General features: G+C 39.6%; 10 protein-coding genes and 4 long non-coding RNA genes across 32 annotated transcripts; 6 read left to right on the top strand and 8 right to left on the bottom strand.

Moving 5' to 3' along the window:
* Positions 1-14,604: 14,604 nt before the first annotated feature.
* On the bottom strand, positions 14,605-35,057 carry LOC141367187 (uncharacterized). 3 transcript variants are annotated; one of them, XR_012371411.1, is made up of 5 exons: positions 32,915-35,057; positions 26,657-30,828; positions 22,017-25,145; positions 16,980-18,419; positions 14,605-16,050 (listed from the first exon to the last, which is right to left on the bottom strand). It is a non-coding gene; the product is annotated as an uncharacterized lncRNA (long non-coding RNA). The 3 variants fall into 3 exon arrangements; XR_012371410.1 differs by lacking the exon at positions 14,605-16,050 and having other exon boundaries at positions 16,127-18,419; XR_012371412.1 differs by lacking the exon at positions 14,605-16,050 and having other exon boundaries at positions 16,129-20,505.
* A 23,981-nt stretch (positions 35,058-59,038) lies between these two features.
* gpaa1 (glycosylphosphatidylinositol anchor attachment 1) lies at positions 59,039-73,305 on the bottom strand. Of its 8 annotated transcripts, none has more exons than XM_055201200.2 (15): positions 73,190-73,305; positions 72,990-73,060; positions 72,718-72,766; positions 72,494-72,593; positions 72,176-72,355; positions 71,690-71,801; positions 71,227-71,374; positions 70,327-70,428; positions 67,492-67,688; positions 67,214-67,410; positions 63,610-63,763; positions 63,335-63,406; positions 60,505-60,701; positions 59,936-60,106; positions 59,039-59,832 (listed from the first exon to the last, which is right to left on the bottom strand). In XM_055201200.2, exons 4-15 carry the CDS (start codon positions 72,565-72,567, stop codon positions 59,589-59,591), a joined length of 1,848 nt encoding a protein of 615 aa, XP_055057175.1. In that variant the 5' UTR covers positions 72,568-72,593; positions 72,718-72,766; positions 72,990-73,060; positions 73,190-73,305; the 3' UTR covers positions 59,039-59,588. The 8 variants fall into 8 exon arrangements, with proteins under 8 accessions (XP_055057175.1, XP_055057172.1, XP_055057179.1 ...); XM_055201197.2 differs by having other exon boundaries at positions 72,494-72,613; positions 73,190-73,304; XM_055201204.2 differs by having other exon boundaries at positions 73,133-73,232.
* A 9,501-nt stretch (positions 73,306-82,806) lies between these two features.
* LOC129441524 (protein APCDD1) lies at positions 82,807-98,825 on the top strand. The gene is made up of 5 exons (XM_073871846.1): positions 82,807-83,091; positions 90,620-90,775; positions 91,141-91,676; positions 96,652-96,973; positions 97,444-98,825. The coding sequence occupies exons 1-5, from the start codon at positions 83,028-83,030 to the stop codon at positions 97,860-97,862; spliced, it is 1,497 nt and encodes a 498-aa protein (XP_073727947.1). The 5' UTR covers positions 82,807-83,027; the 3' UTR covers positions 97,863-98,825.
* Positions 98,826-100,017: 1,192 nt separating this feature from the next.
* Positions 100,018-125,842, bottom strand: vapal (VAMP (vesicle-associated membrane protein)-associated protein A, like). The gene is made up of 6 exons (XM_055201195.2): positions 125,685-125,842; positions 119,277-119,429; positions 119,053-119,156; positions 118,697-118,777; positions 100,981-101,160; positions 100,018-100,901 (listed from the first exon to the last, which is right to left on the bottom strand). Exons 1-6 carry the CDS (start codon positions 125,740-125,742, stop codon positions 100,740-100,742), a joined length of 738 nt encoding a protein of 245 aa, XP_055057170.1. The 5' UTR covers positions 125,743-125,842; the 3' UTR covers positions 100,018-100,739.
* A 2,002-nt stretch (positions 125,843-127,844) lies between these two features.
* stk11 (serine/threonine kinase 11) lies at positions 127,845-151,962 on the top strand. The gene is made up of 11 exons (XM_073871853.1): positions 127,845-128,029; positions 134,365-135,145; positions 139,617-139,700; positions 144,124-144,206; positions 145,645-145,784; positions 146,177-146,313; positions 146,460-146,587; positions 147,602-147,653; positions 148,262-148,461; positions 148,606-148,845; positions 151,346-151,962. Exons 2-10 carry the CDS (start codon positions 134,859-134,861, stop codon positions 148,812-148,814), a joined length of 1,320 nt encoding a protein of 439 aa, XP_073727954.1. The 5' UTR covers positions 127,845-128,029; positions 134,365-134,858; the 3' UTR covers positions 148,815-148,845; positions 151,346-151,962.
* Positions 151,963-152,025: 63 nt separating this feature from the next.
* Positions 152,026-168,790, bottom strand: cbarpa (CACN subunit beta associated regulatory protein a). 2 transcript variants are annotated; one of them, XR_012371436.1, is made up of 11 exons: positions 168,324-168,790; positions 164,088-164,150; positions 163,704-163,849; positions 163,516-163,577; positions 163,268-163,433; positions 162,368-162,539; positions 162,145-162,279; positions 161,405-161,600; positions 158,307-158,496; positions 153,744-157,409; positions 152,026-152,379 (listed from the first exon to the last, which is right to left on the bottom strand). XR_012371436.1 is itself a non-coding variant. In XM_055201192.2 (10 exons), exons 2-10 carry the CDS (start codon positions 164,124-164,126, stop codon positions 155,891-155,893), a joined length of 2,625 nt encoding a protein of 874 aa, XP_055057167.2. In that variant the 5' UTR covers positions 164,127-164,150; positions 168,324-168,790; the 3' UTR covers positions 152,377-155,890. The 2 variants fall into 2 exon arrangements, 1 of the variants encoding a protein (XP_055057167.2); XM_055201192.2 differs by having other exon boundaries at positions 152,377-157,409.
* On the top strand, positions 153,969-173,237 carry LOC141367207 (uncharacterized). Its single transcript, XR_012371441.1, has 8 exons — positions 153,969-154,102; positions 155,906-156,064; positions 161,467-161,630; positions 162,122-162,251; positions 162,430-162,611; positions 163,731-163,842; positions 170,548-170,671; positions 172,413-173,237. It is a non-coding gene; the product is annotated as an uncharacterized lncRNA (long non-coding RNA).
* An 831-nt stretch (positions 173,238-174,068) lies between these two features.
* LOC129441521 (midnolin-A) lies at positions 174,069-191,033 on the top strand. Its single transcript, XM_055201193.2, has 7 exons — positions 174,069-174,578; positions 178,180-178,267; positions 178,523-178,585; positions 184,887-185,165; positions 185,252-185,354; positions 185,440-185,667; positions 188,421-191,033. The coding sequence occupies exons 1-7, from the start codon at positions 174,406-174,408 to the stop codon at positions 188,681-188,683; spliced, it is 1,197 nt and encodes a 398-aa protein (XP_055057168.2). The 5' UTR covers positions 174,069-174,405; the 3' UTR covers positions 188,684-191,033.
* A 13,023-nt stretch (positions 191,034-204,056) lies between these two features.
* On the top strand, positions 204,057-206,178 carry LOC129449267 (uncharacterized). 2 transcript variants are annotated; one of them, XR_012371443.1, is made up of 5 exons: positions 204,057-204,629; positions 205,158-205,240; positions 205,338-205,469; positions 205,558-205,658; positions 205,769-206,178. It is a non-coding gene; the product is annotated as an uncharacterized lncRNA (long non-coding RNA). The 2 variants fall into 2 exon arrangements; XR_012371442.1 differs by having other exon boundaries at positions 205,558-206,178.
* LOC141367212 (uncharacterized) lies at positions 205,655-207,257 on the bottom strand. The gene is made up of 3 exons (XR_012371450.1): positions 206,732-207,257; positions 206,274-206,410; positions 205,655-205,954 (listed from the first exon to the last, which is right to left on the bottom strand). It is a non-coding gene; the product is annotated as an uncharacterized lncRNA (long non-coding RNA).
* Positions 207,258-208,724: 1,467 nt separating this feature from the next.
* cirbpa (cold inducible RNA binding protein a) lies at positions 208,725-213,255 on the top strand. Of its 5 annotated transcripts, XR_008643461.2 has the most exons (8): positions 208,725-208,884; positions 209,462-209,571; positions 209,665-209,771; positions 209,918-210,062; positions 210,178-210,325; positions 210,547-210,602; positions 212,740-212,821; positions 212,922-213,255. XR_008643461.2 is itself a non-coding variant. In XM_055201189.2 (7 exons), exons 2-7 carry the CDS (start codon positions 209,472-209,474, stop codon positions 211,014-211,016), a joined length of 564 nt encoding a protein of 187 aa, XP_055057164.1. In that variant the 5' UTR covers positions 208,725-208,884; positions 209,462-209,471; the 3' UTR covers positions 211,017-211,781. The 5 variants fall into 5 exon arrangements, 4 of the variants coding, with proteins under 4 accessions (XP_055057164.1, XP_055057165.1, XP_055057163.1 ...); XM_055201189.2 differs by lacking the exons at positions 212,740-212,821; positions 212,922-213,255 and adding an exon at positions 211,009-211,781; XM_055201190.2 differs by lacking the exons at positions 212,740-212,821; positions 212,922-213,255 and adding an exon at positions 211,511-211,781.
* On the bottom strand, positions 213,223-217,123 carry LOC129441519 (yjeF N-terminal domain-containing 3-like). The gene is made up of 6 exons (XM_073871878.1): positions 217,062-217,123; positions 215,546-215,660; positions 214,803-214,907; positions 214,615-214,728; positions 214,370-214,514; positions 213,223-213,516 (listed from the first exon to the last, which is right to left on the bottom strand). The coding sequence occupies exons 1-6, from the start codon at positions 217,106-217,108 to the stop codon at positions 213,320-213,322; spliced, it is 723 nt and encodes a 240-aa protein (XP_073727979.1). The 5' UTR covers positions 217,109-217,123; the 3' UTR covers positions 213,223-213,319.
* A 1,468-nt stretch (positions 217,124-218,591) lies between these two features.
* Positions 218,592-220,517, bottom strand: ndufa13 (NADH:ubiquinone oxidoreductase subunit A13). The gene is made up of 5 exons (XM_055201186.2): positions 220,357-220,517; positions 219,390-219,468; positions 219,239-219,310; positions 218,981-219,050; positions 218,592-218,842 (listed from the first exon to the last, which is right to left on the bottom strand). The coding sequence occupies exons 1-5, from the start codon at positions 220,448-220,450 to the stop codon at positions 218,723-218,725; spliced, it is 435 nt and encodes a 144-aa protein (XP_055057161.1). The 5' UTR covers positions 220,451-220,517; the 3' UTR covers positions 218,592-218,722.
* Positions 220,518-221,050: 533 nt separating this feature from the next.
* On the bottom strand, positions 221,051-243,484 carry LOC129441514 (transcriptional repressor p66-alpha). Of its 4 annotated transcripts, none has more exons than XM_055201180.2 (11): positions 243,270-243,484; positions 234,447-234,692; positions 233,540-233,666; positions 233,251-233,382; positions 232,153-232,215; positions 228,278-228,397; positions 227,999-228,187; positions 223,403-223,661; positions 222,880-223,256; positions 222,550-222,781; positions 221,051-222,235 (listed from the first exon to the last, which is right to left on the bottom strand). In XM_055201180.2, exons 2-11 carry the CDS (start codon positions 234,683-234,685, stop codon positions 222,087-222,089), a joined length of 1,887 nt encoding a protein of 628 aa, XP_055057155.2. In that variant the 5' UTR covers positions 234,686-234,692; positions 243,270-243,484; the 3' UTR covers positions 221,051-222,086. The 4 variants fall into 4 exon arrangements, with proteins under 4 accessions (XP_055057155.2, XP_055057156.2, XP_055057157.2 ...); XM_055201181.2 differs by having other exon boundaries at positions 228,278-228,394; positions 234,447-234,698; positions 243,270-243,482; XM_055201182.2 differs by having other exon boundaries at positions 222,655-222,781; positions 234,447-234,698; positions 243,270-243,482.
* Between the last annotated feature and the right edge of the window lie 309 nt (positions 243,485-243,793).

The raw sequence follows: 243,793 nt of genomic DNA on the forward strand, positions 1-243,793 counted from the left end.
ACCTTTACAATGTGATCAGATGTTACCTGTCATTTAGTTATATTAAACCTTCACAGTGTGATCAGATGTTATCTGTCATTCAGTTTTATTAAACCTTCACAATGTAATCAGATGTTACCTGTCATGCAGTTATATTAAACCTTCACAATGTGATCAGATGTTACCTGTCATTCAGTTTTATTAAACCTTCACAATGTGATCAAATGTTACCTGTCATGCAGTTATATTAAACCTTCACAATGTGATCAGATGTTATCTGTCATTCAGTTTTATTAAACCTTCACAATGTGATCAAATGTTACCTGTCATGCTGTTATATTAAACCTTCACAATGTGATCAAATGTTACCTGTCATGCTGTTATATTAAACCTTCACAATGTGATCAGATGTTCCCTATCAAAAGCTTTACTCGATGCTGCGCTGCTAAGCGCTATGGGGAAACGTCTTTATCGTTGACCAGCTGAATATAGTGTGCAAACACGTCAATGAAATTGACCCGGAGGTATATAGCCTCGGTTGATGACGACATCACAGCGCACCCAATGCGAGGCTATAAAATAGATGAGCAACAGCTGTGTCATCAGGTCTTTTTATTTTCAGACCAACTCTGAATGAGTGTGTGCTACACTGAAATGCAAATCTCTCTCTTACCTTTTGAACTTCACTTGAGATCTTTGTTAGGAGTTAGATTCCAACAAGATAGAGTGCAGACTTTCTCTCTTTCCGATTTTAAAGGAGTTTAAGTTAAAGGATAATATGAGTAAGAAGAGTCACGAGCAGTCTAAGTCGTGTTTGTTTTCGCTTTATGGCGAAGGACGACACACACACTTAACTGTTTTGTGTGTTTGGGGGAGGAGCATGCGGTCATGGCTTTGTACAGTCTGATGAGTGCGAGCATTGTGAATCATTCACAATGTAAATGATTCGTGCTCGCCGTGATTATTTCTGACCGCAACCTTAAATTAAGTTATATTTCTTCGCGTGATTCCGAAGCGCACTCCGGTGTTTCTTCGGGTTATGTGGGGGTAATTATAATAATGACGTTGATGATATCTCTCTCGGTTCTGCGGAGTTTCATAAACCAGCCTCCGAGCGTTTCTCGCGCGATGAAAGTCGGTCGAGGAGCTTCTCGAGGTGGTAACACGCGCCAGGTTGCAAATTGATTAGCCTCGCGAGCCAGAGAACCCCAAACAAAGCAAACTAGCGGATAGGTTTCTATAGTGACAAAGGGAGAGGACGAAACATGAGCCTCTCTCTTTCTTTGAGGATCTCCATGGTGAATTAAATAAATCATGGGAAAGACCATACTCATTGCGTGCTTCATGCCCACGGCGTCAATTTATGACTATCGTGGGTACGAAGACGCGCGGATATACCGAAATGCCACAGGTGGAAGAGACGCACGCGAGTTATCTCTCGCCTGGCTCGGCATCCTCATTAAAGAAACCTACCCTGCCCACGAAACCGTGTAAAATAACTTCTGCTCTCGTGGGCAAAGCTTATCAAGCCGCAGGTCAGGCTGGTGCTGCGCTGCATACTTTGGCAATATTATAGGCATACCAGGCTGATCTGTTAAAGGATTTGAGTGCAGGCGAGACGATAGACAAAGAGACATTTGACGAGTTGCGTATGACTACAGATCTGGCTCTTCGTGTCATTAAATAAACGGCTCGCGCTATCGGCCGTACTATGTCTGCTCTGGTTAACACAGAGAGGCATTTATGGTTAAATCTGTCAGGCATAAATGAGAAGGATAAAACTTTTCTTTTAAATGCCCCTGTTTCCCCATTGGGTTTATTTGGTGACACGGTTGACTCCGTTGTCACGAAATTCACTGAAGTTAAAAGCATGAGGGAATATTCCACTCTTTACAGTAGGGCTCGCCGGCGGGCGGGGCATATCATGTTACATCAGATCGCTCCGTCCCGTTGCCTTTACGAAGCCTCTCCACCTCCGCCGCCTCTGGGCTTGCGGGGGGGCGGGGGGCGGTTTCCAGCATAATGTTAAAGGCCCTCTGTCTTCAATGTTAAAGGCCCCCCGTGCAGGGTTTTTAGCATTCCCCTAAGAGGAAATAATAAAATTAATACCGTTATCAGAGAGTCTGGCAGCGTGGAAACTACTGCCAGCCGTTTCTGCTTGGGTATTAAGCACAGTACACTTAGGATACATAATCCAATTTATTCGTCGTCCTCCGCACTTCAATGGCGTGATATTCACTTCCGTGAGACCGGAACGAACGCACGTACTGTTGCAAGAAATACAAACTCGACTGATGAAAGGGGCCATAGAACATGTTCCCCTTCCAGAGAGAAGGTCAGGCTTTTACAGCAGATACTTCTTGGTTCTTACAGTCTGCCTAGCTTTATCACCCCGCACACACACAAAATGTATGGATGCAGCACTGGCTCCATTGAGACTCCGGGGCATCCGCATTTTAAATTACATGGATGATTGGCTAATACTAGCAAAATCGCGATAGGTGGCGCTTCAACACAAAAACATTGTGTTAGCACATCTACTTTTTCTAGGGTTGAGACTCAACGCCAAGAAAAGCGTTCTTTCTCATGCCCAGAGAATGACTTATTTAGGGATAGTCTGGGATTCGATTACGATGCGGGCACATTTGTCTCCCGCACGAATCGAGGCCATTCAGCATACCCTGAGCAGAGTCAGGCTAGGCCAGGATCTCACTGTGAGATAATATCAGAGGATATTAGGGTTTATGGCATCAGCATCCACGGTGATTCCTTTGGGGCTGTTGCATATGACGCCGTTTCAGAGCCGGAGGGTTTCATCCAAGGGCCAACCCTCAAAGGCTGATTAAAGTGATGCGCCACGGGCTTCATACACTAACTATGTGGATAAGACCCCGGTTTGTTGCCTTGGGTCCCACGCTATGAGCGACTTGTCATCGCAAACTGCTAATGACAGACGCCTCCCTGACGGGCTGGGGTGCGACCTTAGATGGTCGTCCAGCTCAAGGGGAATGGGAGGGTCATCAGCTCGGTTGGCACATCAATTGCCTAGAGCTGACGGCTGTATTTCTGGCCCTGAAATATTTTCTCCGCCAAATGAGAAGCTGTCATGTCCTAGTGTGGATGGACAACACAGCGACAGTCTCATACTTAAGTCACCAGGGAGGTCGGCGCTCGCTCAATCTGAACAAGATAGCGAGGCAGATTTTTCTCTGGGCTCAGGACAAGTTCCTGTCACTCAGAACAGTGTACATTCCAGAAAACCTATATGTAGGAGCAGATTTACTGTCCAGGCAGACATTATCGACTGGGGATTGGAAACCCCACCCAGACATAGTGTCTCAGATATGGACCTGATTTTACAGAGAGGAAGTGGACCTCTTGGCCTCTTTTCAGATAGCGCAATGTCTCCTTTACTTCTCTCTGAGTTCCCCAGCCCCCCTGGGTCTGGACGCAATGGCGCACACATGGCCGGACAAACGCCTTTATGCGTTTCCTCCAGTGGCGCTGCTCCCGCAGGTTCTAGCCAGAGTTCGCCAGCAAGGCTCTTGCCTCTTTCTGATTGCACCGCGTTGGGTGAACAGAGTATGGTTTTTATAGGGATAATATCTCTCCTCAACGGCTCGCCATGGGCAAGTCCGGAGAGGAGGGGCGTTCTGTCTCATGATAATGCATCTCAGGCCCGACCTGTGGAATCTCCATGTTTGGCTCCTAAGGGTACCAACTGAGGGACACAGGTTTGTCGCCTGATGTTACTGACACTATTTTGAGTGCTAGGGCTCCTTCCACTAGAAAGAATTATGCCTTTAAATAGGGTGTCTTTGAAGCATGGTGCATGACACATAATGCAGATCCTGTTAACTGCCAGTTTGCTACAGTTCTGAGTTTTCTGCAGGAAAAGCTGTCAGCAGCTTATGCCCATCCACTCTCAGGTTTTATGTGGCCGCTTTTTCGGCTTGCCACGTTTTGGTGGACGGGGCGCCGCTCGGGGGGCATCCAACGATTGAGGCCTACAGCAAGAACTAAGATTCCTTCGTGGGACCTAGCTATAGTCCTTGAGGGTCTGGTTCAGACATCCTTTTGAACCTCTAGAGTCAGCGTCTGATAGACTTCTGACACTAAAGATGGTTGTTCTAATGGCGTTAACTTCTTTAAAAAGAATTGGGGATATGCAGGCTCTGGCGATCTCGCCATCCTGTCTAGATTTTGCCCCAGGAATGGTGAAGTTGATTTTACATCCTTATCTTGATTACCTGCTTAAGGTTCCCTTTTCGACTGCACATCCAGTCATTCTTGAGACTTTCGGCCCTCCGCCGTTCACCACGCCGGAGCAGGAGTTATACCACAGATTGTGTCCAGTCCGTGCTCTTCAGACTTATGTCCACCGCACTAGCCAGTGGCGTAAGTCAGAGCAGTTGTTTGTCTGTTTTGGAGGCCGCAACAGAGGTGCTGCGGCCACCAGGCAGTCCATATCACATTGGGTTAGGGATGCCATTGCTCTTGCCTTTGAGGCGCGCTGTCAAGTCTCGCCAGCAGGTCTGAGAGCTCACTCCACCAGGGGAGTAGCCTCTTCTACTGCTTTAGTAAAAGGGGCCTTCTTGCAGAGCGTTTGTGATGCGGCAGGCTGGTCCTCTCCGCATACATTCATAAGATTTTATAGCTTGGATGCTCATGTCACTCCAGGATCTCCTGTCCTCAAGTCAACATCTCAAGCTGATGTCTATGCCATTTGTCCATAAAAGGGGTATCCCCCACTGCTATTTTTAGTAAGGGGTGCCTCCTTACAGAGCGTTTGTGATACGGCGGGCTGGTCCTCTCCGCATACATTCATAAGATTTTATAGCTTGGATGCTCATGTCACTCCAGGGTCTCATGTCCTCGAGTCAACATCTCAAGCTGCTGTCTAAACCATTTTTCCAAAAAGGGGTATTCCCCACTGCTATTTATTAGGAAGGGGTGCCTTCTTATAGATGTTTGTGAGGCGGCAGGAGCATCTTTTCCGCACACATCCACTATTTTTAGCTTGGTTGTTTATGTCTGAGATTTCTTTGCGGTCCTTGTGCACACACTTACACATCCGTAAGGGGTCCAGACATCTCCAAGCACGGCAGCGTGGGTATTGTCGTTCCCCATAGCGCTTAGCAGCGCAGCATCGAGTAAAGCTTTTGATAGGGAACGCAGGGGTTACTTGACTGTAACCTTGTTCCCTGAAAAAGCGGAACGAGATGCTGCGCTGTCTTGCCGTACAGTAGATGTCCCAGGACTGGTCTTCAAACAAAAGATCTGATGACACAGCTGTTGCTCATCTATTTTATAGCCTCGCATTGGGTGCGCTGTGATGTCGTCATCAACCGAGGCTATATACCTCCAGGTCAATTTCATTGACGTGTTTGCACACTATATTCAGCTGGTCAACGATAAAGACGTTTCCCCATAGCGCTTAGCAGCGCAGCATCTCGTTCCGCTTTTTCAGGGAACAAGGTTACAGTCAAGTAACCCCTCCGTTATCTGTCATTCAGTTATATTAAACCTTCACAATGTGATCAAATGTTACCTGTCATTCAGTTATTTTAAACTTTCACAATGTGATCAGATGTTATCTGTCATTCAGTTTTATTAAACCTTCACAATGTGATCAGACAACCCATCCTCACCCCATATCGTCAATATTTGACGACACTTGACCATTCGTCAATATGTGACGGGGAGGGTATACCTTTCGCGTCATTTTTTGACGAACTGGGGACTTCAATACTATTACGTCCGTTGCATTCTCTTTCCTTTTTTCTTACCATTTTCGCGTCGGTTTAGGGTTAGATTTACATAATGACATCCCTACCCAAACCTAACTCTAACCCCAACGCCAGGTGACAACGGTCGTACCTAACTCTAACCCCAACGCCAGGTGACAACTGTTTAATTTCGGGTACACTGTTTAATTTTGCGTAATCTAACCCTAAACCGACGCGAAAATGGTAAGAAAATAGGAAAGAGAATGCAACAGACGTAATAGTATTGAAGTCGCCAGTTCGTCAAAAAATGACGCGAAAGGTATATCCTCCCCGTCACATATTGACGAATGGTCAAGTGTCGTCAAATATTGACGATATGGGGTGAGGATGTGTTGGATCAGATGTTATCTGTCATTCAGTTTTATTAAACCTTCACAATGTGATCAGATGTTATCTGTCATTCAGTTTTATTAAACCTTCACAATGTGATCAGATGTTATCTGTCATTCAGTTATATTAAACCTTCACAATGTGATCAGATGTTATCTGTCATTCAGTTATATTAAACCTTCACAATGTGATCAGATGTTATCTGTCATTCAGTGTTAATAAACCTTCACAATGTGATCAGATGTTATCTGTCATGCAGTTATATTAAACCTTCACAGTGTGATCAGATGTTATCTGTCATTCAGTTATATTAAACCTTCACAATGTGATCAGATGTTATCTGTCATTCAGTGTTAATAAACCTTCACAATGTGATCAGATGTTACCTGTCATTCAGTTATATTAAACCTTCACAGTGTGATCAGATGTTATCTGTCATTCGGTTATATTAAACCTTCACAATGTGATCAGATGTTATCTGTCAGTCAGTTATATTAAACCTTCACAATATTAAACCTTCAAAATGTGATCAGATGTTATCTGTCATTCAGTTTTATTAAACTTTCACAATGTGATCAGATGTTATCTGTCATTCAGTTATATTAAACCTTCACAATATTAAACCTTCACAATGTGATCAGATGTTATCTGTCATGCAGTTATATTAAACCTTCACAATAATAAACCTTCATAATGTGATCAGATGTTATCTGTCATTCAGTTATATTAAACCTTCACAATATGATCAGATGTTACCTGTCATGCAGTTATATTAAACCTTCACAATATGATCAGATGTTACCTGTCATGCAGTTATATTAAACCTTCACAATATTAAACCTTCATAATGTGATCAGATGTTATCTGTCATTCAGTTATATTAAACCTTCACAATGTGATCAGATGTTATCTGTCATGCCGTTATATTAAACCTTCACAATGTGATCAGATGTTATCTGTCATGCAGTTATATTAAACCTTCACAATATTAAACCTTCACAATGTGATCAGATGTTATCTGTCATGCAGTTATATTAAACCTTCACAATGTGATCAGATGTTACTTGTCATTCGATTATATTAAACCTTCACAGTGTGATCAGATGTTATCTGTCATTCGGTTATATTAAACCTTCACAATGTGATCAGATGTTATCTGTCATTCAGTTATATTAAACCTTCACAATATTAAACCTTCAAATGTGATCAGATGTTATCTGTCATTCAGTTTTATTAAACCTTCACAATGTGATCAGATGTTATCTGTCATTCAGTTATATTAAACCTTCACAATATTAAACCTTCAAATGTGATCAGATGTTATCTGTCATTCAGTTTTATTAAACCTTTACAATGTGATCAGATGTTATCTGTCATTCAGTTATATTAAACATTCACAATATTAAACCTTCACAATGTGGTCAGATGTTATCTGTCATTCAGTCATATTAAACCTTCACAATATTAAACCTTCATAATGTGATCAGATGTTATCTGTCATTCAGTTATATTAAACCTTCACAATATTAAACCTTCACAATGTGATCAGATGTTATCTGTCATTCAGTTTTATTAAACCTTCAAAATGTGATCAGATGTTATCTGTCATGCAGTTATATTAAACCTCCACAATGTGATCAGATGTTATCTGTCATTCAGTTTTATTAAACCTTCACAATGTGATCAGATGTTATCTGTCATTCATTTATATTAAACATTCACAATGTGATCAGATGTTATCTGTCATTCGGTTATATTAAACCTTCACAATGTGATCAGATGTTATCTGTCATTCAATTATATTAAAGCTTCACAATGTGATCAGATGTTATCTGTCATTCGGTTATATTAAACCTTCCCAATGTGATCAGATGTTATCTGTCATTCAGTTATATTAAACCTGCACAATGTGATCAGATGTTATCTGTCATTCAGTTATATTAAACCTTCACAATGTGATCAGATGTTATCTGTCATTCAGTTATATTAAACCTGCACAATGTGATCAGATGTTATCTGTCATCCAGTTATATTAAACCTTCACAATGTGATCAGATGTTATCTGTCATTCGGTTATATTAAACCTGCACAATGTGATCAGATGTTATCTGTCATTCAGTTATATTAAAGCTTCACAATGTGATCAGATGTTATCTGTCATTCAGTTATATTAAACATTCACAATGTGATCAGATGTTATCTGTCATTCGGTTATATTAAACCTTCACAATGTGATCAGATGTTATCTGTCATTCAATTATATTAAACCTTCACAATGTGATCAGATGTTATCTGTCATGCAGTTATATTAAACCTTCACAATGTGATCAGATGTTATCTGTCATTCAGTTATATTAAACCTGCACAATGTGATCAGATGTTATCTGTCATTCGATTATATTAAAGCTTCACAATGTGATCAGATGTTATCTGTCATTCGGTTATATTAAACCTTCACAATGTGATCAGATGTTATCTGTCATTCAGTTATATTAAACCTGCACAATGTGATCAGATGTTATCTGTCATTCAGTTATATTAAACCTGCACAATATTAAACCTTCACAGTGTGATCAGATGTTATCTGTCATTCGGTTATATTAAACCTGCACAATGTGATCAGATGTTATCTGTCATTCAGTTATATTAAACCTTCACAATGTGATCAGATGTTATCTGTCATTCGATTTTATTAAACCTTCACAATGTAATCAGATGTTATCTGTCATTCAGTTATATTAAACCTGCACAATATTAAACCTTCACAATGTGATCAGATGTTATCTGTCATTCAGTTATATTAAACCTTCACAATGTGATCAGATGTTATCTGTCATTCGGTTATATTAAACCTGCACAATGTGATCAGATGTTATCTGTCATTCAGTTATATTAAACCTGCACAATATTAAACCTTCACAATGTGATCAGATGTTATCTGTCATTCGGTTATATTAAACCTGCACAATGTGATCAGATGTTATCTGTCATTCAGTTATATTAAACCTGCACAATATTAAACCTTCACAATGTGATCAGATGTTATCTGTCATTCAGTTATATTAAACCTTCACAATGTGATCAGATGTTACCTGTCATTCAGTTATATTAAACCTTCACAGTGTGATCAGATGTTATCTGTCATTCAGTTATATTAAACCTTCACAATGTGATCAGATGTTATCTGTCATTCGGTTATATTAAACCTGCACAATGTGATCAGATGTTATCTGTCATGCAGTTATATTAAACCTTCACAATGTGATCAGATGTTATCTGTCATTCAGTTATATTAAACCTGCACAATATTAAACCTTCACAATGTGATCAGATGTTATCTGTCATTCGGTTATATTAAACCTGCACAATGTGATCAGATGTTATCTGTCATTCAGTTATATTAAACCTTCACAATGTAATCAGATGTTATCTGTCATTCAGTTATATTAAACCTGCACAATATTAAACCTTCACAATGTGATCAGATGTTATCTGTCATTCGGTTATATTAAACCTGCACAATGTGATCAGATGTTATCTGTCATTCAGTTATATTAAACCTGCACAATATTAAACCTTCACAATGTGATCAGATGTTATCTGTCATTCGGTTATATTAAACCTGCACAATGTGATCAAATGTTACCTGTCATGCAGTTATATTAAACCTTCACAATGTGATCAAATGTTATCTGTCATTCAGTTATTTTAAACTTTCACAATGTGATCAGATGTTATCTGTCATTCAGTTTTATTAAACCTTCACAATGTGATCAGACAACCCATCCTCACCCCATATCGTCAATATTTGACGACACTTGACCATTCGTCAATATGTGACAGGGAGGGTATACCTTTCGCGTCATTTTTTGACGAACTGGGGACTTCAATACTATTACGTCCGTTGCATTCTCTTTCCTTTTTTCTTACCATTTTCGCGTCGGTTTAGGGTTAGATTTACATAATAACATCCCTACCCAAACCTAACTCTAACCCCAACGCCAGGTGACAACTGTTTAATTTCGGGTACACTGTTTAATTTTGCGTAATCTAACCCTAAACCGACGCGAAAATGGTAAGAAAATAGGAAAGAGAATGCAACGGACGTAATAGTATTGAAGTCCCCAGTTCGTCAAAAAATATATATTGACGAATGGTCAAGTGTCGTCAAATATTGACGATATGGGGTGAGGATGTGTTGGATCAGATGTTATCTGTCATTCAGTTTTATTAAACCTTCACAATGTGATCAGATGTTATCTGTCATTCAGTTATATTAAACCTTCACAATGTGATCAGATGTTATCTGTCATTCAGTTATATTAAACCTTCACAATGTGATCAGATGTTATCTGTCATTCAGTTATATTAAACCTTCACAATGTGATCAGATGTTATCTGTCATTCAGTTATATTAAACCTTTACAATGTGATCAGATGTTATCTGTCATTCAGTGTTAATAAACCTTCACAATGTGATCAGATGTTATATGTCATGCAGTTATATTAAACCTTCGCAGTGTGATCAGATGTTATCTGTCATTCAGTTATATTAAACCTTCACAATGTGATCAGATGTTATCTGTCATTCAGTATATTAAACCTTCACAATGTGATCAGATGTTATCTGTCATGCAGTTATATTAAACCTTCACAATGTGATCAGATGTTACCTGTCATGCAGTTATATTAAACCTTCACAATGTGATCAGATGTTACCAGTCATTCAGTTATATTAAACCTTCACAATGTGATCAATCATCACTGACAGGAAAAAATAAACATAAAGGGCCCTATCTTGCACCCAGCGCAATTGAATTTGTCAGTGACGCATGTATCATTTGTATTTTGCACCGGCGCAAAGGTTTTTTTTCCCTCCACAGACGCACTTCCTCAAACTAGGGAATGAACTTGCGCTCCCTGGGCAGTTCAGCGCAAAAAAGGAAGCATGTTCTGGCGCAAACCATCCCTGATGCTGTTTTGCAGTTTCAAAAAACAATTGCGCCACTGACCAAAAAAAACTAGTCTAAAGTCAGTGGCGCGTTGCGCGTTGTTCATTATGCTATTTTAAGGGCGCATGCTTGACCATAATGTATAGCGTGCACAATGCGCACACACTTTGCCTATCTAATCTACACAGATGCAACAGTTATTATTGCAAATCATAAATTGTTACAATAAAAAATATTAACACATGAGATAAGGGAAATCATAGTGGTGAGCATTGTGGTGATAGTTTTTATTTATTGTGTGGCTGCGTTAAAAAATTATCATGCAAAAAACAATTAAAATATTTTCATAAGTTTGTTGTGTGGCTGTATTACATTTATTTTATGTAAATAATAATTAAAATGTTTTCATAAGAAACCTTAATGTATATGAACTTGATTTGTAAGTGTACTTTGGGGTTGGACTGCTTGCGTTTCTTGGCTTTCAGCGGTGAGGGTGGACGCAGCGATGTCCTCTGCCGGCGTCAGGTCATGTGTAGAGGCAGATCCACGTCCCGTTACACAGCGTGCCGGATTTATGCTGGCAAGCTTGGGATTCCCCCGTCTCCTGACATCATTGTAGCGCTTGGCGCTACGATGGGGATGCCAGCTGATGAGACAATTGTGGCTATTTCCTCTCACACCTGTTTAACCGACGCTGATTTGGGCGGGTTTCTCATATCCTCATACAAAACAACTTCTCTTTCTTTGACTGCTCTTACAAGAACGTGGGTCTCCTCGGCTGTGAACCGCTCCTGGCGTGCGCCTGGTAAATCCGTCATAATAATAGCAACCCGCCATGGAACGTGCGCCCTTTTGTTTAAAGGGAATGTTGGATAGCGTTCTGATTGGTTTATTTGACGTTACGCCCAAACCACACCTATGAATAATGAACCTACTTCAGACCAACCCCTTATTGATTTGTGCCTGGCGCAAGAGTTATTTCTCCCGCCGGGAAAATAGCAACTGCGCCCAAGATCTGCCCACAAAGTCACTTGCGCTTTGCGCTTCGCACTTGCGTTTCAGCGGCCGTATTCACAAAGAATTTTATCTTACCACTAAGAGTACTCTTAAATCGCACTAAAAGATTTTAGCTAGGAGTTTTCTCTTAAAAGTTATTCACAACGCCTTTCAGACCTACTTTTAGTAAGGAAAAATGATAACTCCTAAACCAAGAGTGAGTCTCCGTTGCTACGGATGACGTCAATTCTCATGCACGAGCTGCCTCGCAATGACCACGGTGATTGGTTGTTAGATGACACTGACAGGCTGTCATGCGGAACATAACACAGACGCACCAAATCATGGAATTACAACATCAAGATATGTCTGTGTCCTACACAAAATAATAATAGTAATACCATCGAAATGCATATATAAAAGAAAAGTCGTGAATGAAATTAAATTAAATCAAGCTAGCTAATACCCAAATGAAAACCGCCAATTGCCTAATAATAAAAAATGACATTGCATTAACACTTGCTTGATTAATTTACATCCTATTATTACATATTAGCCTAAAAAAACTACTTAAAGCAAGGAAATGTTGCCCATATAGAAGCCTAATGTAATAAATAAATGACGGTGGATTATGAACTCGCCAAAAGCCCATAGACGCTGGATCATTCATGATATATATACCCGACCCGCTCCCTGGCCCGCATTTTTTTTTAAATAGTAATTGTTTAAAATAGTTTACTGGCATTTTTATTTCAAAGACCCGCCCGACCGCGACCCGAATATCATAAAAAATATTTTTGGATGACTCGTAACCGCAGGCACACGCTCATTTCGGATCAACCCGCGCATGGGGAGAGGATTTGTTTGCAGATCAATGCAGCAGACTCGGACGACTGCGAGAGGCGGTGGTATGCATTACAATCGCAGTCAAGGGTTGAGATTGCAGCCTTTAAACGGGCAAGCATGGCGTTGGTGTACAATATTAAATATATAATATCATAATATCATTATTGTTTCATGTAATTCTAAAAACTTCCTGCTTTTCATGAATGTAATGAATTGTAAAAAACAAATGTCATAAACAATATGCTTACATTAAAGTGTGCTTTTAAGTCTAGGCAAAGCTTTTGAGTTGGTGAAACTGTCCGTGTTAAGGAGGATCAGACAGCACCTAAGCCTTTAGGATTCTTTGTGAATAGGTCTTAGTGAGTTAGGAGTCCTCTCGATTTCTTTTAAGCTGTCCCAGACTTAGGTGCTACTTTTAGGGCTAAAATGCTTCGTGAATTACTTTTAGTGAAAAAAATTAGGAGTCCTAAAGTTAGGAGTGACACGCCCTTTATTTTTAGAAGTTGCTCCTAAATTTGCCAGTTAGGAGCTACTTTTAGCCTTAAGGTTCTTTGTGAATACGGCCCCAGATCGTTAAAATAGGGCCCATAATGTAATGACGGCGGGTTGCGGGAAAGTAGCGCCATAAATGTACAGATACAGCCCTAAAAATAAACTACCTAATAAATTACAATTATTGAGGAAAAACTACTCAATTACAGTAATGAGAGTATTTGTATTTCATTACTTTACACCACTGTCAATATCCAAGCAAGGGTCGAGGCAGGCAGCAAACAATAAAAACACAATAAACAGGCACGGGTCAAAACAGAAAGACACAGACAGGCAGAATAATACGCTCGGTATGCAGACAGGCTAACAGGCACCAGAATTAAGTATTATTCAACATACGTGGACATCACTTTTTTTAGTTGTTTGCACCATAATACTTAATTCTGTGTAACTGGAACCTGTTGAACACAAACATGGACAATTACACTGCTTCATGTTCAAAGACAAATAATTGGTTGTTATATTTATTGGTTCTTCCTAACCCTAAAATAGCTGGAAGAAATCTGAAAAAAAAACAAAGCTCGGGTCTTAGGAGGCCAATAATGTTTTAAAAAATTAATAAAGGGAGATGTCATGTATGTGTACATGTTGTAATGTAACTGAGTGAACTCTGTGAGGCATTACCATCTTATTATATATGCAGACATGAGTAAAAGCCAGTTCAGTTCACCACATGAATTTTCCTGTCTTCAATACATTACAGGTACCCAAGATAACATTAACATGATATTGTTATATGATATATGTTATGTGACCTTTAAAAATTAAAAGGCAGCATTATATATGCAGCAAGATCTGGTGCTAAATTCTATGTCTATGCCTTGATTGGTCAGGGCTGTTTTGGTGGAAATATTAGGCAGGTGGTCATATTGTTATGGCTGATTGTGTATATTTATAAAAATACATTTAGACAATGATTGCTATCAGGGTGTTTTGACCTCATTAGGAATTACATATTTATTAATATCTTACAATAAATTCTGAAAAGAAAGGGAAGTATAATGTTATTCCAATTCACCATTGCCTTAGCCAAAACATTTTTCCTTTGTATAATATGTTTGTGATACACAGATTATTTCTTTGTTTTATCACTGATAGAAATGCTCCCAATAATAAGACGAGAAATCAAAATACTTATACATCTTTTTATTTTTAACCAGAGGAAGAATCTTAGGGGAGAGACGAGGCAAACACATTATTTGAATATACATTTATCTGAGATTAAATTATTACTCTACTTTCCTTAAAAAAATCCCAATAATTTACTCAACCCCATGTCTCCTCAAATGGTGATGTCTTTCTTTGATCAGTTAAGAAGTTTTTTAACCCTAACCCTGCAGTTTCAACGCAGCTTCAAAGGGCTTTAAACAATCCCAAACAAGGCATAAGGGATTTATCTAGTGATAAGTCGAACGATTGTCATTTTCGGCAAGAAAAATTAAAAAATAAAATAAAAAATAATCGTGTGACGCGCCAGCGCGACCTCACGTAATGCATTATGACATCGAAAGGTCAAGCATGACGTATGCAAATTTAACGCTCCAGTGTTTACAAGTGTGGAGAAGAGGACCGTTCTGACGTCGTGGTATGTGGAATGATATTAATTAATGTCTTTGTGTCAGTTTATTGTTTACTGCTGGCGCATCACATAGATAGTGCAAGATGAGAAGTTGAAGTTTAAAAGTACATATTTTTTTAATTTTCTTGCCGCTTTGCTAGCTAACAACCTTAAGGGCTCCTTTTAGTCGTGCGTAGGTCCTACGGCGTAGCCGCGACGGAGTAGGTTCCACGTCGGTTTTCATTTATACTTTTGGGTCGCCGTCCGCGTCGACGTGCAAACACACGCGCAGACCGCTGGTAGGCAGTAACCACGCATGTAACCACAGTAGCAGCACAAACGACAAAGAAGAAGAAGCTTAGCAAGTTAACCCACAAACGAAGAAGAAACAGCAACTTGTTGTGTATAATTTGAGAAGACCAGCAATGATGGAAGTAAATAAACAGCGACTTTTGATGCATTTTGAGTTAAATCACTCCTCAACTTGGCTCATCTTTGTTTTCACCGTCACAAACGAAAATAACTATTACACCGTTTTTTTTACCTGACGGGAGGAGTTCTGGTGGACCAATCACAGCGCGAAGCTACGGCGTACAACCTACGCACGACTAAAAATCGGGCTTTATACCTCGGTTGGGATAATTTGGAGACCTTTAAAGCTGCATTGAAACTTCAATTTAAACTGTAAACAGGGGTCCAATAAAGTCTATTGAATTGAGAAAAATCCTGGAATGTTTTCATCAAAAAAATACATTTCTTCTCAACTGAACAAAGAAAGACATCAACATTGGATGACATGGGGGTGAGTAAATTATCTAGGATGCTTCTGTGTTTTTTAAAGCAGGACCCTTCCTGTTTCACACCCACCACCTTACAGTGCAGGCCCTGCTCTAACTATGGGGTGAACTGCATGAAAAGTGGAACTACTACTCACGGCGGGCCATAACGCTCTCAGTGTCATCGCTGGGTCCTGTCAGGGGGCAAGGAGTCCCGCTGGGAGTTTTTGGATCCTTCGCCGCTTAACGTCTCAGCCACGTAACTCGGCTCCCTGTGAAAGAAACGAGGTGCTGCGTCACGGTGTCGACGCATCAACACCATGACGCAGTGGTAGGTCCAGAGATGGGCAATATTTCAAAAAAATGCATGGCCCAACCACCCGACTTAATGCATCAACACCATGACGCTACGGTAAGTCCAGAGATGGGAGATATTTCAAAAACATCTATAGCCCAACCACCAAACCTATCATCAAACGTGTCAGCGTTTCATTTCTAAAAGCGTGAGGCCTTCGGGTTATATTTCCAGGTGCCTCTTGGACAGAGTATAATGACCTCTAACTACATGCTAAAGTTTGTAGACAAACTTTGCGTTGGCTTGACGAATCCTGACCTGAACGGTTAAAACTGTTTGACAGAAGCTTAGTTTAGCTGTTAGCATGTTTAAGTACCAAGCTTTTAAACGCATGAAGCATGAACATGGTTTAACGCCGATGATATAAAACAAGGTGTTTGCCATTAGACGCTTCTGTGTTTCGAAAGCAGGGCCCTTCCTGTTTCCCTCCCGCCACCTTACAGTGCAGGCCCTGCTCTAACTCTTAAATGAGACCCTGGGGTGAACCGCGACCCGCGCCCACCCTGCACCGCAATCCATGTGCGGTACAGGCCACAGCTGTCTGCGCACGCAGGGTGCGCGTCAAGCGGGCGGCATGAAGCCGGGGCAGCCAAGCCGCTTGTCCCGCCCAGGGCGCTGCATCCCGAGCTAGGAAACAAGCGAACCTAATGGCAGCACCTTGGAGCGACCTAAACCTGAGGGCGGACAGGGCACAGCGGTGTAAACCGGGCACATTCTGAAAATAACCATCTTTGCGCTTGACTTGCAGAAACAGTTTTAGGACATTTAATAACAGGCAATAACATTTCCATGAATTTACGCCCATCTCTTGTACGCCGACGCATGAAAAGTGGAACTACTACTCACGGCGGGCCGTAACGCTCTCAGTGTCATCGCTGGGTCCTGTCAGGGGGCGAGGAGTCCCGCTGGGAGTTTTCGGATCCTTCGCCGCTTAACGTCTCAGCCACGTAACTCGGCTCCCTGTGAAAGAAACGAGGCGCTGCGTCACGGTGTTGACGCATCAACACCATGACGCAGTGGTAGGTCCAAAGATGGGCAATATTTCAAAAAAATGCATGGCCCAAGCACCCGACTTAATGCATCAACACCATGACGCTGCGGTATGTCCAGAGATGGGAGATATTTCAAAAACATGTATAGCCCAACCACCAAACCTATCATCAAACGTGTCAGCGTTTCATTTCTAAAAGCGTGAGGCCTTCTGGTTATATTTCTGGGTGCCTCTTGGACAGTGTATAAAGACCTCTAACTACATGCTAAAGTTTGTAGACAAACTTTGCGTTGGCTTGACGAATCCTGACCTGAACGGTTAAAACTGTTTGACAGAAGCTTAGTTTAGCTGTTAGCATGTTTAAGTACCAAGCTTTTTAACGCATGAAGCATGAACATGGTTTAACGCCGATGTTATAAAACAAGGTGTTTGCCATTAGACGCTTCTGTGTTTCGAAAGCAGGGCCCTTCCTGTTTCCCTCCCGCCACCTTACAGTGCAGGCCCTGCTCTAACTCTTAAATGAGACCCTGGGGTGAACCGCGACCCGCGCCCGCCCTGCACCGCAATCCATGTGCGGTACAGGCCACAGCTGTCTGCGCACGCAGGGTGCGCGTCAAGCGGGCGGCATGAAGCCGGGGCAGCCAAGCCGCTAGTCCCGCCCAGGGCGCTGCATCCCGAGCTAGGAAACAAGCGAACCTAATGGCAGCACCTTGGAGCGACCTAAACCTGAGGGCGGACAGGGCACAGCGGTGTAAACCGGGCACATTCTGAAAATAACCATCTTTGCGCTTGACTTGCAGAAACAGTTTTAGGACATTTAATAACAGGCAATAACATTTCCATGAATTTATGCCCATCTCTTGTACGCCGACGCATGAAAAGTTGAACTACTACTCACGGCGGGCCGTAACGCTCTCAGTGTCATCGCTGGGTCCTGTCAGGGGGCGAGGAGTCCCGCTGGGAGTTTTCGGATCCTTCGCCGCTTAACGTCTCAGCCACGTAACTCGGCTCCCTGTGAAAGAAACGAGGCGCTGCGTCACGGTGTTGACGCATCAACACCATGACGCAGTGGTAGGTCCAGAGATGGGCAATATTTCAAAAAAATGCATGGCCCAACCACCCGACTTAATGCATCAACACCATGACGCTGCGGTATGTCCAGAGATGGGAGATATTTCAAAAACATGTATAGCCCAACCACCAAACCTATCATCAAACGTGTCAGCGTTCCATTTCTAAAAGCGTGAGGCCTTCGGGTTATATTTCCGGGTGCCTCTTGGACAGTGTATAATGACCTCTAACTACATGCTAAAGTTTGTAGGCCAACTTTGCGTTGGCTTGACGAATCCTGACCTGAACGGTTAAAACTGTTTGACAGAAGCTTAGTTTAGCTGTTAGCATGTTTAAGTACCAAGCTTTTTAACGCATGAAGCATGAACATGGTTTAACGCCGATGTTATAAAACAAGGTGTTTGCCATTAGACGCTTCTGTGTTTCGAAAGCAGGGCCCTTCCTGTTTCCCTCCCGCCACCTTACAGTGCAGGCCCTGCTCTAACTCTTAAATGAGACCCTGGGGTGAACCGCGACCCGCGCCCGCCCTGCACCGCAATCCATGTGCGGTACAGGCCACAGCTGTCTGCGCACGCAGGGTGCGCGTCAAGCGGGCGGCATGAAGCCGGGGCAGCCAAGCCGCTAGTCCCGCCCAGGGCGCTGCATCCCGAGCTAGGAAACAAGCGAACCTAATGGCAGCACCTTGGAGCGACCTAAACCTGAGGGCGGACAGGGCACAGCGGTGTAAACCGGGCACATTCTGAAAATAACCATCTTTGCGCTTGACTTGCAGAAACAGTTTTAGGACATTTAATAACAGGCAATAACATTTCCATGAATTTACGCCCATCTCTTGTACGCCGACGCATGAAAAGTGGAACTACTACTCACGGCGGGCCGTAACGCTCTCAGTGTCATCGCTGGGTCCTGTCAGGGGGCGAGGAGTCCCGCTGGGAGTTTTCGGATCCTTCGCCGCTTAACGTCTCAGCCACGTAACTCGGCTCCCTGTGAAAGAAACGAGGCGCTGCGTCACGGTGTTGACGCATCAACACCATGACGCAGTGGTAGGTCCAGAGATGGGCAATATTTCAAAAAAATGCATGGCCCAACCACCCGACTTAATGCATCAACACCATGACGCTGCGGTATGTCCAGAGATGGGAGATATTTCAAAAACATGTATAGCCCAACCACCAAACCTATCATCAAACGTGTCAGCGTTTCATTTCTAAAAGCGTGAGGCCTTCGGGTTATATTTCCGGGTGCCTCTTGGACAGTGTATAAAGACCTCTAACTACATGCTAAAGTTTGTAGACAAACTTTGCGTTGGCTTGATGAATCCTGACCTGAACGGTTAAAACTGTTTGACAGAAGATTAGTTTAGCTGTTAGCATGTTTAAGTACCAAGCTTTTTAACGCATGAAGCATGAACATGGTTTAACGCCGATGTTATAAAACAAGGTGTTTGCCATTAGACGCTTCTGTGTTTCGAAAGCAGGGCCCTTCCTGTTTCCCTCCCGCCACCTTACAGTGCAGGCCCTGCTCTAACTCTTAAATGAGACCCTGGGGTGAACCGCGACCCGCGCCCGCCCTGCACCGCAATCCATGTGCGGTACAGGCCACAGCTGTCTGCGCACGCAGGGTGCGCGTCAAGCGGGCGGCATGAAGCCGGGGCAGCCAAGCCGCTAGTCCCGCCCAGGGCGCTGCATCCCGAGCTAGGAAACAAGCGAACCTAATGGCAGCACCTTGGAGCGACCTAAACCTGAGGGCGGACAGGGCACAGCGGTGTAAACCGGGCACATTCTGAAAATAACCATCTTTGCGCTTGACTTGCAGAAACAGTTTTAGGACATTTAATAACAGGCAATAACATTTCCATGAATTTACGCCCATCTCTTGTACGCCGACGCATGAAAAGTGGAACTACTACTCACGGCGGGCCGTAACGCTCTCAGTGTCATCGCTGGGTCCTGTCAGGGGGCGAGGAGTCCCGCTGGGAGTTTTCGGATCCTTCGCCGCTTAACGTCTCAGCCACGTAACTCGGCTCCCTGTGAAAGAAACGAGGCGCTGCGTCACGGTGTTGACGCATCAACACCATGACGCAGTGGTAGGTCCAGAGATGGGCAATATTTCAAAAAAATGCATGGCCCAACCACCCGACTTAATGCATCAACACCATGACGCTGCGGTATGTCCAGAGATGGGAGATATTTCAAAAACATGTATAGCCCAACCACCAAACCTATCATCAAACGTGTCAGCGTTTCATTTCTAAAAGCGTGAGGCCTTCGGGTTATATTTCCGGGTGCCTCTTGGACAGTGTATAAAGACCTCTAACTACATGCTAAAGTTTGTAGACAAACTTTGCGTTGGCTTGATGAATCCTGACCTGAACGGTTAAAACTGTTTGACAGAAGATTAGTTTAGCTGTTAGCATGTTTAAGTACCAAGCTTTTTAACGCATGAAGCATGAACATGGTTTAACGCCGATGTTATAAAACAAGGTGTTTGCCATTAGACGCTTCTGTGTTTCGAAAGCAGGGCCCTTCCTGTTTCCCTCCCGCCACCTTACAGTGCAGGCCCTGCTCTAACTCTTAAATGAGACCCTGGGGTGAACCGCGACCCGCGCCCGCCCTGCACCGCAATCCATGTGCGGTACAGGCCACAGCTGTCTGCGCACGCAGGGTGCGCGTCAAGCGGGCGGCATGAAGCCGGGGCAGCCAAGCCGCTAGTCCCGCCCAGGGCGCTGCATCCCGAGCTAGGAAACAAGCGAACCTAATGGCAGCACCTTGGAGCGACCTAAACCTGAGGGCGGACAGGGCACAGCGGTGTAAACCGGGCACATTCTGAAAATAACCATCTTTGCGCTTGACTTGCAGAAACAGTTTTAGGACATTTAATAACAGGCAATAACATTTCCATGAATTTACGCCCATCTCTTGTACGCCGACGCATGAAAAGTGGAACTACTACTCACGGCGGGCCGTAACGTTCTCAAGTGTCATCGCTGGGTCCTGTCAGGGGGCGAGGAGTCCCGCTGGGAGTTTTCGGATCCTTCGCCGCTTAACGTCTCAGCCACGTAACTCGGCTCCCTGTGAAAGAAACGAGGCGCTGCGTCACGGTGTTGACGCATCAACACCATGATGCAGTGGTAGGTCCAGAGATGGGCAATATTTCAAAAAAATGCATGGCCCAACCACCCGACTTAATGCATCAACACCATGACGCTGCGGTATGTCCAGAGATGGGAGATATTTCAAAAACATGTATAGCCCAACCACCAAACCTATCATCAAACGTGTCAGCGTTTCATTTCTAAAAGCGTGAGGCCTTCGGGTTATATTTCCGGGTGCCTCTTGGACAGTGTATAAGTAAGCAATAAGGTACGAGAGGCTGTGCTATATCGTGAATAAGTAACGGCTGAAGGGCGTTGTTAGGCACGACGCGAAGCGGAGTGCCTGCAACCCCTTCAGCCTTTGCTTATTCACGATGCAGCACTTGCCTCGAGTGCCTTATTGCTTTTATAAAACGGTTACCACACAATGTTAAAGTAAAAAAAAATTAGTGCAACTTTCATGAAGTTAAATCAATAAAAGCATTCCTTCCGCTAGAAAAAATAGTCCCTGACTGCGAACAACAACATGAAAGCTCAATAAAAACAACAAACTGTTCTCAGACTTTGTCTCATTATATGTTTATGTGTTGCTAAGGGTGTTGCTAAGGGCGCAGTGATATTAAATAGAACCGTTGGGTGAAGCGGTCATAGCAGTGTTTTATCGTGAATAAAGCACACCTATTGACCAATCAGAATCAAGGATTGGAACTAACCGTTTTATAAAGACCTCTAACTACATGCTAAAGTTTGTAGACAAACTTTGCGTTGGCTTGACGAATCCTGACCTGAACGGTTAAAACTGTTTGACAGAAGCTTAGTTTAGCTGTTAGCATGTTTAAGTACCAAGCTTTTTAACGCATGAAGCATGAACATGGTTTAACGCCGATGTTATAAAACAAGGTGTTTGCCATTAGACGCTTCTGTGTTTCGAAAGCAGGGCCCTTCCTGTTTCCCTCCCGCCACCTTACAGTGCAGGCCCTGCTCTAACTCTTAAATGAGACCCTGGGGTGAACCGCGACCCGCACCCGCCCTGCACCGCAATCCATGTGCGGTACAGGCCACAGCTGTCTGCGCACGCAGGGTGCGCGTCAAGCGGGCGGCATGAAGCCGGGGCAGCCAAGCCGCTAGTCCCGCCCAGGGCGCTGCATCCCGAGCTAGGAAACAAGCGAACCTAATGGCAGCACCTTGGAGCGACCTAAACCTGAGGGCGGACAGGGCACAGCGGTGTAAACCGGGCACATTCTGAAAATAACCATCTTTGCGCTTGACTTGCAGAAACAGTTTTAGGACATTTAATAACAGGCAATAACATTTCCATGAATTTACGCCCATCTCTTGTACGCCGACGCATGAAAAGTGGAACTACTACTCACGGCGGGCCGTAACGCTCTCAGTGTCATCGCTGGGTCCTGTCAGGGGGCGAGGAGTCCCGCTGGGAGTTTTCGGATCCTTCGCCGCTTAACGTCTCAGCCACGTAACTCGGCTCCCTGTGAAAGAAACGAGGCGCTGCGTCACGGTGTTGACGCATCAACACCATGACGCAGTGGTAGGTCCAGAGATGGGCAATATTTCAAAAAAATGCATGGCCCAACCACCCGACTTAATGCATCAACACCATGACGCTGCGGTATGTCCAGAGATGGGAGATATTTCAAAAACATGTATAGCCCAACCACCAAACCTATCATCAAACGTGTCAGCGTTTCATTTCTAAAAGCGTGAGGCCTTTGGGTTATATTTCCGGGTGCCTCTTGGACAGTGTATAATGACCTCTAACTACATGCTAAAGTTTGTAGGCCAACTTTGCGTTGGCTTGACGAATCCTGACCTGAACGGTTAAAACTGTTTGACAGAAGCTTAGTTTAGCTGTTAGCATGTTTAAGTACCAAGCTTTTTAACGCATGAAGCATGAACATGGTTTAACGCCGATGTTATAAAACAAGGTGTTTGCCATTAGACGCTTCTGTGTTTCGAAAGCAGGGCCCTTCCTGTTTCCCTCCCGCCACCTTACAGTGCAGGCCCTGCTCTAACTCTTAAATGAGACCCTGGGGTGAACCGCGACCCGCGCCCGCCCTGCACCGCAATCCATGTGCGGTACAGGCCACAGCTGTCTGCGCACGCAGGGTGCGCGTCAAGCGGGCGGCATGAAGCCGGGGCAGCCAAGCCGCTAGTCCCGCCCAGGGCGCTGCATCCCGAGCTAGGAAACAAGCGAACCTAATGGCAGCACCTTGGAGCGACCTAAACCTGAGGGCGGACAGGGCACAGCGGTGTAAACCGGGCACATTCTGAAAATAACCATCTTTGCGCTTGACTTGCAGAAACAGTTTTAGGACATTTAATAACAGGCAATAACATTTCCATGAATTTACGCCCATCTCTTGTACGCCGACGCATGAAAAGTGGAACTACTACTCACGGCGGGCCGTAACGCTCTCAGTGTCATCGCTGGGTCCTGTCAGGGGGCGAGGAGTCCCGCTGGGAGTTTTCGGATCCTTCGCCGCTTAACGTCTCAGCCACGTAACTCGGCTCCCTGTGAAAGAAACGAGGCGCTGCGTCACGGTGTTGACGCATCAACACCATGACGCAGTGGTAGGTCCAGAGATGGGCAATATTTCAAAAAAATGCATGGCCCAACCACCCGACTTAATGCATCAACACCATGACGCTGCGGTATGTCCAGAGATGGGAGATATTTCAAAAACATGTATAGCCCAACCACCAAACCTATCATCAAACGTGTCAGCGTTTCATTTCTAAAAGCGTGAGGCCTTCGGGTTATATTTCCGGGTGCCTCTTGGACAGTGTATAAAGACCTCTAACTACATGCTAAAGTTTGTAGACAAACTTTGCGTTGGCTTGATGAATCCTGACCTGAACGGTTAAAACTGTTTGACAGAAGATTAGTTTAGCTGTTAGCATGTTTAAGTACCAAGCTTTTTAACGCATGAAGCATGAACATGGTTTAACGCCGATGTTATAAAACAAGGTGTTTGCCATTAGACGCTTCTGTGTTTCGAAAGCAGGGCCCTTCCTGTTTCCCTCCCGCCACCTTACAGTGCAGGCCCTGCTCTAACTCTTAAATGAGACCCTGGGGTGAACCGCGACCCGCGCCCGCCCTGCACCGCAATCCATGTGCGGTACAGGCCACAGCTGTCTGCGCACGCAGGGTGCGCGTCAAGCGGGCGGCATGAAGCCGGGGCAGCCAAGCCGCTAGTCCCGCCCAGGGCGCTGCATCCCGAGCTAGGAAACAAGCGAACCTAATGGCAGCACCTTGGAGCGACCTAAACCTGAGGGCGGACAGGGCACAGCGGTGTAAACCGGGCACATTCTGAAAATAACCATCTTTGCGCTTGACTTGCAGAAACAGTTTTAGGACATTTAATAACAGGCAATAACATTTCCATGAATTTACGCCCATCTCTTGTACGCCGACGCATGAAAAGTGGAACTACTACTCACGGCGGGCCGTAACGCTCTCAGTGTCATCGCTGGGTCCTGTCAGGGGGCGAGGAGTCCCGCTGGGAGTTTTCGGATCCTTCGCCGCTTAACGTCTCAGCCACGTAACTCGGCTCCCTGTGAAAGAAACGAGGCGCTGCGTCACGGTGTTGACGCATCAACACCATGACGCAGTGGTAGGTCCAGAGATGGGCAATATTTCAAAAAAATGCATGGCCCAACCACCCGACTTAATGCATCAACACCATGACGCTGCGGTATGTCCAGAGATGGGAGATATTTCAAAAACATGTATAGCCCAACCACCAAACCTATCATCAAACGTGTCAGCGTTTCATTTCTAAAAGCGTGAGGCCTTCGGGTTATATTTCCGGGTGCCTCTTGGACAGTGTATAAAGACCTCTAACTACATGCTAAAGTTTGTAGACAAACTTTGCGTTGGCTTGATGAATCCTGACCTGAACGGTTAAAACTGTTTGACAGAAGATTAGTTTAGCTGTTAGCATGTTTAAGTACCAAGCTTTTTAACGCATGAAGCATGAACATGGTTTAACGCCGATGTTATAAAACAAGGTGTTTGCCATTAGACGCTTCTGTGTTTCGAAAGCAGGGCCCTTCCTGTTTCCCTCCCGCCACCTTACAGTGCAGGCCCTGCTCTAACTCTTAAATGAGACCCTGGGGTGAACCGCGACCCGCGCCCGCCCTGCACCGCAATCCATGTGCGGTACAGGCCACAGCTGTCTGCGCACGCAGGGTGCGCGTCAAGCGGGCGGCATGAAGCCGGGGCAGCCAAGCCGCTAGTCCCGCCCAGGGCGCTGCATCCCGAGCTAGGAAACAAGCGAACCTAATGGCAGCACCTTGGAGCGACCTAAACCTGAGGGCGGACAGGGCACAGCGGTGTAAACCGGGCACATTCTGAAAATAACCATCTTTGCGCTTGACTTGCAGAAACAGTTTTAGGACATTTAATAACAGGCAATAACATTTCCATGAATTTACGCCCATCTCTTGTACGCCGACGCATGAAAAGTGGAACTACTACTCACGGCGGGCCGTAACGTTCTCAAGTGTCATCGCTGGGTCCTGTCAGGGGGCGAGGAGTCCCGCTGGGAGTTTTCGGATCCTTCGCCGCTTAACGTCTCAGCCACGTAACTCGGCTCCCTGTGAAAGAAACGAGGCGCTGCGTCACGGTGTTGACGCATCAACACCATGATGCAGTGGTAGGTCCAGAGATGGGCAATATTTCAAAAAAATGCATGGCCCAACCACCCGACTTAATGCATCAACACCATGACGCTGCGTAATGTCCAGAGATGGGAGATATTTCAAAAACATGTATAGCCCAACCACCAAACCTATCATCAAACGTGTCAGCGTTTCATTTCTAAAAGCGTGAGGCCTTCGGGTTATATTTCCGGGTGCCTCTTGGACAGTGTATAAGTAAGCAATAAGGTACGAGAGGCTGTGCTATATCGTGAATAAGTAACGGCTGAAGGGCGTTGTTAGGCACGACGCGAAGCGGAGTGCCTGCAACCCCTTCGGCCTTTACTTATTCACGATACAGCACTTGCCTCGAGTACCTTATTGCTTTTATAAAACGGTTACCACACAATGTTAAAGTAAAAAAAAATTAGTGCAACTTTCATGAAGTTAAATCAATAAAAGCATTCCTTCCGCTAGAAAAAATAGTCCCTGACTGCGAACAACAACATGAAAGCTCAATAAAAACAACAAACTGTTCTCAGACTTTGTCTCATTATATGTTTATGTGTTGCTAAGGGTGTTGCTAAGGGCGCAGTGATATTAAATAGAACCGTTGGGTGAAGCGGTCATAGCAGTGTTTTATCGTGAATAAAGCACACCTATTGACCAATCAGAATCAAGGATTGGAACTAACCGTTTTATAAAGACCTCTAACTACATGCTAAAGTTTGTAGACAAACTTTGCGTTGGCTTGACGAATCCTGACCTGAACGGTTAAAACTGTTTGACAGAAGCTTAGTTTAGCTGTTAGCATGTTTAAGTACCAAGCTTTTTAACGCATGAAGCATGAACATGGTTTAACGCCGATGTTATAAAACAAGGTGTTTGCCATTAGACGCTTCTGTGTTTCGAAAGCAGGGCCCTTCCTGTTTCCCTCCCGCCACCTTACAGTGCAGGCCCTGCTCTAACTCTTAAATGAGACCCTGGGGTGAACCGCGACCCGCACCCGCCCTGCACCGCAATCCATGTGCGGTACAGGCCACAGCTGTCTGCGCACGCAGGGTGCGCGTCAAGCGGGCGGCATGAAGCCGGGGCAGCCAAGCCGCTAGTCCCGCCCAGGGCGCTGCATCCCGAGCTAGGAAACAAGCGAACCTAATGGCAGCACCTTGGAGCGACCTAAACCTGAGGGCGGACAGGGCACAGCGGTGTAAACCGGGCACATTCTGAAAATAACCATCTTTGCGCTTGACTTGCAGAAACAGTTTTAGGACATTTAATAACAGGCAATAACATTTCCATGAATTTACGCCCATCTCTTGTACGCCGACGCATGAAAAGTGGAACTACTACTCACGGCGGGCCGTAACGCTCTCAGTGTCATCGCTGGGTCCTGTCAGGGGGCGAGGAGTCCCGCTGGGAGTTTTCGGATCCTTCGCCGCTTAACGTCTCAGCCACGTAACTCGGCTCCCTGTGAAAGAAACGAGGCGCTGCGTCACGGTGTTGACGCATCAACACCATGACGCAGTGGTAGGTCCAGAGATGGGCAATATTTCAAAAAAATGCATGGCCCAACCACCCGACTTAATGCATCAACACCATGACGCTGCGGTATGTCCAGAGATGGGAGATATTTCAAAAACATGTATAGCCCAACCACCAAACCTATCATCAAACGTGTCAGCGTTTCATTTCTAAAAGCGTGAGGCCTTCGGGTTATATTTCCGGGTGCCTCTTGGACAGTGTATAATGACCTCTAACTACATGCTAAAGTTTGTAGGCCAACTTTGCGTTGGCTTGACGAATCCTGACCTGAACGGTTAAAACTGTTTGACAGAAGCTTAGTTTAGCTGTTAGCATGTTTAAGTACCAAGCTTTTTAACGCATGAAGCATGAACATGGTTTAACGCCGATGTTATAAAACAAGGTGTTTGCCATTAGACGCTTCTGTGTTTCGAAAGCAGGGCCCTTCCTGTTTCCCTCCCGCCACCTTACAGTGCAGGCCCTGCTCTAACTCTTAAATGAGACCCTGGGGTGAACCGCGACCCGCGCCCGCCCTGCACCGCAATCCATGTGCGGTACAGGCCACAGCTGTCTGCGCACGCAGGGTGCGCGTCAAGCGGGCGGCATGAAGCCGGGGCAGCCAAGCCGCTAGTCCCGCCCAGGGCGCTGCATCCCGAGCTAGGAAACAAGCGAACCTAATGGCAGCACCTTGGAGCGACCTAAACCTGAGGGCGGACAGGGCACAGCGGTGTAAACCGGGCACATTCTGAAAATAACCATCTTTGCGCTTGACTTGCAGAAACAGTTTTAGGACATTTAATAACAGGCAATAACATTTCCATGAATTTACGCCCATCTCTTGTACGCCGACGCATGAAAAGTGGAACTACTACTCACGGCGGGCCGTAACGCTCTCAGTGTCATCGCTGGGTCCTGTCAGGGGGCGAGGAGTCCCGCTGGGAGTTTTCGGATCCTTCGCCGCTTAACGTCTCAGCCACGTAACTCGGCTCCCTGTGAAAGAAACGAGGCGCTGCGTCACGGTGTTGACGCATCAACACCATGACGCAGTGGTAGGTCCAGAGATGGGCAATATTTCAAAAAAATGCATGGCCCAACCACCCGACTTAATACATCAACACCATGACGCTGCGGTATGTCCAGAGATGGGAGATATTTCAAAAACATGTATAGCCCAACCACCAAACCTATCATCAAATGTGTCAGCGTTTCATTTCTAAAAGCGTGAGGCCTTCGGGTTATATTTCCGGGTGCCTCTTGGACAGTGTATAAAGACCTCTAACTACATGCTAAAGTTTGTAGACAAACTTTGCGTTGGCTTGACGAATCCTGACCTGAACGGTTAAAACTGTTTGACAGAAGCTTAGTTTAGCTGTTAGCATGTTTAAGTACCAAGCTTTTTAACGCATGAAGCATGAACATAGTTTAACGCCGATGTTATAAAACAAGGTGTTTGCCATTAGACGCTTCTGTGTTTCGAAAGCAGGGCCCTTCCTGTTTCCCTCCCGCCACCTTACAGTGCAGGCCCTGCTCTAACTCTTAAATGAGACCCTGGGGTGAACCGCGACCCGCGCCCGCCCTGCACCGCAATCCATGTGCGGTACAGGCCACAGCTGTCTGCGCACGCAGGGTGCGCGTCAAGCGGGCGGCATGAAGCCGGGGCAGCCAAGCCGCTAGTCCCGCCCAGGGCGCTGCATCCCGAGCTAGGAAACAAGCGAACCTAATGGCAGCACCTTGGAGCGACCTAAACCTGAGGGCGGACAGGGCACAGCGGTGTAAACCGGGCACATTCTGAAAATAACCATCTTTGCGCTTGACTTGCAGAAACAGTTTTAGGACATTTAATAACAGGCAATAACATTTCCATGAATTTACGCCCATCTCTTGTACGCCGACGCATGAAAAGTGGAACTACTACTCACGGCGGGCCGTAACGCTCTCAGTGTCATCGCTGGGTCCTGTCAGGGGGCGAGGAGTCCCGCTGGGAGTTTTCGGATCCTTCGCCGCTTAACGTCTCAGCCACGTAACTCGGCTCCCTGTGAAAGAAACGAGGCGCTGCGTCACGGTGTTGACGCATCAACACCATGACGCAGTGGTAGGTCCAGAGATGGGCAATATTTCAAAAAAATGCATGGCCCAACCACCCGACTTAATACATCAACACCATGACGCTGCGGTATGTCCAGAGATGGGAGATATTTCAAAAACATGTATAGCCCAACCACCAAACCTATCATCAAATGTGTCAGCGTTTCATTTCTAAAAGCGTGAGGCCTTCGGGTTATATTTCCGGGTGCCTCTTGGACAGTGTATAAAGACCTCTAACTACATGCTAAAGTTTGTAGACAAACTTTGCGTTGGCTTGACGAATCCTGACCTGAACGGTTAAAACTGTTTGACAGAAGCTTAGTTTAGCTGTTAGCATGTTTAAGTACCAAGCTTTTTAACGCATGAAGCATGAACATAGTTTAACGCCGATGTTATAAAACAAGGTGTTTGCCATTAGACGCTTCTGTGTTTCGAAAGCAGGGCCCTTCCTGTTTCCCTCCCGCCACCTTACAGTGCAGGCCCTGCTCTAACTCTTAAATGAGACCCTGGGGTGAACCGCGACCCGCGCCCGCCCTGCACCGCAATCCATGTGCGGTACAGGCCACAGCTGTCTGCGCACGCAGGGTGCGCGTCAAGCGGGCGGCATGAAGCCGGGGCAGCCAAGCCGCTAGTCCCGCCCAGGGCGCTGCATCCCGAGCTAGGAAACAAGCGAACCTAATGGCAGCACCTTGGAGCGACCTAAACCTGAGGGCGGACAGGGCACAGCGGTGTAAACCGGGCACATTCTGAAAATAACCATCTTTGCGCTTGACTTGCAGAAACAGTTTTAGGACATTTAATAACAGGCAATAACATTTCCATGAATTTACGCCCATCTCTTGTACGCCGACGCATGAAAAGTGGAACTACTACTCACGGCGGGCCGTAACGCTCTCAGTGTCATCGCTGGGTCCTGTCAGGGGGCGAGGAGTCCCGCTGGGAGTTTTCGGATCCTTCGCCGCTTAACGTCTCAGCCACGTAACTCGGCTCCCTGTGAAAGAAACGAGGCGCTGCGTCACGGTGTTGACGCATAAACACCATGACGCAGTGGTAGGTCCAGAGATGGGCAATATTTCAAAAAAATGCATGGCCCAACCACCCGACTTAATGCATCAACACCATGACGCTGCGGTATGTCCAGAGATGGGAGATATTTCAAAAACATGTATAGCCCAACCACCAAACCTATCATCAAACGTGTCAGTGTTTCATTTCTAAAAGCGTGAGGCCTTCGGGTTATATTTCCGGGTGCCTCTTGGACAGTGTATAATGACCTCTAACTACATGCTAAAGTTTGTAGGCCAACTTTGCGTTGGCTTGACGAATCCTGACCTGAACGGTTAAAACTGTTTGACAGAAGCTTAGTTTAGCTGTTAGCATGTTTAAGTACCAAGCTTTTTAACGCATGAAGCATGAACATGGTTTAACGCCGATGTTATAAAACAAGGTTTTTGCCATTAGACGCTTCTGTGTTTCGAAAGCAGGGCCCTTCCTGTTTCCCTCCCGCCACCTTACAGTGCAGGCCCTGCTCTAACTCTTAAATGAGACCCTGGGGTGAACCGCGACCCGCGCCCGCCCTGCACCGCAATCCATGTGCGGTACAGGCCACAGCTGTCTGCGCACGCAGGGTGCGCGTCAAGCGGGCGGCATGAAGCCGGGTCAGCCAAGCCGCTAGTCCCGCCCAGGGCGCTGCATCCCGAGCTAGGAAACAAGCGAACCTAATGGCAGCACCTTGGAGCGACCTAAACCTGAGGGCGGACAGGGCACAGCGGTGTAAACCGGGCACATTCTGAAAATAACCATCTTTGCGCTTGACTTGCAGAAACAGTTTTAGGACATTTAATAACAGGCAATAACATTTCCATGAATTTACGCCCATCTCTTGTACGCCGACGCATGAAAAGTGGAACTACTACTCACGGCGGGCCGTAACGCTCTCAGTGTCATCGCTGGGTCCTGTCAGGGGGCGAGGAGTCCCGCTGGGAGTTTTCGGATCCTTCGCCGCTTAACGTCTCAGCCACGTAACTCGGCTCCCTGTGAAAGAAACGAGGCGCTGCGTCACGGTGTTGACGCATCAACACCATGACGCAGTGGTAGGTCCAGAGATGGGCAATATTTCAAAAAAATGCATGGCCCAACCACCCGACTTAATGCATCAACACCATGACGCTGCGGTATGTCCAGAGATGGGAGATATTTCAAAAACATGTATAGCCCAACCACCAAACCTATCATCAAACGTGTCAGCGTTTCATTTCTAAAAGCGTGAGGCCTTCGGGTTATATTTCCGGGTGGCTCTTGGACAGTGTATAATGACCTCTAACTACATGCTAAAGTTTGTAGGCCAACTTTGCGTTGGCTTGACGAATCCTGACCTGAACGGTTAAAACTGTTTGACAGAAGCTTAGTTTAGCTGTTAGCATGTTTAAGTACCAAGCTTTTTAACGCATGAAGCATGAACATGGTTTAACGCCGATGTTATAAAACAAGGTGTTTGCCATTAGACGCTTCTGTGTTTCGAAAGCAGGGCCCTTCCTGTTTCCCTCCCGCCACCTTACAGTGCAGGCCCTGCTCTAACTCTTAAATGAGACCCTGGGGTGAACCGCGACCCGCGCCCGCCCTGCACCGCAATCCATGTGCGGTACAGGCCACAGCTGTCTGCGCACGCAGGGTGCGCGTCAAGCGGGCGGCATGAAGCCGGGGCAGCCAAGCCGCTAGTCCCGCCCAGGGCGCTGCATCCCGAGCTAGGAAACAAGCGAACCTAATGGCAGCACCTTGGAGCGACCTAAACCTGAGGGCGGACAGGGCACAGCGGTGTAAACCGGGCACATTCTGAAAATAACCATCTTTGCGCTTGACTTGCAGAAACAGTTTTAGGACATTTAATAACAGGCAATAACATTTCCATGAATTTACGCCCATCTCTTGTACGCCGACGCATGAAAAGTGGAACTACTACTCACGGCGGGCCGTAACGCTCTCAGTGTCATCGCTGGGTCCTGTCAGGGGGCGAGGAGTCCCGCTGGGAGTTTTCGGATCCTTCGCCGCTTAACGTCTCAGCCACGTAACTCGGCTCCCTGTGAAAGAAACGAGGCGCTGCGTCACGGTGTTGACGCATCAACACCATAACGCAGTGGTAGGTCCAGAGATGGGCAATATTTCAAAAAAATGCATGGCCCAACCACCCGACTTAATACATCAACACCATGACGCTGCGGTATGTCCAGAGATGGGAGATATTTCAAAAACATGTATAGCCCAACCACCAAACCTATCATCAAATGTGTCAGCGTTTCATTTCTAAAAGCGTGAGGTCTTCGGGTTATATTTCCGGGTGCCTCTTGGACAGTGTATAAAGACCTCTAACTACATGCTAAAGTTTGTAGACAAACTTTGCGTTGGCTTGACGAATCCTGACCTGAACGGTTAAAACTGTTTGACAGAAGCTTAGTTTAGCTGTTAGCATGTTTAAGTACCAAGCTTTTTAACGCATGAAGCATGAACATGGTTTAACGCCGATGTTATAAAACAAGGTGTTTGCCATTAGACGCTTCTGTGTTTCGAAAGCAGGGCCCTTCCTGTTTCCCTCCCGCCACCTTACAGTGCAGGCCCTGCTCTAACTCTTAAATGAGACCCTGGGGTGAACCGCGACCCGCGCCCGCCCTGCACCGCAATCCATGTGCGGTACAGGCCACAGCTGTCTGCGCACGTAGGGTGCGCGTCAAGCGGGCGGCATGAAGCCGGGGCAGCCAAGCCGCTAGTCCCGCCCAGGGCGCTGCATCCCGAGCTAGGAAACAAGCGAACCTAATGGCAGCACCTTGGAGCGACCTAAACCTGAGGGCGGACAGGGCACAGCGGTGTAAACCGGGCACATTCTGAAAATAACCATCTTTGCGCTTGACTTGCAGAAACAGTTTTAGGACATTTAATAACAGGCAATAACATTTCCATGAATTTACGCCCATCTCTTGTACGCCGACGCATGAAAAGTGGAACTACTACTCACGGCGGGCCGTAACGCTCTCAGTGTCATCGCTGGGTCCTGTCAGGGGGCGAGGAGTCCCGCTGGGAGTTTTCGGATCCTTCGCCGCTTAACGTCTCAGCCACGTAACTCGGCTCCCTGTGAAAGAAACGAGGCGCTGCGTCACGGTGTTGACGCATCAACACCATGACGCAGTGGTAGGTCCAGAGATGGGCAATATTTCAAAAAAATGCATGGCCCAACCACCCGACTTAATACATCAACACCATGACACTGCGGTATGTCCAGAGATGGGAGATATTTCAAAAACATGTATAGCCCAACCACCAAACCTATCATCAAATGTGTCAGCGTTTCATTTCTAAAAGCGTGAGGCCTTCGGGTTATATTTCCGGGTGCCTCTTGGACAGTGTATAAAGACCTCTAACTACATGCTAAAGTTTGTAGACAAACTTTGCGTTGGCTTGACGAATCCTGACCTGAACGGTTAAAACTGTTTGACAGAAGCTTAGTTTAGCTGTTAGCATGTTTAAGTACCAAGCTTTTTAACGCATGAAGCATGAACATGGTTTAACGCCGATGTTATAAAACAAGGTGTTTGCCATTAGACGCTTCTGTGTTTCGAAAGCAGGGCCCTTCCTGTTTCCCTCCCGCCACCTTACAGTGCAGGCCCTGCTCTAACTCTTAAATGAGACCCTGGGGTGAACCGCGACCCGCGCCCGCCCTGCACCGCAATCCATGTGCGGTACAGGCCACAGCTGTCTGCGCACGCAGGGTGCGCGTCAAGCGGGCGGCATGAAGCCGGGGCAGCCAAGCCGCTAGTCCCGCCCAGGGCGCTGCATCCCGAGCTAGGAAACAAGCGAACCTAATGGCAGCACCTTGGAGCGACCTAAACCTGAGGGCGGACAGGGCACAGCGGTGTAAACCGGGCACATTCTGAAAATAACCATCTTTGCGCTTGACTTGCAGAAACAGTTTTAGGACATTTAATAACAGGCAATAACATTTCCATGAATTTACGCCCATCTCTTGTACGCCGACGCATGAAAAGTGGAACTACTACTCACGGCGGGCCGTAACGCTCTCAGTGTCATCGCTGGGTCCTGTCAGGGGGCGAGGAGTCCCGCTGGGAGTTTTCGGATCCTTCGCCGCTTAACGTCTCAGCCACGTAACTCGGCTCCCTGTGAAAGAAACGAGGCGCTGCGTCACGGTGTTGACGCATCAACACCATGACGCAGTGGTAGGTCCAGAGATGGGCAATATTTCAAAAAAATGCATGGCCCAACCACCCGACTTAATGCATCAACACCATGACGCTGCGGTATGTCCAGAGATGGGAGATATTTCAAAAACATGTATAGCCCAACCACCAAACCTATCATCAAACGTGTCAGCGTTTCATTTCTAAAATCGTGAGGCCTTCGGGTTATATTTCCGGGTGCCTCTTGGACAGTGTATAAAGACCTCTAACTACATGCTAAAGTTTGTAGACAAACTTTGCGTTGGCTTGATGAATCCTGACCTGAATGGTTAAAACTGTTTGACAGAAGCTTAGTTTAGCTGTTAGCATGTTTAACTACCAAGCTTTTTAACGCATGAAGTAGAACATGGTTTAACGCCGATGTTATAAAACAAGGTGTTTGCCATTAGACGCTTCTGTGTTTCGAAAGCAGGGCCCTTCCTGTTTCCCTCCCGCCACCTTACAGTGCAGGCCCTGCTCTAACTCTTAAATGAGACCCTGGGGTGAACCGCGACCCGCGCCCGCCCTGCACCGCAATCCATGTGCGGTACAGGCCACAGCTGTCTGCGCACGCAGGGTGCGCGTCAAGCGGGCGGCATGAAGCCGGGGCAGCCAAGCCGCTAGTCCCGCCCAGGGCGCTGCATCCCGAGCTAGGAAACAAGCGAACCTAATGGCAGCACCTTGGAGCGATCTAAACCTGAGGGCGGACAGGGCACAGCGGTGTAAACCGGGCACATTCTGAAAATAACCATCTTTGCGCTTCACTTGCAGAAACAGTTTTAGGACATTTAATAACAGGCAATAACATTTCCATGAATTTATGCCCATCTCTTGTACGCCGACGCATGAAAAGTGGAACTACTACTCACGGCGGGCCGTAACGCTCTCAGTGTCATCGCTGGGTCCTGTCAGGGGGCGAGGAGTCCCGCTGGGAGTTTTCGGATCCTTCGCCGCTTAACGTCTCAGCCTTGTAACTCGGCTCCCTGTGAAAGAAACGAGGCGCTGCGTCACGGTGTTGACGCATCAACACCATGACGCAGTGGTAGGTCCAGAGATGGGCAATATTTCAAAAAAATGCATGGCCCAACCACCCGACTTAATGCATCAATACCATGACGCTGCGGTATGTCCAGAGATGGGAGATATTTCAAAAACATGTATAGCCCAACCACCAAACCTATCATCAAACGTGTCAGCGTTTCATTTCTAAAATCGTGAGGCCTTCGGGTTATATTTCCGGGTGCCTCTTGGACAGTGTATAAAGACCTCTAACTACATGCTAAAGTTTGTAGACAAACTTTGCGTTGGCTTGACGAATCCTGACCTGAACGGTTAAAACTGTTTGACAGAAGCTTAGTTTAGCTGTTAGCATGTTTAAGTACCAAGCTTTTTAACGCATGAAGCATGAACATGGTTTAACGCCGATGTTATAAAACAAGGTGTTTGCCATTAGACGCTTCTGTGTTTCGAAAGCAGGGCCCTTCCTGTTTCCCTCCCGCCACCTTACAGTGCAGGCCCTGCTCTAACTCTTAAATGAGACCCTGGGGTGAACCGCGACCCGCGCCCGCCCTGCACCGCAATCCATGTGCGGTACAGGCCACAGCTGTCTGCGCACGCAGGGTGCGCGTCAAGCGGGCGGCATGAAGCCGGGGCAGCCAAGCCGCTAGTCCCGCCCAGGGCGCTGCATCCCGAGCTAGGAAACAAGCGAACCTAATGGCAGCACCTTGGAGCGACCTAAACCTGAGGGCGGACAGGGCACAGCGGTGTAAACCGGGCACATTCTGAAAATAACCATCTTTGCGCTTGACTTGCAGAAACAGTTTTAGGACATTTAATAACAGGCAATAACATTTCCATGAATTTACGCCCATCTCTTGTACGCCGACGCATGAAAAGTGGAACTACTACTCACGGCGGGCCGTAACGCTCTCAGTGTCATCGCTGGGTCCTGTCAGTGGGCGAGGAGTCCCGCTGGGAGTTTTCGGATCCTTCGCCGCTTAACGTCTCAGCCACGTAACTCGGCTCCCTGTGAAAGAAACGAGGCGCTGCGTCACGGTGTTGACGCATCAACACCATGACGCAGTGGTAGGTCCAGAGATGGGCAATATTTCAAAAAATTGCATGGCCCAACCACCCGACTTAATGCATCAACACCATGACGCTGCGGTATGTCCAGAGATGGGAGATATTTCAAAAACATGTATAGCCCAACCACCAAACCTATCATCAAACGTGTCAGCGTTTCATTTCTAAAAGCGTGAGGCCTTCGGGTTATATTTCCGGGTGCCTCTTGGACAGTGTATAATGACCTCTAACTACATGCTAAAGTTTGTAGGCCAACTTTGCGTTGGCTTGACGAATCCTGACCTGAACGTTTAAAACTGTTTGACAGAAGCTTAGTTTAGCTGTTAGCATGTTTAAGTACCAAGCTTTTTAACGCATGAAGCATGAACATGGTTTAACGCCGATTTTATAAAACAAGGTGTTTGCCATTAGACGCTTCTGTGTTTCGAAAGCAGGGCCCTTCCTGTTTCCCTCCCGCCACCTTACAGTGCAGGCCCTGCTCTAACTCTTAAATGAGACCCTGGGGTGAACCGCGACCCGCGCCCGCCCTGCACCGCAATCCATGTGCGGTACAGGCCACAGCTGTCTGCGCACGCAGGGTGCGCGTCAAGCGGGCGGCATGAAGCCGGGGCAGCCAAGCCGCTAGTCCCGCCCAGGGCGCTGCATCCCGAGCTAGGAAACAAGCGAACCTAATGGCAGCACCTTGGAGCGACCTAAACCTGAGGGCGGACAGGGCACAGCGGTGTAAACCGGGCACATTCTGAAAATAACCATCTTTGCGCTTGACTTGCAGAAACAGTTTTAGGACATTTAATAACAGGCAATAACATTTCCATGAATTTACGCCCATCTCTTGTACGCCGACGCATGAAAAGTGGAACTACTACTCACGGCGGGCCGTAACGCTCTCAGTGTCATCGCTGGGTCCTGTCAGGGGGCGAGGAGTCCCGCTGGGAGTTTTCGGATCCTTCGCCGCTTAACGTCTCAGCCACGTAACTCGGCTCCCTGTGAAAGAAACGAGGCGCTGCGTCACGGTGTTGACGCATCAACACCATGACGCAGTGGTAGGTCCAGAGATGGGCAATATTTCAAAAAAATGCATGGCCCAACCACCCGACTTAATACATCAACACCATGACGCTGCGGTATGTCCAGAGATGGGAGATATTTCAAAAACATGTATAGCCCAACCACCAAACCTATCATCAAACGTGTCAGCGTTTCATTTCTAAAAGCGTGAGGCCTTCGGGTTATATTTCCGGGTGCCTCTTGGACAGTGTATAATGACCTCTAACTACATGCTAAAGTTTGTAGACAAACTTTGCGTTGGCTTGACGAATCCTGACCTGAATGGTTAAAACTGTTTGACAGAAGCTTAGTTTAGCTGTTAGCATGTTTAAGTACCAAGCTTTTTAACGCATGAAGCATGAACATGGTTTAACGCCGATGTTATAAAACAAGGTGTTTGCCATTAGACGCTTCTGTGTTTCGAAAGTACAGGCCCTGCTCTAACTCTTAAATGAGACCCTGGGGACACCCGCGCCCGCCCTGCACCGCAATCCATGTGCGGTACAGGCCACAGCTGTCTGCGCACGCAGGGTGCGCGTCAAGCGGGCGGCAGGAAGCCGGGGCAGCCAAGCTGCTAGTCCCGCCCAGGGCGCTGCATCCCGAGCTAGGAAACAAGCGAACCTAATGGCAGCACCTTGGAGCGACCTAAACCTGAGGGCAGACAGGGCACAACGGTGTAAACCGGGCACATTCAGTTTTAAAATGCAACATACGAAGATGTCTGGATGTAAAAAAAGCCTACTTGGACATCTTACAATGCACTAATTTTGTTGTATACCGTTTGAAAATACAACATGAGTATGTTTAAATGAAGGAGTATGTAGTCATCATCACTGATATATCTCCGGACCCTCATTTGAGATGCTAGTCCAGAGAACTAATTGAATAGCCCTGTCGTAGACACTCAATCATATTCATTAATTAATTTTGTTTTTAGCATTTTATTCTTTATTGAGGTGTTCATTCTTTTTATAAATGAAGAGTTTCTTGCAAAACGAGATAAATCCATTTTTTTACATTTTTGTCAAAACATGTTTATTATAATGTTATCATGTTATTGTTTTGTTTTATGGTGCTACTTAGCTGTATTTTTTAAGTTATGAAGGTTTAAATCAAAACAAATCAACTGCAGAATTTCAAAACAATGTCTAAAATACACTCACATTAAACATAATAACAAATCAAGTAAATATCTAGAGAAAAAACACAAATCCCTGTAATTAAGAACACAGAAGGGAAGACACTCCACACACCACACAAGACATCAATGACACCTTTCGCAGATTTTATAAACAGCTGTACAGTGACGACGAAGATCCCAAAACTAATTTATTTCTCAATAACATACCTCTAATGTAACCCAAAGAGATTCATAAGATAAACCTATATCAGAAATTGAATATAAACAGGACTTAGACTCACTTTCAAATAATAAAGTCGCAGGCTTAGATGGATATCCACTTAAATTTTATAAACACTTCTGGACAACAATATCCCCATTATTCATGCAAATGACAACAGAAATTAAAAATACTTCATCTATTCCAGCACATATTAATTACAATTCTACTCAAACCAAATAAAGACCCAACATTATGCACTAGTTATCGCCCTTTATCTCTTATTAATACAGATTTTAAAATAATAAGCAAAGCCTTAGCAACCCGTTTGGAATCAGTAATCTCCTCCCTCGTACATTTGGATCAAACAGGTTTCATTAAAGGACGTCACTCATCTAATAATACCAGACGATTATTTAATATAATGAATATATGTAATCAAAACAGGAAAAAAACAATAATTAAATCACTGGATGCAGAAAAGGCATTTGAAAAAGTTAATTGGTACTTTCTCCATACAACACTAAAAAAGACTCCTTCATCCATTGGATCAAAACATTATACAATACACCACTAGCTTCTGTCATAACAAACAGTATAATATCTTCACTGTTTCTGTTTTAGCTTCAGCGAGGGACTCGCCAAGGTTGTCCCCTATTCATAGAACCTCTTGCAGTTGCAATAAGACAAAATGAAAAAATCCATGGAGTACTATCACACAACAGTAATCATAAAATCTCACTATATGCAAATGACATATTCCTTTTCCAACAAAATCCTCAAGTCTCACTCTCAGAAACAATAAAACTCATTAATAAATATTATATTATATCAGATTATTCCATAAACTCGACCAAATCCAAAATTTTACCACTAAATATGAATCCCCATGACACTAGTATACAGGGTACACCATTTACAATAAATAATATTACATATTTAGGAATAAAGATATCCCAGAACATGTCAGATCTATTTAACCTTAATTTTATTCCACAATTAAAAATGATAGAAGATGACCTGACCAGATGGATGAAGTTACCACTTTCCATTATAGGTCGCATTGCAACAGTTAAAATGTGTATACTACCAAAAGTCCTTTATTTATTCACCATGACACCTGTACAGCCAACTAAGATATGGTTTACATCACTAAATCAAATAATAAGGAAATTTAACTGGAAAAACAAGAAACCTAAAATAAGTCTACAAAAACTACAAAAAAATAGCAGCACCAAATTTTTTACACTATTACTTAGCATCTCATTTACAATATCTCTGCAAATGGATAAGATATGACACTACCCAAAATCGTGGCTAGAGTTAGAACAAGCAGGATGTAAAGAAATTATTATATCTGATCTCATCCATCATTCACAAAAAATTAAACAACATAATCTATTTACAAATATAATGATTAAAACAACTCTTAATGCTTGGTGGCAAACTAATACCCTGATAAATCATGAGCTCACTCCACATATCAACTCGCCTATATGAAATAACACGGACATTACTATCAACCATAGTCCGCTAAAAAATACCAAATGGAAGGTGAAAGGCATCACACATTTAATTCACCTGTTTCCAGGTAACACATTCATCACATTTAACAACTAATGCAGAAATGTAATCTAGTAAAAGAACAATACTATTACTATCTACAACTATCAGAAATTATATTAAAACTACAACTGTAATCAAAGATTTTGCACCCCCCCCCAAGATGTTTAAAATGGGCCTGGGAACTTCTGACAAATGTACCAATTGCAACCTAAAAACACAGGACTCCTACCTTCATGCAATTTGGTTATGTCCACCTGTCCCGATGCTCCCTGTACTATGCCTCTTGGGCGATACCTCTTAAATGGACCCATCTTTTAGACATTCAGCACCCTTACTCATGTCTCTAGCTGTTGCCAAGAAAACTATATTACTAAACTGGAAAAATAAAACCCAAATATCAGTTACACAATGGCTAGATTTATTAAGGGAACATAGCATTCAAGAACAACATACATCAAAAACACAAAACTAGTTATTAAAATTTAATACAACATTCAGTCCCCTGTTTTTAGCATTCAAGAACAACATACATCAAAAACACAAAACTAGTTATTAAAATTTAATACAACATTCAGTCCCCTGTTTTTAGCATTTCATATTGAATTAATCTAGTTGGTGAGCTGATGTCCTAAATTGAGTCAAGGGATGTAAACACAAACTGCCTCTACAATAGAAGAATGAAAAATAAGTTTTGATTTTATGATTCATCAATGAATTATACATAATTAGAATGTATATGTACTGGACTATAAAATTATATTATAATTATATGATAACGGACTATGAGAATTTCCTATTTTCCTGTTTTTATTTTATTTATTTACTATTATTATTATTATCTTTTTTTTCATACTGTTACCACTATTAAGTTATAAATACTATTATTAAAGGGATAGTTCGGCCAAAAACGATATTAAACCCATTATTTACTCACCCCCAAGCTGCCCAAGTTGCATATGTCCATCGTTTTTCAGACAAACACATCTTCGGATATCCCAGAAAATACTCCAGATCCTTCTGCTGATCAAATGCAATGCCACGGGGTCCAGCAACAGTCCACGACCCTCAAGTCCAAAAAAAGTGCGTCCATCCTTCACAAATCAAATCCAAACGGCTCCAGGATGATAAATAAAGGTCTTCTGAGGGTAATCCGTGCGGTGTTGTTGTAGAAATATCCATATTTAAAATGTTATTAACGTTAGTAACTACCTTCCGGTAGCGCCGCCATCTTAGACTCAGGAGAGAGTATTAGCGTAGTGTATGCACTTTTCTTAATGACGTATGACAAATTCGGAGGGCGGGGGACAGAGCAGCAGCAGAGAAACCGCTGTATGCTGCGTAAGCGCTCATCCTGAATGCGGATGACTCTAAGATGGCGGCGCTACCGGAAGGTAGTTAATAACGTTAATAACATTTTAAATATGGATATTTCTACAACAACACCGCACGGATTACCCTCAGAAGACCTTTGTTTATCATCCTGGAGCCGTTTGGATTTAATTTGTGAAGGATGGACGCACTTTTTTTGGACTTGAAGGTCGTGGACTATTGCTGGACCCCGTAACATTACATTTAATCAACAGAAAGATCTAAAATATTTTCTAAAATATCCGAAAATGTGTTTGTCTGAAAAACGATGGACATATGCAACTCGGACAGCTTGGGGGTGAGTAAATCATGGGTTTAATATCGTTTTTGGCCGAACTATCCCTTTAATGTAGACTATTAATAATATAGATGTAAGTGGTGGTAGTAGTGGTTATAGTATAGATATTGGAAATGTATACTTGTATATTTATTTGTCATATAAGTGCATTATCACGGATGATCCATGGACACTCTGGGTGCTGCTGGTGCAATGTCATTTTCGGTGAGCCTGACCGATGCACCCTGTTTGCGTGAACACTATTTACTGCTCCCTGCTAGGGATGGGACAGTTAGCAAATTTCATATCATGATTATAGTGACCAAAGTTATCACGGTTATCAGTATTATCATGGTTTTCTTAAATTGAGATGGAAATGTTCAAAAAGAACTGATACACACACTGAAAACATTTTAGCAAGTTTTATTTTTGAAAATCAGCAAACAACAAATCCAATTAGCAGCTATATGCACTTTTTTAAGCATAAACATTAAATCAGGGGTGTCCAGCCTTTTTTGTGTGGCAATCTACTTTTAAAATGATAAAGCCGACAAGAACTACCTGCTAAAAAACATTTTTTAACAAAACACCGTTACATTTTTTTAATAACACTTTAAATGTGTGTTAGGAGGACTAGGAGGACTATGTCTACGTCGAATTTAGGGCTGTCACCATTACTCCATTCTTTTTGAGGAGTTAAAAAAAATCATTGAGTACATACTACATGCCGAGTACTCCTTATAGCGGAATAGCGGAGATGCGGTTTTAATGAAATAAACTAGAAAATGACAACACTATCAGATGCATCTCTTTCTCTCTCTCTCTCGTACGGTCGGTCGGTCGCGCGCACATACAAGAATGTGCATCCAAATTTCGGAAGTTAGACGACTCAGCTGCAGCGGCAGGCATAAGATTGATAAAAACACACTTGAGAAGAAATGCGCAGCAACTCAAAAAGACTTGTTTCTAAGAGCATAATGACAATTTGGCGCTTTGTTTTAAGTAAAGGTTGTGGAGGCGTAGAGCAGCATACACAGTTATTAACTTACTGTATGTGTGATCTACCGCCATTGCATTTGCGATCGACTGGTCGTGTTGGACATCTCTGCATTAAATGAACATTAACATGGATCCCTGAGATGTATGAACCTGTTTTAATGAACAGTACCTTAAATAAAAACATCAAATGCACACATAAGCAACGCATTAAAACACAGTGCACCTGTTACTGCCTTCCGACACGCCTTCTTGTGCAAAAAACAATGTTGCATGCGCGCGTGCGTCAAGCTGATTCTGACTGGAAAGGATTTACCGGGAGTTTTCAAAATCACGGTAATCAAACAAGGTTGTAATGATAATTACATTTTAAACGATAATACTAACCATCAGGACATTTTATCATGGTTAATCGTGAAACCGGTAATCGTCCCATCCCTACTCCCTGCCTTGGGTCCCCCATCCAGATCTCACTTACCCTACAGTCACATTAGCCACAAAAGTGAGCGACACCGAGTGACACGCACTCGCTTGATGGGCGTTCCTTGGCTAGTTTCTAAAAGCGGTATCAAAGTCACTTTAGAGGTATTGTTAAGTTACAAGAACGGTGTTTTTGGATTTAAAAGTATTTATTTCTCGATAAAACGAAGGATTGTTGCTGTGCACCTATACACACATTATTGAGGTGGGAGGTAAACAACAAACACCTGAAAATTCTCGGGGCAGCCGCATATGTCGAAATTTCAGTCAAAACCGTTCTATTTCATCATAAACAATCTGAAAACAGGGCTTTAAGTGTAAAATACCCAACTTGTCCTTTAAATGCTCATTATATCTAAAAATACGCTGTATAATAATAATAATAATAGTATATAACTTCTATTAGAAATCATCTTGATGCTGTATAATACTATTTCATTATTTAGTATAGTTATTATCTATTTCTCTTCACCAAAGAAATTGAATTAATAATAATCACCATTACAACTCATGACATTATGGATTTAACTAATCTCTTTACCAGTATTATTTGTATCATTATTTTCTCTTTTCTTTCTTATCATGTTATGTTGTATTTGTGTATATTTGTGTATGTTTCTGAGATTGTAAAAAAAAAAGAAAAGTGGAACTACTCACGGCGGGCCGTAATGTCTCCGTGTCATCGCTGGGTCCTGGCAGGTGACGAGGAGTCCTGCGGGGGGTTTTCAGATCCTCCGCCGCGCAACATCTCAGGCACATAACCTGGCTCCCTGTGAAAGAAACGAGGCCCTGTGTCATGGTGTTGATTTATTATCACCAACTTATCATCAAATGTGTCAGCGTTTCATTTCTAAAAGCGCGAGGCCTTCAGGTATAATTTCCGGGTGCCTCTTGGACAGAGTATAATGATCTCTAAGTACATGCTAAAGTTTGCAGACAAGCTTTATGTTGACTTGGCAAATCCTGGCCTGAACGCTGAAAAAGATTTTGGTCTTTAAAATTTCTTTTTGGGTCCTTTTAAACAAAGTATAATAATCTGTAAATATAGAGATTATAAAACTCCTGACAGTGCAGGCCCTTCTAAATCTTAAATGAGAGCTTGTGTCAGCCAGGAAGTGCTTTACAGAGAATCAACTACACATTCACTATAATAAACTATGGTTAATTTTAAGTAGATGTGTGATTTAAACACAACTAGTCTGCAATGCAATTATTCACATCTCCCCTAAAATAACTGACAAATACTTTAATAATAAATAAACTTAACTCTCTATGCATTTATTGCACATGTCCTTATGTACAATTGATCAAACTTTCAGACTCCCTTGACTAATTCTAGCCCTAAGATACCCCAAAAGACTCAATTTACAACAAAATGTAGCCTTCAACATATCAGCAAACTATACATGTCTTTTAAATTAGCCATAGAGATTCCCTGCTGATCTTAGGTCAGCAGCAACAGTTGGTATACAATCACTATAGTTTATTGGTTGTAATTGATTTGTTGCAGGTAACATGCATGATTTATTAAACTATACACAAAATTATACATATTCAAAAAAAAACATCATATTACTTTGTAGAGCCAATTATTTTCATAACTATTTACAGATGGGCTTAAATGGTACAGTGCCACAAAACATCATTTGTTCCCAACTTAATAATGACAAGTAGAAAAAACTACAGCACCTGACCAAGAATCATAGAGGCATGAAGGCACAGTAAAAAATTGTCTATGCTGGAAATCTTCTCAGTAACAAAACTGAGATTATTGCAAAGGCTTGCATTCTTTGTTTTGAATACTGCATGTTATTCATGTTGAATGTTATTTAGTTTGGCTTATCTGGAACACGTGTGATAAAATGGTACCAGTGTGACTTTTGACTTATATTTTAACTGAAATGAAAAATGAATCTTCACTGCAAAAAATGACTTTCTTATTTAGTATTTTTGTCTTGTTTTCAGTAAAAATATCTATCTATCTATCTGTCTGTCTGTCTGTCTGTCTGTCTGTCTGTCTGTCTGTCTGTCTGTCTGTCTGTCTGTCTGTCTGTCTGTCTGTCTGTCTGTCTGTCTGTCTGTCTGTCTGTCTGTCTGTCTACCTACCTACCTACCTACCTACCTACCTACCTACCTACCTACCTACCTACATACATACATACATACATACATACATACATACATACATACATACATATATATATATATATATATATTTAGACAAAAAAAATACAAACTTTAAGTAAATTAGTGCTTAAAACAATAAAAAAAAACAATAAATATAATTATTTAAAATTATTTAAATAAGTTTACTTTTTTCATAAACAATTCATAAATACTAAGTAAGAAAGTCAGTTGGTATGTAGATACACATGAAGTACACTTAAATTCAGTACAACCCTGTCCCTGATACACTTTTTACGTAGCTTATCACTATATAATATTCTGTAATGCCGATGTAATTAGGAAGTCAATACATGTATTTAAGCTATGTCCTAGTGAGTTTATATAAACTAAGGTACAGATAGATAAGGTAAGTATACTGAAAAAAAAATGATTCATTGAATTTAATCAATTTTTTTAAGGTAAGTGGTTGCAATCAATTTATTTAAGCTACATTTAAACAAAAGTTTTATATTTTATTTTACTTTACTAATATTTTTTGCTTAAATGTAGCGTAAATAAATTGATTGCAACCACTTACCTAAAAAGAATTTATTAAATTCAATGAATCATTTTTTTCAGTGTAGATACAAAGTAAGTACATTCAAGCACAATACCTGATAATGCAGATCTTGGTGGGTGATTGATCTGTTTATGTTTTCCCTTGCAGGCAGCTTTTCTTGAACAGGTATAGCATATCTTGACAGAGAGACAAAATATAAAACACACACAAAATTATAAAAAGTGCTTTTAACCAACTACAATATATAAAAAAAATGTAATCATGCTTTTTGGATTTTTGCCTTTTAAGACAAGATTTTGTTCTTCTGATGTAGCACTGTTTTAAGAAAATAAATAAGAAAATAAATAATAAAAATCTGAATCACCCTGTTACTCTTAACAGCATGTAACAGTTACAACAGTAGGCCACTGAATCTATACATTTATCATGTGTTTGCTAGAGGCTGCTTCATACCTTAGTAACATATATTATGTAGTACTAAGTACTTTCTAAGTCTGTAACACATATGTAACAGGTTCTTTTGGTTACATCAATTCAGTAGCTGTGTAACCAACTCAGCCTCTTACATATGTACATGTACAAAATATCCAAATACAATAATACTGTCTATATATGACTGTAAAACCTGCCAAACAATATTAGAGTGCCACCTTCAGGCTGAATTACACAACGACACCAAACCTCTGCCGACTGTTCTGTACAGTATGTGTTTAATTTATCTTAATGTAAAACTTAGACTTTGTTGTGCCAAGTTTGTATTGTAATGCTTGGTTAGGTTTCTTTTCCTACCTCCCTTGCAGTGTCTTCCCGAGTGTTGTCAACCTTTACTGTTCTGAGTCTCACTGTATAGAATAATCAAACACACTGCAAACAGCGCTTTATGAGAGCAGCGTTCTCTATGACATCACCAATTATAAATGTGATGTCATCTGGTTCATGGCGAGAGAGAGAAAAAAAAAGAAAAAGAAAAAAAATCTGGTTTAAAGCGGCTCAGCGTATGTCAAAATGAATCCTATAGCGTAGCATGCAGTTTTATTTATTGTAAAATAATTACACATGGTATTTATTTGTCTAGTTATTTGACTATTTCACTGATTATATTATTGATTCTTTATTCAATATTTTGATCTTTGAGTAAAGCAATTTAATTTACTTTGGTTTGTAATGGGATTAATGTTTTTTCTCGTGCAAGATCTGGCAACGGGCAACACTAGTAAGCGCTCGTGCCTCTGTTATTTTGCAGAAGACTTTTCCCCCTTTTAGGCTTTTTTAGAAGAGAGGTAATGCCCATGAAGCACACTTCCCTTGCGAAAATAAACCATGTCTTTTTTGTGGTAAAAGTGTGGTAATCGTGATTTTTACTAAGAAACCATGTTTTTAACTGTAGTAAAACCAAAATTAATCAACAACTATTTCTTCAGTTCGGTTACACACTATCCAGTTTCTGTAAAGGTTACTATAACTTATCTGCATTTTGCGAGAGTTAATTAGTAAGGAGAATTCGGTTGTCACTTCAGTAAATTACCGAAGTTTGTGTACTTAAGGCCTAACCACAGCTTAAACATTTGGGGGGACCAAAACATTTATGCGTTATTTATCAAAATATACAAGACAGCAAAATATATACGTCCATCTGTAGCATATTAAAGTGTACTTACTTACCAAAGGCAGCGGGTATCTGAGTAAAAAGAGCTTCATCTCCCCACTTATATACGTTATACATAAGATTTTCAGCTGATGATGACAAACAGCCAAAATTTGTTTTTAAGACTGCATGAACGAATATACCTACAATACTGTATGCTTACTGTAACAATTTTATATAATTTATATCTACCATATATCATATTACAAACAAACTGGATATTCAAATTTTAATAAACAGAGCAGCTACTAAAAACAAAATAAAAAATACTAAAGGGTGCGTGCACTTGGAGACTTGCTATTGGCTGTTGTTTTTGAATAAATAATGAGTTGAGTCTTAGAAAGGATTATAGGTGCTATTTTGGGGATCGTTTTTACTATAAATATAATTGTTTAACATTATTATGTTATAATATTACGTTCAATGTAATAATGAGCTTGATTTTCTGATTTATATTCTGAATATGTATTTTTTTTTAAGTTACCGTTTTAGAAATTGGTAGTACTTTTCTGATGAGTTAAATACTGCTGAAGAAATTGAAAGCGTACGTACACAAATGGAATTATTTTTATGTTTGCAGATCACGTCTCATCAGCGCTGGGCTGGTGCTTCACAAAAATGATTGTTTAAGACACGTGCTGCGTCTCATTTTATTACGCTAACGCAAGAAATGATGATAAACTTCTGCTGCGCGCACATAAAGCATAACGTACAAACATTAAAATCATAACGTGTAAATTGACCTTGACAAAGACAGCACTCGCAAAGGGGCCATGAATTTGTCGATTTTGTTGTTTTATACTGTTGTCTGAGGTCTACTTATGATGTAAAAGCAATAAGTAATAGGCTATTTTGATGAATTAGTGTCTCTCTGGAGAAATTGTTCGTTTAAAGGGGCGGGCCGCATTGAAGACCTGGACTGAAACCCCCACAGCTATGATAGCTTCATTACCCTTCATTACATGTGGGGAAATGTTTTAAAAAGATTAATGTGTAAAAATAGCAAGCGAACACATATGTTTGAGGCACAAAAGATTCTGGGTGCTAAAGATGATAACGTTACACATAAATGACAATACATATAAGTAGAAACAAAACTTTAAACTCGACGTGACTAAATTACCGTATACAACACAGTAAGCGCGGACATGACATCTCTTACATAGCAATAGTGAAACGCAGTAACGTTATCTTAAATAAAGTAAAATGTTTACTTACTGTGTGTATACTGCTGTGTCATTTTTGTCAGATCCAATATTAGCGGTGCTTTTAATCACAGTCTCTCTGCAAATCCAGCGTCGACTTGTGGCTTCTTTAAAAATGAATCCGCGGTACACAAAGGAAACAAACACTCCCCACGCGAGCTGAAACCGCTTAAAAAATAAACTTTAACCACGCATTCCTAATATTATGTTCCGAGCCGCCGAGTTAAGTTGCAGCGTCTGTGTTGTTCCCAGGTTCTTCCACAACTAAAGACTCCGTTTCCATGGTTACTCACAACAGATCACCACGTCAAAATAAAAGTTTCTCAGTTACAGATCACCGTGTCAAAATAAGTCTCTCAGTAAAAATTTATTTAAAAGTCATTTTGGTTACATTTGGAAATCTTTAAAGAGTAACTAAACCCTAAACCAACTTTTTTTAGTTAATGATTTGTAAGAATGATGCTTTATTAGTGCTGTTCATTGATTTTAGTAAGTTTTTTGACATTTGGATATAAAGTGTTTCAATACTACAATATATGGTGTAAAAAGTGCTGCCCTCTTCAGGTTGAACGGTGGCTACTGTAGTTGAATTTTCCTATTGGATGTTGGGTCCCAAAAATACCTCGTGATGTAAGGTTCAGGCTCAACTGGCATTTTCGCAGCAGCCCCTAAGAAAAACAGCCATTTTATTACACGTTTTGCCACTCAACCAGGCGAGCTCTCGCGTGGTCACATGGAAAAGTGACATCAATGCATACCCTCTATTCTACTCTGACATCATATATCGGCACATTCCTGAACCAACCATTTTCTTGGCTTGGTGCCACAAACTGTTATATTCAGTAAAGAGGACGTTTTCAGTTTTGAAACTTGCAGGATGTTCATTTAAGTACGATGACCTCTTATATAACAAATTATCAAGTTAAAATTGATTGTTTGATTCACCGCTCCTTATTTTGGTCGCTGATGTGAGCATTTTAGGTGCAGTCTGGAGCCATGTCAAATATTGGGGGAGGGTGGACATGTGGCGTTTTTATTATTTGGGGGGGCATGTTCTAGTTCTTTTATTAATGAAGCACATTTAAAAGTTTTCACCACACTGACCAAAGTGCTATACAGAATAAACATTTTAAGAGTTAAATCAAGTCCAAAGAAACACATAAACACACAAAATACTAATCAAAAAGATAGTAAAACACATTTAAACAAGACACATAATAAAAATAAATAGTAAGAAACACAGAGAGAACATGCAAACTCCACACAGAAAGACTTCCTGACCCAGCTGGGGCTCAAACCGAGGACCTTGTTGCTGTGAGTCAACACTGAGTAACTGTGCCACCCAAAACATCTTTGATTGAAGGGGTGTCCCACTACTTTTGTCTATATAGTGTACCAGTATTTAAAGTATAGCCCACAATGCAACAATTAACTTTCCATAAACTTATACTACTGTATAGGTACCCTGATCTAGGCCTATATCATACTTGTCAAATGTAGTATGTTATCTAGAAATACTACACATTGATTATTATCAATTATAAATATCTGGATCAAACGAAATGATTGGACTGTAGTCTAAAGTAGGATATAACTCGTTTGGCCAAATTATTAATATCCTAAAATTTAAGAGCAGTATCTTTTTAGAGACTTCAGATATGAGCATGAACAACAAACTACATTCCATGTGATATGAACCAGACTTTACTGACTAGACTAAACACATACTATTCTAACATAGTACACACACAAACATGCAGTTCAGCATTGGAAGAAAGTAACAGTTTAAATAGAGAAAATAATAAAACAAAGTTATGGCAGTATTTGTACTACAGCAGAAATACAGCCTGAAACAAACCATTGGTTACTTAACATCGGTTAATAAGACCAAGTATGATATTTGCATGTCTGGCCCATTACAAGAAAGTGTCCTGATGATTTATGGTTGTGATGTGAGGCTCCTTCAGGGGTAGGCAATGTCGGTCCTGGAGTGCCGATGTCCTGCAAAGTTTAGCTCCAGCTCTAATCAAGCACACCTGAACAACTAATCAAGGCAGGGTCTCCAACCTTTTGTGAGCAAGGGCTACCATAATGGATAAAAACAATTTGGTGGTCTACTCAAAACTTTTTTGTTTTAATTGTTGATTTTATTTTATTTTACTTGCTGATATGTCAGGTCACGTGACCTGGCAGTGGCTGAGTGGAGGCTGGCTGTGGCAGGGATGGTTGGTCACGTGACCTGCAGGACATCGGCACTCCAGGACCGACGTTGCCTACCCCTATAGTTAATCTTGGCAGGAAGCTGTATTGATGAGAAAGATCAGCAGATTGTCGCAGATCATCTTTGGTAAATGAAAAGACAAGGCAGCAGCATGGCACAAGCTTAGAGTTCTGATAAATGCTATAGGCTAAATTTCCCACCAAATTTATTGCGGCCTCATCAGAAAATAATGAGCACTGATCAGAACTTTAAATACATTTAAAATTATATTGCGAACATAAATGCAAAGTTCTCAAAATCATATACAAGGCCATGTTTTCTTTGTTTAAATGATTCATTTTTTTCTTCTCTATGATATTTTCTACTCATATTTTTTGTATGCGTATCCTGTTTTTCCACATTCTGCACTTGCCTTTCCCAATAATTGCGTAGCCTAGTCTTAGCTTCAGATGTCATGCATATGACACTTTCTGATAACACTTCAGCAGATTTCAAAGTCGTCCTTTGATTGGTTGAATTATACAGGATTTCCAGGAGATGTGTGCGTGTCGTGATCTTTAACGGCCCGCCTGGATGTCATCCTTGCGGCACTTTATAGTTTCAGTTATAGTTTCATGTAAATCAGGGGCGTGCTTTAGTGTCACCATTGGCAAAGAGTATAGCCATTGGTCAACTAGTTCTAGATTGACAGCTGCTCCTCTTCTAGCCAATCAGTCGAAGGGGAGTTGACATCACTCCAATGCGACTCATGGCTGCTGTGCTGATGATGCTCCCAAAGAAAGAAAGTATACAAGAAGCAAAACTTAATAGAATGTTCCATTGCAGCACAGCTGAAATCCAACCCTAATGTTGACATTGACAACACAAAATAACGCACAATCACAAGAGTGATCATCAAATCCTTTTAACGGTTTATTTAAAAAACGTTGTGTCTGCCATACTAAATTAAAACCAACATATGGAATTTAATTAAGGAAATGCATCAGAAAAATCGGAATTGTTGGAAAATAAATATATAACCGGAATAAAAAAGATTTTTATGAATGTTTTGTTAATGTTTATGAATTAATTAATTGTCTATTAATGTGTGCTAAAGCAAAACTGTAAACAATAAACTTAAAAACAGCCACTTTCGCCAAAATTATTTAATTTTTTAATTATGATAGACAAAGGAATGCATCATATAATAGTGTAATAGTAATCACGCCCGCCGACAGGGGGGGACAAACGGGTCTGTTGTCCCGGGCCCAGGGTGGGGGTGGGCCCAGAGGGGGGCCCAGAACTGGAACCTATGGAATAATTGTTAAAAATAAAGAAAAAATTTTATTCATTTGATTTGAAGTTCAGTATGCTCAAAATTTCCGGTCAGACTCAGCACAAGTCCGGTGCTCAGAAAATAAAAGAAGAAAATATAGGCCTTATAGAGGAAAATAGAATTCCTAATTCTCTCCATTAGGAATCTGTGACCGCAGATATAGTCACTGCATCGCGTGTGTTTAGAAGTCTGTGCTGTTTGCTGTGAGGTTTTTATGAGAGAAAGCACAAACTATTTAATATTTAATATGTAAAACTTGAATTTGAAATAAAACTTACTGCGGAGAAGATAATGAGATCTCTATCGTCTCTATTGCAAGTGACGCGACAATTATTTATTATTTCAAATCCGTTTACAAGATAAATATAAATTGTTAAACAGATGAAATTATCTTGATATAGGCTACATTCATAATGAGAAGCCTTTTATTTTTATTGTTACACTATAGACAGTAATATATGCATTTTATATAAAACTCTATGGTCGTGACAGCACATTGTTCATTATCTGTTGGTTCATGTTGGTCCAGTTTAATTCAGGGTAATCCTTTAATAAAATGTAATTATAAAATATTTTATTGTTTTGTAATATTCACAGCGCACATTCTCTCAAATGAATGTGCTTAATGTGCTTAAAACATGTTTAATTATTCTGCAAAATTCCGCATAGATTTTGCAAAAGAAATCCGCAGAAATAGCAAAAAATAACTCCTTGCACAGATTCCTTATACAGCTGTACTACTCTTGCAGCAATTAAAGCAGTTCAGATTTGTTTTAAATGGCAAAATAGTTATATTTCTTTTTTTTATTTACATTTTAGAGTATTTTTGTTTGTTCCAACAAGCGGTTAGCAGCCGACAGCAAGTTGACGACATGTTTGATGAATTGAACTCTCAAATCAACACTTCACTTGTCTATAATAACAACTACATAAAATATATATTTTCAGCATATCACAGTGTTAGTTTAAACGTTTATTATCTACACACACTATTTTTTAAAAGCGGAGGCAGGTTGCTCTGCTGCTCGCAGCTGCAACGGGGGCAGAAATATAAAAATGAAAAGGGCTATAGCTACAAAACGAAACGAAATAAACATGAAACCGAATAAACATGCAACCTGCTTACAACTTCGCTATGCATATATAGATTATGTATTGGATGCTGTTTGCATAGATTATGCGCAGTATCCAAGGTTTTAGTCCTCCATTAATATTTTTTCCCGGTGCGCTGCGGTACTGCTGTTAAATACGCAACAGCTGCATTGTAAATGTGTGGCTGGCTGTGCTTATAGCGGACTCGTGCTATAGGTTAAAAGTCTTACTACGTTTGTTTTGCAATCATCGTCTGTCAAAATGTTATTTTAATTAAATTGAAAAATATAAAAAGACGGAGAAGCCTAAATAAGCTCAAGGTCCGCCCGCGTATCAGCTGTGAGGTTAAAATTGGCCGAAACCCGACCTGAGGGGTGTAAAAAGGTCGGGTCGGGCTTGGGCTGAAATGCAGGGCTCTACCCTCAGTCGCATTCATTGAGAAAAATGCAATGCATGCTCATCATGAAAGCTCTTTACAAAATAATATCCCTCTGGGCTTTTGGTTCAAAGGCGTGCATGTTTGGAGAAATTTTGATTGAGTTTATATGTTTACTTCAAATTTCTAAAGAGAGGAGTAATATTTATTCAATTTTTAGTCCAAACACGGCATAATATTAGCTGAAGTTGTTTTACTGATATTTCCAATAGTCTGTTCATAATTCATACGTGATTATGATATTTTGTGTCAGTATACAGTGTCAGTACACTGAAAAAAAATATTCATTGAATTTAATCAGTTTTTTAAGGTAAGTGGTTGCAATCAACCCATTTAAGCTACATTCAAACAAAAGTTTTATATTTTATTTTACGTTACTAATCTTTTTTGTTTAAATGTAGCTTAAACAAACCGATTGCAACCGCCCATCCCAAAAAATGTATTAAATTCAATGAATATTTCCCCTCAGTGCACTACATTTAAAGGTGCAGTGTGTAAATTTCAGAAGCATCTAGTGGTGAGGTTGCAAATTGCAACCAACGGCTCAATCCACTCACCCCTCGCTTTTGAAACGCATAGAGAAGCTACAGTAGCCACCACCGGTAAAACATGTCATCGTCAGAGACAACTTGGTAAAAAAAGTTTGTTCGTTAAAGGTTTCTGTAGAAACATGGCGACACAAAATGGCGACCTCCACGTAAGGGGACCCTCTGTGTATGTAGATAAAAACTTCTCATTCTAATGTAATAAAAACATAACGGTTCATTATAAAAAGGTCTTTATACACCCCTGATAATATAGTTTTGTATATTATTTTGCATTTCTGTCAAGAGATCCTTCTAAAAATTACACACTGCACCTTTAACTAAATGTTTTATACAATGTATAATATGCAATATTCGTGGGTCCTGAATCTGATAATGTCAAATGTCTTGTTACCAGTAAAAAGTAAAGGGTGGGGGGCCCTCTAAGATTATCTTGTCCCGGGCCCAGGCAAGACTGTCAGCTGGCCTGATAGTAATACTGTTGCATAAAATGAAAATACTCAAAGTAAGCTAAAAACAACCTCAAATGTGTACTTAGCTGAATTACACCCCTGAAAACATAAGACAAAAAACATCAGACAATACAGCATTCTGTCCTAGGTATGAACAGGAAAGGAATGAGTTAATAAGAGAGCTACAGGAAATAATTTACAATCAACAAACATATTACAATGATATGGGTCAATGTAAGGCAGTTTTAAACTTCATTAAGCATAGTGGTTTTAAGGATAAAATGACTGAAGTCACTTCACACTCCAGATGGTATGCGATGAGAAGACGACGATGATTCGCACGTAGGAAAGCAGAAATTAAGGGAACAATCAGAGTAGCTATGATCAAGCAATGGCAAAAGATGTGGCGGTCAGCATCTACACAACATTTAAGAACAAGTTGGAAATGAAAGGAGAAACTTTGTAAGTAGGACACAAAGTCCCTCTGTCAATCCTACTAGATATTAATGTGTTTAAGTTACTTCATGGTCCTGCATTAAAATATTTAGATATACTTTCATTCATCCAAGTATGCCTACTGTTATTTAAGTATTGTTATGAAGACTGCTGTTCATATTGCTGTCAGGGGTTTGATGAATAAATTTGATGAAGAAATGGCTGATGAAGTTGAGAGTACGTAACACGGTCAATATGTAGACAAGCATTCTTAGGTATGAAATGTCAGTCTACCACTGAAATCCCTTGCGCACATATTCATCACCTTCATTGGCCACAGAAGATTCATCAAGGAGGATTTCTACAAGATTGCAAATTACACGAACCGATTACTACATAAAGGTCTTCTACACACTGCAAACATACAAGAGTGAATTCCCTAAATGTTCGTTACATGTCTGTACGGAACAAGACTCACTCCCGAAAATGTGATGATTGACATAGACATAACCATAGCAAAGTTCTGCCGTCTCGCGTGCTTATCACTTACAGTTTTGACCAAAATAATTTAACAGCATTGTGTTTTGCAATAAACCTCCGTCTTGGCGTTGTGTATTGTACGCATTTGTGAGGCTGCGCGCGCTCTTGCAGTGTTGCCAGGTCCTCGTCTTTTTTATACTTATATACCGTTTTGATGCCCTGATGAAAAAACAATAAAACCATTACAGAAAATTCTAATGGTTTCCATTAAAATACCAATAGGAACCATTAGCTTTTACCATTAAAACCACTACACTGTAATGTATTTTGGGTCATATTCCATTAGAACCAATACATAGAACCCATACATACCATTAGAGACCAACAAAGACCAATACACTGTAGTGTGTTTTGGGCCATATTCCATTCGAACCAAAAAAATTCCCAATAAAACCAATAGAATTTCTGTGATAGTGTCTATTGTTTTTTTTTTGTTTTTTTTTGCAGGGCGTTTATGGCTTTTGGCTGATGAAGCGCTCAAGTTTTGGTGTTATTAAAGTGTGAACATGCGGTACGAATATTTTGATCTTTGACATAAAGCATTTGGATTTATTTCGGTTTATTATTGGATTTTTCTTGTTCGCTGTTTTTTCATGCAAGATCTGGCAACACTGGTCAGCAAATTCTCGTGCCTCTGTCATTTTCTGCACCGCGCATAAAGAAGACTTTTTCACATTCTAGGCTTTTATTTTTTTAGAAGAAAGACCTGTCATGTCCATGATGCACGTTTAAAGTTAGTCTAGTAGTGTTTAAACTACTAACTAACTACTAGTTGTTCAGTTCGGTTATGTACACACTATGCAGAGTTTCTGTAAATACGGGACCTACATTAGCAGAGTCTGTGTTATGTTGAGATTAAAGCTTTATGCTTTAAAGGAAATTGTAAATAAGTATAGAAATAAAAACTCATCAGTTTTTATGTGCTTTATTGATGCATCCAAGGCCTTCGATCGGGTCAACCATGCAAAGTTATTTTTAAAAATGAAACAAAGAGGGGTGCCAGAATATATTGTGAGAATCCTAGTTTATTTGTATTCCCACCAGATGATGCAAGTAAAATGGGGCAGTAAACTCTCTTCTCCATATGGGGTTATTAATTGCATGAGACAAGGGGGGGATTTTGTCCCCAATTTTGTTTAATTTTTACATGGATGATCTATCTGAATGTTTGAAAGCTTGTAAACTGGGTGTATGATTGGGAATATGTGTGTGAATCATATTATGTATGCAGGTGATGTTGTGGTGTTTATTTTTAGCAATGCTGGCCTTCAACAGCGTTTAAATGTCTGTTCTGATTATGGTCTTGAACATGATATTTTATATAATCCTGATAAGAGTGTGGTTTTGATTTGCAGGACTAAGGAGGATAAAAGTATACAATTTCCAGTCTTCAAGTTGTCTAATAAGAGTCTTACTTAGATCTTAAAATACCTTGGACATTTTATCACATGAACGCATGAAAGACGATGAGGATATTGAAAGACAACGGAATATGATGTATATGCAGGCTAATATACTTTTACGTAAGTTTAGTTTCTGTTCAGATGAGGTGAAGGTGTCTCTTTTTAAAGCATTTTGCACTACACTTTATACTGCTCACCTGTGGTTTAACTATAGAACATCAAGTTTACAGAACCTACAGGTAGCCTATAATGATGCAATGATAATTTTACTAAAGAGACTTAGATGGTATAGTGCAAGTGAAATGTTTGTGCTAGAATAATCACTTTTAAAGCAATGTTACAAAATCCTATGTATAGATTTAACTGTCGGCTAAATAATTCAAAATGAGATTATTGTGGGTCTATCGAATATAAGTGTGAGTACTACACGATATCAGTCTAAGCTGTGAAGACATTGGTATTGTTGTATTTTGTAACTTTTTATTGTGTGTGGTAGATGTTTGGGTTGTTTATTTTGTTTTAATGTCTTGTCTGTAGTATTCTTTTGTTTTATCTGGACCTCGAGTCTGTAATAAAGATTGATTGATTGGCCCGTTTTCCAGTGGCTTTTTGCATTCATGAGGTTTACTAAGGAGGAGAAAACAATTGTGTTTGAGGCTCATTACCATTTACAGAACTCTTATGATTTTTCTATGCCTAGGTTAATACAGTTTTACATTTTACAGCACTTTTAAGTTAAGATGTTTAAGCAGCTTTTATAAACATGCCTTTAGGCATTACTGATCTTGAGACAAATCAATGACACTGGTATATTTTAAGAACTGTGCAAGTTATTTTCATTTGAGACAGCTCAAACATCTTTTAATCTAGGACTAGCCTTAAGCTTTGTTTCTGAAACTGAAGGGTAGATTTATGGACCCTTGACTAGACTATTGTAGTTATCCTCTTCACCAAAATAAGAGGTGATTTAGAAATAGAGAGCAACCATTCCTATCACTCCTAATATTAAAAGATCTTCTCGATGCTATAGAAGAACCAATTTTGGCTAAATGCTTTTTTAAGCACCTTCATTTATAAGTGCTGTTGGTCACTTAGTTTTAATTATGCAAAAGACAAATTAACCAGGAGGACCAAAAACTGCATCATTTATTATTATGATGTAAATAAAGACAAACTTGCATGACATAAACATGTTATTAATTCAATAAAAGAAAGATGTAATGCACAGGAGAGAATGGTTGTGGTCAAGGTTGAATTAAAACAATCTCAAACATTTTTTAGATGATGCATAAGTTACACGAGAAATATTACCTACCGCACAGAAGAACATAAACTTTATTTATTTTTCAAATCCAATTGTTTACATTTCTGCTTTATTAGGCATACTATCATTCGCATAAACCTATGTATGCCTAATACATTAAATATCTGTTCAAACTGTACCAACCGAACCCCTGAACAAACTGCCAATCCATTCTGACATACAGAGCAAACATTCACCTACAAACTCCTTTTATTTGGACTTGCATTAGACCTGAGATCCCTCTCCTTGTTTCTGCCAACCTCTGAATGCAGATAATGTCCATGTCTGAACAATAAATCTTCATGGTTGGCACACAGTAGGATGAGTTTCAAGACCAGCTGACCCTCGCCAGCTTGGACGGACATGTGGATGTGGTTACTTCCAGAAAAGAATATTCCAGAACATCAGCCAGCACGGGTAAATGAAAAGGGCTAACAGTGGGTAGACGAGCGATCCGTAGAGAGTGTGATCAAGAATGCCCTGAGAGATGACCGACAGGTAGAGCATCCAGCCCTCGCTCATGTTGACAGGCGCTTCTATGAGCTCTTGGTAGAGAAAGACACAGTAGAGGATTGTGAAGCCAGGACTGAGCAGTATCACGGCCAGTGCGCTTAAAGCTCTAAGAGAGACAGAAACATGTAGTTGATTAAAAACTTTGGCTGTGACACTATGAACAAGTAAGATCTAAAGTGTGCTTTTTGGTGCGAGTGTTCGCTTTTTACTTTGGCATGTGTGGTGTGATGCAGGCTGCGATTGGCACCAGCGTGACGGCCAAGATGAAGCCCAGAGAAAAGTTGATGAGCGCCGTGCAGCCCAAAAGCACGGCCAGATAGAGCAAAGCGATCAGTTTCAGCACCCTCCAGCCCTGCTCTGTGCCCTCTCCGGATAACAACCTGTCACAGACAGACAAATAACACATCATCCATAACATGCTAAATACATTACATTACTGCTCCATACTGAAATCTATTAAGACTTCATATGTGTCATCCTAACCAAGTGTGCCGCACAAGCCCTGAAAAGTGAAGCCAAAAAGTCTCGTTCGCCCCCCAGTGACTGGTCCCAGTATAGGTCATAAACCTATATATATACATTTTTGGTGCGCTCAAAAACCTAGAGTAACTGTCATGAAACCTCAAAAGTGACCAATGTTTAATAAGGTGCAAGTGTGCCTACTCTAAAACAAACAAAAAAAACCTACTTGATATTGGGTGAAGTCACCTATGTTGCCTTAAAATGCTGCCTATGTAGGGGGTCATTGAGTTTTGAAACAGCAAGTGTTTGTGAGTACCGTTGCGTGTTGTGTGGCAGCGCAAGTCCTGCGGTATAGATGGCGATGGCATTGAGCACCACAGCTTCAGTTTCAGAGACGGGGAAATGCTCCACGGCCATTTCTTGCAGCTGAACAGGAAGCAGATAGAGCGCCACACCTGTCAGGTGACTGATAACTACTGGAGTCAACAGCGACAAAACCCCGGGACTGGATGACTTCAGAAAGAAAACAGATGTTACGCAATAATGACGTAGCATTCATTGATACATTGATTAAATATTTTATTTTAAAAGAAAGAGAGATTTAAAGATGTTTTCCTGTTCTGAAATATTTTTCCAAGTGAAGCATAAAATTACAAAATGGGACATTAATCGAGACAATCTGCATTCTGTAAAAAATGAGACCTGAAAGTAAACTCAGTAAATTATGGAGGACTACTACATTAACAGAAGGTCGCAGACCAGACGAATACTGCAGCATTGCGCCACATCTTTAAATTCACACACATACATGTACACACATTGGCAGAGTCGTTCTGTGACGGTGCTCAAAATCTTGCCACTGCATTCAGATAGCATTAAATTCATGATATTTGTCCCAAATCGACATTAAATGTACAAACTGACTTCACCCTAGGTTGCAAAATACATTGATCTGTTTGTGATTAACAAGAAAACAGCACATTTAAGGGATAGATTATCCAAAAATAAAATTTCTGTCATCATTTTCTCATCCTAATGTTGTTCTAAATCTGTATGAATGAATTTTTTCTGATGAACACAAAAGAAGATATTCCGATAAATGATGGCAAGCACACAGTAGACCGTACCCATTGACTTCTATAGTAGAAAACAAATAGGATGGAATTAAATGGTTACAATAATCTGTGTGCTTACCATCATCTATTAAAATATCTTCATTATTTATCACAATACTTCCATATTTGTTTATTTACCTACTATGGAAGTCAATGGTTACAATCAACTGTGTGTGCTCACCATCACTTTATCAAAATATCTTTGTTTGTGTTCATCAAAATAAAAAAACTCACCCTCATGTTGTTGTAAGCCTGTAAGAGTAAATGATGACCGAATTTTCATTTTTGGGTGAACTTTCCCTCTAATACACCAAACACAATTACGCTGCTCAATACGGCTTGGGCGTCGTGATGTCATTACTTGGCATGGCGGCCATGTTGATTTTGCCTCCTTTACTGTTACTCGTACTACTGCGCCCTGTTTATAGACATACTTCCTCTCAGTTGTGTGTCTTAATTAGATTAATTTGGCGTTATTATCTCGACCATGGTAAACCGTTGCTGTATTAATAATAAAGTAATACTTTACATTAAAAATGACAGATAAGGACAACACTTCATTATGTTTTATTCTATGTAGGAAACCAAACATTAACCTCAACCCCTTAGTAATGTGTATACATGACATGTAAATCACATTTATATATACGACAGTAAAGTATTACATCCACTGATCTATATAAATGTCTGGATTGCGCATGACGTCACAACTGTGAAGCCACCGCGCCGCCATGTTGGTATACCCAAACATTCCATAAATTCAATGGACGCGATCAGATTTTAATGATAAAACATCACTTTACAAGTCTTCGTTTTTATATCTGAAGTTACCCTGTACATTATTACAACACAAACGTCCTAAGCATGTACATAGTTATTTACTGAAAGTTGTACATTTTAGTTTTTAATCAGTTATTACGTTCATCTTCATTACAGTATCAGATCAGCAGACTGACCGCAGCATTTAGTATTAATGACAAACGTGCTCATTCTTAAATCTATATAAATAATCATACTTTGTACTGTATTTTCATGCAATAATTTGCTGGTATTATGTCATCTAAACTTACAAGTTACCTAAACTTATTTAGAGAAATAAAGCTGACCGTGTAGCTGAATAAAAAAAAAAAACTTTATTTATACCCGTGTCATTAACAGAACGCAGCAGACACACTCACCTTAACGGTTTTTTATAAATCCATTTTCCTGCCCGATTAAAACATAAACATTGAAAATAACACCAGAATTAACAGTTAATTTACGTACGCATATCCTAAAAATATTCTTGCGTGACTGATACGCTGTAAAGCGGGTGAATTTAAAACATGATTTTGAATGGAAGTCAATGACGCTGTCTGCCGGTTGGGTATACCAAGATGGCGGATCGAACTCTGCGCTGGCTTCACCTCACGCTGTTACGTTAAGCGTTCTATGCGCAATCCAGTCATTTATATAGATCAGTGATTACATCTGTATATTAGTTTATATAGCTTAAGTCAACATTAAAAATAAGGGAAATGTCCTGGTTTACTCACTCAAAATACAGGAAAATTTCAACATTTATCTTTCTGTTGCTATCCCTCTGCTGACAGCAAAAATTCGTACTACAAAACTGCTGCATTTACTAAGCGAGTTGTGTAGCTAGGTCATGCGTGACATGAAATCCTGCTTTTACAACAACCACGCTGTTATTTTAAAAAAGCTCTTTATTCACTCTTTTTTCACATGAATCCATACAGTTAATAGTTGCGATTTTGTCCACTTACCGGTCCCTGGCTTCCCTATTTAACATATCTCAGTAAATTCCACATCCTTTCTGGGATTTTAACATCTTAAATGTTAAATGAAAAAAGTATAAGATAGTATAAGTTAAAACTGGCCAATCTTGCATCAGGGGTGGTGTTCGACCCCCAAAAGTCATCCATTTCTAGTCCCCTCATGAATTTTTCATCTCATATGCATGTACATGAGACGCAATCTTGATCTATTTGGGTGTAAAACTTAGTGCGCCTTAAATAACACAATACTTACCCGTTCCACCTCACCAACTCCATCTACCTCTGCCGGGTCAGCGGTCCCCAGATGAACCCAGAGATCCAGCGCCTGCAGTGAAGTTAAGTACTCGACACACAATTATAGCATCACATTCTGAACTATGCAATGAGTAATACCTTATCAGTCCCAGAAGTTTAGTTAATAATTGTGATGGTTTTATCATCATCCAATCTACAGACACATTCTTAGTACCATAAAGAGAAATTAGAATACCAAAAACAAAAAATCATGAGACAGGCATCTGTGGATACTCGCAGCAGTAAGATGACAGCCAGGAGGCCAAACGCTGGCATATAGTAGCCGATGGAGACGAAACGTGAGAGAGAAGGCATGAGATAAAAGAAATATGACTGATGAAGACGTTCCAGAAGATTGTTCAGCTTTCGGATCATTCCCTCCAGCAACCTGTCCAACAAGGAAATTAAACAAAGAGAAAAGACAAATAATGAGTTCAAGTACAGGTTAAAAAAAACTCTCAAATTCTTTTTGTACAGGTTGACCAGTATTCATATGATGTTGTCTATTAGATGAGTTATTTTACATTTAATTTATACATTTTAAACAACACAAACAATTTTAAGCAATGTTATACATTTTTACACTACAGCGAGATCAGGAGGGAGATCAATGTCCACTTCTCAACACCCTCTCACTTCATCTCACTCCTACAGGTTTACAAGTGTCCGTTCAATAAATGAGCAACGCCTGGTTGTTCCCCCACAACAAGGCACCAAATCACTTACAAAAACATTTATCCACTCTGTGCATAAGGTTTGACTTGATACCATAGTCCATAACTGAATTCTGTGGAAAAATATCTACCTCTATCCGCAAGTTTCCTACGCCCCATGAGGCCTTGCATCAAAAGTGGGTGTGTCGTCTGCATCGAAGTAAACAAGCGGAACGTGCCATGTATTCATTCGAGATTTAGCCATCCAAATACAACTTCAACAACTTAAAAAGGGAGACATAACAATACCTTTACCCTTCGCGGTAGACGTTTGGGACTTATCACGTACGGTAGCATTTTTAGCTATGTTTTAGATTCAGTAGCATGTGATGGCAATGCAATATGAAAAGCTAGAGGCGGTTCAGTATCTACACAGTGATAAAGTCGATCGGGTGTTATTCCAGGATGTCAGCATCGAGCTTATGTACGTTACTTAAAAGCAGACATTGAGCGGAAACAGAGCTTGGGTGCTAGCATCTGTGACAGGTGAAGTACAGACAGCGTTGTTCATGTATTGCAGGGCCAGGACGCTCTTGTAGTTATGCAATAGCACTTTTGTGAAAGGTCATTACAAAATTGACAATTAAGGGCATGAAAATGGTTTATTGTATTAAGATATTATTAACTAATAAAAGTACTAAACTGTGTACGTGGGTCAATCGTGTTTCGCAAATGTTGCTTCACAGTAGCCTTTAATTAAGATCTATAGGTATAAGATTGTTGGATGATAAAAATGTAATTTAATTCAGTTTAGTTTGCAAATGCCGTTTGTTTGAAAACAGTTCAAACATCAACAAAAAGTGACGTCGCACAGATTCGCTTAGAGCGCCTTTAAACAGTGTTATATAAAGTGTTGCAAGACTCGTACTCGCTCCTCCCGCGGTAGTAACTCCTCCTTCTTCATTTTTTCGTACTTTATCGGAAAGATTCGGTAAAGCTAATCTTTCTTTTCTAAATCTGATTAAACTAAAGACTCTTTGGAGATATAAAGAATGTAATACTACTCTATAGGTACTCCAGATTAACATAAAAATGCATAAACAGCGTGTGTTACGTGAGCTTTAGATTCCGTCAATGAAGCACTGTCATCACAAACACATGGGAGCAGACGTTATTGAATGCGTTTGTCTTACGCTATTGCTTAAATTGGTTGATGCTGGACAGGGGTTTTCCAGCTTCACACTGGCTGTGGATATACTAACCGTTGGACATTTTTATTGCGGTTAACCAATAAACCAGTAACCGTAACATCTCTAGTAAACAATGATCTGAAAAACACTTAGACTGTCTAATTAGCACAACAACAAAAATCCCATTGCTTTGCTACTTCCGCCACCTTACCGGAAGCTGTACCCACATTCTTATTTTACAGAAGGGCCCCATGGAAACTTGTGGGTATCTCTAAATATTTTCTCTATTGAGAGTGCCCAGTTAAAGGCTCTAAAAAGCATGAAATAGACTAATATTATTTTATAATACTACACTTTTCCCTGTTTGCTGCGCTTGGCATCTCAGCTGAGGATATTTCGAAGTGAAGCACTCTTGGCTGTAAGTTTTTCTGGTGCCATTAGCCTTCAGTATTGTCATGATGACCTGAGCATAGATTATTTGTTAAAGTTATGTGCTCACAACTAATTTTCCAATTTAGAACAAAGCACACATCAAATAGGGGTGTCACAATTCTCCAAATCCTTGATTCAAATCCTCCAAATCCTTTCGATTTAAAGACAAAAAAATGCTATGCCATTCTTATTTATTATTATAGTCTCGCATTAACATTGCATGCTTTTCCTCACATGGCGGTTTTTTGCGGTATTAATTATGATGTGTTTTTGTCGATCGGATCACAAGTGGACGAGAGAGACACATGACGTTTACACCTGGTATTTAAATCCGTCTCTTTTGTCCACTTTCGACCGCTTCTGTGCTGAATACTGTGAGGGGGTGGTCTGTGAGACTGTGGGCTAGTCTCTCTGCTGTCATTCAAACCCGAGCGGGAGTAATTATGAGTTTATATGGACGCAAACTAATATTATGTCGGAGTGCACTGCTTGTTTAGCAAGTAAACATGCTGCACAGTGTTTTGTACATGAGTATGTAAGAGCTTTCTTTGAATTTTCGCGCAATTGATGAAATAGGATCGCTCAACTTTCACACGCTTTCAAAACGAAACTACGGAGATCAGCCGCTTGGTTTTATCAATGAAAGGCTAAAAATAGCGCTATTCACCGTATGTTCACGGCAGAAGTCAAAAAAGACGTAAAACTTGTGTTTAATATCTCAGATTAGATAAATGGGCGGAGAGAAGGCGGTCGCGTGTGGCTGTTCGAACGCATTCAACCACATGTGCGTTCCGCAACTCCAAAGCGATCCGATCGAAAGTGGTTTCGACCACCTCTGGATGCGGTTGAAAGTGGTCGAAAGTGGACGAGCTCAAAACGTTTTGAACACCGTTTACACCTGGCATTAATGTCGTCCACTTGTGATCCGATCGACGAGAACACATGTTAATGCCAAGTGTAAACAGCCTTGGACTCCTAGCATCTGAAATAAATCCAGCGCGTCATAAGCAGCTGCACTTCTCTCTGTCTCATGTGCACGCACTCTCGTATCTGTCCGAAGTATAAACATAAGCTAAAGTAGTAATCCATACGTATTTGTTCAGTTTTATGTGTTTCATGCGAGCTGAAGCAAACTATCCCTTTTGTATAAAATATAACCTGCTGCATCTTGGCAGCTCTCTCGCGTACGTGCAGAGAGCTGCGCTCTGTCCGAAGTCAGATCAGATAGTAATCCTGTTTATGATATGCATTTCAAGGAGTTGTAGCAATACATCCCTCGTGTTTAAAATATAAATCGCGTTCCCCTGAACCAATGTTTTTAAAGGCACCCCTGAGAGTTTTCCCCCACTTGGCAAGCCGACCGGATGTGACATGGGGGCATGGCAGCATCGACGATCCCATTTTTTAATTCGAAGTTCGAGGTTGTGACTTAATTTCGATCGATTAGCGTCAAATACGTCTGGTGCTTACGTAACAGCCAGGGAAATTCCACTGGAAAAAATTAGGAATGTAAAGGAACAGTTCTTAAATTTCAGGTATTGCTGTGGGCAATACTACACCTACCGGCCAATGGTGGTGACGTCTGTCTTGTAGTGTCTAAAACTGTTGATGCCTCGTATAGAAGCGGCTTCAATGTGATAGCGAAGAAAGAGGCCGTGATCACCCCACGCGCGTCCGCTTGCCTGTTTCAACACCATCAGCATCATGGTCTGAGCTGCATGGGTGTAGCCCTCCGTCGTGTCCCAATCGTTCCTCTGGAGCTGAGAGAAAATTAACAGCAATCATGAAATGCTTAGCAAGAGCTCTGCAATCTTAAATCAATGCCTGTCTAAGACCCCTACCTTTCCTTGAATGGTGCACATAACACTTAACTTCTGGCAGAAGGCATGGAAGAGGTTGGCCAGGTCCAGGTTAGGGAGCTGACCATTGAGCCCTTCTAAAATCAAGTCCAGGCTGGTGATGACATCACTGCTAAGCTCCAATGAGAGCGCAGCTTGAATCGATCCCGCCCGACCCTGCAGTGGTGAGTACTCCATTCCTGAATAAAAGTGAGAAAACCCACATTGGAAATTTTTGGGTTCAAAAATCAAAATCTACTTCAAACCTGCAAAAAATGGTTAGCTTTTTTACAGAAAAAGGTCATACTTAGGATTCTGCGCAATTATTACATTTAAACATTAAACATTTGAACCAGGGAATCTCAAAAAAATTTTGTCAGTCGATCCCCCTTGACTTAAATTATTTACTTGAAGTTCCTCCCTGTGATTTTAAAGGAGGCATTTGACCCAAGTTTTTCGAGTGTTTGAAGATGTCTGTAGTATTGTTGTTTACGCCATGGCGAGTAGACGCTGTGTGTTTCATTGCGCAAGGCAAACTACTTTGTTTGGCATTCCAATAGAGTAAACATTAAAGCATCAGTCCATTTTCTTTAAAAAAATCCAGGTAATTTATTCACCACCATGTCATCCAAAATGTTGATGTCTTTCTTTGTTCAATCAATAAGAAATTATGGTTTTTGAGGAAAACATTGCAGTATTTTTTATTTTAATGGACTATAATGGACCCCAACAGGTAAAAGTTTAAAATTGCAGTTTCAACAGAGTTTCAAAGGACTCTAAACGATCTCAAACGAGGCATAAGGGTCTTATCTAGCGAAACGATTGTCATTTTTGACAAGAAAAATTAAAAATATGCACTTTTAAACCACAACTTCTCCAGCCCTGTGAAGCGCCAGCGCGACCTCACGTAATTGCGTAATGCAGTGGAAAGGTCACGTGTTACATATATGAAACGCACATTTGCAGACCATTTTAAACAATAAACTGACACAAAGACATTAATTAGTATAATTTCACATACAACAATGTCAGAGCGGTCCTCTTTCCAGTTTGTAAACACTGGGGCGTAATTTTGCATATGTCATCTGTGACCTCTTGATGTGACGACGCATGACGTGAGGTCGCGCCCGCGCGCCACAGGACCGGAGATGGACGAGAATTTGTAGTTTAAAAGTGCATTTTTTTTATTTTTCTTGTCAAAAATGACAATCTTTTCGCTAGATAAGACCCTTATGCCTCGTTTGGGATCATTTATAGTCCTTTGAAACTCCAATTTTCAAACTGTTACATGTTGGGGTCCATTAAAGTCCATTAAAATGAGAAAAATCATGGAATGTTTTCCTCAAAAAACATAATTTCTTCTTGACTGGACAAAGAAAGACATCAACATTTTGGATGATATGGTGGTGAGTAAATTATCTGGATTTTTTTAAGAAAATTGACTACTTACAACACTGTTTTAGAACAGTACAGCCCAAATGATCGATTGTGAGCTGCACATTTTACAAAAGGATTACTTTCTAAACATGGGGGAGTATAAGGCTGGTTGTACATAAAGGCTTTGTCTAAAAAGTGGAGCAATTCCAACTTTGCATCTACACTCTGGGTCAGACTCAGGCTCGTATTGACAGCGAGTGAAGATGATAGTATCTCCTGGCTTTCACTATTGTTTTGGGAGCTCATCTTTCAAAACATGGTAAGGAGCGTTACATTGCCGTTTACGTTATTGAAGTTCAGATTTTTCAACTCGCGTGTTTCTCACGGCAGTGCTCAATTCACGCGGAACGCGCCATGCCATTCGTGCCGCATAATGCCTAATCGCGTCTTTGCATTGAATTAACATGTTAAATTACCCGCGCTTGCCGCATCTACCGCGGCTGGTGTAAACGCAGCATCAGAGCGATGAGCTTTGTACAATACGACCTGTTACAGAAGAGTGGGACTTAGAGGTGCTACAAAAATGTACGATATGTGGAATATAATGTGTTTTTTAACCATAAACCACGCGAACACATTGTATTACACCAAATACACAAAGTAATGTTTTTTCTAGCCAGGAAATATGGGCCCTTTAAGTAACATTTTTATTATTTAATAGTACATTTGCATGTTTAACTTCAAAAACATTTATTTCATCTGTTTTAAGGTTTATATAAGTAGTTTTAATTATTGTTATTATAATCTGTAATATTAAAATGCTCAAAGTCTGTGTGAAACGCCCCTTTAATATCAAGTGCTATTTCTTGAGAGAAAAATAGGTACAATCAAGATTGGTAAATCAGTTTTGGCTTTCATTGAAGCACACATTCAATACACGCATACATTAAATCTATCATTAGGTTTTGGATTCACTGTCAGCTGAACTGTACTAAAGACAAAAAAATCCTCATGTTAAACTAGGGTGACCATACGTGTCATTCTTCCCGGACGCATCCTGGCCAGGATTTCATTGTGTCTTCCGGAAGCCGTATTTGTTTATTGCATACGCCATTCAGTTAAAAAACATAAGACATACAATCGTAGTTTCATTTTTACCTTAAAATGTAACTGTTGCTTTTCTGTTATAATAATAATAATAATAATAATCCTCTATGATGTATGCGGTCGACAAATACGACTTCCGGAAGAAGAACCCGAAATCCTGGCCAGGACGCGTCCGGGAAGAATGACACATATGGTCACCCTAGTTAAACTACTATGTTGTATTTTCAAAAATAATGTTAAACTCATCATTTAATATAACAACATCATTAAAATAGATAAATGTAAAAGGCTGCATATACTGGGGGAAAAATATGTGCATTTGCACTGAATCTGTGAATCTGAATCAGTACTTACCCGTGATGTTCGTATGATGGTAGCCCTCCAGCCACGCCTGCATGCCAATCAGATCATGTTCATTTACTAAGAATATGATGTCTTTGGCCCAGTAAACCTGATCTTTGGAACAAAGTGGATGAAAAACAAGATCAGTCTCACTGCAGAACATCAGTATAACTGAACATAAGAGGAATTATATGGACGAATAAAAGACAAAGCCTTAAGCAGGCCTAAAAGCACTCAATATGGTGGTTGACATGAATTGACTCCATTGTCTTGCTGTGCTATTACTATCAACTAAAACCATTTTAAACAATATTTTCTTAATTGTTTCACACAGCTTGTGCAAGCAGTATGCATAACTTGGGTCTCTGCTACATAACAGAACTGCAGCTCTATACAGAAAACTAAATGATTTTTGGGTTACTATACTAATTCCTTAAACATGGCCATATGTGACCCTGCCTGTGAAAATCCTAGCTAAAGTCTTTTTTATTTACTGTTTTTTGATGAACCCACAGTGGTTGGCGCGATCTTCAAACTGTCATTGATAAAACAAAAGTGGCTTACATATACATTTTCAAAACAACACGTAGTTAATATTTTAAACTTGCTTGTCATGAAATCAAAACGCCATTAGGTGGGGGAATCATGTGAACATCCAGTGGACAGTTTACAAGGGACACAAACTCCAAAGTGTAGCTTAAAGAACCGAAATTCAGTCCGATTTATGGAACTGACATATTACAGCGATTGTAAAATTCAACAACATGAGACAGGTGTGTGTTGAAAACTAGAGTAACACAAAGAATTTACACAGACACAAATATTTTAAAAATATTGTTTCTGTTCTGTATTGTTACTTCTTGTGGTTAGTTATCATTTAAAATCGACATCTTAGTGCTTTTCTAGACTTACTTCTGAAATACTGTGCAAGACCCAGAAGAAGACCGACCGCCTGGTTATTGCTGTTGCCGGGACTACAGGGCGCACTGATTACCAGCGCCTCTGTCCTGGGAGCTCGGGGAGCCCGCAAGATCCCATACACATTTGTGCCTCGAACCATCTGAAAACATAAGAGGATGTTAAACATACTTTATTCAGTCTTGACACTTATATTCAAACTCTTAAAGTTTAATTTTTTTAATAGTTTTTAAAACATTTATGTCATCAAACCAGCTGCACTCAATACCAAAAGTATCTAGTGAGCAGTGTAAACTAATTCAGAAACAATTGACTCTTAAGTTGGTTACGGTCAACAGTTTAATGAATCACTGAATCCATCAGATTTATCATGGATAAATTATCATCTCTCATTTGCATATTGAATCTTAAATGATAAACTGTACGCGTGTCATTTAAAAACAGTACAGTAACTTACATAGCGCTCTTTATTCTCATCTGGGAAGGGCAGAAGGCGGGAAAAACTTTGAGTAAACACTTCCAGTCCTCTAGCCTGCATCGTCTTAACTAACCAATCCACTGGCATACCACTAGAGAGAATGAAAGGGTTAGTGACCACAAAACATTAATGCATATAAACCTTTTAATAATATGTACTACACAACAGTTCAGCAATCATTCTTAAAGTTTACACATATATTTATTTGGATTGAAATGTTAAATGTACCCATTAACACAAAACAGTCCAAAGTAAGATGTTCAGTTGTATTATTGGAGTGAAAATGCAAAACTCTTTAAATAAGATATAGTTTATTTATTTTCATTTTTCTTTAAACTTTAAAGTAAAGCATGACCTGGACATGTTATTGTGAGGTTCTTTAAATACAATAATAAAAGTAAGAATATTTAATTGAAAACATTTCATATGAAAATAAATGTAACATGCTCAGATTGTGAGACTCACTCAGCCTTTCGTTTGTGTGCATCAAACTCCCTAGCAGTGGACAGGGCTCTTTCACCGGCGGGGAACCGTTCCTCTACCATAGTAGAACCCATGGCGTTTTCTGACATGTATGTCCTTAGTGTGAAGGGCTCAAATGCCAGACCCATGAACCAAATGATGGCTGCTATGTAGCACACCATACTGAGTAAAGGATTGAACAGAGAACAGAAAGAGATTGCTGATGAGGTTGTATTGCGTAAATTAATGAAAAAGAATAAATGAATTAAGACGACTTCATTAACTTTCGGTTATATCATAGTAATTTAAGTTAACACTTACCATATGGGCGTGTTGAGGCGGGTCAAGAGATTGATCAGGGCCTTTCTGCGGTTGGGGTCAGACAACAGTCCCATTGTGATAATCTACTGCTCCACTCCAACTGTGACGAGGCTAATGTTACTACACATTCAAAAAAGTAAAATATTGCATATATCAGTTTATGTAAAGCCACGTGAAAGACTAAAATCAATGTGAAATTTATTTATAATTTTGATGCTTGTTACCTTATAATTAAATTGAGACTGCAGCCTGGATTTCACAGACGGGACAAATCTGTTTTTATACATGCACATGAATACATAAACAAATGTTACACCTCAACCTAATTTTGAAATTAGATCTAGATTACTATAAAGCGTTACAAAGCGACAATTAAATAAAGGAAAATCAATGAAAGGAAACTGCATGACAGCAAGCAGGCGTTTTCTACAGGAAGTCCAATCAGTAAACAGAATAAATAACACTGAAAGATTAAGATATTTAACAGATTTCTTACCAGAAATATCAATGTGATTTATTCAGCATTAATAATGATCTGCTGTATTACTCCATACTCCAGCTCGTCTCCTTCAACGGAGAATAAACACATTAACGTTAACACAGAGAAAAAAATTGAGGCACCTATTGAGAGAAACATACAAAAGTCTAATTACGTGAACCGCTGTTTAAAAATAACAAAATATGATCAGTACATACAGCACGAAAGGCTAAGGTTTGCAGCTCCACCTGCAGCACATTCGTTTATTCACATTCACTTGTTCCGTGTTTCTGGTAGGAAATAATATGCTGCGGACAAACTTCCGCTTTGGGTCAATTCATTTTTCCCATATATTTTGTCGCAAAATATAATATGTGTGTATATTAAAAATGAAACTTACACGTTTTGTACAGCAAGATGAACGGATGATGAACACAACGTTTATGAATTAAGTCTAAAAAAAATTATTTATTAGTAAACGAATAACAATTCATAAAAGTTGTGTTAAAGATTAACTTGTTGGACAAATGTGTAAGTGTCATAAACTTTTGTTAAACACAGAGCTTATTTTTTTGCGATAGTCCAAAAAGTCTATGGGAAAATAAATGGCCTTTTAGCAAAGAGAGAACTAGAGGCGAAACTCTGATGCGTTTTGGCAACAGCCACCGGGTGGCGCTTCAGTAGCGCGGCCGCCATTTTGGAATGAAAATTCTCACAGCCAATTCATTCTCAATTCATTCTCAGCGAATCTCACAGCCAAATCAGAAGCGCAATAGTAAGTTTTTTAAATTAAAATTCTGTTCACTTGCTACACCTACAATGAATGCTGTATTGTCTGTTATGTATTGTGTTGTAGTTATTATCAGTTGTGGAATCCAATCATTAAATAGATACACATTTGAGTTTTTTTTTTCTTGCTTTATTATGCAATTCTATTTTATGCTACTTTACACATTTACTATTAGTTACCAACTCCACTAGGTATGAAATATATTTTGTACATATTAATCCCCTGGATCCCGCTACAAACATTATACATTATAATCTTATAGAACGTGATGCATTGCTCTGTTTTTTTTCCCTATAATTTTGGACAGTGGCTGTGTTTTTTTTACTTAATCAATTTCGAGCAATTCTGATGTATATGTGTATGTATATGGAGCCAAAATATTATGTGTGGATGAGTTTATGTTGGTATGAATATATAGTGTGTGTTTTATATTGTGCTAGTGTAGATGGTAGATGATATATATATAAATACTTTTTTGGGGGGAGAGTGGAAGACTTGTCTAAATATCTGAAAATAAGCTGTAAAAACGGATTAATAATCACTGGTATGATCATTCATTTTGAATTTGATCTTTTAATGTACTTTTTTTACAAAGTAGCTGATATTGCCATCACTTCTAGTCAATCAATCAACAATCAATCAATCAACTAAATTTATTTCGGTCCTCACACATAATTTCCAAAACAAAGAAAATGTATACATACATATCAGCCGAAAAAGGTGCAGGCTGAAGCATATGCTTTTTTTGCCTACCCTTTATACATAATTATGCAATAAGCGAGTTTGTCCATTCAAAATTACCATACAGTTAAGTCTCTTATTTTGAACATCCTACACAATTTGGAAGTAAATTCTTATAAACTTTATACATGACCTGTGCAGTATAACTTAACTAGATCGACAAATTTTAAAGCTTGTAAATTTATAAATAATTTATTTGTTGGTTCATAATAGTCAGCACGTTTTACAATCCTTATTGCTTTCTTTTGTAACATATAAATTGGTTTTGTATTAGTTTTATAAGCATGTCCCCACACCACCACACAATAAGTAATGTATGGAACTATGAGAGAACAATACAATGTATATAATGTTTTCTCATTAAAATATGTTTTATTCTATTTAATATCGCAATGGATTTAGACATTTTTGTTTTTACATGGTTTAAATGTGGTTTCCAGCTTAATTTATGGTCTATTGTAACACCCAAAAATTTATATTCATATACTCTTTCTATTTCCGTCTTACAAATCATAATTTTAGCTTTGATATTACTTTGTTGATTGCTGAATATTATGAACTTTGTTTTAGTCAAATTCAATGAAAGTCGATTAACATCAAACCAACTTTTTAAAGCCATCAATTCAATTTCAACTGTTTTCAGGAGATGCTCCAAATTTTTCCCCGAACAGTATAAATTTGTGTCATCAGCAAACAATACCATTTTTGATTTTTTTAGACACTTTACAAAATATCATCTATATACAATACAAACAATTTGGGACCTAACACCGAACCTTGTGGAACACCACATGTAACTTTCATTAGATCAGATTTAATATTCTTTATTTGTACAAACTGGTATCTATCCTCAAGGTAACTGCTTAACCAAGAAAAGGCTTTTCCTCTTATACCATATCTCTCCAATTTCCTCATTAATAAACTGTGATCAATAGTGTCGAAAGCTTTTTTTAAATCTAGGAACACCCCCACAGTATATTCATTGTTATCCATAGAAGTGGAAATCTATAAATCTATAAAGACTTCTACTATTGAAATGTAGTATTGATAATGCCCCTTCCATATCCACATTTTTGTTAAATTGTTCTTCTGTGTAATACGCATAACAATTAATATTTACTGTATTGAAAAAATTATTTTCCGGGTCAATATCATTTTCATAGTCGACTCCTGAGTCGCTCTCGTTCCAAAATGGTAGATTCGTAGAGCTGCTGCTGGGCGCTGGTGTTGCAATGGAACGTTCTATTGGCTTTCACTTCTTGTCAATATAAGTTCTTTGCTTTTAGTGAGGAAACCAGTCCAAATGCGGCGTCCGAAACCGCCTACTTCCATACCATATAGTACGCGAAAAGCAGTAGACGAGGCGAGTAGTATGTCCGAATACATAGTATTCGAAAAACAGTATGCGAAAAGTACCCGGATGACCTACTACTTCCGGATAGATTTTGCAGTGTGCATACGATGGACTTTTGGCTGTTTTCGGGCTGGAATGACATGACGTGATGACGACGTATGTCACGTGATGTAGCAACATGGCGGATGTAGTATGTCCTAATCTCATTTATACTACCAGCCCTGCGTTCCAGTTCATTTTTTTATGACCTTCCCTCGCTAACTTGTTTCAGCAGTAGTGCCCACTACTGCTGAAACACTTGAAGTAGGTTCAAATGGATTGCTCTATAAGCCCTTGATCACATGGAAAGTGGAGACCGCCCCCTCCATTATTTGAACTGTGCAAAGCGTGAGCTGCTGAGTGACATCACAATCGTGTTGCATAGTGGGATATGGAGCTGCCTGAAGTGTGCATATGAAGTAGACTCGGTCAAAATGGGAAGCGAGGGTCTGTGCATATAAACTTCCCTCGTCCACTTGATGAAGTGGAACACACTTTAAAATGGGTACAGGGATTCCCCTGAGGGGAAGTGTTTAGGGAAGTTTGCGAGTGCGTGTCTAAAACTGGAGTGGAACGCAGCCAGGGATTCATACTATACAGTAACTACTGTTTTAACTAGTATGCGGTTTTGGACGCAGCCAAAGTCTGAATTTAAAAGTTGTTTAACCAACAATACCATTTTCATACCAGCTTTATATTGTAGCTTATATTTGTTATTCCAAATAATGAAACATTTTGCTTGAGCAGCATCCAGGCAAATCAAGCTTGTTTGTGAAATCTAGCCACTTTCATAGGCCGTTTATCAATTTTACAATTACATCTTAACAAAAGATCTATACGACCCATCATATCAACCTACATTGCAAAGTGGGCATAAATGGGCATGGTTTGTCAATGGGTTTCACTATGCTGCCTCTATGTGGCGCTATGACTGTATCTAAATATTGCTATGTTGATGTGTTCGGGTCAAGACCCTTATCAAGCGTGTGACGTCTGAGTCTGGTAGGACAACGCCTGAATTACAACAGCTTCCTGTTTCATGGTGAAACATCACACTTTGCGAGGCTGCCACAGATACACCCTTCAACGAAAAGTCAAGATCTTCGCAATATATCATTGCAAAATCCTTAAGATCATTCTGACGATTTGATTAAATCTCAATGTGCAGTAAATCACAATGTAAAACATGCATTTCCTGTTGCCTCTAGGTGGCGCTATGATTGTAGTGGAATATTGGCATTGAAATGTGTTCAGGCCAAAACCCTAATCAAACATGTGAAGCGTGGGTCACATTGGACATTGTAAGCCTGAGTTAGAACAACTTACTGTTTCATTGCGAAGACGCCGAAATTTGTCAGGTTGCCACAAACACACCCTCCAACAAAAAGTCAAGATCTCTGCAATTTAACATCGCAAAGGCCTTTAGATGAGAGTGACCAAATATGATTATGATCTGATCAAATCACAGCAAAAATTCAAAATGGCAGACTTCCCGTGGGGTTTAGAGCTTGTCTCCAAGATATTTTTTTCTAAGTCTTGAGGTGATAGATGACCCTACCAAATTTCATATATGTAAGTTTTTCGTAGTGGTAGCGCTGTTCCCTTGAAATTTTGCAGGTGGCGCTATCGAGTCATTTCTACACACCCACTTCTGACGCCTATACCACATGTACATTTTTGTCACTTCTGACGTGTGTGCAAAGTTTCATGAGTTTTCGAACATGTTTAGGCCCTCAAAAATGTGATTCATTTTTGAGAAAAAAAAGAAGAAACTGAACAAAAACAATAGTGCCTCGGTGCTCGGGCCCTAATAATGAAAGACTTCTGATTCGATCGACCAAAACACATCTTAATACCAGGTGTAAACAGCCCTGGTATACCAGTTATAAAGTGGCCCTGAACTTTTGTTCCAAAAGCAGCAAAACTCCCTCTCCGTCTATTCACTCTTCCCTGGTGTGTTTGCAATCACTGTAGTGGTAACTGGGAACCGGGAATTAGAGGTCGACCAATGTATGTTTTTCAGGCCCGGTGTCGATACCAATTATTACAGATCAAGTAGACGAATATCCGATATTTGGAATCTGTAGGAAACCCGCAAAGCTGTGCCGAAATCCAGGCCCTGATTATATTGAGGTGTTTTGCAACTTCAATGTAGTGGATTGTGATTTATTGCAACGTCTGACGCTGCCCTACCTTTGAGAGTGATGCATGAATACAAACAGCTCCAGTTAAGAAAAGCGTTTTTGGTGTAAGAGTGCAACTACAAAACTTTCAGGCCGCGTTGATTGGACAAACTCGTGATTCCCAACAAATCAGATGGGTCGTGGGTGGGCATTGCTCTAGGCAACTGACTTTAGTGCTCTGGTTTGTATTAATTTGATGGGTCAACTATAAACATTGTCTCTGTCTTCATTTAATCCAACGGCTGGGTTTGTCCCATTTGATTCAGCATTGGGTTAGGTTCTGTGTGCGTCTTCTACAGTCACTACACTGTTTGCACTTTAGGTTCTGAGTTTCCCACACAGTGAAAGTGTTGCTTCATGTAGTCACATATGTGAAAAATGATTTTATACCTCTGATATTGTTCTCTTTCACCCCATGACTAGAGATTTCATTCCATTACAATAATATCAAACAAACGCTTCATATGTAATGTCACACAGCTGGTGTCTTGATTTAATAAGCTGCTTCCTCCTTCATCTCTGATGAGATTATAAAACAGTTCTAATAAATCACAGATCCAGGGTTCCTCCTCGGGGCCCCATGCACTCATTCACCACATTGTTTACATTCAAAGATTTGTGACAACTTTCCCTGCATCCCTGAAGGTGATTATGTGGAGTGTGTGTGTGTGTGTGTGTGTGTGTCTGTGCGGGTGTGTATCCATGTGTGTATCCGTGTGGAAAAAAACAAGCCACGCTTTCTGACTAATATTTTATTTAATTCAGAGATACTTCACAATACTAAAGTCGCTTGCAACTTCCAGTGAATACCTCATTCATTTATACAATAGATTACAATGTGTTCAAAGCAGAAAACTACCGAGCCCCTAAGGTGACATTGGAGTAACGCGAAACTAGACTTTAAAAAAAAAATTCTGCACATGAAAGTTTTATGTGCTCACGTGAAACTTTCGCCTGCTCAAGCGAAACTTTCGCCTGCTCGTGCGAAACGTTCGCCTGCTCAGGCTGCTCACACGAAACGTTCATGTGCAGATTTTTTTTTTTAAGTTTAGTTTCGCGTGCACACGTGAAACTTTCGCTTTCATGTGCGCACGCAAAACTAAACGCGATAGTTTCACGTGTGCAAGGCAAGCGATACTCACGTGTGCACCCGTAGCTAAACTTTATTAAATTTTTGCCCCATGTCCACTTAGGGGCTCTGTAGAAAACCACTGATTCTAAGTAACATTTATTTTTCCTTTAGCTGGGTAAACTACTGATGACACCTTTGCAAATTCAAGATTTTAGGAAAAATTAAAATAGCTTGGATTCATTTTTAAAACCCACTTGTCCTCAAAAGGAGCTGAGGTCTGTTTACAGCATCTGGGGTTATAGGTGAAATTGTTTGATTTTTGAAGCTAAAATCTAAATAGCTGTTTGTCATGTTGTCTAGGTTGTAAAACAAAACTCTTGCTTATATCTGAATAACTTTGGTAGTAAATCCCTCTTTTAAAGTCATTGGCTGTTTCTCAATTCCAAGAACGCAAAGAACGGTCTTGCGTCCTCGTGGAGATCGGTCTTGCCAGGCGACCTTGGAAGAACGAACTCGGAAGTTTTGCCGCAATGACTTCTGGGGCGTTAAGCGATTTCAGCAAGTCTGCACTCGATGCATCCTCGATATCAAGAACACATCCGGGTATTTTCATGCGTCCTCTGTCCTTGCTTTCTTGAGAATTGGAATGAACTTCGACCGTTAATGATGACGTAGAGCGAGGACACGAGGACGCAAGATCGCTGAAGAACGCATATTGAGAAACAGCCATTGTTTCACTGCCAAGAGCAGAATCTCTGAGAGAGAAAATAAAAGAGGAGCTGAGAAGATAACACAAGTAACAAAGAAAGCAGTGTAAGGATTAAACACAGCAGCGAGAATACCATAGTAAACTCCATAGCAGCAGAGGAAATCCTTTAAAGAATGAGTTTAATTAAAACTACTGCTGAGCCACATTCAGTTAAATGTGTGTGTGCGCGTGCATGTGTGTGTCCAACCCAGTATCACGAAATTGCGTGGCTGTTTCGCGCATGGACCGGCGTGGCGGTGTCACGCTTTGCCGCGTTTGAGCGTGAGCATGTCGCGCTTTCTGTTTGTGTCGCTGTCACGTATTGGTTGCTCAGCTTTTTTGTCCTAGTTTCTTACCATTGTCGCTTCGGTTTAGGGTTAGATTTACATAAAATGACACCCTTACCTAAACAAACTCTAACCCCAACGTCAGGTGACAATTGGTTAAAGTTTAGAAAATATAAAAGAATAAGTATTGTATCTTTTTATTTTATAAACCAATACTTAAAGTGACAAATACTTAAAGTGACATATAACACAAGCACCAAATCTAACCCTAAGCCGAAGCGACAATGGTTTGAAAATAGGACAAAAAAGTTGAGTAACCAATACGTGACAGCGACACAAACAGAAAAGCGTGACATGCTCACGCTCAAACGCGGCAAAGCGTGACATTGTCGCGCTGGTCCATGCGTGGAGTGGTCACGCAATTTCGTGATGTAGGGTTGGTGTGTCACACAGAGAGGTCACAGGTCAAAGTTTAGTGGTGTGCCATAGTAGTTTACCTCAGATTCAGTTAAAGGGGGCATTTCACAAGACTTTAAGATTTAAAGGGGGGGTTCAATGGTATTTCAAGCATTCTGACTTCTTAACACAGTTATAGAGTTGTTTCCTCATGCTAAACGTAGGCAAAGTGTCAAAAAAGCATTTGGACGTGTTACAGAGTATTTCTGTGCCGAATGCACTTTGCCAGGGTTCGTACAAGTTTCGGAAAGTTTTTTTCGATTACGGGTCCAGCTGACGTTTCAGGGGTTTCTATATGTATCGCTTCTTTATATGGGCACTTCCCCCGGAAAACCCCGCCCACCCGTCAATCAGTGGGAGACACTAGAACTTACAAACATTCACATCACGCGACAGCTTTGTTTAATTTCAAGAAATCCAGTCTTATGAAAACAATGGCTATAGTTTATTATCTGGGGTAGCAGCGGAGTTTTGCGTGTGTGTTTGATTGATTTTCCCAACCGGATCATGAGTTGCATGCGGTAAGTAAGACTTCTGTCTTATGTTGGAAATAGGCGCATGCATATTATATAAATGACAGGAACATGTAGTGAATCATAAGTTAAAACAGTGTTGTATTGTGCATGACTCGTACTCGCTCCTCCCGCGGTATAACTCCTCCTTCTTCATTTTTCGTACATTATCGATAAGATTCGGTAAAGCTAATCTTTCTTTTCTAAATCTGTTTGAACTAACGACTCTTCAGAGATATAAAGGATGTAATACTACTCTATAGGTACTCCAGATTAACATCAGAAATGCAGAAACAGCGTGTTATGTGACCTTTAAACTTGGGTGTACCCAGACTACGTCTGTGAAGTTATACCTCAAAATACCACACAGATAATTTATTATAGCATGTTAAAATAGGTTTTTTGTATGTGTAAGATGTGCCGTTTTTGGGTGTGTCCTTTAAAATGCAAATGAGCTGATCTCTGCACTAAATGACTGGCTGGATTGTGCAGATTAAGGGGCGGTATTATTTTAATAAGATCCCCTTCTGACATCACACGGGGAGCCAAATTTGAATTACCTATTTTTTCACATGTTGCAGAGAGAATTTACCAAACTATGTTACTGGGTTGATCTTTTTCACATTTTCTAAGTTGATAGAAGCACTGGGGACCCAATCAGAATTTCATGATATGTCCCCTTTAAACACATCTGACAAGCCACACACATGCATCACTACAGTAGCCAAAAATAATGTGTGTGCATGCGTGTGTCTGTCTGTCTGTCTGTCTGTCCATGTGTGTGCGTGCATGTGTGTCTGTGTCAATGTCCCTTTGCACGAGTGCCGTTTCACTAACTGTTTTCCAGGCAGCATTAAGTTTAAGAACAATGCAGACAGAACCAATGAAGAGTCTTTGAGAAAGAAACAGATCTGTATGAAGTCACCACATCTGAAGCTTTGTTCTCCATCACTGTTTCCAAGTGCTTTCGGGTGCCAGGGCAGAGAGAGAGAGAGAGAGAGAGAAAGAGAAAGAGAGAGAGGAGGGTCTTTTAACTCCCACTTAAATCCAGTCTGACTGTGGCCAAATCGACAGATTAAAGTTCTTTTGAAATGAGAGAACTAAAAGCAGTCAGCCGTTTTAAGGCCTCTTGTGTTTTTAACACTGTGTCGGTCTCAACATCACAAACATCAAATCACTTACAAACACTGAACATTAAAACCGATTCCTGCTGAAACACATCTGTGCACTGTAGAATTTGATTTGTGTGTTAGTGAAACAGAAAAGAATATCAGGACTTGCTTTGATTGAATAATGAAAAATCTCTCTATATAAATGTGGTTGTAAAATAAGAGGGAGTTATCCATTTAAGGTCCTGCTTTATATTTTTTTTATAAAAGATAAATCAGTTTTACAATATTAAACAATATTTACCTGTTTATTTTTAGAGCATAAACTTATAGGTCTACTGTCATGGCAATAAGATGAGCTTTAACTACTGGGAGATTAGTGTTCAGTTGATGTCTTGGCCAAACTAAAGTTCACATTTCAATAATAGAACTCAGTCCACGCCCCTCAAACCCCACCCACTCACCCACCCAGTCTCTCTCTCTCTCTCTCTCTCTCTCTCTCTCTCTCTCTCTCTCTCTCTCTCCAGTGTGAAGGATACACATTTCTGTATAGCTCACGAAATCCTGATGCAGATTCCTGTGAGATCTTTGTTATGATTTTTCAGGGATTGCTCCACGCTTTGTGGGAAGAGCTACAGATCTGAAGATTAATGTGAGCTTTTGAAATGTGACGCCTCAGTCTTGTCTGTACGGTTCAGATGGATCTCTGTGCAGTTCTGTCTCAGTGATTGGTAAAGTTCAGGATAAAGGTGAAGCTTTCGAGAGATGCGCTGGTCGAGAATCTCTTTTGCGATGGCCGTATCTGTGATATTGGTGCTGATGGCATTTGGTGAGTTTATTGATAGCAGTAAGAAAAACAACCGCTTAAACTGCTTTAAAATACTGTTTATTTCTTTTTATTAAATATAAATATCAGATTATTTATCAGTTTTCAAGAGGAGGAATGCTGCAATTGTTAACAAACTTTATTTTTACATTATATGGAACTCGCAGAGTAAAAAATTACATTGCTTTACGTCACAAACCAACATTAAAGAAGCAGAACTACAACTTAAAATACAACAATGGAAATGTAGTTTCTAATAATTTTTATTTAGTTTAAAGATGACTTTGAGCTAAATTTTATCGCATTCATCAGTTGAAGTTGATGTTTTAAAAGAAGCTTTCAGATAAAAGTATCTTTTAGCAGCTCGCAGTGTTTTTGAATGAATGTAACATTGAATTAAGTGGTGGATTATAGCAGCTTTTCCCAGCAGCCGGCGAGGCAGTTTAGAGTCTGCTGTATGTTTTTGGGGGAAACCTCAAAGAGGTCAAAGAGAAGCCAAAACATCAACCTCACGTGGAGATAAACTTCCATTGACTCCAAACCTTTTTTAAATCAAACCAAAAATAACTATTCTGTCATCATTCACGCCTGTCTTGCTCTTTCCAGACTTTCTTTCTTCAACAGCAGATTTCTTTAGCAGAAAGCGTTTATCTTTAGAGATTCATTTCATGTCTTGTGCAGCACATTTCTACTCAAGTCATTATTTAGGGTAAATCTTCAGCACAGCTCCAAGTATGTTGTTCAATTTTGCTTTGAAATTCCAACATTTACGCACCCTCCGAATTATATTTTTAACACTAAATACATGTGTGTTTAGAGTCTGTTTAAAATTAAAGTGTGTTCAAAGAATGTTACTTAAGCCTGTAACCCATCAAACAGATTTTCTCCATTATATGTCTATTGAAGTGTTTAAAGTTGTGTATATAATGGGAATTAATGAGAGTTTGTTTTCCGAAAGAAACGCCCGTCAGACGCTGAACATACTGTGGAGTTGTGTGGTTAAAACGCTTTGAGATGGAATTTTGCTTGGATCTTTGTGTGTTTGTAAGTGGGCCCAGATCTGTGACTTCACTCGTGGGTTCAGGCCAACTGGAAATGTTGTTTGTGGTCGGGTCTGAAGAGTTCTGTGACTGACCGCTTCACTGCGGCTGAAACATTTACGGCAAAATAGATTTGTCATGAATTAATGTAAAAAGAGAAATAAAACCATACAAAATATTTTCTGAAATCGAACTTATGTTCACACGCTCAAAACTTACTGATTATGCAAATAAATGGATGTCAGTGGGTTGTTAGGGTGTTGTGGGTGGTTGCAATAATAACTTCAGAAAAGCATTTGCGTTGAACAGGCCTTGTTTTAAAACCTGCTAACTCACACACACTTACAGCTAATATTACATTTCAAATAGGGATGGACTGATACAAAACTTACATGCCGATACAGATGTTCCATTACTTAGTATATCTGCCTATATCGATAGTTCTGCGTTTTATTACTCCTTGTTTTAAATTATTATGTCTTGAAGTCCTAGAAGTGCAGAGCGTACAAACTGCAATTCTGTTGTCATTGTCAAAACTAATCGCTTAACATGAGTTCTGATGCGTTTTTCTGTCCATTTTTATTAAAAACCTCTACAAAAATTTCTGTGATGTCCAATAGTAGGAAACATTTACTGCCATCTGCCGATACTGATATATCGATGCATCCCTAATTTCAATCATTTAAAAATTACGGTTCGTAGGAAAAGAGCATTCATCTTCATTTTTATGGTATTGTTTTTGTATTGATACTTTAATAGCTATGTAAAACCATCATGCCAGTATTTTAAAATTAAAGGTGGCAGGTTTTTTGTGCTTTTACTTTCACAAGCTTTTGTGTCTATGCACCACATTCAACTCATTATATTTCTCTCCGCTATAATAAAGATATATGTTTGTTGAAAACATAAGTTCATTTATTGATTGACAGAGTCAGTCATGAATACCTTTCATTACATCTTGTTATATAAAGTACAACAAGATTTTATATACAGTAAATGACAATTATGAACACCAAGTGAACTTCAGTAGTAAAGGAAGTCATGTCCTCCACTAAAGAGAGCGGTAACACTTTATAATAACTGCACACTTTGAAGCATTATTAAAGCATTAGTTAAGCATTACTAAATAGTCAATTCTTCATTTATTAAACATTAATAGACATTAGTAAGTAGTTTATTAATGATTTATATTCTTGATTTATTTATTATTCTTGATTTATAAGCATATATATAATGTGTTTAACAATTTTCTTTTCATACTTTATTAATGATCAATTAACCATTTCCAAAACAAGCACCACACTATTTACAGATCAGTCACTAAGATGTTGTCAGTGGTCCACAAGATCATTTAGGAAGTGTAAATAAATGATTAATAAACTATTTAAACATTCATTTAAACATCTTATTATTTAGACGTATAATAAGTTAGTCAGTTTGTTAATAAATGCTTCATTAACACATATTCCTACTGTAATTCATGATTACTTCAAAAAATTTAGAAGTGGTCAGTTAACTATTTTTGTGAGCTCATCTAAAGTAAGGATTATTTATGCTTTGTAAAGCTTTTATAAAGGAGATTTAAAGTCTCCATTATCTTTTAAAAAGGAAACAAACACAACACAGAGTAATACAGAACATAAAACATATTTATTTCAAGATGCAAAAATTAAACTGTACAACTGTACACTTCCAAAGTGATCTCATGAGAATACATGTGTATTTTTACGTTTAAGTGTGGTTGTACCATACGTACATTTACTTACGTTTAAAACACACTGAAACGTATAATATCGACGTTTTGACAGGACTCATACGTAAATCATTTATGTATTTATAGCTTTACAAACGTACACATTTGTACGTAAGTTATTCCTATTCATAAATATTAAAATCGCGGGCATTGACGTTTCTTACTCATATTAATGATATGTTTTCAATCATATTTTCTGACTTATTTATTTAAGACAGTTTATCGATTTACCTAATGAAATGATTATGATATTCAGATAATTTCACAATATGGAAGATTTTAAAACTTTTAAATAAATAACATTTCTGTATTTATTTAACTTTTTTTATTTAGTTTGCCATGACACATAAAAATGTGTTTTCTCTTTAGCAATACGTGTCTTCTATGCAATACGTTATTATTACTTCTAAGCAACAATTACACCAAAATACAACATAAATTCACAAAGAAATTTACTTTTATTCATTTGCTGTAATCCACATCTTTAAAAATCATACGATTGCAAGAAACAGATCCAAATTCAGCCCTCGCATGTTCGTCATAGGCTAATATACATTTGAATTAAAATATCACGCCTCAAGAAGCTTTACGACACATTGCTTTACGGCAGTGATATCAAAAGCCCATAGAGACAGAGCGCAGTTATGCAAATTTGAAAACCACGCCCACTGGGGGGGAACGCAATCCAACCGTCTCCATGACTTTGTATTGCGAGAAGCCGCCTCCTTGTCATTTCTGGCTTATAACAAAAAACAGAATAATGCCTAAAAGCTGCTGTGTGACAATATGTACAGCTAACAAACCAAAGCACCCAGAAATCAGTTTTTATAAGCTGTCGAGCCGTAAAACTCAGCCTTTAAGGAGAAAAAAGTCGACTATGTTTCCCCTAGTGGACGCAGTTTTATTAATATGAGTACTATGAAAAGTTGCCTGTTTCCACTTTTGTGTTTTAAACGCTCGTTTTTTGAGGTCGACAGCTTACAAAAACGTATTTATGGGTTTTTTGTCTTGTTAGCTGTACATATTGTCACACAGCAGCTTTTAGGTATTGTTTTGTTTTTAAGTTTAATCTGTAAATAAGTTTTTATAAGCTGTCGACCTCAAAAAACGAGCTCAACGTTTTTTTTTTATCATGATTTGTTCATGAAAACTAGTGAATGAGAACCAGTGTTTTGTTTTCATCTTGTGACGATATAGAGGTTTTAGACTTTTTGAAAGTTTTTGGTGTGATTTCCCAGACAGGGCTTATCCATCCTATTCCAAGACTAAAATGCATGTTTGAGCTGATTTAATTTAAAAACACTTTTTGTCAGGATCTTGTCAGAATGTTTTCTTGTTTTAATGTCTAGTTTAAATTGACAGGGTTCTGACAGTATCATGTTCTGTGTGGGAACACGTGGCCATGGTTTGATGATAACAGGCCATGTGTTTTCCCCATTCGTCTCTTTTATCCCGCTCCCTTGTCATTCTCATTGGTTTTGATTGTTTGATCCCTTGCCGTTTCTCAATACCAAGTACGGCAAACTCGGACTTGTGTCCTTCGTAGTTCGAACTTGCAAGTTCAGACTCGGAAGAACGAACTCCTGACACGAAATGCATTCTGGGAAACTTCGCTGTCATAGGCTGCGTCCGAAAACAATTCAATGTTACTTTCTGTCTCCTGAGATACCTATGCGTGGGCGTACAATAAGAATGTGATTGGTCGAGCCTGGTCGAGTTCGAAAAAATAAAATGGGGGCCAAGGACGCGACTGGAGCACAAATTTAGTGTAAATAAAAGTCATATTTTACACTTTTTCATTGAATTTCTAGCGAGAAATTAGTATTGTAGTTTTCAAATATGTGATTAGTTATCACAAAGGCGCTCTCTGTTTATATTTCAAACACGCTGCCTTTGAAGTGTGTCCGAAAGTCTTTCTCTGAGCTGCCTTCATGCCTCCGAAGTCATTTCCTCATGAGGCAGCGAGGCAACGAGTCAATGCCTTGAGTTTTCGGACGCAGCTATAAGTCCACACAAGTCTCCTCTGATTCATCCTCGATAAAATGGGCGGATCAAGAACACATCCGGGGATTTTATGTGAACTTGGGCTTGATGTGAACTTTGAATTGGAACAGTACTTGGGCCGTGACTGATGACGTTTCACAAGTCCACAAGAACGCAAGTACAGACAAGAACGCATATTGAGAAACGGCTCCCGTCACTTGTTCCCCTCTTGATTTACTCCCTTATTTAAAGCCCTTGTGTTTGTTGTCTTGTGTAGCCATATCACCCTGTAGCCCAAGACAGCTTGTCCACAGAAGCTAAGCAGGGCTGAGCTTGGTCAGTACTTGGATGGGAGACCACCTGGGAAAACCAGGTTGCTGCTGGTAGAGGTGTTAGTGAGACCAGCAGGGGGTGCTCACCCTGTGGTCTGTGTGGGTCCTAACACCCCAGTATAGTAATGGGGACACTATACTGTCAAAAAGCACCATCCTTCGGTCATTAAAAATCCCAGGATGTCCTTCGAAAAAGAGTAGGGGTGTGCCCTGGCCAAACTTGCCCATTGGCCTAATTGGCTATATAACTCTGTCTCCTCTCCACTAATAAGCTGGTGTGTGGTGGGCGTTCTGGCGCAATATGGCTGCTGTCGCATCATCCAGGTGGATGCTGCACATTGGTGGTGGTTGAGGAGATTCCCCCTGTTCATATGTAAATCGCTTTGAGTACTAAGAAAAGCGCTATATAAATGTAAGGTATTATTATTATTATTATTGTGCTTGTTCATTTCGTATTGCCTGTATGTAAGTCTTGGTTTGTAGTCTAGTGTTAAAGGCTAGTGTCAAGTTTAGTGTTCAATATCTTGTTTTATGTTGTTCGCCCCATTGTGGGCTTTTGTTTTGTGTCATTGTGAAAATAAAGCGTTTGTTAACCCCAATATCATCTGCACTTGGGTTCACTCGCCATGCGATTCCTGACACCTTGTTCTGTTTAATTTTAACATATCGGTGACATTGTTTTTTCTTAAGATGCACACCTGTAGTGTTTTTTGTAAAGTTTGTAGGTAAAAACTTCTTAAATGACCTAATAAGACCTAGTCCTGGATCTAAACCGTGTGCGGGAAACCACCCCTAAATGAAAAACATTTGTTTTAATGTCTGAAATGCTGATCTACATTTTTTACTTATAACTGAGGCTTAGTCACAACATTTTTCATTTTCAAAGATTTAGTCCTACAATTCTTCAGCTCTTCAAGGTTTTCTCATTTCACGTGGTGGCCGTATGTGACCCTGATCACTGATCAAAAATGTATTGTTATTCCAGCGCTGGGCTTTATTATCTCCAAGTGTCATTGCATAAAAATAAGAAATAAATCTTTGCCCAAATTGCGAGTTTGTTCCCACATTCATTAAAGAGCTTTACTCAACTGTTCTAAATGTTTCTTTCTCTACATCCTTTTGAACCACATCTAAAAACAAATATGGGCCCATATTTAAAGGAACAGTATGTAGGGTTGTGGTCAAAACTGGTACTGCAATCACAAAATTTGTGGCTAAAACTGGTACTGCAATCACACAACTGGTGGCCAATACACAACATGACATGCCATTTTATGATTAATTGATATAAATTTCTTACATACTGTTCCTTTAAAAAAAATATTTCCCTTCAGGCTGAAATGTGACCAAATAATAAAATACAGTTGTTTTACTGTGTCTTAAACTAACTAGGTGTCATTTACAGCATTTGCTTAAAAATGTTTGGAGTGGATTTAAAATCCATATGTATTGATACAAACAAACCCTTTTTTAGTTCTTTTAGAAAATGTACTACAGTGTAGATCTTTCAATTGTTAAAATGTTAAGATATGGGGTCCACCTCCTTCAAGTCCACAAATGTGCATCCATTCTTCACAAAGGTAATCCAAACAGCTCTAGGGGGATAAGCAAAGGCATTCTGAGGGTAATCCGTGCAGAGTTACAGTGTACGCAGTGTTAGGGGGCGTGCACACCAAAGCTTTTACGCCCGCGGCCGGCGCATGTTTTCAATTGTTTCCAATGGAAGCGCAGCGTTTAATAAGCCAGCAGCTAGCGGTTTTCTTAACCAGCACTCGTGGTTTTCTTAACTGAGCGCCAAGAGTTGAAAAATATTCAACTTTGGGTGAAAAGCGCCGCTCGTCAATGTCAGTTCTCACACGGTTGTCCAATCACTGTGGGGGAGGGGCGGGGCATTCCCACAGCCACCAACCGGCTCACAGCTAAAGTATCACAGCTACCAAAGCGCTTAGCTGAAGAAAGCTGGCACTCAGCTGAAAAAACAGCTGCCATTCGGCGTTGTCCAGACGTTTTCAGCAGCGTTTTCAAGTTTTGGTGTGCACAATCCCTTAATGCATACACTATCATCTGAATGTGGATGCATGTAAGATGGCGGTGTTACTGAAAGCTAGTTATTTTTGTTTATAAAGTTTTAAATATGAATATATTTCTATGACAACTTGCACGGATTACCCTCAGAAAGCCTTTGTTTATCCCGCTGGAGTGTGAAGGATGGATGCACATTTTTTGGACTTGAAGGAGGTGGACCCCATTTCTTAACATTTTAACTGAAAGATCTAGTACATTTTCTAAAATAACTGAAAATGTGTTTGTCTGAAAAATTATAGGCATATGCATCTCGGACAGCTTGGGGGTGAGTAAATCATGCGTTTAATTTCATTTTTGGCTGAACTATGCCTTTAATCTTTTCCTGTGGTTTCTCTCAGGTTGGGTGGATTCTTCCTCACTGCATTTCAATGATGGCCTTCAGCTTCCCTCCACTGATCCGGCGTGTCACCTGATGCTGAAGCACATGCATAACAGCGCTCGCGTCTCCATCCAGATGCCACCGAACATTCAGGGCCACTGGGTCTCTACCAGCTGTGATTCTGACTCATGCGATTAAATAAACTTTACTTTTGTTCTGTACATCACAGAAATTTTAATGGTTATAATGGGAATTGATTATGAGGTTGTAATGGAGACTCTAGTTCTGCTATAGTGTGTAAGCTATAGGAATCAATGGCAAATGGCCAATACAAAAAGTACATAAGGAAAATGCTGTAGTGATTTGATTTTAATGACCGCTGACAGTCACTGGTTCATGAACTCCCTGTAAAGGTGGCGACAGATGGATCACATTATCAACATTAATATGATTTTTCATTTCAAGTTAGTGCTAACATGTTGTAACACCAAACATCAGTTTCTCATTTACTCATACAGTGTTACCAAGAGTTCATGATAGCTTCTCTGTGTGTTAACCCCTGCAGCTGTGAGGTTCGGCCCGGTCCAGAGTTCATCACGCGCTCGTACCGATTCTTCCTCAACAACTCATTTCAGACGCACCAGTTCTACTACGCCGACAATCACTGCACGCGCCCAACATACACGCTGGTGACGCGCGGCCGCTTGCGTCTCCGCCAAGCATCGTGGATCGTGCGTGGCGGCACCGAAGCCGATTATCAGATCCACCGCACCCAGGTGGTCTGTCACTCAGCGGCCGTGGCCAGAGAGCTCAGTGAAAGGCTGAAGCGCAGCTCCGGGGACTTGAGGAACTTTGACACATGGATGCCGAACGTGAGTTACGATCTATGGCGCGAGGATGGCAGCCTGAACGTTGCCATGCACGAGCTGCAGTTATTGCGCGTGGAGAAGCGCTACCTGAACCGGAATCCGGATCATCTGGTGGAGGAGCTTTACCTGGGTGACATACACACAGAACCAGAGGAAAGGATGTTTTACCGACCCTCCAGTTACCAGCCCGCACTTCAGAACACCAAGGTAACGTCAGTGCAGATGATCTCACTCAACACAAATACAGAAAATAGAGAATTTATTGGTCACCCAATTTTGACATTTGATCACTACAGGTTTTACCCTATGATTTTATTCTATCTATTCTGAACTCTTAGGGGCGGTTTTCGCATACAGGGTTTAGATTAATCCAGGACTAAAGTTAGGCCTTAGTTATTTTAGGACATTTAAGAAGTTTTTACAGACTTTACAAAAAACTATACTGGTGTGCATCTTAAGACAAAACAATGGCACTGATATTGCAATATGTCAGTACAAGGTAGGGCTGTAGCGATTAATCGTGCAAATGCGCGTTTTCTCAATGTATTACGGTGAAATCCCGACATCCCAAAGCCAGGGGGCGCTCTTGTGCCCTTTGTGCCACAGAAGAAGCAGCATTACAAACGCTATTCCAGGAAATGTCTATAAGAATATTTATATCGCTGTTCTTTAAATTGTTTCAGGTATTTTCATGATAATAAAGAATATTTTGAAAGTTTTTTAACAGGTGTTGGTTTTTTAAATGCACGTTATAAATGACTCAGACTCATAATGATTTAAGATTAGGGTGGCCATTCGTGCCAGTTCCACCGGACATGTCCCGAACATGTTTTCGGGTGCGTTCTCCGGAAGTCGCGTTGCTCGACCGCATACTTCATCGAGGTTCTCACATTTCAGTTAAAATACATTACAGTACAAAATTAAGATGTATTTCTTTAAAGACATACAATCATTGTAGTTTCATTCTTACGTTGAAATGTAACGGTCGCTTTTCTGAAATTGAACCTGAAATATTAAACCTTGATGACGTATGCGGTCGACCAACGCGACATCCAGAGAACGCACCCGAAAAATAATTGGGACGTGTCCGGTGGAACGGGCACGAATGGCCACCCTTTTTTAGATTGATAAGGACTTCCTACTGATTAATTGTCGTAGTACACGCACAAGCTGTGCATGAAACAAAAAATCGCAGCCTTGTGATTCAGAATCGATTTCAGACAGGCATTTTTAACGGGACACGCGATTTATTGTTACAGCCCTAGTAGTACAAGGTATTTTAAAATTAAATTAGCTCAAACATTCATTTTTATCCCCTGTCCGGGGGGGGGAATTTTATATCCATTTTTAAGTACACCGTATAAAAATGCAGCATAAAGTCAAATCAACCTGCTATTTTAAGTAAGTTTTGACTTAGTTGACATAAATTATAAAAAACAAGTTAAAAAATTTTAACTTAATTTGTTAAGTTAAAGTAACATAAAAATACATGCTGATTTGACAAAAATGCTGCATTTTTACAGTGTACACTGTAGAAAGTGAAAAGTTGGATCAACTCAAAAAGTTACTTCAGTTCACTTAAAGTGAAATTGTCACTCGAATAAACTTACATTGTTTTGGTGTTACTAACTAAAGCAATTTTTAAGTGATCCATATTTTTACTTTTTACAGTGTAATATGTTTGCACAGTTAATTTTGTGCAAACAAAAATATGTTTTCCCACTTATTTTAAGCTAATCATACACTGCAGAAACAATATGGTCTATAATTGATCCCAAGCTGTCACTGTGGCAGTACCATTAGTACAAATACTATAAAAAGGTGCTAATATGAACTCTTTATGTGCAAAGTTTTAATTTTTAAAAGGGTACAGCCCCAATAACATTTAGGGATCTTTTTTTAACATTGAGTGTATCAAGAGGTTTGTACGATCATGAGAAATATTTTAGGCAAGTGTTTCTTTTTACTACTTTACATTTTTATTTAAAGTGACTTGGAAATGAAAATAGTACAATGTGTAATGTTACCAGGAGCAAAAGGGTGAATAAGGGTGAAAATCTCTGCAATGCTTTGAAAAAGTGAAAGGAGTAACTAAAAAATACTTTAATTGGAAACCCCTCATACTTTATTTTTCTCACTTTAAGTTTTTTTTAGGTGGTACCAGTTACAGTAACTTTTTTATGTTTTTTACCTTAATTTTTTTTACCTAAAGTGAGAAATTTTGACCAAAAGTTGATAAAACTTTATTTTTTTAAGTGTTACCAATTGAAGTAATTTTTATGTTTTTTCCAACTATAAAGTGTACCTAAAACAGTGTTTTAAAGTTGGTTTTGGTTAAGCACACAGATGTTTTTAGACAACCGTCAAGTTGTTTCTCATTTGGTGTGAGAGGATGAGGTGACACATGCCTGACAGATTTATGAAGTGTTGGGTTTATAGTATCGAGCTAAAGTGTTCATTTATTTTAAGGGTTAGGGGTGGATCTCTCCTCTCTTGCTTGTTTACATCTCAGATGGTTCGAGAAGGCTCTCTTGTTCTCCATCACTACACACAGGATGTGATGTGAAATGTTTATGTTTCTGCTTAGCAGTTTAGAAGAGGTCACAATAATAATACTAATAATAAATTATGATGGCCTCCTTTGATCTCCATCCTGGCATTGAAATAAACGAAACCTCATTTTAAAGGAAACAGTGTTGCTGAACTCAAGAGTAAATACTGCATCAGAGGAAAAGTCAAGAGTCAGTGGAGTATGCAAACATACTGAGCACTCTCATGTTTTCACCTTATGTTTTGTATTTCAACACCATGTACTTGCATTATATAATGGAATTTGGAACTGATAAATCTTTGATCTCAGAGATACATGAAATAAGCTCGAATGACAAAGGTTTCATTGACATATAAGGAGTTTGTTTTAGGGAGTTTTTTTAAGTTCCAGATTCAAGCTCTCAGTATCACAATGAGTGATTGATGTGGCGTTCCCAGAATTCAGAATCACGAGCAATTCCAGTCCTTAAAGAGCAGCAGGTTCAATTTCACATCAAAACCTTTGCATGAGTCATCAGCATGGCATGAAATTGTGAGACTTTGATCTCATAGTCTTTATTGTTTTTAAAAGAAGTTTAACAACCCTTTCCCCTAAGCACTGATTCACATTGTCTCTGAAAACATAAATGTGAGGATACACAACTAAAATCCAGCACACATATGTAGCTGATTTTAAGTAGACACTTCAACTGAAGTATAATTTGAGACGTTTATAAGCTCATAAAAATGTGTTTCCTATGAAAAGAAGTTGAAACATGTGCTTAAAATTGGTTTGGAAATTTAGCCACAAAAGACTTTATTTAAAACAAAAGTATTAAATAATAAGCCGCAGATCACATTCAGCCCATAAGAGCAGACAAAAAACCCTCAAGCAAAAACTGGCCATGTGATGAGAAACATTTCTTCTTATTTAACCTGACAGATGTGATAACTCTTTAATTTTTTAATCATCAGTCAGCTTTATGTCTTATTATTGTTGGATTTTAGTATCAGAAGTGGTTTCTTTGGGTCTTGTTTTAAGTTTTTTTTTTTTTTCACATTTCCTTTAAGAATTGATCTTAGTGTATTTATCATATTACATTATTTAAAAACGTAATTTATAAACCTGAAGATTTAGTTGCAGCAGATTGTTTCATATTCAGAAATCTTGCTTACAGTGTATAACTGCCTGTCAAAGCTTCTACTCATTTATAAAAAATTTCCACAATGATTTTTTTATTTTTTATTTTTGCAATTTTCTGCTACACTGCATGTTTTAGGATTTTTTAGTGTCTTGTAAGTGCAACAAAACGCACTTGGAAAATGTATACTACAAACTAATTGATTTTGTCTCATAATAACACAGTTGAGTACACTTAAGATGTTCTGAAGTTTATCTCAAGAGGCACTAAAGACATTTTTTGTTTGTTTGTTTGTTACAAAATTAGTGTGTAAAAAAGTACATTTAAAGGTAAGGTATCTCATTTGATTCAGATACATTTTAATAGTGCTGGTTAAAAGTCTCCTCACATCCTGATAGCAATAACTATGTTAAGTTGTTTAAATGTATTTGTTGAAATTTAGGTAATCTGTGAAAGGCGTAGGACCAAAAAATATTTAACCAATCATAGATTTCGGTCCGAACGGATATTGCCTTTTTTGTCCCTCATCTGTAAGCGTAATTTGAATGCCCACCGTGCAGCTAGTCCACGCAGACACCATACGTCATCGGCGCGTTCACGTGCGCTCACCTCCTGCCTGTAAACAGCGAGAATGGCAAACTTTTCTGCTGAATTGACAAACTGCATAGGAGCCACAAAACGAAAGACATCTTTTATAACAACAACAGCAAAAACTGCCTGGATCAGCAAGAGCAAAAACCCAAATGAACATCAGATATGTTTGTATTGAGATGGATTCAGATATTCTACTTTGATGAAACATTGTGTTGCTTATGAAATTGGTGTTCGTTTACGGATTAGCGTAACGATATAGTTACTACGTCTACACAACCGAACGTGTGCTTAAACTAATTCTGAGGTAAACCAGTTGTTTATGTTGGTTATTTTGGAAGTGTTATTCGACTTTGTACTGCAAAGTTTTCTCACTGCTGAATGAGACATGAGATGTGACCGTCTGATCTGTGCGTGTTCATGTGTTTTGAAAGAGGCGTGACTTTGGATGGCGATTTGACTTGAGGGTGGGATCGTGATTTTATTGCTAGTCGGCTACCTTTAGCTTTTTTCAAAATGTGATACCCCACCTTTAAGTGTACTTAAAGTATATTTTAGTGCACTTTTTTCATCCGGGATCTCATGAGCTTCATCTATGATTATTTTAAGGCAACCAGGTAACCAACTTAATATTTAAAGTGAGAACAAACAAATGTTTGTGGGTTGTCTCATTCACCTCCTTCAATTTGAGTTCAATAAATGCAAATGTATAGACACGTTTACTGGGCCTTAAAGACAAGATTAAATTAGTTTAATTAATTGGATAAAGACATTTGTTTTCTTAAATGACCTTTTAAAACAAAATAGTTCAATTCTTTGCTTAAGGAGATGGTTAATCTATCAATAAACAATGAGTGTTTAATCTGTTTTAAATTGGCTCCTATGTAATAATCTAATAAAATGTAATATCTGTTCTCCAGAATCACGAGCACAGCTGCTTGGACTGCCGCCTCATCAGCCGTTCGGATGAATTTCACCCTCCTGTTCTCCCTCTGCAGCCAGACCTCGCGGTACATCTGCACGGCCACTGGGTCTCTCAGCGCTGTGAAGTCCGGCCGGAGGTTCTCTTTCTCACCCGACACTTTATATTCCACGACAATAACAACACATGGGAAGGAAATTATCATCACTTTTCTGACCCGCTCTGCAAACACCCCGCGTTCAGCATTTACGCCAGAGGCCAATACAGCGGTGGACATCTGTCTCTACGTGTCATGGGTGCCACAGAGTTTGTATTTGAAGGTAAGACTGAATTTACAGCTCTTTACTTGTCTTTACTCTTTAATTGTCTTTAAAGGCGCACTCATTTTTACAATAGACTGGAAAAAATGATGAACGACGCCCCCTCACTCTCTTCCATTGGTGAAAAGTGAAGCCGCCAGTGTTTCCGCTTCGGAAAAAAGATATTGGAAGTGTAATTAAATTGTTTAGTTGGTCTGAAGTCCCATTGAATAACATGGGGGAGGTGGGGTTTATGACCTACACTGGGACCAGTCACTGGGGGGCACTCGAGACGTTTTGGCTTCACTTTTCAGGGCTTGTGCGGCACGCTTGATTTTTACCTGTAAAAAATCTCTTGAAACCTCAAAACATGTCTGGATGACAACAAAAGCCTACTTTAAGACTATTTTGATTATTTTCATGAAATTGCCAAAGTGAAATATTTGTTTGCCATAAATTACCATTTACTTTTGTTTTTAATTGTATCGCAGTTAATCACATGCGAGTTACCCCCATGGACGTCACAACAACATCACTTCTCAACAACTTTAACAGGGACGAGTGCGGCACTCGGGGCTCCTGGCAGGTGGGCGTGGTTCAGGACGTCACTCCAACCAATGGCTGCGCAGCGCTGGGCATCCGCCTTCCACACACAGAGCACGAGCTCTTTCGGATGGAGCAGGACATTCACGGACGACTCGTGCTCTACAACGGACAGCGGCCCAGCGACGGCTCCAGTCCGGACCGTCCGGAGAAGAGGGCGACCTCCTATCAAATGCCGCTGCTCCGGTGTTCTGCCGGTGCACCCGTCAGCCTGGGAAACGATGCTGCGTGCCGTCGTTACCATGGCAACCTGGCAACAATCGTAGCGGTTGTGGCCTCGAGCGTGTTTACAAGTTTCTTTTGCTGATGGACTGAGACAGAATGACGCATAAACACTACTGAAGTTAACCGAACGCACTTTTCTGTGCGCCCTACCTGCGAGAGCCGACATCTGATGCAGAATATACATATTGATCAGCGACAAATCAACACAGCAGAAACTGTGCGCTTTGTCAGAAAAAATCTGTCATTGGCTCTGTTCGAAAGCAAAGGTGGCTGACTTGTTGCCTCGCGGCCTCATGAGGCAATGACTTCGGAGGCATGAAAGCAACTCTGAGAAACACATTCGGACAGCCTTCATAGGCAGCGTAATGCAATTCTGTTTGAAATATAAACAGAGAGTGCCTTTGTGATAACTAATCCCATATTGGAAAACTACAACACTAATTTCTTGCTAAAAGGTGTAAAAAGTAAAAGTTATTTACACTAAATTTGTGTTCTAGCCGCTTATTGGCCAGGCTCAACCAAACACATTCTCCGTGCACACCCACACATAGAATTTTGGGACAGGACAATGAAGGTATCCCAGGAGACGGGAAGTAAACCTAACATTGGATTCGGATGTGCCTTGGAATGAAGGCATCAAGGCTTTCAGACACAGCCATTGTTTCCTCCACCTTATGTCAGAGTGACTGTCAAGCTCCAAAATATGACTGATAAAAAATAAAATGGGGTGGTATCACAAAACAGTTTATACAATTGACTACCAGCCCTGATGGTCATTCAACATTTACACATTTGTGGACATAATCAGCAGATTTGAGAGGACATGAGGGCAGATACATGACAAAATTGTGTTTTTGTTCTGTGGATGTTTATTTATGTACAGATGTGTTTGAGATGACAAAGTGACTTGTTTAAGGGCTCCATTGAGAATAAAGGTAGTCAATAAACTGTATATGAACACTGCTGAGTTAAAGTGATAGTTCACCAAATAATGAGAATCTGGTGGTAATTTACTCGCCATTAAAACTGAAAAGATGTTAGGTGACATTTGTGACCTTGTCTGTAAAAACCTACATAATGTGAAAGACATTCTGTAAAAATATAACCTTGCTATCTTCAATATTGACTAAGGTCATGTCAAAGATCGAAATCAAACTTTGATGCATCTCATCATTAGATTATGAGACTTTAGTCTAGATTTCACTGGCAGGGAGACAATTTTCTCTTCAGTTAAGAATTTAGGATGAAAGCCTGGTCTTGGGGATTTATTAAAAACAAGTCGTCAGGTCATGTCAGTTTGTCAAAAAAAGAAGAAACAGGCAACACAAATTTATCACAATGAGTAAGTTAACCGCTAATGTTCAATACTAAGTAAACTATCACTTTAAACCTTTCACATGACTTTATTTTTCACTAAAGGAAATATGTGCTGTGAGTCGTATCAGGCTTATCAAAGTGGACAGTAGTTTTGTAGTTCTCAAGACCGGGCTCAAGATGACTTTTTAAGGTCTTGGTCTCGTCTTGGAATCGACCGCATTTTTACTCGGTCTCAGACAAAGAGGACTCGTAATTTTGTTTCAAGACTGGTCAAGACTACAACTGATGGCACATCACAACTTTATTTTTTATCATTTTATGCAGTTTATTCAGGTTTGGCATATGATGCTGGCATTGTTTAAGCATTGTTTAAGTTTCTCCCAATGATAATTTTTCTAATTTTATTACTAAAAACACCTACATTGTGTTAAGTGGATGGCAAGCATGGAAAGACAGTTCAGAATAAATGGTTAAGTTGATTTCAGCTCTTTAGTGTTTGTTCACTTTTATTTGCTTATAGACAAATATATATTCATACATATCTGCAATGCCTTTTTATTATTTTATCAACTTCTCTGACGGCACACACACACACACACACACACACACACACACACACACACACGGACACACACACAGACACAGACAAGAAGTGCCTAATCATAAGCATATTCCACATTTTAACATAAGTGTTTTAATGCAGTGACTTGCACTGGTCTTGGTCTTGACTTGGTTTAGGGTCACATATAATTCATTAGACAGATGCGCTGTACAAATAACTGGATTGTAAAATAAAAAGTTTTTCATTAATTGTTAAAAGTACAAAACAAGAACAGGATGATGAAAACAATAAGAGGTGTGAATATAATTGCAAATAGATTATTTCACAGAGAGCAAAATAAAGGACACGCAGGCTGAACTTTCTATTTTTACTTTTAATTTCTTGAACATCATCTAGTATGAGACAGTAAAGACATCTGTGAACATTTGTGGAAAAAATGCTCTGTTTTGAGAGAAAGGACATTAATAATATAATTAATTAAATGATAATAATAATAATAATTACAGTAATAAAACAGTCTGCATTGGTATTGTTAGGAACAGACAAGGAACAACTGTACATAGGAAGGAGGCACCTGTGTCGCCCGTCCAACTGTTGACATCACCACTAAGCTAACCGTGAAGGGACAAACTTCAAGGTCGTCCGGGACAAAAGGATTTAAAGGTCTTTGTTGTGGTTGACTGAATGAAAGATTAAATGCCTTTAGACTTTTCAGTTCATCATAAAACATAACAGAGTTTTGGGGGAGAGTTATGATGCTAGAAATCAACTGGTCTTAACTCATCAGCGTCTTTCAGATGATCTTGTGTTTCTCAAAATACTCTCAGTTCGTCTTCAACCCTCCAATACAATCAGTTCATGGACTCAAGCAATCAACAGAAAATAGGAAACAAACCATAAACAGTCTTTCTGTCTCTTTTGTACTGATAGTGTTGGCCCCTAGAGGACGGGACGCTGATTCTACATAAAGGGGTCCGTGATGATGCTGCCCAAACTATCGCTGATATGGTCACGTCAACAGAAAGACTCTTTCATCAGGCTCGTGTGATCGTTCGCCGCGTCACATCCCGCCGCCTACGCCTACAGGATGAACTTTCCGAGGAAGAATCCGATGAAGATGGCTGCTATGACGACCAGGAGTGAGGGAAGTGAGCTTACGGTGGACTCTCGGCCAATTAGAGAGTTGGAGTTAGACGTTGGGGGGCCACTTCGTTGGATCTTTCGCAGTCTCAAACCTTCGTCCTTAAAATAAAAAAACAAAGCGTAATGAGTAAATATACGAACAAACATGTATGAATCTTTTCAATAAATCAGTATTTACCTTTAACTGGCGGTTTTCTTCGCTCAGCTTGCTAACCTCCGTCTGGTAACGTTTGCACTCGTCCAGGATCTTCTTCATCTCAGAGTCATCCATGGCAGCGCTGATGCCTTTAGGTGCCCCCAGCCCGTCCACTTTAGAGGAGTTGAGCGTGGGCACAGCTTTAGCTGCATCAATGTCATTCTAAAAACATGAACATGTAAAAGGAAAATGTTCACACAAAGATTCAAATTGTGTCATTCATCCAAACCGGTATGACTATCATTTATTCACGCCCTGTTCTCTTCTAGGGGTGTAACAATATTTTGCGATACACAGTGCTTTAAGTGGCCCAAAAGAGGTGCCGGTACTCTATTTTTTTTTTGCTGACTCGACTCCTATATTGAAGGGGTTTTATATTTAGCAGTCAACAGATGACCTTGTAAAAAATAATTAATCCTTTTATAAAATTTGTGGATTTGCTTGAGCTAGAAATAGCTACTGAACATAAATAAAATGTGCAAAAGGATTTTGAAAAAAATACCATTAGAAAGAGCTACTGTAGAAAGAGTTTTTGAACATAAATAAAATGTGCAAAAGGTAGATATGTGAGTAAAATTTTCAGCATGGTTAAATGCTAAAACTAGTTGTTCAGATAGAAAAAGCTTGAAAAAAAAAACATTAAAATGACACCAAGACCATGTCTATGTAGTCAAGAATAACAAAATACTGGCCATTTGAAACTCTAAATTCATTTATTTTGTCCCATTTTTTTCCCATTTTGCAGGTGGTAAAACTACTGTGCACGTCGTTCAAATTCATTGAAATTTCGTTTACTTTTAGTTTAGCAATTAAACTAAATGTCTATTACAATTTCAAGAATGTTTTCTGCACATCGCCTGAGGAAATCCGAAGTTGCGTCGAGGGGAACCAAACTGACAGCCGCGACAGCGGAGATTATCACGTACCTACAAGGCTTGCGTCTGACCTGTAGCTATCATTCTGGCTTGGTGGGATGTCAGCGAGTCCTCTGATTCTGACCTTGTTCTTTTACTACTCAGAGTCTAAAACAAGGAGGGCATATTACGTGTTCATTGTATTTTCATTTTAACCGAGCAGCAATGGTTGAGCGTTTCACACACAAACACACACCTCTCCAGCAGTCGCGTAGCTATGGGTGGGCCTGGGTGGGCCTGGGTCCACCCACCTGTCAGCTAGGCCAACCCACCTGCCTATCCAGTAAAGCCTATTAGTTATCCTAAAGAGTAAATTATGTTGCATTTATCACTATACTTGACCTATAAAATAAATCTTTTTTTTAACTCTTGTTTGCTATTATAATAAGGAATAAATTAATTTTGTAAATAGTAGTGCAATAAATAGCGCATTTCGAACAGCCTCCTGGCCCCTCCTACACCCCACATCATAGAAATTAACACCCGGTTTAAGGCTGACACGTAAGGAATAATAAAAGCTGCGCTGCTTCATTGTCTTAGAATGAAGGTCACGAAGAGCTTCGGTGAGAAGACTTTATTACAGCTTGATGGTGCACCCTTTAACATTACCGTTGAGGTTTCTGAACCTGAGATGTTGGTTCAGCAGCTAAAAGAAGAAAAGTCTTTGCAGATAACATTTGCGCCCATGAGCCTTCTGGTCTGAAAGTGTGTTCAGGCGCATTGTTGGTGCTTTGCTATTTTGAGGCAAATAAAATAGACTAGCCTACGCCACTGACCAACTAAAACCTGCCAATGGAGAAATATTGCTTTTGTTATTTAATGAGCGCATACGCGCCTATAAACGGCAACGCGCATTTGCTTATGCGCGGCAGCACACAAACGTTTAAAATATGAAAAATCAAAGGATTAAAATGTTAAAATGTTTTAAAGATTATTATTGAGTGTCTTGGACATAAATACGGACCGATTATGACGTTTGAAGGCGTAAGAAACTGCTTCACCTGTAGCCTGGTAAGTAATTAAATGTTTTGCTTTAAACAAATGCAAATATTGCATTTATTTAGAATTTTTTTAATGCTACCCCAAAGATTTATTATATATGATGACTTTGTACCCGTGGATATGATGAGATGAGAACCGTTTTTATGTTATGCTTACATTTCAAAACACCCACAGCGCTGTTCTAGTGCTGAAATTGCGTTTATAAATTATTTATTGTTACAAATAAACTATTTTTAAAGTACAAACCTTTTCTTGCACATTTGTAAATTATTCTTTGAGATTACTGATCATGTAGGCTATCCATACATTTACAATAATTAAAAGCCTGCTATTTTTACTTCCATTACTGAAAGAAAACGACTTTTAAAGGTTTAAATGAAGAATTTCGTTGAAAAACGAGAGAACTCCGTTTTTAACATTTTTATCAAATTATTATTATGTTATGAGGTTATTATTTTGTTTTATAGTGCTACTTAGCTGTATTTTTAAAGTTATGAAGGTTTAAATCAAAACAAACCAACCGCAGTTGAATTGATATTAATTGGAATGCAAACCAAAAAACGAGATTTCTTTTGCAACTAAACTTTTCAAATACCAACAAATTTAAATTAAGTATTTAAAGTATTTTTAAAGTAGGCCTAAAGATTTTCTTGCATATTTGTAAACTATTCTTTGAGATAACACGGATCATCTGGGCTATCAATACAGCAATTAAAAGCCTGCTATTTTTACTTGAATGATCATGACTGAAAGAAAGCGACTTTTAAAGGTTTTAATACCAAAGAATAACAATTTAATTACAAATAAAAACAACGCATTTTTTAATATCAATCTTAAACTGGTGGTCTTCTTCCTCTGCTCAGTTTTTTAGTTTACAAATTCTGCCAAATGGAATCGGGATGGCGCAAGCGCCACTGGCTTGTAAAGGAGATGAGACTCTTATTGGTTTATTGCACATTGCGCTTAAATTGTTAAAATAGGGCCCATACAGGCTTTTGTTCTTATTAAACGGTCATATATTGAAACTGGTGTAGTTGTGTGTTTGTATATTTTGATAACAGATGCTTTTTTGGTTAAGGCCCACCTGATTTTTTCTGGACCCACCCACATTGTGAATCCTGGCTACGCTAGTGCTCTCCAGAGCACGTTGACACTGACTGAAGGACGCATGCGCTTTTAACTTGTAAACGCAAGGGTGTATGGGTAATGTAGTCTCTGCTCTCGGTGGAACGAATTAGGAAGCGTACATTAAGGGCGCTCTGAAAAGCGGCAGCGCAGCCAAATGATTAAATTAAACCTCTGATTTTTAAACAGATGAGCGTTCCGGTACGCTAAAAGCACGTTCTGGGCGCACGTAGAGGTGGTGGTACGCTCAAGAGCTATTTTTAGAAGTGGCGGTACTGAGTACCGGGGCGTTCCGGCCCACTTAAAGCACTGGCGATACACACTATAATATCCATCCGAAATCTATTCTGAATTGCAAAGGTGATTTTATGCACAGCTCTTTCATGTACTACAGCTCTTTGATCATTAGAAAGTCCTTATCAATCTAAAATAACTTTGAGTTTGAGTCATTTATAACATGCATTTGAAAAGGCAACACTCGCCAAACATAATCATTACAAATATTCTTTATTATCATAAAAATACCTGAAAATGTTTGAATATCTGCATGTGGACTAATGTTAACTTCTGTATTCACAGGAGGAGGAAAGTCATATGCACTCTAAAAATGGCTGGGTTATTTTTGACCCATAATGGGCAAACATTGGACAGAACACGTGCTGGGCCAAAAACCACCCAATACTGGGTTGTTGTTATGCAACCATGGGGTATAATAACCCAGCAGTTGGGTTAAAACAACCCAGCACTGGGTCAATTTTCAACCCAGCACGTGTTCCGCCCAACATTCACTCACCATGGGTCAAAAACAACCCAGACATCCCTAGAGTGTGGGTTTAAAAAAACAACCTGACGATGTCTAAATTATGACGGAATTAAATGTATAACACTCATAAACCACTGAAACACTAAAAAGTGTGAAACCCCAAAGACGAAATGAAAGTATCAGATAAATCTGAAGTTTAAATAGTATGAAGTATAGTGCAGTTTATAGTGACATGCACCATTTCTTTCAGTATTTCAAGGTGAACAAGTTGTATTTTGTATTCTATACAGCATTTCCCCAGTGTTATAGATCTTACATTTTCAGTCAAACGTTCAAATATAATATCTCAGAGAATGCAGTCATTATATATATTTTCCTAAACCCCTGATTATAGGGTCCAGAATTCAGAAAAATATCAGTCTATACTAGTGGTGTAACGGTTCTCGGTAAAGAATCAAACCGTCCTGTTATTCTCCTACGGTTCGGTGCGCACATGCACCGTGTTTGATTTGTTGTTGATAGCACGCGATCGCAGGTGAGACCGAAAACAGCACACATTGCCTTCTGTGTTTAAAGGGGCCATGGCGTGAAAATGCTAGCATTGCCACCCCGTAGGTGTGAGCAAAAATAGGTCATTGAACTGATGTCATAAGGATATCTTATTAGAATAATACCGCCCCCTTAATGTACACTATCCAACCACAACACTGCCATTTAGTGCAGAGAGAAAGAAAGAGAGAAAAAATAATTCACAGCACAATTGAGTTTGAATTGCATCAAACCATCATCATTGTGATCAGTGTTTGCACTTCATCAGCTCATTTGCATTTTAAAAGACACACCCAAAATGACACATTTTTGCTCAAACCTACAAAGTGGCAATGCTAACATTTTCATGCTATGACCCCTTTAAATGTTAACAAACTGATCTTCTTGCAAAAAAAACCTTGAAGATAGTGACATAGAATATAAAAAGTAAGCTATTTTATGTTCATTTTGAAGTGCACAGTAATGTTGGTACATGTATAATAATGCAAGTGCTGTTAAGCAGTGGCTGCTGGTCACTAGGGGTGCCGCCCCCGAAAGTTGGCCAGAGAAGAAAGCTACTTTAACATGTTACAAAAAAGTTAAATATATAATGCAAATCAATACAAAATAAAATCGTGTAGTTATACTATTTCACTGTTAGTCATGTTATCATTTATTTAAAATAATAAAAAATCCAAACAGAGTTTGTTGTGTGTGTTATGTTTGTGTGTCTGGGGCGCACCCCTAATGAGTGTCTATGTAGGTCAGTAAAAAGGGTAAAAACATGTGACCTGAGGCTGAGCTCTAATTGGCTGGTTTCAGATCCGCCCTTACAATTAAGCCTCCAGTATACAATGATAATGAAATGAAAATAATGTAAATACTATTTGTCAAAATGATAACTGTTAAAGTATTTTTTTTAAGTATACACGATATTTTTCACACAATTGACTTATCTGTATAGCACTGTTTTCACTGTCCTCAAAACGTGCTGATGTCTTCCTTGTTCTATGAAGTCCCTCCTTTAGAAATACGTAACAAGTTCTGATTGTGTAGTTTGTTTAGTGTGTTGTGATTCGATAGCATTTAGCTTAGCCCCATTCACTCAACGGCACCATCCAGAGAGAAAGCTAGAAGTGACCAAACACATCAACGTTTTTCCTATTTAAGACGAGTAGTTATACGAGCAAGTTTGGTGGTAGAAAATAAACCGTAGCGCTTTTCTGGGCGGATTTAAGAGAGGAACTGTGTTTGATGGCGTGGTGGCGCTTTTGGGAGTACTTCGACTCGCCTGAAAAGTCTGCTCCCCTTCTCATAATGGGAGAGGAAGGGTGTTACTGCGCCGAGTCGAAGCACTCCCATAAGTGCCATTACGCCATAAAATATAGTTCCTCTTTTAAATCCGCTTAGAAAAGCGCCACGCTTCATCCTGTACCACCAAACCTGCTCGTACAACTACTCGCCTCAAATAGGAAAAACGCCGACGTGCCCGGTCACTTCCAACTCCATCTCCCAAATGCACCATTGAATGAATGGGGCCAAGCTAAATGCCATCGAAGCGTCGCAGCGCGCTCCAGCGCTTACGTGCACGCACACAGATGATAGAGGGATGTATCAACAGTTCTTAGTTAAGGTAATAACATATTTTAATATTGAAAATGAGTAGACTATTCCTTTAAGCTTACTATGGTTGCAAAGCAGTTGCTTTTAAAATTATTAATCCTGTTTGGAGAGAGATGTGACAAAATGTCAGTCATCGTGTGATAACGAAAATATAATATGGCTAACTTACATGTCAGTGAACAGGCTGTAAACTGTTGGCTAAGTTACAGACACTCGTGAAAAACTGATGCTGATTATCTGGGAAACTTTCTAACAGCAGTCAAGTTGTCATTGTTTGTGTCAAAGTTGTGCATTTGTTGTAACATTAAAACAGGAGATCAGACTTACTCTCTGTGCTGCTCAAAGTGATGCTCGGAGCTCCATTCCTCTGTGAGTGTGCGAGGCTATGCTTTTTTATTGGTTGTTGCGTTAAATCTTACCCAGATACAACAGTGCTATTTCCTGATTGGCTGTTGTGTAGCCTCTTTCTTTTATTTTGATTGGGTGATAGAACTCCAGGGAAGACGGGCTTAAGAGAGAGAGCTTTGCGACCAGATACATTTTGAGCACTGCAGGATATTAAATATATGATAAATAGTTTTTAGTGTGGCCGGAGTGCATGACTAAAGACTGAAAGCACGGCTATTATCAGACCGGCCTTCGCGGCCTTAAAACACTACCGGCCCACCGGGAAAAGTCCCGACTCTCCCGATTGCCACTCCGCCACTGCTAACTAGGGTTTAAAAAATGGGATCAGAAAGAACGTGGCCTTTAATACAATATTAAGGGAAATAACTTACAGTTATGATTTTTTGTCTTAATTGTGCTGCTCTTTCAAAACAAATCTGTTTATTTGCATTGATGCATAATAGATGGATGGTTAGATGATGGATGGATGAATGTGTGGATATCTATCTATTATAGGCAGATATATAAACAATATCCACCTTTACTATATAGACAGAATTTTATTGAATTATTTGTGTTTAAACTAGGGCTGTCAATAGATTAAAAAAATTAATCTAGATTAATCGCATGATTTCATGAGTTAACTGCGATTAATCGCAAATTAATCACACATTTTTATCCATTCTAAATTTACCCTAATTTAACACTTTTCAGGTTTTTAATATTCTAATCATATATACATATATAGATGCTTTATGCAAATGTATGTTAACAACAGCCTGTTTACATTTTAACAGAATCACCAGCCATTGTTTTGTATATGAATTTTCCTTTCAGAAGATTTTTCTTTCTCCATTTTTGTTTGCTGCTGCATCATTTGTGACCTGTGCTGGCAAGTTGAGTCGGAATTAGCAAATTTATAAAAAATAGTTGTTCATATTTTGACATTCTCTATTAAAACATAGAACAATGCATGATTTGTTAACAAAATATGACAGAACTACACGTGTTTGAAGTTGAAAGAGTCAAATTACCACAAACATTTCCACATCCATACAGTATATTACCACATCAATACCTTAAAATCACTGGTAAAACTAATAGATTTAGCACACACAAAGCAAAAACATCATCAATGTATGTTCAACTTTTTTTCCTTTTGTTTGATTGACATTGAGACAGACTGCTTAAAATCTAAGTGATCTAATATAATGTTACACATCAGATAGTTTTACCCAACAGTTAACCAACCATTTACTTAAAACATAACAGATTATAGAGCCTACCTGCGTGAATTCTTATCAAAACAGATATTTGTAAAACTGTAATTTTGTGTAGATGTCTATATATCCGGGTCGCGCACTCGCGCGTCTGTGTGCACGCGCTTCAGATATCAGTCAGTCAGCGTGAGGAGATCGCTTTTGAGTCTTGTCGCTCTTAATAACTCTTTAACATTAATCAGGTACCGAACTTTAACTCTCTTAATGACTCTTTTAACATCAAGCAAGTCCTGCAGTCTATTTTCTAAGTCATGCATAAAAGCGAAACCAAAATGAATTGAGACGCATCTTTGTATTAGATTAAGCATTAGGAGGACGGTAACGTTACACCTCTCAGACGTATAAATAAAGATCATATCAGATGTCCAACGAGCATTTAGAGCATTGGATTTGGTAGACAATTTGCTTAATGTTCTTATTTCTATGAAAACCTTTTACTCATTTAGAGAGAGTCACATTTGTCTGCGTCTCTGTTCATTCAACTATGGGCTGGACCAAGGGTCAAACAGAAATTGCGCGTTGCGTTAATCTCCGTTAATAAAATTAGTGGCGTTAAAATGAATTTGCGTTAACGCGTTATGAACGCGTTAATTTTGACAGCCCTAGTTTAAACCAAAATTTTTAGCAGGCGTTACAACAAAGCTTCTGTTTGTTACAATTAACCCCATCTATGGGGTAAGTTGTAACGTTTGCACTGGAGTCATTTGTGGTGTAACTGTATGATAATGGTAGGTCACACAAGCAAACTTTAAGTGTTCATTTGAAGCAGAGAAGTGTGTGTTATTGGGTAACTAACTTATCTACCTTAAATGTTTTTTAAATGATAGAGCCAAAGTCAAAAAGTGTTAGGTTGGGCCAGAGGGGCAACCTTCCAATCAACCTTGCCAATACGGAAGTGATTTAAAAAGCATCAACTGGCCGCTAGAGGCAGGCTCCAAAAGGGAGTAAATTCCCATAGACCCCCATGTTAAAATGGCTAAGTTTACTGTAGAAAATAAAATGTTTACAGCCTGGTACAAAAAGTGTTTTTGGTCTATATGGGTAATTTTGCCCTTCATGACAACTGTGAGGGGGGTGAATTTTTTTGTAACTCATCCATTTAAATTATATAAAAGTTCTGCATAATTAAGGGGTGTGGCCGCTCGAGTGACTTTTGAACTGCCACTTCTGTCACTAGAATCGGGCTAGGGAGTGTGGTTTCAGCAACCAGCCACCTCAGCTTCACCTACGCCCCCCTCTTTACCCACTTTCGGATATCCGCGAGTGATGCGCGTTGACGCGTGGGCAAGGTGGCAACGGCAGGCACCGCCTACTTTAAGCTTCAAAAACGATCTTCAGAAACCTATGGGGGATGTCATGGACACTACGTCCATCTTTTTTTTACAGTCTATGGTTGTGCCCCGCTCTCCCCTACTCATGTTTTATATTTTAGATGAGGGAAACATGGGTGAATGTGATTTCACCAGGAGGGATGTGATCCTGGATCAACACCATTGTTGGTCCTGGATCAACATTTTCATTAACCAATAAGATTGCAGGATTAGGATTAGGGTTTATGTTAGATTTAGGTCTAGGATTGGATTAGGGGCTTTTAAAAAATACCCCTCAAACTATTATTTCACACTAATTTGAGGGTTTAAAAATGGTTAGGGTTAGAGTTAAGGGTAGGTTGGGGTATCTTTGATTAAAACGTTGATCCAGGATCAACAAAAAATGTTGATCCAGGATCACATCTTACTTGGTGAAATCACGGCGACCGGAAACATGCCTGCATAGATATGACGAAATGAAAAGTTTTTTGGTAGACAAAATACTTTGTAGGAATTCTGTGATTTAAAATGCACAAAGCAGAAGCAATAATACCCAACAAATGGAGAAGGGACGGCTCTTCCAATTACATTTAATATTTATGTTATTTTAATTTTAGGGTGCATATTTATAAAACAATTTTATGGATGGTAAAACTTACAGAAAAAGTAATTAAATATTCAAATAAATGAAACTTAAAAATAAAAAACGTTATGACAAAGTATTGCTGTTTGCTCAGGCAAAGCAGGAATGTTAACTGTTTAAATATTAAAAATTAAGAAAATAATGTAAATATTCTTTATAAATATTATTTATAAAATAACATGTTTGAAGAAAAGTAATATTTTTTTCTGTTTCAGCTGATGACATTTATTAAATAAACCTAAGGCTGGACGATATGGCAAAAATTTCATGCCCACAATGAATGGTTCTACATACAAACTTCTATGAAGCCTTCTCCTATAAAACAATATAATATTTTTAAAAAAACAAAAATGGTATAAATAAACTGATGTTCATCTTTAATTTGTATTTAGCCTTCATACAAAATGACATGTAAGCTCACTGTCAAATATTTTTTTAATATTAAAAAACTTTAAAATGCTTTAATGCAGAGGTTTGAAACTAATAGATTTCTTCAGGCACAGTAGTGACTGACTTTCATAGTTCCATAGTTTAGATCTATTTGCTATGATAGAAACATGTGGAAAAATAAAAGTGAAAGTGACCATAAAATTTTTGAATGGTAGTAGGTTAATGTTACACAAGATAGTTGGACAGAAAAATTAATATTAAATACGAAATACCATCAAAATTTAACTTTTTCCATGTTTAAGTGGGTCCCCAGTGCTTTAATCAACCTATTAACCTATTATAGCAATTTTAACTTGCTATAATACATTATCTATATGATTTTGAGCTAAAACTTCACATATGTACTCTGGGGACACCAAAGATTTATTTTAAATCATCTTAAAAAAGTCTTGTGAAATGTCCCCTTTAAAGCTCTATTTGTAATTGCATAGCAAGCTACATAATGATAAACTACCCTACTAAATAATATACATATTATACTCATAACAAGATATTGTTTGCATATTTCTCATCTTTCCCCTTTTCTAACCTGTGCACCTGATGGCTTAAGCCTATTTTTCTCACTGATTATTATTAAATTATTGTCCATCCCTTAATAAACAAAGATTGGTTGACAGCTGAAAGATTTTTGTCACATAACTTAAATGAACGAAAAGGTTTTATTTTTAGCTTTTTTTACTGTTATTGTCAGTAGGGATGCACAGATACCACTTTTTTGGAATATGAGTACGAGGACTTGCATTTCAGTACTTGCCGATACCGATACAGAGTAGTTAATTAAAAAACATGATTTAAATTTACAGGTAACAGCTTTAGTCATATAATTTAACAAAAAAGCAAGGGACTAGTTTTCCAGTTTGTTGTAAACTCTGCCTCTTTGGACAACACAAGAGGCATTAATCCCTTACACACCGCTCAAACATAGACATTTCTCAGACCGTGGTATTGATCCCCGGTATCGGGGGACTTTTAACGAGTACTTTAGAAAATGTGGTATCGAGTAGGCTTGTTGCGATAGACGGTGAAACGGTGATGACCGGTGCTTCAGCCTCTCACCGGTTAGATCACTTGCCCACCGCGACACTGTTTTTCACCGTCGTTTTGATATTTTCTTGTAATTAAATCATTTAGTTTCGTTAGAGAGAGCAAACACTTACAACTGAATGTGTCTGCTGCCTGAATTCAGCGGAGCTGAACACGCGTCATCACAGAGCAGCGGCTGCGGGTGTCAGATTTAATTTATTCCTGTCAGACTGCGGCGAGCAGATGATGACGGAAGCCGCGTGCTTACTCATTTTTGTTATAATATACATATATGATGTTTAATATAAGCAAGATTGTTTTGTTGTTGTGTTTTTTATTAAGAATAATAATAAACCCATCATTCAAGCAGCGCTTTATGGAGGAATAGCCGGTTGCTCTGCTTGGGACTGGCGGGTTTCTGTCAGAAGTACATGCGCACATTGACTCAAGCACTTAAACCAGCTCTTGCACTCGCATTTGCACGCAAATTCATACGCGATTTAACGCAGCGTACACAAGCGCTGGATTTAAACAACAGTTGCATCTAATTCAAAAGTGAAAGTAAAATGCGCACGTCTGTATGTGCATTTATAAGCCCCTCCCACCCGGTGAAACCGGTATCACCGGGTTTGTGACGCGCTGATTTACCGGTGGGAAAATTCTGTCACCGCAACAACCCTAGTATCGAGGCCGGTGCATCCCTAATTGTCAGAATTATCTTATTTTCTGGTTAGTTCTTTGGCCACTTCTAGATTCTTCGCAAGGAAAACAAGCATGTCAACATGCTCCTCTGTCAACCTGATCTGCCTAGAATTGCATATAAAGTCTGATGTGTTGAACAGATGATCTGATGCGCAGCTTAAGGCTGGAATGCACAGGTACTGTCTGGCTAATTGTGCAAGAGACGGAAGTGTGGCTGCATGGTCCTTCCACCAGGCAAGCGGGTCTTCAGAAGCACTTATCTCTTGCATGTCTTTGTACAACAGGAACTCACTCCGAAGTTTGTTAGCAGGAGATGCAGAACTACTACCCTCAGCCCCAGCAGCCCTTGCTGACTCACCCATCTTTTCAGATTTGATGGTGGACAACAGACTTTTTAAGTCTGTTTTACCTGCTGCTTGGGACTTGTTCCTCTGGCTGTTTTGGAGCTTTATCTGAGTTTTGTGAAAGTAATGCTTTCACTTCTTCTTCCAGGGTAACAAACGTGTCCTTAAATCTTGGGTCCAGGAATGTTACAGTGTTAAGAACAGTGTCCAGCTGTCTGTTTTTGTATCTTGCTGTGAAGTCTGTTTTTATTTTGTCTTTCATGTCACACAAAAGATTGCATTCGCAATCCTTTAAGGTCAGAAAAGAAAGTAGTTTCCATTTCAGAGGCAGCACAGAAGACAATATGAAATTTTTCTCTTCAGCTAATGCATTGGCGAAGCTGCTGAGTGGCCCCAGGACAGCTCTAATAGTTTCTATTGTTGCCATATCCGAATCTTTAGGCATCAGATGACAATTTTTGCCATTTTCAGCCAAAACGGCACAGACAGCTTGTTGATGTAAACAGAATCTGTCCACCATCTCAAAGGTAGAAATCCAGCGTGTAGGCTCATCGTGAATGAGGTCTTGCTCGGGCAGCTTCAAGTTTTTCTGTTTCTCCTTTAAGCTTCTCAACATTCTGCCTGACCTGGAAAAGGCAGACACAGTCTTACGAAGTCTAGACAAACAATTTGAGACACGGTCCAGCCCTAATGCCTTGCCTACAGCCAGATGAAGATTGTGGCCAAAACATGGCATCCAATTGTAGCTTGCAAATGCCTTTTTGTTGTTAGAGGCATCAGTGGTTATGCCGGCCATTTTTGACAAGTCCAGTCCCCATTTCTCTGACACAATCTCCACCAGGGCTTCATGAAGACTGTCTGATGTATGATCCGAATATAAAGCTGAACACCCCAAACACCAAGACTGCATTTCCCAGGATTCAGTTATGTAATGGATTGTGACTGTCATGTATGCATCAACTGCCCTGCTTGTCCAGATGTCAGTGGTACAAGCAAAGAATGGCTGATGTGCAAGTTGTGCCTGAATAACATCCCTGGTCTCAGTGTACAGCTGTGGGATTTCATTACACATGAAATGATTTGTTCCAGGCATGTCATATTTTCTGTCCAGCTGCTGCACAAGGTTCCGAAATCCACTTTTCTCAATTGTATATATAGGCACCTGATCAATACATATAAACTCAGCTACTGCTTTGTTCAATCGTTTTGCATCTTTTGAATCTTTATCATATTTTGTGTGGCTTTTAAGCAAAGTTTGAGGGGAAAGCTCGCTCAACTGGGTGGTTGCTGATTCTGTAGGCACCTGTTTGTTTGTCTGTGGAGGAGAAGGACAAATCATGCTTATATTTGAATACCTATACATGTACCATTTTAGTTTGAGCAGTAAGCTATTAAAAAAAAACGAATTAATTGGCATTTTTTAAATCTAAACGAAATGAATAGAAACCTATAAAATGCACTAGACCAAGATGTTCTTCTATTGTTTTTTTGACAATGAATTAGTCACTTTAATAGATTTTGGGGTGGTTTCCCGGACAAGGATTAGCTTAAGTCAGGACTAGGTCTTAGTTTCATTAGGAAATATAACTCGTTTTAACAAACATGCCTTACTAAAAACATCACTTGTGTGCATTTTGAGGCAGAACAAATGGCACTGATGTTTTTTATGATATGTCAGTGCAGGTTGTTTTCAGTTTGGACAGCTCTTACATTTATTTTAGTCTAGGACTAGTCTAATCCCTGTCCGGGAAACCGCCCCATAATGATAACCATTTAATTATAGTAAATAATTAGATTAAGATTACAGTGTTATTGAAGCTTTTACATTAATTGACTTCATGTTTACTTTAATTTCTCAGATATCACTTTCCTCATTAAACTCGAACGGTGAAAGAAGTTCACCTGTTACTCATTTTACTTATATTTTTACCCAACCATAGTTTTAATAAAGCAACCATATTTGTTGTAAAACTTTAGTAACACAATTAATAACCAGTCTGTCAAACACCAGTTACCAGACTTTGATTTATTCTACGAAAAGATGATATAGGCTAATTATGATAGCAAATCACATTTGCTACCTGACGTTTTTTTAAATTCCTTAAAGGCATTTTAGTAGGGGTGTGCATTGGCACTGCCCTCACAATTCAATTCAATTACGATTCACCAGGTAACGTTTCAATTCAATTCAATTCTACGATGCATTGCGATGCATCAGAATTCTACTGTACACAACAAGGCAAATTTTTTATCCGTCAAGTAGTAAAGTCAAGTGCAACTATTCTCAACAAAACGGAAGCTTAGCAGCTTTAAGACAATGACAATTATATACCTGAGATGAGGATTTTACACACAGCTTAAGTCTTGTCTAGTTTCCCATTAACTTCATAGAATCCGAATGCTGAATCGTGCATGCCCGCATTGCGATGCATTGCCGAATCGATTATTGTTGACACCCCTACATTTTAGACAGGGATGCAAACTTGTCACCTTTCAGCTAGGTATGCTCCAATCAGGATTTTTGCAGCCGATACCGATTACCGATTTGTTATCTTCGTGATCGGCCGATACAGATTTTTTTTATGATATGCAAGCTCTTTGATGATTGTAACTGTTAACATTTTTTTCTAGATAAAGTAATACCACAGATGATGCCTTTGTTATATTACTTGCAGTAATTGGGTATATCATTGTGTTAATAGAGAATCAAATAAATATGCACAACAAATATTTCTTCTGCAAAGAGAAAGTTCTGTCATCATTTACTCATCCTCATGTTGTTCTAAACCTGTATGCTTTTTTTATTTTGATGAACACAAAAGAAGATATTTTGAGGAATGATGGTAAACACAGCAAATTGTAACCATTGACTTTCATGGTAGGAAAAAAATATTTTGGAACTATTGTGATAACTGATGAAGATGATATTTTGATAAATATGGTAAGCACACAGATAACAGTACCCATTAAATTCCATCATATACTTGTATTCCTACTATGTAAGTCTATGGTTACAATACACTGTGTGCATACCATCATTTATCAAAATATCTTATTTTGTGTTCATCAGAAAAAAGAAATTCATACAGGTTTACAACAACATAAGGATGAGAAAATAATGACAGAATTTAAATTTTTGGGTGAACTATTCCTTTAAGAACTCTCTCCAACTAAACTTTGACTTTATACATTTATCTAGAGCAGGGGGGTGCCCGGCCCTGCTCCTGGAGGGCTGCCGTCCTGCAGACTTCGGTTCCAGCCAAGCTCCAACACACCTGTCTGTAATTATCAAGCAACCCTGAACACCTTGATTAGCTCCTTTAGCTCCTTTAGCTGTGTTTGATTGGGGTTGGAGCTAAAATCTGCAGGATGGTAGCCCTCCAGGAACAGGTCTGGGCACCCCTGATCTAGAGGGTACATGTAAACTGTACTTTCTAGATGTCTGGCCGGACTTTTCAAAGAAGCAATCCGCTACCGTTGGTGCAACCGGTACAGCCAGTCCCTACCTCGCACCAGGTTTCAAATCCAGGGCTAATCACCCGAATTTGAGTAAAAACCCTCAAAGATTCTGAAATCAAGAAAAGAAGCACCCATTCCGGGCAACAAATACTAGTTTTCATTTGGTCGCTGCATGAAATCTCACCAGAGATCTCAGCTTATGACAGGGCATGCAAATGCTCCTCAATAATGCAACGGTCATTCATAGACAAAAACAACAACATCATCTACGAAACACAAACCTGAAGGCCCCGTTTTCACCAAGGTCGGCCACAATAAAATCAACTTACAATGTTCGAACACTCAAGAAGACCGACAAAGACAAACTACATCAGCTAATCATAGGTGTGATTGGCAAAGGACAAAAAAGCAAGAAAATATACGGAACACCTACCACGACGTGGCGACATACATATGCACACATGCACGCACGCGCGCACACACACACACACATTTATATAAAATGAAATACAGTTGAAATATAATTTGGGCTCAAAGTTTATCGATCTGACTGGCCAATCGTCAATGCGTGGGCAAGTGCCACCCTGACCATTATGTAGCCTTGCCACTGCATCAGACTGAACAAAATCATTTTGTGCATTTAAAAGTAAATACATCAATGTGGTGCATTTTGAGAGTAAAAATAAGTGACTAGATCTATGAGGATTTTTATGTTCTTCTAAACAAATAAATGCCCTTTTAGTAAAATCTTTGGTTGCATATGGTAATAAGAAGGCACAAAAGCCACATACACAATTTGATAAATGGGATTCGCTATTGGTCAAAACATGTTTAACGTTTATAGAATAATTAGTGGGGGCATTTAATACAGATTAATTATTGATTACAACATTTGTTACTCAATTCAAATGTTATGACTTTCTGGAAAGGCAGTCAAGTGCATTTGTCTTTTGCATAGTTATTTTGGCACAGTCGAGCTACGCGTTTCACACACACACGCACAGGTAAACCAGATCCATGAATGTGTGTGTTTGTCATTATATTATTCTGTAATCACAAGCATTACTGCCCGATTCACAAACCATTAAGAGGAGCAAACGCATGCATGTGTTCGTCAGGATGACGTTGGATCTGATTCGCGTAACTTATATGCGTGCGTTAACATAAGTGATTACAGAATAATAATGCAAGCAAACGTTTTGACACAAACGCAACTTTATATTGATATTGCGAGACAGCAAATCTGATATTTACATTAACTGTTACTGGCATAGCCTGATTTGAAACGGACAGTTTTGTCAAAGCAGCAAACACCTGGCGGGTTCTCTTAATTTTCTTACTACTAAAATGCTCTTTGTCTCTGCCTATTCCTTCTATCCATGCCCAGCGCCACTGATTTAGGTCCTTTATCAATTAGGTTGTCTTACCTAGGCTTCATAAACTTACTCTTCATCCTGCTGACAACGTTAACTTCACTACGACTTCACCGCGGCCGCGCGGCATCTGTAGCTGGACCTCAGCCGCACCTCAAAGACCCCTCCCCATTCTACTTCTGATTGGCTAGTTTGTTAGTTTGGTTGAGGGTAAAAGATTTGTTCTCTCATACTATTTGTTGGCAAACGCATGTTTTTTTTTATTCGCTGCCAACAACACACGCCGGAGATCTGACTGCAAGCTCTTTGGTGAGCTCTGCTTTGAATGAAGTTCCATCGTGACAAATAAATAGACTAATGCGTAGTGATATGCGGTTATTTATAACGGTGCCTTGCAACCCCCCACCCACACACACACACACAAAAAATTGGATTTGCATGATTCACTAAAGCCTCATTTTCAGGTCGGAAAAGCCGGAATTCCGGATTTATCCGGAAGAATCACACCCCTGGCTAATTCATGGTTGTATCGAAAATGGAATAGAAATCGTCACCATTCAAGAACATCTGTGGCAAACGAATCAACAAGTTGACATGCACACGGAGACGTTCGGAGACGGAAGCACCTGGCGTTATGACAAAACTCTTTTGCACTCCACATAAACCATAATTATTTTTGATCAATTTTATGTATTCTTATTTCAGCTTAATGTGGCAGCGCAATTTCTGTTCAGTTCAGGGGTGAACGCAGTGTCACACATGCTTTACTTACCACTTTATCACTTTCAGATGGTAAATCAAAGAGGCATCTGAGTTTGGAATCCATGAGGTCGTCGGGTTTTGCGTCTTTCCACTGCAAATGATAGAAAGGCATTAAATTTATCTGCAACAGCCACATCTTGTCTACCTAGACAACAAGTCTGAAATATACCAGGATTTAAAACACAAACATGAGCGCACGCTCATAAATATACAACACTTTTAAAAGTAAAAATAATGAAGTGTGAATTGTGAGGTAAACAGACTATCTGCTGCCATCTGCTGTTTTCATCACAACGGTGGAAATACACACACACACACACACACACACACACACACACACACACACACACAAGTCAAAAGCATTACCATGGCTTCTGTGTCTGTCATGGCCGTGGGTGCAAAGATGGTCTGAACCATAAACTTGTGTTTGCTCTTCTCATTTGGATCATAATCAAAGGGCTGTAACATCACTGTGTGACAAAAACAAATATCAGAATATCACTGACATACACAATACTACACACATTACATTATCATATATTCTTTGATTATAATGTGATGTGTACACATCAGACGCTCTGAGTCCTGACCTGAGATGATGAGTGTGGCCCCGGGTTCAATGATGCCGCTGTTGGGCCGTACACAATATCTGCGTGGGGCTGTGGTCTTGACTTTAAAACACACTTTCCTGTCAGATGGATTTTTCAGCTTGAGGTTAGCAGTGACAACATCTGTGAACGGACCTGAAATAAAAGAAACGCATTTTAAATTTGACTTTAAAATCTATCACTAAATAACGCCAGTGACTCACAACACTGAGGTCAGCATCTACAGGGACACAGTAGGTATGTTTATATGCAACCAAATAATCCTTTTGTAATCGTATTGATGGCTAATTCGTATTGAAAAGCCTTCATGTAAACACCTTAATACGATTGAGGTCGATCAGATGCAAATTTGGATCGTATTGAAAGGAGTGGTGCACTCCCATCAATGATCCAATCAGCAGGAGAAAAATATGCATGTAAACATGTGAATTGTAGTATCGGATGCAAAAATACATTGTGCACATGCGCAGAACATTTGTGCTCAAGTTCACGTCTTATATTTACCTCTTATTTAAGGCAATGGCAACGCATTATTAAGGTAATGGCTAATGGGGTCAGGTGCTGTACATTCTACAGCGTTCATGTGTACTTTCATAACATTAGGTAGTACATAATAGTAATAAAATAGCGTTGTGCCTTTTGAAAAATGTGTTTTCATTGCCTATATCTGAAAACTTCTTAAGAACAACCTTCTTCAACTCAGCTTTGTACATGTATCCAGAGATAAAGCATGAACTCAACGACAGATGCTGTGCGCTGGGTGGGGTTGCCAAGTCCACTGCTTTTTTTTGTTTAGATTTGACCACTGTTTAATCTGTCTCCACGGGTTGTTTTTTATTCAACCTGGGAAGCCTCCTCACAGCTACAACCACACTCTGTAAGTTTCGTGTTAGGGTAGGAGCACACAGCCCCACCCATCCACTGCCTGCGCAGTCCGACCTGCTTTACGGCATACATCACATATTTACTGCCTGAGTGGAGTTAGCCAACAGCTAACAGTAGCCGTGTCCCAATTCAAGGGCTGCAACCTTCTAAGCATGCAACCTAAAAGATGAGCACTCAGTCTTTCAAGGTGACAGCCTCAGAAGTTCGCGAAGAGAACTGAAATGAGACGGTCTAACCTCCGGAGGACCCATAATTGGCGTCACCTGCTGCACGCGCCCACAGCGAAGACTTATTAAAATAAATATGGAATAAGAAAAATATTACTTTATTTTAGAAAATATGACACGTTGATGTAGAATATTATTAATACAAAAGATAACTTATAATACTAAAACATTCACAACACAAAAAATTTTTTCCTGATAAATACACTTTTATTTAATAAAGGCTTAATTGTTTATTTTAGAATATCCAGCCATTATATCGTCACTGCCCAATGAAACTCACGTATGTCCAAAACGGTTACTTTTCAGGAAGTGAAAAAAACACCGTATATCAAAAGCAGTTGAATGTAGCGTTTTCATACTTGGTACGGCATCTTTACATGTAACCATATTCTTGCCAGTGCAATGATATAATCCACATTTGACCAAAATTGAGTTTAAAAAGACATACGTGCATATTTTACAGTAACGGTGGTCGATACGCGTTCTTCCGATCTAGAATGGCCAAGTCGCGTTATATATTGACAGATGAATATGCTCAGTTTATTAAATAGCCTAGGTGTGGGTTGTTTATACATTGACCCGTGCATCACTGATTACAGTTAAAGGTTTTTTCACAAAAAAAATCCAGATAATTTACTCACCACCAATTAATAAAAAATAAAAATATGCACTTTTAAACCACAACTTCTCTGGTCCTGTGATGCGCCAGCGCGACCTCACGTAATTGCGTAGTGACGTAGAAATGTCACGTGTTACATATATGAAACGCACATTTGTGGACCATTTTTAACAATAAACTGACACAAAGACATTAATTTGTATCATTTGACATACAACAATGTCAAACGGTCCTCTTTGTCCACACTTGTAAACACTGGGGCGTAGTTTTGCAAACATCATCCGTGACCTCTTGACGTGATGACGTATTACGTGAGGTCGCGCTGGCACATCACAGGATCGGACATAGACGAGAAGTTGTGGTTTAAAAGTGCATATTTTTTATTTTTCTTGTCAAATATGACAATCGTTTGCTAGATAAGACCCTTATGCCTTGTTTGGGATTGTTTAGAGTCTTTTGAAACTCCATTAAAAAACTGTTAAGTGTTGAGTTAAGTGTTAAGCTTTGGGGTCCATTAAAGTCCATTAAAAGGAAAAAAAGGTTTTTAGGTTGGGGGGCTTTAAAACAGCTAACCATCTATTTGCTGAATTGCTCGTGTCCTTAGCAGACCCTCTGTAAAGCCTAAAACATAAAAAAAATTTGTTTGGTTCCGGTTTCCGACCGACCCTGCCAATTTATGTGCGACCCAAATTTATTTTATGAGCTTGGGGAATAAATAATACACATTAAATAAATACACAAATAAAAAAACTTATTTTACTATAATTTACCTTTTAGTACAGCACCGTTTTTGTAAAGCACGCGATGCAACGTCACACATCGTTGTCGTCACTTACAAAAGCACTGGTAACTTTTGGTGTGCATTCGAGATGCTGTTTCGTGCACAGCAACGTAATCTTTTGCCCCCGGCTAAAGTTGTAACTTACAGACCAAAAAAGACGAGCTGAACAACGATATGCAAGTGGGCATTTCTCTTCCAGAGAGCACAAACCAAGGCTCATTTTTGCGGACAGTAAGCGAATTATAATATTTGAATGTATGGTATTATGACCAGGGCTTGACACGAACACCCCATGCGAGTAGATTTCGGCCGTGGCGGGTAAGACAGCCAATCCCACTAGCCACTCTGGCAGGTTGAATATAATTTTTTTTATTGTAGTTTTCTTAAAAGTTATGCGAAATGATAAACAATACGCAATGCGACACTGGGAAACTACAACTCCCATGAGCAGTCTGCACCCAGCGCAACCAGGGGGGCAGGGTTTCATATTTTATTGAAGCAGCCCTGGGCACCGCCATTGGCTAGCGGACCCCCACCTGCTCTTAGCATTCCATTGACTCCCATTCATTTTGGCGTCACTTTGACAGTGAATAACTTTACATCTGAGGCGTTTAAAGACTCAATTTGTGCATCAATTATTTCTAAAGAAACACGAAAATGTATAAAATGCTCCATTACCTTGTATCTTACGTTATGGCCCAGTAGAAGCAGTTTTAGTAAAACTATGCTAACGATTGCGTCATAACCACGCGACTCTCTGTCGCACAGTAGAGAAATTACCGTATGGACAGGAGGAGAAGCGCATAGAGAATATGGCGTACTGGCGTTAAACTTAAAATAAATAAATACTATGCAAAATGACAAAGTAATTAATCAAAATACTAAATATACTTAATACAAAATGTACTCCTGTTCACGCTCGCCGTTTCTGCAAGATTCGGTGGGTGATTCAGATTTCTCTTGGCACAGCTATTAGAAGACTTACAATTGTCAGACAGGTTTGCACACATCACCAAGCTCAGTTTGATTGAGTCTGCGCAGTACGCCTGACCCCCCCAAAGTGTGTGCTTCTAATTGGCTTCACTTGTCTCCGTTGAATCCAACGGGGTCGCTGTGTCCATTTCTTTTACTGTCTATGAGCGCAATGCACAGAGACCATTTGTTGAGAGACGCGCACGCGATCAGCGGGGCGTTGCGGACAAAAGCGTCACCTTCCAGAGAGCGGGCGAGAGCTGATGAATTTACGAATGCACAAGAGGACGCAGTCTGAGCGCATACACACTTCGGGAAAGATAAAACAATTTCATGGAAGTGATTGAAGAGATATAAATTGCGTGCACACTCTCAGGGCAAGAGCGAAGAGAAATTCAGCGCATACCTGAATGCACACGAAATCCAAGGAAACCCGCCAGCTGAGAGGTTCACGCATCATTTTAATGTAACAATAATGCCCTCTCGACATTTGTCATTAAAAGTCTTAAATCACTTTTATCAGAAACCATGATCAAGCTTATAAAATACATCTGCATAAACTAGCTGACAGTAAAATTAATGTACATTTCTTGACAGTATTTACTGCTGTTGTTAATAAATATTTATTTAAAGTGGTTGTCGATGGGTTTTGTGTTTATCTTTTCAGTTTAGAATTAGTGTTTCTTCTACACCCCTGCTCTACTTTTAATATATTCAAGTTAATCTATTTATGCCTTATTTACTAGCATGTTTTTCATGCACCTAAATATATGATATGATCTATACTGATATACCAGCTATATACCAGCTAATAAATGTTGTCTTAATTTGGGTAGTCAGACTGCATTTGAAATTCAGTCTGCATCTAAATTAGCAAATAAATTTGCTCGAATAAAAGTCATTTTAGGATGCCAAAGTCAAGTTTAATCATATAAAATTGATTTTACCAGCAACAAAATTTTGGCCAGTGAAAATGCTGAGTGGCTAGTAACTTTGAAAACCAACTAGCCACTTTGGCTGGTGAGCAAAAAAGTTAATGTCAAGCCATGATTATGACATTTGTTAGAGTTCCACTTTTATAGTTTAGCCACAGGTTCACGCAAGATATTTTTCATATCATACTGTGTTTCCCACACATAAGTTAGACTAATTCTAGTTAGACAGATCCAACACCGGCCTCCACATGTTGCGTTTCGTTATTTATTTATTTTTTTACTTTAAAACACGCATTGTATTCGTTCAGCTGCATTTACTGTTCCTGCTCGCTCTCTCTCTCTCTCTCTCTCTCTCTCTCTCTCTCTCTCTCTCTCTCTCTCTCTCACACACACACACACCATTAAAAAGAGATAATCCGTGGAGACATGGCTCTGCGCTGCGTGAGATAAACACGCAATATAGCCAAAGTCACCTCAAATATATCCGCTGTTCAATTTAAATATTTAACAATTTCCTACCTATCCCTTGCTGCCACTGGAAAAAAAATAATAAAATAAAATAAAATCCCTACAAAATACGTACTGTGGATATGAAGTCATAACCCGCCATTGTTTACACATACAACACCGAGCTCGCCATTTGGCAGTTTAGAGGTATTTTGGTACAGATGTGTGAATGATGTCTTACTGGTAAAAGACTGAACGTCACTGTGTGTGGAAACAGCACAATTTTGTATTTACTGGTAAAATCATACTTGGTAAATGAAAGAGGCTACTGACTAACACATGACCAGAGACTTCAACATACTCCAATAAAACACACAAAGTCCTGCTACTGTCATCACTTTGTCAACATTAATCATAAACCAAACAACATATAAATCACACATCAACTCAAACACATCATTCAGGACTTGAGATGTGATGACAAGCAATCAGACTTGTTCAATTGATCTACACTGAAAAACACAATATCAGTGATTTGTCACTCGGTGTCAGAAAACAACATCACAGGCCCAACAAGTTCCTATATTTTGATGAAAGATTATGTATGCAAACAGAAGGAGTCATACCGGAATGACTCTGTCATGCACGTCAACACAACAGGTGAAAGGTAAATATGCAGTTCTGCTCTGTTTCAACAAAATGTACAAATTCACTTGCCACAATTTTATTCAGATTCTTCCTGAAGTTAGATTTAAACATTCAGAGAGAAACTGTGCCTTGAAGAAGAAGTGTGATGATGTCATGGGTGGTGTAATTCTGCACCAGGAACACAAAAAACTAACACATATCATCAAAGTCTGATCTAGCTCAATCAGATTAATCGGATACAGACTGCAGGATCTGATGTGTGTCTGATGATCAGAGAGAGGAAAAACAACACAACAAATACATATCCAACTTTTCTATATTCTTTTAGGCTTTCAAATTATCCATGTCGAGTGTTTCTAAAGCGGACAAACATGGTTGTGATGAGACAACACCACAAGTCAACCTAAATTCACTTTACAGGTAAAAGGGTAAAATCAGAGTAATGGAGGCAAAAAGGGCTCATAATCCTCTATAGACAAACACTGACAACATCATCAGAACAGCAGTCAACTCGTCATACACATATATGGTGTTAATATGTATGGTTTTGAATATATACCATAGTGTTCTTGGACTGCCACGTAAGTTAAACATGATAAGAAGTTGAAGTACTGTCCTATGACGAAACCACGTATCGCTGTACCCTGGTGGACCCACAGCTTCTGCCCGAACTGACACCTCATCCACACGGCCTAACTGCCCAAGAACGCTGTGGTGCAGAACCGGGCAGGAGCGTCCGTCCCTCTGCCCGTCACTCACTCGAGCCCGAGGATCTGGCGAGGCCCGCACTACTTTCAGGCTCGTCTAAAGCAAAACTAATGCAAAACCCGTTTACGTTTCACCAAACCCCACTGTTTTTCGTCACGACCATCTTACCTTTGAACCTCAGGTCGTTCGGAGGATCTAGGATCAGGACCTGCTCCAGTTTGGACATGTTTGTGGCCCGGGAGGAGACGCTTGATAGCAACCAACAGACGCGCGCGCGGTCGATCCGAAACGCTCAACTGAGTCACTTACTGCAGGGTTGCCAAATCCGTGAGACACATCAAAATGAGATTAAAACTCATCTCAACATTTTTTTTTTCAGATTTTCGACTGACTTTTATATGCATTTATACATTTCCTGATATTTGTTCTACTACAGCATTCTCTGATTATCTTTCAGTTTAATCGATGAAGTGTGTGTTGCATTATTTGTAAAATAAAATCATGCATTTCAATTGAGTCTTTAAGAGTGAATAATAAAATTGCATGCATAAATTACTGTATATGTAGGCTACTGTTGACCCAATTGCTTATGTTTACACTTTTTGGGAAATGGCAAACAGTGCAACAAGTTTAAAAATTACACTTATTGAGCGTGAAAACCGCGGCGTTGGCAACACTGCAGTGTCCACGTAAACGTTTGCGTCTATTTCACAATCAGAGTCGCTGAACTCAGTCTTATTAGGTTTAAGGTCACACAGCTTCTTCAATAACATTCTTTCACTTTAACGTCTGGAATTTATTTTTCTCCAGAACCTATAAAATGAACGTCAACGATTTTTTTTTGTCTTTTTTTTGGTCTTTTTTTTAGGAGATACTGTAAGGTCAGGGGTGCAACTCTGGTCTGGTGGAGTTTGGTAATATTCAATTTTAATTTCAGTTACAAAATAGACTACCATTTTATAATTCAACGCATTACAAAAACTGAAAAACAATTTTTGTATTAAATTGTTTTTTTTCTTTAGCTTATTTATTTATTCATTAGAAACTTACAAATCAGTTTTGCACAAGCCTGTGACACATTGACACCAACAACAACAACAAACTCACATTCTGCATCATAACTTGTTTAACTTAATGAATAATTAATGTTTTATGAATTTATTAACAGCAGAAGCCTCAGAAAGTTGCCATTTAAATATTGAAGTACATTTGGATGTGGTGCAAAACAAAAACTTTGCTGAATCAAAACTAAATCATTAAATTGAAGAGGGAAATTTGGGGTAATTTTTTGCAAAACGTGTGTGTGTGTGTGTGTGTGTGTGTGTGTGTGTGTGTGTGTGTGTGTGTGTGTGTGTGTGTGTGTGTGTGTGTGTGTGTGTGTGTGTGTGTGTGTGTGTGTGTGTGTGTGTGTGTGTGTGTGTGTGTGTGTGTGTGTGTGTGTGTGTAACAAGTTAAAGTTTACTGTATGCGCCCAGATATTTATATAGTTTTTTAATTTTGTAATTTTTAATGGTGATTTTGATTTGTAATTACAGAGGTTGCAGAGTTAGACGAGGTTAAGCACTAAAAGCCAAGATTATACAGAAAAGTAAAAATACACATTTGTAAATAACAAGTAAACCATGCCACATTAATTAAATTAGTTTTGTGCACTGACAGCATGTACACCTGCATGCTTATATAAATGTTTTTTATGGAAATGGCAAAATTGTTTACTACGTTACAGTTTAAATAATACAATTATTTCTGAACTGGTGTTTGATATTTGTCCTGTAATCATTAAGAGGCTGTAATAAGAGCTTCAGTTTGGCATTCTTCGGGCTTAACACGTGTTAAATATAACCCACAGGAGCAGCCAGCAAGGATCATCCATTTCCAACACAGAAACTCATACTTGAGGATCCTTCATGTTGCTGCATCCGTCCTTAAAATAATGTCGTTTTTGCATCACACAAATATATTTGCCATATACACATACAACTAGATCCAAATAATATAAATAATCTATTATTATTTATCAGCATGTCAAGGACTAAAGATGGGGTATGGCCTTGATTAATTGAATGTTTATTATATTGTGTGTGTGATGGTAATGACATTTCTCACTTTATGAGAATAAAGTTTTATAAGCAAGCAGTATCGGTTCTGTGGTTTTAAATAATTACACACATACACATAGTTAACGTGACATATTTACACATTAAACTGTATTTAAAAATGTAAAATTGATCAATTTTACGTTATAAATAAAAAATGAATGGTAAATCGACACATCTGTCTGTAATGAAGAGCGGGTGCGTGCGCGGACATACTGCTGCTGGCGACGTGCGCGTTCCCGGGAAGCGCGTGCGCGAACGAACGATGGGAGGGAGGTAAACAAGATGGCGGCAGCCTTGAAGCAGCAGCTTATGTGAAGAACGAATGAGAGAAAATAAGCGAACGAAGAGCAGAAGAGGAATGAAAGATAGCGTTTTCATCCGTCATTGAGTCGTGCAGATGAATGCTAATCTCAGGTCAGTGGTTTTCAATGATGTATCCCGTTATTATGATTTGTGTTAGCCGCTGCTAACTGCTGGCGTTAAAACACTCGTTTTCCTCGACACAAACCTTACAAACATTCCACACACAACACACCCCTGCCTCACATAGACACACACCTTACACACACAGCACGCATCTTTGTTTTTATAAACTCTGTCAGCGTGTTTGTGCTTGAACGTTTATCCGCATTGAAAAATGTGATCAATCATCAAACATGTCAATTTGTGAACCTCGCAGATATATTCATCGTGTATTTTCTTAATTTCGTCTTTTTGTTTTTACAGACCCGAGACCTCAATTGAGTTTTGTCTGTAGAATTGCTGATTGTGTCTGGAATTATGTTTATTTACTGTAGTGAGACATTATGTACTGTGGCGTTATCGTGGTATCATATGGTAATACCGCGGTACCGGTTAATTTGCATATACATGAAACTACATTACACTGATGCAGTGTAATATTAGTGCCATAGCCTACTGCAAATACCATATTACTGCCTATATTAGAAAAATAATTAAAGTGCACCTATTTGATTGCTAAAAACAACATTTTTTTGTGTATTTTGCATAATACAATGTGTTTGCATGGTTTATATATTAGTATGTTTTCTACGTACCATACATTTTTTAGTGGTGGGCAGAGCGAGGCTTCGTGAAACACTGAAACAGTTGAATCAATAGCCGTGTTTGCACTATCGGGCTTCAAGCGGGCGTGCCAATGCCTGCCGAGGCCTGTCGCGTTTGCATTGTCACTTCCGGGGCATGATCGTGCTTCACTGGTGCTTCGTTGGTGCTTAAGGCCCCTCTTTTCTGGCCCGCCGAAATCGTTGGGCCAAAGCGGGCTTCTCGGGGCTAGGGGAGTGGTAAAGGTCTAAGGCGGAGTTTATCTGAGTCTCTGGCAAGATGCGCATCCATCTGTCTGCAGATTTAAAACTTTAAATATAACCGGGATCACCTGTTTCACGGAAGATGCCTGCTATGTTTGTACTTCGGACTGAAGAAAATGATCTGCATATGTAAAAAAAAAAAAATCGAAACATCAATCCGAAACCGCCTCCACAGTGACACCTAGCGGTCGTTTGCATGTCTTTACATGAAGCAGCCTTGACAAGATTTTAGATGAGCGCTGTAAAATTGTATCCCACATGTTGTTTGTTTAACACACGTGTGATAGAATGGGAGAGTGGATAGTGCTCTCGACTCTCATGCGTAGATCATTGGATCGAACCCGGGAAATGCATGCGTTTCGTTATCATAATAAAGTGCTTTTTGTTGTTGTTTTAACATCTGTTTGACAACTACATGAGCTTTTAGGCTCACAATTGTCGATAACTATAGGCTATTCGGGTCTATTTAATAAAAAAAAAAATGGAATAGAGATATACCAAATAAATAATAAGAGATTCATAAAACATATCAAGCCATAATATGCCACATTGTTTACATATAAAGATCTTTATTCAAATATATAAATTGTTCTGTGTTGATAAACTCAACCAGCTTCTTTTTTACATGTAATTTCTCCAGCCTTTGAAAATATTCTCACACAAGGGACACTTTTGCTGGCATGCATTTTTTTGTAAGTGTTACATAGATATGAGGGAAAATGACTTTTCAGTAAATTATAGTATTTGATCTCGCCAAAATCGCATCTATGAGGTATTGTCAGATTTGTTTCCTACCCTGTCAGTTTAAGATTCGACGCAGATTCGACAGGTACGCCACCTTTCGAAATACTTGTGAAATGCACCACTTGGTGTTTCGAATCACTTCATCACGTGACATGGGTGTTTCGAATCACATTTCGGAGCAGTGTTTCGAAACATTTACGCTTCGGGATCTCGACACAGTGTCGAAACGTCAGTTTCGCGGGAGCCATCCCTAACATTTTTTAGCTTTTAAATATCCTGCCCTCCTGAAATGCTTTGATTTTTTACAAAACTCATCAATCTGAAAAGCGTTGTGTCCCTGGCCTAAATACCTCTGACATCAGCCGGAAATGTGACGCTCCTTATCATGTTTAAAAGATTCGGTCACAATGACAGGCGTTAACTTGGAAGCTGTGAGTCAAGGGGGAGAAATTATGATAGTGACAGTCGTGTCTACGTCAACAGACCCAGGAAGTAAATTGTTGCCTACAATCCATCCGTGTGTTTGTTGTAGTCCAAGAAAAGAGATTTACGTTGGAAATGATTACTCACGTCATTGTTTACCTTGGGGTTTTGTACCTTTTGCATATCCTTAACATGAACTAATACACACTTACACACCAAAGGAAATGCAAAATTATGAATCGGACAACAGTTTATCTATAAAAAGCTCCTATGACGTTATTTGTTGTAATGGAATGTGTTTGTGACTTTATGGTTCAATAAACATATTATTTTTCACATTACCGCACATTATTGGGACTCTTCCCCGCCTTTCTGAAACCTGTCGATTTAAGCTCATCGTTTTGAAAAGCATGGTTTGCTCTGACTGGCCAGCTGTCCAATGCATTGTGATTACCCGGATACCTCATGTGTGTGATGGAAATGTGATGCTCCTTACCATATTTGGAAAATTAGCTCCCAAAGCAATACTCCCAGAAATACTCCAATACGAGCCATATTCCGATCCAGAAAATGCAGATGACCAAACGAATCAATTAACTTTGTTAGCGTGGCCTAAGCAGTACGTAACAGATTGGTAAGTTAAGGATATTAAAACATAAACCATGTCTGCATTTGTCTCAAAACTCATGCTTAAGCTCAAACGGCCAGCAGACTTGGAGGTAGTACGCTATTTGCAAAGGCAACTGATATCAGTGATTACTCGCTGGCTTGGGGTGAAACAATGAGGCAAGATATTCTCTCATGGTTACCAAAGGTTGCGAAAACCATCAGAACACCTTTTCAGCGTGGCTGGAAACATTATAATCCTAATAAGGTTCCTCACTTGAACTGTGTATTGTTTCACATGTGGAAGTGCTACAAAAAGACACACACAAAAGCGCTCTGTGCTTGAGCACTAACTGAAATGGCCAAGCACATTTGCTTCACATCTTGTGTATAAAACCATGCGTCCGCGTCACCCCAGAGCATCTGCCGTCACCTAAGCATTGCTTGACATTGTGACGAGCACCCACCAGCGGAAAAAGAAATCGTTGCCTATTAGAGTTGGCTTGATATTTTGACTTCGGTACAGTACCAGAACTTATTACCCCAGTATCTGTACTTAAATGGTACTATAGGTTAAATAAAAAGCTTCAAATCATAAATGAATAGAAAAAATGTATTGCCAAGACTTGGCATCTCTTATCTTCTGTTAAACTGTTTCACAAGATTTCTGAATCCTGGGGCCTCATTTATCAAGCGTGCATACGCACAGAAGTGTGCGTAGGAACAGTTTTACGCAAAGTGTGGAATGTATCAAATTGCACTTATACTTAGAAATGTGTGTAAATATACGCACACCTCGGAGTATGCGTACGCAGAGCATCTAGTGGTAGAATAGCGATACTACACAGGACCCTGTTCCAGTGAGTATAAAGTGTCTATTTATTATCCACAAGCAGGTGTTAAAAATGATTAATGTCAGTATGGTAACAGCAAATAAGTTTAATGATTTATTTGTGATATGTATCTGTATCTGTGAAAGCACATGTGATTTGTATTAATGAAGTCTCCGTCAAATGCTTGACACAGTGCAATGGCTTATCTTGCGTTATTGGAAGACTTGGCAAATAATCCATTCCGCCGGTAGCGCGTTTTCAAAGATCGCGCCAATGATGGTGGTTATATATGATGCTGTCCAAGGTGGAAAGTTGTCTGTCCTCCTCCACTTGCACTCGTTTCACGTCGGTGTGCTGTGTTTTTTTTTTTTGGGCTGATAATTTAATGTCAAACGACTTTTTTTTATTTCTAAAAGTGTTCTCATACCCAACGGAATTAAACTCACTGGTAACATGTTCCCATGCAGATTTGTTTTCTTTTGTTAGTCATTCCTCCCATACTAAGTGAACCAAACAGGATGTGTTATTAGGATTTAACCTCATCCAGCAGTAACTCAATTTCTGCGTCTGTAAAGTTTCTCTTTTACGCTCTCTTTGCCATTATTGCGATGAGGGAAAAAGCACAACCACGTGACTTATAACGGGAGGTGTTGTCACCATATATGGTGCATTGGAGGCGTTTCGAAATGCAAATGAACATGAACGTGCACGAGCATGGTGCTTATGAACAAGTGGGATTTATCATCAAGGATTACTTACTGATGTGCGTACGAACCACTTGCGCACGTTTGATAAATCCCGATTTTTTTGTACTTAGGCACATTCTAAATTTCATTCGTAGGTACAAATATAGAACATTTTCTACGCAATGTTGATAAATGAGGCCCCTGGTTTATCAACAGTGTTAATAGGAATTTTTAAATATAGTTTTATTTATAGGCCTACATGTAATTCTAACATTTTTATTAATATTAATAATATAAAAAAAATTATTAACACTAATACCTTTTTTCTTAAGCAAATTCTGTGGTTACACTTACAATAAGGTTGTATTTGTTAATGCATTAGCTAACATGACCTAACAATGATCAATACTTCTACAGGATTTATTAATATTAGTTCATGTTAGCTAATGCATTTACTAAAACATTTATAAAATCAAGAGTTGTTAACTATAAGTTTACTAATAACTTATTGTAAAGTGTTACCAATTCTATTAATATTTTATGGCTCCTCAACGTCTTTGTTTTTAGCATGTCACTTACTCTTGTGCTTTCATTTTATCATATTTGATCTTGTGAATAAGGCTAAATTAAATCAGGTGGATGATGCGCTCACCTGTCGATCTCAGAACTCTGTACAAGTCACGATGACCAAGTGGAAGATGTTTAGCGAGATTTTGACATGTAACATTTAGGGATCGACCGATATGGATTTTTCAGTGCCGATGCCGATACCGATTTTTGTTTATCAGCCTTAGCCGATGACCGATACAGGCTGCCGATTTTCTTGAGCCGATATTTGGAGCCGATACTGGTTTTGCTCACTCAATTTACATCATAAAAATTATGTAAAAAATGGCATGTTGTTAAAAAGAGATGTTATTAGTTTGCACAGTTCTTACATTTATTGTAGTCTAGGACTAGTCTAATCCCTGTCCAGGAAACCGCCCCATAAAGATGAAAAAAACCCACTTTGTTCAGCTATGATCAGCTGTTAAGCCGAGCTTTCAATGTTGTCGTGAAAAAGTTGGTTGTTTTTAGTCACATGACCTGCAATCGCTTGCGGGTTCCAGCACTCTGTCTGTAAATTATGCTGGAAAAATCGGCAAACATCGGCCGGCCGATATATCGGTCTATCACTAGTAACATTTCTTACAGACTGCAGGCGATTTACTACTAATGATGGAGCGGCTTAACTGATGTGATACGCATGAGAATCGCATGAATTTTTTTTTTGCCCAGCTCTATATCTTATCCTTGTTTACATTTTTATATTTCAAAATATATGTGTGCATTATATATAAGCCTATATGCATCAATGCGCCCGTGCACACACACACACTCACACACACATATTCAAAAACCACCGCACCACCCTGGTGAAGTGGTGCATTACCATCGCAGTGGTAAAATATTGCCAGTGTCATGCTCTAGTTTAAATAGTTAGTACCAAATATGAAAGAATATGCCAATACCAGGCTGTTAGTTAGAAGCGGATTTCTGATAATGTCAATCGTGTCCACGTTAATAAACTGTTGCCTACAATCCTTGCGTTCATTGTAGTCCATGAAAAGAGATTTCATTTGGAGACGATAACTTGCATCATCTAAGACTTTAGGATTCGTAACTTTGCAGATCATTAACATGTACTAACACACAGTCACACACCCAAAAAGTGTACATTCTTGAAAGGAAAAATATGGGCTCTTTATTTGCAGGTAAATCGGCCGAATTGACCAGCTCATTCACTGCTACAGGCGTGTAGAGAATAAGCCTATATGGTAATTTCAGAATACCATGAAACTGAAAGGTATCGGGGCACTTATATTAGATTAGATGATGACATATCAAAGCAGTATTGTGACACTTTTGTCAAATGTTAGTGTTATTGTGATGATATACAATCTTTTGAACTTCAAAAAATCAGACCGACACCAACAGGTCACTGCAGAAATGAGACAGAAAAGTGAAATTAGCCGTGATATAGATGACATATCAATGCAGTTACATTCAAACGGCTGCCACTGTATTAATGCTCTTTATAGTGCTAATATGATTGCTGACATGGTTATTGTGTCTTTTCTTTGTTGTAGGTATTTTGTGTCTTGGATAGTGATTTCCCATAATGCTGAGCAGAAGTAGAAAGCTGTAGTTCCTGATCGCAACGTTCTCAAAGAGACAGTTCTCACGGTCTGGACCTCTATAAGAAAAGATTTTGTGTCATACTGTACCAGACGTACCTGCAGAGATGTGCTGGGCTTCTGTGATTCCCAGCGTCGGCTAATTCAAGCCTTGAGATAAAAAACCAGCACGTGTTGACCCTGAGAGGTCTTGTCACTTTTGCCCTTTGGGCTCTTTGGTGCGTTGAACTGTTGTCTTCACTCATTGGTTAACAGACGTGGACGTTAGCCATGCCACTGCAGTTGTTTTCCAGATGTGACTTCGTTCTGGTGCTTTACTACTAACTGATTTTGCTCCGTCAGAACTGTGTCTCTGTTTCCAAAAAATACTGATCTTCCAGACGCCTGTCGGCCGTTGTGTTGCCGTTGAGGTCTGGATCGAGAGGAACACAGAGAGGGCAGAGAAGATGAGCGTGGGGGCTGAACTCCAGCATTTGGATTACCTGACGGAGAATGAGCTCATGGGAATGGACACCTTCATCCACCGCATCGACTCCACCGAGGTCATCTACCAACCACGACGCAAGCGCGCCAAGCTGATCGGCAAATATCTGATGGGAGATTTGCTGGGTGAAGGCTCATACGGAAAGGTGAAAGAGATGCTGGACTCAGAGACTCTGTGTCGGAGAGCAGTGAAGATCCTGAAGAAGAAGAAACTGCGGAGAATTCCCAACGGAGAGGCCAACGTGAAAAAGTAAGGTCTTCTGTGTTTCATATTATTAACTTTTTAAATTCACTTTCCTTCTCTTCTTATGAATTATACATTTTACAGAAAATGTCATCCAAAAAAATCTTATCTGACCCATATGAAATTGAAAGTGTTTACACATTTACTGTGATAGATTTGAAGGGAAATTTGTGATTTTAAACAGGATAAAAACATGCTGGAGTACTGAACAGTTTTGCATGCGGACAATAGTTGGTTTGTTCCCTCTCCCTGAAACACAAGAAATTTCAAAGCGCTTGGGCATCAATGACGCGCTCAGATTAATGGCATCAGGTTTAAAAAGGTTGCGGTTGTGATAGTGTTATGCTACATACACAACAAATGCGGGTCATTGCGTTACTTGCTCTAGATTACCCGCAGGATTTAACTTCGTGTCATGCAAATTTTTCGCTTGAGTTGAATATTTTCAACTTGGGCGCAGACGCATTTGAGGCGAACAGCGCGTGTTTTTCCGGTAAATGCGCCGCCCATATCGCGTCATCCACATCACCCCACGCGAGGACGCGTCTGATGGCGTCTTTGCATTGACTTTGTATGTAATCTCAGGGCTCAACGCAAATAATTTTTTATACTTGCCCAGTCGGGCCAGAGGTTCAGGTTTTACTTGCCCTGCCAAAATTTTCACTGGCCCCAATAAAAAATTGTCAGTGTCACATATTTAAAAATAGTAATTCAAAAGTCAAATATAATTGTATACAACAATGTTCCAACAAAAAAAGGCTACCAACTTTTCTGCTTTACCTGTAAACTGACAGCAAACTGTGCAAAATATTGCATCGTTTGTTTCTTCGAGTTTTACCCAAGTAAATGTCTGCTTCCAAGATTTTAAATAATATACATTGATGAAAATATATTTTAGTGACTGAGGGTGAAGCACTGGCAAGATCGGGGAAGTGACAATACTTTTTACTGGCCCAAACGTCTCTCGCGCTTGCCCCGGGCGACCGGGCAGTCCTTTATGTTGAGCCCTGAATCTACTCGCGCAATACGTTGAACTCACGTCTGGTGTAAACCCACAGCAAATTGGCTTCTTTTTTGTCCACCAATCCAGTGGCCTGTAATAAATGAGTAAAAAATGAACAAAAATAAATAAATGAGTAAACTTTCCTATCATGTATCACCGATCTCAAAGGCTGACGATAGGGTGATCTATGGGGTGCAACGCGTAGAATATAGGATCTGTGCATTATTTAGGTCTTAAAGTGATAGCAGCCCTTACATTGACACCCCCCCAAAATACAGCAATGCCAGTTTTCCCAAAAACCTGCAGCCCTAGTTATTAATGTTTGTGCTGCTGTTGAAGGTAATGCAGCCATTCTGAATGATGGTTAACTAGTAATGTAATGGTGGTTAACATGCATATGCAGGTAATGGGACTATGGTATATTAAAGATTATAAAGTGATTTTCATAGAGATGATCTGGAAGCTGACATTGATCTGATCTTGGTTGGAAGGTGTACTGCTGGTAAATCCCCCAGAAACCAATGCACACTTTCATTCAGCTCTGTAACGATCAATGTTCCAATCAATTCAGGGTTGGTCAATTCAAGTCCCATCCCAGCATTATTTCCTCAATGAATATCCTGTTTCATTAGGAAGTGTTGCATTACAGCTTATGAACTGTTTGTTACTCTTGTGTTTGTTTTGAGGTCAGTGATTAAGTCATCATTTCCTCTTATCTTCCTCTTGTGAAATATCATATGCTGTTTAATCACACAAAGCAGTTAAATTAATTAAAATGGGCTGCTGTGGAGCTGCAGGCTTCTGCTTTAAATAGACGAGAGCTTTTTGGCTGGCATCAGAATCGTCCTGTGTGAAGATGTGTGTGTTTCGTCAGATCTCATTGAAATTGCAAGTCGTCCAACTTCATGTAGAGTTTGTACAAAAAAGATTGTTTTTAACGACAAACAACTCTATGTAAGTTTTTCCCCTTTCCCCTGTACTCTGCTATGTTGTCTACGTAGTCAGCGGTCTTTAAAGGCATGTAGTATGTTTCAGTATATTTCTCTGCAGTTTAGCTGGTAGAGCATGAAGCAAGATCATGGGATTAATTCTCAGGCAACACACTTACTGCTACAATGTTTTCTCTAAACACACAACGCAACCTTTTGAGATGAAAGTGTCTTATTATCAGATATATGAATGTAAATGTCAATACATTGATGGCAGCTGTTAGCATTCCTCTTTCCCAACAGCAACAGGTCCAGGCTGGCAGGTGCATGCTGCAAACATGACTAGCATTGCATAACACATCCTCTCTTGCCATGTTTGTGTCTGAGGGATGCCAGAACAGAACTGGCTTTGAACCAGTTATTCCAATGACCTCTGTTTGCTCTTTGGGAATCATAGTGTATGTTCAACATAGACAAAACATCATCTAATTTACAACATCTAGGTCAGAGGCCTTCATCCGTGCTCATGGGCATCCACTGTCCAGCAGAGTTTAGATCCAACCATTATCAAACATACCTTAACCAAATAATCAAAGTCATTTTCAGTCTCACTTGTAGATTACAGACAGTTGTGTTGGAGCAGGAATTAAATTAAAATTTTCAGGAGAGTGGGTCTCCTGGAGGAGGGTTGAAGACCTATAGATGCTTTCTCAGCCTCAGGTGGAGTAGTGTTTGATGCGTATTGTACACACCTGATGAAGCTGTTATTTTAACATTCATTCATCAGCTCCTCAGGAGATTCCAGAAGTATGTGATATAAAGTATTTGCTCATGGCCATTGGGTTCTACATCCATGTGTATTGAGCCAATCACGTGAGCTCTAAATGACACGTGACTAATGACATCCTCCACAGGACAATATCAGCACTCATTGGTCATTTATCATTATATGTTTTCCCTAAACATTGAACCCATACCTGCTGTCAAAACAATGTTTCTAGGGCTGTCACGATTATGAAATTTGGCTGGTGGTTAATTGTCTAATAAACTGTGACGATTAATTGCCTGTTTTATTGCTCTGACATTTTATTTTCATAATTTTTTTGTTTGTTTATAAAATATTTTTTCACACATTGTTGTGATTATTTAAATTTAAATATTTTGAAAGGTTTACCTGGCAGTAAATATTAATACACATAACACATATTTAAAAGTAATCTGATACAGTCTTGTTTTACAGGCGCTGCAGCTCCCCCTTGTGTTTTTTAGAGAGATGTGCAATCATTACGGTGATCTGAAATCATCGCGATGAGGTCAAACAATCACGATGAGACGATTATTTAATCATTGTGACAGCCCTAGTTTCTTTTTTGTAATACACTAATACTTTTAAGCGCTTGTCATTGGAGAAAGACCCTTTTTGATTTTTTGGTGTAGCAACATCTACCAGTGGAGGTTAACAGGTCATGCCCGAGTTAACTTTTGGCTGACTTTACACAATTATAAGAGACGGGAGGAAAGTATATCGAGCTAGCGGGAAGCAAAGTTATGTTTAAAAAATCAGAAGTGTAGTCTTGTGTCTCTCTCACGCATGCACACACACACACACACACACACACACACACACACACACACACACACACACACACACACACACAGTGTATATATGAGCTTCTGTCCTGCAGTTATTTCTGGCCTATGGCAGCACAGTATTTCTCTGCAGTGACCTATGCTGAATACTACAGTAAAATCTCTCATTTTATATTCAGATTCCTTGCTCTCTAATGTCTGTATGATGTGCAGTGGTTTCCAAACTTAACTTTGTGTTCAAGTCGAATATTTTTAACTTGCGTGAAGACTAGTTTGAGGTGAATAGCGTGTGTTTTTGTGACGATTGATTGCGCGGCCCAATTCGCGTCATTCGCCCCACACAAGTTTGCGCACGATAAATTGCATGCGATAGTCATGCACATCTCGTAAAGCCAGTTCCTTAATTAGTAGTAAATCGCCATCCCCTGGTTTCAGATGGAGCCGCATTCACTACACAAAGCTATAGTTCACTGACAATCCGGGCAATTTTGCATTAATTATTGTCCACGTACCGCCTGCGATTTATGTATGCGATATTGCCCAACTTGTAAGTAAACTACGGCTTTAAAGGATTGGTCCATTTTCTTAAAAGAAAAATCCAGATAATTTACTCACCACCATGTCATCCAAAATGTTGATGTCTTTCTTTGTTCAGTCGAGAAGAAATTATGTTTTTTGAGGAAAACATTGCAGGATTCTTATTTTAATGGACTTTAATGGCCACCAACACTTAACACTTAACTCAACAAGTAACAGTTTTTTTTCATAATGTATAATTATTGATGATCTTTTCTGGATTGACGTACATGTCAACATGATTAATATGTAATGCATGCCTGCTCGTTTTTATGAGCTGTTTTAAGTTTTTTTTGTGGTTTTGTTAATCAGTTATTAGCACCTATTACACATGACTGACCTGAGAACAGTTTTATTGATTGTTGTGTGTTTTTTATAGGGAGATCCAGCTGCTCAGACGACTTCAGCACAAAAACATCATTCAGCTGGTGGATGTGCTGTACAACGAGGAGAAGCAGAAAATATATCCTTTAAAACACAGTTTATCTGTGTGTTAACTACACATTTATATTTGGGATGGGCACGAGTACTCCAGTATTCAAACATGATGTTGAAGATCAAAAATGAAAACGATGATAGCATTGATTTTAATTGGTGAATTTTAAGGTCAAACTGACAAGCAAATGTGGTCCATAGTGAAGACCGGGAGGGTGTTCGACTTTATCCCATGCTGCACAGAAAGATCGTCGTATGACATCATAGTGCCTCGAGAGTGATTTCGAAAGCACCCATTGAAGTCTAAAAAGCACACAGTAAAGTTTGTCTTAAATGAAATGAAAATACAGTCAAAAGTGCAAAATGTGCTTTCATGAGATATAATCTCATATTTAAACATCAAATTTTCAAGATACAAATATACACAGAAATACGACAAAAGCAGACCTAATAAGAGCTAATAGACGCGTTCAGCAGTAACAACATAAACGCGTCTTTCGTGGTCATCACGTAACTTCCGGTAAACTCTGCGACGAATAAATAACAACAAAGTCCTTTTTAAGTAGTTTATTTATATAGCAAGCAAAATAAACAACACATAGATTACATAGGAACCCAAAACGTTTGTTATTTTCAATGAGGTATTTGTTTAAGAATTCAGTTTCAGCAACTAGTCAGACAATTAAAAAAACTGAAACCGGATGTAAAGTTAGGACCAGACGCTTATCGCGTCACTGCACGTGCGCCCGATGAAACAGTCTATGGCTAAAAAGATGGTGAAAGACTGCTGCTTAATAATATTGCATAATTATTTGTGCCTTGGCTATGTTTCAAAAGCGTACTGTTATGATTATGTAGTGCTCCACAATGGGAGCAGTTCAACTTTCTGTACAGCATGTAACTTAGTTTGTTCACTTACATTCGGTTTCACATTGTCACATCAGTTCGCTGGGTTTGATTTTCTGATGCTCTTTCCACTACTTATCAAACTTAGAGATCAAGAGTAGTTGGACCATACAAACAATCAGACCAGTCTCATGAACGTGTCACACAGTGAATTCCAAACAGCATTTTTATGACCTTGAAGGGCACTTTGGAAAGGGAATGACGCATAAACAGTCGCTCCAGATAACGAGAAAATTATGTATTTCACTGCTTTATTTGTTCAATTGTATTTTAATCGACCACAGTAAGAGACACAATTGTGCAACTCCCTCTAGAGTTTATGCAACAAGAGTTCTGGGGCCGGTTGCACCAGCTGTGCATAAGTTACAATGTAGCCTAGTTACGATGTAAATGGGCACTAAGTTACAACTTACGCACTACTAAATGTTTTTGCATTGCACCATTAAACTTAGTTTAAACATAACAATATGTTGTAACTTAATATTTACGGAAGCCTCTGTCCATGAATAATGGTCGAAATAAGATGTCCGCCAGATTAGATCACATCGATGACTCGTAATTGATGATGACCCGCAAGTTTGTCAACAAGTTTTCAAGAACTGTTTTGTTTTCTGTGTATCCATCAATTAAAATACGTTTTTAATTTTCTTCCTCTTTATTTTCTTCTTTATGTGTGGGATAGATATTTTCAATTAAAAGTGTAATGTTTTGAGTTCGATAACTTTAACGTCTTTTTTAAAGGGGCCGTGAATTGGTCGATTTTATTGCTTTATGACGTTGATTGATGTCTACTTATGCATTTCGCGTTGTTTTTACATTCAAAAACATCAAAAGCAATAAGTAATACGCTATTTTGTAACATGGATTAGTGGCTGTCTTGAGAAATGGTTCGTTTGAAGGGGCGGGCCGCATTGAAGACCTGAACGTAAACACCCACTGCTATGATTGGACAGCTTCATTCCCCGTCATTACATGTAGGGAAATGTTTTAAAAACATTAATGTGATAAAAATAGCAGCCGAACACAAATATGTTTGAGACACAAAAGATTCTGGGTGCTAAAGATGATACACATAAATGACAATACGTATATTAAAGTAGAAACAAAACTCGACGTGAATAAATTACCGTATAAAACACAGTAAGCGTGCATCCGAATCTAAACTGCGTCTAATAAATCCTTATCAATAACTTTGTATATTTCTATTGTGCTTGTGAGGTTGCTTTTACATTCACGTAATGTTAAATACCACAGTTATATGATAAAAAATAAGCTTTGTTGAGTGTATGACCTTTCAAACGCAACTTGCCTAAATTACCGTATACAACACAGTAAACGGGCATCAGAATCTAAACTGCGGTTGATAAATCCTTCCTTATAACTAACTTTGTATATTTCTACCTTTAAATTACAGTCGTATTGTTAAGTGTTGTACCTTTATTAATCGTTTAATGTTTTTAGTAAATTAAAACAGTCAACAAACGTATTTAGACACGGATGTTACAACAGGACATCAAGCAATCTCTTTTAACAAAGCAATAGTGAAACGCAGTAACTTAAATAAAGTAAAATGTCTTACTGTGAATTATACTGCTGTGTCATTGTTGTCAGATCCAATATAAGTGGTGCTTCTGACTGAGTCTCTCTGCAAATCCAGCATCGACTTCTTTACAAATGAATCCATGTCCACAACGTTAACAAACGCTCCCCACACGAGCTGGAACTTCTTCAAAAGCAAACTTTATCCAAGCATATTGCTAATGTTAGGTTCCAAGCCTCCGGATTGAAGTATTTAGCTTCTGTGTTGTTCCCATGGTTGTTCCCACGCGGTTCTTTCAGAACCGAAAATGCGTTTCCATGGTATCATAACAGATCACCGCGTCAAAATAAAAGTCTCTCAGAAAAAAATTTATTTAAAAAGTCATTTTGGTTAAATTTGTCAATTTTTAAAGACATGTTTACTTACTGAGACACACGTGTCACGCGAAGCTGTGGGCGAGGCTACAAAAGTAGACTTGTCCTTTTGGTTATGGGGAGGTGTTTCAATTCTACTTTGACGTCATAGATTTCCGAATTTTAGACTGGAGTGTTTAGCTGGCTTTGTGCCAAAGACGGTTATATTTCAGTAGCACGGACGTTTTCAGTTCTGAAACTTGCAGGATGTTCATTTAAGTATGATGACCTCTTATATAACAAATTATCAAGTTAAAATTGAGTTTTTGATTCACCGCTCCTTTAACTTTCAATTTAGGCCAGTTAAGAATGAGTTTGAAATTACGTGCTGTTCAGGCGATTTCCTGTTTACCTATTAGAAGGCGTGTGATTGGGTTAAGAAAAATAGACGTCGTTCTATGCGACAACGCATTACTTTACGGAGAGCTTACGACCTACTAGTTAAGTTCTGCCTTAAGAACAAATGGTGCAACCGAATAAAGTAAAGAGTATGTTATAAACTAGCTAGTAGTTACTAAGCCTCTAGTTTGGACTTTACGTCCCAGTTTAAGTAAGAACTTGGGAACGACTGGTGCAACCCTACCCAGATCTTTAAAGGGAATAGGGCACAGGGATGATCACTTCTGATTTGAATTATAAAGCCCTGCATCACTGTCCAAAATGTTTTTTCATGTAGTCTTAAGCCCTATTCGGACGGGATTAGTATTACATGGGGACCTCTAAGAAAATCGTGCTTCTCAGAGGTCCTCTGTGTTTTTAATCCCGTCCGAATCGGCCGTGTCTGTGTTTTTCTCTGACGACCTCCGTAAGAATTCCAGAGCAATTTACCTACTGTTTTTCACCGAACTCAGAGGTCCTCTGAGAAATTTAATCCCGTCCGGATGCAAATGTCCGTGGTTGCCCGCATTATCTTTTGAAAACGCGGTTCATTTCGTGTTTTGGCCAACGTGATCTGCAGTAAGGTCTTACTAATGCGAGAATATTGTATTTCCTGAGTCCTGTTCATTCAGATATGAATGTTTTTTCGCATTCGGCAAAATAAAATAATTAAATCAAGACGAGCTGAATATCATACACTGTTAAGACTGGCCACTGTAATATCATTAACGTTATAAGAAACTCCGTTCAAAGTTGTTCAACTCCGGAATGGTAATGTTAATTAATAAAGATATTACATTTTATTAATCATTATTTCTTCATTTCTTTGTGTTTATTATAAGCAGACAGTTATATAAAACACGTAGGCTAACGTTACTTTAGTAGGATTTGTATATTTTATTTTGATTTGTTAAAATTAAATGAATAAATTACATGTTCTGTCATAATTTTACATTTAAAGCAAAATATTAAACATTACAAACACGCGTATCCAGAGCACGTGCTACTGCAACGCCCAAATGCATGAAACAGACACTCCCATTTCTGGAATAGCCTGCATCATTTTAAGCCCGTCCGAATCGGTACATAAAATCACAGACGTCCTGTGGGACACGTTGAAACGTAGTTTGGAAAACGAATCCCGTCCGAATAGTGCTTTAGGTCATGTTTCTGTTGTGTAGCTCTGTGTTTTGTTTCCTTTACTTCTTGCTCACGTATATGATCATGGAGTATTGTGTCTGTGGGATGCAGGAAATGTTGGACAGCGTTCCAGAGAAAAGATTTCCAGTATTTCAAGCTCACGGGTATGACTGCCTCTCCATCAGATGTCCTTTTTTTTTCATTTATAAACAAACAAATTATTTGCCTACCAGATGATGGAATTAAAAGGAATTAAGTTCTTAGCATTAGCGATGTCAGGGTTCCCACGGGTTTTTGAAATCCTTGAAAGTTTGTGAATCTGGGGAAAAAAAATCCAAGGCCCTGGGAAGTTTTTGAAAATATACATACATAGATACAGGTCATTGAAAGTGCTTGAATCTATTTTATGCGAGAAGTTTTCTGGAAAAAATTCATATTATTCCCTGTTTAGTGTAGGTATAATAACACGTGCTAAACTGTTAGCTTTCAATGCTTATATCGTCTATATGCGAATGTTGATTCATACCAAAATGCTTTTTGCATAGTTGTGTTTAACACATTAAAAAGTCTCGGGTTACGTACGTAACTGTTGTTCCCTGAGAAGGGAACGAGACGCTGCATCTCCCTTGCCATACTTCCTGCGTCCCTGTAACGCCGTATTTCAGATAGCGATATACTTCCTGGCTCCCGCGTCACCCTGTCTTTGTTGTTAACCTCATCAACATTGGTTGAATTTGACACGATATACACACTTACCCGCGTAGGCGTCCCCAAAGTGTAACCGCAGTGACCCAGCGCAAGTTCCCTTGAAAGGGAACTGTAACAATGTATCTTAAAATGTAACACCATGTAACCGTGCTCTCACTTGAAATGTGTCCCCACATTTAGTCCTTGAATTTGAGGGTATGGGACCTGGAAAGTCATTGAAAGGTACTTGAATTTGAAGTCAACTAAGTTGTGGGAACCCTGAACTATCAGTTGATGTCATTCTAAATTATTGAATATTGATATCAGCACAGACATTTTTTATCGGTGCATCCCTATTTAGAACGATGGGTGTCATTCACTAAGCATGCGTACGGACAAATTTGTTCATAAAATGGGTGTACGAACTAAAATTATGGATATATATATGTTATTTTTCCTTGCTCAAGTTGTTCTTATGTTTTTGCAAACATTTAGAAATTTTTTTAGTATGAACGTTTTTGTTGAATCATGATTTGTAAGTTAAAACGTCTGTACGCACATTTTACAAACAAATTTGTGCATACGCATGCTTAGTGAATGAGACCCATTGTGTGAAAATATAACCTTAATATCTTTAATATTGACTACGTAAGGTCATGTCAAAGATTGAAATCAAACTTTGATGCACCTAATCTCATTTTTAGATTATAAGACTTCAGCTTGGAATTCACAGACGATGTCACATATATTTACAGCTATTATCATCAGTATATGATATACATTTATTTAAAGTGACATCATTTTACCTCATACTGATCAGATATTTGACCTGTGAACACTGAACATGTCGGTGTAATTCAAATATGTTACTATTTGTTAAGATGGTGAGACGTTTCGCTGTTTTGTGTCTCACGGGTACTTTTGCCAGCTGTTGGATGGTCTTGAATATTTGCACAGCCAGGGAATTGTGCACAAAGATATTAAACCAGGGAATTTGCTGCTTACGACAGATGGGGCGTTAAAGATTTCTGACTTGGGTGTAGCAGAGGTAAGAGAGGTTTTTGTGTTCACTGCTCTTTAGTTTGTTTTACTGTTGTGTTGAGGTTATTTATAGGCTTCAAGCAGCAGTCGGGCAATCATAATCCTGTAGTGAATGAATGTAGTGAATGCGTCTGCTAAGCGATAACACAAGAGTGCTTGTGTTGTTAAAGAGCGTTTGAGTGATTCATGTCTACGTTTACTGCTAATTATTGTCGGCCTTGAAGAAATGATAATAACACAAGCATGAGGGTTTTATATTTAAGCTGCCCTGCTTTTACACACCATACATGTTTAAATAATTAAAAAAATGTATACATAGGCAGAATTACATTACATCTACCACACTGTACAAAATATACCACCTGTATAAACATACGTCTGTTAACCTTTGATCTCCAGGCTCTCCACCCCTTCGCAGAGGATGACACATGTCGGACGAGCCAGGGGTCACCAGCGTTCCAGCCACCCGAGATCGCCAACGGCCTAGAAACATTTTCAGGGTTTAAAGTGGATATCTGGTCTGCTGGAGTCACACTGTGAGTTAGACACAAACACGTACACACACAAAATAATCATATATTGCTATTATTTGGTAACATATTAAACTCTGGTTAAGACGGATCCATGTATCCTTATATGAAAAGAATTGTGCACTGAATCTGCCTGTCGTTCTCCCTCACAGATATAACATAACGACGAGTCTGTACCCGTTTGAAGGGGACAACATCTATAAGCTGTTTGAGAACATTGGGAAAGGTGACTACACGATTCCTGAGGAGTGTGGACCGCTGCTGTCTGATCTGTTGAGAGGTGGGAATCACACAGAATCAGACTTCTCTTTAATAACACTATACATCTGAAGATCAGATTAAAACATGATCACGATCAAAATTCAACAAAATGACTTTGTATACATAAAATCTGGTTTGTACCCCAGAGATCTGATTCTGTCAATCTGTTCACGTTCCTTAAATTTGTGCATATGGTGAACTGTTTAAAATAATAATTTAATTATGAAAATATTAGTGTAAATGTAATAATGAGCTGTTTTCAAAACCATTTAATAAGGTTTTGATCATTCTGCTGCTGTACTGTATTGTTTGTCTTGCTGTAGTTCATAGGTTTGATCATTAGATGGTGCTGTGTTGTTAATGTTCAGCACTTTTGTTGTCTCAGCAGCACCGGGTTTAACATCATTTTCATTATAATCTGATCCTCAGAGTTCAACATCAACATCTGAATACTGATACCAGCCTACAGTTCATCTCATAAACTTAAATGTTACCTGCTGCCAACATAATATCACATTCGAAAAGAAGCTCATGTTTAACAGCGTGTGTGTTGGCCAGCAATGAGCAGGCTTTTATATGTAAAGTTAGGGAGGGTTTAATCCAAAAGAACTAAAATCTGACGTCTGATCAGAACTTTGTGTCACATTTCACCCAAAAATGAAAATTCTTGGTAGATCTGGGGCACCATTGACTTCCATCAAATTGTTTTTCCTACTATGGAAGTCAGTGGTGCCCCAGATCTGTTTGATTACAATTTCTACAGGTTTGGAACAACTTGAGGGTGAGTAAATGATGACAGAATTTTAATTTTTGGGTAAACTATTCCTTGAAGCAAATGTGATCTCAAAGCACCTGCTACCATGAGCTTTTGTGGAGTGAACTGCACAGTTGCATGCTTAAGGATGCGTTGTAAACTACAGAGCAGATAGATTGACACCTAACTAGCATAAAAAATATAAGTTTGATGTGATGTTGCATGAACCGATGATGATGATGATGATGCAGCATGACTCTGTTCTTCATCACGTGGCAGGGATGCTGGAATACGATCCTGTGAAGAGATTCTCAATACAGCACATCAGACAGCACAAGTAAGTTTATCAAAACCTTTACACATGCTCACACACACACACGTACGCACATTAATCCACTATATATATATCCACTTACATATTCACAGTGCTTTCACAGGTCATCTTCAATTAAAGGTGCATTGTGTAACTTTTAAAATGATCTCTTGACAGGAATGCAATATAATCTACATAACTATATTATCTGTGGTGTATAAAGACCTTACATAATGAACTGTAATGTTTTTATTACCTAAGTATGATCCATTTTTATCTACATCATACGCCGCAGGTCCCCTTACATAGACGTGTAAAAAACTGCTCTATAGAGCGCATTTGTCAATATGTTTTCTCAGATGATGACATGTTTGTCATGTGGGGGCTACCATAGCTTCTCTATGCGTTTCATAAGGGAGGCTTGAGCTGTGGACTGAGCAGTTGGTTGCAATTCACAATCTCACCGCTAGATGTCGCTAAAATCTGCACAGTGTACCTTTAATCAGCATTGTGAAATGAACTATTTTAATATGGCCATTAAGTTATATTGGTGTGTGTTATAAAATAATATTTTTCAGTGTGGATTCTGGAGGCACAATAAATCAAACCTTACATTTTTTATTCTTGCACAACTGGGTTCGTAAGAAACACCCCCCTTCAGAACCGCCCGTCCCCATACCGCCCAGCGCTGAAATTCGTGACCCCTGGCGGAGCATGACGGTGGTGCCATACCTGGAGGACCTTCATGGTTACGCAGAAGAGGAGGACGACGAGATGTTTGATGGAGAAGATGACATCATATATACTCAGGATTTTACAGTACCAGGTGAGTCCACTAACTACTGTAAACTTACTGTAGGACGTACTGGAACTTCTGGAGTTCATACAACAACTGTATAGCATAAATGATGGAAAGACATTGTTTCAAATGTCAAGCTCTCCTCATCACATGATGTGTTGCTTTGAGCAGGACAGGTGCCTGAGGAGGAGGTGGACATAGACCAGCGTCCCCCAGAGCGCCGGTGTCCTATGGCCAAGCCTCTGTGCATAAACGGGACAGAGTCGGCTTCACTGAAACCCAAATCCGAGCGGCGTTCCAGCTCTTCTTCAAATCGCTCCAGGAAGGGCATGTCTGCAGCGAGCAAGATTCGCAAACTTTCCACCTGCAAGCAGCAATGACCTCATCCACCTGATCTTCTCCTCTGTACAGGTGAGACCGCGCAGACAGCCGTTAACTTGGTGTCAAGTTTTTTTAAGTAGGCTAATTTCCGCTTGTGATAATCACAATTCTTTTGTTTAAAATAAAGATCACAATTCTCTCATGATTCTCAAGAACTTTAATTTTAAATGCGTACAACCCCTGAACATTAGTTTAACATTAGTTTTTACATGTGTAAAGAATTATGCTTCTGAAAGTTTCAGATAAGTGTAGATAATCTTTAAATTCAGTTAATGTTAATTGTAGAGTGTTTATGTATTCATTTTATTTAAAGAAAACATTTAAAATATAAATTTTAAGTAGCCTAAATAAAAAAACGAATACGTTTTGGTGCAAATTGCTGCCACATGGATTGAGATTACTTTATGGTAATGAGCTATGATGCGGTTCGGCGGCAACCAATTGGAAGGCGGAAACCTCCGCTTGAGAGGATTCCAGAGAATGCATTCGAGCATCAGAGTGTTTTTTGATGCTCTCGCTGGTGGCATGAACGTCCATCGGGTGAATAAATCTACATGCATGCTTAATCTTCACGCCCACTTTGGCCAAATACAGGAAACCGTAACGGAAGCAGTCAAGTGCAAAGACAGCAAGTGTGTCCCCCTGTACTAAAAACCCTTTCGGAAGGGATAAGATTCGTAATAAGATCCTTTACTTGGTACTAAAACAACGTCAAGGTTCTTGTCAGACGTACCTGAGCATTGCTCTGCCTCACTCATTTTCTTTAGTTTCTGTTTCTTTCTGTCTAATTTCTTGGCAAAAGCATCCGCTGTTTCAGTGGAGCGAATCTTTTAACGATTAATCGTGCAGCTCTACTTTCGCGCGAACTAGACGTGCGAATGAGGCGGAATCGCTTCTACCGCGCTAAACCCCTTATTCGCGCCGCAAGACCTCCAGACGCACGTCAACGCTTGATTTTCTATTAACACAATAATATACCTAATTACTGCAAGTAATATAACAAAGGCAACATCTGTGGTGTTACTTTATCTAGAAAAATGTTAACAGTTACAGTCATTAAAGAGTCTGCATATCAGCTTGAAGAATTGGTATCGGACGATCACGAAGACAACAAATCGGTAATCTGTATCGGCTGCAAAAATCCTGATCGGAGCATCCCTACTTGTGCTGAAACAAAAGTTTATGGCTGTGTCCGAAGATTCTGAAGTGTTCAGTCGATGCATTATCCAAAGAAGAAGAAGGGGTGTTGTTTTATTCAAAAATGTCCAAAAAGCGATAATGCGGCACTATTGAAATGAAAATACATATATTAAAAAGCTGTCCCTTGTGGTTAAATTCCACTAGATTAACGTCATTCCAGTTAACGACTTAAGGGTTCGTTATAGTTGTGTGTATGTTCTGCATTGGTTTTCATTTATACTTTTGCGTTGTCATCCGCATCGACGTGCAAACGCATGCGCAGACCGCTGGTAGACGGTATCCACGCGTGTAACCACAGTAGCAGCGCGACTGTCAAAGAAGAAGCAGCTTGGCAAGTTAACCCACAAACGAAGAAGAAACTGCAACTTGTTGTGTATGATTTGAGAAGACCCGTAGTGATGGAAGTTAATAAACAGCGACTTTTATTGCAGTTTGAGTTAAATCACTCCTCAACTTGGCCCATCTTTGTTTTCAGCGTTTCAAGCGGAAATACCTATGACACACTTTTTTTACATGATGGGAGGGGTTCTGGTGCACCAATCACATCGCTTGCGGCCCGCGTAGAACTGACGCGCTGTTAAAAATTTTGCGAGGTGCACGTCAGGCTAAGCACAGGCTATAAATCGGGCTTAACTTATAACGCCATATGTCATGTGATGTATCAACATGGCAGATGTAATGCGTCCAAATTCATTCATACTATCCATATTTATACTTTATAGTACCTACTGTTTTAACTGTCGATGAGTACTTCATCTAATTCAATACATATTGTCAAAGTATGCGATTTCGGACGCAGTCTATTTACCGCAATCACTGCTGTACGTCAAACAATGTACACATCAATGTTCGGGGGGCCGCGATTACACATGTTTAATTGCACAGCTGTGTGAACATTAATGCAGAAGAATAAATGAAAGCTGATGCGTAGCCTATGGATTGGTCTGAAGCAGAAGTATAAATCAGCCTTGAGACTCGTTGTCAGTGTGTGCAGCTATTTGTGTATTCATCAGCTGCTGTCCTCTACTGATACTCATACATAGCTTCTGATAATGGATGACTTTAATGAATAGCCAGAGATGGTTTTAGATGATAAGATGCTCACAGTAATGATGGATGACGCATATATGCGGTTATGTGTGTGTGTGTGTTTACAGGGTGGGGTTCCTCTCGCACGTAAGAGATGCCGCAGTGAATGTGATGACTCAGTCTCTCTCTCTCTCTCTCTCGTGCATGATCTCCTGCATTTCTCTGTAAGGATGCTGTGAGCATCCACATTAGCACATGAATTCGACAGTGTATTAATTTTATTGTTTCTTTTTTTCTGCAGGTTTATGTTGTTTCCCTTCAGTCGATACTGAACGCTGTTCCCAACGCACATTTCTGCCCTGAAAATGAACTCGACACTAACGGCATCCGGACACTTGTGTTTCTCGCTCGACTTGATCTGGAACGGAGCGACTTGTTTTGGGAATGCTGTAAAAGAACGGACGTGGTTTTTCCCAAAATCCTCCTCTCTCTCCCTCTCTGAGGTTTTTCTTCTCCTCTGTGTCCGGTCTCAATTATGTTTGCCACAGATCAGCACCAGAAGACCGTGTGGACGTTTTCCTGTAGCGAGCTGATGGCGCACATGTGACCTGACCTCACCGTTTAGTTTTTAGACCATCTTTTAATTTACAGTCGTTAACTACAGTTTAAAGTGCAAATTGTGTTGTGTAAAGAATGACATAAATGATACAAAGAGATCAGTTATTGTAGAGAGATTATGGTACAAATGTTACCAACGTTAAAAAAAACAAACGCATTATAACACTGCATGCTGGGAAGCATTTGGAGGACACAGAAGACTGATGCCTCACTGCAGTACCTCTCCCTTTTGGTTTGTTATTTTTCCCTTTAAATATTTTTTAAGTATTATTTATATAAAGACATCCCAACTAAAGCAGAGTTAAGTCGTTTTTTGTTTGTTTGTTTGCTTGTTTGTTTTATATTTAATTAAATGGTTCATATCACAAGGAATCAAACTTCCATTTACACTGAACCATCCATTTGTTAAAACCAAACTGCAAAAAAATCCCTTTTCTTCAAGTCACACCAGCAAATAGCCGACATTAACTGATAACTGTACATCTTCATTGACTTATAAATGATTACAAATTGACCTTGTGTGGAAAATGTAGTTGTTTTAAAGATGTTTGAAGGATATTTATTAAGGATGTTTAGCAGTAAGTGATTGTCCAGATGAATCTTTGACTCATTGCTGATGTGTTCAGTGTTGCTCAACATGAGAAAAATGATCATCTGCTCAATATTCAGCTCATGCTGCAGGTGTAAAAGCAACCAATCATCTGCTGCCGTGTCCATCTGAAAACATGCAACGTGAACATGAAAGAACTTTACAGAAGCAAATCATCCCATGCATGTTACACAGCTCTGTAATAATGCATATAGAAGCAGTTCTGGTTATATAATGAATCATTCTGATTGGATGAGTTGTGCTTTATGCGTTTATAAATAGCAAATGAATGCAGGCTTCTTGCCACGATGTTTTATATAAATTCTCCAAATCGCAGTAAAGCATGATCTTTTATCATATTTCTGTAGCCACTATTATATCCAAGCAATAATCCACTGGAGCCATCTGTTACACTGATTTTACCACAGGTAAGGGTTAACCACCCCAACCAGGATTAACTTATTGCTTTATTACGACAATGATGACACTTTTTTACATCATATCTCAAACAAAACATTTGAAGGAAGCAAATGTTTCATAAATCCACAAATTGTTGCATTGTATTAAGTGCAGAAGTTTAGGTAATTGTTTACTAATTGTTTCCTTACCCCGAAAGCATTAGACTCCGGGGCGGACAAGTTCAATGTTTTGCAGATTTTTACAAACAATATCTCTGCATTTTTAAATTAATTCAGAAAAAAATAATTTCTGTGGTGACTCTTCTTAATGTTCATTCTGTTTCAGGGCAAAATAAAAACAGAAAGATTTCTCAGGCAGTTTGTCAGGGAAAGGTCAATCAATGTGAATGATGATGATGATGATGAATAAGCTGAGATCTTCATACAGACCTACAGCATCTCATGCACAGCAGCTCAATGATACTAAAGTTCATTCATATTATTGTGACGTGTATATTTAGAGCAAAATGACTTTGGTTGCAGTAATAAATGTGTTTTTACTTTCAGCTGAAGATGATGACGACTTCACACGGCATTAATCCAGGCCATATTTTGCCTGTACATCAATAATGTAACAATACAAAAAAATAAACTTCACATTGAAGTCAAATTTGGCCGTTTCAGTTATATAAAAAAATCTGAAACGATAAAGGTGGAAAAAATGTGATAAATGTGAAAAGAAAGAGCAGGATAGTACAGAATCAGCAAATTTGTGCTCATTTATCACGGCCTTCTGTTTCCATGGCAACAACTCTTAAATATACCCTCATAGTGACATTTAATTTCCAGTAACATGGTGCAGAGTGTGAAAGGTCATGAATTTGTGTGGTATGATATGGTTTGGTTATTGAGGATCATGTACTGAGAATACCTCACAAAGTCCTTTAATAATGAGGCTTGTAATTGTGTCTAAATTTAAGCTCAACGTTATTTTAAAATTGATGCATCCAAAATCGCCTACTCCCGCACATAGTATTCGAAAATCGAGTAGTACACCTAAATTTATAGTACTTGAAAAACTGTAGGTGAAATACCTGGATGGCCTACTACTTCCGGCTAGATTTTTGGCCGTGTCCCAAATGGGAACCTAATCACTCCGGCCTTCCTTCAAGACTGGATGAGGTGAACTCGTAGTCACTCATAATTTGCGTAAATTAAACGTTTCTCAGCTTTGTCGTGCGACTGGACACACCCATTCAGTCGCCAACGGTCAGTGTTGCTTGTGTCGTTGGAAGTCGCCAAGCATCCGTTGAAATCAACTGAGAAGGCGCCCACGACTACCCTTTCCAAACCTAAAATGTGAGACAGACTTGTGGAGTTAACGGACACGTACACACGACGTCCATTAAATCTATGTGAAGTGGGCCATTTGATGGACACTTCCTATGAGAAGGTAAATTGGTCGCGGGTGTTATGATTACATCATAGGTCAAAGGACGTAAATGGCGGTTGCAGTATGTAGAATGTACTGTTTTAATGATAAAGCAGTAGGATGGCTGTCACAATACGCAATTTCGGACGCAGCGAATGAGATGAGAAGCAATGAATTGTGGGATGCATGTAAGTGATGACAATGGCAGTAAATAGAACGGTCCAGGTGAATACGATGTCTCAACCCACAGTCAACATTATAAATCATGCTGCCATGACACTGTTCAAATATAAATATTCAGTTGTGAGAGATATTTGATAGTGTTTAAATGTGACCTCTTAAAGCACAAACAGCTGTGACCCATATGTGAAATGTAATGTTTTTACTCAATATACACGCTACCTGAAACTGAAGTTCATAAGTTGTAAATCAGTCAGGCTACATTCATACTGCCGTTTTTCTGCTCAAATCCAGTTTATTGTTAAAGTCACCATGAAACGGGACTAGCGTTTTCTTTTTCATATCATAATATATATACGAGTGAAACGGAAATGAGAAATGTAGGGAGGGACTTGATTTTATTTATCAAGAATGGATTGGATTGTTCGTCAATGTAGCTAATTGCTAATCGCTAATCGCTACTATCTTTTTCAGGGCAGAAAGAAGTCTATGATAGCCCCGCCCTTGCACCGTTCCTCGTGACAGGAAGTGTAGAGAGGTCGTTTCGAGGAGGTTAACGTTTTTGATTAAAGATTTTGCGGGCGCATGAATCATTTATAAAAAACTACAATATACTATAAAACGTTTTGAAAGGTGCATTGTGTAACTTTTAGAGGATCTCTTGCCAGAAATGCAATACAAAACTATATTATCAGTGGTGCATAATGAACTGTATTGTTTTTATTACCTTTGAATGAGACGTTTTTACAGTACATACACCACGGGTCCCCTTACATGGAAGTCGTCGTTATGTTTGTACAGTAGCCCTAACAAGGACAAACTGCTCTAACAGAGCGGGTTTCGTGCTTATGTTGTCTTAGGGGGGGTGTACACCAAAGATTTTACGCCCACGCCCGGCGCATGTTTTCAATTGTTTCCAATGGAAACTCTGTGTTTTTCAAATGAGCCACCAGCTAGTGTTTTTATTCAGCGTGAAAACCGGGGCTCAGCAGTTTTACGCGCTCTGCACTGAGTGTCAAGAGTTGAAAGAGATTCAACTTTGGGTGAAAAGCTCCGCTCGTAAATGTCAGTTCTCACACGGCTGTCCAATCACAGTGGAGGAGGGGCGGAACAAGTATCACAACAACCAACCGGCTCACAGCTCAAGTATAACAGTTACCAAAGCGCCCGGCTTAAGAAATTGGCGCTTAGCTGAAAAAACAGCTGGCAATCGGTGTCCTCCAGGCGTTTTCAGCCACATTTAAACGTTTTGGTGTGCACAACCCCTTAGACGATGACATGTTCTTCCTGTGGCGGCTACCGTAGCTTCTCTTAGCGTTTTAATATTGAGGTTGGTTGCAATTTGCAATCACACCACTAGATGCCGCTAAAAACACATTACACCTTTCATTTTATTTTCATGGTGACATTAAGTTGATCAAATAAGTCATCTTATTGCAGGGGCGGGCATTCCCGGCCCTGGAGGGCCACTGTCCTGCAAAGTCCAGCTAGGTGTGTTTGATTAGGGTTGGAGCTAAACTCTGCAGGACAGCGGCCCCCCAGTACCAGGAATGCCCACCCCTGTCAAACTGTCATCCGAAAAAAAATCAGGTCATATGAACATAGCCTGTGTGAACATAACACAATGTTTTATTCTTCTCCCAGGTCTGGTGAGGTGCGGCTCACGGTCACTACACACTCTTGATTTCCTATGTGAGTCCTCAGGTTGGAGTACAGCCGATCATCCAGTGCAGACACTAGTTTGTCTGACGGGCTCGTGTCGGTAAGGATGTGATGTACGCTGCCTGAACCTATCGGATCTGGGTGAGTGTGATGAAGGTTTTCAGGGTCTGTGTATGAATGGAAATGACTAAAAGAGCTCATGACCTCAGTCTCTGAATGTTTATGTGCATCTGCAGTATGGGCAGTTGTTTCAAAGCCCATGATCCCATGATCCTTGGCACCGTTGTCCTGCGAATGTGAAGAAGAGAAATAACAGCTCATGTTGTTGCTGCTGTTGTTAGCGTTTTCTTCCAGGTCCGGACCAGGACTTTCAGTCGCTGAGGACGGACCAGCATCCTCAGGTTTTAAAACGCTGTTTTCCGGTTCAGGAGATTCTGTGCCAGCTGCTCCTTCGCTGGCCTCCTCGTCGGCAGCGCTAGCGATGCGAGGCAAGGTGCTGTGGTATCGCGTGTCCAGAGGATAGTTGGCGCTGTCGCCTCTGCGCAGCGGATAGCAGCGCTGTCGTTCAAGTGACGGCGAGTATCGCGCTGCCCCGGGGTCGCTGTACTGTTTACTGCGCTGCCACTGTTTGCGCAGGTGGATGCGAGAACGGTGACGATGTCTCAGTGAGGGCGACCCCTGCTGATCAAACTGGGGATCGTGACGCAAGAATTCATTGAACAGTGCCTCTGTCTTTTCATCAATGCTGTAGTCTCGACGACGGAAGGGCGCTCTGGGTTTGACTGTGGGTTGCTCTTCTGGGAAACTTCTGGGGGAAACCTTAACCTCTGTACTCTCCGACACCTCGTCCTCCAGCTCTTCCTTGAACAGCCGTGCCTCAAAACTCTCACACACCGTGCCTTTGCGTCCTGCGTTTGTGAAAAAACGTCGCCGTTCTGAAGCGGTCTTCCCAGAAGCGCTTCCAAACAGTCTGAATTCCTCCGGAGGTTTGCACGGAGCCTCGATGGAGGCGTAACCGCTGTCCATTTGCAAAAGTTTCCTGTTGGTCGTTTCTCCATCTACGCCTCTATCCGAGTCCATGCTGTCCCGTCCATTTCTCTGCATCCCTGATTCCCTAGCGGCATCGTCATACGGCAGCTCACTGTCCCCGTCCATCTCATCGTCGATGTCTTGCGACTGATAGCTCGTGACGGCCGTCCTGGAAGCCCCGACAGAGCAGACGCTGTCGGCATCGCTGCGTGTTGAGTCTCTGTCATTGCTGCTCAGGTCAGAAGAGGCGTACTGCTCCAGCGATGCTCTCAGACTCCAGATGTCACGATATAAGTTGGGCTGCTCAAAATTCTCCTGATAACTATCTGGTCCGAATTCTTCAGCATTCTTTAGTGTGTGTCCATTATTCACACTGCTCTTCATCTCCACAGGCCCGTGTGATGAAAAATCTGCTTCTGTATTGTATCTGAGCTCCATTACGCTCTTCACCTCTAACCTGCAGACAGATAACAGTAGAAAAACATAATCTAATGCCATTATAAAGCTTAAAAGAGACAGAAGATTATTTAATATAACTCTGATTGTGTTTGGCTGAAAGAAGTCGTCATATACACCTAGCGTGGCTTACAGGGTGAGTAAAATATGGGCTAATTTTCATTTTGGGGTAAATTATTCCTTTAATGAATGAATGATGTCAATATGTGCTGTCAAGTGATGTATTTAGGATGTATATTGATAGTCTAAGTGACAAAAATATGTCGTCAGGTGCTGTGTATAGAGTGCAAGTGCCCAAAACTAGTTTGTGTTCATATCTTATTTTTTCTGTAAGGAGGTGATATTCAGATATTTGTTGCTTGAAACAAAGGGAAAATTGACGGACTTGTGCTGCCTCAATGTAAACTGCCGCTCTGTTGCTCTCCAACACATGACTGAAAACTATAAATAGGATGTTAGTGCCGGTCTTGATTTCTTCAGCTGTTCGTCCACTGAAGCATTTAAACACATTATTGTACGTGACACAATTTTGCGTAACTTTAAATACAGTCAACAAGTGTGTTGGTGGATCAAAGTAGAGATTTTTTTGAGGAAATTTTTGCACAGAATTCGCCAACAAAATGCTTTCTACCAGTATGTCCCAAACTCGGGTTTGCCCGAGTGTGGTGGTTCGCATGGGAATTGCAGGGGGTTTGTGAGTTGATGGAAAAATTAATCAATTAAAATGAATTTATAAAATGTAAATAAATAATTTGAAATAAAAAAGCTAAATTAAACACGTGCTAAAAGAAACTGGTTTAAACACCTGCTTTATATCATCAAAGATGTTTCTTTAAAACTGAGACACCGGAGAATGTTTTGAAACAATGTTCAGAGATAACAGACACCGTCTGCGCACCTGCTGAGTGAAGTTCCTGCGCCGGGCTCCAGAGAACCAGCAGAGAGACGTCTTGGTGGATCCGTCTGCGGCTGAGCCGGACACTTTCTCAACAGAAAGTCACAAACTCCACCCTGCAGATGATCCTCTTCAGGATCCAGAGTCTCGCTGGCGGCTCTCTGCCTCTGAAACGCACGTCTGCGTGGAGAACCTGCGAGAAAAACTGATTCATCTTTATTAATGGCCTTCATTGAGTACCCTGGTAGAAATAACAAACTTAATTAATCCATTAATTCACTCACCTAAAGGATTATTAGGAACACCATACTAATACTGTGTTTGACCCCCTTTCGCCTTCAGAACTGCATTAATTTTACATGGCATTGATTCAACAAGGTGCTAAAAGCATTCTTTAGAAATGTTGGCCCATATTGAAAGGATAGCATCTTGCAGTTGATGAAGATTTGTGGGATGCACATCCAGAACATGAACTGTGGGGGCCATTTTAGTACAGTGAACTCATTGTCATGTTCAAGAAACCAATTTGAAATGATTCGAGCTTTGTGACATTGTGCATTATCCTGCTGGAAGTAGCCATCAGAGGATGAGTACATGGTTGTCATAAAGGAATGGACATGGTCAGAAACAATGCTATGGTAGGCCGTGGCATTTAAACGATGCCCAATTGGCACTAAGGGGCCTAAAGTGTGCCAAGAAAACATCCCGCACACCATTACACCACCACCAGCAGCCTACACAGTGGTAACAAGGCATGATGGATCCATGTTCTCATTCCCTTTACACCAAATTCTGACTCTACCATCTGAATATCTCAACAGAAATCGAGACTCATCAGACCAGGCAACATTTTTCCAGTTTTCAACTGTCCAATTTTGGTGAGCTCGTGCAAATTGTAGCCTCATTTTCCTGTTTGTAGTGGAGATGAGTGGTACCCGGTGGGGTCTTCTGCTGTTGTAGCCCATCCGCCTCAAGGTTGTGTGTGTTGTGGCTTCACAAATGCTTTGCTGCATACCTCGGTTGTAACGAGTGGTTATTTCAGACAAAGTTGCTCTTCTATCAGCTTGAATCAGTCGGTTCATTCTCCTCTGACCTCTAGCATCAACAAGGCATTTTTGCGCACATGACTGCCACATACTGGCTGTTTATCCCTTTTCACACCATTCTTTGTAAACCCTAGAAATGGTTGTGCCTGAAAATCCCAGTAACTGAGCAGACTGTGAAATACTCAGGCCGGCCCGTCTGGCACCAACAATCATGCCACGCTTAAAATTGCTTAAATCACCTTTCTTTCCCATTCTGACATTCAGTTTGGAGTTCAGGAGATTGTTTTGACCAGGAACACACCCCTAAATGCATTGAAGCAACTGCCATGTGATTGGTTGATTAGATAATTGCATTAATGAGAAATTAAACAGGTGTTCCTAATAATCCTTTAGGTGAGTGTATTTTTTAGCTTTTAATCAAGATCAAATAAGTGTTTCAGTTGGTTTCTACATAAAGTACAAGTGTAATGGTGTCTACACCCACACCCAACACTGTAATGCATTAATATGATGCTTTTGTAACAGAGCGAGAAGACAGAGCGAGAAGATGTCCTTCTCCAATACTAATAATAATAATAATACCGTGTAATTGGATCTTTTGCTCAGGTAATGTGGTTGACTTGAGATCTCAGATGCATCAGGTAAAGAATAATGCAGTTATTTATTCATTTATTCAGACAGAAGCTCTCAGGAAAGCATCGCTTCTCTTCTGCTATTGATGGAGTATTGATCTCTATGATCTCTGCTCTCAGACTGTAGAACAGCAATTCCATGCAAATGTCAACCTAACCGTGAAAAATAAAGCTTTTACCAAATGTTACTAACCATACGCACAACCGGCGCAACGTCATAGAATGTCTCTGAACAGGTTCACGCCCACTTTTGGGGGAAAACAAGCTGGACTTCCCATTGACTTCCACACATAATAGTGGAAACAAGCAACGTTCGTACACACCCGGCAGGCGTAAATAACTTAAGAAATCACTCAGATTAAAAATGTTGAGTAATTATCTGTCCACCCTACCTGCCATAGAGTGCGAAAGATACATTAACACATTTAATTTGGTCAATACAAAAACATGTCCCTTTCATTCTCACAGCGTCAAATTTGTGTAACAACGCTCCCCATTGGCCAGAGGTGTCTTACCCGGACATTTACTCGTACCTCATCGAGTCAACAGGGAAGCAAGTAAATGATTTTACTTCGTATTTGAAAGTTACTTCGTATTTATGTCTTTATATTAAGAGTACTGATTGCACTTTTCCGTCCAGCCATACAACTATATTTCCAGCAATCACTGGATAGCGTTGTTGCACAGGTTTGACGCTGGGAGAATGAGAGGGACATGTTTTTATATTGACCAAATTAAATGTGTTAATGTATCTTTCGCGCTCTATGGCAGGCAGGGTGGAAAGATAATTACTCTACATGTTGAATCTGAGTGATTTCTTAGGTTGTTTGCGCCTGCCGGCTGTGTGCGAACGTTGCTTTTTTCCGCTGTTTTGTGTGGAGGTCTGTGGGAGGTCTAGTTTGTTTTCCCCAAAAAGGGGCCGTGACGAAATTTACAGTTAAGTTCCCGGATGTGCCGGTAGTCCGTATACTGATATCTCAGTTGCTAATATTCATAACCATAACATTATACATAATATTTTCCTAAACATGAGTATATTTTTGATGTCTGGGGTTTAAGAAGATATAAACAGATATATGTTTAATATATTTGCAATAAATACAATTTCTAAATTTTTGACTGAAAATGACGCATCCAAAACACTGGAATTGCTCATAAGATGATTTCTATTTTAACCCAACATTGACAATATCACAGCTCTCGTTCTATTTAATCTGATCAACTTTTGAGATCAAATGAATGAAAACAGTCTGTAACTTTAACAATTCAGAAGAGTTGAAAACAACTGCACACAAGCGATCCTTCAGTCTGATAATTTCGGTATGATCTAAAGTATTTACATTTTACTGAATAATGTATATTTGAATAACTAAGATGAAGATATGATATATTAGTGATTCACACACATTTGTGTCCCACTCACCTCTCATGTCTAAACTAGCTGCTCTCTGAATGGTGTCAAAGCTCCATTTCTTTACGCTGTAGAAGGGAGCGGCACCTTCCAGACTGGCGTGACGCCGAAGTTTAGAAAGAAAGTTTAACATGCTGCCCTGAACCAGACCTGAACCACCGCCGGACGCGTCTTCTTCCAGCGGCACGTTTCTACTCAACATCTCCAGCTGAAAATCAATGAAAGGCAAATGGAGAAGGTGAGATGATATCTGTCTGAAGAACATATTTATATATATATTATTTTTGATAAATTAAATGAATATTCTTTTTGGGACTTTTAATTGTTATCTAATTTTATGCAAAAACACATCAATAACGAAAAACTGTGAATGGAAACATTGTTTGTTTATTTTTATTTTTAAACAAATAACACATTTTATATCAAATAAAGCAATTATGTATACATATAATTCTGCTGTCCAAATGTAATGACATGACATGAAGAAAACGTCACAGTACATGAACCATGTAATCTTTATAGTTCATTATCATCTTCTTTATCATAGATATAAAAAGATTTTTAAAACATATTCAAAACACTATTTCTTATTTCTATCTTTTGCTTTATGAGTCCAGCCAACTATTAAATCCTTATCTATTCTTTCCATTGCCAAGTGTGCGCAGTGTTTCTGATCTTGAGATTGAACACATTGATTCACTTTGAATGATGTAATGTCTCTATGAACAGTGAAGGTGATAAACGTAACTTACGGTTTGTGATCGGTGGGGTTTTGTGGAGTGTTTGCTGTTGGTGACGCTGGTGTTCAGAGAGTCTCCGGGTAAAGCACAGCTGGAGCTTTGGTTTGTCCACAGTACAGGTGAGTCTGATGATGGACCTTCACCGGGCTACACACATGCACACACATTTATTTATCTAGAACTGTATCAATTATGTTAAAACTCTTTCTCGTGACTGTTTTGGTGTGTGGGTTACCTGAAATATAGCGAGGGAAGGTTCATGTGAGGATTCATCAGAGATGTTGATGATGTTTTCAGGTGGATCACACTCCAGTATAGTGACGATCTTTAGTACAGGTGTCTGGATGTGTGAATGTGTCAGACGAGATCTCTTCAGGTGGTGAAAGTCGCCCTCTGTGAGTGTGTACCTGATGGAGGAACAGATGGATCAACGGTTTATATCTGCCCTCTCTCTGTCCTGGACATCTACAACATAATATGTAAGTGGAGCGAAGTGGAGTGACAAGTGGAGCGGCGTGATTTTGCCTGAAGTTGTGGTTTTCTCTTACTCCAAGAGTACTCCAATACACTATAAAAAAATCTAACTTTAATCTTAATTTAATCAACTTAAATTTAAAATTCATCAAACTTTCTTGATTTGTGAGGAGTTAAGTGATAAAAATACGTTAAATTAGCTTAAGTTATTTTAACTTTATTTTTATAATTTATAGCAACTCCTCACTAGTCAAAAAAGTTGGAATTATTTGTCACATCAAAATGATTAAACTTAAAAATGTGAGTGCATAGTGTACTGCTCCAACACGAGCACAACTGATGTTAACACCCCATAATGCAGTGGGAGCGGAAAATAGTAAACTTGGAGCGGAGCTGGAGCGCCGTGATTATAAAAAGCTTTCAGCGTGAAGCAGCATTTCACACAACAGCATATTTGTTGCATATAATATATATATATATACACAAATAAATATGAAGACTCTTTATAATTTTTAATACACACAGAATCTCTGTTTTCCCATTAATCTGAAATAATTTTACTGTTTTAAGTATACTATGGTATGAACTTCTGACACATCAGACATTAGCGTTGTGTGTCTGTGTGACCTCTTCACATGAGCATTGTGTAAGTGTTTCTGACCTGCGTCCTCTCTCCTTGTCTTTTGAGCTCTGCTCATAAATGGCGGTCTCATTGAAAGACACCCGGCGGGCCGTGCACGCCACAGACAGGAACTGCTCGGTGTCTGTATCGCCACAACAACTGGTCGTAGAGATGGGTTCACTGCTGTCCATTCTGATAGTGACATCTGAAGACAAGATCTCATTTTAGCAAGAAAGATTACCGGAAACATTCACTGGAGTTATGAAAAGCAGAATATGGTCACACACCTTGTGTTGGTTGACTCTCCTCTATATATGTGGTGTTAGTTTTCTCCTGATCCTCGCTGGCTCTAGACGCACACACACACACACACACACGATCAGATTTATGATGAGGAACTAATCAGAATGATATAACCATTAAAAGTGAGTTATTAATGTAACACCTCATCTGAAGTGTAATATGTATGAATCACCTGGAGTGTCTGCGCTGTCGTTCACAGCAGCGATGACAGAAGATGATCAGGATGGACAGAAGGATCAGAATCCCGCCAGCAAACACACACAACAGCACCAGCAGATGGATGTATTTCTCCTGCGCACCTGACGCCAACGGTACGTCCTGCGCACACATTCACACAAACAGGTGCGAGCATTAGTTACACCTGCTATAAACGCTTCAGTTTACCTAATAATCTGTGACATATTAGTAAATCTGGTCTAAGATCAGCAATGTGGGATGTCTGATCTCACTAGTACGCTAATCACTCACTTCAGTTTACTTTTAATAGAGTTAACCGGAAGTTTGAGTTATGTGTGTTTTTGGTTATCAGTGTGTTAGTTAACTGCGTCACACTCACGGTGGTCAGGCGTGTCTGTAATGGAGACTCATCACTCATGGTCCAGCATTGAATGTGAGACACCTGAAAGAACAGATATGAATATGAGAGACTGCTTTATATTTTTTAGGACTTAACAGATTCATCAAAACAGACTGAATCAACATTGATTTCAGAAATATGAGATTCAGGACCATCTATTGACTAAATACTGATATATCATATACGTTACAATAAATCATAGGGGCGGTTTCCTGGACAGGGCTTACTGTATGCCTAGTCCTAGACTAAAATGCATGTTTAAGCTGTCTTAACCCTTATGTGTTGTTGGTTTTTTACTCTTAATTTGGCCACAACTTTCTCTCAATTGAAGCAAATTGAATGATTTTTGGTGACAAATCTTTTATTTACACATATTTTGAAAAAATGCCAAAAATTAAGCTTTGTTTTTGCACAGGGCTACTAAAGGGTTAATAGTGCCACATGGTGATCAACAGTAAAAATGACAAATTTGACCTGTTAGCAAAAGGAAAAAACACCAACATTCAAAAATGCATGATAAAAAGATGTCATAGCTCTGCAAATGATGTTTTATTAACGTAGTTCGGGAGGAGCACGTAAAATAAACCACTTAAGTACTTCCAGCTGTCTATAATCAGTAATCAACAAATACTCTGATACCACCAGCTGTCCTCAATCAGTAATCATCATATCTACCCAATCAGCACAAAGGCAAGCCATATATAAGTCACAGTTTAACTCTCCAAAGATCCTCTGCAGTCTTCAGAATCCCTCTACCACCCCGTCTCCTCTCACTCACCAGGTTAATTCCTAAACCGGGGGGGGGGGGGATACTCTGCGTTCTGGCCCATTTCCGAGCTCAGAGCCCTCTCCCCGGACAGCACGCCAAATACATTTACTAATTTAATCTATCCAACTTATTTGTAAGTGTGAACTCATGAATTAAGAGATGTGGTTATATGGAAGTCAATAGGGCAAAAACAGCCCCACACAAAAACTAAAAATGCTTCAAAGCCAATGTTTTACCAATCTTTGACATGCCCAAGTGAAAAAGGTTAACAAAAATCCAGTTTACAATCGCTTTTTATATTGAAAATCGGTCATTTTGTGTGTGTTTTTTTCCCTAAATCAGTGACACCACATATGCACCACTTGGCAATTAAAGAGTTAAAAACATGAAATTTTTGTGAAGATTTGATAGTTTTGATCAGTACTGAGGTTGATTAATAGATTTATGTAAAAAATTTTGGAAAAAATATTCATCTGATACATTTTTAGTAAATTTGAACAATGCACAAGGGTTAACTAAATCAAAGCTTGCACTCTCATATCTTAAAATATCTGTTTTTTGTAGTTTTTTTTTAAACTACTTAAATTTCCTAATATACGGCCTAGACAAAATAGCATTGTTAAGCACCATGCAAATGCACGTGGGCCCTGCTGGCCACAAGTGGTAAACTTACTTCCTTTTGACCTCATTTATTACCAGGAGGTTTAAGTAGAAAATGTGAAGTACATATACTGTTGCAGCTCTCAAAAAAAAGAAAACAAAAGAGAAAATGTCCAATACTGACAGTTTGCCAAAACTTGCAACTTTTTCTCACTGAAAAATGAAACGTCAAATGTTGAGGAAGAACTAGCCAGGTTGCCCACTGCATAAACTGAGCCCACATCTGTCATCACATTTGACGGCAGCTGGAAAATCACGAGGAGTTGGAAGTGAGGGGTGGATCAGGACTTTCCCTTCCGAAGCCCTAAAAAACTATTTAAAAACCATGTTGTGTATTTTAAACAATATATATTGCTAATGAGACAAAAAAATGCTAATGAGGTTAAAAACATTTTGAGTCTCCCTCTCCCGTACCTCACAGTGGCATGGTCTAGTTGTATTTAGGCTTTTCTGTATATATACATATTTAAGTACAATTTTGACTTTATTATTTGTGCCCCCCTCAAAAACTGCTCTTAAGACATTTTATTGCCCCTCCCATACTGTTAGATACAATAAATGCCCAGGGGCATAAATATGATAAAGTAAAATTTACGCAAAGTTAGGGCCAGAATGACAAATTCGCCCCTGCCTAGTTCTGGCCTAATCTAAACCCTATCCAGGAAACCGCAACTATTATGTTACATCTTTAACCCGTGTGCCTTGTTCCAATTCACTACCCTTTCGTGTTGTTAGCGGCCAAAATTGGCCACTAAATTAAACGGTTGATTAACAGATTTATGCAAAAAAATGTGGAAAAAAAATAATCTTTTTTGGCCACTAACAACATGAAAAATTTGCCCACAGTATATTGTTAAGTTTTTGACAAATTTCAAAGCATTTTCTTAAAATATAAGATTTGTCACCAATTTGTCATTCCAGTTGCTGAAACACAGAGAATGATGTGGCCAAATTAAGACTCAAAAATAACAAACAACAACACATATTGTCTTACTGAATATAAAACTAAAATGGTCCAAATGTCCCAGACAGGCCAAAGCGTTACTTTAAGTTAAAAACACGGTTTCTCTTCAGGTTTCCTGTCATTGAGTCGCTGCGTTTTTTTACTTTTGCGTTCCTTGTTGATGTGCTTTAATTAATTAAAGATAATTTAATAACATTACATGAATCAAATTTACTATTTTATATTGATCAGTCTACATAAAAGTGCATTGTGATTATGACGTCATTTAGTTCAAGTTCACACAGATGTAGATCACCACACAACATCGTCTTACCAGCACAAAGTGTCAAAGAACTTTGTTTACATTTTTAATACTATATCTAAAGTTTATCTGAGACCTAACAAACATGTAATAGCTACTTCATCTGAATTGTATGCATAAATTAAACTGTGATGTTTGATTTTGTAATGCAGTGATATTCAAACAAACCCTTATTTTATGAACAATTTTGACTCCACTGTATCATTAAATTGGACACTTGGTCTTGTACAAAATCTTGTTTTTAACGCATCTGTCTCCACGTTCCAACATTAGCACAATCCAAAAACAACCGATGACACAAACATTTACCGGTTTATCAAATACATAATAGTTTCTTATATGTTGTTCTTGGCTTTGCAAATGGAAACTGGTTTAAACTGTTAACTGTATACGGCTACTGTCATTATTCCAGCACAGATCTAGGTCTGCACATATAAATATTCATATGTACTTTAGTGTGACACTCACTGGACTGATGCTGATGAAGTACACACGCGTGTGAACTCCTGTGAGACATTAAAACTGCATGAACTTCTTCATTCATTAGGCTCGCACACACACTCGCAATTAAACCGCAAGTCGATGCATTCTGTGCATGTGTGTGCTGGCAAACAGAGCGGCTCCGGGTCATTGTGTATTCATGAGGAAATCTCTACTGCTTCCAATTCACAAATACATGCACATGTTCCTAACGGAAATCAGGGAAGGTCTTGCTGATGTCAGCTGTGGAATCATGGGATTCATGGAGGGCAAAAAGTAGGACAGAAGACGTCCAACCAGCACAAACAGTCTGACATTATAATGGATGAAGCAGGCCAGTCAGGGACCAGTAATGATATGTTTATTACAATTATACACAAAATGTTCAATATTTTATCAAATATTTACTCTAAATAAATCATCTATTTTCAGTTCTGTCAGTAGTTAATCTCACATATCTGTTTAATAAATGAATCCCTGTCTATAAATCACTCGTCAATAAAAACTGATAAAGTAGCTTACAGTCTATATGAAACCTAAAAAATAAACAAACAAAAAGATGACGTAGTGCACCGTGAGCATGCTGTTATATAAACGCTGCTGCTCGAGATGAACGCCGCAGTATTCATATCAATTTAAGGATGTTTTTTTTCTGATTTTTAAATGTTTTCATGACTTAAGCTCGTGTCGACCCACGCATGATTACGCCACGTTTATTTCACGCTCCTCACAGGGCGGTAAAATCCCTCGCGCCATCACAGTCCAGCGCAAAACGCGTGCACGGACGCGACGCGGTGTGGTCACGATGAGAGATGCGCGCGACGCATATTCTTAAAAATAAAAGCTGTTCATTTCGCGTTTTTATGATGCGATGTGTTTGTTTATTTTAAAGCGATGAGTCAGACGTTTAGCCTACTGTACTGATGTATGCAGCACGCGATGAGATGCTTTATACAACGCGACGATAAATTCTCAATATAAATAAAGCGTTAAATCGCAAATAACACATGAACATTAAACGACGCTGCGCGCATCACTCACCTATTTATAATTCATGCTGTCCGTGTGAGGGACGCGTTATGGGCGCTCGCCAATGGCACGAACCTCCTGAAGACGCGTTATATTTCATCCTAATGGCAGCCCGAGTTTATGAATGAAGCCCGGAGACTGTGGACACGCCCACTGGCGGTGATGATGCGAGGCCGGAGACTGAGGACACGCTCACTGGTGCTGATGATGCGAGCGGTGGGATTCCTTCTGATGTGCGTCAGAGATGATGCTTTACTTCACTGTGCACTGCAGAAACGATTTGATTCACAAACGCGCACATAGGAATCTATGGATATGTCTGTATATCTCGTCGTTGATTTACAAATGAATGAGCAGAACGCGAAAAATAGCACGTATTTAAATATAATATAAATATAAAATATCGTTTTTGGATCTGCTTAAAGTTACACGGGTCTCGTGATAACGCGCGCTTATCTCTCTGTGAGCAGAGCACTGCAGTCACGCAGCGTCGGTTTGCCATCTGCTGACGTTTCATGCAGTGCCCGGTGCTGGAGAGAGCGCGTGTCATACAGTATACGGTTACCCAAAACATTAAAACGTTCATTGAGGCTGTATAAAGAAATGTGAGCAAACAAAAATTATCAAACACATAAAGTTTTTATCTATTTATTTATAAAATGCTTTAAAAAGCAGAGAGTCTGCTTTCCATGTAAATATAGACACATAAATATTGCTTGGTCTTTGTCCAAAAAGCTTATTTAAAAACGAGAAAATCATAATATACATCTGTAATATATCATACTATATAGATAATATATAATTTATAATTTATTCCTCCCTCCTGCTGGCTTTCATTCATTGTTGTACTAAGTAATAATAATATTCTGAGCTAAACACTGCAGAAATGATAGATCAAGACAGTCCCTATCACTACCACACGGGGTCACTGTTTAACTTATTTTTATATTTTAAAACATCAATCGTTTGATTCACCTTCTTGTTCATTTTTCAACCAGCACATCAGATTAAAGAGAACACCGTAAGACGTGTTTTGTTTTTAGTGTTATTATGAGTTTAATGTTATTTTGAAATTATAAAAGCCTGTGTTCAATAAATTACGAAGTAGTACGAAGACGAAGTAAATTCATTTAATAAAATTAATAAAAACATAATTGCAGAAATAAATAAAACAAATACATAAATGCAGACATAAATAAATAAATGCATACATAAATGCAGAAATAAGTAAATGTGAGCTATTAGTGACCACCTTATTTTTGACTTAAATGTGGGCGCTGCCATCTTTGAGCTCCTTTGTGTAAGACTTCCGGGGAGCCACTACAGCCTTGCGAGGGACACGAGTGTGCCATTTTGACTGTCTTTTTAATGTTTATTATGAAATCCAGGAAGACCGGCATAATTTGTGCAGTTAGGGGTTGCCATAATAGATATAAACATCGTAAATTCCTACAAACACATTTTGTTTTTACCATAATCCACGTACAAGAGCTGTATGTGGCGCACGTGCACCCATTTTCTGTATATCCACACATCCATACAGTAAAACCTTTCACAGAAACTGCCATTAAACAATAAATACAATAATTGTTAAAAAAACAACTAATATTATGCTGATAAAAATATGCTGATTTAGCTGGTTTATTTCTACTAGCTGCTATATATTATTACAAAAATGCGATTACAGTACAGAATATAGGCCTATATGACATAAACTGCTTATTAGTTCATGTTTATAACAGTGTTGAATGTACGTTTTAATAATGTTTTAAATGAAAAAGCAAATAATTTTAAAATAAGCAAATCGGTGCTTGTATTGTGCATTGAAGACCTGTTACCCCCGAGTAACACAAAATGATTGAATATGAAGATATTAATATATCTTCTTAATTTCATCCTCACATACATGGCATGTGTTGTAAATATTTACCCTACTGTTTAAATTATTTTTTATGCATGCTCCCACTACACTGTTTCTACCGGCTGACTATTGAAACGGACATCTCGCAAAAAAGAAGGGAAATACGTCATATCACTTACTTCTGCATTCGAAAATAAGGTGGATATAACTGTATACAGTAACTGCACACTCGCATGTGCTACATTGATACTGGTTATACAGTATATGTGGGCTAAAGTGTCTTTCTGTTGTCTTCCTCTTTTTCATACAACAACTGATGGAAAACACAGAAAAAAACATTATCTATGCAACAACCAGCATCTGTTTGTCCAACAGGAACCGATCTGCAGTCTCAATCCTGTCGACTTTCACTTTGAGTTCATTGAAAAGTGTCAGAAATCAAACAGGAAGTTTTTCAAGCCTGCTGATGAATGTGAAAGGGGTTTGAAGCTGAGAGCAGGTACACAGCTGAAATATAGCAGCCTGACTGCAGAACTGACCTTTAACCTGAGCAAAAGATATTTATGACAAATGACAATAATCTTACAGCGTTTATACATTCACAGAAAAACAGATGAGCAAGAGTTTAGTTTCACTGTAAAAAAGTTTGCCAGTAACTTAATGTAGATTTAAATTGATGTTATTTACTGGCAACAGTTCAAAGTCTTTTTCTTTTGCTTCATGCAAAGCATTCTGGGAACCAGAAATCCTCATCAACCTTTTTCTGTTTTTTCCTTCAGCTTTTTGGTTCCCAGAATGTTTTGCATGAGGCTGTTATTTTAGTTTTATTCTGTTTAGACTTGTTAATGTTGAATCTTTATTTAACTTTGAACAAACTGTTGCCAGTAAATAACATCAATTTAAAGTAAGTTACTGGGAAACCAGTAATTCTGTAATTTCTACAGAAGTTTTTAACATCAGGATGCAAATGATAACAATGTCACTGATGATCTCGAAGGAAACATGATACAGAGATTTTGTTGAAAGAACAGCCAATGATCAGGGCAGATTATATCGGGGCAGAAAATTGCATCAGAACTCATTCTGTGGGATCATTTTGAATTGGGTGATGACGAATACAGATTTGCATTTTATACTTGCACTTCTAGAATTTCACAATAATTTGAAACAAGGTGTAAAAAGCAAATTAGTATCAGTAGATGTCATTTAAAGCAATCAAGTACAGAAATTTTGTATCGGTGCATCCCTAGTTTTAATGTTTTAAATAATCAGTCAGTGTATAAAATATATATGTTAAGGAACTTTTTGAGTAAACATTAAACATACCAAACAGTTTCATTAGGTCATTTAAAAGTAATACCTAAATCTAACTTATAAAAATTGAGGCAAGTGGCTGCATTTGATGTTTTAAGTTGAGTAAACTTGTAGCCTTTTTTAAGTATAATAAACACTGTAATATTACTTAATACAAACGCAGCAAAATTAAGTTGAGTTAACTAATAGTTGTAGCATTACTGAGTTTAATTAACTTTTCTTGGTACAGGTAACTTTTTTATTTTTTTGTTGTTTCCATAAACATTGATTTAGACTTTATCTTTCTGTGAGATGAGGGCACTAATTGTTTATTCAATCAACATTCAATTTAGTTTTGGGCAGCTGTAAAGCGCGACATACTTCAGTATGCAGTCTATGCACAAGCACCAGTCTTCTGAACAATGATAACTACAAAACTCAAAAGAATAAACAAAAGCTCTTCTAAATCTCAAAGATAAATGAACATTAAACACTAAAAAGTCTTTCTTTTTAGTTAAAAACACATAAAATAGCGTATAAATTTAAATTTCACTGTCCAAATGCAGTCCCATGCAAAGCATGCTGGGACCTACGAGTTTACTGCCTATATGTTTACTAAAATCATTCATGTAGTTTCAACACAAAATTATTAAGTTCATTTCCTTCTTACAAATTTAAGTGGATTATACATGATAAAATGAAGGTGAATTTACTCAATAAAGTGTTCGTTTAGAATTACTCAAATTATTCATCTTTTTATGTTATTTTAACTCAAATTTTCTTAATGTAAAAATAATTTACAGATTGTCTCTTTACAAGGATCTATTGCAATATTTTTCATTGGCACAACCAACAAACAGAAAGTGTGTTCCAGTTCTTCTGACATCACCAATCACTGGAATTAAAATTTTGTACTGAAATAATTTATAAATTTAATTTACATTTAGGCATCATACTGTATCTGGATATATGTGCATGCGCACACATGCACACTTTTTGGAGATGGAAAAGATGAATCATAAACAGAACTGAGCCAAACTGGATCAGAGCAAATATCCGAGAGGAACACATAAGAAAGACATATGGAAGAGAGAAAGAGAGGATGAGGAGGTGTGTGTGGGAATACAATGACGCAGCCTTTGGCAGGAAGGGGAGGGGGTGCAGCTATTTTAAGCCTGAGATAGGGAATAAAGTGGCTTGTCTCAACTGAACTGTTCCTGACTCTGACGTCACGACTGTAGCGAACTCCTCCACAGAATCCTGCCAAAAACACGCTGACCTTCCCCTGCAGCGATTGCATTACAACGGGCCCGCAGGCCGCAGACACACTTCTGTGGAACATACAGAAACAAACATTGTGTGCTGATATCATTACAGTGTACTGGGCACTGTACATCTTCGTCTACTACAGGATGAATTCTCCAAACCTGCTATAATTTGGCCTTTCCATAACAATAAGAAAATCACTTTATCATTTACTCACCCTAATGCTGTTACAATAAAAAATAAATATGATATGATCTGAAATATATATGAATTATGTCACATGCCTCTTAAATATATAGGCAATCATCATACTGCAGTGTCGCTATATTAAATATTTGGTGAATCTAAAGAAGCAGAGAGTGGAAATGTGTGTCTATTATGATCCAACGTGACAGTTTACAATCCAAACTGCACCCTTATCTAATGTGTTTTACACATATCTTGCCTAACAATGAGTAACTCATATTACTGTAACCTTTACGTAATACACCCCTGCACAGATTGTCAAACAATCATAAAATTCCACATCATGGTATCGGAATGTTCTACTTCAGGATCAGGCTGGAATTCTGCTTACACGAATGTTCGGCATTCTTTCTGAGCTGTCTTGGCACGATGCACGTAAATTTTTGAGCAAACATGTACCCGCAACTTTGGGGAGACACGCTTAAGATATGAATCAGTGTTGAGGACAGTAATGTGATTAATACGTTTAGCAGGCTATTACAAATGTTTAAACTCAGGAGTAAAAGGGATGAGAGCTGTTGAGTTACAATTGACACACCCATCATTGAAGTCAAATAATGAGACATTTTGTATGTAAACAGGCCATCACAGGATATGATGAATCATTGATGTTCTTGCTGAATGTGCCAAGATATCACATCAAAACATTTTTCCCCTTTATTCTCTATAAACTGACAGCACATGCGGCTGATAATGTGATCAAGCACATTTACAATCTAATCACAGTCAGGAGATCTGTTATATCACACAATCTAGAGCTCAGTGTGCTGTACATCACAGTTTGTTCATCTATTGTGTTGTCTTTGAATTGATGACTCCTGTTTTACTCCATTTACCGTTTAAATGTTGTGCTTTTAAATATTTAAATAATTATTTTCGGCTAAATACCCTAAACATAGTTACATACACTATGATTTAATTCGTATACAACTGTTTAAATAAATCATAAACACGCATCAAATATTAGCTAACATTATGAATGATTGTGCCCGGTGTGGGCGGGCTGTTCTGTACGCGTGGGTGTTACGAGTGGACCGGTGATTGGCTAACACTCCAATATCAAGCTTATCCTCCAGCGCCATTGGTTCTTTGTTTGGCTGTGGGCGGGGTTTCTCAGAAGAAGAGTCGTAGCGAATGTAAAACGCTCACGCTAGCGTCGACTTCACAGAGCGAGCGAGCTGCTGCCGACAGAATCTGAACGTTTGTCGAAGCGCTAAGCTGATTCGCGGTCGCTTCTGCAAAACTACACACTTTCTACTGAACACAGATGTATTTCGCGGTCATAATGGGTTGTTGATAGAGATATTTGTTGTGTTTTCGTGCCGTTGAGGCTCGTGACCGGATTTGCCCGTGGATTTATCAGCACACTCGGACGGAATCTATTTGTGTGATTTTTCAGCTCACAGACTTACAGTTATCAGACATCGGATGGATCGGAACAGTGAGGTGCGGGACTGCATGAATCTGTCTATCAGCTGCACGACCGGAACCTGTCTCGAGCTCCCGGTTCCGCTGGAGGAGACCGTGGACGGACTGAAGAGAAGACTGTCCCAAAAACTGCGAGTCCACAGAGACAGACTGATGCTGCTGCTGCGAGACACGTGAGTCACCTCATCACATCTCTGTAACGTTAGTACTTTAAAATCATAACGGGGTTAAATAAAATCCTGCTGTTGGATAAACTCATTTCATTTTTAAAGTCATATATTTGATCATGAATATGTTTTGCCAGGCGAGTTCTATTGTATTACAAGGCAATCATTAAATTCCTAAAGTACCTGTGTGTTCTTACAGATCTGGCTTTATGATATGTTCTTGGATTACTTCTAACAGTAATCCTGTACATGTTTCTGTTGAGAGTTTGACTGATCAGAGACTGTGGTGTGTGTATCTGACACAGATGTGTTCTCTGCTTAGTGCAGTGACAAAACTGTCTCCAGAATTCAATGTGATAAAAGTTTCCTAAAATCTAGTGGCCACTGGTAACGGTGTCCATCAGTGTCTGCGTGCCTGTGTCCATCAGTGTCTGCGTGCCTGTGTCCATCAGTGTCTGCGTGCCTGTGTCCATCAGTGTCTGCGTGCCTGTGTCCATCAGTGTCTGCGTGCCTGTGTCCATCAGTGTCTGCGTGCCTGTGTCCATCAGTGTCTGCGTGCCTGTACTCTGGTGTCCATCATTGACTGTTTGTTTTTACTGTGATGTCCATTACTAACTGTATGTCTGTAGTCTGATGTTCACCAGTGACTGTGTCTGTGATGTCCATCAGTGACTGTATGCCGGTGTCCGTCATTGACTGTTATGCCGGTGTCCATCAGTAATCACTTGTCTGTACTCTTATGTCCATCCATTGACTGTGTGTCTGTACTTTGGTGTCCTTCAGTGACCGTTTGTTTTACTGTGATGTCCATTACTAACTGTGTGTCTGTACTCTGGTGTCCATCAGTGACCTGTGTGTCTGTTCTTTGGTCTCCATTAGTGACAGTGTGTCTGTTCTCTGGTGTCCACAGAATCTCTGTTCTCTGGTGTCCACAAACACACTTACTGATCACACACACGTCTGTACTCTGGTTTCTATCAGTGATTGTGTGTCTGTACTTTGGTGTCCACCAGTGACTGTGTGTCTGTACTTTGGTGTCCTTCAGTGACCGTTTGTTTTACTGTGATGTCCATTACTAACTGTGTGTCTGTACTCTGGTCTCCATTAGTGTCAGCGTGTCTGTTCTCTGGTGTCCACAAACACACAATCACTGATAACACACACGTCTGTACTCTGGTTTCTATCAGCGATTGTGTGTCTGTACTCTGTTGTCCATCAGTGACCTGTGTGTTCGTACACTGCTGTCCATCAGTGGCCGTGTGTCTGTACTTTGGTGTCCACCAGTGACTGTGTCTGTGGTGTCCATCAGTGACTGTGTCTGTACTTTGGTGTCCATCAGTGACCTGTGTGTCTGTACTTTGGTGTCCTTCAGTGACCGTATGTCTGTACTTTGGTGTCCGTCAGTGACCGTGTGTCTGTTCTTTGGTGTCCGTCAGTGACCGTGTGTCTGTACTTTGGTGTCCGTCAGTGACCGTGTGTCTGTTCTTTGGTGTCCGTCAGTGACCGTGTGTCTGTACTTTGGTGTCCGTCAGTGACCGTGTGTCTGTACTTTGGTGTCCGTCAGTGACCGTGTGTCTGTACTTTGGTGTCCGTCAGTGACCGTGTGTCTGTTCTTTGGTGTCCGTCAGTGACCGTGTGTCTGTACTTTGGTGTCCGTCAGTGACCGTGTGTCTGTACTTTGGTGTCCGTCAGTGACCGTGTGTCTGTACTTTGGTGTCCGTCAGTGACCGTGTGTCTGTACTTTGGTGTCCGTCAGTGACCGTGTGTCTGTACTTTGGTGTCCGTCAGTGACCGTGTGTCTGTACTTTGGTGTCCACAAGTGACCGTGTGTCTGTACCCTGGTGTCCATCAGTGACCGTGTGTCTGTACTTTGGTGTCCATCAGTGACCGTGTGACTGTACTCTGGTGTCCATCAGTGACCGTGTGTCTGTACTCTGGTGTCCATCAGTGACCGTGTGTCTGTACTTTGGTGTCCATCAGTGACTGTGTGTCTGTACTTTGGTGTCTATCAGTGACCGTGTGTCTTTACGCTGGTGTCCATCAGTGACCGTGTGTCTCTGGTGTCCATCAGTGACCGTGTGTCTGTACTTTGGTGTCCATCAGTGACCATGTGACTGTACTCTGGTGTCCATCAGTGACCGTGTGTCTGTGGTGTCTATCAGTGACCGTGTGTCTGTGGTGTCCATCAGTGACTGTGTGTCTGTACTTTGGTGTCCATCAGTGACTTTGTGTCTGTACTCTGGTGTCTATCAGTGACCGTGTGTCTTTACGCTGGTGTCCATCAGTGACCGTGTGTCTGTTGTGTCCATCAGTGACCGTGTGTCTGTACTCTGGTGTCCATCAGTGACCGTGTGTCTGTACTTTGGTGTCCATCAGTGACCGTGTGACTGTACTCTGGTGTCCATCAGTGACCGTGTGTCTGTGGTGTCCATCAGTGACTGTGTGTCTGTACTTTGGTGTCCATCAGTGACTGTGTGTCTGTACTCTGGTGTCTATCAGTGACCGTGTGTCTTTACGCTGGTGTCCATCAGTGACCGTGTGTCTCTGGTGTCCATCAGTGACCGTGTGTCTGTACTTTGGTGTCCATCAGTGACCATGTGACTGTACTCTGGTGTCCATCAGTGACCGTGTGTCTGTGGTGTCTATCAGTGACCGTGTGTCTGTGGTGTCCATCAGTGACTGTGTGTCTGTACTTTGGTGTCCATCAGTGACTGTGTGTCTGTACTCTGGTGTCTATCAGTGACCGTGTGTCTTTACGCTGGTGTCCATCAGTGACCGTGTGTCTGTGGTGTCCATCAGTGACTGTGTGTCTGTACTCTGGTGTCCGTCAGTGACCGTGTGTCTGTACTCTGGTGTCCGTCAGTGACCGTGTGACTGTACTCTGGTGTCCGTCAGTGACCGTGTGTCTGTGGTGTCCATCAGTGACAGTGTGTCTGTACTCTGGTGTCCGTCAGTGACCGTGTGTCTGTGGTGTCCATCAGTGACTGTGTGTCTGTACTTTGGTGTCCATCAGTGACAGTGTGTCTGTACTCTGGTGTCCGTCAGTGACCGTGTGTCTGTGGTGTCCATCAGTGACTGTGTGTCTGTACTTTGGTGTCCATCAGTGACTGTGTGTCTGTTCTCTGGTGTCCATCAGTGTCTGTATGCTGGTGTCCATCAATTACTGTGTCTGTTCTCTGGTGTCCATTAGTGACTGTATGCCTGTGTCCATCAGTTACTGTGTCTGTTCTCTGGTGTCCATCAGTGACTGTGTGTCTGTACTCTGGTGTCTATCAGTGACCGTGTGTCTTTAAGCTGGTGTCCATCAGTGAATGAATGTGTGTAGTAAATTAAGAAACGGATGTTTTACAGGTTTTATCTGTCAAACTGTGAAAATATACTGTGGTATTATTATAGGCTTCTGAGAACAAAATAGTCAATTAATTCATTAGAGTTTACCAGTTTAGTTGCATGAAATCTTTAAAGCAGTTAGTAGCAAATAAACTAACAGAACCATGTATTTCACATTGCTTTTATCTGTGAAATAATCAGTATTGCATAAAATCATCTTGTGAGTGTTCATCATGCTGACAGATGATGTTTAGTGATTGTTGTATTTTGTCTGCAGGCGGTTGAGCTCCGGAAAACTGCAGGATTTTGGTGTCTGTGATGGAAGCAGGTTGACGTTGGTTCCCACAGTTGAAACCGGACTGATGGTATGTAACATATTGTGATTTTTTTTTTATAAATGAGAGAGAGTTTCATTTTTTTAGAGAATTTCTCTTCAAAATTGGCTGTATGTGAAGGGACATCTGTATGTTCAATGTGTCCCCCTGCAACTTCCTGTTTTAATAGGAAATGCATCAGCACTGCGTTGGTCAAGTGTCATTGTCTGTCTTTTCTCTTGAACTTCTCAATGCCCGTGTACGTCTGTTTGACATGTTGTTGTTATTTTGTATTTGTGTTTGCAGTCGCAGTCATGGCGGCCGGAGCAATCGGTCCTGCAGGCATTAGAGAGTCTAACAGATGCACAGGTAAAACACTCGCTGTGGTCGCCCCACTTCCTGCTTGCCCGGCATACGCTCATTCACTAGAACTCACACAATAGCTATTATGAGTTTGCATTTCCCACAAGCATCTGAATTTAACTAAAGTTATACACCCACACATATGCTGAAAGACACACACAACGTGATTAAACACACACACACAACAGCAACTTCACTATTCATGAATGTTGCATACTGTGTGATACTGTTTTACTGTCTATTTATGCAAATCACACGGTGTGTTAATCGTCCTTTAGCGTCACTCGTCCTTTAGCGTCACTCTCAATGAATTCAGTTTGTTTGAGTTTGTGTGCATACTAACTGTTGTGTAGCAACTTTTGTAAAAACTGTAATGTAGACTCTTTTCCGTCTCAGGGACACCCAGTGCACATCATGACCAAATTTAAAAATGCATTTTGAAATACAGAATTTCCTAAAAATGAACTATAAAAAATGCAGGATGTAACACCTTCATATGTGAAACCACACGGGCATATATGTGTGTGTATGTGTGCGTTGCCTGTCTGTGCGTCATTTTGGCATTGCTAAGCTGAGGTAAAGTCATTTCATTGTGTGTGTGTGTGTCTGTGTGTGTTTGTGAGTGTGTGTGTGTGTGTGGTTAGACGATAATGTCGATATGAAAAGATTTCCTAGAACTCGTGTAGGACCGAGCAGCCTCCCTCTCATCTAACACGTCACAAAACATTTCACTCCAGCATCGCAACAAATATAATGTTTTGCATAAGGGAACGAGACGTACAAAAAGGTAAATATGCAGTAAAATAATGTCACGATGCAGAAAATAATGGAAGGCACACTTGATTTTCTTTGTGCAAAATATTAGTTCTTTTGGTGTTGCACAGAAAAGCACGCTGCATGTTTTGGGGAGATTCACTTTAATAGGAAATTTTGTAAACTGCACTGTGATCGTATTTACCCCACTACATACAAACACTGCATGCAAAGAAGTGTAAATATGTGCAAAAGATGCCGTGACCTTTGGCATTCACCCAGACTGTGTGTTATAAGATGTGGTTTGTGATGCAGGTTATTTTTAACTTGGAGATCCTTCCATGATGCATATCAGTAGTGTGTGTGTCTTTGTGCGTGCATGTGTGTGTTTGTTGCATTGAACTTTTGAATGTTTCTGTGCGCCTGTTTTTTTGCATGCAGGTTTAGTCCTTTAATGTACCGCTTCATACCCTTTGCCTTGTGTGCTGTGTTTGGATGGCGTGTTTGTCTGCGTGGGTGACTGGCAGCTTCAGGAAGTTTGCGTTTGTCAACGGCGGTGAGAGAGTGTTACGCTTCGTTTCTCTGATGGTTCGTAAATGCGCTGTAGCACTCAGGACAACATAACCACAGGTGTAGTGTTCAGGTTTGTTGTGTATGTTAATATTCATTGTGAGAGCATACATGCCTTAGTGTCCAAATGCTTTGCAAGAATTGCAAACACAATCTTAAGTAAAAATAAAATTTTGACACTTTTATGTGACACCCTGCCTTGATTCCTTTTGTCCCGTAAGACAAGAATGCTGTTGTGGGCACAGTAAGAGTTTTTCTTCATTATGTCGTCTTGTCCTTTTATAATGGAGGATGCATTGTCAAGTGCTCCTTGCATTCTGTCAATTGCAAAAAATAACTTTCTTACTTGTTTTTTTTGTCTTGTTTTCAGTAGAAATAAAAATATTGTGCCTTAAAACAAGCAAAAAATGTGCCAATGGGGTTAGAAATTTGTTTGCTTGTTTTAAGCACAAATTCACTCAAATTGTATATTTGTTTTAGGTAATTTTGCTTATCAAGAAAATACATCTTAAATTAAGAATTTTTAGATATTTGTACTGAAAACAAGACAAAAATAATAAGTAAGAAAGTAATTTTTTTTAGGGTATTTACTTAAAATGATCTTTATTTATGTCTGGTTTTTAATTCATTGGGTTAGTCTGCCAATGTGAGACCAAATATAAGATGAACTATCCATACTGAGAGGTTTCATCTGTGCGGTGGGTTTGTTTATCCAATCCAGTTTATTTGTCTCTCTTCTGGACATCTCTGCCTTTTTCATTCAGCGTCATTGGAAATCATTTGCTCTTAATAGCGTTGTGCAGTCAGATAGACCTGAGGGGCCGTGGGGTCAATAGAGAGTCTGCTGTCAGATGGATTTTAAAGAAGAAGAAAAATGCTCTCCAAGTGCACATCATCTCCCTGAAGAGCGGTCGGTCATATCTGTTGTTGTTTATTATACTAAACAGCCAAGTAAAGTTGATGTCCATTAATAATCTCTGCTGAGGAATAATGTGTCATGCAAGCCAATCAAACAGGAAATGACATCAGTCGAACAGGAAAGTAATTTCAGAGTTTGAGCAATGAAAGATTACAACAACAAACTTTTTTTTTAATAGTAATGTTCACTGATTCTCATGAGAGAGAAAAGTAAATGGGGTCTGATTGTGAGTTGAGTGTAGCAGACAGTGAAGAGATGGAGGTGTTATTAATTAAAATCACATCAACAGCCATTTGCATCGTGATTTTTCCTGCCATTCATGTGTTTGTCTTTGTGAGTAAAGTGCTTGAAATCGTGCCTCGCCTGTTCCCGACAATGCTGGAGAGAGCCTGAGGATTGACTCAGGCTGTTATCATTCCTTTCATCAATCACATCACAGGAATGACTTCATTCCCATCGTATGGATTTACAGGAATGTTCAGACTAGGAATGCAGTGATTCATTTTTTTCATGCTACGTCTCGTTTTTTTAATTCTTTAAAGACTCCAAGAATCTTTTCGAAGAATCTCTCTGGTCCCGTGTGATGTTTTGTAATCCACTTTGATCCAGACTTAAGCCCCTTTCACACAGAGATTATGGAAATTACATGGAAAATACTTCCGGGATTTGTCCGAGACGACTGTTAGATTTTTGGTTCATTCACACTGCCAGTGAATTTCCAGAATCTGTGCGTGGATTCACACAAATACTGTAAAGATACCGTAAAGACACGTGGCATATTTAAAGTCCTGCACTGGGTAGATTTTTTCCACAGCGTCTGAGGTTTGCTAATTATCTGCGATTGCTCTCTCGAGAAAACACGGGCTGTATGGGCTGATGAACAGGGCCGTCGCTGATGGGGTGAAAGGTGGTGACAAGTATAGGGACCCCCACTGCCCAAAGGGCCCCACAAAATCCAGAAGTTAAAATATATTTGCACCCACACTGCAAAAATGATTTTCAAGAAAAAAATTCTTAGTATTTTTTTTTTTTTTTCAGTATCGAAAAATTCTTATATTAAGATGAGCAAAACGACCCAAGAAAATAAGGCTAGTTTTTAGACCAAAATATCAAATTTAAGTGATTTTTTTTTTTTGCATAAATCAAACAAAAACATCTGCCAATGGGGTAAGCAAAAAAATCTTGAACATTTTTCTAAAACACAAAATTCATGAAAAATTCAAGAAAAATTTGCTTACCCCATTGGCAGATTTTTTTTGCTTGTTTTTATGCACAAAATCACTTCAATTTGATATTGTTGGTCTGAAAACTACACTTATTTTCTTGAGCATCTTAATTTAAGAATTTGTAGATTTTTTTACTGAAAACAAGACAAAAATACTAAGAAAATTATTTTTTGCCGTGCATTATGTTAATAATAAGTAGTATTTATTAGTTATAAGATTTTAATGAAAACCCCAGAAAAATGCCATTGTTTCCTATTTTTAGAGTTGTTTTGAATAACACATTGGAAAAGGGGACATGCATGTCACAATCATTAAAGTCCTGCCTGCTGTTTGTGTTATTTAAAGAAATTATGAGTAGCCTACTATAACACACTTTCCTTGAATGGATATATTAAATAATACATTATACATAACCATGATATCTTCATCCAAGTAATTTAAGATTGAGTTGTATGCACGCGTACGTCATTGTTTCATCCTCTTGTTCACACAGCATGTGTTCTGTAAATGTTACTAGGTCCTCTTTACGTGTTTGTTTTGTGCCAATTTGACAGAAATGTCCTGGGACCAAAGTGTTGTGTGAATGAGGTTATATAGTGAACAATCTCATTGGATATGTATTTCTCCCATGTTTTGGCTTAAGTGTATATTTGTTTATTATTTATAGGCATTAGTGTTATCCTAGTATGAAATTCACTTATTTTTCCTTCTCTGATGACGTGATAAGGACAGATGAACATTTGATCACATGGAAAGTGTTTCATTTCATTTATGCATTTGGCAGACGATTTTATATAAAGCGACTTACAAGGTATATAATTTTTATCAGTATGTGTGTTCAAACCCATGACCTTTTGCGCTGCTAACGCATTGCTCTACCTCTATTCATGAGCACTAGTGTAGTGTTTCAGATAAACGATCAAAGTCTTTTAAACACATGGTTAGTTGCATGTTTCTTATTTTGCCTTTGTCATTGTTTGTACCGTCAGAACAGACTTGCGACTCATTTTTTGGTCACGACCCATCAGTAGGCATATATTGCACCAGCCTACAAATTCTGAGAATTATGAATGCGCTGGAGGAGATCTTGTGATGAGTATAACCAATGAATCTCATAGCGAATCTGACTCGTGATCAGTTAGTCAGTCGTGCAGCGCAGTCATACATGCATGTTGGGTCGTCATTTACTCATTCACAAGTTTCAGGCTTCCCCTGCTAACACACTCATTGGCTCTGACAGTATGAACTGACTGTTGTATCAGACTTTTCTTAAAGCAGAGACATCTTCATGGTAGTTTGTGGCTTTGGGTGATGCATGTAAAGGGATTTGCTCTCTCAGAATGACGTTAAAGGCCCTATATGTAATTTTGGGTGATAAAGTTTGACATACAAAAGCTGTCGCAGCTTGATGACTCTGAAGGAGCGTGGAGTCAAATCAGTCTTATGGTCCATGCCATGGATGATGTAATTAATTCAATTTTAATAACCATTATGTCATAAGTTAAGCCAACAGAATGGAGGGGCGTGCTAGACGCAACAATGCTACTTCTGCATGTGGCACTGCATAGGTTGATCGGTATATGACATTTGCAAAAGCGACTTAATAGTACTGGTTTGGGATCTGACCCGTGATACAATGATGTCATATGCAGTTTAGCCTGCGCAGCCCCACATGAAGTAGATAACACAACTATGGTTTCTAAAGTCAGACCGTGGGTTCACACCAGCCACCACTTTTGAGGTGTCAAAATCTAGTTTGCCGCTCAAACATTTTGAATGCATTCACGCTTCAGAGGCGAAATCCACTTCTTGTGGGGGGGCAAGTGCTATGCGGTTGTCTGTTTGCAAGATGGCTGATGTTGATTGTGCATTTATCAAGAGAGTTACCGGTTTGTATTTGGTAACCTTACTATAGGGGGAAAATAAACAGCACGGGTCGATAAATGTCACGTGAAATGTGTATTACAACTTACCAGGTTGCCCGATGTCCTCACTAACACTCTTCCAAGCGAGGTACTTTTTATTCCTGTATTTATAGAAGTAAGAACTTGTGTTGTATAGCTCCAGGTGACTGCTCACGGACAATATCAAGCGTTCCTTCATGTTGAATGAGTGACTCCGAGCCGGGCTGTCGCCACTGCAGCAAGCAGGCTCCTGATTGGTTAACGCGGCATGAAAATTCACCAAAGTTCAAATTTTTTAACTCTGGCGTCAGCCGCAAATTTGCGTCAAACGCAAAATGCACAAAAAGTACCATTTAAGCGTACCGTGGTAGACACTCAATTCGCGCCATTTGCGCGAACTAGAAGCATGAATAAGGCGGAATCGCGTCTATCACGCTGCGCGAAACTAGCCTGGTGCAACCAGACTCTCGTACATTCATTTCATTTGTACAGAGAGTCTGGCCACGCTCCATTGCAAAGCGTTACTTTGTTGAAGTTTAAAACTATTGGATCTGCCCAGAGTCACTCTGAATCTGCCATAACCAATTGCTAACGTTTGGTCGTGACGTATGTCACTCAGTCTGGCGCACGACCCCAACGTCTGCGTTCTTAGCCACTGTTCGCTGATTGGACCTGCAGATTTTTGCCGGAGAAAACGAAACTCAACACAGCAATTCCAGACGTTGTTTTGAAGCGAAATGAAAATTAAGCCGAAGAACGTAGGAGGGCGGAGCCAGGCTAGCGCGAAACGCCTCATTCCAGACACGCGTCAATGCGTCTTCACATTGACTGAACATTGAAATCACTCGAGCTTGCCGCCTCTACCGCGGCCGGTGTGAACGCAGCAAGAGAGATAGCATGTTCATTAACATCTCTCCGTCATCTCTCATTTCCAGATTAGTGATTTTCTGTCGGGGCGCTCGCCGCTGACCCTCACCCTGCGTGTGGGTGATCATATGATGTTTGTGCAGCTGCAGTTGTCTGCACAGCAGACAGTGCCGTCCGTCTCCAGGGGTCCTACAGGCACCAACCAGACCCCTAAAGGGATGGGCACTAATGAATCCTTCAGAGGGTTGAGTTCTCCCCAGCGGGACCGGGAAGTCCTTAAGACCACCCCTTCACCTCCCTGCAGCCAAAGTGTTCATAGCCCCACCCCTGCAACACCCCGCCTTCAGGTAAGGTGAACTCCAGCTGATCTGCTGTAACGTATAAATGTAATGCACTGATTTCTGTGAATGATTGTATGATTTGTGTGTTTTAGGCTGAGAGCAGCGTTCAAAACTCCAGACAGCAACACAAACCAGGTGCTTTTATCGAGAGTCTCGTGAACCACGCGCCCGGGGTTTTCTCAGGAACGTTCTCGGGTAACGTTTCACCTCCGACGTCGTGAGAATTCAAGCACACGGCTGCATGTTGTTTTTAATCTCACCTTTGCCCTCTGCGTCACAGGTACTTTACATCCCAGCTGTCAGGACTGCAGTGGCCATCCTCGCCGTGACATCACCACAATCCTTCAGATCTTGAACGACCTCTTGAGTGCCACGCGTCACTATCAGGGCTCCCCTCCGACCCTGGCGCACCTCAGCTGCCGGACACCCTGCCCTCCGGCATCGCCCCGTTCACCCACACCTACCTCAGAGAAACAGCAGCAGAGCGGGCAGCTGCGCAGACCCTCCAGTGAGTTTTTTCTATGAGATTTTTATTTTGCTGAATTAAGGAAGAGAAATTTATATCATGTCTCATGTCTGCTGTGATTCATTCACTGATGTTTGGTCATTTGTCACATTCAGCAAAAGTCACATTGTTACACCCTTTGACTTTGGTAAAATCACACAGCACACATGTGCTCCTGTAGGTTATTGCTCTCATTTGGTCTGAATGAGACGTGAGGTCTGTGAGATCAGAGCTGTGGGTTTTATTTCGGCAGGTCTCAACCTTATTAGTGAAGATTAACCTGCTACTGCTCACACGCACCCACACACACACGTGTGCTCTTATCTGCACGTCTTTGTAAAATAGGGTGCATTTATTATTCAGTTTGGTCATACTCATGCAAACTCGGGCCCTCAGGGGTCTCCCGGAGACATGCTGTTCTGACGTGTGTGTGTGTGTGTGTGTGTGTGTGTGTGTGTGTGTAGTGGAAAACATGCTGATGAGGCATCAATGATTCATGAGCAACTCACAGTGTGTGTGGAAAGATCAGACCTCCCATAATGACTGAAGATAGATCGCAATAAAACCATTAAAAAATCTCTGCCTCATATTGTAGGACAAATGATATTTTGGTATATAAGTCTAGTTTTTAATTATTGTCATTATTTAATTAAACTAAGTACTTATTTTCATTACTGATTTCATTACTCATACGGCACAAAAAGATATTGTCAAATGTAATTTTAAATATATTTCAAAGTATACAAAAATGGCCAAAAATATACTTTATAAAATTAACTTTACTGTTAATAAAATGTATATTTAGCATATATTTAAAATATATTTTAGCCAGAAAAAAATATTTTTTTTTTGCTGTATGGATTGTAAAATTTCTTATATGATGCTTCCCCTGAAATACATGTTGACAAAATAAGTGATTCTGGACCACAAAAAGGGTCATTTTGTTGTTTTATATTGATATATAATTGATATACATTGATGTATGGTTTTTATAAGATAGGACAAAATTTGGCCGAGATACAATTATTTGAAAATCTGGAAATTGTGGCTGCAAAAAATTTAAATATTAAGGAAATCACCTTTTAAAGTTGTCCAAATCAAGCCATTAGCAACTGCATCCACTCACAAAAATAACGTTTTGATATATTCACGGTAGGTAATTTACTAAATATATTCATGAAACATGATCTTTACTTAATGATTTTTGGCATACAAGAAAAATCGATAATTTAGACCCATAAAATGTATTGTTGGCAATTACTACAAATATACTCGTGCAACTTAAAGCGGAAGTCCACCCAAAACAACATTTTGCTCCAACAATATATTTCATCACATATATGTAGTTGATTGTGCTGCCATCAAATGTACTAACTCCATTTTAAAAAATTAAAGCTTTTAACTGCTACAGTAACGGTGATTTGACGCGGAAGAAAAATGTACGACTACATAATTCTGAACGTTCTAAAAGGGGGCGGGTCTTGATGCAAGATGATTGACAGTAGATGCTATCGTTTTTTGATTGACAGCTGCACAGGATGAGCTTGCTTTGCACGTGTTCTTCATAACAACATAATAACTTTCTACGTAGCATGTTTACCGTAGTTACACAAAACAAGCAAAAACTAAGCCAAATGATGTTTTGGATATACAGTATTTACCATTTTACATTACCTGAGTCCACGGAAAAACTGGGCTGAAAACAGTACTCGAAATCTTCCTGACGAAAGTGCTGGCTGCATATTCAAATTTTTGAGTAATGATGTAAACAATAAAAACTCCCATTGGCCTGAATTTGTTGTCCTTACATCCACATACTGCACAGGTTCTTTTATCATCTTTTATTGAGGGTTTTGGTGATTTCCCCTTCAGAGATGGTAAAAGCGGAGTTACTCTTAGTTTGGGTTCGTCTGCCGGCTCACTTCAAGTTGACTCGAGTTGATCTGTGAGCTGGTTTAGCGGTAAAAGAAGTTATTAGGCTTGTTCAACTTCAAGCAGCACCGCAAGAATCGACAGCCGGATGACGTCAAAGTACCGCGAGAGCGATTCGCGAAATCATACAGAGGAGTTTACTTTTAAATGGCTCTCGTTTACTTTTAAATATATAATTAAAGGAATATTCCAATTTCATAGACAAATCCAGATAATTTACTCACCCCCATGTCATCCAAGATGTTTATGTCTTTCTTTAAAAATTTAGTATTTTAAGGATTTTTCTCCATATTGTGGACTTTTAGTGGATTGCTATATAAGACCCTTATGCCTCGATTGGGATGGTTTAGAGCCTTTTGAAGCTGCACTGAAACTGTAAACTGTTGAGGTCCACTAAAGTCCACTATATAAAGAAAAATCCTGAAATGTTTTCCTGAAAAAAAATATTTTCTTTTCAACTGAAGAAAGAGGGACATAAACATCTTGGATGACATGGGGGTGAGTAAATTATAAAGTGGATTCCTTAAAGCTTTATTTACTACTAAATGTATTCAGAAATCTGTCTCATTACTGTTAGTGAATAAACAGTGAAGTCATAATTGTAAACTAATTTTATATTTGTATATTTATATTTGATCATTTAGAAATGTTGGTACAAAATTTTTGTTGTTTGCTGCCTATAATCAAATGGCAGTAGTGAGAATATAAAGCGTATCATCAGACCGAATCAAAAGTGAGGGTTATGTATCTGTCATATCGGACTAAAATATGATTTGGATATGTTTACATAAAACTCTGACAAAGTAAAACTTTTATTGTTTCAGCTGAATGCTTGCGGCAGACGGAGAATAAAGCCACGCGCTGCAAAGTGGAGCAGCTTCAACTGTTACTGCAGCAGAGACGCCTGCGACGGAAGGCAAGGAGAGACCCACGCGGGCCGTACCGCTGGCCGACCGACCGCAAGGCCGCACGTCGTCATAGCAACAGCAGCCTGTCCAGCGACGGTTCCCTTGACTTGGGCTTCGAGGAGCCCGTCTGGAAACCAGAGGTGCAGACGGACATGAATGCCGAGTTTGTCGTGGCCTGAGCGGCGAAGGTGAAAAACGAGGAGCTACGGAAACCATGCGGCATTTCCTGGCCGATGAGATGAAGGGCTGTCAGTCATCTGCAGACGAATCGGTGAATCGCTGGGACGGTGTTGTGTTCGGACGTTCAGAATCATTCACAGCTGTTACTAAATGCAGTATGTAGCATTATCACATCAGGTTCATGTTTTGCACAGATCGTTTCTCTCGTGAGCATTAAATATTTTTGATACTCGGTTTGGAGGACATCACACTGACAGTCAATTATTTGGTTGATCAACAGACAAACAGAGTTCTTGAGGAAATCTCACAAACGTCCAGCTCATTTATATCACTCATTTTTTGGAAATGTATAAAAGTAAATGAAGCAGATTTGTTGTAAAGAGATTTAAAGAAGCACACAAATTGACTTGAAAATCTCTCTGGTGTAATGCACCTGGATTTGACTTTATTACTTGTTTGGTGTCATTTTATTGTCATAAAAATACAAGAAAATTATTCATATTCTGACAATTAAAGCTTCATTTTGTTTTGAAAAATATTTCTTATTTCTTTCAGTGGATTTTGGGGTAAAATATGAGCGAGGCGTTTACTGAAAGTTTTACACATGTAATTTTTGCATATACAGTTTTGCATATTTTATTGATATTTAAAGGGACGGTTAACCCAAAAAATATAAATATTTCTTTGTTCTGCTGAACACAAAGGAGGATATTTTGAGGATATGTTTGTAACCAAACCATTTTTGAGCAGCGTTGAACTCCATAGTAGTATTTTTTTTATGGAAGTAAATGGTGCTTCTGTTTCTTGCGTCATTACAAATACCTTCCTTTGTGTTCAACGGTAATTTATTGGGGTTTGTAACAACATGAGCGTGAATCAATGATGACAGAATTAAAATTTTTGTGTGAACCATCCCTTTAGGACAAATGAAACCGAGATTCCCTCTGCATTATGTGCTGTGTGATTGATTTATAAAGTCACTTTTGAAATGTGTCCACATTTATTCTGCCGAGACAGAAACCCGGACCACCACGAGAGGCTTTCTTTAGCCGGTTGTGATCTCAGACTGTGTTATAACCTATTACTTGATCCTTCTGATGTCCAGTGTGGACGGCGATCGGCACCCTGGACTCACTGTGTTTCTACAGTGGCCTTATCTCTCTTAAAAGACTAGAAATGCAAACCGTTTGGATCAAGGAGTCCAAACTGCATCTGAGCATTTGTTTCCTGTTTCCTTTTTGAACATTACTGTTTTTTACAGACATGACACGCTTGACATTCTTGTTATCACTGTAATTGACATATTCATGTATAAGCTGTTTAAACCCACTCACTCGTTCACAAATTTCTTGTCGTTCACTAGCTGTAGAAAGTGAGCGGGCATCACTGTAGTCGCCACTGGTTGCTTTCTGATGGAAATGTGGAATTACAAAATCACAACTTTCTGAAAATCCATTACGTGAAGTTTTTTTTTTTTAAACCTTTGCTCCTTCATTTCGAATCGACAGCAAAGACATTGTTGATGGTTTGCCTGTGGTAATGATGTTTGATGGTCTCGTCCTGTCTTTATTTCCTCATAGGTTTACATCATTGGAGTATTTAAATAAGAGAGTAAAGAAGAGTTCAGATGCAAAACCCTTTAAACATTTTAAATTTGCCTTTTTTTCAGGCTCTTATGTTAGGCTCAGTAATTTTACTTAAAGGCGAATGAAATGGTTATTAGTAAGTAACTGAAATTGTTACAAGAGTCACTTTAGTCATTTCATGAGTATTTAACAAATTTAACTGTGTTTCGCAGCAAAACCCTCTAAGTGCTTTTTGGTAAAAATCTTCACTTCTATAAAAGTATATTTAGTAAACCTCCTTTATCTGACATACATCGTTTTTTGTGCCCTTAGAGGACTATATTTCATGAACGCATAATACATGCCGAGAGCATTCTGTCAATATCATTATATCATTTTCGACGGATGAGGCGTTTAGCGGCTTTTGCATCTGAGCTCTTCAAATAAAGCTTGAATCTTTCTGTTCATGAGACTTTTATAATTTGTCACCTTTTAGACCCTTAACTTATTTCTGCATTTGTGCTGTGTTTGTAAAGACGGTCACATGGTTAGCAGATGAGTTGTGATGTCATTATTTCCTATTGTGTCATCTGTAACGCTGGTTTAAGATCTATGTAGCACATTTATTAAACTGTACTGGTTCATTTTTAAAACTGTGAAAGATGCTTTGTGTTTGCTTGTTTTTTTTTCTTGTATTCTGTGTTTTGTCAAAAAATAAGTACAATTTGTTTTTAATAAGCAATAATTTGTATCCTTTTATCAGTTAATAAATTAAATATTGTGAGTTTTGTGTTGAGAGTTTTTCTTTATGATTTTCTTATAAGCTGTGACTATTGTCAATGCTGTCATATACAGTCTTCCATTCCCTCTCTCTCCCTCTCTTTCCCAACTTCACTGTGATTTTCCAAACAGAGACGTTGATATCAGTCATAGGTCTGTCTGTCAGTGAATGCTTTGGTGTCTTTGGGTTCTTCAGTCAGGCTAGGTGTTTTGTTGTGTAGGGATAAAATAAAGTCCAGGAAACTGATACAGTTCACTTAAAAAACACAAATCAGTCATTTTATGGGGTGGTTTCCTGCACAAGGTTTAGATGAATTCAGGTCTTAGTTATTTGAGGACATTTAAGTAGTTTTTACAAACAAGCCTTACAAAAAACAATACTGGTGTGCATCTTGAAACTGCATTTGTGTCGATTTCTCCAATACTGTATTGTATCCACCTTATTTTTGACGTAAATGTGGGCGCCCCATCTTTGAGCTCCTTTGTGTAAGACTTCCGTTGAGCCACTAAAGCTAATGGTAGCTGTATTGCGAGGGACACGAGTTTTCCCATAATCCACGCACAAGAGCTGAATGTGTATGTGGTGCACCCATGATCTGTACAGGGAGTGCAGAATTATTAGGCAAGTTGTATTTTTGAGGATTACTTTTGTTATTGTACAACTACAGTGCTCCTGGCCAACTCAAAATGCTAACAAACCCCCAAACCTGAACATTTAAGTAGTAAAAGTGAAATTTTGGCTTTATTAAGAGAATATTTCTATGTACATCATTATTAGGCAACTATTAGTGTGCAGAATTATTAGGCAACTAAATGAAAAACAAAGATTTTACCATCTCACTTTGTTTTTTTTCAACTGTCAAAGCGAGAACAACAAACAAACTCTACATTCACAAAAATAATTAATAAAACAACAAAAAATAAAAAAATACATAGACTCAGTGACCAATATAGCCACCCTTCTTTTCGATAACAGTCACAAGCCTTCCATTCACGGATTCAGTTAGTTTCTTGATCTGGTCTGAACCAACATTTTGTGCAGACGCAACCACAGCCTCCCAGACACTGTTCAGAGAGGTGTACGGTTTACTTTCACTGTAAATGTCCTGCTTAAAAAGGGACCAAAAGGTCCCAACAGGGTTCAAGCCAGATGAAGAAGGGGTCCCTGGCATTAGTTTTTCATCTCTAAGGCCTTTACTGGCCAGCCATGCAGTGGAGTGCTTGTGGTGTATGTGATGGAGCGTTGTCTTGCAGAATGATCAGTCTTCTTGGAGGATGCAGACTTTTTCCTGTGCCACTGCTTGAAGAAAGTGTCTTCTACATTACAGGCAGGCAGGCACAGACAAGTATTATTAAACATGAGCTTGTTGGACCTTTTTGGGTTGAAAATGGAAATAAAAAACAACTCTCAGACCTACTGCCAATTTTTAGAAGAATTTTTCTTCAAGCAGTGGCACAGGAAAAAATCTGCATCCCTCAACAAGACTTTTTTTATGCAAGACAACGCTTCAGCACATGCATCAAAGTGCTCAACTGAGTGGCTGGCCAGCAAAGGCCCCAAAGGTGAAAAACCAATGACATGGCCCCTTCTTCACCTGACTTAAACCCTATTGAGACCTTTTGATCCCTTCTTAAACAGGACATTTACAGTGAAGGTAAACAGTACACCTCTCTGAACAGTGTCTGGGAGGCTGTGGTTGCGTCTGCACAAAACGTTGGCCCAGACCAGATCAAGAAACCGACCGAATCCGCGAATGGAAGGCTTGTGACTGTTCCGGAAAGAAGGGTGGCTGTGTTGGTCACTGAGTCTTTGAATGTTTGTATTTTTTGTTGTTTTATTTTTATTTTTTTGTAAATGTAGAGTTTGTTTATTATTCTCACTTTAACAGTTGAAAAAAACAAGTGAGATGGTGGAATCTTTGTTTTTCATTTGGTTGCCTAGTAGTTCTGCACACTGGTGGTTGCCTAGTAATGATGTACATGGAGGTGTTCTCTTAAGAGGGCCGGGATTTCACTTTTGCTACTTGGGTGTTCAGGTTTGAGGGTTTGTTGGCATTTTGAGTTGACCAAGAGCAATGTAGTTGTACAATAACAAAAGTAATCCTCAAAAATACAACTTGCCTAATAATTCTGCACTCCCTGTATTCACACATCCATCCAGTAAAACTTTTCATAGAAACTGCCAGTAAACAATAAATACAATAATTATTCAAAAACAACTAATGCTGATAAAATATGCTGATTTAACTGGTTTATTTATTCTGCTATTATATATTATTACAAAAACCTGATTACAGTACAGAATATATATGACAAATAAACTGCTTATTAGTTAATGTTTATAATAGTGCTTCATGTGTTTGCGTGTACTTTTGTTATGTTTTAAATGAAAAGGCAATGTAATAATATTTTCATAAAACGAAAACAATACTGAATACAATAGTTTACCGTATTTTCCAGACTATAAGTCGCACCGGAGTATATGTCGCATCAGTCAAAAATGCATTTTGAAGAGGAAAAAATCTATATAAGTCGCACTGGACTATACGTTGCGTTTATTTGGAAAATTATTTCTCAAAATCCAAAACAAAGAACAGCCATTTAATCTGGAAAGGCAGGTTGTTTAAATAAACGATATCATAGAACAGCAGGCTGAATAGGTGTCCTTACATGTTAAAGTAACATAACCCGTTATTTACACGATACACAATAGCATACAGAACATACCTGAGAGGCTGAATAGGCTAACAAGACAAGCCAAATCAAGTTCAAAAAGATCCCGACGTCATTATGCATCACTGAATCCATTGAATTACATGAATAGAGGAGCAGCATAGAGCGGACCTTCGCGGCTGTAGACGGTAATGGTTTCTCTTGGTTCATATGAAATAATTTTAGTCGCACCTGAACTTAAGTTCCAGGACCTGCCAAACTATAAAAAAGTGCGACTTATAGTCCGCAAAATACGGTAATATGTTTATTACGGCTATTGAAACGGACGTCTTGCACAAAGAAGGGAAATACGTCACATCTCTTACTTCCGCGTTTGAAAATAAGGTGGATACCACGTCAACTAATTTTACGAGGCTGTATCTTTGCCAAACTTATGCATGTACTTATGGTACATGTGATGGCAGTCAGGAACAGAGGGTGCACAGTTTCATTGAAGCACCACCTAGTTGTCAGACGAATGTTTTACATTCCTATAACTTTGGCTGCGGTCAACGTATTTTCAAGCAACTTGCTTCCTTGGAGTTTAGAATCGTTGCCGAGTCCAACAATGCCAGGTTACGCCTTACGCTTAGTCCTGCGCATGCAGCAAAATAGGACTTAAAAAACACGCGTGAATATCTCCACAACTCAAAACCACCGTAGGATAAACAATGCATTAGCTTCTGAACAAAAAACTGTATTGGCGTTATGTTAGTATTTCCGTCAGAAATTTCCAAAAATTGCAAAAAACAAAAGTTACATTAAGTTTTTGTGTTTTTGAGACATAAATGGTTATAACTCCGCAACGAAATGTGATTTGATAGGCTGATGTATGAGCAGAGGCCATACAAAAAATGGTATGCCTGCCTGCACCATTAGTTGGCATTATAATTGAACAAAACCTTTGACATCAAGCATGCCCTATGGTCATAAAACTGTTTCTTCGCTAAACTAAAGTGTTTAGTCACAAAAGTAGCTTGATCATGACCTGAGGTTGCATGCACGATTTTATCATAGTGCTACCTAGTGGTTTTGAGATAGAACATGTTTGCTAAAAACTACTGCAGCTTTACAACGTGGATTACTCCTTTCATGGCGTGGAGTATAATCATTGGTCAATGCTAATTCAATACCTAGCAACCAATGAGAATATCAAACCATTTAGCAAGAGCTTTTCTCTGCATTAGAACATCGTAGAGACATGGGGTGGGGTTCTTTTGACTCATTAAACTTGTAACATTTTGTGTCTCAACATTTGCCACAGCAAGCAGCACCCACATTTTTCCTTCAGAGATCTAGTGTTTCAAGTTACTCAATAAGAGGGGGACAACTGCAGTGGGCAAGATCATAGATTATTTTATTTTGATTACTTTTGCATTTTTTTATCTGAAATCATCAGATAGATCAAAGTTTCCTTAGGTCTTTAAACTGATCATCCAAACTCAACTTTACTTCATGTGCACTTTTTGGCTTGACCCGGTATTGCTGCTTGCAGCTATATTTATATATTTTTTGGTTTTAGTCATTTGGTACTCATTGTCATGGATGTTAAAGGCCATAACAATATCATATTTTCTGTAAATAGCTGATGGATTCTGATGTGTGCGACCCTGTCTGTAAAAACCCATTTCTTTGTGTGATTTACTGTTTTCTATAAAGTCATCCTACACAATGTAAAGAACATTCTGTGAAAATATAACCTTGATATCTTTAATATTGGTCATATGTGAAATCAAACCTTGGTAATATCAGATTGTGAGCCTTGATTTTACAGACAGTCCTGTCTTACACAACATGTTCATTGTTAATAATGTTGATCGTTTACTGATTTATTCACTGTTAAAATGATGTCTTTGAAGTCTGATATTAAATGGCTGCATCTTTTTGTAAGTTGTGATTGTCTTTCACGCAATGCTCAACTTCCTGTGCTGATGACGCTATTAGAGAAGAGGAAGTGAAGAAGAAGAGGAAGAAACACAATCATTTCCTGTCTGCCTGTCAGCATTTGCACGTGAGAGATTCTCTCAACCGTCTGCTGTGGGAGTTTTGTCATGTTGAATGAATGCATGTGAGCTCAGTCATGTGACCATCAGCATCATGTTGTAAATGAAGGCTGATATAAGAATCACATACACAATGCATCACTTGAACATTGATTTTCTCCATATGCATCAACTCTTCTCTATTATGAATTGCTTGTTTCAGACTTTTTAAGCCATGTGATGCGCGTCATGCGATTTCTTTTTTGTGTTTTGTAATTTAAGGGGCACCTGATGTTGTCCATCAGATGAAATCTGTGTGTTTGTAGTCTGTATTTAAGAGGACATGAGCACCCTGTTATTTATCACACATGAGAGAGCTTCAGAGCACTCTCAGACATAACCCTTGACCTCTGACCCTAGACACATTGACTGCAGCTGTTGTCTAGGGCAGGAATAATTAAACAGACAAACTTGGTCAGATATAAAATAATAAGGTTTTGTGTGTGTGTGTGTTAATGCTATTAGGCCTATTTATCCTTGTTGTGTATTCGTTGTGTAGACACAGACAGCTAACCTCATACACTTAAGACATGATTCACAATAGCCAATATACACAGTTTTAGTATTTTGATTTGAATTTTTGGACATTTTAGATTATTTATATTATTATTTAATCCCATAAGGGCAGAAAACGCGCGGAAAATGTATCACTATTTCTATTTGAAATAGCGACGTATTTTCAACTGACTGACTTATGAAAATGAATCATGTTTTTTGTAGTAAAAGTGTAGTAGCCTTGTGTCTGATGTATTGATTACTATTAGCAGAACCATGATTTTACTACAGTACAGTTACCATGGTGCTTTGGTTTTAACCATGGTAAATTTTTGTAAGGGCGTGCATGGAAAAAAGAGTGTGACGCACCGCGCGAATACACAAAATAATGTATTTGTGCAGATGTTTGCAGACGGACACACAACATAAGATGCTTTAAACGTGTCAAGCTTGTGTTGAATTTGTGTAAATATTCTTGCTTTCTTTGCATGTAAGAGATGATAAGCAGTCCGCTTACCAGATATTGATTTAAAGTTGCAATGAAATTAAAATAAAAAACTTTAATTTGTTTAAGAATATTGTGTTGTTGTTTTTTTACAAATGATTTCATTATTTTTTTTTTAAATTCATGTGTCCTCATAATCTTTAATCAAAAATGCAAATCTCCTCCCCTCCTTGAAACGATCTTTCTTTACTTCTGGTCATATGGTATGGCAGGTGGGTGGGGTCCAGGAAAAGATTGCAGCGATTAACAACATGACTTCAAATGATCCAATCAGTTCTCTATGGACACATTCAAGTCCAGCCCTGCCTTATTTCATTTCAGAAGCTGTTTTCACACGGATATACGTCACCACCGGGAAAATAAGACAATCGCTACTTCCATTTAATGGTGACTTTAAGTGTAAATGAAGTGATGATGTGTATAAGAAAAATACATGTTGTATGTAACCAGTCTGAATACCATAGCAGCCACCCAAAGCATCCTAACAACCAGCCTAAATATCAAAAGTCACACACACACACACACACACACACACACACACTCACACACTCACACACTCACACACACACACACACACACACACACACACACACACACACACACACACACACACACACACACACACACACACACACACACACTGACCCACATAAAACAAAGAGCCACAAACAGTCACAGGAAGAGTCACAGGTGTATGTGAGACAAAACATTTTACAGCTGCTATGTGTTTATATATGCGGATCTTGATTCAGGCTGGTTGCTAGGATGATTTGGGTGGTTGCTATGGTATTTAGGGTGGTTGCTAGGATTTTAGCTGGTTGCTAGAATAATTTTGGGTGGTAGCTATGGTATTTAGGCGGGTCGCTAGGATTCAGGCTGGTTGCTAGGATGATTTGGGTGGTTGCTAGGGCATTCAGACTGGTTGCTAGGATTCGGGCTGGTTGCTAGAATGATTAGGTGGTTGCTATGTTATTTAGCCTGCTTGCTATGATGATTTGGGTGGTTGCTATGACATTTAGACTAGTTGCTAGGATTCGGGCTGCTTGCTAGAATAATTGTGGGTGGTTGCTATGGTATTTAGGCTGGTTGATAGGATTCAGGCTGGTTGCTAGGATGATTTGGGTGGTTGCTATAGCATTCAAACTGGTTGCTAGAATGATTTGGGTGGTTGCTAAGGAATTCAGGCCAGTTGCTAGGATTTAAGCTGGTTGCTAGGATGATTTGGGTGGTTGCCTTGGTATTCTGATGGTTTCGAAGAGTGTGGTAGCACATTAGAGACTTTCCAAAATATTTTATGCTAGTCATTTTTTATTTATTGCATTTTTTGAAATGTGCTTTTATGATTTTGACTGTGTCATATGTATCATTTACAGGTTTTTTCGATTGCTAAACGCCAGTGGGCACAACTGGAGTCACATGTGCAAAACTCTAACTACAGTCTGCACAGCAGCGGTTCATGTGGACCAAACTCTAGTTGGTTTTTCATTGGTTAAACACAGTTTTCAAAACTTTACACACTTATCCCATGACTTTAAACACAACCTGCACAACACTGTGGATTTACAGCACTTTGTTCAAATGCTAACACACTGCTGTCAAAACTGTGAACCACACATTCAAAACACAATTGATTTCAGCCTTGTGCCTTTCAAACACTGCTGATTGCAATTTTATATAAATATAAATTCCAATTTCATATATATATATATAAAAATATTACTTTTTATATAAATATGATAGGTAGAGCTCAGAAAGACAAGTTTTGGAAATGGAACAAGGAAGACGGGTTTGTGGAGGGAGAAGGGTGGCAGGTAGTGGCCTGATGCTAGAGAGAGGCAGCATTAGCCCCTCATTTATTTGTTTGAATTACAATATGTACTTTTAGTTTCTACTTTTTTTCTCATTACTGTAATTCCATAAATTACTACAGACTATTGAAGCAAACTGCTAATTTTTAATTTACCTTAAAGAATTGTTCTGTTCAATAAGTCATGTGATAAATCAATCAATAAATAAATAATTATTTGAAGAAAACATTACTTTGTATGAAGTCACTGAAATTGTTCAATCTGTAAAGATAAAAAGTTAGTATTTTGTGTATTGGTGTTTGATGTTAGTGTTTTTCCTCTCAGTGTGTTGTGAGTGACAGTGTGTGTTATCTCATTGAGGGTTGTGTTTAGTGTTTGGCTGCACTGAACTGTTTTGAGTCATGTGTTAAGAGTTGTGTTGCTTGAAGTGAGTTTTGCAGGTGTTATGCACAGTTTAGCTCAGGTGACTTTTGGTATTGCAGACTGTAGTTAGAGTTTTGCACATGTAGCTCCAGTTGTGCCCACTGTTGTTTAGCAATGGAAAAAAACTGTAATAATGGCAGGTGAAGCTTTATAAACATCTCAGTCTGCTTCTGACCCTTGACCCCAGTTTGATGGTCACATTCAAATGCATTCAAACACCATCAGTATTATTGGCTCAACTCCCTGGCCTCTAACCTTTGACATTTCCCAATATTTGACTGTTAACCCTTGGACTCTGAATATGCTGATGCTGAGCAGACATAAAAAATGACCCATTATTAAAATGGTTCATCTGATTGTAAAATTAGAAAAGAGACTTGATTGATGAAGCAATGATCTGAGAGATATGCTTTCCACAGCGATTGACTTTTCAAAATGAACCTGAAATATCACACTGCGAGTGACTATAAGTGATTCCTTCTTGTGTTTCAGGATAATTCTGTTTATAAAGATGGATTAGTGTTTTCATTGTTATTACTGTGATTGAAACAAACCTATACCCCTTAGTATTAAACTTCAGTGGGTACCTTCTAACTTCCTAACAGACATGAATGATCCTCAAAACACATATATGATTGTGAATGGAAAAATCCCAGAATATCATAGACACAATATTGTCTAAAGATGATGTTATTGGAAATAATTTACTCTCATCCTCACATGCATTTTATGTTTAATTTTAGATTAGATAAAACTGCCTCTCAGGTAATGTCACCACAATAATTACGATCATGCAAATATTTTTTTCTGAGAAAGCAATTAATGTTAATGATGTATTGTGGGAGAACAAGTTGCTGTCAATGTTTAACCGCTGATTAATACCTTAATATTTAAAACACACAGTTCTCATATGTTACCACACAACACTCATTTTCATACTTGCCAATTCTAAACTAAAGTGTGCGCGTGTGTGTGTGTGTGTGTGTGTGTGTACCTGGTAATTATCACGTTGTGGGGACCAATTGTCCCCACAAAGATAGGAACACCATTGTTTTTGTGACCTTGTGGGGACATTTTGATGTCCCCATGAGGAAACAAGCTTATAAATCAAACAGAATGATGTTTCTTGAAAATGTGAAGTAGGAAAAGGGTTTTCTGTGATGGTTGGGGTTAGGGGATGGGGTAGGTAAGGGGAATAGAATATACAGTTTGTACAGTATAAAATGCATTACGTCTATGGAATGTCCCCACAAAACATGGAAACCAGAATGTGTGTGTGTGTGTGTGTGTGTGTGTGTGTGTGTGTGTGTGTGTGTGTGTGTGTGTGTGTGTGTGTGTGTGTGTGTGTGTGTGTGTGTACCTGGGTGCTTCTCACTAAAACTTGGTTTTAAAAATGTCAAGCATGAAAATGTAAAAATTGCTTAAATTTACTTTTTTCCCACCAGACATTGAAAAACAAAGTCTGGAGTAAATGGGAACATTAATTAAAAAACTTTTACTTATCATTTAACACTTTTTGTAACATAATTTAAAAAATTTATCCTAAAAAATCTCATTACCGCAACCGTCAGAAAACATCAACACTGACATATTTTCAAAATGACATGACAAACCTGAAAGAACATAATTTGTAGATTCTGCACATGCATTTAAAATCAAAGTATTATGCTTCTATTAATTAAATTAACATTTAATAAGCATCTGTTGCGGTAATGATAATCAAAATGTCGTGTAAGCATTCTGACAAGACAATATTTCAAATTAACTGTAAAAAATGATCTTACCTGGTAGCCATCTTGAAGTAACTGGTCCATGTGCTTGGTCACTCAAAATCAAACTTAATTAAAATTCTGTATGTGTGCTTAAACTGTTCTCAAAAAGTGTTGCGGAGGATGAGAACATCAGGCATGGACACATCATTTTCCTAATTTTTCTTCATTATTATTATTATACATGAATATTCAGTAAATATTTTTTCTGTCATCTAAAGTAATCTAGCAAAAAATCCATTTATTTTTTTTCTTAATATTTTTGTGTTAATTTGATTAAATTACAACATAACGCATGTTCAAACACTGCCGGACACATTGCGGTAATGAGAATTTCAGCAGAAAATGAGATAAAATTTACAATTATAAATTCTTATGATGAAATCACACATTGTGCAAGGTAGAACACAGTATTGTGTTAATTCTGATGCTTTTTAATGTTACTATATTACACATTTTAAAGCTAAAATCATTAGTGCCGTGGTGTTTCAATGGTTTCGTGAGAATCACCCAGCTGGTAATTATCACGTTGTGGGGACCAATTGTCCCCATAAAGATAGGAATACCAGTATTTTTGTGACCTTTGAGGAAACAAGCTTATAAATCAAACAAAATGATGTTTCTTGAAAATGTGAAGTAGGAAAAGGGTTTTCTGTGATGGTTGGGGTTAGGGAAAGGGGTAGGTAAGGGAAATAGAATATACAGTTTGTACGGTATAAAATGCATTATGTCTATCAAATGTCCCCACAAAACATGGAAACCAGAATTTTGTTGACCATGTGGGGATATCTCTTGATCTTGAGGAAACAAGCTTATAAATGAAACTAAATGTTTCTCTGAAATTGTTAAAATGCAGAAAGTTTTTTTTATGAGGTTTAGGTTTAGGAGTTAGGTTAGAGGTAAGTTTGTACAGAATAAAAGTCATTGTGTCTATGGAAAGTCCCCATGTGTTGTTTGTGTGTTGAGTGTAACTGCAGGATTGATGAAGATCAGTCTCTCCTGCCTGCGTCACACTGATAATGCACAAGCTGTGTGTTTACAGTCTCTCTGGTGTTAAACCAGTCGATCAGGTGAAACCCCAGAGGAATGAAGATGTGACATGAGGTGAAGTGTGGAGCATGGGTGGATGTTTGTGTGTGTGTGTGTGTGTGTGTCTCTAGTCCGTGTATCAACATATTTGGTGAACTGATTTGGTATCAGTCGCTCTAACACTCCTTAATGTGTCCGATCAGCAAGTAACATTAACACCATGAAACACAATGTTCAGATTCAGTAAGGTGCGTGTAATGCTGCTGGAGCAGAGGGCTATTTTTACACAAAGCACTCTCTCTCTCTCTCTCTCTGTCTCTCTCTCTCTCTCTCTCTCTCTCTCTCTCTCTCTCTCTCTCTCTCTCTCTGTGTGTGTGTGTGTGTGTGTGTGTGTGTGTGTGTGTGTGTGTGTGTGTGTGTGAACAGTATATTTATTAAGTCAATGACTCACCAGACAATGAATCATGAATCAGAACTGAGGAAAACAGAAATAACACTGAATGGGCTCATGAGCTGACAGTCAACATAAAACTCATTTTATATTTGTCATTTGTTTCTACTCACGCTTCCATGTTTTTGTTTTTGTTTTTAGTCCAATTAAAGCATTTAACCATTCTTTCACATTACTTGTTTAATATTTGAAACCCAATACTGTTTGCATCGTCATTATGAAATCTGTCACTAACCAAAACAGATGACATCACGGGAGTTATTTACATATCACCTTCTGTCTGATGCTGGTGAAATATTTAGCTGTCCATTCTGTGTTAATGTGTTAAGAATCAGAGTTTATCTTTAATTTTGTTGCAGTGCTCATTTTTCACTCAAGTCAGTGAATCTGTATGTAATATGCGCACTTTTGCGCCCCCTGCAGCTGGTGGCGCCCTAGACGACCATCTAGTTTGCCTTTGCCTAGAAATGCCCTAATGCGCTAACAATTCCCAACTGAGATGCAGAAACAACATAACAGCTTTGTTTTCATGGTGATCATTTTATTAACAACTGTGTGTTTCCTTCATCAAAAGAGAGATCTGTAGCAGTCTGAGAGTTGTTAGAAGTAACCAAACGCTCCGAATGCCGTGCAGGTTGTAAATGTCCATGTGATGCTGTTGCTATGGTTACAGTGGAAATGTTTGTTCCTGATGGTACAGGAGTGAGTCGTGGGTCGAGGAAGACAGGTGTGGGTGGATCAGAACCGACACTTTTAAAAAGAAACAATACACTTATATTGTTGCGAGAAGACTGGAAATGATTTTTCTGGTGCCACTTTAATATACTTGTGTAAATGTTTGTTGCTTTATGTCTGATTGTTGTAGATGTTCGCATTATTTACTATAATAAAACTAGTCTACGGTACACAATAAAAACAGATCACCCTGCTGAAAAAACAATAAAACCATTACAGAAAATGGTTTCCATTAAAATACCACCAGGAACCATTAGCTTTTACCATTAAAACCACTACACTGTAGTGTGTTTTGGGCCATATTCCATTAGAACCAATAAAATTCCCAATAAAACCATTAGAATGGTTTTATTGTTTGTTTGTTTTTCATTCATTATTTCATTTGTTAACTAAATATAAATATATTTACAGTTATTTTTCATATAGTGCCTACATTTTGTGTATATTGCATATATTTTTAGAACAGCCTTTGAAATAATGTTCTCATTAATGTCAAGCTCTTTCAATGTTACTAAACACTTAAAATGTTTTGGTGTAACTTAATAATTTGTAACATTAATGCTTAACTGAATACCTTCACGTTACTTATTTTAAACGTTGGCTGTGTCCGAAATAGCTCCATATACCCTTAAATAGTGCACTATTTGAGGGAACATCCATTTTAAGTGGTGTCCAAAATCATAGTGGACAAAAACACTGACAAATTCTGTTATAAATTATATTCAAAATAAGAAATAAAACAAACAAAAAAAAATCAATATTAAAACAATGACCCCTAAAATAACTCCAATCCTACACTGTGACAATCCAAAATGTCTGTGTTATTTTAACCCATGCTGGGTTGGGTTGTTATTATGCAACCATGGGTTATAGCACACAGTCAATTTTAACCCAGCGGTGGGTTCTGTCCAGATGTATATGTATAAATTAAAAAGCAGTATTTCTTTTAACCCAGAATGTAGGTTTTTTTGTGTTCTGTAAGTGATGTATTGTGTTATCTGCTGCCCTCTATAGGCCACCCAGAGGAACATTTTATTGTTCGGATGTTACTCTGCTAGTTTAAAGAGCACCTATTATGAGATACACGTTTTTAAACATCCTTTTGTGTGTAAGTGTGTATTAGTACATGCTAACGATATTCAAAAAGTACATACCTCAAAGAAAACGATGACGCGAGTTATCGTCTCTAACGTTCGAGGACTACAAAAAACACTCGGATTGTAGGCAACAGTTTACTTCCTGGGATTGGTGACGTAGATAAGACCAACATTATCATAGTTCAGCCCTCTCTGCTTGGCTTGGGTACGCCCTCAAAGACGGGGGTGGAGAGCGCTGAGTCAGAAGAGAGCTAAAATGGCGGAGGTTGGGAGTCCCTGCTTTGACCCTGTTTGCAAACTCTTGTTTCATTGTTTAAGCGATTAAATCTCTCGAGTAGACGCTGTCTCTTTAGATGCAAGGGCAAAATAGCACTTTATGGACTAACACAGAGGACATCATGTTTAATACGGTTCCGGAAAAATCCAGTCAGAAGTTGTTCACGGAGTTTTCACAATAACTGCTTCTCATGAACCAAAGCTGCGCGACGTCTCCTCCTGAAAGTTGGATTACCGTGCACTTCTGGATCACAGGCTGTAAGTATTCATGTTTATTATTTGCCTTTACTGTAAGTTACGTTACCTGTAACCGGAGCTTAACATTATGTGCTTGTAGAGCTCAGATATATATCTATGTGTAGAGCTAAGCTTGCAAGCTAATTGTTTTGTGTTGTAAAAATGTATTTCATAAACAACGTACCATATTTACACACGTGTGTGTTGAATTATGCAGACTATCGTTTTTATCGATGTTTATTTAGACGTGTTTACAAACTTGCTAAGCTGTTCCAGCTTAACTGTTACCGGTAAAGTTTGTTCTCATGATCAAACTCAAGAAACTCGAAGTACAGATGATTTGTTTAACGTGATATGTATTTTACTGTTGTTTTTCTTAGATTTTGAAACGAAGTAAACACGTAATGTGTGTTGCTACTGTTGGGCCATGTAACATGTAATACATTAACGTTTTAATGAATAGTCTAACGATTTATAATCGTTGTACTCTATTGTTATAATATGTCTATTTGACTGAATAAATGTTTGTTTTATTTTTCTATATCCTAGATTCGCAGCTGGACACATCCTTCTACACTGTATGCAAACATGCAACATCATTACACACAGTACAAGGCATATGAGGAGCAAAGGTGTGTAACACATATGATGTATTTAGCTAGTGAAACCACTACCAGTCTTAAATGTATAACTGATGATGACAAAGTTTTTTTCTCTGCATAATCATAGGAACCCAGGCAGTAGCATCGTTTCACAATGTTTCAATCACCATCATCAGTGGATGCCTTTGCCGTCCGTAGCCTGAGATTTCAGATTTGCAGCAAAAAATGTGACTTTCCCATTTATTGGAATGCTGTGCAGGTATTTAGGTATTTTAGTAACTGTGTTAAATAAAGTAAAGTAGTATTTACTTTTAGAATAAATGAATTGCATATTTATATTTTTACAGGTTGTACCTTGCAGCCATCCATTACAATGTCACCAAGCCATAACAAAAGCAGGAGAGGGAAAGTACAAGGCTATGTTCCCAAAACACACAAGTGACATACTGTAAGCAGTAATGTTTTATTTCAAATACATTCATAATTAAAAACTTAATGTATGAAGCAGGGAAATAAATTATCAAAACAAAAGATTTATTGACTGCAATATTTGTACAGTTATGTGGATGATGTGATCAGGCTTGTGTTTGATGAGGTATTTGAAGATAAGCTGAAGGAAACCCCGATTCCAATGGACCTGGCATCACAGTTTGAGAGACCTTCAAAGGAGGACGTGATTGCATGCCATCTTCAGTGCAGGGGTCGTCGGAAGCCAACATTCCGATCAGGAAGCTCCAAGCATATCTGGAGAACAACACACGACAGGATGATAACCCTAAAGTGTCGTCTTAGATAGCACCAGCTGACAAAGCTTTGATATGCCATTTATCTGAATAGATAGCTGTAAGAAGTGAATTGAACAATTTTTTGAAAGAAGAGCACAATATGGTTACTAAAGTATGTTTATTTGTATATTGTTTAACAGTTAAATATATATTTGTAATAAATAAACTTTTGACTGACTACTATATTTTCTTTAAAGTTACATCTTTTGTTCTTTTGGGTACTTTGTTACTATAATAATACTTTAGTGTTATTGGTTTAAAAATGTAATAAAACTTACTCTAGTCCTGCGCCTCAAAGGCTTATAGTCGGTACAATAAATGTTCTGTGTGTAGGGATTTAGACAATTTGTGCAAAACCTGGATGATGAATCACGCAGGTAAGAGGCCCTGGAACCTGTTGCATTCTCCTTAAAACCTAATAAGTAAAAACATAGCACAGTAAAATAGTATGTAAGCAGTATTTTATAATGAAGTTTACTATAGTAAAATAATGTAGAAATTACCAAGTGAAATCGTTTTATAATCATTTCAACAAATACTTTCTATGTGCTACATTTGGTGTTTCCATATAGTTTGCACAGTAATAGAGTATGTAAACAGTCTTTTATAATACATTTTACTATAGTAAAATAATGTAGAAATTACCAAGTGAAATCGTTTAATAATCATTTCAACAAATACTTTCTATGTGCTACATTTGGTGTTTCCATATAGTTATGTAGTACGTTATAATTACCTTTTGGATGTCTTTGCAACACATTTTCGTCTTCGTTTAGCATTCTGGCAGAGCTAAGGACACCTAAAAAAGTTAAATCCAATCGCATTCATTGACGGAGATCGTTTATATCGTAACGGCCTTCTGAACTCTCTGGATCGAGCTCGAAGTGGTAAGGCAGTACAGACACCATCGTTTATAGAGAAATATAACGCTTGTTTACGTTGCCTCTGAGGCTGTGACTCTCAGTCAGAACCGGTGTGTCAACCCACACGTAGTCAGGGGCGTAACCTTTCAAACACACGACGAACCCAGCTGACCAATAACAGTTGAGTAGTCATCTGACCAATCCGATTACACTAGACATTTTGGGAGGCGGAGACAGGAACTAAACCGAGCGTTTTTCAGACAGTGGGAAATCGGTGAGGTATGTAAGCAATTTATAAGACTCACAATGCATTAGTTCAAGTTTTAATAACATGTATGTACTATGGGATACTGCATTTACGTGCTAACGTGCCAATTTATTAGCATAATTGGTGCTCTTTAAGACTAGTCTCAATGTTTTTTTTTTAGCAGGGATATTGATTTGCGCTCAATTTAATCTAATTTTAGTCTAGTAAAAACATTCGTTAGTGCTGTCACTCATACAAGAGGTTAAGTTTATCCCGAGGAAGACGATTTTTGGTTATTTTGTGATTCTTATGTTAAATTTCCTCTGTTTGTAATCATATCGTTTAAAGTCGGTGAGATTGTGTTATATAATGTTCAATGCATAATATACTTTCAAATAAATTAAAACAAAATGAACTTAACTCATATTAAAACTAAGAAGTTTGACGTATACACGTAGATTTTAAATTCAATGTGTGTCATGTATTATATGTTGATATGCCACCCCTAGAGGGCGCTTGACACCTTAATGCTGTACTGGACAATAAAAAAGAGTAATGTTTCCGCTTGGTTGAAGCTACATGTTGTCCGTGTTATTCATACATTACAATATGGTTTTGTACGATATTCTTCATACTGATCGTCCTATCGTCAGCCTGTGAGATCGCCAATACGTGACAGTATCAGGGGGCGGGGCAAAAATGTACTCATTTATGAAAAGCTACTGGATTGGTGGACAAAAACAAAGGCTGATTTTACTTTCAAAGGAAGATGGTAACACCTAAACATAATCCCATTAATCCATCGCGTCATTGATGCCAGGGCGCGCTCCGCGCTGTAAAGTACCTGGGTGCAAGGGGGAACAAGGAAATGTAAGAGCTGCGCAAGTTCAGGTGCGCAGAAAAGTCTCCTGTAAAGGTTCAAGAAAAGCCCACAATTAAGCTTTTTCACGCGAGGAAAAGCACGCATATGGACGTCGCAGTGTCAACAGTGCTATGCGTAAATGTATTGTGAAGAAAGCTGATAATAGCATAATAATTAAAAATGAATGGGCCAACTATAGATACTCTACTACGAGATAGCCTCCATGACGATCGCTATCGTATCGTCTATTATGCAAGTAGCTGACTTACAGAGGAAACCGTCGACACTTCACCAGGTGTCAAGAGAATGAATAATCATGTTACAGCTATTTACATATGTTTTGTTACAGAGACATGCAAAGTTTTGACCGAATGTGTGAAGGGGAAGATATGAGACAATTTAAATGTAAAAAACAGCCGTATCTGACTTCGATAAGGCCTCTATTTCCAAAAAAATATAAGCCATTCTCCAAATGTAAAATGACATTATTTGTATAAATGCATATCTGGTTACACTTTATATTCTGGTAAATATATTTTTTTCAATTGCTATTCTGTACTGTTTTTGTCTTCAGTAATTGTAATGAATGATTAAACATAAAACAATGTGTCCTCTTGTAATTAGTCTGTTGTCAAGTCTGTCTGTCTATATGGGGATGTTATGTTGAATATAATTCTAATTTACTTTGTTAATTTGTTGCGTCATGTTTCAGATATTTGTCTTTTGGTTTCTTTTTAGAATCTGGTTGAGTCTGGTTGGGGATTTGCTGCATATGTAAATGTCAGTATTTTAGGTCCCTCCTCTCCGCATCAGTGTCTTTATAAACGGCGGCGCGTCCCCGCCTCTCGTCTGTACAGTTCTGAGTGCGTTTGGAGAAGCGTGTACGCGCCATTGCAACCGTAACTGCGACATTACAGGTAATAACATAAACTTCATGTTTATTTGCTTCGAACAATGCACGATTTGTTAAATATGAATGTAACTCTATTGAGATTAATTTTGAATCGTATTCACGAGTATTTTAGTCATCGGTATTCAAACGCCAAAATGGCGACGATGCGCCTGCTTTTCATTGTATCCTCCATATTTATCCGCCTATGAGGTTATTTCGATCAATTCTCTCGGTTTCATTGTTGTATTTGAATAGTTTAACGGTGTGTAATGTCAAACGATATCGAATCTGTGACCATTTTCTTGGCCTAATCGTGTGTTTATCGCGCGTCTTTTGTTTGACCTACTTTGGCTCGGCACGAGGATTCATGGCGCTTAATGGCCCACATTTATCATTTATATTTGAATATCACGCATGAAGACGACGAAATACATTGGTTATTGTGATAAATGCACAAAATCAGATCAAGGCTGCTTTATTATTATTTTTATTAAATTAAATAACCGCGACTGTTCCTAGTTTTTTTTCCATTCATTCTGTAATTAACACCGATTTAGTGTCATTTTGTGCTGTATTTGATGATGGATACATGTTTTGTTTAGATTAAACACGATGTCTGACGAGGGGAAGCTGTTCATCGGCGGCTTGAGTTTCGATACCACCGAGCAGTCGCTAGAGGATGCTTTTTCCAAATATGGAGTTATCACCAACGGTGAGTTCCGGGACTTTCAGCCAATCGCACGCGCTCTATGTAGCTTGTGTTTCCCTGATTACCATAATGAGCGTTTTGTATGTTTTTATTTAGTTCACGTGGCCCGAAACAGAGAAACAAACAAATCAAGAGGCTTTGGGTTTGTTACCTTTGAGAATCCAGATGATGCTAAAGATGCTCTCGAGGGAATGAACGGAAAGGTTTGTAACGATCTGTTTCTTTGTTTTAGTATCAGAAAGGATATGTGTTTGCTTCCCAGGAAAAACAATGATAAAATCAAATCTCATTGGATAAAATGATCTGCTTGTAGCAACAGCTTCACTAAACGTTTTTCTCCCCTTTGCAGTCTGTTGACGGGCGAACAATTCGTGTGGATGAGGCTGGAAAAGGTGGCGGTGGACGATCGGGTGGTGGATCCTACAGAGGTGGAGGAGGAAGAGGCGGAGGAGGTGGTTTCTTCAGAGGGGGCAGAGGACGAGGAGGATCAAGAGGTGCTGATTTCTTTAATACTGTTTGACAATGAAACCTTAATTTGTGGATCATTTAAAGTTGAAGCAGAACATTGGCCTGCAGTCACAGCATTTACATGTTTGTCATCTTGTGAAGGTGGAGGTGGTTACGGAGGTGGTGACCGTTACGGGGGAGGTGATCGCAGTTATGGAAGTGACCGGAGCTACGGTGGTGGGGGAGGATACAAGAGCGGCGGGGGTGGTTACTCCTCAGGAGGGGGTGGCGGCGGCTACAGCAGAGACAGGTGAGTGTGAAACTTTAGCATCGTGGTTCTGTTGTATGGTGCAAAAAGTAGTTATTTGTGAATTGTGAACAATTCAGTATATCACCAACAACTAAAGTCCAAATGTTATGTTTCTGCTGGTCACACTAGACTTGGTCTAGAGTTGAATCCGAGCACAAGAGCTTAAGTTTTGCAAATAGTCAAATGAGTTTTACTTATTTACATGTTGGTTTTGTGTGCAGGAGTTCAGGTTACAGTGATCGTGGCAGCTCATACAGAGATGGCTATGATAGCTATGGTATGTATTAGCTTCCTCCTCTGCAGTTTATACAAGCATGTAGCCTTCCCCTCTGTACGCCGTAGGCCGGCACAACCCGTTTTTCTAGGATTTCCGGAACTGCGAGGCAAAACTCCCTTTTTTCCGATGCCGTTTTTGTTTTTTTAAACTTAAGTTTTTATACTATGTAGGCCAAACTATGACTGTTTTAATGGGTTGATATTGAAAGACCGAAAGCAGGACAGCTGCCCGTCACTTTGTGTACTGCGCAAACTATCGTCTTGATTTTAAAGACTGGCGTCCACTTGCATATGAGGGTGTAGTGCCTCCATCTTGCTCTTCAAATCACTCACCCTGCTGGAATGAACCCTGGCCTCCATCTGAAACGTTCCCCCGATTTTTCTCTTCTGTTCCTGGTTTGATATAGATGGATAGCCGAGGCCATGACTGTCTTAACCTGTTGCGACGTGTCCTTGTGTGTCGCACTTCCTCCTCAGCTGCACACAAGTAAACCCCAAGACCCGACACACCACTGGCTACACGTTTCTCAACCACCTGTTCTTGGATTTCTGTTCTTCTGTTCAAGTATTTTGAGGAAAAGCCAATTTTGTACATTGGCTGTGAAATGTGTTCATGTTACGTGGAGAGTGAACGTTGAGCCTCATTTTAAAACCTCTGTCAATACTCTGAGCAACTTTATCTGTCTATTGCTATTAATCTCAGTCCTGCAGGAAGTCACGTTTACTTTCAGGGGAAATCCTAGTGTGTTTGCTCTGAACTGAAAAGCTCCTTTAAAAAAAAAAATAATACAACTCAGAATTCTAGCGTTACATCAATGGAGTCGCTGTAATTTTAAATAAATGATTCCTTTTAATAGAAAGGTCATGAATTCTCCATATGTCCAGTATCCAAAAAGTGATTCCTTTCAGACTGGTGACCGCTGCTGGAGTGTCTGGTGCTGTTGAGTTGCTCTACCCGAGGTATCTCTCCTCTGCCTGCTCCACGTCTGCATTTTAACCATGTTGTAATGATGGACTCTTGAGAAAATTAATTTATAATTTAGCCAAGAACCAGAAATTGTTAATCGTTCACTCCAAAACTGGGAAAAACTTGTGCTCCTGTGTTCTTTGTATCAAAATTTGACTCATTCTTTATTTTTTGGCTTCATGGAGCCTTATTAAACAAAAACATTTGTTCAAATGCTCTGAATTCTGTGGTGCCTTTCAAAGAATTTACAAGTCATGATTGACATTTGAGACCGGAAGTAAATAGCTGCATAGAGAAACCTTTTTGCATTTACCATTAGTACAAAAAGTAAAGCAAAAAACAATAGTTATTGTAGTGGTAATGTTATGATCACAAAGATTTTGGGGTTATCCCTTAATGATCTGAATTATGAGCTTAAATGTAATCACTAAACCACCTTGTACTCTTCAGGTCAGTTCAGCTTCTCACTATATGAGCTGTTGGTATAGGCCAGTGGTAGATACTAACCAGTTAAACCACCAGTCTCCAGTAGCACAATTTCTTAAGTTTAACCTATTAAAAACAAGCTCAATCTAATGCTGCATTGAATTCAAGCGCTGTGCTTCTATATAATGTGATTTTTCTCAAACGCGTCCTGGGAGCTTGACGTGTTGCATCTACTGAAGTGATTCCTGTTGCTCAGAAAAAGCTGGCTGCTTCTCTCTGGGCTAGTTCATGTACGGAGATACAATAGCCCTGTGTCCGTGAGGTAATCTTCCTTTGTTCTCCTGTTCATTTCTTCAGACTGAGTTTTAGTTGTAACTCACAGAGCTAAGCAATTCCCCCACATCACCTTCGCAAATGTTAAAAATGTTTCAGTCAAATGTGCACCTGGACATTGCAGTCTGGCATCTCCACCCGTTTGTTTTGCTGGCGTGGGACGTCAGAAATTTAAATTGCCCAGTCCATTGTAACATCCATGTGTATACTGAATCCTCTAGGAGTTTGGCCAATTGCTCTGCACAGCTTTTTTTCATGAATATAGTTCAGTTTTTAAATGCATTTACTGTTTGATGTAGCACTTTCTACTCTATATGACCAAAAGATAACTATATAACTAGTTTCTGCATTTATTTTTGTTCCTGCTTTTGATTGGTTTATCTATTCATGGTGTTCATTTTGATTTGTTTAGGTTAAGTTGTTGAAAGCTGCAACATGTTTCCAGAATATTGAGCCCTGTTGAAGGATGTTCATCCGCAGAAATCCATCCAGAGGTTTGTATTCGTTTCCACAGTTTGCTGATGTCAGTGAAATTCTTTTAATATGTGGTGTGATCTACAAAGTATCTAATATGTTTGTTTTTTATTTGTCCAGTGTTTCGGGTGTGGACCGATTCTTTGAACACCGAGCACAGTTGATGGAGGAAAGCAGTGAAAAGATTGTCACTTGTTGTCATTTAGCAGTTGGATGGTTTTGGTCTGAAAATTGTGATGTTGAGGAACGTCCCAAGTTCTACCATAATCTATAAACTACCAGCAAAATCAAATTAGCACTCATTATACAATTGAGTGTGGATTTGTTTTTGTTTTAAACCAGTGAACACCGATTAGACTAGTTTTAAGCTTGTAAGTGTGATGGAAGTGATTTGTTTGAGTTTGTCACATTTACTAAATACTTTTTAATTCCACAATAAAACAAGTTTATTTCACTTGTTTGTCTTCTGATTAATTTTAATGTCTATGCATTACAACAGTTGAAATAAGTTGCACAGATCACAATTCAACAACACAATCTGTCCCAGCAAACTTGGGCAGATTTAGCTGGTACTTCTTCTGGATGTCGTAGGGCAGAAAGCGTCCAGCCAGGAAGTGAGGTCCAGAGAAACTCTGAGCACATCTCTTTGGTGTGATCAGAGAAATGAGAAGAGCCGGATTGATTTGGTCTGTGTTGCTGTCATCAGATTCCCAACCTGCAGTTTAAAAACATGGTTAAATAAGATCATTGAGTTTTTACTCTTGAAATGAGATTGTTCTTTGGAAGACAGTGACTGACTACTATTGTTTAGTATGTCTAATTCAAGATTAACCTTAATACACTTAAATCAATGGGAGTTGTACACTTATCTCAAGTTAAAACGTGTAATATTAATTAGCAATCTGATCTAACTGAGTAGATGAGAAATTTTACACTTTTTGGTATTTATTATCAAGGTAAAGTAAGGTGTATTGCATTGTGGTATACAGACATGGGTGCGTTACACCCACTCGGTAACTTCCGCTCAGGGAATCCGCCGCCATTTTGAAGTGCGTTTCAGTTCGTGAAGTGTACGAGGAAAGTTTAAATGTACAGATCCTCGTTCCCTCGATTTGGACATGGGGATTCTGTTCCCCATCTACACTTCAACTGCTCCATAGATCTGAGTGCACCTCGATTGTGTTGTCACAACAGCAACTCGCTCGATGCGGGCAGTTTTCTAATTGATCTCGCGCTACCTTGACGTCATAAACCGAACGGTCTGCGCAGTAGCGCATGAAATCGCGCGCAGTCTTCGCACAATTTGATCAAGGGGTTAGTAGGCTAGTAACGTTAGTGGACACTCGTGCAATGAAGCACATCGGAGCCAATCTGTGGGAAGGCAATACATATTTGGAGAGGAACGCAACCAGCAGTTTGCAAGCCATGCAGGAAGATGCACAGTATACTACAAACACACAACTGCTCTATCCTGAAAACACTTACACATATGTGACGGTAAACTACAGTCACTGGGACATTTTACTAAGTTAAGTTAAGTGAAAGCTGTTTTAATAGTGTTCGGTTACCCGAGGGAATATCGAGGCTGACGACAGGGATTTTAACTCCTCGCATCGCCTGCAGAGCGCTCGTGAGCGCCTCAGTCTCTGGTTCAGTTTCTGGACCCAGAACCGCGTCCACAACCAGATTATAGGCGTCATTAACCAGTTGGACCTTTAACAACGAGAGAACAAAAACATTTCCACTTTATATTCTTTATAAAAAGTGAACTGATGAGCTGAAAATGTTTATAACAGCATTACGATGACGCCACCTCGGCGGGCAGGTAGGACAGGAAGGGAAGGTCCATCTTTTCACACTGGACTGTGAGGTCCTGGTGTAAAGCGTCCCGTGAGCGCTCATGGCAGAACACAGTCGGATTATATTCCTGTAAAATACACACCTGTCTTAAATCTAACTCTATAAGCACATGTTGTGTCCTGAGATGTATAAGTTACCTACAAATAAGCGCAAATATCGCGCGCACACAAGCCCAACGCAGCCGTTCTGACCCGGTCCACAGAGCACGAGCAAGGTTGGCTGACGTTTCTCCAGTGAGGACAGCGGGAAAATCTGCACAAAATGATAATAAACCGTGAAACATCTTCACTGCCAGTAAAACTCTTCTGGTGTGAAGCTCACATGTACGTGTGTCCAACTGAGAATATGGTGTTATGATGTTCTGTGCATGGTGCCTGAGTTTTATGTTATCCAAGGTAAAAAGTGTACTTGAATGTACTAAAATATACTTAAATAGCAGCAAATACATTTGTAAAAAAAAAGTTATACACAAATATACATTGCAAATAAACGTTATATTGTTATTTGTATTAAAAAAATATTTTAAATACCACAGTTAAACTTGATTTTTTTGTATATTAAGTAGGCTACAAAACTAGTTTGTGAAAATAGTACATTTACTAAGTGTAGTTAAAGGTGCGGTTTCCTGGACAGGGATTAGACTAGTCCTAGATTAAAGTAAATGTAGAGCCGTGCAAACTAAAAGCAACTTGCACTGACATATCTTAAAATACATCAGTGGCTTTTGTTTTGCCTCAAAAGTAATGTTTGTAGTAAGGCATGTTTGTTACAACTAGTTATATTTCCTACTTAAACTAAGGCCTAGTCCTGGTTTAAATTAATCCCTGTCCGGGAAACCACCCCAAAGTGTTGGTTTATTTTGTAAAAAACACTTCAAAAGTGCAGAAAATCTTAGTGATGGCAACTGCACACGCGTGTCCCAATAACTCTGCCAACTGTTCCCGTCCAAAACGATAATCCCTTAGCAACTCTGTCTCCATGGATACCGCCTCCTCTTTACTGTAAAAGAACAGCCAAAAATATCTCTAAAAACACATCAGCACTACAAAAAGTCAACTTTACTGGGATGAAACACTGCATCTATTCTGTGAAATTACTGTAAGGTTACATAAAGATAATCCCCACACTGAACACCTGTCAGAGGAAGAACACCTGCCCTGATCTATTTGACATTTAGCTTATCTGGGTCGATACCGGTTCCCTGACAAGAACCCTCGGCAGTTCCTGATCTCATGTAGGCAATTGATTTAACAACAGAACAGGCGGCACTAGTGCACTTTAATAAACTGTTGTTGTATGGACATGAGCTGCATTAAGATCAAAAAGTTATTATTTTATGTTTCATGAGTAAAGTAGCTAAAGAGCTGTAAGGCACACAAATCAAAATCGACTGCATCACAATCCAGCACAGTTTGGACTGAGCAGCTTGTGTGGCTCTGGGGTCTCTGCAGACAGCAAAGATACACCATTCATCTGACTGATAAAGGTTTGAAGAGGTTAAGTTGTGACTCTGGCTGTGAAGTGGGCAGTTACAGAAGTCTCGATAAAACAAAACCTGGTTTGTTTAATGTGCAAAACTGGTCCAAACTGAATTGTTCCATTCTTCTGCCCAAAAGAACCGGTGCTGTTAAACACAGACTCTTATCTAATCTGATTTAATCCCAAACCTCAGTCTAATACACAGAAATACACACAAGTGCAGAGCTACTCGTGAGCAGACATGAGTCAAGTAGAGATGAGTTCATCCATCTTCCTTTTCCAACTTCTCTTTGCCAATTTTTTTATTAATATTATTTACAGATACAACATTTTCAAATAGAAGACAAACTTTTATCTTAATAAAGCCTATTATACAATCTTATATACACCATGCAACTGTCTTATGGAACTGAAAATGTAGATTTCCTTATAGAATTCACATTTGTGTCAAAACTTTTTATGAAAATAATAAATAAAAAAGGATTTGCTTTTAAAATGTACATTTATGAATGTAATATATGTCACTTTTCTTCATCATATAAACTTCATTTACAGTGTGGTGATTCCATTTCAAATAATCTCAGAGATAATAAACTGTTGTGGTTTTAAAAATGTGGACCCATTTAAAGTACATTTTTGTGCTAAATAAGAGTCTAAAAGTTATACATTGCAAAAATACTAATTAAAGTCCTACTTCAGTAGTGCATTAGTGCACTTGAATAAAGTATACTAAATACGAAAATTCTTTTTAGTGTATTAAAAAAATAGCACAGTTTAGTACACTTATGTTTTTAAGTTCATTTTAGGAATGACTACGTTTTTGTATATTAAGAACAAAATTTGTGCATGTAAATAGTACATTTACTTAGTGTATTTTAGTGAACTTTTTCATCAGGGGATTAAAGTACAGATGTGTCTTACCTGAGATATCGGAGCGGTTCCACGCAATCTTGATTCACTCGATTCATCTTCAACGATTCAAATGTTTCTGTAATAAATTCACTTCTAGCTCAGATCAGATGATGAAACCGTTTCTCTGTAATGATGCGAGATTAAGTTTTGATACATCAGCTCAAAAACCCAGAAGAGCAGGAGGGGTCTGTTCATTAGCTGAAGTAGGCGGAGCCTGACTATTGACACTAAACTGTCACTATCGCAGATCTATGATACATACTACAGTAGTATTCTGCATTTTTATAGCCTTCTACATTTTAATTTTCCTATCACTGTTAATAAATCAGACTTTTTCCATGTTTAAGTGCTATAATTGGGTCCCAGTGCTTTTATCAATATACAAAACATGAAAAAGATCAACCCAGTAACTTGCAAGTGCTTAACAAAATAGGTCATTCAGATTTTGCCTATTTTGTGACGTACACTGTAGGTAGCGAGTCTAATTACAATAATAACACCCCTTAATCTGCACTATCCAACCAGACACTGCCATTTAGTACAGAGATAATTGAGAGAAACAGAGAGAAAATTGACAGCACAACTAAGTTTCAATTTCAACAAACCACCATCATTGTGATCAGTGTTTGCATTTCATCAGCCTATTTGCATTTTAAAGGACACACCCAAAAAATGGCACATTTTTGCTCACACTTACAAAGTGGCAATTTTAACATGCCATAATAAAATATATTTGGGGAATTTTGAGCTAAAACTTTAAAAGTCTAATAATATGACCCATTTGAAGTTACGCAAGTAAAGTACAAGTAAGTAAAGTACATTTATAAGAAACATGTTTTAAGTATTTAAAGCAGAGGACAGTAGTGAAGTATTTTTCTCAAGTATTCATATTTTATCCGTGTTTTTCTTTGAAAAAGATACATTCTAAAGCACAATATCTCAATATAATATTTTGTTTTGCATTTAATATTTAAGTACATCGAACATCTAGTACTTTCTTACTTTTAATTAAGTTTAATGTTATTAGGTATTAAATACATTTTAATATGCAATATAAAGGAGTAAACAGTATGATTCTTTGGTTTATAATGTAGTGAAGTAAACATTTCCCAAGACAAACACTGATAAAGTACAGATGCTTGGAAAATGTAAATAAATACTTAAGAACTGACAATAGACATAGTGTTGAAAATGAAGTCCTGTTAGTGAAATATGATCACAGTTAATGCCCTGAACTTCACCTGTGTGTGAACTGACGTCAGTCTCCAATTGAAGCTCTAAATAAAACAAAACCTGATATTTCTTATTGTGACATAATTGATATCTAGCTACAAAACGTTATAATGTCACATTAGGTTCATGTACAGGTACGTATTCAGTGAAGAAAAACACTGTTTTATCAAAATAAATCTGACTGTATTAAATTCAATATAATTAAGTGTCTTATAATTAAATAGCAACTGTTTTGGTGTTGGAGAAGATTTTATGGTGTGTGTAAAACATGTGCCCTACTGCAGTTTAAATGAGAGAAAAGAGACATTTCAGAAGTAAAGAAAAGATATTTAATACTTTAACATTTACAACGTGAACAGCGCAACCCCAGAAAGAAACAATATGCACATGACGTCTCACATCGATCGGATGCTGGTTATCACTGGGCATGCTGGTGTCTACACGTACCACAGGAAGCCAAACTTCTTATGAAGCAACTGCTCTCGAGGTCGAAGGTTATAAAGCTCTTCTGTGAGCGGGGTGACCCAACGATCTGTGTGAAACATGTTCTCACCGACCTATACAAACACGTGAATGACATTTCTGAACACTTTACATAACGCAGATAAACAAAAACACTTTCAAGCAGTTCATATATTGAATTCATATACATATGTTATACTACAACTCAGAGTGATGTGTCGTTCAGAAGTTACCTTCCAGTCAGGAACATCCTTCATGATGACAGATTCCTCTTCTAGGTTCTCACGGAGCATCCGTAACGTGCTACAGGAGAACAACAGACAAAACAGATTAAAAAACTTGCACTCAGGTTTGTAAATGAATTAATCTTCATCAATATTCATGATTATATAAAGGCTAATTCACACTGATTTGACAGTTCGCTGTTGTATTTAGAATGAACAAGTTTGTTGGATCAGTGTGAATTAACCCTAACATGCCGTGTTACCCACCTGCGGTCCTGCTCTGCCTGCAACAAGGGAAGTAAAGCGATCCGAGCCTCTAAATCCTCAATGTGCAGACGCCTGCCATAGAAAGATAAAATCTTTCACATATCTTCACACATGAATCACAAACCTTCAAATGAATATCTTGAATACTCACCTTCTCTCTCTGTTCCATTTAAAAAGCCTCCAGTATCCAAACAGCATGATTCCCATTCCAATACCAAACATACTGTAACCTGCACACAAACGCACAACTGCTTTAACCAATGATAGACAGAAAGACTGATGCATTTTGAAACAGAAGCAAATCAGTCATTTTGAGTAATTTACTGTCAAATCTAAAGAATTTTAATCAATTTAATTTAAAAAATGTGTTATGTACCGCAGGGATGTTCTGTGTATATAAATATGACGTCATACACAATTAATCAAAAATACATTACAGCATCACACGTGTGTCGATCTCAAGACAGCTCTAAACATGTTTAAATCTCAGGAAATATGAATTTAAAACACTAGGTACAGAAATTGGTATTTATACTCATTTGGGTTTCTTTATAGTTTCATTGCTGTTAACACTTAAATAGGTCACAAAAGGTCAACGGGTGTTCAACAAACTGTATTTTTGGGGGCAATAACGGTGTACATGATGAGGTACACTGTACAGTAACTTCAACTAGTTTGACAACTAACTTAGCCCCGGTGTCCACATAAAACACACAGGAGTACCAGTAGCGGCTTTACTTTAATACACTGACAGATGAGACGTTACTATTGTTCACTATAAACATTTACTATTATAAGAGTTAAAGCACCCGATAGTTTGGTTAAACTAACGTTACTCGATCAATAATAATAAATAAACACAGCTAGCTTGTGTGCTAACACAACTTCGTAACATTCAAATATAAACTGATTCAGACAACCCGATTAAGTATAACCTAAATAACATGTTTATATAAATATGTTTGTTTGAATCTATAAGCAGATTTGAAAGGTACAGATGGTGTTTTTGTGACTGGTAAATGCATACTGACGTCTCGGCTGTGGGATATCGAGATGCTAACGAATCTTTATGAATAGTCTGCATGTTTTATAAATTATCCGATTATATCTGCACGTACCGGACAGTCCCCGACGCGGGAGGTTTCTGCGGTAATCGATGGGACCGTAGCCTCCAGTTGGAGGCATGTCCTGCTTCACCTTGGACGCCGCCATCTTCCCCAACTACCGACCGACCGACAGCGACTCTTCTTCGGCTGTGTTGTTCGGCCTAAGCGACTCTTCTTCGGCTGAGTGAATGTAATGCGGCGCGACTCTCCAGCGCCCCCTTCAGTGTTTTACTAACCTAACAGGACATGCGCATATTACATAATTATAATGCAAAATATTGTAATAAAAAAGATTTATCATTGGTCAATTTCGGGAACGTGACAGAATTTACCATGCAGAAGCTTATATGTGTGTTTTTCTTTTACTTTAATACATTTTAAAGCATAATATCAAACTTTTTAATTCTAAGTTACGTAAAAAATCTAGTACTTGAGTAATTTACTCAAGTAAATATAAAATTATACATAAGTTAGTACTAGATTTTAATGTATTTAACTTGATAGTCGAGTAAAAAGTATAAAGTTATGCATCAGAATGTAGTGAAGTAAAAGGCAAGAAAAACACACAGATAAAGTACACATACTTGAGAAAACAAAGTAAAAATACTTGAGTACTTTACACCTCTGCATACAACATTAAACATCAGATCTTGATTTCTTATACACAAATTTTAATGCCTGAAAAAGAATGAAAGGGTTGAAATGGTCTGTTTAATTATTTTTTATTAGAACTGTGAACAAAAGTGAATCAAGCATACCGTAACATCACTTAGGCCTAATACATGACTGCAGAAAGCCATCAATGTGATATCAGCTGTTTCAGCTTCAACACAACTGACCTACTATTGACAATATTCTCCAAACAATAAAAATAATAATAACAATACCTTTTAAACCAATTATTAATGGAATAAACTCTGATTCTTAACAAGGCAAATAAATCTGTTTTTCAGGAAGTTCTTGCCTAATAATATAATCCTTGATGGCTGCAAAAATGAGTGACAAACATTTGAAACTCTGAACAAACAAAACTGTCAGAGAAATCAGATAGTCAAACATTCAAAGGCCAATTTCGCTTTTTTGAAACAATGAACCATTTGAATGACAAGAATAAAACGGCTCATCTAAGCAAACTTGTTTGGACAACATATCCACAAACATAATTATTGGGTTTGGGTCAAATGTGATTCCAGCACTGAAGCGTCAGGTAAAGGCATATATGGGTTTTAATTGAACAAAAACATTGAAGTTCACACAGCTACAGTTACAGTCAAACACAATGAAAATCAAACACAAAAGTCAAAAATCCAAAAGAATCCGTCTTTAGTTTGCATTTAACAGTTTTAACTTAACTCTTCTTCATGAAAACTTTTCATATTTTTAAGAACAAAAGTAATAAAGACCTGCGCAGGTCAATAACAAATGACTGTGTGTTTCTCCTGATGGGAATTAAAATGACTCCTGATTGTTTCTTTAAAGGCAAATCATTCGCGTGAGCGTCAATGCCGGTTTAAAGCTTTCCATCCATTACCATCTGACTCTCACAGCAGCAGCCCTTTAACACTGTGATCTTTATTCATCAAATCAAGCTATTAATATTGAGTGAAGCAAATGAATATGGCTATAATGAAGTTTGAAAACCACTGAATCATTGTATCTTTTTAAGTTCTCAGTTCTAGAATCTCATGGGAAAGTTCTAGATTCAAGACTGTGAAGTTCCAGGCGATCGATGAAATTGAGGATCACTTCCACGTATTTGCGGTCTGTGACACGGAGCGTGATGGGATCATGTCTAAGAGATATTCTCTCTGACGCTCCACTGATGATGATGATGATGACGAGGAGCTCTTATGAACAGACAGGCTGGGATTCACATAGGCCATGGTCACACCTGCGATCATACAAAGAATAAGACATTTGACATGAACATCACCTAGCATCATTTTATGTGTTGCATTTAAACACAAATGTTTATTTATAGATCTAATACAGAATCAAGAATTTATTTCATGTGCAGATTCCTACAAATCATAAATCGCACTGGCACTTATATTGTCCTAATTATAAACACTATAACCTAACACTAACAAAAAACATGTTTGACAGGCTCAAATTTGTCTCCGAAATATAAAGTGGGTACACAAACACATACACACACAGATCAGGTGTAATTCTCAGTGCCCATGTGTTCAGTTCAGAATCTACCTGGTGTAACGCTGATCTGCTTCCTCCAGCTGGAGGTCGTGGGGTCAGATTTCCTCTTACTGTCACTGCTGCTGACCTTTGACCCCTGATGCGCTGCATGCTTACCTGGCCTGTTGACCAGCGCTGCGGCCGCCACAGCGTTGCGCAGTTGAGAGGACGCCGAGGAAGAGTGAGGAACCCCACGAATGGCGGTCACGGATGGCTGCACGCTACGGGCGAGCTGCACTGGATTCTGAGAAGAAACACGAGTGGTACGCGTTAAGCTCTTTAGTCACAGAAGGATTTATAAATGTAGAGAAATATCTTTCGGCAAAAATTATAATGAATGACCTGTTTGATGGAGACGAGGTGGCGGTTGACTGACTGGCTGGGCCTGCTGTGCGTCTGCTGAACCGAAGGCGAAGAGCGTGCTTTGCTCTGATCCACCTTCATCCCGTGAGCTGGGGATGATGATGATGATGATGAAGACATGGGAGTCTTTGAAAGAATCTCTTGCTCTTGTTGAAGAGCTTTAACAAACGCCGACTTCAGCCGACTGGTGTGCTCGGTCTTCACGACCTTCTTCTGATTGGTGGACATGCACTGCTCACAAATGAACACTCCGCCCTTGCCTTTGCGCCAGCGACAGGTGAAGTCAGTCTTACATTGACTGCAGCAGAACGGCTCTTCAGAAGTGGCCCCTAACCCGGCGTACAGACCCTGTTTGCCTGTAAAACAAATATCTCGTTTTAAAGTTGGTTAGAAGAGCATAAACACCGGTGTCTGCACTCACTATGACCCTTTAAAGAAACTCATAGAAGTTTTATAAATGTAATTAAGAAAGAAACTTAAATTAAATTAAGGTGAGCTCTACCTCGGCCCATTGAATCCAGAAGGTTCTGCACCACCTCCTCCAGCCCGAGCAGGTAGATGAACTCATTATTAGCTGCTGAGGGAAGAAAGTTAAATTCGCCCGCTGGTGGTTTGGGTGAAGGAATCTCCAGTAGAGTCTTCTCCAACTGTTTGCGCAGCGCCAGTTTCATCGCCGCCTGACGACTGGCCGGAGTATCTGTGACATTCGACGTGCTCGACTGCGACGGTGCAGATGCCGGTTTCAGGTTTGCAGCTGTGGTCTGCAAATAACAAAGCATTAGACACATATATGATATATGACAGTGTTGTTATTTTAGGTTATACCATGAAGCTGTTGAATGCTTCTTTCTGATTGGCTGACAAACATTCTGAGGGTGTGCATTATTTTTCAGTAAATGCACACCTATAAAGTAGTTCCATCTATCCATCGTTTTATAACTGATTACAAATTCAACAAATATGAAAGGGAACATTTATTTTAAGATTGCACTTTAATTTTTTGAAAGGGAAACACATTAGCTCTTGAAAAAAAAAAGTAAATATTAAAAGCGCCTATAGGCGGCAGCGGTTTGCTGTTTTAATGCGTGAGACACTTCAATCGTTCATTCAGCCAACTCGTTTAAAAGTCTGATTAATTGAGGAACAAAACAGCGATGTGAATAATTTTGTCAATCATAATTACAGACACTTTTGATAAATGAATGAACATAACATAATGCTGTTTTAATGTTATACTAACGAATTAGTTAGCTAGCTAAAATACATGTGGGGTGTATTTAGCTATTTCACAATATTCTCATACCTCCTCCTCAGTACTTGTTTTATTCTTTACCCAGTAGTTTAATAAAGTCGGCTGATGGGCAGTGCTTCGCTTCATTTTGGTGCTACACGTGCTCTCCAGTATGATCAACCAAAGCCTCACCTCATGTTGTGTTGCTGATGATGAGAGTAGGGGGAGGCTGCAGACCTGGAGCCGGTAGATCTACTCCCCTGACAGTTTTACGCCCCTGACAGTTTAACGCCCCTGTTGTTCCTCGTGCGTCCAGTAGGGGGAGGCTGTATATTAGTATATGAGCCTAGTCATATATCAAAACAGCAGACCGTATCATAGCAGCAGACCTTCTTGAAGCGATACGAATTGAGGTATGTTAAATAATCTGCTAAAGTAATTGTGGTTGATTGTATTATAATGATACATTTATTATTTATAAACGATTGATGCGATATACTGCCATTAATTATAAGTAACCATTGTTTCTAACACTATTCAACCTTTGCTTTATTTATTTTTATTAGTGAGCGAGAGCACTTTGATAGCAGGATAAAAAAAACATTCAAAGAGTGGCAAACCATAGGAGAGTCATCTACAGGAGTCATTAAGAAATAACCAAGTCATGATGTTAATAAAAAAATTTGTGATCCACAATATTGTCTCTTTCTTTTAAATGACCCTTGGAATTTTAGAAAAGTTACAGTGTGTTTGTCTTCATAAAATGCTATGTAGGACATGTTTTGTAGCTGTATGACGACCTATTGTGAATTGTACAGCATTTAGGATCCATATGATTACAGTACTTTATGTCTAATGGCCTAAATATGGTTAATATCTAAATGTAACTTAATATAAAATCACAACATCATATCAGCCAGTCTCTTGTATATAAAAACAGTTTATAAATAAATAAATATAAATAGTTAAGTGTGACGTCATCATGCGCCGCTTCCGGGTTCAATCGATTTCAAATGCCACAGGAAAACACGCTAATATACACTCGTATCATGATGCAAAATTATTTAAACCATGATCCTTATTTTTATCTCCAATAATAAAAACCAAGATGACCAGACCTGGACTATATAGATTTTTCCGTAGTGTGCAGACTGCAGTATACACTGTAAACAATTTTCGTTTAAATGTGTAAAATTAATCAATAGTTCTCATGAACGGTTGTTTAAATAGGCTAGTATCGTAGTTGTATTTCCCTCTCCCCCTACTGAACGCATGAGAAGCAACAGGGGCGCAAAACTGCCAGGGGCGTAAAACTGCCAGGGGCGTAGATCTACCGGCTCCAGGTCTGCAGCCTCCCCATATAGGATGATGATGCCGCTTTGGTGGGCGTTACCAATCGGTTCAATGAGGGTTCAACTCTCCTATTTGAATAGTAATAAATGTATCGATACAAAATAAATGAATTCTACATATTTTTCATTTGATCTACTGTGATTTTTATGTTAATGTCGCAATGAAATTGAAACTTTTTGTTTTGGAATATTGTGTTGTTGTTGTTTTTTTTACAAATGGCTTCTGTCAGCTTCTGTTATGATCCGTTAAAAATAACGTGCCCTCATAATCTTTACTCAAAAATGTAAATCAAAAAGATCTCTCTTTACTTCCGGTCATATGGTATGGCGGTATGATAACCTTTAGCAAAAATACCATGGTTTCACGTTGTTGCGGTATTGTCATTGCAACACTAAAATGTGTTATTTTCAAACGCCAGGTAAAAATAAAGCATTAAAATTATAATATGCTTTTAAAAAGATATATTATATTTTCATAATGTATAAGAAATGTAAACATCAAATCAATCACATGACTTAATGATTTAATGAATTTTGTATAAACACCACTCATACCTTGGAGACGGTATCACACAACATTTCAGTGGTTTTGAAACCTTGACTGTCGGAAACCTCAGTATTCCTTGAAACCGGTAACCAGCCCATGTCTAATGGCAAGTGAGTGAAGTCCAGAAAAATATTGCAGAGATTAGCAACATGACCCAACTTTAAACAATCCAATCAGTTCTCCATGGACGAATTTAAGTCTCGCCCTACCTTTTTTCATTTCAGAAGCCATTTCACTCGGATATACGTCATCATGGGAAAAATAAGACAATCACTACTTTCATTTCATGGTGGCTTTAAAATATTGGGGTGGGGATGAACTGATGGATTTGAATATTGTGGGGGGGTTCATTGAAAGACTGAATCAGTCTAACGACTACATCAGAGTAGATCATCACATACCAAAATGTAACTCGTTTCCGTGACCATGTGAGGGATTAATAAGATCATTAAAGGGCCCCTTTTCTATTGCTAAAAACAACATTTTGTGTATTTGCAGGGTTCCTACACCTTAGTTAACTTCAAATTCAAAGACCTTTCAAGGACTTTCCAGGTCCATACTCTCAAATTCAAGGACTAAATGTGTGGACACATTTCAAGTGGGAGCAAGGTTACATCGTGTTACCTTTTAAGATACATTGTTACAGTTCTCTTTCGAGGGAACTCGCGCTGCGTCACTGCGGTGACACTTTAGGGACGCCTCCAGGGGTAAGTGCGTCTGAATGTGTATATAATATTCAACCAATGGTGAGGCTTAAAGGCGGAGTCCACGATGTTTGAAAAACGCTTTGGAAAAGGAGACGGGCCGACTACCAAAACACACTTATAGCCAATCAGCAGTAAGGAGCGTGTCTACTAACCGACATCCTTGCCGGGTTGCGTATGTGTGGGGCGGTTCTTTCAACAGAAGGTCCAGATTCTATTGGGGTTGGGGCGTGTTTGTTTAGGTGATTTCAAATATCAACATTGGCTTTCAAACATCGTGGACTCCGTCTTTAACGACAAAGACAGGGAGCCAGGAAGTATATCGATATCTGAAATATTGCCAAAGACGGCGTTACAGGGACGCAGGCAGTATGACAAGGGAGACGCAGCGTCTCGTTCCCTTCTCAGGGAGCAACAGTTACGTACGTAACGCGAGATGTTTTCATGTGTCAAACACAATTATGCAAAAAAGCATTTTGGTATAAATCAACATTCACATACAGAAGATATAAGCATTTAAAGCCAACAGTTTAGCACGCGTGCTTAAGTCTAGAAATTTTATGATATTATCCTACACTACACAGAGAATAATATGTATTAAATAGATGCATAAAATAGATTCAAGCACTTTCAATGACCTGTATCTATGAATGTATATTTTCAAAAACTTCCCAGGGCCTTGAATTATTTCCCCCAGATTCACAAACTTTCAAAGATTTCAAGGACCCGTGGGAATGTGTTCGCGTGGGTTTATGGTTAAAACACATACCGTACATTTCAAACGCACTGATTTTGTACACATCTCATCGATTTGAAAAGCTCTGTCTCCCTGATTGGCCAGCTAACCTATATGTTGTGATTGGTCTGAATAACTCTGACGTCAGCCGGAAATGTGACGCTCCTTACCATGTTTGAAAGATTCGCTCACAATGCAATGCTAACAGAAGTCAACTTACAAGCTGAGTCCAAAGCGGGAGGAATTATGATAATGTCGGTCTTTACTACATCACCAATCACAGGAAGTAAATTGTTGCCTACAATCTGTGTGTTAGTTGTAGTCCAATAAAAGAGATTTACGTCAGAGCCGATAATTCGCGTCATTGTTTACTTTGGGGTTTGTACCTTTTGCATATTGTTAACATGTACTAACACGCACTTAAACACCAAAGGAATTGTATAATTGTGAATTGGTGCTCTTTTTAAACTTCTGACTCTCCTTCCTACTCAGTGGCAAAATGAGCACATGTGAGAAACTGAAGCCCACCTGACTGATGCTGACCAGCAGGCTGCCGTTGGGGGCGTTTGTTACGTGTATCAGACCGGGCTGGATGATCTTGTGGCCCTGGACGTTGGGTACAGATGCCCTGTGAGCCAGCAGTAGTGGAGCAGCTGAGCCTGAGATCTGCTGCTGTGGCCGGAGACTGGCGATCTGCTGTGTCGTCACTGAGATGGGCTATCGAGCACACAGACAGTTGGAGGAATGTCATTAAATCATTACATAGTCTTTGGTCTTTACTGCATATCCTGAGAGCAGACTACTCACCTGAGCTCCTCTGACCAGTGGAGGCATTATGATCTGAGAACCGCCATGTTTGGAGACCTGACCACCGCGCACCAGCGGAGGAAGAGTCGCTGTTTCTGAACCCCGACCAGATATCACCTGCTGAACAAGATTCATTAACTTTAGATCAATGAGCTTTTCCACAAAACCTGATCTTGGGTGACACATTACATTCATTTCCAGGCCAGTGTTTATATTCATTATATATTGTGAGGTTTAATTTGATCATGTCAACCCAAATGTAAACACTTTGGGTTATATTTACACATGGATACAGGCAGCCAAAATACGCAATATATTGATGTTATATTGAGACCAGAGATGTGATGCATGTGTGATGTCATATATGTTATGTGTGTGCAAATGTGTTGTAAATGTGATGCATGTGTGTGATGTGTGAAGCATGTAATGCATTTAAGACAAGTGTGTTGAGTGTTATGTAGGTGTGTGATGCATCTGAGACAAGTGTGTTTTATGTGTGACATCTAATGCAAGTGTGATGTGTGAGACGACTGTGTTGCGTCGTAATGTGTGTTTCTTGTTAAAAGTGTAATATTGAAACACAAGTTGTAATACATCTGTGATGATGTCATGATGTGTGTATGTGATGCGTATGAGCCGACTGTGTTCTTAGTGTGATGCATGTGTGCGATGTGTGAAGCATGTAATGCATTAAAGACAAGTGTGTTGAGTGTGATGTAAGTGTGTGATGCATCTGAGACAAGTGTGTTTTATGTGTCTAATGCATCTGTGATGATGTCATGTATGTTATGCGTATGAGACGACTGTGTTCTGGGTGTGATGCATGTGTGTGATGTGTGAAGCATGTAATGCATTGACAGAGCCGGACAGTAACGGAGTACATTTACTTGAGTACAGTACTTAAGTACAATTTTGAGGGATCTGTACTTTACTCAAGTATTATTTTTGGGGAGTACTCATGACTTTACTTAAGTACATTTGAGAGGCAAATATTGTACTCTTTACTCCACTACATTTCTATCCATAACTGTGAGTACCAGTTACTTCTTCTAAAAAAAAAGGAAAAAAGAAAAATCTCAGAAACCCTCGATTTGTTGTTTCCCTTTTCTCAAACGTGATTGGATTGTGCAGGCGCCACTGATTGGGACAGCATATCAGCTATCACCTTCAGCTTTCCGCCAAAGTCCCAATAGTCAGATTTAGATAAGAGAAGAAATCATGGACGAAACAATGGATGAAGACACAGCAGGTCTATCCTGGGAATGTGACAACCCGTGGCTCCACCTCGCCAGACTATTTTAATTTTCTAAACAAGTTAATGATAGTTTTCCCTTTAAGTGTTTGCTGTGTTTACCAAACAGAGCTTCATAACGGCTTACAAAAATTCAACCCCTTGAGAGCGGCAGGGATCACTGGTGATCCCGGATTATTGTTGTTCAAAATTCATTACTCTTCAAAACATCACAATCTTACTTGATCTGGACAAACTCAGCATCACAAGACAGGTTTAAGACTCCAGCTTCAACATTTGACCACTGTTTGTTATTAAACTGGTTTGCAGTGACATTAATTTCTTAATTTATGCCAGGAGTGCAAAATAATTAATCTGAAACGTTTGTTATTTTGAATAGAAATCATCAAACATTCATTCTCGTCTTCTCCGGTTTATTTTTATTCAAATACATAAAATATACAGAATCCGCCAGGGCTATTAGTATAATGGTGCGCATATTTTAAGAAATAATGATTAATTATCACATGTTAGTAAAATATTTAGTCTTACAGAATAAGATTTCTATTCATTTTACACTGAATTATGCGATCTGAAGAGCTCAAAGAGCGAACAGAGTGAGATGTGTGTCTCCTGATTTGTGTCAGATTTGACCTCAGAGCTCTATCATTTGCTGTACAGCTGTCAATCATCTCATGTGGTTCAATGTGCACTGTGGCAGTAGTAATGCAAAATTTAAAAATTTACTCTTGTACTCTTGATACTCAAGTACTTTTAAAAACAAGTACTTTTTACTTTTACTTGAGTAGACATCTGACTGCAGTACTTTTACTTGTACTTGAGTAAAATTTAGCAAGGGGTAACTGTACTCTTACTCAAGTAATGAAGCTGTGTACTCTGTCCGCCTCTGTGCATTGAAGACAAGTGTGTTGAGTGTTATGTAGGTGTGTGATGCATCTGAGACAAGTGTGTTTTATGTGTGACATCTAATGCAAGTGTGATGTGTGAGACGACTGTTGCGTCGTAATTTGTGTGCCTTGTTAAAAGTGTAATATTGAAACACGAGTTGTAATACATCTGTGATGATGTCATGATGTGTGTATGTGATGCGTATGAGCCGACTGTGTTCTTAGTGTGATGCATGTGTGCGATGTGTGAAGCATGTAATGCATTAAAGACAAGTGTGTTGAGTGTGATGTAAGTGTGTGATGCATCTGAGACAAGTGTGTTTTATGTGTCTAATGCATCTGTGATGATGTCATGTATGTTATGCGTATGAGACGACTGTGTTCTGGGTGTGATGCATGTGTGTGATGTGTGAAGCATGTAATGCATTGAAGACAAGTGTGTTGAGTGTTATGTAGGTGTGTGATGCATCTGAGACAAGTGTGTTTTATGTGTGACATCTAATGCAAGTGTGATGTGTGAGACGACTGTTGCGTCGTAATGTGTGTGTCTTGTTAAAAGTGTAATATTGAAACACGAGTTGTAATACATCTGTGATGATGTCATGACGTGTGTATGTGATGCGTATGAGCCGACTGTGTTCTTAGTGTGATGCATGTGTGCGATGTGTGAAGCATGTAATGCATTGAAGACAAGTGTGTTGATTGTGATGTAGATGTGTGATGCATTGAAGACAAGTGTGTTTTATGTGAGGATGCAAGTGTGATGTGTGAGACAACTGTGTTGCGTCGTAATGTGTGTGCCTTGTTAAAAGTGTAATCCACTCGTTATATTGAGACACGAGTTGTGATGCATGTGTGATGATGTCATGTATGTGATACATATAAGACGACTGTGTTGTGGGTGTGATGAGTGGAGCATGTAATGCATTAAAGACAAGTGTGTTGATTGTGATGTAGATGTGTTGAGTGTGATGTAGGTGTGTGATGCAACTGAGACAAGTGTGTTTTACGTGTGGATGCAAATGTGATGTAAGAGGCAACTGTGTGGTTTTGTAATTTGTGTGCATTGATAAAAGTGTGATCCACTCGTAATATTGAGACACGAGTTGTGATGCATGTGTGATGATGTGTGTATGTGATGCATATGAGCTGACTGTGTTGTGGGTGTGATGCATGTGTGCGATGTGTGAAGCATGTAATGCATTGAAGACAAGTGTGTTGAGTGTGATGTTGTGTGTGATGCATCTGAGACAAGTGTGTTTTATGTGTGGATGCGTATGAGACGACTGTGTTGTGGGTGTGATGCATGTGTGAAGCATGTAATGCATTTAAGACGAGTGTTTTGAGTGTGATGCATCTGAGACAAGTGTGTTTTATGTGTGGATGCAAGTGTGATGTGTAAGGCAACTGTGTTGCGTTGTAATTTGTGTGCCTTGTTAAAAGTGTGATCCAGTCGTTATATTGAGACACGAGTTGTGATGCATGTGTGATGATGTGTGTATAAGATGCGTATGAGACGACTGTGTTGTGGGTGGGATGCGTGTGTGGATGTGTGACGCATGTAATGCATTTAAGACAAGTGTGTTGAGTGTGTGACATCTAATGCAAATGTGATGTGTGCAATGTGTGAGACAACTGTGTTGTGTCGTAATGTGTTTGACTTGTTGAAAGTTATGAGCCACTCGTGATGTCATGATGCAAGTGTGATGTTGTGACGTGTATTCGCACAGACTCACAGGTTGAGCTGTTTTACTGGAAGCAGAAGTTCTCACAGGAGGGGATGGCACAGATCCAATCGGCTGCTCGGAGAAAAAAAAGACAGAAAACGTTCAGATTAAACACCAGCAAATGAGAATATTCACAATTTTTTGGCAGATGAGCGAGTAGTAAACATATATCACTGTACAGGAATAAAATAATTTCAGAAGATTGACAGTAACAGAACGTCATTGATCATAATCTCCATTAAGTAGTGCGTCTATAAACCAAATGTGCTTAACAGACTGTACAACTAGACTTGACACGACACGGCTCGGTTTGCTTTTCCAATGCAGTTTTTAACCACTTTAGAGTTGGTGGGGTGGGATTATGGACTTGCACCGTATCCTAACTAGACGCAAAGATACGCCATAAAAGATATATTTTCCCACCTTAATCATAGTTTTTGTCAGAACCACCTGCATTGGATAACGCAACATTTCTGTGTGTGTGCGTGCTTGTGCTCTGCAGCTGCATTGTAAGAGAGCAAAAAACAGAACAAACGCAAACAAAGAAAAACTGTTCTGATTGGCTGTGTTTTGTGTTTGATGGCGTAGTGCAACGCCCCTTTTTGCATTCAGTATGGACATACAAACTGCTGATTACTGGAATCATATTGTGTCTAGTTAGGATACGGTGTTATTGTTATAGTTGCTACACCTCTACTGCTGTGACAACATCGGAAATGCAACACAGACAAACACACAACACAAGAGCAATGGTGCACATCGATGAAGTAGTATTTTTACAACTCTGCATGTGGATGTTTTTCATTGCCAAAATGGGAGTACAACAATGCACAGATGACAACATTACTTGGTTTGCCCGATGACACACAAGGTTAAACTAATCTGCCATTTAGCAGTTACGTTGGTAAAGACGATTCCTTCTGACCAATCAGTGATGTTCAGTGTTACATACCACATTTTATTATCGGTGCAGCTCGCTTGGTACTGAGGTGGTACTAAAAAGGATCATGAACTAGGTCCTGTACACAGTGAAAAGCCTCCAAAAGTGAGCCGTACCGAGCTGTACTATGCAATGAAAAGACCCCATAAGTGAGTGTGTGTCTGTACCTTCTGTATCTTGGAGTCCTTCTGTATTTGAGCATGTCTGAGTTTCTTCAGCAGGATGAGTTTAGTCTCCTCCAATCGAAGCTCTTCAGTCAGTTGTTTAATGACACGCTCACGTTCATGTGAAGAGCTCCTCTACATACACACACAATATTTACATTAAACATATGACTTTTTTCTGTGTATGATAATATTGTTGCATGTCAACTCTGAAGCATAACAATGTACTATTAGAAACTCTCAGTTCGTGTGTGTGTGTGTGTGTAAACAACACAACATGCACACTGTTTACCATGAGCAGCTGGGTGTCGAGCTCTTTAATGTGATTCCCGCCGTTCATGTGTGGACTGGATGGCTCATTATCAGACAGCACAATGACATCATCAGGCGACAAGGGGCTCCGTTCTCCCTTCATTTCACTGCAGAGAGAGAGAGAGAGAGAGAGAGAGAGAGAGAGAGAGAGAGAAAAATAATCAGTATCTTAATCAATACAGCATATTGATAGGTTTAAGTACAACAATAGCAATTCTCTATAGAAATATCCATGACAAGCTCCCCGGGTTTTCCAAGTTTTACAAGAGCATGTTTTGATTTGGATCAGGGAGATGCGACTCGTCCTGTGGATTAATCACCCAACTAAACACATCACGTGACACGCCACCCTCCCCCTCCCTTACCCTGAAACCATGACAACCGGCCGGCTGGAACCTGTTAGTGACACATGGCCTTCATTTTGTGAGCGTTCAGGTGCCACGAGAAAATGGAGAAACTTTGGGGTGGGGGGGATTTGGACACAGCTCATTGAGTATTTATAGATCTGAGAAACTTATAGAACATGGATGACAAGAAAATAACACATTCACTTCCTGTTACACACACACATAAACAGGATATTGTGCCATCTCACCACCTCACAAAGCAGATGTATAACCTTTAAAATGTTTATATAGTTTCTGTGTCTCTTAACTCAATCTGACAGTTTAAAACAAGAAAGTTAATGTTTAAAAAGCCTGGAAATTAAAGTTCAGCTTTAAAGGGAGCTCAGACGATTACTGAAAGTCTACTGATGTCCTGCTGCTTCTTCACTATCTTGCTACTCACTAAAGCGTCTTATCTTTTAGTACAGAAATATGTAAGCATCATTTATTTACAAAGCTCAGGCATTAAACAAGACCTCGCTACGTCTTTAAATTCCTCACGTTTTCTTGGTACTCATGTCCATGGGCTCGTCTCCTGTCTGCACCTCCACTTTGATGGTGGCCTTCACTTCCCCTCCACTAAGGAGGCTGGAAGTCTCGGATTTGGAGGCGAGCACTGTCCTGACATCTTGGTCCACAGTTTCAACTTTTAGACGCTTACTGTCCACATCCACAGAGAGCGACTCCCTCTCCAGAGCACGCTTCTGACTGCGAGTCTGCCGGGACAAGTCCTCCGACATCGCTGCACTGCACCTGAGAAAGAGATAGACAGAGAGAAAGAGAGACAGCAAATGACAGAGACAGACAGAAGCAGAGGGAGAGACAAACAGAGACAGAAAGGTCAAATGTCATTGGTTCGTGTCTTGCAAATCATGTGATTTCTAGAGATTATAAAAGAGTGAGACGAGAGAAAAATGGACAGACACTCGCCCACTCCCTCACTCATCCACATGCTCACTGCCTCACTCTTTCATCCACTCATTTATGGGCAGTTTCCCAGGCAGGGTTTAGATTAATCCAGAACCAGGCTTTAGTTATATTAGGACATTTAAGTAGTTTTTACAAACATATCTTACAAGAAAACAATAATGGTAATTTTTTTATTAAGGCAGCTCAAACATGCATTTTAGACTAGGACTAGACTTGGACAGGTCCTGTCTGGGAAACCACCCCTTAAGGGCTCGTTATAGTCGTGCGTAGGTCCTACGGCGTAGCCGCGGCGGCGTAGGTTCGCGTCGGTTTTCATGTATACTTTTGCGTCGTACTCCGTGTCGACGTGCAAACACACGCGCAAACCGCTGGTAGGCAGTATCCACGCGTGTAACCACAGTAGCAGCGCGACCGTCAGAGAAGCAGCAGTTTAGCAAGTTAACCCACAAAGAAGACCAGCAATGATGGAAGTAAATAAACAGCGACTTTTGTTAAAGCTTGAGTTAAATCACTCCTCAACTTGGCTCATCGTTGTTTTCACTGTCACAAACAGAAATACCTATGACGCAGTTTTTTTACCTGACGGGAGGGGTTCTGGTGGACCAATCACAGCGCTTGCGGTCCGCGTAGAACTGAGGCGCTGTTAAAATTTTTGCGAGGTGCACGTCAGCCTACGCAGAGCTACGCACAGGCTACGGCGTAGAACTTACACACGACTATAAATCGCCCTTTAGTCCTAAGTTCTACAAAGCTAAAAGCGCTTGTGTTCTGTGTCTCTACAAACTAAGAAAATACAATATTTTGCCATGTAAAGATATCTAGAGTCCGCTGTGCAGTGACGGCTGGTCAATAGGGGGCGCCGCCCCCCTAAAGTTGGCCAGAGAAGAAAGCTACATCGCAGACGAGCTTACATTGTGTGCTTTTCCAGCACTTATGGCAAACAGAGTTGGCTAACGTTAGCTGGATGCTATGTAAGTCATATGCTTTTAAATTGTTTTCCCTGTTTGCTGTTTAAAAGTCTGCGTGATATATTGCGCAACATTTTGTGCCGCATTTGAGCTGGCTCTGCGTGGACATGATGCTCGGGTAATCCGGTATTTTCCGTGGCTTGGTCAACTTTGTTGTAACGTACTGGTCTGTGATTAGGTAACTTTACTGTGTGTGTGTGTGTGTGAGAATGATTACTGTACCTAGTTCATTATTGATAATAAACCCACATTATACTCAAGTTAACAGAATCATGATACATTTATCCCGTCCTTTAGTTGACTTCAACAGTAACATTTTCAGCAATAATAATATGTATCACCTGATAAATGGATATTTACAGACCTGCATTACTAGATTAAAAGTTTAATTTCAAGTTTTTATGCCCCCCCCCAAATTTTGTTTAACACCAGCCGCCACTGCTGCTGTGTCTTGGTGAGGTGCGTCAGGTGCATGGGTAAGTTAAGTGTAATTTATAGTCATGCGTAGGTTTTACGTGTTCGATTATGCATAGGCTGTGCAGAGCTCTGCGTTGTCCATTCAACGTGTCCATTCTACGTGGACCGCAAGTGCTGTGATTGGTCCACTAAAACCCCTCCCATCAGGCAAACTGTCCATTTCCCTCCACCACCGCTGGTCCTCTCAAATCACCCACAAGAAGCGTTTTCCTCCTCTCTGTCTGTGAGTCCACTCCCCTCTTTGGCTGTTTCACCGCAGGACGACACAGAAGTATATATGGCTACGCTGTAGCACCTACACACAACTATAATGAGCCCTTTAGGGTTAGATGTTGATTGTTGCTGTGCCCAAACTCAAAACGCCATTAGGACTACTGACAGGAAAGGCATTCAGATTAATATGAGCCAAATAACAGAACAGTGTCTGTCTAACAGTGGGACAGATCGACAGGAGGTCAGACAGCTGACATCATCATCTGGAGACTTATGCGCAACCGTTCGACTAAAAACCATTAATCACATCAAAGCCTAGCAACAACTGTAACAGCATCCTACAGTAAGAAGAGAAAACACACACTCTTATCACACTACTGCACACACACAATGAGGAGCTGACTAAAGTCGTTTTCTTTCTCCCACCCTGTGACATCACAGCGTCACACATGACCCTTCCCAGGATTCCATGGGGCACACAAAGCACTTTCCTGAGAACCGGTTTAAACCGGCAAGTGCATGACTAAAAGACAGACAGGACAAGGCAGAGTTAACCCTCATCACCGCTCATCGGGTGAACCCAATTCCGTTCTGAAGGAAATACAAAACAAACTTTAGTCATAACTGCTTATCCGGCCATCAGGATCACTGTGAGCAAGTGTTGTCCCAAAAATCTTGCATTTTCATTGTAGTTTATAATATTTTATTAATCTCATGTTGCCACATCTCATTCGCTCTGTGAGGATCCACAAACATCAATATAACAAAATATCACACAAAATATTCAGAGATCTGCTGCTTTCACTATAAAGCACATCATGAGGAACCAGTTCTTATAAATCACTCCAAAAACTTCACGACATTGCCAAGAGAATCAGGTTCATCAGCTTTTATACTGTTGATACACCTTTGCACAAAACTCTTTCCAGACATCCAACAACCCTCAAGACCAGAACAAGTGTAAGAAGAAACGTAACGTAACTGACCCTGGAACAGGTGTTAATACGAGTCTGCGGCCCACCGGAGCCTCCGATGATCTCTGTGAGATTATGAACGTTGTGCTACAGATGATAAAATGGAGGCAAGGTGTCGTGTTACACACATCTGATCAGACTAACGCATACACCTGGCCAGACCCCTCCACTCCATACTAGCACCACTCTCACCACTAAACAAATAATAAAATGAGACAACACCAAATACACCAGCTGTTATTCCTGACTGATTTACTTGCCAGACTGCTTCATTAAATCCGAATGCAACACATACCTGAACAAACAAGTAAACGGCAAACTGCTCAATCTCACCCAACCTGCAAGAAACAAGAAAAACCTCTTGACACTGTCACAGCATAAAACATCTAAGTTTACATGCAAAGATCTTCTAGTAGAAGGATATATAACTTTATGAAGTTTACACAGTTATAGATTTTATAAAAGCAAGTGTAGCAAAGAGCCCCGAACCTAACCCTTACCCCGTTAACCCATCCATATTGAGTACGTAGTGCAATTTTGTAAAAAAAGTGTTAAATTGCAACCAATATTTCCAAGACACAAGCTGGGTTTCAATCACACTGATTTAATGTGCATTTTGAAGTATCACATAAGAAATGAGTGATGGACATGTCAAATTTCATCAAAACTTTTCAGCGAATTAAGTTTTTTTTATAGACGGTTTCAGCAGTAACAACATAAACAAGCGGCTGTCGTGATCCGCACGTAACTTCTGGTAAATTCCACTAAGAATAAGTTCTTTAAACGTAATTAATTTATATAACCAGCAAAAAACAACACATAGATTATCTAGGAAACCAAAACATTTGTTATTTTCAATGAGAGATTTGTTCAAGAGATCAGTTTAGCAACTAGTCAGACCATTAAAAAACTGAAACCAGAAGTAAAGTTCGGATCCAGATGTGTATCGCGTCAGCGCACGTGCCTCCGATGAAACCGTCTATATGCACGCTTGAGGTGGTTTTTGACTTATGTGAAAAAAGTAAATGCGAATAAAAGCTAACGTTGTCTTTACCATATATGGGGCTCGACGTCATCACAATGCCCTTGCTGCTAATGCCTGCATCAAAAATGCTGCAATCCTTCTTCCGTGCACAGTTTTGCAAACTGCACTGCTAGTAAATTAATAACTTGCAAACTGTACCTAAATACAGTCATGTTTCCATTTTCTAAGCATGCCTTGTTTTATTTACTGTTGGTTACTAGTTACCAATACCATCGTCATTCGCTCGAACAACTTGATGCACTTAATTCACACCTAATTAATTTCTTTTTATTTCATTTTGCGAATTTTAACCACACGGGGTTTGCTTCAGGTTTTGATGAAAGCCGATGCTGCAGTGAGCAGTTCATCAACATATGCTGCAGATGCACTTGTAGCGACCTGAGTTTGCAACCCGGTTCCAGGTCCTTTGCCGATCCCGTACCCCTCTCTCCACCCTTTACTTTCCTGTCCTCTCCTATTATGCTGTCTATCTAATCAATCCAAAAATTGCCTTGTTTACATAACTGCATGTAGTAGTGTTGGTTTGGTGTGTGCATTAAATAATAGGTTCTGTTTTTCCTTATACCTCTACTGCCTGTACTAATATATATTTACTGTAAAGCAGCTTTGCAACCAGGCAAAACTGTGAAAAGCGCTTTAGAAATACATTTGAATTGATCCGAAATGTGTCGTGTCCACGATATGGGGCAAAGTCTACAAATACAAGCATCAGGGGTTTGTAAACTAGATGTGCACCATTATATACGCTCAAATCGAGGACGTCAAAGTCAACCACATCCTTGTTATTGTCACCAAAAGAGCGCTTGCTTCTTTCACTCAAATTCTAAGACAGGATCCCATGTGTCCTTTACAAAAAACAATCCCAGAATGCATTGCAGCAAGCAGCTTAAAACTCGACCAGAGAGGGCATAACATGGTTCATGAGAGGTGACTCAGTTCTTGCAAGAGATGAATAGAAGTAACATAACTCTACAATGAGCTAAGTGATGTGTAAAGTCCTGTCTCACGCTGCCTACCTGCCTGACTCTCTGTCTGTCTCACTCTCACAGCAGCCCACAGGAAGTGTCTCAGTGTATTTATAGCATCTGATGTAATGACCCACCCTACAGGCTTAAACTAAACACTGAGCATGACCTGCATGTGTGCTCACGTTGCTTTCTGTCTCTTACACCGTGTCCTTACTAGTCGTGACGCAATATGATTTCAGCGATTAGACTGTCATTTCTTAACACAAAAAATAGAGTGATGCAATCAATCACAAAACACAGCCAATCAGAAGAGTTTTGCTCTGTTTTGGGGTCTCTCGCACTCCAGCTGAGCACACACACATACACAGACGCATCCCTCTGCTTCTTATGGCGTACCTTGAGGGATTACTTATATATTTCTGCTTTTTAACATCTAATCAGTCTTTCCTCATCCATGTTTAATGATTAATAGTCATAATGCGCAGAACTTTCATTGGCTGCGTCCGAAAGCTGCTTTCGGAGGCAGCATTCCAAGGCATGAAGGCATCAAGGCACAACGAATCCAATGCTAGGCTTACTTCCTGAGAAAAGTAAATAGAAATATAGACTGTTTCTAAAGTAGAATGGCGCTCGTCGTGGCATCGCTGTTATTGAACTAAAGAGGAAGTTTTATCAAAACCAAGCAGCCAAAACGCTTCATGCCATCCAGTGTGCAAGTATGATGTCATAGTGTGACCAAACACTGCCTCTGCAAAAGAAGATGAAGATCACTTATTTCTACATCATTGCCTCTTTAGCCCCACCCACTGGTTTACACATAGTAGTAGAAGGTGAGTCAGAACAATGGGATTACCAGAGCAGAAAAACAACAGAGATGACTGTAGATGCCTCCGATTACAAGACTTTGACTGGTGTTTTTGCATTGCCACTGTGACATGTGTGTTAAAACATGTGTTTCAGGTGTTTTTGTTTATTCCCACAGAAAGCATTTTTAATTACAGGTTCATCATTTAAAAACTGACATCACAAAAAGGAGGAGAGTTTTGATGTTCTCAGGTGACCTCAGCATCCCATCTTTATACCCGTCCACGTCCCGCATCAGCACCAAACCAGCAAATGACTATATTTTCTATGAAAATTACTTGAGATCAGATTATGATCAATACAGTCAGTATGTGATTTGTAAACAAATCATGGGGGGTTCAAATTTTTTTTATTTATGAAAATAAATTATGGCTGAATCAGAGGCAGGGACCTAAAGACCAGATGGAGGATAAACCCCCCATCCCCTCCAGCAAATCCCCACCCTGAATACAGTACAATACAATTTAGTTTTACATTAAACTGACTACAAATTAACACATTCCAATTTTTTATTATTTTAATGCCACTTAATGCAAGTTAAAATTAAGTCTATTTGGCATCTACATATTTGCACCAGTTGTACTACATTAAGGGTTGGTTTCCTGGACAGGGATTAGACTAGTCCTAGACTAAAATAAATGTAAGAGCTGTCCAAACTGAAAACAACCTGCACTGACATATCATAAAAAACATCAGTGCCATTTGTTCTGCCTCAAAATGCACACAAGTGATGTTTTTAGTAAGGCATGTTTGTTAAAACGAGTTAAATTTCCCAGATAATCCCAGTCCGGGAAACCACCCCAAAAATTTCATACCTGTTTCAGGCTATAAATAACTTTATTTTTAAACCATGTATTACTTAGCCGATAACTACCCTTACAACAATTAACCATGTTTTTTGGCATATTGAATACCAACGGCAAAACCATGGTTTTATTATAGTATGTTTTATCCACGGTTTTTGTAGCAACCATGGATTACTGTGGATTACAACAATGGATTACTTTGTGGTTAGGGCTGTCACAAAGATTAAATAATCGTCTCATTGCGATAGTTTTCAGATCACCGCAATGATTGCACATCTCTTTAAAAAACACAAGGGGGAGCTGCAGCGCCTGTATAAACGAGATCGTATCAGATTACTTTTAAATATGTGTTATGTGTATTAATATTTACTTCCAGGTAAACCTTGCAAAAGATTTAATTTAAATAATCACAACAATGTGTGAAAATTATGTTATGAACAAAAACAAAAGTATGGGAATTAAATGTCAAAGAAACAAAATGGTCAACTAATCGTAATAACTGTGAAAGCCCTAAAACAGGCAATTAATTGTAATAATCGTATTAAGTTATTAGACAATTAACCGCCACCCAAATTTTTATAACCGTGACAGCCCTATTTGTGGTAAACATAGTTTAACTGTTTTAAGCAGCCATGTTATTTTTGTAAGTGTGATGGGTATAAATACAAGTTAAGAATGTTGAATATACATCTAAGAGAGATGAGTGGAGCACCCGCAGTCATGTCTCTCATGTCCACAGAGCAAAGTGGATGTGAATCCCTTGAGAACTGTTGTTGAGGGAACGAACATCATTAACCAAACACAAAGACCAATCGCAACATTAAAAAGACGGAGGACAAGCTGTGCCCTGTCAACATGAAACCAGTCAATTACCCATGAGCAAAATCAGTCTTATTCTACGGTTTTAGCACTGAATAATATTCTGAATATATGGTGCCTTTTTCAAACAGTGTTTTAAAGAAAAAAAAGAGACTTCCTGTTGTGACCTCTTCTAAGCATCATGTCATGTGATGCAAAACCCCTTCACTTCACTTTTTATTTCAACAAGCGCATATTAGTATCATCAATGAAAGTGTGTGGTTTATGGGAGACATAATGACATAATATTTATCCCCTTCTCCTTACACAACCCCTAACCCTAGCCCTCATAGAAAACCTTTGCCCTTTGTAATTGATAAAAATACCATTTATTATGTTTTAGGACAATTGGTTTAGGGGAAAACACGAAAACAACATATGCCAGAACACACACAAAACACCAAAATGTTAACATCATGGTACACACACACACACACACACACACACACACACACACACACACACACACACACACACACACACACAGAGAGAGAGAGAGCGAGAGAAAGCGTGCCAAATGTGAGTCCACTGTCATTCTGACAGGGAATGAAACTTTGAAGCTAAACACGAGTTCATAAATGGCAGCAGAGATGAATAAAGGGAAATTTGCGCGTGCCGCTTTAAGATGAGGAAGAGGATGATGATGAGGAGAATGAGGAAGAGCAGCAGCCTGGACAAACATGACGGGTTAAAGTAAGCCGAGACACAACGACTCGACTGCATTAAGACGAGCCATCCCAATAATCACAATTATAACATATTAACATCACAACCACACTATCAAAACACTTCAGACGTATGTGTCACAGTCTCACTATACTGTACTCTACTGTACATTCACCTCAACTCTAACAGAGTAAAGTTTGACTATAAAAAAATCATTAACAGAAACTTTCAGACGATAAACTCACATGAACTTAAACCTGCTTAACTCGAGAGAGAGAGAGAGAGAGAGAGAGAGAGAGAGAGAGAGAGAGAGAGAGAGAGAGAGAGAGAGAAAACATCACAAACTCTTGTTGTTATCGGAAGCTTCACACACATACATATATCGTCGCGTCGGATCGCGTGTATCATTGTTTCATATTTATATAACGACAGACTGTATCGTGTTTAAAGTCGCGTGATACTTTGTAAGCGCGCGCGTGTCGTCGCGGGTCGGTGAGGAAGAGAGGAAGAGGAGCAGCTCAGCTCGCGACCGGACAAACTCTTTCAGAAACTCACCGGCTCGCGGAGACTCTGCGCCTTGTACCGGGACTCTTCCTCACACTTTCCACCGGTAATTCACCACGATAATCCCGGGGCAACCCTCCGCTGTCGCTCGCGCCGCTCCGACGCCTCGCTGCCAAATAATGCGCCGCTCTCTCACGCTTACAGCCGCGGCGTCACCGCACTGAGCATGCGCGCTGAAGCGCACCATCATCATCCTCATCGATATCACGATTGTCCTCTACTCGCGAGGGAGGCGTTACAAAACACGGGCTCGGATGGGCACGTGATCGAGGGTTGCAGGAGGTCAGTGGTTATTTTATAACAGTTGAGTGTTTACTGTAAGTGTCCTGTCTGTCATGTCATACACATTCACCCCAGAGATAGTGCACTTAAAGCATGAAGTGACTGTAGGGACCTAAATATTGTTGAAGGCATTCATTCATCCTTTAATCCAACTTTAAATTCATTCACTCATTCAATCTTCTTTATCCATCAGTCTACTTAATAATTCATTAAATATTTTATCTATTAATTCT

This window comes from Misgurnus anguillicaudatus, chromosome 2 (assembly GCF_027580225.2).
Source record: "Misgurnus anguillicaudatus chromosome 2, ASM2758022v2, whole genome shotgun sequence".
NCBI classification, from domain to species: Eukaryota; Metazoa; Chordata; class Actinopteri; order Cypriniformes; family Cobitidae; genus Misgurnus; species Misgurnus anguillicaudatus.

What these genes read in the sequence shown, in the direction of transcription:
- gpaa1 (XM_073871845.1), bottom strand. Translation starts at nt 72,567, where the DNA reads ATGGGACTGTTGTCTGACCCCAACCGCAGAAAGGCCCTGATCAATCTC. An exon ending in GCACACAAACGAAAGGCTGA is followed by an intron (nt 71,802 to 72,175) that starts GTGAGTCTCACA and finishes CATTCTCTCTAG; the next exon opens with TGGTATGCCAGTGGATTGGT. An exon ending in TCTTGCACAGTATTTCAGAA is followed by an intron (nt 70,429 to 71,226) that starts GTAAGTCTAGAA and finishes TTTGTTCCAAAG; the next exon opens with ATCAGGTTTACTGGGCCAAA.
- LOC129441524 (XM_073871846.1), top strand. Translation starts at nt 83,028, where the DNA reads ATGCGCTGGTCGAGAATCTCTTTTGCGATGGCCGTATCTGTGATATTG. An exon ending in ATTGGTGCTGATGGCATTTG is followed by an intron (nt 83,092 to 90,619) that starts GTGAGTTTATTG and finishes GGTTTCTCTCAG; the next exon opens with GTTGGGTGGATTCTTCCTCA. An exon ending in CCACTGGGTCTCTACCAGCT is followed by an intron (nt 90,776 to 91,140) that starts GTGATTCTGACT and finishes AGTTCATGATAG; the next exon opens with CTTCTCTGTGTGTTAACCCC.
- vapal (XM_055201195.2), bottom strand. Translation starts at nt 125,742, where the DNA reads ATGTCCAAACTGGAGCAGGTCCTGATCCTAGATCCTCCGAACGACCTG. An exon ending in GGCCACACTCATCATCTCAG is followed by an intron (nt 119,157 to 119,276) that starts GTCAGGACTCAG and finishes TTTGTCACACAG; the next exon opens with TGATGTTACAGCCCTTTGAT. An exon ending in AAGAAAACCGCCAGTTAAAG is followed by an intron (nt 100,902 to 100,980) that starts GTAAATACTGAT and finishes TTTTATTTTAAG; the next exon opens with GACGAAGGTTTGAGACTGCG.
- stk11 (XM_073871853.1), top strand. Translation starts at nt 134,859, where the DNA reads ATGAGCGTGGGGGCTGAACTCCAGCATTTGGATTACCTGACGGAGAAT. An exon ending in TGGTCTGCTGGAGTCACACT is followed by an intron (nt 146,314 to 146,459) that starts GTGAGTTAGACA and finishes TCTCCCTCACAG; the next exon opens with ATATAACATAACGACGAGTC. An exon ending in TCAGGATTTTACAGTACCAG is followed by an intron (nt 148,462 to 148,605) that starts GTGAGTCCACTA and finishes TGCTTTGAGCAG; the next exon opens with GACAGGTGCCTGAGGAGGAG.
- cbarpa (XM_055201192.2), bottom strand. Translation starts at nt 164,126, where the DNA reads ATGAGTGATGAGTCTCCATTACAGACACGCCTGACCACC. An exon ending in AGCTAGTTTAGACATGAGAG is followed by an intron (nt 158,497 to 161,404) that starts GTGAGTGGGACA and finishes TTTTTCTCGCAG; the next exon opens with GTTCTCCACGCAGACGTGCG. An exon ending in GCAGGAACTTCACTCAGCAG is followed by an intron (nt 157,410 to 158,306) that starts GTGCGCAGACGG and finishes ATCTGTCTGCAG; the next exon opens with GTTAGAGGTGAAGAGCGTAA.
- LOC129441521 (XM_055201193.2), top strand. Translation starts at nt 174,406, where the DNA reads ATGGATCGGAACAGTGAGGTGCGGGACTGCATGAATCTGTCTATCAGC. An exon ending in CAGTTGAAACCGGACTGATG is followed by an intron (nt 178,268 to 178,522) that starts GTATGTAACATA and finishes TTGTGTTTGCAG; the next exon opens with TCGCAGTCATGGCGGCCGGA. An exon ending in AGAGTCTAACAGATGCACAG is followed by an intron (nt 178,586 to 184,886) that starts GTAAAACACTCG and finishes TCTCATTTCCAG; the next exon opens with ATTAGTGATTTTCTGTCGGG.
- cirbpa (XM_055201188.2), top strand. Translation starts at nt 209,472, where the DNA reads ATGTCTGACGAGGGGAAGCTGTTCATCGGCGGCTTGAGTTTCGATACC. An exon ending in ATATGGAGTTATCACCAACG is followed by an intron (nt 209,572 to 209,664) that starts GTGAGTTCCGGG and finishes GTTTTTATTTAG; the next exon opens with TTCACGTGGCCCGAAACAGA. An exon ending in TCGAGGGAATGAACGGAAAG is followed by an intron (nt 209,772 to 209,917) that starts GTTTGTAACGAT and finishes TCCCCTTTGCAG; the next exon opens with TCTGTTGACGGGCGAACAAT.
- LOC129441519 (XM_073871878.1), bottom strand. Translation starts at nt 217,108, where the DNA reads ATGAATCGAGTGAATCAAGATTGCGTGGAACCGCTCCGATATCTCAG. An exon ending in TGTCCTACCTGCCCGCCGAG is followed by an intron (nt 214,515 to 214,614) that starts GTGGCGTCATCG and finishes TCGTTGTTAAAG; the next exon opens with GTCCAACTGGTTAATGACGC. An exon ending in CAGCCTCGATATTCCCTCGG is followed by an intron (nt 213,517 to 214,369) that starts GTAACCGAACAC and finishes TTTAAACTGCAG; the next exon opens with GTTGGGAATCTGATGACAGC.
- ndufa13 (XM_055201186.2), bottom strand. Translation starts at nt 220,450, where the DNA reads ATGGCGGCGTCCAAGGTGAAGCAGGACATGCCTCCAACTGGAGGCTAC. An exon ending in CCCGCGTCGGGGACTGTCCG is followed by an intron (nt 219,469 to 220,356) that starts GTACGTGCAGAT and finishes GTTTGTGTGCAG; the next exon opens with GTTACAGTATGTTTGGTATT. An exon ending in AGGATGTTCCTGACTGGAAG is followed by an intron (nt 218,843 to 218,980) that starts GTAACTTCTGAA and finishes GTGTTTGTATAG; the next exon opens with GTCGGTGAGAACATGTTTCA.
- LOC129441514 (XM_055201180.2), bottom strand. Translation starts at nt 234,685, where the DNA reads ATGTCGGAGGACTTGTCCCGGCAGACTCGCAGTCAGAAGCGTGCTCTG. An exon ending in TCGACACCCAGCTGCTCATG is followed by an intron (nt 233,383 to 233,539) that starts GTAAACAGTGTG and finishes GTGTGTATGTAG; the next exon opens with AGGAGCTCTTCACATGAACG. An exon ending in GCAGATCAGCGTTACACCAG is followed by an intron (nt 222,236 to 222,549) that starts GTAGATTCTGAA and finishes GTATGATCGCAG; the next exon opens with GTGTGACCATGGCCTATGTG.